This window comes from Myodes glareolus, chromosome X (assembly GCF_982192425.1).
Source record: "Myodes glareolus chromosome X, mMyoGla1.1, whole genome shotgun sequence".
NCBI classification, from domain to species: Eukaryota; Metazoa; Chordata; class Mammalia; order Rodentia; family Cricetidae; genus Myodes; species Myodes glareolus.
The window spans coordinates 122,753,490-123,041,847 of NC_142053.1; the positions used below are offsets into that span (position 1 = coordinate 122,753,490).

The window sequence follows — 288,358 nt, forward strand, 5'->3', positions numbered from 1 at the left end:
AGTTGCTCCTATACCAGCAGTTTTTCTACTGGTAAAGGCCATTGCTTAACTCATACAAGCTTGTCTGTCACCCATTTAAAAGATAGGGCTGTAGATATAGTAGGGAGGGTCTTGGACCTTCCCCAAAGCAATGTGCCTTACCATCTCTGAGGAGTGGATAGGAGGTGGGGTGGAGGATAAGTGGAAGGAATGGGAGGAGGGGAGGGAGTGAGATTGGTATATAAAATGAAAAAAATGATAGTTTGTTTTCTTTTAAAAAAATAAAATAAATTATAGAAAAATAAATAAAGGTAGGGCTGTTGGTGCCTTTGAAATAGCAGCAGCTGTTGTGCCCTGTTCTTGTACAACCTGAATGGATGGTGGCTATGTTTTATATCTTGCAATACTTTTCCCAGAAGCGTTCGTTAATTTATTATTTGTTTCTAAGATTGGGAGAATGTTAATCTGAGTATTCTATTGCTGTAACAAATCACATCCCAACAAACTCATTACTATATTAACCACATATGGTTTTATTATTCCTCTCTGTCCTTCTGGCCCTATATATTTGACCCATCTTGCACTCTGCTCTATCTGAGATAAAGTTCCAATCCCCCAAAAAATGAACATTTACATCCTGAAGAGGCCAATTTGGATGCCAGTATTCTGATGAAATTACATCTGCACCTGCGTCTACCAAACTTTTAATGACAACATCATTTATTCACATTTTTAATTGTGGTCTTCATTTATCTATAGAAGTTTGCCAAAATATCCATATTTATGATTTCTCCTGATTTTTTTGTTCTCTCTTCTATAGCTGTTCTATTATCCAGAGCAGTATGGTTACTTACAACAAGTATTAGATTCTTTAATTGCTCTGGGAAGGAGTTTCCTCTACAATGGCAGGAAAGGATTGAACCAGATTTGGCATAGGGGCATGCAAGAGATCCCTCACAGAGTTTTCCAATGGCAAAGGATTACCTCGAATATTCCTCATTGACGTATGAATATTCCTCATTGATATGCATTAGTCCAATGCCTGCCTTTGTCACACCTCTGTATAATCCAGAAAAGAGGGATGTTCTGAATGGATTATTGTTAGAAAAAAAAACATTTTTTTTCTAGAATGCCCTGTCTACAATCCCTTTTAAGGTGACCTTATTTGCCACAATTATAACATGTGGCATTTTGATTTTTCCTCAAACCTCTGGAAATCACCTTTCCTATCCATGCATCATCATGGTCATGAGATTCAATATTAATTGTATCTTGAATTCCTCCAAAGGTGTTGACCTTGCCTTTAATGGCCTAATTATCCTTTTGCATAGAGAATGATTTAACATTTTCAAAAGTAAGAGATTCAATTATTATTAGTCTAGCTTCTGAATTTGGTATCATTCTATTTACTGTTGATTTCAATCTTTGTAAGAAGTCCACAAAGTCTTTCTTTGGACCCTGTATAACTTTAGTAAATGACTTGATTTTCTTTCCTATTTCTCCAATTCTGTCCCAAGCATTCAAAGCTTCTCCATGGCATAAATACAGTGTGTGGTCATCATATACAGTTTGCATTACTAGAATAGCATAATCTCCTTCTCCATGAATTTGATCTTAGGAGATTTTCCTACCTCTAGCTTTACTCCATTGTTCAATAATCTTAGCCTCTTCTCTGAACTAGGTACTCTATTGTAATTTTGAAACAGGCTCTTTAACCAATTCTATTACAAAATGACCAGGAGTTTAACATTTGCTTCACAAAAAGTGGATTAATGCCATATGAGACTATTGCTTCCTTGAATCTCCTTAAATCTAACATTGGCACAGGGGTCCAGTTATCTGTAACAGAGCCTCTGCCATTTGGCATTTCCTGAAAGGTTACTAGATATAATAAGGTTGGTTGCTTGAAAATCTTAGGCTGTTCCTCTCCAGTTTTATTAATGCAACACTGAAATTGGTTCCCCATTAAATTCCTCTGTCTAGATTTGAATATCTCTGTGATGTGTTTTATTAGGCTTTTCTAAAGCCTGTAACTTTGCCCTCAGATTAACCAACTTTTTTAGTGATAAGACAAAACTGATAAAGCTGATAATGTTTACAATTGATGTTAAATAGATCCCATCTAAGTTAGATATCCTCTCATTTAATCATTCCACTTTCAAACTGTCTAGTATATCATCATACTGAGATCCAAATCCTTCCATTGTAATTGTTTTTCCTATTCTTTTAATGTGGGAAAGAACCTCTCTTTTAACTAATTCCTCCCTTTAAGAATTCCCAACTGTCTTATCAAATCTACCGACAATGTTGATGAAGATGTAAGCATAATTGCTGCTGCATAGAATACTAAAAGCCTGACTGGATTTCAAACTAGCTACCAAGTTTGGCAGCAGCCCAAGAAGGGGGTTCGGAAAGAATCTGCAATCGGTGGAGAGAGAGAGAGAGAGAGAGAGAGAGAGAGAGAGAGAGAGAGAGAGAGAGAGAGAGGAAGGGTGTGGGGAAGGGAGGGAAGAAGAAGGGAGGGAGGGAAGGAGGGAGAGAGGGAGGGGGGAGGAAAGAAGAGGTCTGGAAAACACACCGGGGATTTTGGGGAAAAGCACATATGGCAGCGGGCTGCCTGAAGGTAGAATCAGCCAGAAGTCTAGGGCAGGTCAATCCTGTAGCATTTGAAGCCCAAGGCTTCTGGAGTTTGGGTGGCAGCTAGAGACTGTTTTAGAGAGGTTACAACAGGAAAATCCCAAACATGCTCAGAAGAATGGAGAAAAAAGAAAAGAAAGCCTAGCCAGGTGGGGCTGGATCCTCATGTGCAGCTCAGGTAGGTGCCCCATGTACAGCTCTGGCCTGTGCAGGTAACTAAAAAACCACAGGCAAACGGCTTTTTTGTGACTTCATACCCCAAACATTGAGCACCAAATGTAGCACAAATAATAAAAATCCAGAGATAGATATTGGGGCTCAACCTGAACACCAGAAAAGCAAAGCAGCCAAGCCACTAGAGAGCTCTTACCTCTATGAAATCTTCAGACTGAAGAGAGTGAGTCCCTGTCTCATCCCACCTTATATTCCTCTCTAGTGCTGGGCTTAAAGGCATGCACTACCACTGACCAGCCTCTATTGATAACTAGTGTGGCTGCTGGGATTAAATAAAGGTGTGTGCCACCACTGCCTGTCCTGTATGGCTGACTAGTTTTTCATTTTGGTCTTCAGGCAAGCTTTACTTCTTAAAAAACAAATGAAATATTACAGTCGGGGACCCGTGCTCTTTTCCTAGAGGGCCCCTTCTTCCTCACATGGCTGCAACCTCATGGTATCCTTACTTGTTTTCCATGAATGTATCTATGCCTATGAGAGGGAAAAAGAGAAAGTAATAAAATGGCTGCAGTTATGTCTCTATTTTTATTTTCAGTGCTTTACAAGTAGTAGTCAAGAAAAACAATGGGGTTCACTGTGAGACTTTTTTCTTTTAATTGGAAATTGATTTATTTCTCACATATATAGCCAATTTCCCCTCCCTCTACTCCTCCCAGTTTCTCCCCACTTCCCCTCCCATCCTCCTATTCGGATACACCTCATTTCTATTTTAATACTCTGATATTTATGCCTGATTCCTCTATGTTATACCCCTACATTCATTGATCCCTTGTCTTTTTCCTTAATTGGTTCCTTTCATTGCATGTCTTTTCCTTTATTCAGATTTCACATAGGGAAAAACACATGATACTTGTATTTCTGTGTCTGCCTTATTTCATGGTTACCATGACAATCTCAATTCCATCCAATTTTTCTGACACAGTTTCATTCTTTTTTATGGCTATTCAAAATTCCATTGTGTGTGTGTGTGTGTGTGTGTGTGTGTGTGTGTGTGTGTTATAATGCTTTTAGCCATCCATTTGTTGATGGACACTGGATCGACTAGTCTGAATGCATAACTTGACTATTGTGAATAGTGCTACAGTTACTATAGATGATCAGGTGTCTGTAGCAGATCATTTGCAGGGATGGTTGTTGGTTCCTTCACCCACAGCTAATTCTGTAGCCCTCAAATATTTTGAGACTCTCTGACTTCAGACAGGACTCTTAACAGTTCACTGAATAGTGTCAGACTAACCCAGAACTATCTCCCTTCTGATTACTTCAAAGGGAAACAACCTATGGAAGGACATTCCATTGAATCCAGAGACTGTATGTATACTAAAAGCTAAGAATTACATGGATTTTGATGGGGATTGCATTGAATATTTATATTGCTTTTGGTAGGATTGACATTTTCATTATGGTGATACTACCTGTCCAAGAGCATGAGAGATCTTTCTATTTTCTGGTATCTTTTTCAGTTTCTTTCTTCAAAGACTTAAAGTTCTTGTTGAACAGGTCTTTCACTTCTTTGGTTAGTGTTATCCCAAGATATTTTATGTTATTTGTGGCTATTGTGAAGGGTGATGTTTCTCTGATTTCTTTCTCAGCTTCTTTATCACTTGTATATAGGAGGGCTACTAATTTTTTTTAGTTGATCTTGTATTCAGCCACATTACTGAAGGTATTTATCAGCTGTAGGAGTTTCCTGGTGGAGTTTTTGGAGTCACTTATGTATACTATCATATCATCTGCAAATAGTAAAAGTTTGACTTCTTCCTTTCTAATTTGACTCCCCTGATCTCCTTTCATTGTCTTATTGCTCTAGCCAGAACTTCAAGAAGTATATTTAATAAACATGAACAGAGTGGACATCCTTGTCTTGTTCCTGATTTTAGTGGAATCGCTTTGAGTTTCTCTCCATTTAATTTGATTGTGACTGTTGACTTGGGGTATATTGTTTTTATTATGTTTAGACATTTTCCCCTTATCCTTGATTTCTTCAAGACCTTTATCATGAAGGGGTGTTGCTGAATTTTGTTGAATGTTTTCTTCAGCATCAATTGAGATGATCATATGGTTCTTTTCTTTTAGTTTATTTATATGGGTGGATTACATTGAAAGATTTTTGTATATCGAACCATACCTGCATCTATGGAAATCCCAACACAATTTTCACAGACCTTGAAATAACAGTAATCAACTTCATATGGAAGAAAAAACATAATAGCCAAAACAATCCTGTACAATAAAGGAAATTCTGGAGGAATCACCATCTCTGATATCAAACACTATTACAGAGCTACAGTAATGAAAACAGTTTGGTACTGGCATAAAAACAGACAAGTTGATAAATGGCATCAAATTGAAGACCCAGATATTAACCCACACACTTACACCTGATTTTTGACAAAGAAGCTAAAAATCAAACAATAGAAAAAAGAAAGCATCTCCAATAAATGGCGCTGGCATAACTGGATATTACCTTATAGAAGAATTCAAATAGATGCATATCTATCACCATGCACAAAAACTTAAGTACAAATGGATTAACGACCTCAATATAAATCCGACATTTATATTGTGATGTGGGAGAATTGTCTGTAACCTGTCAACCATCTTTTAAATAAATGCTGATTGGCCAGGCAGGAGGTATAGGCGGGAAAACCAGACAGGAAGTAGAAATGATGCAATGAGAACAGAATTCTGGGGAGGAGGAAGTTGATTCCTCCCACTCCTGCCCAGATCACCGAAGCAGCAGGATGTGATCTGCCCCACTGAAAAAGGTGCTGAGCCATATGGCAAACATAGATCAGAATAATGGGTTAATATAAGCTACAAGAACTAATAAGAAGCCTGATCTAATGGACCAATCAGCTTTATAACTTATAGAGATCTTCTTGTGATTTTCTTTGGGGCTAAACAGCTGTGGGAAATGGGCAGGACAGAAACCCAAACTAGACAGGACCTCATGTTACAATATTGAACCTGATAAAGAGAAAGTGGGAAGTAGCTTTCAATGCATTGTCACAGGAGACCACTTCCTATATATAACCCCAGTAACACAGACACTGAGAGCAACAATAAATAAATGGGACTTCCTGAAATTGAGAAGCTTCCATAAAACAAAGGACACAGTCAATAAGACAAAAAGGCAGCCTACTGAATCTTCACCAACCCCACATTAGACAGAGGACTGATCTCCAAAATATATAAAGAACTCAAGAAATTAGACATCAAAATTCCAAATAATCCAATTAAAAATCTGGTACAGAACTAAAGAGAGAATTCCTATTAGAAGAATTTCAAATGACCAAAAGACACTTAAGGAAATGTTCAATATCCTTAACCATCAGGGAAATACAAATCAAAATGACTCTGAGATAATATCTTATGCCAGTTAGAATGGATAAGATCAAAAATATCAATGATAGTTTATGCTGGAGAGGATGTGGTGTAAGGGTAACATTCCTCCATTGCTGGTGGGAATGCAAATTTGTACAATTTGTACAACTACTCTGGAAATCAGCATGGCAGTTTCTCAGAAAATAGGACCCAGCAATAACACTCTTGGAAATATAGACAAAGGATTCTCAATCATACTACAAGATATTTGTTCAACTAGGTTCATAGCAGCATTATTTGCAATAGCCAGAATTTGGAAACAACCTAGATACCCCTCAAGAAGAATGGATAAAGAAAAGGTGGTACATTTATATTGGAGTACTACTCAGCGGTAAAAAGGAATGACATCTTAAATTTCGCATGCAAATGGATGGAACTAGAAAAAAAACATCACTGTAAAAGGAACAGTGGGCTGTGCCCCGCCACCTGGCTCTCGGCTAGCTTTATCTGAAATAATTACACGGAAACTGTATTCTTTTAAACACTGCTTGGCCCATTAGTTTCAGCCTCTTATTGGCTAACTCTCACATCTTGATTAACCCATTTCTAATAATCTGTGTAGCACCACGAGGTGGTGACTTACCGGGAGGATTCTAACCTGCGGCTGTCTCAGAGAGGAGAGTCATGGCGACTGCCTCACTTCCCTTCTTCCCAGCATTCTGTTCTGTCTACTCCACCCACCTATGTTCTAACCTATCAGGCCAAGCAGTTTCTTTATTAATTAGCCAATGAACGCAACAGAAATACATAAGACTCTCCTATATCACATCACGAGTGAGGTAACCCAGACTGAGAAAGATGAACATGGTATGTACTTACTCGTAAGTGGATACTAGCTGTAAAGCAAAGGATAACAAGACTATAGTTCATGACCCTAGAGAAGTTAAGTAACAAGCTGAACCCTAAGAAAACCATACATAGATCCACCTGGAATGGAGAAATAGACAATATAACCTGACAAAATTGGGAGCATGGGGTCGGGGGAGAAGGGAGGAGGGGAGGGGAAAAGAAATGGAGAAGGGGAGTGGAGTAGAACTTGAGGGAATAGGACAGGATAGTCAAGATGGAGGAAGGACAGAGATAAGAGCAAGGAAATAGATATTTTGATTGAGGGAGCCATTATGGGGTTAGCCAGAAACCTATCATTAGAGAAATTCCCAGGAATCACAAGGATGACCCCAGCTAAGATCCTAAGCAATAGAGGAGAGGGTGCCGGAACTGGCCTTGCCCTATAGTCAGATTGATGCATATCTTAAATGTCACCATAGAACCTTCATCCAGCAACTGATGGAAACAGAGGCAGAGACCCGCAGTGGAGCAATGGGCTGACCTCCCAAAGAGCAGTTGAAGAGTGGGAGGAGTGAAAATATGAGCAAAGGGGTCAAGACCATGATGGGGGAACACACTGAAACAGTTTACCTGAGCTAATGGGAGCCCACCAACTCCAGCTGGACAGGGAAGGAACCAGCATAGGACCAAACTAGACCCTCTGACTGTGGGTGACAGTTGTATGGCAGGGGTAGACTGCAGGGCCACTGGCAGTGGCACCAGAATTTATCCCTACTGTTTGTACCCATTCTCTTTAGATGGATACCTTGCTCAGCCTAGATATAGTAGGGAGGACCGTGGACCTTCCCCAAAGATATGTGCCTTACCCTCTCTGAGGAGTGGACGGGGGTGGGGTGGGGAAATGTGGAAGGAACTGAGAAATGGAGGGAGTGGGAACTGGGATTGGTATATAAAATAAAAAAAAGGAAAGTTTGTTTTCTTTTTTAAAAAAATAAAATTAAAAAAAGTATTTGTTCAACTATGATCATAGCTGCGCTATTTGTAATAGCCAGAACATGGAAACAACCTAGGTGCCCCTCAATAGAAGAATGGTTAAAAAAAGGTGTGGAACATAAAATATCTTGGGGTTACTCTAACCAAGGATGTGAAAGACCTATTTGACAAGAACTTTAAGCCTTTGAAAAGAGAAATTGAGGAGGATACCAGAAAATGGAAAGACCTCCCCTGCTCTTGGATTGGGAGAATCAACATAGTAAAAATGGCAATTCTACCAAAAGCAATCTACAGATTCAATGCAATCCCCATCAAAATCCCATCAAACTTCTTCACAGACCTTGAGAGAACAATAATTAAGTTTATATGGAAAAACAAAAAACCCAGGATAGCCAAAACAATCTTATACAATAAAGGAACTTCTGGAGGCATTACTATCCCTGACTTCAAACTCTATTACAGAGCTACAGTATTGAAAACAGCTTGGTATTGGCATAAGAACAGAGAAGTCGACCTATGGAATCGAATAGAAGACCCAGATACTAACCCTCAAACCTACGAACACCTAATTTTTGACAAGGGAGCTAAAGGTATACAATGGAAGAAGGAAAGCGTCTTTAACAAATGGTGCTGGCATAACTGGATGTCAACCTGTAGAAGAATGAAAATAGATCCATATCTATCACCTTGCACAAAACTCAAGTCCAAATGGATTAAAGACATCAACATCAATCTGTCCACTTTGAACCTGATAGAAGAGAAAGTGGGAAGTAGTCTACAAGATATAGGCACAGGAGGCCACTTCCTAAGTAGGACCCCAGCAGCACAGACAATAAGAGAAACAATGAATACATGGGACCTGCTGAAACTGAGAAGCTTCTGTAAAGCAAAGGACACTGTCAGTAAGACAAAAAGGCTGCCTTCTGACTGGGAGAAGATCTTCACCAACCCCTCATCAGACAAAGGTCTGATCTCCAGAATATACAAAGAACTCAAGAAACTAGACTCTAAATCTCTAAATAACCCAATTAAAAAATGGGGTACTGATCTGAACAGAGAATTCACAACAGATGAACTTCGAATGGCCAGAAGACACTTAAGGTCATGCTCAACCTCCTTAGCGATCAGGGAAATGCAAATCAAAACCACTTTGAGATACCATCTTACACCTGTCAGAATAGCTAAAGTTAAAAACACCAATGATAACCTATGCTGGAGGGGATGTGGAATGAGGGGAACACTCATCCATTGTTGGTGGGAATGCAAACTTGTGCAGCCACTTTGGAAATCAGTGTGGAGGTTTCTCAGGAAACTGGGAGTCAACCTCCCTCAGGACCCAGCAATTCCACTCTTGGGAATTTACCCTAGAGAGTCCCTAGCATACAACAAAAGCATTTGTTCAACTATGTTCATAGCAGCACTATTTGTAATAGCCAGAACCTGGAAACAGCCGAGGTGCCCCTCAATAGAAGAATGGTTAAAAAAGGTGTGGAACATATACACGTTAGAGTTTTACTCAGCGGTAAAAAATAATGACATCTTGAATTTTGCATGCAAATGGATGGACATAGAAAACGCTTTACTGAGTGAGGTAAGCCAGACCCAAAAAGAGGAACATGGTATGTATTCACTCATAAGTGGATTCTAACCATAATTTAAAGGTATTTGAGCCTATTTTTCGTGATCCTAGAGAAGCTAAATAAGAAGACGATCCTGATGAAGATTATTTAGCTATCCACCAGGAGGTAGGAAATAGTCAAGAGTCCCAGGTAACCTTGGGTGCATGGGGGGGGTGGGAGGGTTGTTGGAAGGGGAGAGGGTTAGAGAGAAGGGAGTAGGGGAGGAATGGAGAAAGCTCGGTTGACCGGGATGCGGGGAAGGGAGGAAGGATGAATAAGGGATCAGGGAAGAATATATTTCAACTAAGGGAGTCATCTTAGGGTTTATAGGAAACTTGATTATATATGGGATCCCAGGTCCAAGGAGAGATCCCCAGATTTTTCTCTGGACAGAGGAGAGGGTGCCTGAACCGGCCTTGGCCCACAACCATACTGATGAATATTTTGCATGTCACCATAGAACCCTCATCTGGAGATGGATGGAGATGGAGGCGGAGAACCACGTTGGAACACTGGACCTAGCTCCCTAGGTCCAAATGAGAGGCAGAAGGAAAGAGATCGTGAGCAATGAAGGCAAAGGCACAGGAAACCTTCATCCGACGTTGGATGGCGATACAGATGGAGACCCATATTGGAACACCGAACTGAGCACTCCACAGTCCAAATGAAGAACAGAATGATGAAGAAAATAAAAAAAGTAATCAGGACTGCGAGGGATGTGAGCACCCACTGATACAAGGGGACTGATATAATGGGAGTTCACCAAGGCCTGTTGGACTGGGACTGAACGAGGACATGATCCAGCCAGATTCTCTGAATGTGGCTGGCCCGGAGCCTTTTTGAAAAGCCGTTGACAATGACACTGGGACTTGCTTCCTCTGCATGTACTAGATTTTGGCGCTCCAGTCTGTTTGGACTCTCATCTTCCCTGGACCTGGAGGGAGGGGGGAGGAACTCGGGCTTCCCACAGGGCAGGAAACCCTGACTGCTCTGGGGGATGGAGAGGGAGGGGGAGAGGGAGTAGGGGGAGTGGGAGGGTGGTGGGAGGAGGGGCTGAAATGGAAACTTTTATAATTTAATAATAATAAAAAAAGACAAAAAAAAGGTGTGGAACATATACACATTAGAGTTTTACTCAGCGGTAAAAAACAATGACATCTTGAATTTTGCATGCAAATGGATGGAAATAGAAAACACTGTACTGAGTGAGGTAACCCAGACCCAAAAAGAGGAATATGGTATGTACTCACTCATATGTGGATTCTAACCATAGTTAAAGGTCTTTGAGCCTATAGCTAGTGATCCTAGAGAAGCTAAATAAGAAGGTGAACCTGAAGAAAATCATATAGTTATCCTCCTGGATATTGGAAGTAGTCAAGATTGCAAGGCAAACTTGGGTGCATGGGGGGGTGGGGGTGGAAGTAAGGGGAGATGGTTAGAGAGAAAGGAGAGGGGGAGGATTGGGGATGGCGTGGGGGAATGAGATGGGGGGAGGAAGGATGGATATGGGAGCAGGCAAGTATATATCTCAACTAAGGGAGCCATTTTAGGGTTGTCAAGAGACTTGATTCTGGAGGGGTTCTCAGGCCCAAGGAGAGATCCCCAGATTGTTCCCTGGGCAGCAGAGGAGAGGGTGCCTAAACTGGCCTTGGCCCATAACCATACTGATGAATATTTTGCATATCACCACAGAACCTTCATATGGAGAAGGATGGAGATAGAGACAGAGACACACATTCGAACACTGGACTTAACTCCCTAGATCCAGATGAGAAGCAGAAGGAGGGAAAACGTGAGCAAGATAGGCAGGACCAGAGGGAACCTTCATCCGAAGATGGATGGCGATAGAGACGGAGACCCACATTGGAGCACTGGACTGAGCCCCCCAAGGTCCAAATGAGGAGCAGAAGGAGGGAGAACATGAAAAAGGAAATCAGGACCGCGAGGGGTGCGTTCACCCACTGATACATGGGGACTGATCGAATGAGAGCTCACCAAGGGCAGCTGGACTGGGACAAAACGAGCGTGTGATCAAACTGGATTCTCTGAATGTGGCTGATATGGGGGCTGACTGAGAAGCCATTGTCAATGGCACTGGGTCGTGTTTCGTCTGCATGCACTAGCTTTCTGGGATCCTAGTATGTTTGGATGCTCACCTTCCTAGACCTGGAGGGAGAGGAGAGGAACTTGAACTTTCCACAGGGCAGGAAACCCTGACTGCTCTTAGGACTGGAGAGGGAGGAGGAGAGGGAGTGGCCGGGGGGGGGGGGGGGGAGTGGGGGAAATGGGAGGGTATGGGGAGGAGGGGAGGAAGGGGAAATTTTTATAAACAAACAAATTAATTAATTAATTAAAAAAAGAAAATACAACTTAAAAAAAGATGAATTAGATGGGCTATGCATGCCACTAGGCAGGAATGTCTAGGGTCATTTACAATCAAAATGTAGGTCATTGGAGGCAGAAAAGAAGCTGGGGAGTTATCTAAAGTGTTACCCAACTGTGAATCCTGCAAGCCACAATAATGATCATTGTAGCAAGATGTGTTCATTGATGCAATAGTGACACAAATGCTATGGGAGTAACTAACGTATTTCTGATTGTACTTAAGGCCTACTTCACAGGAGGAGACACCTATGTGGTACTGTATATATGGCCAAGAACCGTTGCTGGGTATCTCATAGGCCCCAGTGATAAACCTGCTACCATTTTTCTACAAAATTGACATAATATCAAACTCTTAATTTGAGTCTATCTACCCTTAGGTTAATGCAGCTCTCATCATCACAGAAGTTTCTTTGTGCAGTGGACACTATTAATGCAGAAAGTCACAAGTAGTCAGTGTGCAGAGGATAAGTATATGAGTCATACTTGGCCATAACTGGATATCTGTCTATATCCATTTTATTCTTTAGCCACAATATCCAAATGCAAAACAAAGAAGTGTGACTGGAGCCCTCTAATTTCCAAGATATCCATTTTAGATAGCTTTTGGCAACACTACTTGGATGAACAGGAATCAGAAGAAAGATAAGATTGTTGAGGTGAGAAAAGCCTTGTTGGAATCTGTGCAGGTCTTTCTAATGCTTTCACTTGGAGAAAGGAATCCCTGAAGGATCATCAGTTATTCCATTCAAATGGAAATAAGAGAGGAAAGAGGAAAAGGAAGAAAAGGGAAGGGGAAGGAAATGGGAGGAGAGGAGTGAGGCAAAGAAAAGAGAAGGGAAAGGAAGGGAATGGAAGGAAAGAGAAGAGAGAGAAGAGAAGAGAAGAGAAGAGAAGAGAAGAGAAGAGAAGAGAAGAGAAGAGGAGTTAGGGAAGGAATTTCTGGGGAAGCAAATAAATAAATGGTTTTACTTCAAGAAAGAACAGATTTCCTTCCTTTCATTTTCATATATAAGGAAAGAGGATGAAGAGGGGGATGAAGAAGGGATGGAGAAGTATATGGAGGGCATGGAGGAGTATAGAAACAGAGATAAAGAAAAGGGGACAAGAAAAAAGAAGCCAGAGAAGGAGGAAAGAAGCAGAAGAAAGGAAGATCAGAGAGAGGAGCACTGTAATCCACCCCTATACCAGAGGGAGCACCTATATCTTGCAAGTATGTGTGCCATGAATCTTCCTGCTTAACATTTTTCCAGAAGGCCTTGTAACCTTTAGTACTGAATTTGCAGAGGATGTTTGCATTATCAACACAACATTTGTGATGTATTTTAGGCTCCCAGTCGGCATCTTCATGTGACCTTTTCAAAAGATCTTTGATTTTTTTTTCAAGAACAGAATCCTAACAATCAAGGAAAGCTGCTATGTATGACGGAGGCCTGCCTATCTATCTATCTATCTATCTATCTATCTATCTATCTATCTATCTATCTATCTGGCCCACTTGTCTCTGTTGTAGTGCCTTTTACAACACCTTAAAATTGCCCATAGATAATGTATCTTCTGATTAAGTGAATGAATTATTTCTTTCCCTTCCCAATGTGCCCCCACTCTAGTTTTGTCAGGCAGAATGGGTATGAAGACAGATGCTATTAGTACTGACTACTCAGGCCTTAGATCAGTTTGCTGCCTAAGCTAAGTTTGATGCCCTAGCTAAGCATCTAGAGCTGCCACAAAATTGTAGCCAAAGGAAAACCTGTCAGACAGTATGACAGATGCTCAGACTTCAAGGAAAGCCCAGCATGATGGCCTTTAAAAAGGCCTTTGCATTGGTGCTATGATCTTGATCTCCATAAAAAGAAAGGGTAAAACACCCACTGTGACTGAAGAGAGCGCTCCATAATGAGCTCCATTTTTAAAGAAAGGTACAAAAAAGCTAGGAGGAGCCTGTCAGTTCAAAACAAATAGCACCGTAATAAGCTGAAGTAAAGTGTATCTCAGTCACCCTAGAGAGAAAGAAAGGAAATGGGAGGAAAGGATAAAAAGGGACAGGAGGAATAGTAAGGAGAAGGACAAAGAAGAAGATGAGGGAGGAGGAATGGAGAGGAGAAGAAAGGGAATAAAGAAATAAAGGGGAGAACAGGAAGGAGAAAGAAAACAGGAAGGAAGAAGAGGCGGAGAAGGGAAAAGGAAGAATGACGAATAAAGAGAGAGGAAGAAGAATAGGAAGAGAAGGAAGAATAAAACTGAGGAAAATGTAGAGATGTGTCTCTGTTCTTGGGCAGAGGTGAATAAATATCTTTTTGCCCCAGACAGAGAACCAAACAATAGACCTCCTTGGATGAGCTATTCTCCAACCTTCCTACAAGTTATGCACTGAGCCCCAGGTTCTCAGCTTTTATAAGTTGTCACCCATGTTGGGGTGGGTTTTGGTTATGCAGCTGTCTTTGAATCATTTTTACTCCTATAAGTAACATATCACCAATACTCCTATAACTAACACCAATAAAACTCATTGATTCACCAAGTTGGGTTTTTCTAGAGGAGGAAAAATGAGGAGAAAGTGAAGGAGAAAGAAGACAAGAAAGAGGAGGAGGGAGAGAATGAAAGGAGAAAGAGGAAGGATGAAGAAGGTAGCGGAAGGGGAGGAATGAAGAAGAAAATAGTAGAAGGAGGTAGAAGTAGAACAGAAGAAAGAAAAGGAGGAAGAAAAACTAGCAGAAAAAAAACTATGAGGATAATAAGTAAATGTTTGGTATGGAGAGTGTCTTTAAGGTGTTATGGGAGCTGGATATCTAAGATTGATCAATAGCTTTCTAAACAATCTCATGGTACCAAGATTGTGAAAGCACTAAGGAAAAACTACATCTTCAGAGTCTTAGGTGGTGTTAATTAATGTAGCATCTGTGTTTCAAAGACCAGAATCAGAGCATGATGTGTTCTGTCCTCAGAATGGAGTTCACTTCAGTGCTAGTCTAGTCAACCAGGAAGAAGTCAGATGAGGTGGATGGCCACCAAAGAGCACGGCTTTCCTGCACATCTCCTTGCAGTTTGTCTGACCCACGAGATAGCACTAAGAGCAACAGAGAATGAAGTTCATTGAGCCCTTTCCTTTTCCAAAGTCATTCTGCCTACATGTACACATTTCAAATACAAGATCTCCAAGGCAGGCTTGGTTCTTTAAGGAGGTTTTTCCTCTGACTTTTCATACTCCATCAACTTTGTAATGAGGGGCCTTCACTGTGTTCACAGTATTCCAACGCATTTCTGGTTCACTCGTGAGACAAACTGACTCCATAGTGGGTCTCAAGGACCTGCTGCTTCAGGCTGAGACTCTCTGGTTGTATATAGAATGTCAAGAAAAATAACTGTTTTTTGGTTTTATTTTGTTTTTCATTGAGACTGGAATCTTTCTTTATACCCCAAGCCACCTTCAAACCCATGAGTCTCCTTCTTCTGCCTCCCAAGTATTAGAATTATAGGTATACACCACCACACTCATCCAACAGTTTACTTTTACGCAATAAAAATTTGCAAGAGGGGTGAGCTGTCACTTCTATGGGCATATTGTAAGTCTGTGTGCATCTACAGGCATGAAACATGGATTAGTGTTTGCCAGGGGTTGTACAGAGGACTAGCAGGAACTGGGTCTTCAGATGACAGCTAAAAGATACTGTGCTTCTTTGAGGATGACAAAGGTGTTTTAAAATTACTGTGGTGGTGGGTGTATGACTCTGCACACACACTAAAACCTAATAAATGGGAGAACTGTATGCGGTTTAACTATATTTCACTAAATCCTTTACAAAATAAATTTATATCGTCCCCTCTCTCTCCCTGTCCCTCTCATCTCCATTTATCTCTAACTTCTATCTCACTTGCTCACTCTGAAGACTCTGCCTCTCAGGCTGCAAAATTCCCTGTAGAGAAAGCCCAGTGGTAGGGAACAGAGGGAGGTCTTTTGGACAAGAATCAGCAAACAGCTCAACACAATTTTGCCAGCATGATTTTGCCAGCATCCATGTGCAGGAGCTTTAGAAGAATAACTTTCCAAAGTCAAGCCAGAAGGTGACAATAGCTGTTTGTGCTTGTTTGTTTGTTTGTTTTTATAGCAAGTTCATTATCATTATCTTTAGATTCAGATCTGAAACCCTTAAATAAAGCTCTTAAATGGGGGCTCTTTTTACTAGCTAAAAGATAGCTTATACAACTCCATAAGTCCTTCTTTCTTCTTCTTTATTTTTCTAATCTTGCTTTTATTATATTATAGTATTCAAAAGATCTCTACATAATTTTCTAAGGCAATGTTTTGTGAAATCTTTTTCTGTTGAGATTACTCTTGACTCCAAGTGTCTTTGTCTCTCCCTTTTCTTCACCTGGAAGGAAAACTTTTTTTTCTCTCAAAATTCACATTTCTGTGTAGATGTTTACAAATATGCTTCTAGTTATACATTTGCTTTTTAAGCATTGTGTGTTTAAAGGAAAATTTCTGGAGTCCTGCTCATTTTTTGCCTGTTTCCTTGACACAAGTTCTCTCCACTGATACTGGAACTAGGATGGCAGCCACCACATCCCAGTGATATTCTTGTCTCCACCTCACCCCAACCCCTAGTCCCTTTAACACTGAGGTTACAATCTGGAATGTGACCATGTTCAGCTTCTTACAGAGGTCCTGGGGATTTGAATTTAGGTCCTCATGATTGCACACCAAAATGTTCTCATCTTCTGCACCATTTTCCCAACCCTTACACATTGCTTTCATTTCATTTTTACCAGTCCTTTTTGACAAAGAGAGAGAGAGAGAGAGAGAGAGAGAGAGAGAGAGAGAGAGAGAGAGAGAGAAAGGATTCTCATTTGGAGCCCTTTTCCATGTAATATTACAGGTCCCATTGCATTTTTTCACATATGTAAAATTATCTCAGTAATGTACCCTTGGAATTCTATCTACTATGTAACAGTATTGTAGTCACTATTATTCATCCATTCCACCAAATATCTGTTTATTCACAGACCTGACTTTACCAGCCCTGTTTAGGGACATAAAGTTTGCCTTGTCTAGTGCCTTTAAGTTATTTGCTCTAGATTTACTACATGTTTGGCTGAAGAAAATTAAGGTCATTTTTTTTAAGCAGTGAACTTATTTCCAGACATTTGAAATCAATGAGAAACTGATTCCACTTTTTGGAGGCCCTTACCCAACATCAGCTTCCTTTCATATATTCTCCCTTATCATCCTTGGGTAAGATGACATTTATGTGAATATGTTGTTATATACAAATAAAGGGTTCCATAGTAGAAAAGGGAATAATCACAGTCTCCATTAAGCTAATAACACGGACTACAGTTAAAATTTGGTACCTAGCACCTATATAACATGGCTTGAAAATACTTCTAACTCTAGTTCCAAAGGATCCTGTGCCTTTTTCTGGCCTCCACTGGGCACTCTACTCACATGTACTCATATGCACACATGCCCACACACACACACACACACACACACACACACACACACACACACACTGAAAAGGAAAGAGAAAATTACACATTTTGTTCGATGAGTGGCCGACCCATACTTTACCGGACACTCAGGTTTAGGAACCTTTAGATTAGAATGTAATACTGGAGCAGGTCAGCAGGAGATGACTGTGATCTCAAGCCTGCGGATGAGTAAAGAGGAGAGGAGATATCAAGAGAAGGAGACTGATACTGAATTTTTAAAAATTGTTGTGAAAACTGCTAAAATGCCATCCTCCTCATCTTCTCTGTGTCTGTGTGTGTGCGTGCGTGTGGTACGCATGTGTATGCATGTGTCTGTGCAATTCACATACATCCTTTCTGACTTAGTCTTCTGGTACCTTGTTTTGAGAAACAAGGTCAAAATCTCTGCTCAAAGCAGCTGTCCTAGTTTTCTGGCTGTTGCTATGACAAAACGCATTACCAAACCTACTCGGGGAAGAAAGGATTTGTTTGTTTGATTGTTATCATCTTACAGGTTACAGTTTATCATTGAGAGAATTCAGGGAAAGAACTCAAGCAGGAGCCAAGGCAGAAAAAATGGAGGAAAGCTGCTTTCTAGCTTCCTCATACTCAGCTTCATTTCTCATAAAACTCAGGACCACCTGCCTGGGAATGCTACTACCGAAAGACAACTGAGCCTTCCTGCATCAATTAGCAATCAAGGAAATGCACAACAACCAATCCATAGGTCAATCTGATGAAAATAAGTCTTCAATTGAAGTTCTTTCTTCCCAGCATATGGCAACTTGACAACTAACACTAGCCTATCACAGACACCTAAACGAATCAGGGATTCAAGATTTAAATATATCTACTTTCTTATCCTCCTAAACATGCTCTCACTCTCGCTCTCTCTCTCTCTCTCTCTCTCTCTCTCTCTCTCTCTCTGTGTGTGTGTGTGTGTGTGTGTGTGTGTGTGTGTGTGTGTGTGCGCGCGCGCACATGTGTTCTATAAGAGATTTTCAGATAAGTGAGTGAAGTCAACTTGTGAACATCACCAGGTGCTATAAGTAGTTCTTGGTCAACTTATATTTCAGTTTATGTTTGCAGTTAGTTAAACATATCTAGTTCCGTTAAGAGTCTAAGGTCCTGTCCTACTTGGAAAGATTCTATATACCATAAACTAGTGAAGTAACTTCATAGAAAAGTCTCCCTTGCTATTCCATCCATAAATTTTCATTTTATTCTCTCCCAGATTAGCCTGCCTTAATAGCAGTGTACCTGCCGAAAATGGCAGAATGTTGAAGCCCACCCTTATACAGGAATTAAAGACATTTTTTCTTGCAATTATAAGGACAGAAAGATTTAGGTGAATGCTTAGAATCATCTTGGTGTCCATCTCTAGTCTTTCCACCCATGGCTATTGAAGGGAACTATGTGTCAGCTTAGGGATGGACATAGACAGCTCATCTGAGAGATGAGGAAAGTTCCTTCCGAAAGTCTTTGTTCTCCTTGATTTGCTCTGTAAAGGGGGAGTGATATAGTTAAATAACTCTGGGTGCATTTGTTCCAAGAAATAAATCAGAATTCTCTGAAAACAAAACTCAAGAGAAGATAGAGAAAATAAGCAATAAAGAAATATTGTTATTGCATTTAAAATATATGAAAATTATTTACTATCCATCTGGGAAATGCCAATCAAAGGTGGAGATCCCATTTCTTCCTAGTCAGGATAGCCATCACTAAGAAAAGAAACAATTGCTGCTGAGTATTCTGGGGGAAAGAAGTCTTTATACACTGTTCATGGGATAAAAAATTAGTGTGGACACAATGGATATCAGTACAGACGGTCTTTAAAAATCTAAAATAGAACCACCGAGGACCCATTTATACAACTCCTGGCTAAACCATACATATTTTCATACGTCCATGTGTATTCCTGTACTCTCTCAATAGCCAAGATTGAAAATCAGTCTAGCTGTTCAGCAGCAAGTAAATGGATGAAGAATGAGTGGTAAATGTTCACAACAGAGCATTGTTCAGCCACTAATAAAAAGCAAAATTGGTCTGAAGAAATGGTTCATGGGTGACAGCGGGCACAATGCTTTCTCTGCAAACATAAGGGTCTGAGTTTTGGATCCCCAGCATCCATGTAAAAAGTCAGGCTGGGAAGTAAAGACAAGGAGATTCTGGGGAGCTTTTTGACCACCCAGGACATCCCATCAAGTTTTTTATTTGGTGAGACACCCCATCTCAAAAAAATAGGGGTGGGGGTAAAGAGATGGATCAGGGTTAATATTCACCTTATAAAATGATGGAATTCATTATGACATCTTCCAATATGAGTATCGTGTGCTTGACTATTTTTCCCTCAACACCTTTTTCTGACCCCCTTTTACTGGTGCCCCTCTTCTTCCCAAATACACACATACACACAAAGTTCCAGAGGGTCCTACACCCTCTTCTGGCCCCTGTGGACACTGCATGCGGTACACAAACATACATACAAACAAAATACCCATACACGTTATTAAAAATTCTCAAAAAACAAAGGTGAAGAGCAACTAAAGTAGGCACCTGGCTTCCATAGCTTCTGGCCTCTGCATGTTCATGCACAAATGCAAGTAGACATTTTTAAAGAACAAAATTATGTTATTTTGTGACAATGGATAGACCTAGAGACCATCATGACTATCATGTCAAGCAAAGTAAGACAGACTTGTGAAGAGAAATATTAGAATATCTCTTCTATATGGAATATCTAGGTGTGTGTGTGTGTGTGTGTGTGTGTGTTTGTGACATGAAACTAGGAAGGGGGACAATTCAGAAATAGGAGACAATTTGGGAAGAGGAAGGACACCAGCAAGCGGGGGGAAAGGAAAGGTGCTAAGATTGAATATACTCAAGCACAAGATACTCATATTTGAAGATGTCTCAATGAAGCTCATCATTTTATCTGAAGAATATACCCAACCTTAATTGGGTATATCCTTAAATAACATTTTTAATGTTAAACAAATAATAAAAATAATAATAATGTAGCAAAGGAAATGAACAGTATTGTTGACAATGAGCAGTCACTTAGCTGGGGAATCCCTGTACACTGTATACATAATGCTCAGATAAGAGTGCAGAACCCAACATTGTGAGCAAGTGCCTTAAATTGCCTGAGGAAGTGTTTGCAGAAGCAGAGGGTGGAGCAAGCTAATCATCAATCCTAGATTGTACTCCTTAATCTTGGAATTAATGATAAACATTTTCTATCATGGATCACTTTGAGATCAACAGAGATTATTCACAGAAAGATTGCCCCTCAGGAGCACACCTGTGTATGGATACCTACTATAACTTGAAAGGTAAAGTTGGGCATCCATATGTGGATACGCACATTAAACATTCAAAGTATTGAGGACTTTTACATAAATCAGCTATTTATAAAGCTTAACTTTGTTAATATAAAGAAAGTATTGAGGTCTATTAAATTCTAGAAAACAATTTGTATAAAGTATTTTATTTTAGAGTCCAACTCTAATGTAAAACTGTAACCTGCTTATTACACTACTAGATAAGGCTTAGGAAGTGAAGGGAAGGAGAAACAGAAACAGTCATGCCAAATAGCTCTATGATGGAGCTATATCTCATAACTTTAAAGAAAGAGCCAGCCCAGAAAGTGCCAAAATCTACACCCTGTCCATATAACAAACCAGCTCTGAAGACAGAGATGGCATTTAAGAAGAAACGAAAAAGACATCCAAAAGAAAAATAAAACACCTTGCACAGACAACTGAAATGAACTTGCTTCTACTTCCAAAAATTAATCTAACCCTGATCACAAGAAGAGTTAAATTGTCATAAAAGCCTTGAAATTCAAGAGGTAAGTGGGAACCTATTTGACAAAAGGGACTCAAGCAGCAGCCAGCAGTGACACCATCCTCCAGCAAGTAGATTTATGAAGAACGAAGGCAGATCCACTTCCTTTATCACGAGTATTCCCAAGAGAGAAGTTCTTTTTGAATAAAAACTTATGTTCATTAGCTAAAATGTCCATTTGGCATGAAATCAGCACTGTGTCTATACTGCATAAGCAAAGGCCAAGAGGAAATTGGTGTTTATTTATTTATGGCCCATCTCCCATCCTTCCCGAGGGACAAGAAGGATGAGGTAAAGGCTATTAAGAGAAGCTACATTTTTTTCACTACTGTGGCTGGAGTCACATCCATAGAATTAAAGTAGCTGTAGAACCAATTGGTGAAGTATGAATGCCCTACCAACAAGGTGGACTGAGATGATAAAGACCATGTCCCTTCTGTACTAACATTGGAACTGGACATACTGAATCTAGAGCAGTGGTTCTTAACCTTCCTAATGCTGCGATCCTTTAATACAGTTTCTCATGTTGTGGGGGACCCCCAACCATAAAATGATTCATTGCTACTTCATAACTGTAAATTTGCTACTGTTATGAATTGGAATGTAAATATTTTATGTGCAGAATATCTGATATGTGGCTTCTGTGAAAAGGTCATTATTCTCCAAAGGGGTCACAACCCAGAGGTTAAGAACGGCTGGTTTAGAGCAAAGAGCTTGTGAATTTTGAAAAAGAAATCTCACCAACACCAGAAAATTGAGATGTTTTGTGGTTCTCCATTTCTGTACACTATTTTCCACCTGCAACACTAAATTTTCCACCAAAGGGTAAGTTTTCTGGTGCACCTAAAGTGTGCCCCTGGCTTTGGCTACCATTTATAAATTTGTGCCTGCTTTGGTTAAATGTCCCAAACTGACTAAATACAATGTGTTTGTGGGTATCTCAGTACAATGTGCCTGTTGTCTGTGGGTATTTTGATTTGTGATAGTTCAGTTAATTCATACTCTGTGTGTGTGTGTGTGTGTGTGTGTGTGTATACATGCATATTTGTACATGAAATCACAGAAGTCAACCTCAGATGAAATGCTTCAGGTGCTTGATAGGGTCCCCTACGATCGATTCAGGTTGACTGCACAGTAAACCCCAGAATCCAATTGTCTGCAACTCCTCAACACTAAAAGAATAAGCATATCCCTATATCACTTCATGCCTGGCTGTTTTACATGGGTTCTGAGAATGAAACTCATGTCCTTGGGATATAGAGCAAGCACTTTACCAACTGAGCTGGATCCCCAGTTCAGTAGTGAAACTTTTTTAAAATCACAAGCTGTACCAGCTCTGCTTCTGCTGTCCAAAGCATGAATTTGGGTCTAGGCATTTATATTTAGCTGACTATTGTCCCAAGGGCCAATTGACTGGGGCTCGTGTTTGCATAAATAAAGTGCTTCACCCATTAGGGAATATCCCATAGCTTCGATTCCTTTGCTGGGTCTCTGAGGATTGTCACAGTCAAATAGCAACTGTGTCCCATGATGCCCCCTTCAGACTGGACTTTTCTTGCTCCCTTCAAGCCATGCACCATAGAGCAATAAATATAACTCAATGTCATTCAGGACATTTTTATTGTTGTTATCTTTTCTGCCTCCTGACATCTTCTTAGGCTGTCTCATCGAGTGCTACAGAAACAAGAAACAGATGTTCCAAACAGGAAAGGCACAGAGGGGATTTCCCTCCTACCAACTTTGAGATGGAAGCCCTTATAATTCTGCTGACCTTGAGACAGTGATGTATGGAGATCCCCGGATGTTCAGCAGAGGAAGAGGACTCATATACAAAGAGAAAGCTAAGTTGACTTCTTGTTTAATAATACAGAATTCAGAGAAACTAAAACGAGCTTCAGCAGCTAAGAGGTTACACATATACAAACATATGTATAACAAAAAAATGTAATAGAAAATGTCTAACCTTCTTTGTGAAATTTGGAAAAAAAGATATGCAAAAGTGTTTCTTGAATAAATACACTTCTATTTGGTTCATGAATAAATTTAGTAATTTAATACATATACATGTATGTGTATATATCCAAACATATACATGGATGTATATATAAATACAGCCTGCTAAGTCCATTTAGTGTTGTTTTGACAAAGAGGACGAAACCCAGGTCCTCTTACATGTGAAGTGCTCTACTGCTGAACCACATCCCAAGAATTCTGTTATCATATCTGACATATTTTACGACAGAAATTTCCATCAGAAATACACAAAGATTCTCACCCAGTGTGCAAGAAAGAGGAATGAAAATGAGAATAAAAAGAAGTGAAAAGAGGAAATTATGAAGTTCTAGCTGGTCCATTAAATATATTTAAGAGGCTAGGAAGATGGCTTAATTGATAAGTTGCCTGTTGCACAAGCTTGAGTAACCACAGAAAATGCTGGTGCAGCAGTGTGCATCTGCAACCCCAGCATGGGGGGAGGGGGGCAGAATCCTCGGGGAAGTTGAATTCCTGGAGCTCACTAGCCAGCCCCTTTAGCTGAATAGATGAGCCTCGGGATCAGTATAAGACTGTCTCAAAAAGAAGATAGACAGCAACTGAAGAGTATACCTATTATCTACTCCTGTTTGGACACATGCACATTTAAAGCCCCATGTGTACACATCCACAAATGCATACCTATTAAGCACACACACACACACACACACACACACACACAAATAAGTGAATATATTTAACAACTTAACACAAAGCTTTTAGATTATTTGCTTTTATATTTTGTATTATTTAGATATAGATACAGTGTTTTACATGTTTACTGCTCTAGAAAAGGCAGGCATGTGTGAGACGTTTGAGAAATAAATGAGGTCCTTCTCACTAGATAGAAAGGTTGGAGGTCATTGCAAGAACTGAAAGTTTCATAAAAGTGATGCATGAGCTATAAAGACAAGCAAGAAATAGTGGGGGTCCTGCCTGACTGCTTTAACATACAGAAGGGCCAACCAGGACTAGTACCACTTGGCAGTCAAAACAAAGCTTTGATGGAAGGATTGTTATTTTCCCTACTAGACTGGTGCCATCAATGCAATTCCTGGCATTTTGCTCAATATAGAGGCTTTGAGATCAACATTGACAGTTTGCTCCCATTTCCATTCACATCCTCTTGCTGATTGCAACAAGGGCTGGTTACTCAAATTATGGCAACTTTTGACTACTTGCTATAAGTACACATGTTTCTGACTCTGACCTAAAACTACAAAATCCAAAAACCACATCTTAGTAAAAGTGGGTGAGGATCTACCAGTAGGAAATTATAACAAACATATGTAGGGTTTGTGTGTGTGTGTATGTGTGTGCGTGTGTGTGTGTGGTGTACATGAACACATATGTGTGTACAGGAGCATGTACACATGTGTGCATGTATATGTGGAGACCAGAGGTTGGTCAAATATCTTCTTTATCATTCTCCATCTTGTATGGAGTCAGGGTTTCTTGTTTAATCCAAAGCTTTTATATTTGTCTAGTCTAGCTGGCCAGATTACTTCAGGAATCCTTTGTTTCTGCAACCAAAAACTATGATTAGAGAGTTAATTCTATGCCTACTTGGCATTTACATCAACTCTAGGTAAGCAAACTTACCTAGTCGTCATCTCCCTAACCCCACTTGAGACCATTTGTTATATATAGCACTAAGAAACTAGCACAAAGTACTAAAATAAACCTATCTTGGAGAGATGAATAGATTCAAGAAACAATAAGGACATTAAGGAAGGTATATTATCAACTATAATGAAGAAAATGCATACAAAATAGCTACACTCAGAATGAAGAAAAGCATCCTCAGATACAGAATAATTAGCATGTAGTAAATGTAGAAGAAATTAAGAATGTAGACATAAAGCAAAGAAAAACCAACCTACAGTCCACAACCCCAGAGAACCTAAACAACAAAGAGGACCCTAAGAGAGACATACATGGATCTACATAGGAAGGAGAAAAAGACAAGATCTCCTGAGTAAATTGGGAGCGGGGGGGGGGGGTGTCATGGGAGAGGGTAGAAGAGAAGAGGGAAGGAAGAGAGAGAGAGTGGGAAAAATGTATAGCTCAATAAAAAAAACAATAAAAGAAAGAATGTGCTGTGGATGGGAAAGTCTGACTTTCTATGGTATGGTATATCATTAATGAGCACATTATTATTTTTAGACAATTTGACTATGTCATAAATAGTATAATTTGAATGTTGAATTCCCCCACTGAAGTTCATATGTGAAAAGCTTGGTGTCCTGGCTGGTGATACTGACAGGTGGTGGGACTTTTAAGAGTTAGGTCACTTGACTCAGAGAGTTCAGTCGTTTCCTCTTCTTGTTTCCTAGCTCATAAAATTCCTAGGAATAAAATTTGTTCCACTATACATTCCCTTCAGGATGTGATATGTCACTAGAGACAACTAAATCTTCCTAATGGGAGATAAGAAAGATTTCCTGCCCAAAATCCCAGTAAAAGCAGGAATCTCTAGACTCTCAGACTTTTCCTGTTGTCTTGGGGTTTCTAGTGCCATGATAAAACACATGACCAAAGATAACTTGGAGGGGGTTTGGTTCATCTTACGCTCCCACAGAACAGCCCATCATCCAAGAAAATCAGAACAGGAACCTAAACAGGTACCTGGAGGCAGGAGCTGATGCAGAGGTCTGGAGGGGTTCTTCTTACTGGATTGCTCTTCAGGACTTGCTCAGCCTACTTTCTTGTTGCCTCCAGGACCACCAGCCCAACAATGACACCACACATAGTAATCTGGGCTCTGTTATATCAATTATCAATAAAAATCACACTCCAGGCTTACCCATAAGCCATCTTGCTAGAGAATTTCCTCAATTGAGGTTCCCTCTTCTGCAATAACTCTAGATTGTGTCAAGTGAACAGAAAAGTCAACAGCACCCCTGTCAATGAGAACACCTGGAAAAGCAGAGCACATTGTCTTGAGAGATGTGCTTTGCTTCTAGACTGCATGTCCTTCTGTAAAATACTTTCATTCATGGAGCTTTGAATCCCAACATCTGTCTCTTAAGCCTTAAACATGTTAATACTTATAGAAATCTTGGACCTGTAAGGAGCTTTGCAAGCCTCAGTACTTACTGGGAATATTTTTTTAGATGGAACGCTCAAACCAACCTCTGACCTTAAAACACACACACACACACACACACACAACACACACACACACACACACACACACACACACTGCCCTCTGTGTGTTTGTGTGTCCTTATGTTGAAAGCAGAGATGTACTCTTGCAATGTTCATGGGAAATAATTCATCTTGTGCCTTCTAAAGTTGTCCAAACTCAATACCAATGTGATCTCTTCCATTGGTAGACAACATTGGCCAGCACTCATAAGTATTCATTCCCCTTCTCTCTTATCTATCCTCTCTCTTCTGTTTTCCCGCACCCTACACCTTTCTTTCTTTTCTTTCTTTTTGATATTTTTCAACATGGGGTCTTCATATATAACCTAGGCTAGACTGAATAATCTCACAACACTCACGGCTCAGTGTCTATATTACTAGGATTATAACGTGGCCAGCCCTGACAAACATTCTTCATACTCATAGCCTTGATGAAACCAGTAGTTCTTCTCATAACCACATGACACTCAAGTTCCGTCTAACAACATCTTTTTTCCTAACATTCCTCCTCGGGGTAGTGCCTAATGTCAAAATTTAACCCAATGTGGTAGTTTGAATGAAAATGTCCCCAGAGACTCAAAGGGAGTGCCACTATTAGAAGGTCTTGGAATAGGTGTCACTTTGTTGGAGAAGGTGGGTCACTAAGGGGTGGGTTTTGAGGCCTCAGAAGCTCAGGCCTGACCACTGTGTCGCTGTCTCTTCTTGCTGCCTGTGGATTCAGATGGAACTCTCAGTTCTTTCTCCAGCACCACATATCTGCTTGCATTTCACCATGTCCCACCATGATGATAATAGACTAAACCTCTAAAACTGCAAGCCAATCTCAATTAAATGTTTTCCTTTATAAGAGTTGCTGAGGTCATGGTGTCGCACCGCAGCAATATAAATCCTAACTAAGACAAACCTTGATTTCACAAATCTAGTAGTACAAGCAAAAAATAAAAAATAAAATAAAAAAAGGAACAATAATGGGCTTGCCAGCACAGAATAGGTCTGCTAGGATTCCAAGACTCTTTTATTAAACTAATTCCCCTGTATATACTGTTCTGTCAACTCAGTAACAGATCTGGAATTTGTTCCTATTACATTTCATTTGTTTGCTGTCAATTATTTAAAATATTTTTAGATGGAACAAATATTTCTATAGCATACTTTAGATATAAGACAAATAAGAAATCATTTGATTTTCACAACAACCCCACAAAGGAGGCATTGATGTTTTCAAAATTTTTCAGGGCAAAAGACTACTAAAATTCAAAATTTCTTAACAAAAGACAGACAAGATGAAAAGACCAATACCATACACCTTCTCCAAAGCACAAAAGCATATCTCTCTCTCTCTCTCTCTCTCTCTCTCTCTCTCTCTCTCTCTCTCTCTCCCTTTCTCTCCTTCCCTCCCTCTTTTTCTCTTCCTCTCACTCCCTCCCTCTTTCTCTCCCTCTCCTTCCCTCCCTCTCTTCTTTCATCCTTCCCTCCCTCTCTCTGGGGGGGGGATGCCCCAGGTTAACCTTGGATATTGTTTCTCTAATGCCATCCACTTTGGTTCACTTAGTGGCCTGAAACATGGCAAGAAGGCTAGGCCAGCTGCCCAGTGAGCTTCAGAGATCTGCCTATCCCCAGCACTGGGATTATAAGTACACAATGGCAAACCAGGATGTTTTTACATGGTTTAGGGGGATGGAACTCAATCTGGTCCTCATATTTGCATGACAATCACTTTACCAGCTGAGCCATTTCCCCATCCTAAAACATATTTTCTAATGACCAACAGCCCCCATAGGACGCTGATTGAATTCTGACTATATTATCCCATTTATTTGTCAACCTGCCTACCTTACATCAAATACAAAGCTGAAAAGTGTGTCCTCCCTTTTCAAGAATGGAAGGAAAATTGGGAATTATGAAGCCAAAGAATAACAAATCAGAAGAAAAGACAAAAACATCAAACCTATGGTGCATCGATAATAATTAACCTTTCTGTTTGCAAGCCTGCAGCTCCCTCCTGAAGTACTGAGGACCATCAATAGTCTACAGTGTGTGGTATAAAATCATCTAGAGCAGCAGGTGGTGACAATGTCTAAGACTCTCAGGTGTATTACTCAAAACCTGAAAGTGGTTTTGGTCATTACAAACAGGATAAAAACTTAGCGAAGCACAATGCTATGCATCTGGAAGGGGAGGGACCAAGGTTACTCCTGTACATTCTATAATGCACAGAAATGCAACGTGATCATTCTTCAGCCCTAAGGGTATCCTGTGTCAAAGCTGAAAATAAAACATGGTCTAAAAGGCATAATACTGGCATGGGAGACAACTTAGGAGGTAAAGTATGTGTTCTAAAAGCATAAAGCTCTGAGGTAAGAGCCCCAGAACACATGTAAAATCTGGGTATTGTGATGTACATATGTAGTCTAAATGCTAAGGAAATGGAGAGCGGAGAATTCTTGGGACTTGCTGGAGCCAGTTAAGCCAAAATGATGAGCACTATATTGAATGAGAGACTATATCACAAAAACAAGATGGAGAAGGATTAAGGTAGACAACCTATGCTGATATCTGACCTCAACATGCATTAACATGCCCATGTATGGCCATTAACACATACACACACACACACACACACACAGGAACATATAACATAAATACACAAATAATGTAATATAAGTTCCAAAGTAAGATTATCATAACTTGTGAGACAGTAGACTAATAGAAAATAAATTCATATAAATTCACAAAGTTATATTTTCATGCAAATTTTGCATATTGGCAAGAAGAAAGGGTGAATGAGTTAGAATCAGGTGATATGTCTTCCAGGCTTCTCCACGTACTACAGTCTGAAACAGTGGCTCTCCATTCTACAATGCCATAAGCTTCAGTTTTACTATTTCCAAAATACACAGATGAATTCAAATGTTTTCAATGCCAGTAGTGTATTCCAAATGTTCAGTGTTAATGACTGGTTAAGCATGTTGTACAATTAGCACCTCAAAGCACCAGCTATTCCCCAGGTTCACTGGTTTGCGTTTTTATTGCCATGCTTTTATATAAGCCAACGTCTGGCTTATTTTCATTATCAAGTAAGCCTCACACACTCTTTCTTCTATGTGTTTCTTTGGTGTCTTAGTTGCTGTTTAATTGCTATGCAGAGACACTATGACCATCTTATAAAATAAAACATTTAATTGGGGGGCTAGCTTTCAGTTTAAGAGGGTTAGTCCATAATCATCAAGGGGAGACTCATGGTTGCAAACAGGTAGGCATGGTGCTGGAGCAGTAGCAGAGACCTTATATACAATTCCCAGGGAGGAGGCAGAAAAAGAACAAGGCTGAATGTAGCATGGACTTTTGACACTTCCAAGCCCACACCCAGTGACAAACCTCCTCCAACAAGGTCACACCTTCTAATCCTTCCCAAATAGTCTACTAATTGTGAACCAAACATTTAAATATATGAGTCTATTGTGGCCATTCTCATTCAATCCACCACACTTGGGGAATATATATATATATATATATATATATATATATATATATATATATATATATATATATATATATAACATTCAAGGTTTGATTTCAAACCTAGCATACAGCAGAAGTTCACAATGCAATGACTACTTTTGAATCATATGATATTAACTTTAAAATGACTATAAGAAAAAAGTTGTTTCTTATAACTTTTCCTTCAATAATTTAATGGTTAAAATGAAGTGAGTATCCAAAAATGGCCTTAGTTCTCTGATCCAAAATGGTAGAAGGGATAAAAAAAAACTCTAGTGTTTTTATCTCCTCCTCCTCAACAAGCACTTTCACCTAAAAGCTACATGTGAGAATGATGTCTAGCACTCCAGCCTAGACATCAGTCCTCCTGATTAAAAGCTTTGGAACTGAATCTCTAGTTTTCCAATTTCAGCACATTTCCTAAACGATTTTAGGGTTACATTTTTGAAGGGGGAAATGTCATAATAAAGAATGACATTGATCTATCATGGATGCATGCCATTGTTTCCTCCCTTAATTAAAAAAAAAATGGGGTTCAGATCTAAACAGAGAATTCTCAACAAAAGAGTCTCAAATGGCTGAAAGATACTTAAAGAATTGCTCAACATCCTTAGTCATCAGGAAAATGCAACTCAAAATGACTCTGAAATACTATCTTACATCTGTCAAAATCAAAAACACTGATGACAGCTTATGTTGGAGAGGATGTGGATTAAGGGGTACATTCCTCCACTGATGGTGGAAGTGCAAACTTGTACAGCCACTTTGGAAATTAGTATGGTGATTTCTTAGAAAAATGAGAATCCATCTACCTCAAGACCCAGCTATATCAATTGTGAGCTTATATCCAAAGGATGAGCAATCATATCACAAGAACACTTGCTCAACTATGTTCATAGCAGCATTATTCATAATAGCCAGAACTTGGAAACAACCTAGACTTTGTTTGGATAACCTAGATGGATAAGGAAAATGTGGCACATTTACACAATAGAGTACTACTCGCTATAAAAAAAAAAAAAAAACAATGACCTCATGAAATTTGCAGGCAAATGGATGGAACTAGAAAAAAAATCTTCTGAGTGAAGTAACCCAGACCCAGAAAGACAAACATGGTATGTACTCACTCATAGGTAGGCGGTTATTAAGACTAAAGTATAGGATAACCAACCTACCATCCACAGTCCCAGAGAGCCTAGACAACAAAGAGGGCCCAAAGAGGGATACATGGATTTCCCTGGAAATGGGGAAGTAGAAAAGATCTCCTAGGTTAACTGGGGTTGGGGGTTTGGGGGATAGAGAGATGGAAACCAGAGGGAGTAGGTTTGGTGGGCTGAGTGTGGAAGGCAGGTTGGAGGCAGGATGGGAGAGGGAGAGTAACAAAAGAGATATCTTGATGGAGGGCATTTTGTGGTTATAGAGAAAGCTGGGGTCAGGAAAACTCCCAGAAACCCACAAGGATGACCCAAACTAAAAATCCTAACAATAGTAGAGAGGGTGCCTGAACTGGTCATATACTATAAGTAGATTGTTGACTTCCCTAATTGCCGTCAGAGATACTCTATCCAATAACTGATGGAAGCAGAGGCAGAGATCCACAGGCAAGCACTGCACTGAGCTCTGAAAGACTTGTGGAAAAAAGGGAGGAGAGATTGTATGAGCCAGGGGGTTATGATAGGGGAACCCATAAAGAGAGTAGACCTGGGCTCACAAGAGCTCATAGACACTGGACCAACAGTCAGGGAGCCTGCATGGGACCAACCTGGGACTCTCCATGTGTGTGAGAGTTGTGTAGCTTGGTCTCTTCATAAGGCTTCTAAAAATAGGAGCAGGATCTCTTTTTGGTGCTTAGCCAGCTTTTGGTAACCTGCTCCCCATGCAGGATTACCAGGCCCTGCCTTGATGTAAGGGGAGGAACTCAGTCCTGCCTCAACTTGAGTAAGCCCATAGGAGGCCTACCTCTTTCTAAATGGAGATGGGAGGAGGAGAGGATGGGAAGAGGGATAGATAGGAAAAGAGAAGGCATAGGAGGAGAGGAGGGAGGGGAAACTGGCTGGTATGTAAAAATGAAAAAATATTATTTAAATAAAAAATGTTAAAAAAAAAAACCATAAGCACAAAAAAAAGTTTATTCAGTTGGACAGGTCCATGACCTGGCTAAGGGACCATCCTTAGAAAGGCATGCTGACCTTAAGTTATGCTAAAGGGATGGATGGAATAATTATCCCTTAATGTGATACTGTACTTTTCCTTCCAAAAATTACCATTCCATAGAGCTGCCTCTACAAAGGAAGCAGCCGTGAGGTTCAGCTGGATCTACCAACTTGACACAAAGAGTTATAGCTTTCCCTTTTCTCTGTCTCTATTTCAGATGGCAGCTGGAAACTAAATATGCCTTTTGTGGTACTTCCAGTTTCTTACTCCTCTCTCCCTCTCTGCCACATGGCTATTTGCCATCCTGTAGCTTATCTTTAAGACAGTTGTTTGTTTTTACTTCTCCCATTCTCCTCCTCTGGTTAATGACTGAGATCTGTGATTTTTTTCTTTTAGACTCTGATAAGATTATCCTTCCTCAAGGTTAAAATATTAAAAAGAACATGAGGTGAGTAGTGAAATGATGGGCAAATTACTTAATGTCTCGTTGCTGTGACAAGGTATCCGACACAAGCAACTTGAGAAAGGTTGATTTTGGATCACAAATTGAGGAGATACAATCCATCCTGACAAGGCCTGGTGACAGAAACAGGAGGCTGGCTAGTCAGACTGTACAGTCAGGAAACAGAGTAGACAAAGGACAGAGTCGGGCTAACAAGTCTGAAGGTCCATACCCAGTGACCCTCTCCCACTAGCTCTTAAAGGTTTCATACAAAACCGTCCCACATTTTCAATGTTGTACATCCCCTGAGCAGGGGCAGATGGACGTTATGGGGACTGGAATGTGCCCCAGGGCTTGCAGGTGTGCCAGCACAGCCAAATCCATGAAATTCTGTCTCAAAAGTGTAAGGTGGAAAGCACTAAAGGAAGACATGTGACTGCAACTTCTGACCTTCTATGTACATACACTCACATGTGTGAGCACACACACATATACATGTCCTCCTGCACATACATGTGCATCATACATGCAAAGTATATTGTTGACATCATATCCTTTGTCCCTAAATATTCCAAGTTGTATTACTAATAACACCACAATAATCAGGTTGAAGAAACTTCATACTGACATACTATCTGATATACACTTCATAGTCAGCTTTCACCAGATTCCCTAATAACATTTCCCAAAACTCTTTATAGAATCTCTGCTCATGACACCCTGGTTTACATGACATTTAACTTTTGTGGGGGTTTTTTCTTCACTGTCAATGACATAGACGTTTTCAGGAAAATAGGCCTGATGTATATGGAGTTTGTATACGGGGTATTAGTGTTTTGCCTGTGCATGTATGTATGTGCATCGTGTGTGTATAGTACCAGAGAAGGCTATAAGAGGCTGTTGAATACCCTGGAACTGGAATTACAGACAGTTGTGAGCAACCATGGTCATGTAAGTGATGGGAATCAAACCCAGGTCCAATACAAGAGCAGCAAGTATCTTAACCACAGAGCCATCTCTCCTGTCCCTAACATAGAATCTGGCTATGAAGCCCAGTCTGTCCTGAACGTCACTGCACACACCCAGCCCAGGCCTGTCGCTTTACAAGATACTCTTAGTTTGAATTAACATCATAATTTCTCATTCTCACTCAGGGGTCAAAAACACCACAGAAGTAAACTTTTTCCTTCCTGTGAAATGTTTCACTGTGTTCACTGTTGGTGTTGAAAAGAAATACCGACTTTCTTCTCCACCGACTGCACAAAAATTCTTTCATGCACATAATGTCTGCAGAGACACCTATGGGCTGCATAAATAAGAGAAACGCTTGTGTGTCATGGCTTCTTCCAAAGATCTATGTTTCTATTACGTTTCTCTCTAACTTTGTGGATTGTGGTGTGTCCTGGCCATTTATCTCCATCTTCCTTGGACAAAACAGGAAGGAAGCAGCAGAAAAACACAGATGGCTACCAGCACACTGATGAGAGCAGCCGAGGACAGAGCTTTGAAAATACTCAGCTCCCTCAACTTTCTATAGGAAACACTGCCTTCCTCCAACAGGCTGAAAGCAATTGAGCTCATGAGGTATTTTTAGAAATCTATTATTTTGGCTTATATATGAAAGCAGATTGGCTGCCACGCTGGAATATGCATTAAACAAGGCATTACCAGCCTCAAATTCAGAGCCAGCTGAACTTAAGACAAGAAACAAAGTCTTCTTGCCTGCACACTGTCATTTTGCAAAGCACTACCAGGAAAGGTGGAAACTATGGAGTGGCTTGGTCCTGCTTCCCCAGCCAGCCCAATATGGTTGACCTGCAAAGGTCAGCCTACAATTCAGTTGTCCCCATGAGTACCCCATACCCATTGCTCAACTACCTTCAGGGTAAGAATTTGTACAGCTTGTAGGGAGAACCGTTTCTGCAGACTTTGTACCCTTCGTGTTTTCTTTTGCCTTACCCTATGGAGGAGCTGAGAATAATTTGGCATGTCTAAAATAATTAGCAAAGTTCTCACAGAAGTGTTGTATATACTGAAGTTTGTATGTATGTGTGGGGATGTGGTACATGTGTATATGTACATATGAGTATAAGGGTGTGTGCATCCATGTGCACAGGGGCAGACGTTGCATTTTCTCCTCTATCATTCTTGGTCTCACTGAACTGAAAGTTCCCTGACCAGCAAACTCTAGTTTGCTGCCATCACCCTCCCTGCCTCATTTAGGAGTGAGACGCATGTGTAGAAATAGCCATCTTTTTGTATGGGTGCTGGGGATTTGAACTAAGTTCCTCATGTTTGCAGCACAAATGCTCCTACCCACTGAGCTATCTCCTCAGCCCTTTCCATTGAGCTTTGGCTCTGAGACATTTTCCTTGATTCTTACAAATGTCTCCATAAAGGTTCTCAGCTACAGTTTTCAGATGAATTGTTATCATGGTTTTCTATCTCTGTTTAATTCCTAACAATGTTGGATATGGTGTGTGTGTGCGCACACACACGTGCATGTGTGTGTGTGTGTGTGTGTGTGAGAGAGAGAGAGAGAGAGAGAGAGAGAGAGAGAGAGAGAGAGAGAACATGTGCAAGTGCAAGAGCTTCTGATATTCTTCTGTCTCTGTCCCTCCTTGCTGCCAGCACTAAGATGACAGGTGCTTGCCATCATGCCCTGCTTTTTACTCAGTTGCTGTGGATTCGAACTCAGGTCCTCCCTCTTTGCTATTGAAAACTAAATCATCCACCCAGCCTGAATATATTGTAACTTAAATGAATGCACAACTGGATAAAAAATATCTTATTTTGCACTCAAACAGGATTATTTGGGCCACTCAAATCACAACTTAGTTATTATACTGCAGGAAGCACCCTGATGCCCCTCTATCAATCTTTCCGCAGTCAACACTGGATAATCTAAGCAAGACATTCACCATGCTCTCTGGACAGTGTGGAATTTAGTTTGTGCATGCAAGACAGACATCCATGTTGGCTGAATTATAGATCAGCAAGACAACACTGGAGTATATCAGTCTGCTGCTGCAGTGTAACAAGCAATCTTGAAACATCAGAACCACACAGCAACAAACACTGATTTAGACACAAGTCCGAAGTATCAGGGAGGTGAGGGAAAGGATTGGCTGGTGTATAGTGGATCCATTTATTTGGCTCTGCTAATTTTGGCTGGGCAATTTTGAAAAGCTGGGAGTCAGCTAGCTCTAATTGCATCTGCAAACAACCCATTGGCCTAAAAAAGTCATACGGCCAAGTGCCAAAATCAACATCATGGACTAATGTATTCTCATGACAAAAGTAAAGGAGTAAAAAAAATCTGTTAAACAATCTAATCAATAAATACTCGCAACACCAACTGACCCTATGAATTGTGAATTGTGGGAGCAAACTTAATTTTTCCAAAATGTGTGTTTTCTATCTCTAGCCAGAATGATCTGTCTTAACTTTCCTTACTGTTTATTTAATAAACACATCCCTGTTACATGGTAAAGTAACTGATACTGTTCCCACTCTCATATCTAAAATGCATCTCCAGACTCTGGAATCTCAGATACATGACAACAAGATACTACCACAGCCCCTGCAATTCCCCCAGTATACCTGCTAAAATTTACACGTTATTTGTATCTCAAAGTTATCTCTATAATAGGAAGCACTATACTATCCTTCGTGTTCTCTGTGTCACTCAATAAATGTGTGTTGGATAAATGATTAGGATATATGATCTCATCTTTGGTAAAGAATGAATAGCAATTATGCTATGTAAATATTACCCATCTGCTGAACTTTTCTCTTACCTCACTTTTTTCTTCTTTGAAAAACAAAAACAAAATGCGGAGGTGATGGCTCAGTTGGTCAAGTACCTGCCATCCAAGCATGAAGACTTGAGGTCAGATCCCTAATGCTAGGGAATAAAGAGAGATTCCTGAATTTTGCTACCAACCTTGGTCTTCCATACATGAGCACATGCATGCCTGTACCCATACTAACAAATACATTCAACACATAATACAGCTAAACATTTCATACTGCAACTGTAGATTACATATAAAATCGTGAATTTCTTCTTTCTCAAGTAAATATTTAACATAATATGTAGATAACAAAAGTAAGTTGAATAAGTAGGGAAAGGGAAGGGCCTGGGCAGAGTTGGGGGAGGTGGCATGAATGTGACCAAAATATATTGCATGAAATTATCAAACAACTAAAACAATGCATATATTTAATAACAATAAATAAAATGAAAATATATTTATCAGAATGACTACTAATTTCTTTGAAAATATTTTTTTCATACAATATAGTCTGATTATTGTTTCCCCTTCTCTAGCTCCTCACATTGCCTCCCCACTCTTCCCTCTCATCCAGATTCATAACCTTGCTTTCTCTCATTAGAAAACAATCAGGCAGCTAAGGAATAATAATAAAGTGGATAAAACAGAAACAAACAAATGAGAACAGGAGAAAAAATACAAACAAAAGAAAAAGAGACAAAGAAAAGCCTCAAGAAATGTATATACGATCAGAAACATATACATTCACACCTACAGAAACGCCATAAAAACCCAAAACTAGAAACTGTAAGAAACACACAAAGGAGCTGTGGGGTAGAAGGAGAGCAGCCTGACTTAACATTATGAAATTAAACAAACTCTCTAAAGATACCACTGAATTCATTTTGTGTTGGCCATCTACTGCTAGGCATGGGGCCTACCATTAAGAGTGGTTTGTTTCCCCCAATGAGACTCCCTTGGATAAAAGTTTTTTTTTTTCATTTGCAAGTGACTATCCGTTGGAAAGAGCATCTGGGCAAGTGGGGGGGGGGGCATAAAACCCTTCTCCTTTCAGTCTGGGACCCTATCTGGTAGAGACAGACCCTTGCAGGCCCTCAGTCTCTGGAGTTTATATGAGCTTTGCTCATGTTATTTCCTTTCTTGCTCTTCCATTCTTTCTGCCTCATCTTTCAGAGTTCCCTGAGCCCCGAGGGGAGGGATTTAGTAGAGACATCTTATTTAGGCCTGTGTTTTCCAAGGTCTCTCACTCTCTGCATATTGTCTGGCTGTTGGTCTCTGTATTTGTTCCCATCTACTGCAAGAGAAAGTTTGTCTGATGATGGCTGAGCAAAGCATTGATCTGAGTATAACATAATTTTGTTAGGAGTCATTTTATTGCTATGTTCCTTTAATATAACAATGTTATTTGATTTTCCCCTAGGTCCCTAGCCTATCGTTCTTGGCCATCCAAGCAACTAGGGGTATGGGCTCTATCTCATGGAGTGGACCTTAAGATAAGTCAGATATTCGTTGGTTATTCCTACAAACTTTGTGCCACTATTGTACTGGTGTATCTTGGAAACAGGCCACTCTTCCAGATCCAAGGTTTTGTAGATGGGTTTGTGTTTACCTTGCTCCTTCGCTATCATGCAGAGCACCTTCCTGTACTATTAACATTAGTTAGCCAGAATGAAGGCTCTAACTAGGTACCAGCTCAACTTCTCCGTGTTCAATGAGTTGTGTGTGTGTTGTCTTCAGTAAGAGGGCCTTGCTATCAATTTGTGAAGAGCAATATATAGTCTTGGCAAGAACCTGGGTTGTTTGAGGGTTCCCATGGGACCCCTTTCATCATTGAATTAGATTAGATGTAAACTATTTCTGGCTCTGGAAACTTCATTTAATGACAAAAGACATAAACTTAGGGTTTTATCTCCCCTGTTATTTTGTAATTTCATTTAGATTTCTTTCATATACAAATATAATTTAGAAGATTCTGTTGTTTTAAGTTTCCATAATACCCTGCAAATGGCCTTTATTGTTGGCTATCTCTACCTGTAAAGCCTCCAACACTCCCTCTTCTTTCTCCTCCCCAGTTGGTCTTCCCGTTCCAGTCTCCCTTCCTCATCTATCCATAACTATGTATTCTATTTTCCTTTTATAGGGAGTTCTAGCTGTTCCCCCCAGTCCCTTACTGTATACCTAACCTTTCTGGGTCTAAAGACTGTAGCTTGATTATTGTTGACTTAACAGCAAGTATCCACATATAAGAAAATACATGCAACATTATCTTTCTTGGTCTGGAATATCTCAATCAATATTATCTTTTTCTAGTTTAGTTCATTTACCTATGAATTCATGGTGTCATTTTTAACAACTGAGTAATATTCCATTGTGCAGATGTACCACTATTCTTTTTCCATTCTTTTCTCGACAAGAAACTAAGTTGTTTCCAATTCCTGGCTACTATGAATAGAGCAGTGTCTTAGTCACTGTTCTGTTTCTGTGAAGAGATACCCCAAAAAGGGGGCCAGGAATAAATCAGTACTTAAAAGACATGCTCTTGCTGACCTACTTTTCCCAAATATGTCTTACCTCTCAATCACCCAGTAAGTGACGACTTCATTCATGGATGTACCCACTGAGCTCAGAGACCTCATGACCCCAACGCCTCCAGAAAACCCCAGTTCTTGAGACAGGAACTAGGTCTCTATATGTATTGAGGGGAAAGAACCCATGGTGAAACTGTAAGTTGTCCACATGTTTCAGTGTAGAGGCTGATGTTCAAAGGAAGATTTGTGCTTGATACCAAAAGGTTAGGAACACTAGGGAAATGAAAGAGAAGGGGAAACACTGAGGAAGACGAAAAACGAGGCCTATAGTGAGATATGACCTAACCAGGCTGGACAGATAAATGGAAGGGCAGAGCTCTGGGACAGTGATGACAAACTAGCTGGCCTCCAAAGCCCCTGAGAGACATATGGAAAGCACTGCTGTTCTTTCACATAGTCTTGCTTCTAATGCAACTAATTGTGGCAGACTAGGCCTTAAGTAAGGATGGCTTCTAACAAGAAGCTTCCTGCTAGGAAATAACCCTAGTCCAATATATAGACAAGGAGGTAAATACTAGGAACCAAGAAAAACAGAATTACATATTTGATAGCTATGACATTGCTAATACTCTGCCATGAAATACTACAAGCCTATCATGTAAATGTGAGAACGAGTAGAGGTCGGTGTAATAAATAGCATTTGGGATGTCAGCAAGGTTGAAGGGTGGCAATGCTGCCAAACAACTGACAGTTACCAGAGAGTCAAGGTCAAAGCTGGAGTAAGAGATTGATAGAGGGGGACTTCAGTCACTCTTGTCTAGGTTTAGCCATACAGGAATAGCACATGATCAGCTCCCTGCTTGGCCTATGAGGGCAATGGTAAAGTACCCAACCCTTCATAGACTAAGAGCTAACCAGCCCCACCAGGAAGTCTGTCAGTCATTACTCAGTTTCCCTTGTCTAAGGAAACTCAATAGCTGTTTTCCTTCTCAGAAATGTAGTAATTCTTAATAAAGCCTGCATCTACTTTGCATAGGCACACAAGAGTCCACTTCACAAATTCTCTTTGACCTGAGACTTGGGAGCTACTTACCCAAGTCAATCTCGGATGATTGTGAATATCTAGCATCTTAATTCCTTGGGTCATGCAAAATTGGGACATGAAAGATCCGGTCATACTCAAAAAGCCCCTATCACTCTGAGAACTGCTACACCAGAGACCAAACCCTCAACATAGGAACCTCTGCTGAATATTCCAGATTCAAAGCAACAGGACATTTGCTTTTTCTGTTGGGAAAAAAAAGATTGCCCAAAATGTCAACAGTAGGGTGCCTAAGAAGTCTAGCATTAAAGAAAATTAATTGAGAGGCTGGATCTGTAGCTCAGTTGGCAAAGTACTTGCCTAACATTCATGAAGTCCCGAATTCAATGCCTAGCATCATAAAACAAGGTGAGGGGGCCCAAGCCTGCAATTATAGCACTTGGAAGGTGGAAGCAAGAGGATTAGGAGTTCACTGTGCCAGCCTCAATTACGGAAAACGTCCAAGGCTAGCCTTGACAACATAAAATCCTATCTCAAAATACAATAAATAAAAGTTAAAAAGGCAGTTAATTGATACAGTGTGCATATGTCATGCTATCTTATATAGTAGGCACTAACCACAGGTGGCTACTGAGTCATAAAAATGTGACAGGTCTAAGTTAACATAGGTTTTTTTTTAAAAAAAAACACACTTTACAAACTTTATTTTAAAAAGTAAAGTATTTTAATACAGCAATCAATATTGAAATGATACATTGGATACAGTGGGTTAAATAAAATATAGTGGTAAATAATTTTTTGCGGTGCTGGGGATTGATCCTGAGGTCTTACACATGCTAAGCAAGCACTCTACTACTGAGCCATATATCTGCCAACTCTTTAAAACTGTTTCTCTTCCTTCTTACTTTTTAAAATGTCAACTATAGATACAGCTAGAATGGTTAGCATGTATTTGGGGTTTGACAGCACTAGGTATTTGTTGTTTAGCTATTTCCTTCCAAATGAAACATGATGAAGGAGGCTCATAAGACTCAAAATACAAACCAAACTTAAAAGATCCAGGAAGTAAATGAAATTTACAAGGTTCACAAGGTTCCTCCCCAGTTACATAAGCTGTAGGAAGTGCTGGTGAGAGGAGACTTTCACATCTGCCCAGCAGTCTACAAGTAAGTCTCCCAGGGAGCTCCAAGGATGCAGCTTTCATGAGTTGTCACCCATGCTGGGCTGTGTTTCTTCTGCAACACAGCTGTCTTTCAGTCAGCCATGCACTTACAAGTCAATCCACAGGTCCACTCAGCTAGTCTTGGGTAGAATCTTTTCTTTGGTCTGTTGGGGATGGCCCTATCTGAGCTGAATAGACTTCTGTTCATATCTTCCCAGGAAAAGTCATATCACAGCATTCTTCCTGCTTCTTGCCAGTATACTATCTGTACATGTAACCTGTACTTCCGTAAGTGCTTCTTATCAGGCAGAAAATCACCTACCTGCTAAAATCACAGGAGCTGAGTAAAAACACTGAATGATTTCATCAGATTAGGGATACAGAAGGTGAAAGTTCAGCTCCCCTTTTTATGTCTATGTAATTATGTAATGCTGAATAGTCATGAAACACAGAGTGCCATAAATGTCTTTATTTAATGACAAAATCATTAGGAGTTAATTAATTTGCAAGGCATTCCCACAAATCAACAGGCTAAATGGCTGAAAAGTTTAAAAGGGGAGAAAAACAAGGGGCCTTTAAAGGCGGGCAAATATTTCTAAAGAGAAGTAAAGTATCTTCATTGAAAGTCCTTTTGTATTTAAAACATTTCAGTAGTAATATTAATTATGCAAAATAATGGTTCTCACGATGACATCTGACACATATGCTATGCATATGTGTATATATGTGTGTATGTGTACACACACACAAACACATGCACACACACAGACACACACACACAAAACATTTTGATGATGTCCACCCTCTCTTGTGGATTAAAAAGAATGCACTTCAGAAGACCAGACCAAATACTAAATTCCTCACACATCAAACTAGATACTGCTCTATAGCCAGCATCATTCTGTAAAGTGTTTGTTGTACAAGCAAGACGACTTGACTTTGGGTCCCCAGCACCACATAACAAGGAAGATACCTTGAAATGTGCCTATAATTCCACCACTAGGAAAGCAGAGACAGGAAGATCCCTGGAGCTCACTGACCAGACAGTCTAACAAAAACCCTGAGCTCCAGGTTCTGTGAGAAACCCTGTTAACAGGGTTAACAGACAGACAGACAGACAGGATGGAGCTAGAATGATAGATGATAGCTCAGCAGTTAAGAGCACTGGCTCTTCCAGAAGACCTGGGTTCAATTCCCAGCATCCACATAGTGGCTCACAACCATCTGTAACTCAAATGTATCAAGGAAATGATAGCCTCTGTGAGCACTGCATGCTTATGGCACACAAATATACATGCAGGTAAAACAACCATATCATACAATAAAATAATTTTTAAAAGGTAGAGATTAAATATACTCAATGTCTACCTCTGAGCTCCACAAGCACTTACATGCATATGTACACATATCCATATGAACATATACACATACCAAACACACCATCATATACTCACACACAGAGTTAAGTGGGGAGGCAATAGTAGCATCTTGATGACCAAGTTATCCAATTCCAACATGATAACCACTAAAGACATGTTAAATTCTTTTTTAAAAAGCACAGTGTTCCATGATTACAGCCATTAAGGCCAGCCCTGAAGCTTCTTAACTGCATGCTCTAGATAATCAAATTATGGTGAGTGTAACAGAAAGTGTGTCACTCTGAGTAAAAGTGATGGAAACCACAGATACTCTTGCAGAAATAATGGGTTTCCTGAGTGTTGTTAATCATTGGCTTGAGGTGCAACATTTCAGAGTAGGACCCCAATTTTTATGTGAAATAGAAGTATGGAATCTCTAGCCTTTTCTCTGTAGATGTACAGAGACAGAAGAAGGAAAATAAAACTTTTAAAAACTCATTTTGGACAAAACACAAAGATATTAGTATCTCAGTCTGTGGAGTATGAAATGAATGGAAACGTAATGGGAGTTGTACCAGGGTGAGCTCAGAAAAGATAGTCAGCAGCAAACACATCAGAGATCGTGAACCAGCCGGAGTCTGCCACAGAGCAAACAAAACCATGTGCTCAATGACAACAACTAGGGCAAGAGGTAATCATTGGGATCATTTGTTTCCAAGCATCTAAGTAAAGGTTAAACAGGTTACAGCAGGTGATTCCTACCCACAATGGACTCCCACAAGTAGGAAAACTAAAATTAACCCAAGAATCTCACGGACCACTCATATTTGTAATTATTGATCTGTCTATGGCTATTGGAAAGGATGAAGGATAAGCATCAACAAAGAAATGTTTGATATTTTCATGCATGTGTGACATTTATGTTCAAGTTTGTGTGTGTGTGTGTGTGTGTGTGTGTGTGTGTGTGTGTGTGTGCGCGCGCGCGCGCGCGTAGATACTCATAGATTGGGGGCAGGTTGCATGTGAGTGGTCTAAAGTCAGAGAACATCCTCAATGGTTGTCCCTTAGGAGCCAGTTGCCTTATTTTTTGAGATAGTACCTCTCATTAGCATGGAGTTCACCAATTAGGTTAGGCTCTATGGCCAGTGAGCCCAGAGAGCTGCTTGTATTTACCACCCCAGTGCTAATATTAGAAACTTGTGGTACTGGAGCTCAAATTCAGGTTTTCATGCTTAGACAGCAGGCTTATGAGTTGAATCACCTTCTCAGTCAGCAAAGAAATTGTACACACCAGCTACTACTATTGACTGAAAAAAAGCTACATACTGCATACATTAAACTTTGAGCCAAACGAAAATTTTGGATACCTTGACATCATCAAAAAATTCCTTTTCCAATAAAAACAATTCAGAAACACAACAAAAATTACATGTGTGTAGATGAATGCAAAACTCAATGGTTTTTTTCAAGGAAGTTGGAAGGAAAAAATGGTGAATGGATAATAGGGTTTGCATAAGCAGTGTCCTCCATAGTCTCAGGAGATATTGTTTGAGGAAGGAGGCTTTGCTGGAAGGATCAATAAATGAAATCTTCAAAGAATAAATAAAAAATATTTTAGAATTCAGTGTCTTTATTACACGGGAACAAGTTTTAAGAACATAATCAAAATGAAAATATCTTGTAAAACAACAATAATCAAATAATGGCAACAGCACTTTATGTTGATAGGAACTTGACTGGCACAGTGACTCACGTGACATAAAACAACTGGATATGTAATTTCACTCTCTATTAAGTTTAGCTAAAAATAAAAAATAAATAAGTACTAAGCACTAGTTAATGACATGCAAGCTGAATTATTTAGGAGAAATTGTTGTGTCCAATTTATGCTGAAAGGCATCAAAACTAAGATGGATTCATACAGAAATAAGAGGATAAACAGTTGGCAAGATAAGTGGTTGTTTTTCCTTAACACATGGCTAATAAAATGTTAATGGAAGAATCTAGGTGACACTGTAAAATTCTTTCTGCATTTGCAGATGCTATGAATTTTTAAGAAAATATGTTGGGAGAAGCCAGAAGAAAATAACATGGTAATAAAGACAAGCATCACTTTATATAAGGTGAGGACACAGAGAAGGGTAGGGGAGATGATCCCACAAATGGACATCTGGGTTTGGTACCTAGGGCAAAGTTCATCTTCGTGTAATCCTAGCACTGGGGAGGCAGCCATAGGAGGGTCCCTGGGCTTTCTGACAACAGTATAGCTAAATCAGCGAGTTCTATGTTCAGTGAGAGACCCTGTCTCAAAACACCAAGTGGAGAGCAATAAAGGAAGAGATTATTTCAACAACTGACCTCATATGTACATATTCAGGTGAGCACACTGGCGCACACATAAGCCCATACTCATACACAAAGAAAAAGGGAACTGTTACTACCATTTATCCTGTGTACAAAGGAAGGTCAAAGGAACAGAGTGGAATTTTTAAAAGTAAAACATCCCAGATCATGAAATAGATATCTTTAGTAGATCTTACTGGTATGAACTGAGATAAAAAGGGGGGAAAAGGGTATGTTATTCAATGTTGTTGAGGCAAGTGGCTTGTTTTCAGGAATAATGTATTTGGTTTCAACCTTTATGCCATGATGGCTTTCTATTTTTTAATTTTTAGTGAGCGTGTTTGTATACATACAATAGGGGATGTGAATGTGCCACAGTGCATGTGTGGAGCTTAGAACTTGTGAGCCTTGTTTCCTTCCTTCTGCATTCACGTCATATGCAGTTAAAATAAAATGCAGCTAAATACATATAGCTAAATATATATATTTAACTGCATTTGAAAGCTACTCTGGGACCAACAAGATGGCCCATCAATAAAAGCACTTGGTACACAAGTCTGAAGCAAAGGAGCTTTAAAATGCATTTAAATATATGTAAATATTTACAAAGAACTAAAAGACAACACAGAAAAAGTCTTTTAACACCAGAGAACTGTGTGGCAATTAGGACCTAAACTCAAGAGAGACTAAAAGACAGATGAATTCACCCCCATGGCAGAATTTATCACAGGAAGGAACAATGAGAAAATACAAAAGACACACATTAAAGTACAAGAAAATGGCCCCCATGTCGCCTATATAATATCAGCAAGTCAACTAGAGAAGGGTACACAGGAAACAGTGGGCAGAAAGTCCACAGGAAAGGGTAAATAGTTTTTAGCCCCCCAAAACTTCAACTTAATACTGAATTAAAAAACCTTGCATCCTGGTATGATTATAATTTGCATCTGTCTCAGGAGTGAGAAGAAGCTGTGATATATAATTCACTTTATTAAAAATGAAGAAAGAAAACACACATATATAAACACCAAAAAAAAAAAAAAAAACCTTTCTGCAGATATTTTCAAAGGCTTTGGGAAGAAGAACAAGAAATAATAACAGGTAAAAGACATGTTTTTTCATACAGGAATCTTTTATTCTGTTTGAATTTTGAGTCATGTAAATGGACTCCCTAATAAACACTTAGGTTTTACAAAGCAGAGAGAGTTCTATAGCTAATAAAGACAGCAAGGTAGGAGGCAGCCTGAGTTCTTGGCCAGCCCTGCTGTTCATTAGCTCGGCGAACTCGCCTGATCTCTCAAAATCACTGACTATTCTGGCTGAAAAGAATCTTATAAACACTCTCATCCCACACTGTGGTTTTATAGACTGGAAAACAGAAGCACAAAACAAACTTTGTCATGCCCAATGTCACCAGCAATCTTCTCAAAGCAGAACCAGCAAGAGCTATAATGGGTCATTTTGTTCTTATATAACATGGAAAGGCTGCCAAACAAAGAAGACATGGCAAGCCTGAGACACAAAAAGCAAATGTTTCCAAGTAGAAAATTGACAAAGGACATGTACCGGACTGTATAAAGAGCATTCAGAACTTACCCATAAGAAAGCAGGGGCCTGCAAGATGGCTCAATGGGTAATGGTGATTGTAATGGTGATTGTTCCCAATCCAGATGACCGGACTTCTGGCCACAGAATTCACATGATGGAAGGAAAGACTGACTTCTGAGAATAGATAGATAGATAGATAGATAGATAGATAGATAGATAGATAGATAGATAGATAGACAGACAATATATGTAACAAACTTTATTTGTGAAAAGAAATAAAAAGCACCTAAAATCAGAATTAAGATCCTTAGGAACCAGGGAAATAAAAAATAAACCACATTGAACTACCACTGTTCAATAATACATTGGGTAATTTTTTTAACTGACAATACCCTATGCTGAGAAGGATATAGAGAACTGAACACTCATAACTTGGAGGCACACAGAACCTAAAATGATATAACCACTTTAAAAAACAATCTGGCAATCTTTGTAAAGTTAAATGAATAGGCAAATTTTTCAATATAACCCACAGAGCCACTCACAAGTATTTGCCCCAAATATATTAACCCTTCCATTAAACACAAATTATGCATACACAGCACTTGTAGTCATCTAATTGCAGTCCATCAGAAAGCTAGGAGCGACTCCAGTTCTTCAAATACAATGTATCTCTGCAATGCAATAGGATGCAGTCACAAAAAGAAAATCTACTGATACAGGCAAGGACCAGAGTAGACCCCAGAGATATACTGAAGGCTACTTATACATTAACCTCAAGGCTCTGACATTCTGGAAAAGGCAGACTTAGAGGAATAGAAAAACAATCAGTGATTGCCACATAGTGGGGAAAAAGTTGAATGAAAGGGTAAAGGAAAGTTTTGGAAAACGTAAGAATTTAGAGGGTGTGGTGACGAATGTCCCCAATTTACATGTGTCAAACACTGAACAGTTGAGTATCATAGAGAACAATCTTTTTTTTCTTTTTATACATCTGTTTATTTTACATACTTGTTGTAGCCTCCGCCCCACAAATCTTCTTCCTAGTCCCTCTTCCCAATATGCCCATCCCACCCCCAATTCCTCCTCCTACCACCCATTCCCCTCCTCTTCTATCTCCATTCAGGAAAGTTCAGGTCTCCTATGAGTATCAATAAAACATGGCAAATCAAGTTGCAGTAAGATTAAGCAATTCTATAGATATTGAGACTGGGCAAGGTGATTCAGTATGAGAATTAGGGTCCCAGAAACCAGTAAAATAGTTGGAGACAGCCACTGTTACCACTTCTAAAAGTCCCATAATAGGACCAAGCTATACAACTGTAACATCAGAGTGCCTGTCAGTCTCACTGCAGACTCCCTAGTTGGTGGATCAGTCTCTGTGAGCCTCTATAAGTCCAGATTAGTTTATTGTGTGAGCCTTCCATGGTGTCCTTAACCCCCACAGAGTGCATTCTTTAAAAAAAAACAAGATTTAATATCTATATATATGTATGTACGTCTGAGTGTATGTGTGTGCATCACGTGTGTGCAGATCAAGGTCAAAAGAAGGTATCAGATCCCTGGAGCCAGAGTTATAGGCATTGCCCTATGCAAGTGTTGGAAAGCAAACACAAGTCCTCTGGAAGTGCAGCAAAAAGCATTCTTAACTACTAAGCCATCTCTCCAGAGCAGATTTTATTGTATGTGAACTTTAAAGTGTTCTAGCTTTGTGTGTATGTAATTGACTGACAAAGTATATATGGAAATCATCAACATAGTAAAGACACAGCCTTTCCTAAAAGAATGTGCATATGTAAATCAACAAAGAAGAGTGACAGCCTGCCATAAAAATGGATCTTCCATATAACCCAGCTCTACCACTCTGGGGTATCAATATATCACAGGGACATTCACACATCAATGTTCACAACAGCTAAGTCATGGAACCAACACAGCTGCCCAACCAGAGAGGAATGAGGAAGTGATGTATATACACAATAGAATTATTTTGAGCCATAAAGAAAAACAAAGCTGTATAATGCGCAGGAAAACAGGTGCATAAAAACATGGTGATAGTCACAAGTGAAATCAGCTAGTGTATATTTTGTATAGATATATAAAATCATTTACATAGATTGCCATGAAGCTAGGTATGGAAGTACACACCTTTAATCACAACACTCAGGAGGCAGAGGCAGGCGTATCTCTAAGTTTGAGGCCAGCCTGGTTTACAGAGTTTTAGAACAGCCAGGGTTACGAGAGAAACCCTGTCTCAAAAAAAATGAAACAAAACAAGAAATGCCATGAATTGTAACCAAAATTGTCTAAGGTAACAAAGAGGCCTAATTGGAAGCAAAAGGGAAGAAAGAACAAGGTTGGGAACATGAAAGGGGAAAATATGTTCAATGTGTAATATATACTTGTACCAAAATATACTTAGGCAGAAAAGTATTGTATAGAATAAGTAGACAAATGAAAATTATATTTAAAAAGTTAAAAAAGTTAGCCTGTAGATTGAAAAAATATTTGCCAACTATTTACTAAGCAAAAAATTAATATCCATATAAAAGAATTTGATGGTACAAACACAATTCAAAATCAAGCAAATGATGTGGACAGCTATTCTACCCAGGCCGATACACACATGGTACATGAAAAAGGTGCTCACTATTACTTACTGTCTGAAAAATGCACATTGAAACCACAGCTGGTATCATCTCACACCAAAAGTAATTTTAAAAGATACAGATAAGAGGGAATGCATGTGTAGTACTATGGAAAACAGTATAGAAGTTTGCAGCAAAAAAGCAAACATGAAGCGATCACGTAATCCCCTAGAAGGTATGTGTCTACAGGAACTAAAGTTTTTAGATGAGAAACCTGCATGCATGTGTTTACTGTATGAAGTATTTTAAATTTACAAGATATGGACTGACCTGGGATTTCCAGTGGTGGGTGGATGGGTAAAGAACAGATGCACATTCACAATGGAGTAACACCCAGTCACTGACAAGAATCAAGTCCTGTCATCCACAGACCTGGCAAGAGTAACTCTATCGTATAAGATCATAATAGAGCAACATCAGCTTATTTTTAAAAAGGCATTAAATATTTTATAAGGAACTAAAAGGGGCAAATTTGAAACTTCCTGATACAAAGAAATTATAATGTTTAAGCAGAGGAACATTGCTTCAGTTATCGCACTGTCTTCCAGAAATATTATTGAGACAGTTTTAAAACTGTGTGTACAAAGTATATGACCCAGTGCTTTCATAGACACGTATCATATCAAGATAATTAGCATATCCATCCCTTCAGGTGGAGCCAAAAATCAAATGATATCTATAGCCACATGTGATGGCGTACACATGTAATGCTGGGCAGGATAAGTGTGACTTTGAAGTCAGCCTGGGCTACAAAGCCAAAGCTATCTTTAAAAAAATGAAAAAAATGGGGGGAATCAAATGATCTCATTGGCCCCTTATTCCATTCCTAAACTCACAAAGAGTCCTTCACTTTTCAAAGGGGTAATTCCAGGCTGGGACTATGGCACAGTGGATAAAGCTGCTCACTGTACAAGCGCAATAACCTGAGTTTCAATCCACAGGACACACAGAAAAAGTTGGGTGCTGTGATAGACATTTGAACATCCAGTATTGGGGGACTGGAGATAGATGAATGCCTGCATCACACTGGCCAGCCAGTGTATTGGAGCTGATGAGCTCCAGGCTTAATGAAATAACTTGGTTCAAAAAATAATATGGAGAGCATTTGAGAAAGAAACCTGATGTCAATCTCTGTCCACCATATGCAAGCACACACATACATGCACACACATATACTGCACAATGGCAATAACAACAACAGCTGATTTTGAAGGACTAGTACAAGTTTGCATTGTGTATAGAGAAAGAAAAATCCTTATAATTTTTCTTTAAAAATATGAACCCAGATAACTCTGAAATCTATACCTCTGTAGCAATGTGGAGAAGCAGGAAGGTCTGATAAGATAAGAAGATAAGAACTGGGAAATGCCTGGCTCTCCTTGACATTCATGAGTTTTCCAGCTAGGCTGACTTTTCTTGGATTTAGAAGTCTGAACCAGCCAGGTGGTGATGGTGCACACCTTCACCCAACACTCAGGAAGCAGAGACATGCAGATCTCTGTGAGTTAGAGGCCAGCATGGTCTACTAGAGCTAGTTCCAGGACAGGCTCCAAAGCTACAAAGAAACTCTGTATTGAAAAAACAAAAAAAATATTTAAAAAAGTATAAACCAAAGAGAAAATCGAGCCAGTCTCCTCATGAGTTGGTTCCTTCCCTTATGTATTTTTTCCTTTCTCCAAACTTGTACTGGTGAGATACTAGCACTATCTAGAAAATCATTGCTGTTCAAAATAGCCTGTTGTTTTCATTTCAATCTCTCTCATTCCAATAAACATCAAGCAAAATATTGTTTGTGTGGTGTCTTAGTTTGCTTTCTGTTGGTGTGATAAATGCCATGGGCAAAGACAACTTGGGGGCTAGAGGAAGGGTTCATTTGGTTTATCTTCCAGGTGATAGTCCATCACTGAGGCAAATTGGTGCAGGCACAGAAGCTGAAACTATATCAGATTGTTGCTTGCTGTTTTGTCCTCTTGTGCTCAATATCTTTTCTACACCCCCCATGAACACCTACCTGTCTGGGGGTGGCCCTGCCCACTGTGGGCTCTGCCATCAATCAGTAATCAACACAATTCTTCACAGACCTAGACACAGGCCAATCTGTTCTGGGCAGTCTCCCAGTTGAGACTCCTTCCAACGACTCTGGACTGTGTCAAGTTGGCAGCTGGAGCTAACTAGGACTCATAATGTCTCTTTTTTCTAAAACCTGCAGGGGCCAGAGAGGTGGCTCAGTGAATAAAAGAACTTGCCACGAAGCAATGGCAATCTGAGTTTTATCCCTGGAATCCACCAGTTAGAAGGAGAAGATTGACTCACATAAGCTATATGCATTTACACACACACAAATTAATTTTAACGTAAGAACCTAAAGCAAGTTATAACCCTATTGGAAGAACTTTTAAAATAGTAATTTCAAAAACACCTGTCTTTGTCTATTTATATTGCTATAATAAAACCCCCAGCGGTGTAACAGGGCAAAAGAAATATATATGTCATAGTTCTGGAGGGTGTCTATTACTGCCCCCCCAAGATTGCTTCCTATAGACTTCTTCTGCAGGGAGAAATGCTGCTCAGAAGAGATAGAAGATGAACACGGACTCTTTCTAAGAAAGCACTTTCATTAGAGTGCTAGCCCACTGAACACAGAGCAATCAATGCCTTCCTAATGCAAATACCACCAAAAAGTTCACACTTTTGGTGGAGGGGGGATCAAGACAGGATTTCTCTGTGTGACTTTGGAGTCTGTCCTAGTACTCACTCTGTAGACCAGGCTGCCCTCACATTCACAGAGCTCTGCCTGCCTCTTTTTCCTGAGTTCTAGGATTAAAGGTATGCAACCACCACCATCCGGCTTATATTATAATATTATATTATTATATTATTTTATATACATTGGTGTTTTGCCTCCACGTATGTCTGTATGTGGGAATCAGATCCCCTGGAACAGGAGTTACAGACTACTGTAAGCTGCCATGTGGGTGCTGAGAATTAAACCTGGGTACTCTAGAAGAGCAGCCAGTGTTCTTAACCACTGAGCCATCTCTCCAGCAAGTTCACACTTCTTAATACTGTTGCCTTCAGGATTAAGTTACAACATGGATTTTGGAGGGAACATTATAAGACTCAATGCCAGGGACCAGAGATTCCAAACTGGATCTATGAAATATTATCAAAGGCTTGAAACCTCAGGAAGTAGACCCTCACCTTGGTGAGTACAAATCAAAATGATCATGACTAAAAGATAAAAAATTATGGAAGTATTATCTTAAACAGGCGAGAAGACTGGAGTTATCGTCAAAATACCATCCCCTTGAACAAAGGCACTGTGGGTATTTTATGCAGAAAGACCAAATGCATTTATATAGGAGCACACCTAGGGGTTGGCATGCTAAGTTAAGGTATGTGTCTTTGAGCATGCTGGACACACACACTCTTAAATGTGCTCACAGAAGTACATTTCTGGGTTGGAGAGATTGCTCTGTGGTTAAGAGCACTTGTTGCTTGTTCTGGCTTGTTTTATGTCAACTTGACATAAACTTCAGAAGAAGAGCCTCAGTTGAGAAAACGCCTCCATAATATTGGACTGTAGAGTAGTGGTTCTCAATTGATGGATTGAAATCCATCTGGGGTCAAGCAACTTTTTCACAAGGGTCATATATCAGATATTCTGCATACCAGATAGTTACATTACAATTCATAACAGTAGCAAAATTACTGTTATGAGACCACAGCAAAATAATTTTATGGTTGAGGGTCACCACAACATAAAGAACATAACCACCACCATTAAGAAGGTTGAGAAATACTGCTATAGGGTTTTCTTAATTAGTGATTGATGGAGGAGGGCATACCCCATGGTGGGTGATGTCACTCCTGGGCTAGAAGTCCAGGATTCTATAACAAAGTAGGCTAAGCAAGCGAGTAAGCAGCACCCCTCCATAGCCTCTGAATCAGCTCCTACTTCCAAGTTCCTGGCTTGAGTTTCTACTTTGACTTCCCTGGGTGGTAAACTATAAACTGTAAGCTGAAATAAACCTTTTCCTCCCCACGTTGCTTTTGGTCACGGTGTTTTAGCACAGTAATAGAAAACCCTAACTAAGACATTGCTCTTACAGAGAAACTGGGTTTGGGTCCCAGTACCTATACTTGGTGGCTCACGAATGTCTATAATTAAAGTTCCAGGGTATCTGACGTCTTCCTCTGGCTTCTACAGGCACTGCACACATGTGTTACACACAGAGACAAATATATACACACATAAAAATTTAAATTGATTAATTTTTTAAAAAGAACTGTATCTCTGAGTATGCTCAGTTAAATTTAAGGTCTGGTTCAAGAAGGAAGCATGGCTTGGACATTTTTGTGAATACCTAGCTGAATACATGGAATACATGTTCAAATATGGTGGACAAGAACACATTTAAACAGCATGCTCATCTTGCATCATAAAGATGGAGAAGGAAACACACCTTTTGGGGGTGTTGAGCTTTTTTAAACATAACACACTGTAATGTTTCTGGTAATGAGGAAATTTCAACATGAAGTTTTAAATGGTAAATAAAACAAAAAAAGGACACTTCGAAGGTGCGTTAGTATAAGTCTGCCCCTTCAAGGTGCCAGCCTCAATATTTGACATTCTTCCAGATGAGAGGTTCGGATATGCAATATTAGGGAAAACAGTGACGTGATTGGTGTTCTGTTTTTTGATTGATGACTAAGGATCAGAGCAGTAACTGACTGACATGTGAAAAGTCACCGAACTAAATACATATCCCTTGGCTTTGCAAAAAGACTCTAATTCCACTTACTGCTCTGCCAGGTGCTGGCGTCTACACCTGGCAGCATTATAGAGCTTCTCTGAGACTCTATCAGACACTCACATTCTTTCTGAACATAGTCTTGACAAGGAAACTCACTGTTAGCACCCAGTATTTGCTTTTTGGAGGCAAAGAGTGAAACCATTGGTTAACTCACCACCAGAAAGCAAAAGTTGGTAGGCAAGATGGCAGAAAGAATATGCGGTTGTTTCTGCTTAGTGTATGTGATGGTTAATACTGAATGTTAACGTGACAGGACCGAGAATGATTTACTGGATGTCAATATGAAAGGTTCTAGAATCAACCAGCAAACAAGCCACTTAGCACAGGGATTATCTCGATTAGGTTAATCTCTGGACATGCTTGGGAGATATTATCTTAACTGTTTTCAATGACACACCATCCTAAAAGTGGGTGGTGGTACCATTCTGTGGGTTAGTGCCTTGGACTGAATAAATAGGAGAAAACAAACTGAACCACCGTCACTCATCTCTCTGCTTACTGACTGCATATGCAATGTGACCAGCTGCCTCCATATGCTTCCCCACCATGATGGACTGTACCCTGAAACTGTGATCCACAACAGACCCATTCTCCTTTATATTGTTTTCATCAAGGTATTTTATCACCGTGATACAAAAAGAAACTAAGCCCACTATAGCATAACAGGTATGCACACAGACACACAATTAGGATCTACTTCTGCACACATAAACAACGTATATACTACTAAGAACCACATTGCTATTATAACATGAAAGTAGATATAAACAAGCCATAAACCACTGATGTGGCTGTGTCTCGATAAAACTTTCTTTATAAACATAAATGACAGCCATGATGGCTGCAGATTGCTGAATTCTACCACACATTCTTTGTGAGGATCACATCAGAATGCTGATGGTGACATTGTTCTTCCTGAGGTCATAATCATCATCACCAGTGATGCCCTGTGCACTGCTATTCCACCCTCTCAGAAAATTAAAAGCAAATCTTCCCAGACACATCTTACAAGTGAGGAAGGCAGTGCTTCTGAGGTTGATGCTTATGGCAATGCAGGCAGTATGCTGAAAATAGCTTATGGCCATGTATGAATCATGCTAGGAGCAGCATGTGGCCTCTAGACCTCTAAAGCATCTTCTCTCTGTCACTGAACTCTGAGACGCTCAGACATATGTTTGTATGGGATCATTTCACAATCCTGGTACTTCAAGAGATAACTAGCAAACATTTTCACTGCTGAGACACAAAGCTACAAGGATGGAAAAATAGAAAGGCATTTATTTATATTATAGTAAACTTTAAAAATTATTTCCCTGAATAGACCATTTTCCTCCTTTCTGTCAGTTATTACCATCTTTATTTTCCAGCTGTAAAAGTATATGCTTGCCATTTGTCTGCAGAACAACACAGCCTTCAATGCACAGTCATGCTTGCATGGAGTCATTAGGATCGTATCTGTATGATTAAACAGGCATGCTAAGCCACAGCCATCCTTGGAGCATGCCCTTAGCCAGCAGTGCCAAGCATTACCTGACTCATAGCGCAAAGACCCAGACCAAAGGGAGTTTTCAAAAGAGAAATTTTACCTTTCATAGCCAGCAACATTTGTGAAAGCTATTTTCAAGCAATTACGTGTAATAATTTCAGGAGAGCAATTTAATTCTTTTAGCCTGATGATTCAACAAAATGAAAAGCTTCAAAGAAAGAAAGAAAAAAAATCAGGTAATTTTCCCTCTGATCACAATTCAACCTGTGTTCTCTCAGAGCTACACTGGAAAGTTTATTGGATACAAAATGTCCTCTGGTTATTTACTTGTAAAATCTCCATTGTCAAATTAGCAAAGCTAGAGTTCGCAGCTTCTGGGAGTCCTGTGGCCAGAAGTTCAATACTGAAAAATGGGACAGGATTGACCCTGACTATACTAAAGAGAAAATATTCACAGTCAATCACTATGAACTCAGACACAGCCACCAGGTCTCAGACTCAGTAAGAGAGGGGAAGAGGAATTGCCTTACCTGGATGCAGAGATGGATGAACAGATGGAAAAATAATAAAATACATTAGTTAAATGAATAGATGATAGACAGACAGACAGATAGATGGATGGATGGAAGGAAGGAAAGAGAGATGGATGCACATGTAATTTACACAGTATATGATATATAACTAGATAATGAGATATATAATAGACATTTACATACTTACGCTTTGCATAAACATGTGTACACATCAAATACATAGATATATGCATGTAAAAACTTCCTTGCCCTACTCTTAAATCAGGATTAAAATTGGGTTTAGGTGGAGAAATTGTCACTCATCTAATGGCTGCTGTTTGCCATTCTGCAAATTTCTGGGCGTGATGAAACCCAATTTTAAGAGCCAAGAGCATTCAACCACTAGGAATTGGTACTTTGCCTAGATGACATCCAACAATTACTACTCAAAGAAGAAGATATAGCAGCCCACACTGCACTGATGAGTCTCCATGGCAACTGAGGTTCAGTGAATTTTGTAACTGGCCTGAAGGTTACAGAACTGTGGAGTTGCTGATCTTGGATTAAAGCCAAAATCCATGGTCGGTGCTGTCTGCTCCACTGTTATCATTCTGAACTTCCATTAGGAAGATCTCATAGATGCTTCCAAGGGCAAGGTCTAAACCACCTAGAGCTCCAAATTGACAGAGCTCCCCTTTGTTAGCATTGCTGCAAAAAACTGTGACTCATCCAAACATTTGAGAGAAATGAAGCTGCAAGACATAGAGATAAGAAACCGTAGTACTGAGCAAAGACAGTCCTCAAAATTACTCACCTAAGATTGCGGCACCTGCAGCATTCCTTTGTTGCCTGTAGTTGGGGAGGGTTGAGGCTTTGTGAGCTCTTCTCTGTCCAGTTTGGCATGTTCATTAGTGTCGTCTTTGTTCAGTTCACATGTGGGCAGTTATATTGGTGAGACTTTATGGGTGCAGCTTCTGATATTACATGGAGACACAATTCCACAGCAAACTTCCTGGGCCATCATTCAATGGATCTATGAATAAGTTTCATGAAATGACAACACAGAAGATAGAATTAAAATATGATTATTAGTCATCAGAATGTTGGAGAAATGGCTTGTAAAATTTAGTTTGTGGTAACCAGTTAAATGCAAGGCTCAGTCTTTGCATACATTTCTTTTTAAATATTTATTTATTTTTATTTTTGATGTGTGTGAGTGTTTTGCCTACATGAGATATATAAGTATATCTAACTGTACCATGTATGTGCTTGGTCAGAAAAAGGTGCTACAAATTGGGATAAAAGGAAGACAAGAGAGGGTAATGAGTATGAATATAATCAAGATCTGTTATATGGATGAATGAAAATATCATAATGAAACCCATTATCTTTTATGATTAATATAAACTATTAAAATACCTTATGTAGTTGCTTCAGTACCGAACTTTCAAATGTCAGCAAGTGTTTGAGAAATTTGAGTTATAAGGGCTTACAATTTGGTATAATTATATTATTGTGAAATTTTCTATCTTCTATCAAGTATCCACTTAGAAGCAAAAGAAATACATACAATGGGGCCAGTGAGATGGCTGAGCTTATCAATGGGGCCCATATGGCAGAAATAGAGAAGCAATTCCCATGTACCCTCTAACCTCCTTGCAAATGTTTTCCCTTGTGCACCACTCCCAATATACACAACCAAACATTACTAAACAAACATATTTTAAGTGAAAATGTTACTCAACTATTCTACTCACATAGCTTTTACTTAGAAAAATCACAAAAGGCATACACCTAAATTGCCTACTTTGATTTCATAACATGTAAAGACGTTCATAAATATTATTTTTATGTCACTTGCTAGAGAAAATTATTTTATAGTGAGTCCACTACCTATATAACCAATATATACTAGTTTCTTGAGCTTTATCATGTGCAAAAGGATCATGCATGGGACTGAGAGATTCAATCAGTAAAATGCTTGCTTTGTAAACATAAGGCTCTGAGTTTGATCCAAGAAACTACTTTTAAAAGTACTTTTTAAAAAGTTGGCATTGAGGTTTTGCAGAGATGGTTCAATGGTTAAGAGCACTTGCTGCTCTTCCAGAGGACCTGAGTTCGATTCCCAGCTCATCACCTGTAAATCCAGCTCCAGGCATTCACACAAGCACATGATACATGTGCATACATTCACAAACACACAAAAACTAAAATAAATATTTTTTTAATTTATTAGAATTTTTTAAAAGTATCAATCCAAGTTCCCACTCCCTCCCTTCCTTCCATTCCCTCCACACACCCTCTCACCCTATCCCCATCTAATTCTCAGAGAGGGTAAGGTACATTGTTTTGTGGACGGTCCAAGGCCCTCCCTACTATATCTAGGCTGAGCAAGGTATACATCCAAAGAGATTAGGATCACAAAAAGCCTGTACATGCAGTAGGAATAAATCCTGGTGCCACTGCCAGTGGCCCCCGAGTCTACCCCAGCCATGCAACTGTCAACCACATTCAGAGGGACTAGTTTGGTCCTATGCTTGTTCCTTCTGAATCCAGCTGGAGTTGGTTTCAGTGGGTGAACCCAACATGGTCTTGCAAAATAAATATTTTTAAAGCCTGGTTGTCACAGCTGATCATCAGGCAAAGAATGAGTAACCGGAAATTAATTAATTAGAAGGGTCTGAACCCAAATTTCCTCCCTTTAAACTTAAATAAATATCAGGACTCATAAAAAATGAGTAACCGAATACAATCTATATCATAGTCCCTTCACACATGGCTCAAGGGACATTCCAGAAGAGAGAGCAGAAAGATTCTTAAAACCAGAAGTTAAAGAAGACTGCTATCAACAGTATCTTTTAGACACTCAACAGGATGTTGTTCTCATGAACTCAGAATCACTGTGGCAGCATGCACAAAACCAGTACAAGATCAGATCAGTCTAAAATCTAACATAGATTGAGGAAGGACCCATGCAACCCTACCGCTAGTGAGAAGCTGTGGTAGTTGATGGATGTTGAAGTATGGAGATTCTGTTTTCTTTAGGGAAGTGATCGTTGTTGGGTTGCCTATGTTCCAGTGTCTTACTACCCATGAGCATACAGATAGCCTAGGCTGGACTGGTCTTACCACCTATGAGCATATAAATAGTTTAGCCTGGACTATGTGGGCTATGAAAAAAGGAAATGAAAATTTAAATGCAACATAACACACAGGAATCTTGGAAGAGTTGGAGAGGGAATGGGGAGTTAATAGGATCAAAATGTACTGTACATATACATGAAATTATCAAACAAAGAATTCTTTTTATAATTGGGTGTGGTGGCTTGTACTTATACTCCTACCACCAAGGATCAGATACAGGCAAATCTCTAGGGATAGCTAGCCAGTTGGCCTAGTCTACTTGGTGAGTTCCAGTCCAATGAGAGATCCTGTCTCAAAACCCAAGATAGACAGCACTTGAGAAACGACACTAGAAGTAGACACACACACACACATGCACACATGTGTACCTGCACACACAAACACACACATAGGCATAAATCCACATGTGAACACACAGAAAGAGAAATCAAATAAAGAACTGGTTGAATTGCATGTTTCTGCCTTTACTTGGAACATCCTTCTGAACTTCTCTGCAGAGTCCAGATCCCTACAATGTAGATTACCACCCCAAATCCGTTTGAAGGGTGATCTGTGCTGTTGTATACATTCAGGAAGGACTGCCTGACAATTCTCTGCCTTACTATGTAAAAAAAAAAGGGTCCTCAAAAAGTAGTAATGGTTTCAGACGTATGTATTCTCTATGCATGACCTTTTCCAATCTTGCCACATCTATGCTACTTGGGCATCTGTATTCTCTTAACTGTGCTATATGTGCACTCTAAATGATGAACTCTCAAGCTGCTTGGAATCGCCCACTGCTTCCTGGTACATCCATCACTGGCATTTCACCAGCTACCCTGACAACCCTGGACAGAGTCCCAATTTGTGACTGATTCATCTGTGTTTTTTCTCTCCTCACAAAGACAGGCCCATATCTACATAGTTCATGCACAGCTAGGTCACAGTCATGGAGTCCTTGGTAATCATGTGTACTTCTGGAAATAAAGAATGGACAAGGGTTCAGATTTATGATTCCCTACTTTTATCCAATTCCAGAACATGTCAACAGAGTATTTTCCTGCTCAGCCTTGGCCATGAAAAACCAGTCTTAATATAGGTGAGCTTTATTTACATCTCTTCTCTTGTTTCATTTGAAAGGGTATCTAAGCTAAGTATTGCACATTGTGCACCGTCCCCTCCCTACTCCTCCTCCCCCCTCTCCCTCATCCTTTTTTTCCTACCTCCTTCCTCTGTCATTCTCCCTGCCCCTGTTTCCTCTTGCTCCTCTCTTTCCATTCTCCCTGTTTGTTTTCTCTCCTCTTTTCTGTCCACTCCTCCTCACTCCTATATTGCTTTTTCAACTTCTTCTTCCTATTTTTATCTTTCCCTCTTTATGTCTCTTCTTCCTCTCCTCCTTATAGTTCTTTCTCAGTCTTCTCTTCCTCTGCCTTTTCTCCACTTTCCTCTACTCCTTTTCCATCTTCCTCCTTCATCTCTCACCATCTTCCTCTGTTTCTTCTTCCTCTCCTATCCCCCCTCCCCATCGTCCTCCTCCTGTTCCTTTCTCGCCTTCTTTTTCTGTGTCACTTCTTCCTCCCTCCCCTCTCTATTTTCCTCCTTTATTGTCCTATCTTCCTTCATCCACTCTCCATCCTACCTTCCTTACTCTCCTTTTCTCTCTTCCTCATTATTCCTTTCTCTTCTTCTCTTGTTCCTTTTCCATCTCTCCCACTCCTTCCTTTCTCTGCCATGAAGCTTTTCTTAAGATAAGAATTAAAGAAATTATTTAGATCCATATATCAGTGTCTTGCTCAGCCATCGTCAGAGAAGCTTCTTTTTGCAAATAGACTCACAACTGGGCAATGCACACAGAGTGAGAGACTTTGGAGCTTTCAGTCCTAAATGGGATGTCTCCATCCACCCTCTTGTCTCAGGGCTCAGGGATCTTTGTGAAAGGGAAAGTAGAGAGATTGTAAATACCATAAATGATGGACTCCCAGGAGACAGTGCCTTCCAAGCACAACATGACTGATGCACAAGTGAACTCAGACTCTGGCAGCACGCATGGGGCCTATATAGGTTCGAGCCAGACAGGTTTCCAGTGCTAAGAGGGAGAAGTAGACATGGATTCCCACCCCTAACCAGGAAGCTATCTGAAATTTATACCTGCTAGCAAACAAAAAAAAAATGATTTCTCCAATGGAGTCACATTGCAGGTATTAACCATACTTCAAGGTAGGCTCCCTGTCCAGCAGTAGTTAACCAACACGAAATGAACTTAATGTATCCTTTTCATCTCATTTTGCTTTGTTTTCCCATTTCTTATCTTATTTAACTTTTGTTTGTATGTTTTGGCTTCTGTTTTGTGCATTTTTGTGAGGATAGTCTCTTTCTTGGGATTCTATGTTCATTTATTTTTCTAAAGATGTAGAGAGAAAGAACATAAAATTGTATGGGTAGGGAGGGGGGAAAGATCTAGGAGAAATTGGAAAATGCAAAAACATGATCAAAATGTATCATATGAGTTTTCTTAATAAAAAGAAAAGATTTAACAGCCTGGAAATCGAGTTCTTTCAAATACTGAACAGAACACAGCATGGTGGATGACTATACAAAGATTAAATGAGTAGAGATGGACCACACCTGTGCATGCCTAAAATCCAGTAAGCCCTTAGTAAATGTTTGCCTTCCAGCTTTCCTCTCCAGCATAGTCTGCAACACAAACAGCTTTATTTCCACCTGTTAGAAGTCCCTGTCCCTCTCAGATGATAAATGGGGAATGGCTTTTTCTATGAAAAAGGAGAAACTGGTTCCTGGAGCAAGGGACTTAGCTTCTCTAAAGTCATATGATACTGGTACAGCCAGGGAAAGAATATTGCCAGCCTTGGAGGGCCTGTAAAAAGATTCTGGATGATGTTCCAATCAAAAGCCCACCAAAGTCCTATTTCAAAGTCTTTTTAAGTGTCTTCCTACCACTCTTCCTCGCTTTCATACATTAAATATCCCAGGCATATAATTATGCTCTAGCCTGGGCAGGTTCTCACCTAAGACCAATTTTGTTTCCCTTTGTTCCAGAACTAAAAAAGACCCAGCATCTGCACAACAAACATTCTACTTTCTAATGCAGTCTCACAAAAAAAGGAGGGTCTAATTCCTGCCATAAGACTGGTCAACAGGGCCTAGACTGGAACAAGAGCAAGAGAGTACCAGTGAGTGGGAATAGAATCCAAAATTCAAATGCCTGCTCTTAGGAGCTCAGCCTGGGTGTGAAACTCATGGGTATCCTCACGTATGAGTAAAATATGAGAAACGTGGGTGAACAGATGGCTGCTAAGAGAAGTTTGTTTGTATGCAGCAAACAGGTGCTTATAGAGGAGGTAGAGAGAAAACAAAAAAAAATACTTTCCTGCATTTTGACTCTAATGAAGGAAATTTTAGTTTATAATCTAAGACAATAATTTATTTAAAGATGAGGGATAGGTAGGTATGTAAGTGATAGAACGTAGGCAGATAGATGATAGCAGATAGAAGCCTGGTATGGTGGCACATGCTTGTAACCCCAGGTGTAATCAGGAGGTGTAAGCAAAAGGATTGAGTTCAAAGTCATCCTTGGCTACTTTAAGGCCAGTCTTGGTTACACAAAACCCTATCTTGTAGGAAGGAAGGAAGGAAGGAAGGAAGGGAGGGAGGGAGGGAGGGAGGGAGGGAGGGAGGGAGGGAGGGAGGAAGGAAGGAAGGAAGGAAGGAAGGAAGGAAGGAAGGAAGGAAGGAAGGAAGGAAGGAAAGATGTATAAGGGCTAGAAAGGGATGTGGCTCCATGGATGAGAGTGCTTGTTGTACACTGAGTTTAGATCCCTAGTACCTACATAAAAATCCAGGTCTGACTGTTCATACCTGTAACCACAGTGCTATAGGGGCAGAGATAGAACTAGCTGCCAGCTTAGTTCCAGATCTTTTCACTTAGAATGAGGTGAAGAGTGATAGAGAGGACAGACACTCTGTGTCCTTCTCTGACCTCCACACATGTACACACACACAAACACTTCCCACTATGCGTACAGGTATCTCTTCTTCTCAGCCCCCAAACACACATGGGGAGAGAGAGAGAGAGAGAGAGAGAGAGAGAGAGAGAGAGAGAGAGAGAGAGGTGGGATACCCCTCTGTATGCTGTGATTACCATTAATGAAAAAAGAAACTGTCTTGGCCTTTTGATAGGGCAGAACTTAGGTAGGCAGGGAAAACTAAACTGATTGCTGGGAGAAAGGAGGCAGAGTCAGGGAGAAGCCATGTAACCCTGCTGGAGAGAGATGCTGAAACTTTACCTGGTAAGCCACAGCCACGTGGCAATACACAGATTAATGGAGATGGGTTAAATTAAGATGTAAAAGTTAGCCAATAAGAAGCTAGAGCTAATGGGCCAAGCCATGATTTAAATAATGTTTCTGTGTGATTATTTCGGGGCTGAGCAGCTGGGAACCAACAAGCAGCCTCATTACAAGATGGGGAGAGGGGGAGTTACTTCTTGCATTTTAGAAAGCAATAATACAAGCAGTGATTCCTCTCTCAAATTCCCTCTTAGAGCTGTTCTTGATAGGCTAAAGGCAAAGAGGCACATATGCATGCTTGAAGGTCTCTTTGCTTCTGGGTGAAGAATTCATGGGTTATGTTGCATGCTCTGTCCCACAGATGCATTTCATGCTGTGCCCTTCAATACAAACAGTCTTGCAAATATAGCCGCAGTTCAGGACTGACAGACAAACTAAGACAAAATAACCCTGGGTATTTTGTGGTCTAGTTATCACGTTGAAGATATCTATACTCTACTCAATTTCTGAACCTTCCAATTAACAGGACTCGATTATTTTCCACTTCTCACCCATCCCTCCAACTACATAAATATGGCTTCTCTAACCCAATTAGATAATTCTCTAATTCAACTAGAGGGGATTTCAGTATACCAATTAACATGAGGCCATTCATACTTTTGACTATTGAAGGAAAGATAGATCAGCAGATGATGTCATGATATGCAGTGACATTTGTCAAGTTTGCATTGAAAGTCATGGGGAAACCATGCCTGGTACTGAAAACCTAATACCTACTCCATGCTAGTGAACTCATGATTATTGAAGGAGAATCTACAACTTCTAATTTAATAAACAACATAATCCCCCAAAATAATCTATGTACATGTGTCCTTATATCAACAGATAAGTCTAGTCTTCCCCCCTCACCCAGGAAACTTATCTTTGCAACAGATAGAGACCACTACAGAAAACTTCAAACAATCAAAATGCAGATTTGTTGATCCCAGATCCATTATATACATTTACAAAACAATTCCTGCACCTAAGGATCACAGAACATTGTGGAAGAGGAGGCAGAAAAATCTTAAAAGCTAGAGGATCAAGGAGTTCGCTGTGAAGCTATGTCTCCTGATAATGTCAGGAACTACACACATAAAGTCTGATCAAATGAACTACCCAAATGTAACCCAAACAAGAATGACACCAATAGATATGCCAGAGTGGACTGGAGAAAACCAATGAGGCCTCAACCCTGCACAAAGAACTTCAAGCAAATAAAGAATGCTGAGAATGAAAGAAGTAGTCTTCCCCCAAGGAAGAGCACACCAATTGGTTATCCAATATCAAACGATCCGTCCTAAAAACATGTGGACAACTAATATTATAAATCCTAAGTATTCTATATTTAGGAATAGATGCAGATACATATGTGCATGTAACAGCAATGGAAACAGAGGCCATGAGTGTGAAAGAGATCAAGGAGTGACATATGGCAGTGTTTGGAGGGAGAACAGGAAGCATAAAATGAAATTATATTATAATATCAAAAATAAAATGAATAATTTTTAAAAAGAAAAGAAAGCAGAGCATAGTGACACATATTTGTAATGTTATCCCTGAGGAAACAGAGACAGCAGGATTCCTGGGGCACACTGGTCAACTAGACTAGCAAAATGAGTAAGCCCCATCCCAAAGGATAGGCTCTATTCAAACAACCAAGTGGATGTCTGTGGGGCAATGTTATATAGGCCACATATTCTGCATTGAGAGCAGCCAGCCTCTCAAGTCACAATAGCAACAAAGGTGCTAAAAGCATCTTCGAACTGGCTGTCTCCGGAGCTCAGGATATGATGTTCCTTTCTTTGTAATTATGTAGATCACCAGAGAAGGGATGCCAGCTCCAAGCTAGTGACAGAACTGCGGACGTGACTTTAGTCCTGCTACCCTGGAAACAGAATGCTAATGAACTTCCCCCTCAGTTTACCTTGGGAGATAAAAGATGTTTGGAAAATAAATGCGGGTGATCTTCAGGACTTGAATGAACCCTGAGATTCCCTTCCGATATCGCTGTGTAAACTGTGTCTCAATTATTCCTACCCCTTCACGCCAGTCCAGAGAGATAGTTTATGTTGGGGTTCAGGCCCCAACGGATGTCATCCTGAGGAATGACACCTAAGGCTGACCTCTGGCCTCCACACCTATATGTATATCATGTGCACCTGCTCATACAAGAGCATTAATATATACAACACCCAGTTTCTCTCACTTTTGGGCAAATAACATGCAAATTTATGACTGTGCTCGGCTTTCACTCCATGGTGTGGGGTCCTCATCTTGTGGGAACTGGAAATTGGAGAATGTGTTTAGTCAATATTGCTTATGACTGCTATTATGACTCTAGCCTTTGTTTCTGAGACATATTTCCCCTTCCGGCTAATTTGAACCACTACTAGATTAACATGCTTACCATACTTCCTTAGTTGTTTGGAGTTCTTTGACATATCTAAGCTCCATGCTCAAAGAAATCATCTCAACCAAGCATCACAACATCTCCATTGAGATTAGCAGTGTCTTAACTGTCCTCGTTATGCAGTCCAGGACCCAAGCTTATGGGGTGGTGTACCCACATTGAGGACAGGTTTTCTAATCTTAACTATCCCAATCTAGAAACTTCCCTACAGGTATGACCAGAGGTTCGCCTCCTAGATGATTCTAGAACTTGTGAATTTGACAATCAAGACTAACCATCCCAAAAGACATTCCAAATGCAAACTAAGGCAGAAGCACTGTCTTGAGAAAAGAGGCCACCTGTATACAAGAATATGGTAAGGTGAGTTAGATTATGAAGAACTTGAAATGACAGGATATAGCATCACAGCTGTAGAGCAGCAAGCAGTGGGAATTTATTTTGCAATATTATGTAAATTAAAAGAAGTGCTGAAACAATTTTATTCCCAAGTTGGCACAGTATACTTCTGTGCAGCTTATCAATCCAGGACCTGACTGATGGATAAACTGTAAGCAGATGGGAAGAAAGATGGAGGGCTTTCTGGGTGGGCTCAGCAGCATCTGCAGGAGCAAGGTGGCTTGGAACTTAACTCTGCCTGCCAATCTCTCTTTCATTTCTCTTATTTCTCTGTTCCTCTATCATCTGTTATCTGTCATCTGTCTGCTAATATGTTTATATATCTCTTAAATATTATATATCCATCATCATCTATCATCTACTCTTTTATCTATTATCTTTCTATATCCATCATCTAAATATCTTGCTATAATCTATGTGTATATGTATGTGTTGTTGCAAACAAATGTGTATGTGAGGACACATGTGCTCATGTATGCATGTGTGTAGCTTAGAAGTTGATTCTGGGTGGCTTCCCCTATCCTTCTCCACCTTGTTTTTTGACACATGTTGAACCCAGAGCTCACCATTTTAGTTAGACTAGATGGCTACCCATACCCTGGGATCTTCCTGTGTTCCTCTCTTCCATCCACTGAATGCTGGTGCTACAAGCAGCTGCTGCCATGTCCAGTTTTCATGCATATGCATCCTGGGTATCCAAACTCAAATCTTCTTGCTCACACAGCAATCACTGTACCCAGTGTTTCTAGTTAAAAAAAAAAAAAACTGGCAATGTCATTAGTGAGAAACTAGAAATAAGAGGAAAGCAAACGAGTTTCTTGCCAAGACATTAGCAGTCTGTATTGAACACCAGCATAGCTGGATTTCCCTAAGTAAACTGTGGTGGTTTGAATGAGAAGTAAACCCCAGATGCTTAAGTATTTGAATGCTTAGTCCCATGTTGGTGGTACTGTTTAAGAAGGTTATGGAACCACAAGATAGTGAAGACTTGCTTAAAAAGTACATCACTGAGAGTGGAATTTGAGGCTTTACAGCGTCACTCTACTTCCTGTTCACTCTCTACTTCCTGTGTACAGATAAAATCAGATCAGCCAGCTTCCTACCCCTGCTGTCATGCCATGCTTTCCTTTTTTTTTTTTTTTTTTTTTTTTTTTGATGAACTCTAGCCTTCTGGAACTGTAAGCCAAAATCAACACTTTCTTCCTTAAGTTGTCTTTGGTCATGGCATTTTGTCACAGCAATAGAAAAGTAACTAATGCAGAAGCCCATCTCTTTTCTGCTGCAGCATGTGAAACATCACCAGGGAATTCACTTGCGGATGTCACTCCCTGTCCTTTGATCAGCCACAAGATTGCCCTAAAGGTCTTCTTGCCCTGTGTCTTAATTAGGGTTACTATATCTGTGATACAACACCATTACTAAAAGCAAGTTGGGGAGGAAAGGGTTTATTTGGCTTATGCTTTCATATCACAGTTTATCATTGAAAGAAATCATAGGTTCCCTCCTCTCCTCTCAAATAACTTTAGCTTGTGTCAATTTGACATCAACTATTCAGTACACCCCAGGATTGTTGACTATTTTCAAGTATAAAAACTAAGTAACCAGGACTAGGGAGGTGGCTCAGTAGGTAATGTGTTTGCCATGAATACACAAAGACCTGAGTTCAAATCCCAAAGACCACATAAAAAGCTAAGTATGATAACATAAATTTGTAAACCCAGGATAGGGGTGGCAGAGACAGACAGATCTCTGGGGCTCACTGTCTAGTTAGTCTAGCCCATGTGGTAAATTCTAGGAGAGTGAGAAACCATGTCTCAAAACCAAAACAAACCACAAGATGGACGGCTTCTGAGAAAGAACAACCAGGATGCATGTGTTCACATGTGCACACACACGAACACATATATAACCCAAAGACAAGCAATCAAGGTGCCTAGTATCAAAAAACCTTGAGCAAGCATAAGAAGCAGAGAGAAAATAAAAGCTCTGCATACTTAAAATATGGTTGTTATTAAAGTAAGGTATATAAAATTTGAAATGGATTAGTGCCAGTGCGACCCATGGCTTGGTTGGCAGTGTAGGCAACCTCAAACTTACACCCAAGGTTGCTTCAAAATGCTGATGCTCTGCCCCCAGAATCATCACAAAAGGACTGAGAGTAGAAAGATTGGAAATGGCCCAGGCATGGGCAAAAGTATACAGGAAGAAATCACGCTGGGAGTAGAGCTTGTTGGAGAAAATTCTTAGTGCATTGAACCACATGTGGGTGGCTCTGCAAATAGTTACTATTTTAGAGAGTTTGAAAGGTTAAGGGTAATTCATTCACAGCTTGTGCTTCATATTAAAAGCTTCATATTAAACATGCATTAAATATAGTTTGCTCAATTAAAAGCAAAAGGAAAAAAAGTTTTCATAATCTCAGGGCTGCATTCTCTCTGAGTGGGAAACACACCAGCATCTGAAGGCTGGTAGGGGATATGTTTCCTGCTGTCAGCCTCACATCCACCCTCAAGAGTAAAACCATTTGAGCCCAAAGCTTTTAAATTTTTACCCCCTCCTTGGAGGTTCTACACAATGGTCTTGCCTCAGCCCCTGGACCTTGTGCTAATGATGGAGCATGTGAAGAGGGTGATGGATAGAGAGAGGCTGATGGGTACCATGTAAAGAAAGCATCCTGGGTACCAAGAAGAAAGCTTTTACTCAGTTTCCACTTTCCCTGTATGACATTAACAGTCTCCACTCTGCCTTTGGGACAGCAGAAACCACACCTCTGGGTATACATCCTAACTTTCTCTCTTTCATGCTATAACTAACATTAATGAGATACTCTGGCTCCACGGTGTATTATGTATTTGTTGCTCATTACTATAATGATATACATGAAGCAGGTTTACAAGGAAAAGCTGTTCATTTAGTTCATAGTTTTGGAGGGAAGTCTAATTAGCAACAGGACTGATTCTAGAAGGGCCCACATCACTTGGAAGGAATGTAAGCAGATAAAAGGCATCATGTGTCAAAGTAGGAAGCTACAGAAGCTAGGAATCCCATAATCCTCATGGAGCACACACACACTCATGACACTACGTCCTCTCATTATGCACTATTTATTAAAGATAGCACTACCTCTCAGCCTTGAAACACTGTGAATCAGATTACTGACACGAGAAACTTTGTAAGACATGTTAAACCATATCCACATACTACAGTAAGTACCTGATAACAGCTGGACCATTTTACTCAGGTGAGTGTCTACCATTGTTGTTGCCTGGATTCTTCCTCTTACATCTTGCAACATAAATAAACTACATTTCCCAGTTTCCCTTGAAGACGTATGTGCATATGAGAGAAAAAAACTAAAAATATAAGAGAAGGGGTAGAGTAAAAGAGAAAGTTATGCTGCTTGGTTTGGTGTGTAATCTGCTGGGCTTTTCTGAAGCCACAAGAAACACATTCTGGTTGGGAAGGAACACATTCCCAGAGACATGAACTTGGAGAAGTAATAGGACAGTCAGAATAATGCACTTTCCAAGAACTCACATCAAGTTTCCATTCTGCTGGAGTGCTTTTAGGAAGATCAGTACTGTAATTCAGATGTTGGGGTCTACCATTAAAACCCATGTAGTAAAAGTTTTGTGTCCAGAGTGGTATGTTGAGGGACAGTAGAACTTTGTGGAGAGAGAGCTCTTTGTGGAGAGAGAGTCTTTGGGTCATGATAGGTGTGCCTTTGTAGGTAGTGGGACCTTGGTTCCCCTCACTCACTTTTTGATCCTTGATTCGTGTGTGTGGTTCTGCTTTACCACACACTCCCACTACACGTCCTCCTCACTACAGACCAAAATCAAGCGTATGATAAATAAAGAGTATGATGAATATATGTTGTGATCATGTGAACCAAAATACACCTTTTCTCTTTATAATAATAATGACATCACGTATGTCATTGCAATCATAGAAAGCTGGCCTACATACTTCTTAGTAAGAAAAAAAAAATAAAATAAAACTAAATGAGCTTCAAGCTCTATTCCAGCACCGAATCTCTGTCATGTGCCTGTGACTTGGCTACAGTTTCCAGAAACTAAGACATGGTTGCTATGAACTCTTCTGATCATTCAACCAAATGTCACAGCATACTTGTGTACAGACACATCCTTCCCAAGGCATTTCTAAATGCAGCAGCCCTCAAATACTGTGGGTTCTATCTGCATGTGAGGAGCCAAGCACCTGTGAACAAGAAATACTCAGATCACCTCCTATGGAGCACACACAGACACTTTCTTACCATTACTCCCTGAGCAGTATAGTACAGCTATTATCATAGCCTTACAATATTTTAGGTAGCAGAAGTAATCTAGATACAATTCATAGCAAACAAGAGCGTGAACATGGGTTTTTTTTTACACACATTACACCACTATATAGCCTGGGGAATCTTGCAGAAGAGGGGAGAAAAGGATTGCAGGAGCCAGAGGGGTCAATGACACCACAGGAAAGTTCACAGAATCAACTAACCTGGGCTCAAAGGAGCTCACAAAGACTGAACAGATAACCAGGGAGCCTGCATGTGACTGACCTAAGCACTTTCCACATATATGACAGTTGGGTAGCTTGATCTTCTTGTGAAACTCCAACAGCAGGAACAGGGGCTGTCTCTGACTCTTTTACTGGTTTTTGGGACCCTACTTCTCATACTGGGTCACCTTGCCCATCTTAATACATGGGGAGGCACTTAGTCTTACTGAAACTTGATATTCCATGTTTGTTGATACTCATGGGAGACCTGCCCTTTTCCTAAACAGAAATGGAGGAGGAGTAATTGAGGATGGGGAAAGAGGGGTGCTTGGAGGGAGTTGGGGAAGAGGAGCGAGTGGAAACTGAAGACAAGAAATAAAATAAATAAATAAATTTTATTAAAAATAAATAAAGGAAAGGTATTTGAGCGTCTGTGGGGCCAGGGAACCAAGCCCTGTGAACACTAAGGGGTAAGTGCACATTATCTTGTATCCCCTATAATAGCTCTAGACAAGCTGAAGATCCCAGTACCCCATGAAAGACACAGAATGAAGCAGTTATGTGTGCAAAATATAAAACATGAGAGGCAGAGCTCACTGAACTAAGCACTTTCCTTCACTCCTTCCTACTCAGATATACCCTGTTCCTAAAACAATTGATCACCATGGTCAGTTGACTTATGAGTTCTCAAGCATTAATAATATAGGAAAATGTAAACTCACTGTGTTTTTGTAAACTAAGACAAATTTTAAAGACATCAACTCCCAAAATTACATTCCTGAAAGCTTCTAGGGGCATGGGATTTTGGCAAAGCTTGAGTTTACACACAATACTGTATAAAATAGCCAATGAATACCACCAGTTAAGAGTTTTTATTGAGCTGAGCAATGGTGGTACAAGCCTTTAATCTTGGCATTCTTGAGGCAGAGGCAGGCAGATCTCTGTGAATTTGAGGCTAGTCTGGTCTACAAGATCCAGTTTCATGACAGGTTCCAAAGCTACAGAGAAACCCTGTTTCAAAAAAATAAGTTATTATTGAGGGCTGACAATATGGTCTAATAGGTAAAGGTGATTGCCACCAAGTTTGATGACATGAGCTTGAAACTTAGGACTCACATGTTGGAAGGAGAGCACCAACTCTCACAAGTTTTCATCTGACATACACACTACTGGAATGCACTGGAATGTGTGCTCACATGTGTGCATGCACTCATACACACACATAATAAATAAATTTTTAACTAGGAATTAGTATTGAAGTAGCTTAGTGGTACACTCCTGTAACCACAGCCCTCAGGAAGCTGAGACAGAAGAACTGCCATAAGTGTGAGGTCAAGCAGGGCTACAGGAAGTATCCAGCCAGCCACAGCTCACTTTTTTAAGACCTAGTCTCAAAAAGAACCTGAAAGGAAAAATAAAAGACTTAACACTGAAGAAATGTGTGAATGAGGTCTCAGCTACAAGTGTCATTTTGTCTGACTCATTTCTTCATTAAATAACATCCAGATAAATGTTTGATTGACTTTTTCACACATCTCAATCATTTCAACACATTTCCCAAACCTATTGACACCTTACTGAGCTGTGCCAGACACAAACAGCACTTTCCCACAGCAAACTCAAAACTACAGCCTTTTACTGAGGCCTTCATTGTTTGTGGTGTGTCTGTGTGTAAGTGGTGTATATGAGTGTGTCTATCACTGTTTACATGTGTGTGGATGTACATGAGTGTGCAGGTACACATACACAGGTTCAAATACATGCAAAGGCCCAAAAGTTGATGTTAGGAGTCTTCTTTAATCAACCTCCGTTTTCCTTACAGATGTAATAGCTCTTAATCGAGCCCAGAACTTGCTGGACAGCTAACTAGCTAGCTTGCCACAGGGATACCCTGACTCTGTCTCCTGAGTGCTGGGATTGCTGGTGACCACTATACCAGCTCAGCTTTTTGGTATGAGTTCTAGGGATCTGAACTCCAGTCCCTATGTTTGTATGATGAGAGCTTCATCTGCTGAGCATCTCCCCAGCCCCTGGGGTCTTTACTGGCTTGTTTTACAGCTAGAAAGAATTTTTAACTGTTTCATTAAAAACAAAATTTTCACTCAATATATTTGATCATGTGTTTACCCTACTAGATCCTCCCCACTTTCTTATTCACCCAGTCTTATTTATATGCTCTTTGTCTTGCTCTGTCTTTAAAATAAACAAAAACTAAAGAGCAAAATACACACACAGACACACACACACACACACACACACACATATCTCACAAAAACCAAAGTAAATAAGCAAAAACTGCCCAAACAAAGCAAAATGAGACAAAAAGTCTACAAAAATACCATGAGTTCATTTTGCATTGGCTATTTACTGTTGGGCACAAGGCCTGCCCTGAGGTGTGGTTAATGCACCCAGTGAGATTTCACTGGAGAAAACTGATTCATCCTTTGTCAGCAAATACTGATTACAGATAGCTTCCTGGTTAGGGGTGGGAGCCCACATCCCCTCCCCCATCTCAGTGCTTGGATCATGTCTGGTTTTCCAAAGGGTCCAAAATGGAATTTTACTACATTTTTTATTTATGTGTATGCAAATGCATATGTACAGATGTATGTATGCAGATGTGTTACACATGTTGAAGTCAGAGTATAGAGCGCTGAAGAAGCCCCAAGTGAGTGAACTCTTTGGTGAATGTGTACCATTGACATGAGACAACCATGTCAACGATTCCAAGGCCTCAGGCACATGGAATATCTATCAGCAAAGTCATTCTCCATAGGGGCCAAGCTCAGAGAAATGGCCAAGCTTTCCTTGGGGTTCCAATTGCAAGCAAGCAAGTGCCCAGTATTACAAAAACTGGCAATGATAGCTTCCCTCTTCTCCTGGATGTTTACAGCCTGAGACTGCTGACCTACAGAGACGGCCCACTGAAACTAGCTAATCCATACCTCTCTGCTGTACCTAATAAACACACCGAGGTTCCAGGTTGCCAGTGGTAGTAGTGTCATTCCATAGGAATGAGCACACCAACATGCACCTAACCCCACCTTTCTCGTGTCTGTGTGTCTGTTCTTTCTCCATCCCTTCACTGCTCCTAGTCACAGTTCCAGGACCCAAACCACACAGGGCACAGCATCAGAGGATGACTTATGGGAAACAGTTCTCTCCCACTGTGTGCCCAGGCTCATATCACTGGGCTTGAAGCAAGTGCCTTCACCCACTGGGCCATATCCCTGGCCTAGATCTTTAACAAAACAAAAATGAGGAAATTGTGACTGGGTAAATGGTCTGTCGGCAAAGTGTCTGCTGTGGAAGCTGGGGGATTGGAGTTCAGACCCTCAACACTCACATGAAAGCTGGACACAGCAGTGTGTGTCTATAATCCCAGTTCTGGGATCAGAAACATCGGATCCCTAGGGTTCACTGGACAGCCAGGGTAGCCATAACAATGATGAGCTCCAGGTTCAGTGAGAGACACTGGCTCAAAATTAAGTTGGAATGTAATTGGTGAGAACATCTGATGCCAACCTCTGACCTATACACACACACACACACACACACACACACACACACACACCGAGAGAGAGAGAGAGAGCGCCATGTACATATATACATAATATATACATATATACTCACATGAACAGACACATATGACACATGCACAAAAAGGATGAGGAAACGGAGGTGGGGGAAAGTAAGAATGAAGGGAGAAAAGAGAAAGAGACAGGCAGACACAGGGAGACAAAGAACAAGATGCAGGAACATGCAAACAGAGAAACAAAGAAGGAGATACGGTGCTGTCAGATAAAAGCCCCCTCACACCTGGGGTTCCCACTACTTTCAAAGTGAGCTTGGCCCACATGTGGGAGAGGCTAGCATCACCGCAAGTGCACGGAAAGTTGCCAAGCAAAAAGAAAAACAATCACAGAGTAACGAGCATATGAGCCTTTTTGCCTCTTCCAAGGAATCAAACAGTGACTCAGAACAGTGCATAGAAATCAAAGACGGCTGCTTCAAAGCTTCAGCGAAGATGAAAAGAGGACAGAAAGCAGCATGACTAACAGCAGCAGGCGGAGCCAAGATGAAGCCCACTCCATCATTATCTCCTGAAAGTCAGCTTCGACTTTGAAAATCCACTCAGAGATTTGTACAGGGAGCTTTATGGAAAGTTCCATAGCAGACACAAGGACGAGGCATCCTAGATAGGGGGAAGTGGAAAATAAAACGGCACTTACAAAAAGCTTCCAGATCAATGCATGCCCTGACTCCAAAGAAGGATGGTCTTCCACTATGTCATGTAGCTTAAGCTCAATTTTAGATGATAGTCCCAGAGGTAGATGATGGAAAAAATGGCTCTCAAGTTAATATATACTATAGATTCCTTTTTTAAAAGTGACTTTTCTGTAATGTCTCCAAGTGTGGGAAAGGAATACATGTTAGTCCTACGCTATTTTTAAAGACTTAGGATTTGACAGTGGGTTTCAATAGAAAGCGAGTGAAATGATCTCTCTCTCTCTCTCCCTCTCTTCATCATAAAATATTTCCCTGTCACTCATGCTTGCACACACACACACACACACACACACACACAGAGAGAGAGAGAGAGAGAGAGAGAGAGAGAGAGAGACTGCAGAGAGAGTTTCACCAGCTCTACATGTGATAGAACTCCTAGAACTCCACTCCACACCATTCATGGAAAACGGAGCGGTTGTACTTAGTGATGGATACAAGCTATTAGGCGTCTAGTGAAAGGAGAACTTCAAGAACAGAGGTATGTTCCTGATGACAGGATGATGCGTCACCTGAATTCTGGGCTCCATCTTCCTTACTTAGGAAGTCTCATAAACTCTCTACACTCAAACATTACTCATATGTTTTCCTATATTTCTAGAATATAGGAAATATATTTCTAGAACTGCGTATTTCAGGCTGGATGTAAAGAAACACATCAGTAAAGAGCCAAGCACACAGTGGAGATAAGACGATGGCTCAGGATATGAAGCACTTGCTGCACAAGCAAGAGGTGTCAAGTTCAGATCTTCACAACCTACTGAAAAAGCAGGGCAGGTATGGTTGCAGCCTGCAATCTGAGCACTGAGTAGGAAAAGTCAGGAAATACTCCTGGCATGTTGACTACCTAGACTAGCTAGAATTGGATACCTCCAGATTCAGTAAGAGCTCTATTTCAACAATTACGGGAAAAGTAATAGACAAAGATGTTCACTGTCCATTTTGGAGCTCTATATGAACTCATACATCCATGTACACATACCCACACATATGTATGTGACCACACACATCCAAATATGCACACACTAATACACATTACGCATACACACATTTAAAATATAAAAGTAAAATAGTTTTAAAAAGTCAGGCAGTGGTGACGCATACCTTTAATTCCAGCACTCAGTAGGCAGAAGCAGACAGATCTCTGAGTTTTAAGCCAGCCTGGTTTACACAGTGAGTTCCAGGACAGCAAGGGCTACACAGAAAAACCCTGGTCTCAAAAAAACAAACAAATAAAAAAATTTAAAGAATATAATACAGTACCTGAACATAAGAGTTCAATAAAAAATGATTTAAAATAGTTCCTTTAAAAAAAGAAAGAAAACTTGATGTTGTTCTTTCACAAGAGTTAATAGTAAAACACATATATTTCTAATCTCATCTCTTCTTGATTTTTCCCATATATTAAATCCTTCTCAGTACCTTGGAGGACCACAACCTTCAGGTTCCTAAGAACACCTTCACATTACCTCAGTAGTCTGAAGCTTCCAGTGTTTGATATTTGACTCTTGAGCAATTTGCACAGAACAGTACACACAAACACACTTCATATGAAGATCCAAAGCTGTTAGAAAATATCTGTTCTTCCTGACAATGTTCTGTACCCTATCAAGTCACATGAAGTCTTCCTCTGTGGTTAAACATGACTGGAACCCACATCTGCCTTTTTTCTGGTTTGACAAGATTACAAGTAAACATGAAAGGAAGAAGAGAAAGCTGTGTGTATGCCACTGGATGTTTCCCACTTTATTGATCCATTTTATCGCATTATAGTTGGCTATTTCTATAAACGCTGCCAAGTTTACCAGACCAAAAGCATTACCCTTTCGGAAAAACTATATTGACCCTGTTTTTTTTTCCTATTGTTCTGTTCTTTGGCAATTTAACACATATATATAATACATTATGATTATTCTTCTCCCCACCTTTTCTTATGTCCCTCTCACCCCTGTATTGCTTCCCTCCCTCTTTCCTAAATATCTACTTCCCAGATTTGTGGGGTTTTGTTTTGTGACCCACTGAATTTAACCAACATCATCTGTTTGGCCATGAGTTTGGACCTATTCACTGGAGCCTATTAGGCTTATGGGTGATAGACAACTAAAGCAAAGACTCCCCCTCTCCCAGAATCTATCAATGGTCAATAATTCAGCAGGGAGAGGCAGTCTCCTGGGGCCCTCCCCATCTACTGGCTGGATTTTCAGTGCAACCCGCTGAACAGAAACAGATGGCGTGTGATGTGCCTAATTAGATAACAAGGACAGAATCTTACTCCCTCAACAAAGCTGTCTTTGGATGAGGCGTGCTACACAGCACGTACACCAGCCATAAAAATGAGTCTGCCAAGCAGGGCATCCCCCTTGATATCATCAATCAAATCAGTTCTCATTCCCTTCCCTTGTCTCTCCTCTGCCCCTGGGCTACATCTTCCTGTTTTTATACACATTGACAAAGATGAACAAAGATGGAAAGATGCCAGTAGTTAGTCACTAACTCTTAAGTCAATATAAGAATACCTGGAAATTTGAAAACTTTCCCAAGTGAGCATGCTTTTACTGTCAATAAATTTTCAGGGCTTGGGGTATAACATGTATTTTTTTTCTGCATATTACAGTCGTACATAGGTAAGAAGGTTAATACTGAGTGACCACACCAAGACGTCAAACCAACTCTTGAGTTCCCTGCATCTCTCTGCATAAAAACATACCAGAAGTGCTGCCTGAGGATTATCAATGCTATGTGTAATTCTTATGCTCCCAAACTGTCTTGTGTCACACAACCCCTTCCCAAAATACAAAGACTCTCAAAAGTTCAGGCACATATAGTAGCTTATCTATTTTTCTATAATAACAAGGTTGGTACTGGTAATTAGAGGGGAAAACACTTGTCACAACAACTTTATAGACTGTAGTATTTGGTTCCTTTATTCTGCATCACTATGGACTTTCTAGAAATAAAAAGGGATGCATTATGGGCCACAAGCCCTTTCATCTTCACTCTACTGTAACGGTAAGAGAAACATCAACAAAGCAGTAGAGCACCCACAAGAACTTCATTAACTTCAGATAAGTGGTATCTGTGACTAGCCAACAGAAGCTGGCTCTAATGGTTTGAATGAGAATTCCCCATAGGCTGATATGTTTAAGTACTTAGTCTCCAGTTTGGGTACTGTTTGGGAAGAATTGGGAGGTGTGGCCTTGTTGGAGGAGGTGCATCACTGGGGACGGATTTTGAGGTTTCATTAACTTCTTTAGTTTTAGCTCTTTTTATGGGTGGGGGATGTCTAGTTTGGTCTTTATGTTACCTATTATTAACAAATCTTTCCCTCTCCAAGTCCTGCTCATTGCTCAGATGGAGCACAAAGAAGGTAGGTACAATGAGTTAGTCATCCTCTTAATCTTAGATTCCCAGAACACTGCACAGCATAAACGGTACTCAGGTAAGTGGCATCTGTCATTGGACAACAGAAGCTGGTTGTAATGGTTTGAATAAGAATGGCCACATAGGTTCATATATTTAAGTACTTGATCCTCAGTTGGTGGTACAGTTCGGGAAGGATTAGGAAGTACAGGTTTATTGGAGGTGGTGTGTCCCTGGAGGTGAACTTTGAGATTTCAAAAGACCATTTCATTGCCAGTTACACATCTCATCCTTACTGTTCAAGCCTCATGCTTGAGGATCAAGATGTGAGTTCTCAGCTACTACTTCAGTGTCGTGCCTTGTCACCTGCTGCCATACTCCCCACAATGATTGTCATGAACTCCAAACTTCTGAAACTGTTAGCCCCCAATAAACTTTTTCTTTAATATGTTGCCTTGGTCATGGTATCTTATCTCAGCAATAGAAAAGTAACTAAAATAGGGACTGTTGCTTTCTTCACCTGTAGTATTTATGGATGCCGTGAAGCCCTGCCTTCCTCATCAGTGCATTCTCCTCTCAAACACATACACAATCTCCAAGATGAGTACCCAGCTCAGCTCTGTTTCCCTGGATAGTACAATCAACCATGATCAGGGTTTCATTTTGCCAAGCAATAAAAATGTGTTGCAATTCATGCCCAAAGATAAGGTTTGAACTTATTGTGTCCTGTCTTTTGCGATTGCCACAGGTATTTCAGTCTAATTCAAGGAGGATAAATCCACAGTACTGTGTAACTGTTGAAGTCCATAAATCTGAATGTACATGAACAGAACAATGATTTAGTAAAACTGAGATTCAACACAGCCTGCTCCCATCAAAATCAAGTAATATCACAGATGTAGAGACCCCTAACTACAAGGGCTTTCCAGACTGGGGTCTGGGTAAGAAGAAGACAAAGAAAGCATTAGTGTTTTGGTTATTGGATCTCTTGAGTAACAGGACTGATAGAATGAACACATATTATGGGGATTTACTATATTGCCTTACACCATTTTGATAGGAAAATCAAATATGCTGAAGGTGCTACAAACGTATTGATTGCTCAGTCCACAAGTCTAGATGTCTCATCAGTCCCAATTCGGTACAGAAGAATTCTTGGTCTTGGTCCATGTTGGAAAACCAAGGAGGCTAAGGTCCAATGACAACAAAGAACAGCACCATCAGTAGCAAAAAGAGAGCATATACGTCTTCCAGCAGGGAGAGAAGGTGGACTTTAAAAACTAACAGCTTTTGCAGCTAGAGAGATAATTCAGCAGCTAAGGGCACTTGCTGCCCTTGCAGAGGACCCAGATTTGTTCCCAGCAATCATATGGCAGCTCATAACCATTAGTAGCTGCAGTTCCAAGGAATTAAGACACTCTTGAAGTTCCAAGAAGGCACATGGTACACAGATATACATGCAAGCAAATCATTCATACACATAAAAATTAATAAATCTTTTAAAAATAACAACAGCTTTTCCCTTGAATGTTCTTATATTGGCACACATACACACCACCACTTCCACAAAAAGATTTGCCCACTGTAAGGGAAGACTTTTTTTTCCTCTGTTAACCTTCACTGCCCATCCAGAAGCGTATCTTCTACTTGATTCCAGATCCAGTCAAGTTGACAACCAAGTTTAACCACCATAATCAGGAATTCTGGACAACTCAGAAACAAATGAACCCCAAATCACAGATTTCCACTGAAATTGGACCGTGGAACTCAACTGTGAAAAAGGAAAGAGAAGTTCATGCCAGTTTTACTATTTTACCTCACACTGCAAAAAAAATTACAACCATGGTGATCCATGAGAACTCAGTTACCACCCTTGCCTTGTCTGCCACAGAAGTAGGCAAGGCACAATTTCACATTCCAACAACAGGAAACATGGAGAGAAAGGGGCATGATGCCATATGATATTTTAATTCTAATTCCAGTTATTTGTTGTGTGTATGGTACATTCATGTTTGCACACATGTGTATTTATATGCACTCATGCACAAAGGGCCAAGCAGAAATTCAAGGATCTATTACTCTTCACATGATTACCTTGTGGCCCAGTCTCTCAGAGAACTTGGAGCTTGACTATGGGGAACAGGAGCATTAAGCCAGTGGCCAGTGACCCTTGGCTATCCTTATCTTCATGGTAATCCCACCAACACCCAGCACTCAGGTTATCTCAGCACACAGCTATGCACAGCTTTTACATGAATACGGGCTCAGGTCTCCATGCTTCCACATCTCTCCAGTACCCTAAATGTCCTACATTATTACTCGTAATTGTCAAAAGTCTCTTAGTATGCCTAACTTATAAATAATATTAACAAAGGCTTCTGAGCATAAAAACAGTGTATATACATATGGTTCTATGTTATGCATAATTTCAGTTGCATAAACATAAAGAAGTTATTAGATATGAAGGCAAGATACACTGCAAGTTAGAGAAGGACTAAAAGAATTTCATTCCACAAACTCCTGGAACAGACCCAGTAAGGTTCCCTTCAGGACAGAGCCCTCATAAAGCAAGAATAGTCCCAGTTGATTAGGATAGAAAGAAGAGAAACAAAAATGAGGCAGCCCAGTAAAATCATAATCTTGTTAACTCTATACAGAAATAACCGAGCAGAACAATTTGTGTCATTAACATGCCATTTGGAACACAGCTCCTTCTTAAAGCTCAAAAAAAATAATTTCATGTAAAATGAACAATAAGATGATGTGATTCAAATGTATTACACAAATAGGCAGAATGAAGCAGAGTAACACCCCATGGACAAGAAAAAGTATTCCAGAAAATGTATTCTTATTACACACTTGAAAATTGCATTTTCATGTGAAACAGAACAAAAGGGCATCAATGGCATGTATCATGGAAATAGAACACAACTCAGATACTAAAAAACTCGAAAATCTTATGACAGAATGCATTAAAATAAGAAAAGGTAATTTCAAAAGTAAAGAATAAACTAGAAAAATAAAAGGCAATATACTAGCCATAAGTAGAAAAATAAATTTCAGGAGTTTAACATTTTTCAATCTTATTTTATACATATGGGTGCTTTGCCTGTTATATGTCTATGTGTCACATGCATGCCTGGTCCTCAAGATGGCCAAAAATGTGTGCTGGATCCCCAGTAACTGGAGTTACAGATAGTTGTGAGCTGCCACATGGTACTGGGAACCAAATCCAGGTCCTCCAGAAAAGCAATTGATGCTCTGAACCATTGAGCCATCTCTGTGGCCCATAGAATTTTAATTTTTCAAATGTAAAAACATAAATAGATCAGAAGAGAAATGGATAAATATTTAAATAAGGAAATAAGCTGTGAATAGTGGAAAGAAGTCCCTGAAAACTCAGTACCTGAGTGGTTAAGACAAGAGGATCAAGAATTCAAGGTCTCCCAGGGATACATGGAGACCCTGGATCCTATACATACACCCAGGCAAACACCACACAACAGGAAAATAAATAGATCTTTAAAAGAAACTTCAGCTCCCCTTCCACCCATGATGTCTAAGAGACAAAGACTACCCAACAGCAATGACAACCCTTAGCATCAAAGACTATGTTCATGAGACCTGATTTCCCAAGGAAGGATGCCAAGTGAAAAAATGGCCAGTGTCTAACATGGAGCATAAAATGTACAAGATGGCCTCTAAGATCTTGTCACAGCAGGCATTTATCAAGCCAACAATGAATTTGTGTGTGGAAAGGACTGATGAACCAATATAAAGAGGTTTCCAGTGACCACATACAGGAAAAACTGGCTGTCAACCATAAAAACAGCACTAGGTAAGTCTTGTGTGTCTAAAACCAGAAATTCATGACTAATTGTCAAAGTTTCTTTAGTTTCTTTTTTGAGAATCATCTTGAAATCTGGAAAACATGGATTCTTTTTACTCATTACTGGGTCTCACGTAACCACAGACATGTGCATTTACATGCACACATGATATCACTGCTGATACATGGTGGAGTTAGAATTGAGTTGAATCCCAGACCAAAAGCAGGTAAATAAAGTAAAAGAGCCAAGTTTTCATCCTGCTTTTTTCTGCTGTTTTTTAACTACCTGGCAACAATAAGAGGTGACTCTTTAAAGATTATTACAACTAATAAATGAAACACAATGACAGGACGGGTTCAGAGATTCATTCCTCCAGTCAAAGGCAGAACCACTGGGAAGAGACAAAAAAATCAGAGGCTGGTGACTAAATTGCTTGCCATGCAAGCATAAAGGCCTGAGTTCAGATCCCTGGCACTCATGTACATGGTGGCATTTTCCTGCATTTCAGAACTAGAGGAGGGGTAGAAAGGCTGATCCTTGGGGCTCCTTGAAAGAACAATAGTGAACTTCATATGATAAAGTAAAAAGCCCCAGATAATCAAAACAATCCTGTACAATAAAGGAACTTCTGGAGGCATCACAATCCCTGACTTCAAATTCTACTACAGAGCTACAGTACTGAAAACAGCCTGGTATTGGCATAAAAACAGACAGGAGGATCAATAGAACTGAATTGAAGACCCGGATATTAGTCCACACACCTTTGAATGCCTGATTTTTGACAACGAAGCAAAATATATATAAAATATAGATATAAAATAGAAAAAAGAAAGCATATTTAACAAGTGGTGCTGGCATAACTGGATATCAACATGTAGAAGAATGAAAATAGATCCATATCTATCACCATGCACAAAACTCAAGCCCAAATGGATTAAAAACCTCAACATAAAACCAACTACAGTGAAATTCATAGAAGAGAAAGTGGGAAGTACACTTGAATGCAATGGCACAGGAGACCACTTCTTAAATATAACACCAGTAGCACAGACACTGAGAACAACAATTAATAAATGGGACCTCCTGAAACTGAGAAGCTTCTGTAAAGCAAAGGACATAGTCAACAAGACAAAAAGGCAGCCTACCGAACGGGAAAGATCTTCACATCAGAAAGAGGGCTGATCTTCAAAATATACATTGAACTAAAGAAATCGATCATTAAAAGAACAAATAATCCAATTTAAAAAATGGGGTACAGAGCTAAACAGAGAACTCTCAACAAAGGAATCTAAAATGGATGAAAGATGCTTAAGGAAATGTTCTACATCCTTAGTCATCAAAGAAATGCAAATCAAAACAACTCTGAGATTTCATCTTACACCTTTAAGAATGGCCAAGACCGAAAACACTGATGACATCTTATGCTGGAAAGAGATATGGGTAAAGGAAACAGTCCTCCATTGCTGATGGGAGTGCAACCTGGTATAGCCGCTTTGGAAATCAGTATGGAGATTTCTCAGAAAATCAGGAGAAAAGCTTACCTCAAGACCCAACAGTACCACTTTTGGGTATGTATCCAAAGGATGCTCAATTGTACCACAAGGACATGCATTCAACTATGTTCATAGAAGCATTATTTGTCATAGCCAAAACCTGGAAATAACCAAAATGCCCCTCAATGGAAAAATGGATAAAGAAAATGTGGTACACATACACAGCTGAAAAAATCATATCTTGAAATTTGCAGGCAAATGGGTGGGTCATATTGAGTGATCCACCCATCATATTGTGATGGGTGGGTCACATCATATTGAGTGAGGTAACCTAGTCCCAGAAAGACAAATATAATATATACTCACTCATAGGTGGGTTTTAGACATAAAGCAAAAAAAAAAAAAAAAACCAGCCGACAATTCACAATCCCAGAGAACCTAGACAACAAAGAGGACCCTAAGAGAGACATACATGGATATAGTCTACAAGGGAAGTATAATGGTCTATCCTGTCCTTTTAAGAGACAAGCAATGCCCACTACCATCAACCAATGCAACCTGATCTTCAGCTTCCAGCCTGAGCCTTTCCTTTCCATCTCTCTTCCAAAGAGGTAGCTGCTGCTGTGACTCATCTCCTCTTTCCCCTTCCCCACCTCTCTCTGATTCTTTCCTCATTCCCCTTCTCCCTCCCTCTCCTCTTCCTTCCCATAAACTACTAAATAAATATCCAACCTTACTCTGCATGGTGTGCCTATCCATCTCAGTCTTCACCCACCTCAAAGCTCCCTGCCTAGGGCCCACTGGCCCTCATGGCTCACAGGCCACTTGGGGACTCCCTGCCTGGGATTCATTGCCCCTAATGGCCTGCACACGTGACAGGGAAATGGCAGCACCATTTTATTTTTACCATTACAGGATGTAGAAAAAGACAGGATTTCTTGAGTAAATTAGAAGCATGGGAATCATGGGAAAGGGTAGAAGGGGAGAATGGAGGAAGGGAGGGGAGAATAGAAAAATATAAAACTCAATAAAAAAAAACAATAAAATTGCAAATTGAAAGGTACAGAAAAACCAGGACACATAGCTTTGCATGCCCTTGTATCCTTCCCAGTAACTTCTGGAAGATTCCTTTCAACAAGAGGTACATTAATTATTTTAGTTGGTATGTGGGTGCTAACATCTTACAGTTCCAGACATTACCACTGAAAAATCTTTGTAATACCATAGGCAAGGACATACCTCTAAACATAAGAAAACCCATATATATTCATTGGAAAGTCAGTTTCATAGATTCCTCCATGTCAATGAACATTGTGTGTGTGTGTGTGTGTGTGTGTGTGTGTGTTCTTGTGGGTGTATGTTTCAAGGTACCTGCATATGTGTGCTTGTAGAGACCATAGTTTGGAACTTGTCTTCGTCAATGACTCTTCATCTTATTTTTTCAACAGAGTCTCTTACTGAACCTAGAGCTCACTAACTGAGCTAGGCTAATGAGTTCTAGGGATCTACTTTTCTTTGTCCTACCCTCAAATATCCCATTCCTATTCTGAACAGATGTGCCAAGATTTTATGTGCGTGCTAGGGACCTAAATGTATGTCCTCATGTTTTCATGGCAAACCCTTTATCAACTGAGTTGTCTTCCCAACCTAAATGCCCTTTTTGTACTATGAAAATTAAAATTTTGCCAATCCATTTATACTTATAGTCTCAACTGGTAATGACAGTGTGTTGGGGTTATTTCCATCCTAAATTTAAGTTTCAGCCTAAACACGAATCTCACATCCGATCCAATATAAGAATGTCCCTTTATGTCAAAAATATAAATTGTATTTTAATGCATTTATTCATAGTTTAAAAGGCAAACATGCACTGGTGATTCATTAAAAAAAATGCAGGCAACCCAGGTACCTTCAATTATGTGTTGTAGCTATTTAGTATCGCACTAAGTTAGGCTTGCTTCAGCCCAAAGTCCAAATTTAAAAAAAAAAATAGAGTTGGAACTTCTATATACTTTCATGATTATAGACTGAAAAACTTTACCATCTGGGGAATTTTCCTCTCCTATTCCCCAACTCTTTAATCATCTTCCAAATAAACAAGTGTGATTGATTAGAAGTGAACAACAGATTGTACCCTATTTGGGGACTCAAAGGCAACCACCTCCCATGAGCATAAGCCTAGGGTTGGCTAGAAGGCATACATTTATGGAAAGCCAAAACATAATGAACTTCATGACTCTCACAAGGTAGAAAACTGACCCATTTTTACCTCGATATCAGTATACATTTGAGCTGCTTCTTAAGGAGGGGAAATTAAATTATATTTGTCAGTCATCCTTGACCATTGTCTGGAAACTATTTAAGACACAGTAAAATCTCAGCAAATTCTGCCTTATGTTCAGTAAATGCTGATAAGCTTCAGCCAAAAACAATAAAAACTGCACTGGGGGCTGGCATTCAGCCATCCTGCCAGTTAAGTTGGTTGATCTGTTTTGTTAGATAGATTAAATGATGTTATTTTTCCTATGTCATATTTCTGGAATAAAATTTCAAACATGATTGTGTATATTATTTTAGTGAGTATAAAACTAATCTGGAACTGGATTGATGCCTCAGTGGTTAAGAGCACTTCTATAGGACCTGGGTTCTGTTTTCGGTATCCAGATGGTGGCTCATAATAGTCCAAAACTCCAATTTCAGAAAAACTGATGACTCTTCTGATCTCAGTAGGCACCTTGCACTCATACAATATACATACATATATATATACATACATATATGCATACATACATACAAACAATGTATAAGTCCATAATAAAATGCATAATATAATCATAACATAAAGAAACCTAAAGATCTTAGATAAAGATATCTGCAATCTAGGAGATACCTTACCATGTAGATAAAGATAGATAGATAGATAGATAGATAGATAGATAGATAGATAGATAGATAGATAGATAGATAGAGATGATAGATAGTTTCATTTCAGACAGATACAGTAGTGAATGTCTGTCATCCTAGCACTAATGGAGATTAGATCATGAGGATCCTGAGCTACATAGTGCAACACTGTCTCAAAAAATGAAAGAAGGTAAAGAAAAAGTGGAAGGAAGGATGAGGGAGAAAAGAAGGGAAATAATGAAGGGTAGAAAAAAGGAAGAAAGGAAAGAAGAAAGAAAACACACAAAATGTTTCCAAATAGCACTTTTTAAATTCTTAAGTCTCTTCTCGTTAAAATGTTAATTTAAAATACTTTATCCATGAATTATTTTATGTGTCTAGGTATATAATATATTGTTGTCACCAAAAGCTGTGGCAGAAATCGAAACTTTCATTCAGCACAAATACAAGCTGAAAATCAGTTTTACTAATGTACAATTCATAAGACAAGTCTTCCCACAGGTCCTAGTTAGGGTGAAAATTGCTCTTATAAAACACCAAGACCAAAACCAACTTGGAGAGGGAAGGGTTTATTTGTTTTACACTTCCACATCATAGTTCACTGCTAGAGGCAGTCAACACAGGAAGCAAAAAGGCCAAGAGCCCGGAGGCAGGAATTGAAACAGAAGCCATGAGGAGCCTACCACAATGCTCTACCTGCTTTTTATAGCACTGGGGAGGGGGCATCAGCCCAGGGGTGGGACTACCCACAGTAAACTGGACACACCCACATCAATCATTAATCAAGAAAATACACTACAGACTTGCCTATAGGCAACTCTTACAGAAACATTTTCTCAATTGAGCCTCTCTTTCCAATGACTCTCTCTGGTTTATGTTAAGCTGACATAAAACTAGCCCATATACTATGGCAGGCCAATCAACAGATATTCTCCTCTTCGGCAATTTGAACCTGAGACTCAAGAGGTACCCTGCTTTCTCACACACTTAAACACGCATATCTGAAAAGACTTCCATTGTAAAATGAAGACCTGTATTTTCAACATGAATAAAACTTAATTAGGCAAGGCAAAAACATCTTGCTGGCAACTGTGCTGACAAGCCTCAGTAAGCAAAGCCACTTTCTCCTAAGCAAAATGACCATATAAAATAATCAAGTATGGTAGAGCTTTCTTAGTGACAACCCATAGGTTGGAGACTGTAAACTCTGCTGTCTAGGTAAGTTTTGACATTACTGTCTTTTAGCTTGCATTTCCCAGTCACACTGATTTTTTTTTCCCCTCTGCCTGTCTCCTTTTCAAATGTTAAGGGACTTGATCTTCAGATGCTGTTTGGATTGCTGATGGAGACTATGGATATTTAGAAAGCTTTCCTCTGAAAGAGTTCTCAGCATGTGGTATTGCCAAGTACAGACCCAAAGCCCTTCAATATTTATGCTCCTTCTATCTACACTCCTTAACAGAGAACTGTAATACCTGAATGATCGGAACCATCTGCTTCGTTGCATTCTTGAAAATGAGCTGGTGGTGGAATTTTACAAGCACTTTCTCTTATCTCTTGTTGCCAAGGAAACCACTTTTCTTTTTTGGTGGTGGTGGAGGGGTACCTATAATTCAAGCCTCTCTCCAGCACCAAGGCACAACCTTCCTTCTTTCCCCATTTCTTCAAATAAAATAAGCATCTCTCCCAGGGAAGTCTCCTTCTCGGTCATGCTGGGCACTCGGTCTCCAAGGACATTAGAAAGAGCCCAGGTCACTGAAAATGCAGAGACGAATGCTTGTGCTGAGCCTTTCCCCTATGCAAAACGAAGGAGGCTGGGAAGCTGGATTTGCCCAGCAAAATGATTGTTCACTTGCTGGAGTTTATGAGGTGCTATTTTGTCATTTGTGCACATAAGACTCTGGAGAAATGAAAAGATTCATTCTGTACCCTCGCCCCATCCAATTGGAAGTTATTTTACCAAAAGGACCCCTTGTGTGATAAACACAAAATAAAAAATAATTGTGCTCGGCTCCGTGTTGCTTTCTAACTGAAAACATAAAAGAGAATCACCAAGCAATGTGGGAAACTACCCACGGTGTTTATACCCTCAGGGTCTTGAAAGCATCAGTCCGCTAAGGAGGCAGCCCACATCCTACCATGGGCGAGAACACACCGAAAGAGCTATTGAAATGCATCATTTATGTGTCATGAGTTTGTTTACTTGGGAACAGGCTAAGTGCCAGCGGCACAGTTTGTACTAGGAAGGTGCTTGTGCCCGGAACAACAGAAGAAGGCAGTGAACTAAAAAAAAAAAAAAAGGCATTCTGTCTTTAAAGACACCGGAGTAGCATGTGACATTTGCATAAGTCATTTACACATCTCCTCATTTTCTTGTTCCCAGTAACTGTGAGGGCAAAAATTGTTTTAATTTCTCCCCCACATAATCTTTGAAACAGAAACCTTTACACACAGGTAAGCAAGGAAACATTTTGTGGGTTTTTTTGTTTTGTTTGGGTTTTTTTTTTGTTTGGTTCGTTGGCTGGTTAGATTTTTGCTTTGTTTCTTTTATTTTTTGAGAGAGGGAGAGAAAGGGGTGGGGGTCTAATGCATGTCAGATTGACTTTGTTGTAACTAACAACAAGCGTGAACAGAACTGCTGGCCCTCCTGCTTCCCCCTCCTCAGTGTGGGCTTGCACCAACATGTCTGCACTTTCCCCTCCTCAGTGTGGGCTTGCACCAACATGTCTGCACTTCACCTCCTCAGTGTGGGCTTGCACCAACATGGCTGCACTTTCCCCTCCTCAGTGTGGGCTTGCACCAATGTGTCTGCACTTCACATCCTCAGTGTAGGCTTGCACCAGTGTGCAAGACCTAGTCCAAGACCCTCTTTAATATGTGTGACTCTACAGTCCACAACATTCGCAATCATTAACAAGACTGAAGGAAGACAGAAATACCATGGATGAGTTAGAAGAAATGAAGAAGAAATGCAGTCATTACAGTGGGGATTGAGGATTGCAGAGATGACTCAGCACTGGAGAACTGGTTTGATTCCCAGCAGCCCCATGGCATCTCACAGCCAGTTCCAGGTCATCTAGTGTCCTTTTCTGGTTTCCTTGGGAACTGCAAAAACATATGGTGCATAGACACATATGAGGGCAAAACGCCCCCACATGTGAAGTAAAAGTAAAACAGAATATTTTAAAGTTAAGGAACACATAAAAAATCGAGAATGTATTAACCTTAGTGAAAGGAAAAGAGACACTATCCATGCAATAGCATCTCAGAACACAGGTCAGAGAATGGAAAGACTGGAAGACATTCATGAGCAGGTGAGCAATGTCTTCTCTTCTCTTTGGAGTTCTGACAGGTAAGTTTCATCTTAGCAATGGAGTTACTGCTTCTTGGGTGGAAGTTACCATTTAAAATATACAGTCAGAGGCTGGGGTGGTAACTCAGTCAGTAAAGTGCTTACCCTGCAAGCAGGAAGACCTGCTTCAAATCCCCAGAACTTATTTTTAAACAAAAGCCAGATGTGATGGCATGCACTTGATATCTCTACAGAGGAGGAAACAGGTGGATCCTTGTGACTTAAAGGCCAGCAGCCTAGCCTATTTATTTAGCTTCAGACTAGGAAGAACTCTGTTCAAAAAAAATAGTGGACAGTGCCTGAGGAACAAAAATAAAAATTGTCTTCTGGCCTCTATGCTTGTGGATGCACAACCGCACACACAGAGACACAAAAAAAAGAAGTAAAATAAAATACTATAATGAATATACAGTCAAGACTAGTCTATAACTTACTAATGCAAAAATGAAGGTCACCACCATTCCCCATGACTAAAGTTTTATACAGGCTGACACACTCCAAATAGAAAGTAAAGCTTGGTGTCCCCTGGGTCAAGCAGAAACAGGTTCACACTATATTATTTTAGTAGAACTTGCTGTGGAACATATCATACACATTAGAAAATTATCCTGACAGCCCAGAAGTACTCTAGAAAACATTATACAAGTACAGCCTTTAGACTTATATTTTACCCAAATAGATTTCACTTAAAGGGAAGGCTCATCAGGGTAGGACATCTGTATATAAACTCATACCTTCCAATTCTCCCCTCTGTCTCATCTACCACTTAAGAATGGTGGGAAGCCAAAACACCTAAGAACACAATTCCTAAATCAAGCACTGCTTTGATTGTTATCCCTATCAAGGTGTGTATCCCAGATTAAAAGTCTCAGGGAATTCAAACTTTCAGATTCCAAAAAAAAGCAGAAATCAAACTAATATTCAAAAGCATTAAAAGCTGATGTTATCAGAGCTCTTTGGGTCAGAGTCCGGCCTATGGCAACCCTAACAAACCACCCCTCACCCATCTCAAGTAAAGTAAAAAGCAGAGAAAGGAGGTTTAATCAATGTGGCCCCAAGTTCACCAGCAGGGCTCCGATATGAGGGCAAGAGGTGTGGATGACTCAGCGGTGAATGTGTGATCCCAACTGTAACTGACCCATCTTCTCCTGGCTCTGTCTGGTCTCTTTTGCAAGGTTGTCTGACAAGTTGTCAAAAGTAAGTAAAATCTTTTCCTAGGTGACAAGTTCCTGGTTGACAACTGCCTTTAGCCATTTCCTTTTCCCAGCATGAGACTCCCAGGGAAATTCCAGTTTCCTGGGCACATTGTCTCAATATTCTGATAGTGGAAAAAAAGGAGTGCAAGTATCTCTTGGGAATATCCTCGTTGCTGCAAGGGCCATTGTTATCACTTCCTCCTCAATTACCAGGACCTAAAGAAAAAGTTTTTCTTTCTAAACTCAGTCTTGTTCTCTGCTCTGCCAACACCTCACCAGGTCCAAGAGACACCAGGTCCAGTTCCACAAAGCCTGGACCACAGTGAAGAAACTAGATACCCTAGGACATGGCCAATATCCCAGCTTTCTCAGGTCCCCCAAGATTTTGATGCCCACAAATCAGCAGGAAGCAGTCTCTAGAACTTGACTCACTCATCCCCTTAACCTGCCATGCCTAACTCCTCACTTTTTTATTATAAGAAAAAGATGGGAATGTTATAATTATGCCTGCCCTGTCACCTGTGTACCCTGTCCCTTTAAGAGACAAGCTCTGCTCACTGCCAATCTTCCCCCTTTCCATTGAGGCAAGCTGGTCTCAGGGGCCCCCTTCCTTCTCTCTCTCTCTCTCTCTCTCTCTCTCTCTCTCTCTCTCTCTCTCTCTCTCTCTCTCTACCTCTCTCCCCCTCCCTCTTCTCTCCTGAAGAGGCAGTAACCCTCTGCCTCCCTCCTCCCCCCCTCTCTTCTTCTTTCTCTCTCTTTCTGTCCCTCTATTTCCCTCTATGCCCCACTACGCTTATACCCTCCCAATATCCACTAAATAAACTCTCCATACCCAAGCTCCCTCTGCATGGCATATCTGTCTGTTCCTTACCCACTACAGTCCTCCATCTGCCAGGGGATCCACCAAGGGTCATTTATGCCATAAATCATAGCAACCATTACAATTGTTTTCCCACAATTTTGAAAATGCCCCTGAGCTACCTCAAGCAAAATCCCTCAGAGAATCCTCTGTCACTGAAATGGTCCCCATTTTACTTCACACTAGTGACTTTAGGTTATAAATAACAAGAGGCATCACAAAGTGACCAATGAGTCTGGTATAGATTCTAGATTCAGAAGGCGTCTAAATTTAGTCTGGGAATTTCTGACTCTGGGACAAGTGCTAACCATATTTACTTCATTAGAGATTCTGCAGTCTTCTACAAACTGAGAATGAGGCCTGTCTTACAACGCCCTTGGCAGGTTTTGTAAGAATGATAAAAGCAATATGCTCCCATGCAACATGGCTCTGCATGAAGGAATAGGTTGACACCAAACAATAGCATTTGGTGTGACAGCTAATCTTGGCTAGCAACTCAATTCAGTTCAGAGACACCAAGAAGATTAATAAAACCATACTCTGGGTGTGTCCATGAGGATGTATCAGAGACTATTTAATTCCAAAGGCTCTGATCCTATGAAGGGTTGGGTCTATTGATGAATTTGAAATTTGGAAACTATTGGTAAGTGGTGGAATTGAGAAAGGTGTAGCCCGATTAGCAGAACTAAGACACTAGGACATGTCCCTGAGAGCTATCTTTCCCTAGCTCCTTTTTGCTGTTTCATTCTGTTTCCTATCTACCATGCTGTGAGCTTACCTACCACACCTTCTCTACTGAATGGATCAAAACCTCTCAAACAATGAGCTATATAAGTCTCTCCTCCATTAAGCTGTTTCTGTGATCGAGGAAACCCTTTCTCTCTAAATTACTTTTGATCAGGGTATTTTTGAATAATGCTTTTATTTATTATTTGGGAACAAATATTGATCATATTCTTTCCCGTCCCCAATTCCTCCCAGATTCTCCCCCACCTCCCTAACACAACCAACTTAATATTCTTTCTCTTTATATAAAAAATGGGGTCTACTCTTGGGAACTCCAAAGGATTCTATATCCCACTACATTTGCTCACCCATGTTCAGTGCTGCTCTATTCGTGACAGTCGGAAACTGGAAACAACCTAGATATCTGTCAATGGATTAATGGATAAAGAAAATTTGGTACATTTACACAATGGAGCATTACTCCAAAGTTAAAACATGTGAAATTGGCAGATGAATGGATAGAACTAGGAAAAAGTCATCCTGAATGAGGTATCCCTGACTCAGAAAGATAAATACAGTATGTGTTTGCTTATATGTGGATATTAGCTGTGAAGTCAATGATAACAAGCTACACTCTGTAGAACCACAGACAGTAGGTATAGAGTAAGGGACTAGGAGGGACACATGGATCTAGTTAGAAAAAGGAAATACAAGAGACATGGATGGCTGGGGGCTAGAATGGAAGAATCAAGTCAGGAGAAAGAGGGGAGAAGTGGATTAGGGAGGGAATGTGGGAAAAGACAAATAAAATTAAGGGCCATTTCAATGGTAGTATGCAAACCTATTACAGTAGAAGCTTCTTAAAATATATACATATATGATGGTGATCCAAATAGAATCACCAAATAATGGGGGACACAAAGTCGTAAGTCAAACTTCCAGTGATAGGGATGGGTTACATATGATTTGGCTTGTTGGCCAAAGGGGCCCATGAACATTCTCAAACAACTCAGGCTATTGCCAAGGCTATTGGTTGATCTCCACAAACTGAAGGTAAGGCCATATTGCTGAAGACAACACTTATAGAGCTTATTTAATATGAAAAGTTCGAGCTGATGCAGACATAGAGCCTTCACCCATACTGACAAGCGTTCATGATACTAGAAGGTACTCTGCATGCTACCAGTGGGAAAAGGTAAACACTTACCAAGTTATAAACCTTTCAATCTACAACAGTGACCTTCCTGCAAGATGCAGTAGTGCAATAATAAGACAATAGCCAACCAATATCTGATTAGATTTAAGGCACATTCCGTGAAATGGAATCCATGCTTGACACTGCTTGGGTGTCCAAGAATCTGAGACTAGATAAGCCATGGATCTAGGGGAAAACCAAATACTACTGTTCTACTAAACAGTGGTTCTCAGCCTGTGGGTTGTGACTCCTTTGGGGTCACCAATCAGATATCCTTCATATCAGATATTTACATTATGATTCATAACAGCAAGATTACAGTTATAAAGTAGCAACAAAACAATTTTATGGTTGGGGACCACCAAACATGAGGAACTATATTAAAAAGCAATAGCATGGCTCTCTGCTCCTCCCTGTTCTAGAGACCGCCGCTTCTTTTCACGCAGTGCCAGCCTTGTTCCAGAGACACAATGGTGAAGGTTGGAGTGAACGGATTTGGCCGTATTGGACGCCTGGTTACCAGGGCTGCCTTCACTTCTGGCAAAGTGAACGTTGTTGCCATCAATGACCCCTTCATCGACCTCAACTACATGGTCTACATGTTCCAGTATGACTCCACCCATGGCAAGTTCAAAGGCACAGTTAAAGCTGAGAATGGGAAGCTTGTCATCAACGGGAAGGCCATCACCATCTTCCAGGAGCGAGATCCCGCCAACATCAAATGGGGTGATGCCGGTGCCGAGTATGTTGTGGAATCGACCGGTGTCTTCACCACCATGAAGAAGGCTGGGGCCCACTTGAAGGGTGGGGTCAAAAGGGTCATCATCTCCGCCCCTTCTGCGGATGCCCCCATGTTTGTGATGGGTGTGAACCATGACAAGTATGACAATTCCCTCAAGATTGTCAGCAATGCTTCCTGCACCACCAACTGCTTAGCCCCCTTGGCCAAGGTCATCCATGACAACTTTGGCATCGTGGAAGGACTCATGACCACAGTCCATGCCATCACGGCCACCCAGAAGACTGTGGACGGCCCCTCTGGGAAGCTGTGGCGAGACGGCCGTGGCGCTGCCCAGAACATCATCCCTGCATCCACTGGCGCTGCCAAGGCTGTGGGCAAAGTCATCCCAGAGCTGAACGGGAAGCTCACGGTCATGGCCTTCCGTGTTCCTACCCCCAACGTGTCCGTCGTGGATCTGACATGCCGCCTGGAGAAAGCTGCCAAGTATGACGACATCAAGAAGGTGGTGAAGCAGGCATCCGAGGGCCCACTAAAGGGCATCCTGGGCTACACTGAGGACCAGGTTGTCTCCTGCGACTTTAACAGTGACTCCCACTCTTCCACCTTTGATGCTGGGGCTGGCATCGCTCTCAATGACAACTTTGTAAAGCTCATTTCCTGGTACGACAATGAGTTCGGCTACAGCAACAGAGTGGTGGACCTCATGGCCTACATGGCCTCCAAGGAGTAAGAAGCCCGCCCTAGACCACCCACCCCAGCAAGGACACAGCAAGAGAGAAGCCCTCGGCTGCTGAGCAGTCCCTGTCCTAACTCAACCCTTGACACTGAGCTCTCCCTCACAGTTTCCATCCCAGACCCCCAGATAGCAGGAGGGGCTTAGGGAGCCCTACTCTCTTGAATACCATCAATAAAGTTCACTGCATCCCCTCAAAAAAAAAGCAATAGCATTAGAAAGGTTGAGGATCACTGTGTTAAAGGAACATAGCAATAAAATGAGTCCTAATGGCATTCTATTATATGCATAGATCAGTGTCTTATTCAGCCATCATCAGAGATGCTTCCTCCTGTAGCAGACGGGAACTAATACAGAGACCCACAGCCCAACAATATTCGGAGAGTGAGAAACCTTGGAACATTCAGTCCTAAATGGGATGTCTCCATCAAATCCCTCCTCTCAGATCTCAGGGAACTCTGTGGATGAGAAGGCATGAAAAGTATCAAGAGCCAATGGGAACGGAAGGAAACAAGACCTTCTAACCATAATAGGACTGATGCATAAATGAAATCAGGGAGACTGTGACACTGTGATGCACAGAGCCTTCCGGAGTCTAAGCTTTGAGAGGGAAAATGGACACAAGCTCCTACCCCTAATCTAGAAGTTATATCCAATTAACATCCTCTCAAAAAAGGAAAATTAGTTTTTTCTAATGGGTCTCACTGGGTACACAAACCACACTTAATGGCAGCCCCATACCTAGTAGTAGATGGGCAACATGAAATGAACTCAACGGTACGGTATTTTTGTAGGTTTTGGGGTCTGTTGTTGTTTTGTTTTGTTTTGTTTTGTTTTGTTTGTTGTTTGTCTCATAATGCTTTGTCTGGGCATTTTTTTAACCTTACAGGTCAATTGTTTTTATATGGTATTTTTCAGTTCTGTGTTTTTATGAGATTTCTGTGTATGCAAATATGTATGTCTCTGCATCTTTGTGTGTTTTTTGTGGTCTTATTTGGCTCTTTTTGGCTCATTTGTTTGTTTTGTCCTATTCTGATTTATCATCTTATCTTATTATCATTATCATTTTTAGATGCCTGTTTGTTTTCTGATGAGAAAGAGCAAGACAGGGGATGAATTTGGATGTGTGAGAAGGTAGGGAGGAAATGGAAAGAGTTGGGGGGCAGTCGTCATCAGAGTATATAGTATGAAAAAATCGATTTTGAGTTCTAAAAATAATAAATTATAATGGCTAACTACACATGAGCATGGACATGCTCTCAAGTGTGGTTGATACTGTTGGAGTCACTCCATTGAACAGATTTTTTCCCTCTCCTAGAAGCTATCAATTGATAATAACGCCTTGGTTAGGGGTTGCACTTTGTGCCCACTTCCTTTCTTTCATGCTGAATTCTGTCCAACTTGTCTCACTGTCACAGTTTCTTTGAGTTTATATGTGTGTGTGTCTGCTCCATTATGTTTGGAAAACAAGATACTTTCTTTGAAGGGATCCACCACCTCCGGCTCTTAGAATCTTTCTGGCCCCTCTTTTGCATAGATTCCTGAGCCTTGAGGGGTGAGGTATGATAAAGATATCCCATTCAGAGCTGAATATCCACCACTTTCTTTTTCTCTGCAAACTGTGCAATTGTAGGTTTCTGTGTTAATTGCCATCTACCGCAGAGCGAAGCTTCTCTGATGAGGGTTGAGTGAAGCATTGATCTGAAGTTCTGGTTAAACCTCCAGGTTCAGACTCTAAGTAATCCCAGACCAGCATAGTGATTGAGGTCACAGGGTGTTGTATCACAGCAAAGGAAATGAAACTGAGACAGCTCAGCAGGTAAAGCGCTTGCATGGATTTGAGTTCGACACTTAAAACCCACATAAGAAACTAGATGTGGGCCAGATAGGGTGATGGCACACACCTTAAATCACAGCACTTAGGAGGCAGAGGCAGGCAGATCACTGAGTTTAAGGCCAGCCTGCCTGGTCTGTAGATTGAGTTCCAGGACAGCCCAAGGGCTATACAGAGAAATCTTGTCTCAAAAAAAGAAAGGAAGGAAGAAAGGAAGAAAGGAAGGAATGAAGGAAGCCAGATGTGGTGGCATGTGTTTGTAATCCCAGAGCTAGAAAACTGGAAACAAATGAATCCCTGGGGCTTCCTGACCCACCAAACTAATCTACTTGTTGAGCTCCAGGCCTGTACATGACCCTGTTTCAAAAAAAAAAAAGTGAGTGGTGCCTAAGAGCAACCTTTGATTACACACACACACACACACGGCTCTGGCATCATTCTGGCTGGGTGTTAGACACTCCATGGGGCATTATAAAAATGCCCTGTAGTATAATTATCTTCAAGAAGATAAATACAGAGACCTGGACCCCCCCCCAACCTCCATGACTTTAAACTGTCTTCAGTGAGAAGGATGTGGAACAACAAGCCAGCGGCAGAGATAATGACCAGAACAGCCTGGGGATGTTCCCTGTACTTTCCTTTGCTGGAAAGGTAAGAAGAAAATTGTTTACTGTTGTCGTGAGGTCTACTGACAGTTCTAAATACTGAAGATGATACTGCACACAAACAATATTTACAAAGGGAAAAAGAAAAGACGGCATGCCACTATAATGATCTTAGAAAAGGCAACATGCCACTGTGAAGCTCTTAGCTCCCTTCATGTTTTCATTCTGGGAGCACAGCATTTCTGCAGGCTTTCTGTCCTCTGTTGTTTGTAAAAGACAGCAAAGAGCAGCTCCTAAGAGACAACATGAACATATAAATTGCCCTCCCCAGATTTGGGGAGGCTCAGGTCCCTGGAAACTGCTTGCCTGGAACTTACCTTTCTTTTAAGGGACTCTGCTCTGTTATTTTTTCAAGAGAACAGAGAGCCTTTCTGAAGACTGTTTAGGTTCCTACAAAAGATAAATAATCATTAAAATCATCTTGTCCAAATTTATATTACAAATGACTTTTAAAACCCAGTGAGAAAGTCTGTTTATTTTTTATTCAAATTGCATCATTTCCTTCCCACAAATAAATTAAACTTGAGTTCTCTATGCAGCTTGAAAAAATATCTAAGCCACACACGTAATCTCAAAACATGAGAGGCTGAGGTTAAAGGATGTGGGCTTCAGGTCAGCATGAACTGAATAGTGAGAGCCCATCAAAAAAATTCAGGAAAACACTGTGCATAATGTATACTGCATTATGTATCTGTTCTACTCTTCTAACTAAAAACAGGATATATTTGATATGTTTACATAATTATACATTGCTGCATATAAGCTATATAATATATACTAATATAATTAAACTATATAATTATATATTCCGAATATAGGTATATAGAAAATATGTATAATACATAATTGTACAGTGTATATAGTAGTATGTTACTACATATTTATATATGATCTTGTCATGTATGTTTCTATAAAATAGTCAAATATCTATTATATAATTTTAATATAAAAGTATATCTATAAAATATATATTATAGCATTACATACAATATAGATGCATCTATAACATAATTATAATTGTATAATTACAAGTACTGGTTTTAGAACTCAGTGGTAGATCATTTGCCCTAAGTTCAATCCCCAATACTACCAAAAGAATTCCTCATATAATTCTACAATATAGGTATTATAAATTAATATACATGTTATGTGTAACATTACATATATATACATATTACTTGGTTGTAAACAGAAGGAAGTGGGGAGGGAAGGAAAGAAAGAGGGAGGAAGGCTGGCTGATATATAATACACACACACACACACACATACATATAACTTGTATTGTTGCTGTGACAAAATCTCTGATGAAACTAACTTAAAGAAAGATGGGCTCATTTTGGTTCACAGTTTGAAAGTACAGTTAGTGCACTATGGTGGAGGCATCATAATGGAAGGAAGTTGAGGCTGCCAGTCACATTGCATCCCCAATCAGGAAACAGAGATGAATGCTGGAGCTCATCTCACCTTCTCCTTATGACACAGTTCAGGACCCCAGCCTGTCAGTGGTGCTGCCCTCATCTAAAGTAGATCTTACTTTTTCACTTAAGCCTTCCTGGAAATGCCTTCCAAGACACATCTGGAGCTATGTTTCCAGGGCAACTCTGAATCTAATCAAGTTAACCATGAATATTAACCACGACACTATATTGCCCAGATTCTTGCCAACACTTTCAGAACGTTTCTAACTGGCCTTTGAAACCTATACTTACACTCATGTATGTGTTTACTCTGCTTGTTTTAGAGACTGGCAGAATGTCTTGGCGTGCTTATTTTACAAGTAATGAATGGTTTGGTTCCACTTATATTTCCTCTGTGACCAAGGGAAGGCAAGGGTTGGCAACTATTGTCTGTGAAGAGGTAGATGGTAAATAGTTCAGGTTTTCTGGGCCACGCATTATCTGTGGTAGATGCTCTGCCATGCTGTTGCAACTGATTACAGGCTTATAAGTATACTGCTCAGTGAAAGAGACTAATCTGAAAACATATTGGGGCTGGGAAAATGGCTCTGTAGGCAAAGTACTTGCCTTGCAAGTACAGGACCCTAGTTTAAGTCCCATAACAGAGATCATTGTGGCACATGCCTATAAGCCCAGTACTAGGGGCAAAGGGAGCTGGGAAGAACCATAGCCAGCCAACAGAATCCAATCGGTGAGTTCCAGATTCAGTGAAAGACCCTGTCTCAAAAATACAAGGTAGAAAACAATTGGGAAAAACATTTAACATTGATCTATAGCCTCTATGTGCTCAGAATCGCATGTTCATACATACCCAAACACCTGTGTACACATATGAACATGCATACATACTCACAAAAAGGCAACATAATCTGCATTCTAGTTCCATTTATATTGCTGTGGTAAAATACTCTGACTGAAAGCAAACTTTAGGAAGAAAGAGGTCTATCAGTCTTAAAATTTCATACACTCCATGTAGGTAGTTTTAATGTAGTTGGCCCCCATAATCTCATAAGGAGTAGCATTATTAGGAGGTGTGGCTTTGTCGGAGTGGGTGTGGCCTTGTTAGAGGAAGTGTGTCACTGTAGGGGTGGATTTTGAGGTTTCCTATGCTCAGAATACTGCCCAGTATCTCTTCCCAGTTGACTTCCTGTTGCTTGCAAGCCAAGATGAAGCCAACACCTCGTGTGCCTGCACACCACCATGCTCCCTGCCATGATGATAATGAACTGGACCTCTGAAACTATAAGCAAGCCACCCTAATTAAATGCTTTCTTTATAAGAGTTACCCTGGCCATGGTGTCTCTTCACAGCAATAGAAACTCCTAACTAAGACATTCACCATTGAGGGGATTCAAGGCAGGAACTTGAAAGCAGGCCTGCTTGCTATTCTACATATCATTACCTCTAATCAAGGACCTTACTTCACAGCCAAAGAACTGTAGCAAGAATGATGAAAGATGCTGCTTGCTGGCTGGCAAGCTGTTTTGTACTCAGCTAGATTTCTTCTACAGTTCAAGATGACTTGCCCAGGGAGTGGTGCTACCCACTGAGGGCTGAGCCCGTCGTTATAAATTCAAGATCAAGACAATACCCCACAGACATGTCCACAGGCCAATTGAGCTAGGCAATTTCTCAACTGAGGCTCTTTGCCCAGATCATTCTAGGTTATAAAAAGATGAGAGTTAAGGCTAGCCAGGACATTGTATGGCACCAATTTTATCATGCTGTGGGAAGAACAAAACTACAAAGACAGTGAAAATATTTTAAAATCAGTTGTTTCCAGGGCCTGGGGGAAAATGAATGGGTAAGGTGGCCGGGGATCTTTAGGGCTATGAACAACTGTGTATCATACTGGCATGGTGAATGCAGGGCACTGTCCATCTGTCAACCATTACAGAATATACAACACAAGTGGTAGCCAATGTCGACTCTGTAGTAAATGGATTCATCCTATAGGAATATATCCACAGCACATAGGAAAAAATGAATAAATGCTCTCTCCAAAAGAAATTGAAAATAGGGCAGGTGCTCTTCAAAGTATAAAATAATAAAATAAAAAATAAGCCAAACACAGACTTACTATATAGTCTAGCAATGATGCTTCCATGTACATGCCTAGAACAATGGAAAGCAGGAACCTGGAAGCAAACTTGAGCAATTATGTGCTTTGGCAAAATTATTTCTTCGCCCAAAACAGAAGGCCAGCAAAGTGCTCACTGAGAAGCAAAAGGCTAAACAAAATGTGATTTATCTGTACAATGGAACTTTACTCTGCCTTTACAGGAAATAAATCATGAAATATAGTACAACATGAATGAACCTTAAAGACATTATGCTAAGTGAAATGATTCCATCAAAAATGACAGATATTGTATGATTACATATGTTGTGGTTTGAATGAGAAATGTCCACCATAAGTTCATGTGTTTGAACACTATTTCACTAGATAGTGGTGCTGTTTGTGAAGACTGTGAAACTTTCAGGAGGTGGAGCCTTGCTGTAGGATGTGGATCACTAGGGAAAGGCCTTGATGTTTATGGCTCTTCCCCCATTTCCTGTTCTCTGTTTCCTAAGTGTGGACACCATGTGATTAGCCAGTCTCTCACTCATCCCACTACATTCCGTAGTGCTAGCATTCCTTCTCCACCATAATGGGCTGACTCCCTCTGACTGCAATCTAACACAAAGCCTGTTCTCTTTACATTGCTTCTGGTCGGGTATTTGGTTGGAGCAGAGGAAAAAGTATGATAGTCAGATTTATAAAGATGGAGAATACAATGGGAAAAAATGAGGTGTTCAGGGAACAGAGGAACAGGAAGTTTCTATTTCATGATCACAGAATTTCTATCTGGGAGGACAGAAAATTCTAAAGATGAATGTGAATGAGAGACTGACGGTAATATAAATTATCTGCATCATAAAATGGCTGATATAGTAAATTTTATAAGTATTTTACTATATTAAACATGTTGTAGGCATGAAATATTGTAAATGGAGGAACAAATAGCATTTTGCTATCAAGTTTTCAATAAGCAAGTGATTATAAAAATGACTAATTTGGGGTTTGGAGAAATATCTCAGCAGTTGAGAACACTGACTACTCTTCCGAAAGACCTGTGTTCAATTTCCAACACCACATAACAGTTTACAACTGTCTGTAACTCCAGTTCCAGAGGATCTGGCATCCTCACAAAGACATACATACAGGCAAAAGGCCAAAATGCACATAGAAATAAACAATTTTTAAAAACTAGTAATACATTTTTCTGTGTTTGTGTGTGCCTGTGTATGTTATATGGATGTGTTCTTGTGTGTGTGTACATGTGGAAGTGCATATGCATGAGTTTTTATACTCATATAGATGCCAGAGGTAGACATTAGAAGTTTTCCTTAGTGGATCTCCACCTCATTTTTTAAAACAAGGTCTTTCACTGAGCCAGAAGCTCATCAATTCCTCTAGACAGACTGGATAACAAGCTCCAAGATCCTCCTACCTCTGTCTTGCCAGCACTCGGTTTACTGGTGCATACCATTGTGCCCCGTGTTTTATATGGGTTCTGGGGATCAAACTCAGGTACCCGTACTTGCACAGAGAACACTTTACTCTGTGTCTGTTTTTAAATTGAAAATTCAAAATTATATACCCTATATTTCCAGTGGCCCAAGTGTTACAATTCAGTTACACAAGCTTCCAGGTCCTGGGAGGGAAAAACAAGCAAGCAGCCTTTTCAGGATTCACTGGTGGGTCTTTTTTTCCAAGAGACTCATCCACTATCTTATTTCTGAAATATTTATATTCCAGCTTTTCAAAGACAGGTCTGTGATCTGTGCCCCCTAAAGAGATAGCACCACTATCTCCGGGGTTGAATTGGGCTCAGGAGAAGCAACCATCACTCTGGAGGTTTTGCTGTTCAGACAGCAAGTGGTCATCTGTCTGCTAGTAACAAAATCTTGAAAAGCTAGGAAGAGCTGTCCAATTTGGGACTAATGATGTCTCTGTAAAGATAAACTACACATTGTCAAAAATGTGCTGAATTTCTGCGTAATGACTGGAATTCAGAGTTTCCTCTTAGAAGTGTTTATCTGGCTGGCTAGTAATTGTTTTTATTTCTCATCAAAGATGTTGCAAATAAAAAAACAACAGGATGTATGCAGAACGAGACAATGATAAAAATCATTTAATGTACTTGGGGAAACCCTAGAACCCCCAGGAGAAAATACAATTACATAAGACTCTAGTGTTGTTCTTTTTATTTTACCAGATGTACGATACCTCTCCGGTTTGATTTCCTACCTGATCTTACTTCTAAAAAGAAATGCAGGGGGAGAAAGCTCTTGTAATACACACCTGGTACTTCTTGTTCCAACTGCTGGCAACGTTTTCTCTATGAACGTCACAGACACAGTGAGGAAGCTAATAAGTATTGAACAGGCCTACCACATAAGGCACACACTCTGAAAAATCGCCTTTTAGATTGTTCTGTCTGTTTCACATCCAAAATATGTGTTGTAGCAAAATTCTTACTGATTAAAGAAAATTATATGGACTCAGTTTAATATTATTTTGCAAATATGACTTAAATTTTACTTAAAGATGACAAATGTAAGCCATGAAAATAAATTCATGTCCTGTTCCTAAAGCTGGCTCAAAGGACAGCCAGCCAGCATGTTATAAGGCTACTCAAGCATTCACATGGAAAGTTCACACAGGAAGAAATCAACCTGCCAACACCAAGCTGTGAAAGAGCCAAGATAGGGACAGATTACTCAGCAAGGCTTCAGATGACCATATCTCAAGTTACATTATTCTGCTCTCTCGACAACAATGCTAAGTCACAACTGCCACACTGAGCAACTGCTGAATTCCCAGTCAACAGAAAGCTTGAGAAATAATAATAAGCAATTGTCATTTGAAGCAGCTACGTATGGGTGTTATTTGTACTGCAGTATTCGAGAAATGAAAGTAGGATCGAAATGAAAGTTAGATTAAATATATCTGTTAGCTAGTACTCTGGAACAAATGACCTGCAAACCTTAAAGCAGTGCTTCTCCACCTTCCTAATGCTGAGATCCTTTAGTACGATTCCTTGTTGTGGTGATGGCCCCCTAGCCATAAAATTATTTTCATTGCTCCTTCATAACTGTAATTTTGCTATTGTTATGAATTGTAATGTAAATATTTTTGGAGATAGAGGTTTGCCAAAGGGGCTATGACTCACTGGTTGAGAATCACTGCCTTAAAGCAACAAGCTTTCAGAATTGCTCAAAGTACTAACCTTGGATCTGTGACTCTACATGAAGTCTTAAACTAAGGAGGCATCTACTTCTGATATTACAGAGTTGTTAGTGGGGCTAGGTTCCCTATTGAACCCCCAATGCTGACTCAAAGGGCAGCAAACTACCATGTTGTGAGTTGTTTAAGCATTTGCATGGAGAGCCCACGTAGAAAGAAACCAACTTGCCAACCTCAAGTTCTAAGAAGCCATATTAGAAATGTGCTGCTTAGAACAAGTCAAATGTTCAGACGGCAGGCAATTAAGACTGAGTTTCAAAGTCAGACATAGAAATAAAGTTGGTTAGCAAGATGAATGCTGCAATCTTTTATAAAGTAATCACCTGAATGGTATGCTACCAGGTTCCAAATAAAAGAAGCAGAGCACCAAGTCAACCCACATTCAAGATGAGAAGCAGGAATGAATTATACAAATTCATGTAGGCATATCATTAGAACATGGTAACCATGGGCCATCCTAAAAGTCTGTCTAATGTTATTGAACGTATATAGAATAACATATACTGGGCAGTGGTGGTGCATGCTTTTAACCCTAGCTCTCGGGAGACAGAGAGGCAGATAGGTCTCTATGAGTTCAAGGCCAGCCTGGTCTACAAAGTGACTTCCAGGACAGCCAGGATTACACAGAGAAATCCTGCCTTGAAAAAAACCAATCAATCAGTAAATAAATAAATAAATAAATAAATAAATACGCAGATAAATAAGTAAATAAATAAAATAATATACATATTCATTTTTACAACCTAGTGTTTAGCAAAATGAACTTTGGAGCTACTTTTAAGTTTGCCTAAGCTTGAATTACTTAACCTGCCTCAATTTACACATACGTAAAATGGCAATTGTAATAATACCACCAAAACATAAAATGCTAGTTAAAGAATGCAACCATCAATAAGTGGAAAATATGTGGTGACCATTCTGTAGGTTTCTTAATATCTTCAGGCTTTTCACAAAAAGCAAATGGCATGTTCCCAAGTTACACTAACTTCTGCGGAATTGGGAGAAACCACAGTGGGTTTTCCTCTTTTTTAAGATTTATTTATTAATTCTTTATACAGTGCTCCGCCTCCATGTATCTATGCAGGCAAGAAGAGGGCACCAGATGATATTACAGATGGTTGTGAGCCACCATGAGGTTGCTGGGAATTGAACTCATGACCTCTTTCCAGAGTGTCTTAACCTCTGAGTCATTTCTCTCCAGCCCAGGTTTTTCCTTTAAAATGCCATAAGACTGGGACTAGAGAAATGGCTTAGTGGTTTCAGAGGATCCAAGTTTGATTCCCAGCACCCACATGGTGGCTCACACCATCTGAACTTCCAGAACTAGGGAACCTGATGTCCTCTTCTGGTCTCTGCAGGTACGAAGCATGTACATGGTGCACAGATACACATGCAGTCAAAACATCCATAGACAATAATAAAAATTAATAATAATAACAACAACAGTAATAGTAATAATAAAATTCCCAAGGACTTGCCTCATTATAGCTTCAAGGATAGGGCTAAATTTTAAATAAAATTTTTATAATAGTTTTAGTAGAGTATCCTGTATGAACAGATAATGCCATTCCCAAGCCATGGGTTATTAAAGGAGCATCCCAGTGCCAGGTATGTGACACTGGCCTGGAAATAGCTAGTCAGAAAATCCCCCTTATGTCCCCTAAAAAACTATGGAAGCTATAGACACTGCCCTTGATTGCCTACCATAACTAGATCGTAAAACTGTATTGTGGAAAACAGCACACATTCTAGTTACAAGACACTGAGAAATCATGCTGAAACTGAGTCAGAAGCTCCTCTCTCCAGGCTAGGTTTGAGCATTTTGGACAAGTGTTATACAGGACACTGGGAAAGAAAAGTTATCAATAATTTTACCTAGCAGTACATCCTGCATGCTACAAAACTGACCTGACAGACAAAATGTGCCCATTAATGCAATAGTGGCATGCGTGTTATGCAGGTAGCAAATAACTTTCTGGCTGTATTTGAGGTCCATTCTGAAAGAGGAAATTCATGACTGGTTCCATAATCTGGTCAAAATTCCATGTCTCTAAGGGTCATAAGCCTTAGGGTTAAACTTACTGCTGTTGTTTTGATAAATAGGCATGATGTCAAACTGTCTTCTAAATATTTATGCTTATATCCGTAGATTGGTGCTACTCTCAGTCTAAATGGGAGAAGCTTCTATTTGTAATAGGTAAAGTTAAGACAGAGACTCGTATCTGGTTAAAGTGCTGACAATAAATGTTGAACACTCAGTCCTGACTGGGACATTATATCACCCTTGCCCAAGGCTCAAAAAACAACATGGAAGAAAGGTTGAAAGAATGTAAGAACCCAAAGATGGAGATGAGAATGGTGAAACTCTGTCTTTGTATATGACATGGACAATGCAATCATGAACTCACAGAAGCTTTAGGAGCCTGCACAAGATCTATACACACAAAAAGACATGAGAATAGAAGAGGTACTAATTTGGAAGAAGAAGGGGATAAGTAAGACTGAGAAAAACATCAAAGAGAGTAAAAATGGTGAATAAGATCGAAATAAATTGCATACACTTATGAAATTGTAAAATTAATAACCTCCCCAATAGCCAAGCATAATGCCTTACAATCTCAGTGCTGGTGAGGTAGAAGCAGGTAGATCCCTAGAACTCACTGACCAAGACAGTCAGTCTAATTGGCAAGAACCAGGTCACAGTGAGAGATCCTGTCTCAAAAATAAAAGGGTGGCAAGAAACAAAATGAGAAAACACTAACAAAAAAGAGAAATGAAAAAACATAAATACTTTCAATTTTTAATAAAAAAAACTAGATGTCACATGAAGAATGACACCCAAGTTTAACACAGCTTTCACATGCACACAAACACTTGTGTGGATTAAATGTATTAGCGATTAACTCCAAGACTCCAATAATCCACCAGTATCACATTAAACAAGTAAATAAATGCACTTCCCCTTGGAGTCATTTCATTGAGTCCAGATTTGAATTCGCTACTTTATGCTCCCTGTGTCTTCCATCCATTGTCTGTCTGTTGTAGGAGCCTGAATCTGTGCCTGCCTGAGGGTTATCCTGTGAATCATTATCTGTGTTGGTGTCTGTCCCTGTATGTGAGCCTGTATGTTTGTGTTTTCCATAACAAAGGGCTTTGCTCTGTCTATTGAACAGCATAGAAAGCATCACATTGGAAGGAATGAGTGATAATTTGTATAAATCTTTCACAGAGTTTTACAAGGGACTTAGTCAATGGCTCTAACTGACCCAGACAACAGTACTATGTATATTATTGTTTCTCAAGAAATAGCCAAATATTGTGTTCAAAGTTTAAAGTGGATATTCATTTTAGAAGATTGCCTTAAACCTCTGTATTTACAGCTTTCGACAAATGATACACATGCATTATTCTTGGTGGTAGGCATGAAAGAGTACTATCTTAAGAATACAGCTATGCATTAGCTTGTGTTGTAAAAGTTGATTGTATGGAAAATCCAAGGTAAATACTACAGTTGATTGCTACATTGGTCTCCTAAAAACAGGTTAAACAGGCTGAGTACACAGTAGGATATAAATCTTAAGAGACCTCAATGTATACTATTAACTTTGCCTATGAGGTCCAGCAAAAGTTCCAGTCTCCTAGAATGTAAGAGATATTTTCACAATATTGCATTGTCACACATACCTATACACATACACACACACACACACGTGCACATATGAAGATGTACATGCAAACATGAGCATGCACACAAATACACGCATACACATAAATATGCACACATACACACACCAAACAGAAAAAAAAAAATCAAGGCTGAAAAAAACATACTTCAGTAAGAAAAAGCAAACACTCAACAAAATAGGGGAAAGTTACTGCATTTCTTCAGTGACAATGACAGTCAGCTGATAATGCAAGAATGACTGGGACATTCTACAGGAGAGAATATGACATCCATTCAAGATGATATTTGAGCCAAGAAGTGGCAGAGAGCTGTTCACCAATGAAGCTCAGTGACACAGGCCTATGAGTACTCTTGATGAGTCCACTTGAAGATGAACTTGAGACTTATAAGAAGACAGAGAACTAAAGGCTTAGGGATGGAGAATCCGCAACCACCCAACAGGCAAGACACAAAGAATGTACTTCAATAGAAATTTTAAGCAACTGTCATGGGGAAGGCTGCTGAGCATAGTATCACTGTTTCATAAACCGACACAGCATGAAAGCAGTATGGTAATGAAGAGAACCACAAGGGAAGATGAAAACAAGTATAACATGACTAATGTCTTGATTTTTTAGCATGGTACATAAGCAGTTGCAGAGAATTAGCATTATCTAAAATTGAATATGGGACCTGAAATACAGACAGAAACTGTGTCTCAAAAAAGTGGAGTAACTGAGGAAGATATCTAATGTCGACCTCTGACCTCAACACATGCACACACAGGTTCACACACATAAACACATGCACACATACTCTGCACCAAATAATGGTAATAATAAAACTAAAAACTGTAATTCAAAAGCAAATAGTGTCTGTAACTTATTAATCATATCATCATTTATTAATATGATATGCCTTTATAATGCCTTTACAATACTTTTTATAATATAAAGAATTTTTATATAAAGGATAAGATCTTTATTAAACTGTATAATCCATACATAACCTGCCAAAACAAAGATTTCAGAAAACTATGTCTCCACCTTTACTTCTAGCATTATCCCAGGATCCCACGATGCTAGTGAAAGATGGCAGCAGCAGCATCAACAACAACAACAAACATGTACCCACCAACAAGGAGTGAATGAGGGCAAGCAAAGCAGCCCCGATTTTCCCTCAGCCTTCTTATACCGGGCGTCGCTACTGTACTGCCCACTCTGGAAAAAAAAAAACTCTTCTCTCTTCATTCAATCTTTTCAGGAAATAGTCTCACAGACCCTAGATCTAGTTAAGTGAAAAGCAACAGTAACATCACACGTGACCCTTAAAAAACATTGATTATTGTGGTCATCTGCCATAGATGGCATTTATTCCTCATTGGCGATCAATTTTTAGTTGCTTTTTATTTTATTATTTGTGGAGTTTTGTGTTGCTTAATCTTCATTTCTAATCAAGGAAAAAAGTCTTCATGGTATCACATGCTCAGCTTCATTCAACCATTTCTATTGTACTCCAGTGCTGCTCAGAGTAGGAATTCATTTCATTTAGGACAGCCAAGGACTGCCAAAGCACAGAGAAGAAGCTGAGGGTGGGGTTTATTTTTAGTTCCTTCTCTTCTTTCTAACTGGAAGCCTCCTTCAGAAATGTTATCATCATATTTATGAAGCAAAGAATTTCAATTGTGCTCCAGGAAAGTCAGATTTTGCCTTTTATGGAAAAATCCATTTTTAACTTTTTATTGAAAATAGATTTTTTTCATACGCTATATTATGATTTTGGTTCCCCTCCCCCAGCTCCTCCCAAAGCCTCCTCCCTACCCTACTCCACACACTTTCCTTCTCCCTCTCAATACAATACAAAACAGGCTTCTAAAACAAATTAATAATAATAATAATATAAAAATAAGAAAATAAAAAAAAACAAACTAGAATAGGGCAAAACAACAGAAAAAAGAGACAAAGAAAAACTACAAGAGGAACATACAAATATAAAGACACACACACTCACACACACAGAAATCCCATAAAAACAAAATCAGAAACTATAGTATATGAGCAAAAGATCTGTAAGGTTTAAAAAAATAGCCCAGACAAAGCATTGTTCGACCAAAAAAAAAAAACTTCAAAAATACTGTTCAGTTTGCTTGCTGTTAGTCACCATCTACTGCTGGGCATGGGGCCTGCACGTCAGTGTGGTGTGTGTCTTAGTCAGTGTTCTATTACTGTCATGATGTGATGAGGCACCATGATCAAGGCAACTCTTACAAAAGAAAGCATTTAATTAGGGGCTTGTTTATACTTTCAGAGACTTGGTTCATTATCATCATGGTGGGGAACATAGTGGCACACAGGCAGACCTGGAGCTGGAGCAGCAGCTGAGAGTTACTTCCTGATCCACAGGCAGAGAGGTGGGGAGGAAGAGGGAGAGGAGAGAGAGAGAAAAGAGATGAGAGACAAGAGACTGGGCCTGGCATATGCTTTTGACAACTCAAAGCTAACCACCAGTGACACGCTTCCTCTAACCAGGTCGCATTTTCTAATCTTTTTAATCCTTTTAAAGAGTCCCACTCCACTGTGGCTCAGCATTCAAATATATGAAATATATAAGCATTTGGGGGCCATTCTTTTCCAAACCACCACAGTTTGTCTAACCAGTGAGACTCTATCGGAGAAAGCTAATTTTTCCTTTGCAAGTGGTTGTCAATAGCTTCTAGGTTAGGGGTGGGGTTGTCAATAGCTTCTATGTCTATTTCCACTTTCAGCACTGGGACCCCACCTGACTTCAACTTGTGTAGACTCTGCATGCTGCCACAGTCTCTGTTAGTACATAACTGTGTCGGTCCTGTTCTGTCTAGAAGGTCTTGTTTCCTCGGTGCCCTCCATCCCTTCTGGCTCTTACAATCTTTACACCTCCTCTTCTGCAGGGTTCCCTGAGCCCTGAGAGGAGGGAATTGATGGAGACATCCCATTTAGTGCTGCAATGTCTCTTACTGTGAACATCATCCAGTTGTGACTCTATATATTTCTTCCCATCTAATTTAGGAGGTAGCTTCTCTGATGATGGCAGAACAAGACACTGATCTATGAATGTGGCAGAAAATCATTAGGAGTTGTTTTATTGCTATGTTTCTTTAGCAGAAAGTAGTATTTGTTTTTCCCCTAAGTCCCTGGTCTATCTAGTCTCAGGTTCCTGGCCACCCAATCAGAGTCAGGCACGGGTTCCATGTTATGGAGTGGGTCTTAAATCCAATCAGATATTGGTTGGTTATTCCCACAAACTTTGTGCCACTATTGCACCACTGTATCTTGCAAGCAGGTCACCATTGTGGATCAAAAGATTTGTACCTGAGTTGGTATTTACCTTTCTCCTTTGGTAGCGTACAGAGTACCTTTCAGTATCGTGAACATTTGTCAGTAGGGGTGAAGGTTCTATGTAGGTACCAGTTTGACTTTTCCATTTTAAATAAGGTATATAGGTGTTGTCAGCAGCATTACAACTTTACCATAAGTTTGTGAAGAGCAACCAATAGCCTTGGCAATAGTCTAGGTTGTTTGGAGGTTCTCATATTGACCTTTTGGTCAACAACTCAGTTATATAACCTGTTCCTTGTACTGGAGGTTTCATTTGGTGATGAGAGATGTCTATTTGGGGCTCCATCTCCCCCATTATTTGGTGATTCCATTTAGATCTCTTTCATATGTGTGTATATTTTAGGCAGCTTCTACTGTATTAGGCTTCCATATGACTACTCAAATGGTGTGGCGGAGCATGGTCAATCGATAATTAACCAGGCCAACTCAATACAAAAAGATTTAGCTTTTAATAAAAGGGGAAAAACTTACATGACCAGAGATCCCACAAACACCAGGTGAGCAGGGAACCAAAGAGAGGAAGTAGCAAGGCACTTCGATCTTTTATTTGTTTTGTGTGACCTCAGGGGGACACACCTTAAGCAGAATGTGATTGGCTGAAATTCCTCATCAAAATGGCCCTTAATTTTAGTTGTCCCACCCATTATTTCCTATGTCCCCTTTATTCTCTGCCTTCCCATTTGATCCTCCTGCCCTAGTCACCCTCAGACCTGTATCCATCTATTACTATCTATTCTATTTCCCTTTCCTAAGGAGACCCTGCCCTCATCCTTAGTCCCTTACTCTATACCTAATCTCTATGGTTATAAATATTGTAGCCTGCTTATCAAAGACCTAACTACTAATACCCATATAAAAGCAAATACATACTATATTTGCCTTTTGGGATATGGGTTATCTGAGAATTATTTTTTTCCTAGCTCCATCCTTTTACCTGCAAATTTCATGGTTTCTTTTTTTCACAACTGCATAATGCACCATTTTGTAAATATAGCATATTTTCTTTATTCATCCATTGATAAAACACTGTTTCCATTTTCTGGCTATTATAAATAAAGCAGCAATAAACATATTTGAGCAAGTGTCTTTGTAATTGGATGAAGTGACATTTGGCTGTATGCCCAGGAGTAGTATAGTTGGATCTTGAGGTAGACAGATTCCCATCTTCCTGAGACAAAATCACACTGATTTCCACAGTGACTGTACAATTTGCACACCCACCAGCAAAGAATGAGTGTTCCTCTTATCCCATATCCTTGAACATGAGTTGTCATTTTTTTATTGATCTTAACCATTCTGACTGGTGTAAGATGAAATCTCAAACCAGTTTTCGTTTGCATTTCCCTGATGACTAAAGATGTTGAACATTTCTATAAGTGTTTCTCATCCAGTTTTGTTTCCATTTTTGAAAGTCCCCCTCTCTTTTTCTCTCTGTCTCTTTAAATCTGTATCCCATCTTAATTGGGTTATTTGTTTTCTTGATATCTAGTCTTTTATATATTTTTAGATATTAGCCCTCTGTTAGATGTGTAGTTGACCAAAATTTTCATATTCTGTAGCCCGCTGCATTAGTCAAATGACAGTGTCCATTGTCTTACAGAAGTTTTTCAGTTTCACGAGGTCCATTTATTAATTGTTGATCTTAGTGCCTGTGCTATTGGTATTTGGTTCAGGAAGTCTTCTCCTGTGCCAATACATTCAAGGCTATTCACTACTTTCTCATCTATCAAGTTCAGTACGTCTGGTTTTATTTTGAGGTCTTTGATCCACTTGGACTGGAGTTTTGTGCAGGATGATAAATACGGATCTATTTGCATTCTTCTATATGCAACAATTCATCTCGACCACCACCAGTTGTTGAAGATGCTATCTTTTTTTTCAGTGTCTATTTCTGGTTTCTTTATCAAAAATCAGGTATCCATAGGTATGTCAACTTATGTCTGGGTCTTCAATTCTATTCCATGGATCAACATGCCACCTATTTTTGTACTGTTTTTATTACTATTCTATATTTTTTTATTACTATCGATCTGTGAAGCAACTTGAGATTGGGGATGGTCATACCTCCAGCAGTTCTTTTATTATTCAGCATTGTTTTAGCTATCCTGGATTTTGTGTGCATGTTTCCATAAGAAACTGAAAATTGTCCTTTCAAGTTCAGTAAATTGAAATTGGAATTCTGGTGGGGATTAGCATAGAATTTGTAGATTGCTTCTGGTAGAATGGCCATTTCACTATGTTGATCTTACTGATCCATGAGCATGGGAAATCTTTCCATTTTCTGATATCTTCTTCAATTTCTTTCTTCAAGGACTTGAAGTTTTTATCATATAAGCCTTCCTTTTGCTTGGATATAGTTACAAGATATTTTATATTATTTGAGGCTATTGTAAAAGGTGTTGTTTCCCTTATCTCTTTCTCAATCCATTTGTCATTTGTATATATGAGGACTACAGATTTCTGTGAATTAATTTTGAATCCAGCTACTTTGCTGAAAGCATCTATCAGCTGTAGGAGTTCCTCACTGGAGCTTTTAGAGTTAGTTATATACACTATCAGACTACCTGAAGATAAAGATACTTTGACTTCTTCCTTTACAATATGCATACTTGTGTTCTCCTTTAGTGGTCTTACTGTTCTAGCTAAGACTTTGAATTGGTATGGAGAGAGTAGACTTGTCTTGCTCCTGATTTTAATGGAATAGTTTTGAGATTCTCTCCATTGAATTTGATGTTGGCTGTAAGCTTGCTGCAAATTGCCTTTATTATGTTGAAGTATCCCTGATTCTTGTATCCCTGATCTCTCCAGGACCTTTATCATGAAGGGGTGTTGGATTTTGTCAAAGGCTTTTTCAGCATCTAATGGGATGATCATATGGTTTTGTCTTTCAGTCTGTTTATACAGTGGATTATATTTATCAATTAACATATGTGAACTATCCCTGCATCTCTGGGATGAAGACTCCTTGATCATGGCGGATAATCTTTTTGATGTGTTCTTTTATTTGGTTTGCAAATATTTTGCTGAGAATTTTTTCATCTATGTTCATAAAGTAAATTGGTCTGTAATTCTCCTTGTTGGATTTTTAATGTGGTTTAGGTATCAAGGTAATTGTGACCTTATAAGAAGAGTTAGGCAATGTTCCTTCTGTTTATTTTCTGTGAAATAATCTAAGGACTATTGGTGTTAATTCGTTGAAAATCTGGTAGAATTCTACATTGAATCTGTCTGGCCCTGAGATATTTTTTCTTTGGGAGACATATTTTAAGTAAATTTTAATATACACACACTATGGGTATATTTTGTTTCAGAAGGAAAATGGAAATTACATAAAATATTTTTCAAAAATTCAATATCTTCATAAGCATCAATTGAATTTTGTTTGACACTTGGTACAATTTTGCTAAGTTTCAATAATAATTGAATAAAGTCCCTGTTAGCACTGCAGAGATCCTTGCACTCTTATTCTCTAACATGATATTATTTTCCCTTTTATTGAAAATAGATATTTTTTCTTGTATAATACATCCTGATTACAGTTGCCCTTCCTTCTACACCTCCCAATTCCTCCATACCCATTCAGATACATTACCTTTGTGTCTCTCATTAGAAAACGAACAGGCTTCTAAGGGAATATAATATATTATAATATAATATAATATAATATCAAATACATAACCTTAATCCACTGCTATTTCAGCCAGGAATTGCAACTTCACAGTTACTGGCCTGATTCTCTGGCAATGCAGGCCTGAGCCTGGTGGGAATTCTGTTCCCATAGGCACCAGCTCTGTCAAAAGATAGCTTTAACTAAATGTCTATTGTTCTATTTATAAATTAGACTCGAGGTTCAAAGGCTGGGATGAAAACCTGCTAGCTGAGAAAGGTTGAATGGCAACTAGCTAACCTGCTCTCCTAGCTGCTCTGCCAAAAGGAAAAAAAAAAAAAGCCGTGCCATTCAAAACCCCTCCCTTACAGTGTGTGTCTCTCTATCTCTTCTAGATGCCCTCGAATGCTTTATGATTACTTTCTGTCAACTAGTTGCTAACTCAGCCTCCTGACCCAAGGTTAATTTTATTTAATTAACACAATCCCCTAACAACTCACTCATTTGCATACTCAGGAATAGGTTGGGAAACTTCTAATTACTGTTCCTATTTCACTAAGGGTTATAGGTCTTTTTAAAATTGCTTATCTGATCTTGATTTAATTTTGATAGATGATATATATCAAGAAATTTATCTATTTCTTTTGAGTTGTCCAATTTGGTTGAATATAGATTTTTTTGAAAAAAAAATTGAAAATGTGTTCTTAAGATTCTCTGGATTTTCTTAGAGTCTTTAGTCCCTTCTTTCATCTCTCATTTTATTAATTTGATTTTTCTCCATCGTTTAGTCAATTTGGTTAAGTCTTTATCATTCTTATTGATTTTCTCAAGAAACCAACTCTTTGTTTGATTAATTTTTATTGCTTGCTTGTTTGTTTGTTTCTATTTTATTGATTTCCATACTGGGTTTGGTTATTTTGTTTGTTTGTTTCTATTTTATTGATTTCCATACTGAGTTTGGTTATTTCTTGCTGTTTACTCCTTTAGGGTGCTATTTTTTCTTTTTCTTCTAGAGCTTTCATATATGCCATTAAGTTACGAATATAAGAACTCTCTAATTTTTTTATGAAGGCACTTAGTGCTATGAAATTACCTCTAAGAACTGCTTTCATTGTGTCCCATGAGTTTGGGTATGTTGTCCTTCCATTTTCATTCAATTCTAAAATGTTTTTAATTTCTTTCTTGATTTCTGTTGACTCACTTTTTATTCAGTAGAGTGTTATTCAGTTTCCATGAGATTTGCTCTGTGTCCAGGTATGTAGTCAGTTTTGGAGAAAGTTCCATGATGTGCAGAGAATAAGGTTTATTCTTTTATGTTAGGGTGAAATGTTCTATAAATATCTGCTATAACCCTTTGGTTTATGATGTCAGTTCCAGCATTTCTCTGTTTAGTTTTTGTCTGCATGACCTGTCTATTGGTGAGAGTGGGGTATTGAAATCTCCCACTATCACTGTTTAAGGAATGATTTTACCTGTAGTGCTGTGTCTTTTATGAACTTAGGTGCCCTTGTGTTTGGTGGATGGATGTTAAAAATTACAACATTCTTTTTGGTGGATTTTTCCTTTAATGATCTTCTAATTAGTTTTGGCTTTAAGTCTGTTTTGTCAGATACTAAAATGGCTATCTGGCCTCCTTCTTGGGTCCATTTGCTTGAAATATCTTTTCCATCCTTTTACCCCAAGGTGATGTCTATTTTTGATATTAAGGTTGTGTTTCTAGGAAACATTTTCTTTGAGGTACCCATTTCTTCTATCTTTTCTTAAATGTCAGAGATTCTCTCTTCCATCTCCTGGATTCTGTTGGTAAGGCTTGCTTCTGAGCTTTCCAAACTTTTACTTTCAGTATTCCCTTGGCATGAGTTTTCTTTATTTATTCAATTTCCACTTTCATGTCTTTGTTATTTGTGTTTTCAGGTTGTTTTGTTTGTCTGATTGACTGATTTTTCAAGACAAGTTTTCTCTGTGTACCTTTGGAGCCTGTCCTGGAACTAGCGCTGTAGACGAGACTGGCCTCGAACTCACAAACTTTTATGGTTCAAGAAGTTTCTTTCATTTTATTCCACTGTTTGTGTTCTCATTGATTTCATTCACAGATTTATTCATATGCCCTTTAATGTCCTTGATCATATTTATATTATTTATTTTGAAGTCCTTGTCTTGTGCTTCAGCTATATTTCGTTTCTCAGGTCCTACTGTGGTGGTAGGGTTGCTGGGTTCTAATGGAGACGTGTTGTCCTAACTGTTATTGACTGTGTTTTATGCTGACATCTAAGCAACTGGGTTTTGGAAGATTGTAATTCTAGGTATTGATATTTGTTCTCATCTTATGGGCAAGTTTTCCATTTTTTTGGTTTCTGTTGCTTTTCTGGTTCTTAGGAGAATGTAGTGCTTCTGAATTCCTGCCAGGTAGTCACCTAGGTGAGTCACCTAGTGGAGAGTGCTTCTGAATTCCTGCCAGGTAGGGCTACCACTATGTATTTTGTTTGTTTGTTTGGGGTTTTTGTTTGTTTGCTTTTTAAGACAAAGTTTCTGTGTGTAACAATCCTCGCCGTCCTGACACTAACTCTTGTAGACCAGGCTGGCCTCAAACTCACAGAGATCTGCCTGTCTCTGCATTCTGAGTGCTGGAATTAAAGGTGTGCACCACCACCACCCAGCTCAGTTTGCGTTTCTAGGTATTAGGGGCTGAAGCAAAGCCTGGGGATGTGTTAAGGTGAGGTGGGAGTGAGAGTGCATAGGACAGAGGAAAGTTGGATCTGCCGTTATGATCTGCAGATTCCCCAGAGAGTGGAGTCAGAGAGGGAGGAGAGACTGATCTACAAAGTGAATTCCAGGATAGTGAGAGCTGTCCAGAGAGAGAGAGAGAGAGAGAGAGAGAGAGAGAGAGAGAAATTTCTGTGAAAAAGCTTTTAACTAATTCTGCATTGAAACATTTTTATGGAGTGTGGTTGGAGGTCAATAAAATTCAATTTATATCATCATCCAAAGCAACCTTTCCTCTTATTAGTAAAGAGTTTCTGGACACTGCTGCTGAGTCATAAGCTCTGTGTGTGACAGGTAAGCTCCCTCAGAACAACCTGGGAATGCTGATTTCTTCAGAAAACAGAAGAAATTGCTCTGTGCGGATAAAAGCCTTCCCTAACTGTAGAGCTTGAATATAAAAGCAGCCTGAAACTAGCCAGGCTCTGAACTCCAGAAAAAAAGGGTACTTGAGTTCATTGAGGAAGTGGGGGTGGTTTCCAATGGAATCGTGAATGCCAACCTTAGAAATTCACTCAGAAGGCATTCTGCAAGTTCATAACTCCCAGTTTATGAGTTGAACAGGAACTGGGTAGACGTTAAGACTGGAAATTGGGGTGCCTTGATTCTAACAGAGCGCTACCTCAGCAAAGCCTCTCAAAATAACAGTCTCCCTTCTTTTCCTTACTAAATGTGTAGGGCCATTGTGATGGTGAGTTTTATTTGAGTCACAATGAGAGATTGTACAGACCAAGTTGTCCTTCGGGCAAGTCAATGAGGAATTGTTTTAATTGCCTTCATTGATATGGAAAGACCCAGCCAGAAAGTGGCCAGCACTATTCCCTGGTTTCAGGCTACAGACTGTATAAGAATAGAGTAAGCTAACTGAATACTAAGTGTGCATGCATGCATTTTCTGCTCTTGACTGTGAATGGGACTAGTTATTTGAAGTTCCTGCCTTAATTTCCCCTACATGACAAGCTATAACCTAGAATTGAAAGCTAAAAATAATCCTTTTCTCCATTAAGATGTTTTATGTTGGTGTATTCCATGACAGCAACTATGAGACTAAGATAGTCACAACAGTTGAAGCACTGCCCAAGATGCACAGTTTCCTTTGCTAGTAGTGCCCCTTAAGCAGCAACTTGCGTAAAAGCAAGATACACTGCATGGACCGAGAGCTTTTTCCCCTCTGTGCTTGTTGTTTTCAAACACAGTCTAGTAGTCTATTCAGAGCCTTGAATGGTGCTCACTGAGTGAATGTCTGTCCCCAAATGTCCTTTTTGCACCACTTATGGTACTAATGGAGCTGTATTTGAATGTGACATTGTTGGGTCTACTTGTCTGGAACATTTGCTTACAATTTCACTGGAAGGGAAATGACCATCCACCATGTGATGGTGTATGCACTCCTTTTTGTTGCTGTGCTAATACACTGGGACCAAAAGTAATTTATGGGAAAAGGTACGTTAGCTCCTAGTTCTAAAAGAAGAGTCCATAATGATGGGGGAGGCACAGCATTAAGCAGCTGAAGCAAGGAGCTGAGAGATCACATCTTAAATCACAAAGGTGAAGCAGAGTATAAACTGAAAGTGGGGCAAGGTTATAAACTCCGAAAGGCATAAGCTCCTGTGGCATACTACCTCAAGCAAGACTTCACCTCCTAAAGATTCCATAACTTCAAAAATAGCGCCACCGACTGGGGATCAAGTGTTCATTAGAACCTGAGTCCCTGCATGACATGGTTCATTCCAGGCACCATATTTCCTCTTTTGCTCCCCAAAAACCCATAGCCATTTCACGGGGCAAAATGCATGTGGTTCAACTTCAAAAGGGCTCATAGTCTTGTACAAACTCTAAACTATTCAAAAGTCGAAAGTTTCCTCTGAGATTTAAGGCAATTTTTTAACCGTAACCCCCTATAAAAATCAAAATGTTAATTATGTCCTTCCCATGCAAAATGGCACAAAATACACATTCCCACTCCAAAAGAGAGGAAAGGGAGCACAGTGAAGAAACACTGAGCCAAAGCAAGTCTGCAACCCAGCAGGTCAAATACCAAATCCTGTGGCTCCATTTCCCATATTTCTTCCCTCAAGGATCCATTTCCTACAGTTCCATAGCCTCCGCAAACAGTGCCACCAACTGTGGACCAAGTGTTCAAATATCTGAGCCTATGGGCAACATTTCTTATTCAAACTATCTCAGATAGACTTGCTTACAAAAGTTACACAAGAAATTTTATGCTAGGCAATTCATACCTCACTCGACTCTTAACACAGCCTACAACAACCATGAGAAGTTAACGTTTAGTATAGTTCAGGGAAGAAGAAGAACAAGAAAACTTTGCTTAATGTGGTTCCAAATGCATGTCTAAGACATCAATAATTTAGTAGATTGTAGCACTCCTGCCCTTAAACATTTAAGGAGCTGGTAAACTCTTTGGGTAAATGTCTTGGGTCTTGGCTGTCTTTCTTCTGCACTATTTAGACTACCTTCTCCACCACAGTAGAAAAGTTTGAAAATGCCAATCACATACAGCCTACATGCCTGTTAATGTAACTGCTCGCTAACAGATCACACATTCATTCATCTTCTACATTTAAGTAATAAGAGCTGTTTTGGTGCCCTGTTGCTTTTACTGCACTTAGAAAGCTGATCAGAAAACATTTACGGAATGAACTGAGATACAATTCTCAAGAATATTCCTGTTCCAGCTGAAATGTTTCAATACTGAGTCTTGTGCATGCCCGGAAAGTGCTCTCTCACTGAGACATATTTCCAGTATATATTCTGAAATTAAAGACTCAAAGCTAGCCAATGAAATCCTAATGGAGGGATTTCAACCCTCAGGCAAAGTCAGCATCCTGAATGGAAAAGGTCTTCTGTAATCCTCCCCAAACTGCTACTCAATTAGGCCCCTTTCTCCTGGGGTTGGCCTGACAGCTTCATCTATCCACTTTTCAAACAACTTGCCCTATTCTTTTGCACCACAGTGGACTTACTCAAGTGTGTACACTTGACAGGAAGTAAACAGGTCTTACAAAGGGTGAAGGGATTGCATGTAAATGAGTTTAGAAGACACAAACAAAAAATTAATGGAGAAATGCATAAATATTCATGTGTGGAGGCTAGAAGTCAAGATAAGATGTCTTCTTCAGTTACTCTCCATCTAGTTTTTGAGACACTCTCTCTCTCTCTCTCTCTCTCTCTCTCTCTCTCTCTCTCTCTCATTCTCTCTCTCTTTTTCTCTCTCTCTCACTGATTCTACCAGACTGGCTGGGCAGCAAACTTCAGGAAATCTGCTATCTCTGCCTACTATCCCCCACCTACCCTCAAGTCCTGAGGTTAGATGCTGATCATTTTTAAACAGGACCTAGACTGAAGTCTTCATTACCCACTGAATCATCTCCCTAGCTAGCCCCTGACACAAATGAAATTGTCTGTCCTGAATACTCTCTTGAGTGCTAAATATACCTAAATGTATTTGTGATTTTCTAAAAGAAAAATCCTTGAGGTGTCTGTAAATTAATATCTCTCTTTATGGAGCTGTGAAATACCAAATGGAATAGGTTCTCATCTAATTCCCAGTGGATTTAATCATTGTCTTAGAGCCGAAGGCAGTGTGACGTTAGGCAGCTCCACCCTCCCTTTAGGAAGGTTTGTTGCATGGTTGAACATCGTGGTCCACACATTGCTTATTTTTACTCCAGGCTTTAGAATACACCAGAGTTTTTCTCCACTCTCACCCAGCCAATGATGGAACCTGCAGAAAGGTTGCCCTTGACCCCTTGACCATCCTCCCATTCAGGGTTTCTCTACCCTGCACCACTGACATTTGGAGCTTGATAACTGCTCGTGGTAAAAGAGATCCTGTCTCAATAAAAGTATACTTTGGCCATTTTGTAATGTGTTTATGAAAAGTAGCATTCCCAGCAATGATTACTATGAAATCAAAATATCAATCAACTCTTTAAAAGGAGAAGATGCTATCTGTTCTATAGAATTAAATAATCCAGCAAGATTTAATTCTTTATGTAAAATTATGTAAGCAAATACATCTCATTAGCTTACAAATTTTCTTGCATATTAATAACAACATTACATCAAAGAATTGTATTTAATTAATTTTATGATTTATTATCAGTAAATGATTTATTTGTATACCTATTTAATATACCTCTATCCTGGTTTTGCATGAAATTTTCTCAGGCAAAAAGAGGTCACTAGTGGAAAATGTTTAAGAAGCTCTTTTCTAGAAAATTGTAAACAAGATTGAGCAAGTGTCTATACCACCCAAGAGCACTTGCTATAACTCAAACACCTGGGCTCCATTCTCAGAGCTCCTCAGAGGAGGAAAGTCTATCAACTTGCATTTCTTTTTTTTTTTTTATTGGTTTTGGTTTTTCAAGGCAGGGTTTCTCTGTAGTTTTGGAGCCTGTCCTGGAACTAGCTCTTGTAGACCAGGCTGGCCTCGAACACACAGAGATCCACCTGCCTCTGCCTCCCGAGTGCTGGGGTTAAAGGCGTGTGCCACCACCACCCAGCCAACTTGCATTTCTAAATATCCCCAGGAATATAGAGAACACACTCAGGTCACAAAGGCAGAAGAAAGTCTTTGCTATACACATCCCTAAATAACTGCTACAATCCTGCATTGCAGGACATCAGCCTTGCAAAACACCAGCATCTGTATCCTGAATAAAGCCCCATTCTAGCTTTCACGGAACATAAAAGAAAATGGCGTCTCTGAGAGGGGAGTGGATACTGCCCAACCACTGGAAAGGCATGTGGTAAAATATCCAGGTTTTCAGAGAGCAGACACGGCTCTCAGTTTTCTTGGTTTCTTCTGAACTTAGCCCTGCACAATGTAAGTAGTTATTAATTACCAGTGCAGACTAGCAGATTCTCCAGTACCACAGGATTCCAGGTCCAGTGTCAAGATTGGCCCTGAGAGTGAAAAGGTCACCCCTGCAGAGTTTCAAATGTCACCTAAAATCAATCATACCTCTTTGAAGCTGCATTCCCAGACTACCACTCTAATACATCAACTCAGAAAATCAAGCAAGGCATCATGGCCTCGTTTTTACTTGAATAACTCCTTGAAGTCTCAAGACATTATCAATGCCTAGCCTGAAGCTCTTTGGAAACTGAACTCATTGTTGCTTCTTTTTCAGAAAAAATAATAATAATAACCAGCATTGGTATGGGAAGTCCTTCTGAATATGTGTTGCTTTTATTGGTTAATGAAAAAAGAAGCTGCTTTCAGCCAATGGCTTAACAGGATATAGCCAGACTGGAAGAGCTATATATAGAGAGAGTAGGAAGAGTCAAGGAGAAGCCATGTAGCTCCACCAGAGACAGATGCCAAATGTCATATGGAACTTTACCAGGTAAGCCACAGCTACATGGCAATACACAGATTAATAGAAATGAGTTAACCAAAGATATAAGAGTTAGCTAGCAATACACTTAAGTGATTGACCAAGCAGTGATTTAAACAATATAGTTTCTGAGTGGTTATTTCGAGTCTGGGCAGCCAGAAATGAACAAGAGGCCTCCTTACAACACAGCACTGAGCTTCCTACTACCCTGCACCATGTTGTGTCTAACACTAAAATAAGATTTTAAGTAGAACTCTTCTTTATTGCCTGTGAAGTGTTGTTGAGCCTACAAAATGTAGAATGATGGCCCGCCTTGGTTACTGAGTTGGCCAGGCTCTTCCGTGTCTGTGTGTGAGCAGGTGCACATGTATACAACATGCACATGGAGGTTAGCAGGCAACCTCAGGTGGCAGTCTTCAGGCACCATCCACCTATTATTTTTGAGACAAGGTTTCTCAAAGCCCTGGGACTCACCAAATAGGCTACACTGGCTGCCCAGTGAGCCCCAGCGAGCTCTCTGTCTCTGCTTCCTTAGCATTAGGGTTACAAGCACATGTCACCATGCAAGATTGAGCTTTTATAGCGTTATCTATGTCAGTGGTTCTCAATCTTCCTAATGTGTGAACCTTTAATACAGTTCTTCATGCTGTGGTGATCCTCAACCATAAAATTATTTTTGTTGCTCTGTCATAAATGTGATTTTGCTACTATTATGAATTGTAATATAAATATATGATATGCAGGATATCTGCTATGCAACCTCCAAAGGGATCGTGACCCACAGGTTGAGAAGCACTGATCTAGGCTGTTTGATCAGCTAGAACATGGAAGGGAAGGTGTTTAGAGAACATGCATCTTCCATGCACACACAAAAGGCACTTAGGGGCAGCTTAAGTCCCTTCAGCTATAAAGTATAGAAGGTTGGGAGCTTGGGCAAGAATTATTTCCTTGCCAATAACATGAAGGATGGAGGATAGCAAAGGGAATTCTTATCATGCAATATCAATCTTAGGACTAATTTACCAGCGCCATCAGCTCAAAAGAGCAAATGCCTTTATTTGTTGAAATCTGTTACCATCAACGCTGCTAATCAGACATTGATTTACACTCCCATAATGGGGAAAACAGGGACAGACAGGTGCTTATTTCTGCCAGGTTTGTGCATCTAGAACAGTCAATGGTTGACCTGAACCTAAGGTATTTTATACTGCTTTTGTCTGTGCAGCTTAAGTAGCTATCATGTTTATAAATTCTGAGAAGTTGTTTTTGAGTGTGCTTAAATTTCTCTGAGAACTTGAGCAGAATGTCCCTTGAGAAATGATCTCCATGGCAGAAAAAAAAATGTTAACTTGCATGTAATTCACCTAAGAAGCAGAAAAGTCTGAAAATGATAGGATTCTTCAACAGGGCTTAAAACTTACATCCTATTACTAGTCCAGCATTTCTGTTGAGAAAATTAGGGAACAACAAATTTAAACAGGGCCTGAGAGATGCCCTAGTCGGTTAAGTATTTCCCAGTACCAGGGAAGTGGAGGCAGGAGAATCCCTGGGGCTTTTTGGTCAACCAGTCTAACCAATCAGTAAGCTCCAAATTCAGTGAGAAGCCTTGCTGCAAAAATTACAATAGAACCACCCACAGGTTCCTTCTGCGCCACTTACAACCGCCCCAGTCCCCATCTGTAGTGACATTTCATTTGTATTTTAATAAATAAAGCTTGCATGAAGATCAGGGTGTAAAACAGCTGTACTGCTCAGCCTTACAGACCAGGCAGTGGAGACACACACCTTTAATCCCAGTAGCCACACTAGTTTGCCATAGAATCCAGGTGGTAGTGGTGAATGCCTTTAATCCCAGCACTAGAGAGGATTATAAGATGGGAGGCGACAGCTCTCACTCGGTCTCATTCTGAGATTCCTGAAGGCAGAATCGCCACTTCAGACTGAGGTAGAGGTAAGAGCCAGTGGCTGGCTGTTTTGCTTTTCTGACCTTCAGGTTGAACCCCATTTTCTGTCTCTGTGTTTTTACTAATCATGCTACACACATCCACAGTTCCCACATCTTCCTCCAGAATCCAGACCTGTGGGTCTCCCTAACCACCCTATTTTTCCCTTTTCCCTGAACTACCAGATCTAGCATGAGTTCCACATACAGAGCCCTGGCCTAACCTGGCCTCCAATGTATGCACTAGAAAGGATCTGCAGCTTTGACCTTCTTTCCCTACACCCCAACCCACAGGACCCTGCCATGCTATAACCAAACTTTGCACCTGGCCAACAATCCAGACTGGAACCAGGAAACAAATCCTGTATACTAGCTCAGTACCTTCAGTCTGCCTAAGTTCTTTCACTCAATTGATTTCAATCTCTAGTCCCAACCTGCCCCCACATCCCGTCTTCTATCCCTAACAGACTCAGAACTAACAAAAGAAGTCTGCAATGGGCTCTGATAAGCTAGATCATGCACTAGGGACAGATCCTGGTCCTACTTTCAGGGGCCCCTCAGACTAAGCTACACAGTTGTCTCCCACATGCAGAGGGCCTAGTTCAGTCTGTTGGGTGCTCCACAGCTGTCAGAGTTCATTCCCTATGGTAGGATGCCATGCTCAGCCTTAATGTAGTGGGGAGGGGCTTGGTTCTGCCTCAACTTAATAGGCCAGGCTTTGTTGACTCCCTAAAACAGCCCTTATCCTTTAAGTGGAGCAGATGGGGGTGGACTGAGGAGAGGTAAAGGAGGTAAAGGTGGGAGGGAGAACTATGGTTGAAATATAAAATGAAATTTGAAAAAAAAATTTAAAAATCATTTTAAAAAGAAGTCTACGATGCCCAGAGCTCATTGCAAAAGTACCTACAATATTAAAGATCAAGCCAGTATATTCTCTCCAATATCCACCAGTACTGTATAAGCGTTTGCCAATGAGAATTACCTAGATTTAAAAAAAAAAGATACAGAATTTAAAAAAACAATCACAAATCGTCAAAGAATTCACAGCTTAGATGCAAAGAAATAGCTCAATGAAATCAAGGAAAAAGGACTTAAGGAGACTAAACACCCAAGTGATACCCCAAAAAAACACAAACATAAGGCTGATGGAAATGACGAAGACAATACAAGACTTGAGAGTGGAATTCAATAAGGAGTAGAAGCATTGAAGAACACCCATATGAATATGGAACTGAAAGCCCCTGTAACTCAATTGGAAAACTGAACAAGCAGAAGATAGAATATTGGGATTCGAAGATAAAGTAGAGGATCTGGATCAAGTAAACAAAGAACATGAGTTCTTTTCTAAACACGGAAACGAAACGCAAAGGAAATATGGGATGCCCATGAGGGGGGAGAAAACTTCGATTTACAGGCATACGTGAATCAGAAGATTCTACACAGAGACGAGATTTTCAATAAGATCAAAGAAAAAAATTTCCTCCGACTAAGGAAAGACACATCCACACAAATCAAGAAGTACACAGAACACCAAATACACAAGAACAAAAAAATAAAATCCCCATGGCATATCATAGTTAAAACACCAAATTTACAGAACAAAGTGTTTTTGAAAGCTGTAAAAAACACACACACACACACACACACACACACACACACACGTCTCATATAAAGGAAAACCCATCAGAATAACAACTGATTTCTCAATGGAAACTTTGAAAGCTTGAAGAGCCTGGAGCAATGCATTCTAAATCTTAAAAGACCATGACAGCAACTTAAAATAATACACCCGGCAAAACTATCTGCCATAATCAAAGGTGAAAGAAAACTTTTCCATGACATATACAATATAAAAAATTATATCCAACAAACCAAACCTACAGAAAATACAGGAAACATTGTTTTGAACTGCAAATAGGAAATGAGAAGAGCAGAGAGACTGTGGAAAAAATACAAAATCATAATTATTAAAATACAATTCGATCACTGAGAACACACACAATAACACCAAAAATTAACAAGATGATTACAATTAATACATGCATTTCTATAGTAACTTTAAATGTCAATAGTCTCAATGCTCCAATCAAAAGGCAGACTGAATGAATCAAGAAACTTGTGTACTAATAACTATAACTTCGTATTTATTTATAAGAGCAAGAAAGCTGTCCCTGACCCTCAGCAGCTGCAGTACTCAGGAGAGTGACCCCTATGCCACACCTGGGCAACACAGTAGAGCTGGCCCTGAAGGTGTGGGAGAACCGCCCCTGAGGATGTGAAAGCTGGAGAACTGACCCTGCCTCTTGTTCAGTGCTGCAAAGGGTGAAGTAGCCAGGGCAATGCTGAAGAGCTCACCCTGGTGATAAAGACAGGGAAGAGCTGGCAGGCTGACCAATCCAGCAACCGCCCGGCCCAGATGCAGATAAGGTTATGGCCCATCCCAACATCCCCATCTCTGATCTGCTGGAGCATGGGGCGAAGGTCGGTGGGGGTTGGTACTGCAGACCCTTGGCTGCAAGATCTCCACAACACAGAGCAGCAACGGGATGTCCAGGAAGGAGCCCCAGTGAAGAAAGTTCAGTATAGACGGTATAGCAGGAACCAGAGGCATTGAACCAAACCAATGACTCTTTGCAATAAACACTTGCAAGTAGAGATATATGAATAAAAGGGTTCACTGTATGACTCATTGGGTCACATTACAGCTTCCATGATGAGACTGATTTTTTTTCTTCTCTTAAATTTTATTTTATTTTATTTGAGGGAGTTGCAAGGGCAGAGGGCAGATACAAAGGGACAGGAAAATGAATGGGATGGAGATGCATGATGTGAAATATACAAAGAGTAAAAAGAAAATTAAAAAATAAAAGAAACAATCTATCCATATGTTATCTACAAGAGACACATCTTCGTTTTAAAGATAGGTACTGCCTTAGAGCAAAAGGATGGACAAAGGGTATTCCAACCACATGAGACCAGGAAGCAAGCAGACATTGCTATCCTAATATCTAACAAAATAGACTTCAAACAAAAACTAATCAGAAGAGATAAGAGAGACAATTCATCCTAATCAAGAGAACAGTTAACCAAACTATCTTAAACATATATGAACAAAACTCTGGCACATGCAATTTCATAAAAGATTTACTTCTGGACTTAAAAATACAGATTAACATCAACACATTAATAGTAGGTAGTTTCAATACACCACTTTCTCAAATAGACAGGTTATCTGGACAAAAATAAACAAAGAAACATCAGAATTAATTGACATCAATCATCAATGGACTTAACAGATAACTACAGAATATTCCACCCAAACACCAAAAATACACATTCTACTTGGCAGTACACGGAAGATTTTCTAAAGTAAACCATATGCTGAGACACAAAACAAACCTTTACAAATTCAAAAAGATCGAAATAACTCCTTGTATCCTATCTGACCAAAATGTAATAAATCTTAAAATGGCAGAAAACTCTAGTAAATACACGAACTCATGAAAATTAAATATCTCATTACTGAAGTATGAATGGATCAAAGAAGAAATCAAAAAAGAAATAAGAAAATTCCTGGCACTAAATGAAGACGAAAAGACAACAAATTCCCTGAGACACATTGAAAGCAGTCCTACCAAGGAAATTTATATCTCTAAGGGGCTACATTAAAATCAGAAAGAACACAAATAAATGGCTTAATGATCAAAAGCTGGAAAAACAAAAACAAACTAAGTGCAAACCCAGTCAATAGCAATAAATAATAAAACTCAGAGTAAGAATCAATGAGCTAGAAACAAAGGAAAAAAATACAAAGAATCAATGAATCTAAGAGCTGGTTCTTTGATAAGATAAACAGGACTGATAGGCCCTTGGCCCAACTAACCAGAAGAAATAAAGAGAATAGTCAAATTAACAGAATCAGAAATGCATAAAAAATTACAATAGAAATCAAAGAAATTCAGGATGTTTAAAGAGAATGTTTTAAAAGCCTGTATACCATTCAACTGGAAAACCTAAAAGAAATAAATGAATTTCTTAGTTCTGTCCATAGGGCCTCAACCCTATACAAAGAACTATAGGCAACTAAGGAACACTGAGAGTGGGAGAAATAGTCTTCCCCAGGGAAGAGCACACCATTGGTTATCCACCGAAAAATCAGTCCTAAAAACATACACACAAGCAAACTTTAAACAGATTGGACAGGTTATGCCTTGGAATATATATGTATATGTATATATGTGTGTGCATATAATAACAATAAAAAAGGCCATGAATATGAAAGAGAGAAAGGAGCAGCTCTTACAACCTTTCCATCCCACATTCAGCAATGTTCCTGAGCCATAGGTATGGGAGTTATTTCATAACACGTATCCAGGTCATTCTGCAGGGGCTGCTACACCCTGCTACACCCTCTCTCCTCCTATCCCATCCCAGCTTTCACCCAGGAACCCCTCCCCTTTTTCCTCCCTTCCTCGGGGCAATAAAATCCCCCAGCTCAGCCTGTTTGGGCGCTGGGATGGGCTGGTGAGTGCAACCAGGCAGGTGGGAGTTCCATTGTTTCAATAGCCTGCCTGAAGCAAGGTAGGCCTTTTGTCAGCAAAATCCCTGACCAGCAAGGGGAATTGATCCTGTACCAGAAGATCCATTGGAGAGCATTTGAAGGAAGAGATGGGCAAGCGCCAAGGCAAGAATCCCTCCAACAATCTGAAAAACAACATGAAAACACCAGAACCCAGTGATCTTACAACAGAAGAACTTGGACACTTTAATCCAGAAGAAGTGGGGAAAAGTGACATTATGAAAGCGATAGAGTCCCTTAAACAGGATATGAATAACTCCCTTAAAGAAATGGATGAGAAGTATAACAAAAAGTTTGAAGAAATGAGTAAATCCGTAAATGATACACTGGGAAACCAAGAAAAAAACAATCAAACAGGTAAAGGAAACAGTTCAAGAATTGAAAACTGAAATGGAGGCAATGAAGAAAACACAAACCGAGGACCGGCTGAATATGGAAAATCTAGGTAAATGAACAGAGACTACATAAACAAGCATAACCAATAGAATACAAGAGATAGAAGAACGAATCTCAGATTCTGAAGACACCATAGAGAAAATAAACGCTCTGATCAAAGAAAACAGTAAATCCAACAAATTCTCATCACAAAACATTCAGGAAATCTGGGACACAATAAAAAGACCAAACCTAAGAATAATAGGGGTAGAAGAAGGAGAAGAATTGCAGATCAAAGGCCCAGAAAATATATTCAACAAAATTATAGATGAAAACTTTCCCAACCTAAAGAACGATATTCCTATGAAGATTCAAGAAGCATACAGAACACCGAATAGGTTGGATCAAAAATAAAAACATCCCCTCACCATATAATAATCAAAACACAAAACAAAACACATATCCATTGGGACTGGGATCCATAACTCTGTATTTTGATTGGATGTGGTTTTCTGTAATGATCTTGTCTGTTGCAAAAAGAAGTTTCATGATGAGTGGAAATAATGACAAATATCTAGATTACTGTTAGGGATTATGCCAGTTTAGGAAAATGGTGGGAATATATTCACCTTAAAGATCCATGATGTCACTAGCCCTGGGTAGTTGGCCTCATTTCCAGTACCAGGTATGATATTCATTCCTCTTGCTGGGTAGGCCTCAAGTCTAATAACAACACCAATACATATGATAACATGGAAGGTGGAAGTTTCATGGGTCCCCAGCCCTATACATGAATTACAAACAACTAAAGACTGCTGAGAGCTCCATTTGGTAATCCAATACCAAGTGATCAGTCCTGAAACCATATATATACAAGTAGTATTGTATAATATGAGCATATTATATTTATATTTAGAAATGGGTGTGTGTGTGTGTGTGTGTTTATAACATTTTTAAAGAGGTTCATGAATTTGAAAAAGAGTAAGAGGGACTTCATGGGAGGGTTTGGAAAGAGGCAAGGGAGCAAGGAAAATGATATAACTACATTTTAATTTCAAAAACTAAAAAAAATATATTTTTAGAAATTTAAAATGGCTTCCCTAAGGACTTAGTTTCTTGATAAGGACCTGAGTCATACTAGTTCTTCCTGGCAGTCCCTTTCAGCCTTCCCTTATAAGTCACCTCTATTCCACTGTGACTCAAACTACCAACCTGAAGAACCACTCTATATCAGAAGCTCACAACTACCACAAGAGACTGGCACTCAGTTCAGTTCAGTCTTCATCAGAGAAGCTTCTTGCAATAGATGGTAACACAGAGACCCACAACTGAACCATGTGCAGAAAGTGAGAGACTTTAAAGCACTCAGTTCTGAAAGGGGTATCTCATCAAATCCCTCCTCTTTGGGCTCAGGGAGCTATGTGGAAGAGGAGGTGGAAAGATTGTAGGCGACAGAGGTGATGGATGGTTCCAAGAAAACAATGTCTTCTGGGCACAAGAAAACCAATGCACATATGAGCTTACAGACACTGTAGCAAAATGCACAAGACCTACATAGGTTCAAATCAGAGGGGTCCCAGCACTTAGAGAGGGAAAATAAACACGGTGTCCCACCCCAAGCCAAAAAGACATGTGCAATTGCTACCCACTGGCAAAAGGAAAATGATTTTTTTTCATCAGAATGTCAGTGGGCATGTGAACTACATAAATTCCAGAGCAGATCCCATGCCCAGCAGTAGTTGATTAACACAAAACAGGTTCCTCAAATTTTGTAAGTGTGCCTTTTGTTTTGTTTTGGTACTTATGTTTTTGTCTTATTGGTTTTCTTTTGGTGTTGTCTGTTTTGATTTCCGGTTTTATTTTGAGTTTTTTTTGGGGGGGGAAGAGAGGGAGAGAGAGAACATAGAGTCAAAAAGTTGGGTGAGTAGGGATCTAGGGGTAGTTGGAGAAAGGCAAAGAATATGATAAAACACACCACATAAAAAGAATACTTTTAATTAAAAAAAACTTAAAAGTTAAGTTAAAGAATGACTAAGAAAGACACATAATATCAACTTCTGTGTGCTATACACACACATATATATGAACATGCATTCATATACACATGTCACGCACACATGAACACTTACATAGACAGCATACACACACAAGAAATGAAACAGGTTTTGTTCGGTCACATGGACTGCTAGGAAATTGTGGTGTTCAAAAAGGAATGCTTGTTTGGATTAGAGTCCACAGTCCACAACCTCGAATTGAAAAACAACTTCCAGACTCCTTACCACATTCTCACTCTTATTCCCCAAAAGAATTTAAGGCAGCTCTTTAAATAAACATCATAGTCAGTTTCAAAAAATAGTAATATGAAACATGAAAACTGAGCCAAGTGGGTTGACATGGAAATAGCAATTGTGTGTACACCTTGTGTTCTGGTTCTTTCATTTTAACATTAAGGTGTGTTTAAATACTGTCTAGACTTCAAGTAATAGGCAACATAAAAGTACATGAGTTGCAAGATTAATTATATGCAATTCACCCCAGTGGTATAACATTAAGACATTCTGTTCCATTAAAGCAGTGGTTCTCAACCTTTCTAATGCAGCAACCCTTTAATACAGTTCCTCATGCTATGGTGACCCCCCAACCATAAAATTATTTCCATTGCTGCTTCATAACTGTAATTTTGCTGCTGTTATGAATTGTAATGTAAATAGCTGTGTTTTCTGATGGTCTTAAGTGACCCTTGTGAAAGGGTTGTTCAACCCTCAAAGGGATCGTGATCCACAGGTTGAGAACCACTGCTTAAATGGCCATTTATATCTCAAATTGAGGAGGGTTCTTTAAAAGAAAAAATAAAAGGAACAGAAGAAGCAGCAGCAGTAGCTTGGGAATCAACGTAGAAATACTATTTCTTCATCATTCTGTCTTGTTTCATGTGTTACAATGACCTTTAACCTACAGGAATTGTGGCATCTGAACTAAGCACTAAGCACTTTAAGCTGCCAAATATTTTCACCTCCACTGTCCCAATAATGTATCTCAAAGGTTGGTGTGACAGAAGTGAACAATTAAGTAACAAATCTTCCCAGTGTGTGAAAAAGGACCTGGTTTGGTTTGTCTGATTTGGCTGGGGGTGGGGGTAGTCTCTTTTATTTGTTCTATGAAATAGGATCTCCAGTTACATAAGTTGATCTCCAGTTTGCAATACTCCTGCCTCAGCCACCTAATTGCTAAAATCACAGGTGTGCAACACCATTCCCCCAGACAACCTCTATTCTTTCGAACCAAACATATAAAATACTGAGCTGCAGTGTCCCTTTAAACATGGTCTATAGCAGCTTACCAGCCATGTGTTATGCATGCTTGTTAAATTTCTTTTCCTATTTGATAATCCATCCAATTTTACCATTTTAGAGCTGATACAGATTGGATGGGGGCTAAAGTTTTGCTACATTTCATGTTACCAGAACCAGCTGCTTTCATTTTTATTGCAGTTGTCTTATATTTATGGGAACTGTTTCACATAGTATTACAATGTCCTTTTATTTCTTCTTCATTCAAGTTTATACAAGAAAGGAAGAAGAATGCAATATAATAGAAAAACACACCAGAACAGGGCTCCAACTGAATCTTCTAGAACAGTGCTAGTAAACAGATAAAATATTCAGAATAGATGCAGCCATGCCATGGCCAACACATATACATGCAGGATCAAAACCGCCATTTAACAGTTGAGGAGGTAGCTTGGCAAATAAAGTGTTTACTGTACAAGCATAAAGACTGGAGTCTGAATTCCAAGCACCATATAAATGTCAAGTGGGCATGGGAAACCATCTGCAATCCCAGAACATGAGAGACAGAGAGAGGAGACCACCACCGCCACCCTGAGCAAACTGCCTAACTACAGTAGCCAAATTAGTAAGCTCTGGGTTCCACTAAGAATCCCTGCTGCAAAGTTAAAAGTGGGGAGCAATCAGGGAAGGCACACAGTGGCAACAACTTGTGGCATGCACGTGCACCCATACACACATGCTCCAGGTTCAGTGAGAGATTCCGTCCTAAAAAATAAACCAAAGAGAGACTCTGTCCTAAACAGTAAACCAAAGAGTAATTGAGGAAGATACCTGACAGAAACCTCCACCCTCCATGCTCATGTACATACATGTAAACAAATAAATAAATTTAATATCAATTTAGAAGTGAGAGTGGTAATGCATGCCTGTAATTCCAGCAAAGAGGTGGTAGAGGATAGAAGACCAGAATACCAGGTCATCCTCAATATATAATGAGTTAGAGGCTACCTTGGCCTACATAAAGTCCTATCTTGGAAAAACAGGGTGAGAGAGACAGAGAGAGAAGCAGTGGAAATATACTCAATATACAACACATACTTGTTGAAATAGTATTTAACACAGTACCATTTACAATGAATACATGTAATAGAAAATAAAGGATAGGAGGAAAGGAAAGACATGGGGAGGGGAAGAGTAAGGAGGAAGGGAAGAAATTCAGGAACATTGATATAGAGCTTGAAAAAATATGTGAAATTTAATAATATCTGATTTGTGAAAGTTGGAGACAGCTCAGGGTCTAGTATCGTTCAAGACCAGATTAGAACCTCATCCATCATCATAAAACAAGATCTTGAGGGAGAAATATGCGAAAGTTGAAACTATATCACAGTAAAGGGAACAGCACAAAGGAAAGAAAGGCAGGATAGCACGTGGGTAGAGGGCAAGTGCAGTTTATGGCAACATCTGTTGGCAACACGTGAGCCAGTGTACAGAGGTGTTCCTTCTGTGCGTGCCCTCTAAACCACATGTGCAGGCTCTACAATAACCTAGGTGTGTCACCTAGGTCCCTACAAAGGAAGGGTTTATGAAAAGTAGCTCCCTGAATTAGTTACATGGACATGTTAAAAGTAAGATGTGGGACTGGGAAGATGGCTCAGCAAAGCACTCGTCATGCAAGCATGAGGGACTGAGTTCTATCATAGAAGCAACAGAAAAATCTGGGTATGGTGGCACAGACCTATAATTCTAACACTGGTGAGGTGAAAAGAGGAGGATCCCCTGGATTTGCTGGCCCGCTGACCCCACTGATTCAGCAAGTTCCAGGTTCACTCAAAGATTCTGCCCCTCCCCCATGCCAACAGAAATGTAGTGTGTAATGTAGTGTGTAATACCTGGCATTAACCTCCACCTTCCATGCTCAAGTGTACACATGCATACACAAACACATGCATACACGCATACTCATACAAAAAGAAAGACATTGTAGTTACCTTCAAAAAGTAAAATTAAGGGTTGGAGGGGGGCTTAGCACTTAAGAGCACTTGCTGCTTACAGAGGACCTGAGTTTGATCCCAGCACCCACATCGGGTAACTCATAAGCATCTGTAATTCTAGATCCAGAGGAAGTTATGGATTCTAAGAGTACCAACACACAAGGCATGCACTCACACACACACACACACACACACACATACAAGAAAAAATCAAAATCTATCTTTTAAAATACAAAATAAATGAATTAAAGGAATTCTACTCTGTCTTGATTAAACTACCAGTCATCTTTTTTATGGGAAGGCTGAGGGTTTCTCAGCCTGAAGAACATTGACATTTGGTAACCAATAAATAAGTAAATAAATCACTGTGGTCCATTTTTGTCCTAATTAGTTTAGAAAGAAATGGGTTTCATTGTGACATTCTTTTGTTCAATCAAAATTTCTTTTGTTGCTTCTCTCCACAACTCCGTCCCCTTTCCTTCAGCCCTCCACCCACAGTAGAATCCTTTCTACTTCCATGTTTCATGTGACCTGCTGCCCTCCCCTCCTTTTTTTTCAACATCTCTTAATTCTGTTTTTGTGGTCTCCCGCCTCGTTTCATATTTGATACCCACTTTCACAACTCCTTATGTCAATAAACAGAAGGATTCAAAGTTAGGATCCACGTGTGAAACAAAATATGTGATGCTTGCCTCTCTGAAACTGAGTCACTTCACTTACCTCAGTGCTTTCTAATCCCATCCCCTCCCCTCCCACAGAGCTGAGGGAAAAGTCTACTGTGTATGTGGACCCCATTTTCGTTTTCCATTCTTTTGCTAATGGGCATCTAGGCTGTTACCATTCCCTGGCTATTGTGATTAGATCATCAACAAACACAGATGTGCAAGCATATAGGGCAGTATCCTTTGTAGCAGGAGCTATCCTGTGTGTCATGAGGTCCTTGGTGTAAGAAACAAATCACTGTGGCCCATTTTCAGTATAAGGTGCACTTGGAGCTCATAAAAGAATTAGAGAAGGAGGGGCACTAAGCCCTTGTCTTCCCTGTGTGGCAGCTGGCCCTGCTTGTCTAGATGCTCTCAGCTCATCCTAGGATTGAAGTCGCAGACACAAGAAAAAATATCACTTTCCTAAAGAACTCAGCTAATGAGAAACAAAAGGGGACAGGGAAATGCCTTTAGAAGTATCAAAACTATTTTTTTGTGCCAAATGAGTGTGACATACTTCTTTTTGATGCTGTTTTTGCTTTTGTCCAAGCTAACTCCAGACTTCTGCAGAAACAAATATAAATCCATCTCACTTTCAGTACTCGGATTCTCCAGTACTCTTACTATGCAGTAAAGACCATTGTTTCTTACAGCAACAGACCCGACTCTAAGATGCCAGGAGCATCCTGCCCTTCTCCTCTTGACAACCCAAGCAATACTCCAACAGTTGGAGATGCCCTAGTGTCAGGGGGAAATATTATCAATTCCCAACTGCCCCAGTGATATTCATAGACTTAAATAACTCCATCCTTAGGAGCCACAAGGAGCCTGGGTATACACGGTATGAGTGAATAATTTAAGTACTTAAACCCATTGCCTATTTTCTTTTCACCTCGGCTATCTCCTACACAAATTAGCAAAACTGTATTACAGTTATGACCTACTCAACCTATCTCTCCAAACTGAAGCTGACTGCAGTTGAAACCACATCACCAAGTCCAGACACCCACGCTCATCATGGGGCTCTGTCAGTGATTTCTTAAACTGGAACAGTATCAAAGCTAATGAAAGAGGCATCATTTTCAAGTTTTGCTAGGAGAATCATTTAGCAAATTAAGTGTTCTTTAAAACTTCTTTAGATGTACTAGCTAAAATTAGAAATTATTTACATGGAAGGCAATAGAGACATTAAAATTAATTAAACCCACTTAATTAAAACCCATCTTTAACATGGAACCGTGAACCATCACTAAAAATATATGTATTGAATGCACTCTTGTTTAGACAAGGTCTCATGTAAAGCATGCTAGCCCCTGGATGACAAGTATTTCTTGCATCAATCTTGCATCAATTATAACAATGATTAATGAGAGAAAGAGGTCATGAATTTGAAAGAGAGGAAGGGGGAGTATGAAGGAAAGTTTGGAGGGAGGGAAGGGAAGGAAGGGATGTTATAATTATATTATCTCAATTTCTTAATAAAAGAGAGAGAAGGCATGTGTGTGTGTGTGTGTGTGTGTGTGTGTGTGTGTGTGTGTGTGTAGAACATACCAAACTGAGTGGTTAATCTGAGAGACTGGGAGCTTGGCAAGGAGGTTGTAGTTAAGACATATGGGATGTGAAAGGATGGCAGAGGGCAAAAGAGAATATGGAAGAACTCTGCAGGATGCACAAAGTTCCTCTCAGAGGCTCCAGCAGATGGCGGTAAAGGTCAAATTAGGCATGCAAATTAGCTTGGGTTCACCACAACAAGAGCACAATTTCTTGTTGTCCTTCAAAAGACTACCTCTGAACTGTAGCAGCATCCCTATACCTAAGCCAAAAAATCAGAAAATAACTAGAGCGGAAGATGAAAACTTATTCCATTCCTCTGAGGGGTGGGGGTGATGGTTAATCTCAGCTGTCAACTTGATGAGATGTACAATCACCTGAGACATGTGTCTCTGGCAATATCTGTGGAGGCATAGCTCAACTGTCTTAGCTGACATAGAAAGACGATCTTAGCTGTGACCAGAACCATACCCTGAGTAAGATGTCCAGGACAGAACATGACAGAAAGTAAGCTGAGCAGCAAGCATTCATTACTCTGTTTTCTGACTGTGGGTGTCATGTGACCAGTCTACCTTGACTTCCTCACTGTGGTGGATTGAAAGTTGGAACTACATGTCAGAAAAAAACCTTTCTCCCTTAAGATGTTTTTGTCAGGGTATTTTCTCATAGCAACTGGAGAAGAAACTACGGTGTCAGGGAGGAACATTTTGCCATGAGTCCTTATGAGGGGTGCTTCAGAAACTGTTGTAAATACATGATCACTTTTCTGGTTAGTTTTTATGTTAACAGCACACAGCCAGAGTCATTTGGGGAGGAGGGATTTGGGAAGAGAAAATGTCAGGAAGTATAAGATGAAAGAAGGCCTTTTCTCCTTAAGTTGCTTTTGGTCATGGTGTTTTATCACAGCAATAGAAACCATAAGACAATCACCATTGTTTTGGTCCCATTGTGTGGAAGCAAGATTGAATGCATCAAAAAAAGCAGGTCATAACTCTTTGTGCTTCTGGTCTCTACCTCAGATACATGTATACAAATAAGCTTTAGGCACCCAGTGAAAAGTTTCAGAGCAAGGATGTCTTACCCACGAAGGCAAATGTTGTCTACATAAATAAGCAGAACTCTGGCAGTACAAAACAAAGAGAGTCAAGAGACCCCTGACCTTCTACAGTCACTAGCCTACCAGCTTCACTTGGCTTGTGCTGCTTATCAGTGAAATCAAGGTTTGGAGTAACTAAATACCACCTCTTTCAGGCTAGAGAAATGGATCAGCAGTTAAGAGCAGTCACTGCTGTTCCAGAGGACCAGAGTTCAGTTTCTAGCATCCATGCCAGGTGGCTCAGAGATGTCTCCAACTCTAGCTCCAGGGGATCCAACGACTCTGACCTCCATGGGCACCCACACTCATGGGCACATATCCACATGCAGATGCATAATTAAAAATAACAAATAAATATTTTTAAAAGATAAAAACTAAGTCTTAAGATCCTGTCAATTCTTTACCACATAGACCACACCTCTATCTGTATGAGTCCTGGTAGGTAGGAACAGATTCAAAATTTCAGCGCTTCAGCTTACTGACGTTCCAAACTGTCCTCCCAAAAAGTGAGCACAAACTCAAGCCAATGCTTGACTGTCAACTTGACAAGAGCTACGATCACTATGGAAATAAACTTCTGGGCATGTTGGTGAATGGTTATCTAAGTTAGGTTAATCAGGGTTGGAAGATCCTCCATAAATGTGGGTAGGATCATTCTATGGTCTGAGGCTATAAACTGTGGGGAAAAGAAAAAGTGAACTGGGTACCAGCCGCAATGTGACCAGCCACCTCAAGCCCCTGCAACTATGACTTCCTACCATAATCACACCCTGGAACCTTGGGGTAAAATAAATTCTTCTTTCCCTAAGTAGCTTTTGCCAGGTGTTTTGATGCAGCAACAAGAGAAGTAACTAAGACAAATATGTTTTTTCACATCGAAGACAAAGATAGTAGGAAACATGGGGCTCAATGATGCTTGGCTTGGCTACCATGGCCTCTAGGGTCAGTCAGGACTGGGTTTCATTTCTTCCTCACAGAAGAAAAGAGGCTTTTATTTTTAGTTCTGAATCCCATTTGGCTGGATGAGAACTCCAGTTTGATAGCTTTTATTCTTCCCACGACTTGATTTCTTAAAAGCAAGCCAGTTTGCATCTCATTTGGGAGCTGCTTTTACACAGATCAAAGATAATGACATTCTCAGCCAGTGAAAGACACCATTTGCCAGCTCTTTTTCTAAGACAATTTGTTGGAGCAGATTTTAGGGGAGGCTGGGAAGTGGGGGAAGTACTCCAACTTGCGTTGCTGTGGAAACTTCTGCAGAAGCGAAGAGGGTACTTGTTCAGCTCCTGAGAGAGTGAGATTGTACTTCTTAAAATATCATTCATTTCCACGGTGCAAAGATGCAATTAGCCCTGTCTGTAGAGGAGGAGGGTTTTCTTTTATCTCCTTTTGGGGCTAGAAGGTCAGGTTGAGATAGAGTCTTTTCATTCGCATAATCACAGTGGAGTCTGAAGAGCTATTCTGGGAGCACCTGGAGGGAGTGAAATATGGGAGGCATGAGGTGCCCTATCCCAGAGAAAATGCTATTGGCACTCAACTGAAGACAACCATTTGGAGCTAAGGTTATCATTGTAAAACAATCCTTGCCACATAGCCTATATATATATATATATATATATATGCTACACTTGGTGAGAGCCATTGTTTCCTTGGAAGAGTTTGAAGTCCTTGAGCAATTAATGAAGCCTTACAGTTTTGGTTTCTAACCCATGTCAGGCCCAAAAACAGGACAGAACACCCACTATCTACAGGGCATTGTTGAATGCCATACAGATAGCCAGAATGATGGATGCTCCCAACAACAGACATACCAAGCACTATGGTCAACGTAAGGAACTGTATCCTCAAATGGAAAAATGTTAAAAGCATACCCTGAAGCTGGATGTGATAATAAACACCTGTGATCCCAGCACCCAAAAAACTAAGGCAGGAGGATGGTGATTTCAAAGCCAGTCTGGAATATACACTAAGTAGGCATTCTAGATTAACTGACAAGATCCTGTGTCTCAAAAAATAAAGCAAAAAGGCACTGAAAATGTAGTCTTCTCCTACTGATTCACCCTTTCTGCAATTATGAGGAGACCTTCTAAATGCATTTCATCCTTTCCATTCTCATGGGACTCAAAGCTTTCGGTCTTATGCCGTCAAATATATTAAGAGAGTTCTTTTGGTCTATCTCCCCTGATACATAAACATACACACACCATTTGAGCATGGTGTTCAAAAGATTTATCAATTCCCAGGGTTCTCTTTCTCTTCCTCATGATTTGTCTTAAGATGTGAGCTCACGCCTACTGCTCCAATGTTGTGTCTGTTCCCACACTCCTCACAATGTCATGGACTCTAACCCTCTTTAACTGTATCCCCAAATAAATTCTTTCTTCTGTAAGTTGCCTTGGCATGGTGTTTTATCACAGCAATAGAAAAGTAATGAAGACAGAAGTTAGTACCAGAGAGTGGATTTTTGTTGTCACGGGCCTGACCATGCATTTTTGGAAGAATGTAGAAAACTTGGGTACTTTGGACTAGGAAAGTGGCTGAACATAGTAAGCAGGGTTTAATGGCTCATCCTAGCAGGACGTTGGAAGACAGTACTGCTGAGAGCAATGTGGACTATGGAGACCCTAGCCCAAGAGGTTTCACAGAGGAACAATATTAGCAACTGGGCTAGAGACCAATCTTGTGGTGATATTTTGGCAAAGAATGTGACTGCCTTTTTTTCATGTCCTAAGACATGCCTGAGATTAGACTGAAAAGTAATGAACTAATTTATTTGGCAGAGGAGATTCTAAGACAGCCTAATACTGGCTTTGTCATGTGGTTATTAGCAATCAATAATAGGCAGGTCTGTAATGGAAAAGAGCAAGTTGAACAAAAAGAAATGCAAAAATATGGTCTTAGGAGAAAAATAGCACCAGGAAACTTAACACTGAAGCCAAGACTTGTTCTTAAAGAGATGAGAAAATTAAAGAGAGGTCTGATTTTAAATAGAATAAAAGGAGGGGAGCCCTCAGGTCAAGACCCTATCCAACAAAGCTTCTAACTTGTAGTAAAAAAAGAAAGACCTGAGGAATTTCCTACTTCTAATTTGACACAATAAAGGAAAGCTTCTGCAAATGTAGGGGGCCAACACCATATCAAAAGCAGTCATCCAAACTTGGCAGTGCCACCCGGCTACATGATTGTAGCTTTAAAGTCATGAAGGATACACAAGAAAAAAGGTTGTGGAATCTACCTCCATGGTTAAGGAGAGCCACCGAGGCTAGGCATATGGCAGGATGCTCCTGAAGGAGGACCCAGAGAGGCCACTGTGCGAAGCTGTGCAAGTGAAGCCTGGATTGCACTGAAGACCATGAGATGTTAAAAGTGTCAGCGCTGTAGGACATCTTCCCAAGAGAGCTTTACACAAGAAATAAAACCAGCCCAAGAGACAAAAGTATGTCGCAAGCAATAAAACTAGAAGCACAAAGCCTATAAGCCCTTTGATATGAGACATGGATCTATAAGATTTGGAGTTTGTCCTGCAGAGTTTTAGTATTTCTTTGGTTCAGTATTTCCTCACTATTCTCCCATTCCTCCTTTTTCCAATGGTAGTATGTATTCTGTGCCTTAGTATGTTGGAAGTATGTAATTTGCTTTTTGATTTTACAGTGGGTTACAGTTAAGAGCTTGCCCTGAGTCTCAAAAGAAACTTTGAACTTCAGACTTTTAAACTGTATTGAGACTCTGAAAGACTATGGAAAGTTTCGAAATTGAATAAATGAATTTTGAATTACAATATAGCCATGAGACTATGGTGGGGGCAGAGAGTGGAATGTGGTAGTTTGAATGAGAATGACGCGGATAGGCTGGTAACATTTGAATACTAGGTCTAATACTTGTTGGAGAAGGTGTGTTGTCATGGAGGATGAGCTTTGAGGTTTCAAAAGATTTGTGTGATTCCCAGTTAGTTCTCTCTCTCTCTCTCTCTCTCTCTCTCTCTCTCTCTCTCTCTCTCTCTCTCTCTCTCTCTCTCTCTCTCTGCCTTGTGACTGTGTCTCAAGATAGGAGCTCTCAGTTACTGCCCCAGTTCCATGTTTACCTGTATGCAGCCATGCTCCCTACCATGACAGTCATGGACTTATGCTCTAAAACCTTAAGCCCCAAATAAACTCTTTCTTCTATAAATTGTCTTAGTCATAGTGTTTGGTCACAGCACAGGAGAAAAGTAACTAAGATAGTCCGAATTTTCTCCAAACTGGCAAACCATGCCCAACCTTTAAGGCTGACTTCAGACCACATCTCTTCCATGAACAAGGCTTTGGGCCCTTCCTTTGTACTTTGAACTATTTTCATGTTTGTAACCTACTTGCATCCATACCCTTCTTCCACCCTGGTACTGTGTAATACCTGACAAAGAGGCCTGTAACTCCTCCAACTCCATGTCCTCCACAGAGCCTAGATCCCCATAGTTGAATTCACGAATGCTCAGAGGTCCACAGACATGGGCATGCAAGTGTCAGTGATGTGCCCTAGCTTTGTTGACTCTATAAAGTTCTGGTTGTCTTGGACTGAGCTTCAAGTCAAGTGAACCTTCTCTAGGAAGATGATATGATGAGGTGTCTTGAGTACTGTTTTAAAGAAAATGTATGTGTTAGCAAATAATCAAAAGTGCCTCTTCTACACAGGAGAACCAGTAAGTAGAAAGGCAGGAGGGACAAAGTACAAGGTTCTATGGAAGCAGGAGACGCTAGCTGCATTTAAGGTAAATAAAAGAATGTTTACTAAACATCCCATTCTATCTACCTTTCTTTATTCCATGAAGATTACATGATACAATGGAAGCGGAACTGTGGTTTTATTGTGATGCAGCCTATTCAAAAGTTCATTGGTTTTCTTCAACAGTTGTACATATGAAACTACATGAGTCTCAGTATTCTAATTTGTAAAATGGGAAACATCACAATAGTGACTAGACCAGGAAGCATAGAGCACTACTATGCATGCTATCTGAGACAGACAATAAATGTGCTCATAATGTTATTGCTGGGCAACAACTACAAGCAATATATACGTCTTTCACACTAGTTCATAGCCAATCTTAGTGATCTTGTAACTGCTAAGGCAAACTCTTTCTTACTGATTTAAGTGTGTTTCTTCTCTAATGAATCTGTCTGGTAGCTAAATTGCTACCTCTGAACTTCTGAGGTTGTTCACTGTTCTCTGACCTCAAAACACACACACACACACACACACACACACACACACACACACACACACCTACACACTCATTAGCATACACTCAAAAAGAATGGTCACAATGAAGTTAGTAATTCAAGGCCAGAGAATAGAATATGGAAAGAGAAAACAAGAAGTAGGCTCCCAGTGAAGAACCATGTCAACTAACCAGGTGCCCAAGGTCAATACCACCAGATAACACCATGGAGCTATCTTGTGCTCTTAAAGTTGGGCCCTGACAAAATCACCTCAGCTCTCTTCAAAACCCTTCAATGCGCGGATCATCAGAAATTCATCAGAAAAACAACTGAAGAACATTCTGCAAATACCTTACTAAATCTCCTCAAAACCTCCAAGGCATGGAAAACAAGGACGGTGTGAAGAAATCTCACATCCAAGAACATGAGGATGACCAAACTGGATGTGAGATGCTGGGTGGGAGGGTGGGAGCAGGTGAGGCAACGAGGATTTCTATGAGGAAATGAATGAAACTCAAAGCAAGTCAGGGGTTTAATTCATGCTAACGGCCCCCTGATGGTTTCCTAGTGGTGCCAGACACAATTACACATGTGTTATAAATCTAAGATGTGTTCCACAATGTGATGTTGATGGATGAGGTAAATCAGCACACAAGGAGATAAAACCATAGTAGGAAACAAGGGCTGTGAAGCGTCTGACTGATGTGTTTACATCTTTGCAGTCTTTTCTACAGCCAGCTAGTTGATCCTTTGGCCACCACTTAAGTCAGGAACATACCTGGCCTGACCTCCTTTCAGCTGCCTGGCTTCTCAGGCAAAATTTCTGGAAAATATGAATCCAGATTTTGTTCAAAATCACTCCCTTCCCTGACATGGATCTAGGGCAAACTTTGAATCTAAAGAAGCCATGTGCAAGAGCATCTCTATGCAGAGAAAAAGATGTTTGTTTACTTTTTGTTTTTGTTTTAATGTCTTCAAATGTCAATCAATTGGGTTTCTCTTCTCAATTATTTGGGTCTGTTAAAGATTAAAAACGCCTAGGCTTGCGGCACATTCTATTAATCCCAGCGCATGGGAGACACAAAGAGGTAGATCTCTGTGAATTCAAGACCAGCCTGACCTATAAAAAAAGTTCCAGGCCAGACACAACGACATAATGGAATGAGAGAGAGAGAGAGAGAGAGAGAGAGAGAGAAGGAGGGAGGAAGAGAGGAAGGAAGGAAGGAAGGAAGGAAGGAAGGAAGGAAGGAAGGAAAGAAAGAAAGAAAGAAAGAAAGAAAGAAAGAAAGAAAGAAAGAAAGAAAGAAAGAAAGAAAGAAACTCATATCAGAGGTGGGCATGGGGATGTACACCTATAATCTCATTACTCAGGAGGCCAAAACAGTTGGATATGAAGTTTAAGGCGACTGAACTACATAGTGTCTCCAAAAGTCAAAAAGGAGGTTGGAAAAATGTTTCAGGAGTTAAGAGCAGTGGCTGCTCATTCAAGGAACCCAGGTTCAGTTCCCAGGATCCACATAGTGGTTCATAACCATCTGTAACTCCAGTTCCAGGAGATCCTAAGTCCTCTTCTAAAGTCCACAGGTACCAGGCATGCATAAAGCACATATACATACATGCAGTCAAACACAATACATATAAATTAAAATAAATACATCTAAAGTTCATTAATCCAAAAGACAGGGAAGGGAAGACAGGAGAGAGAGAGAATGAATTGCCAGTCAGTGCATAGTCTTTGAATATGCATCATTTTTCCTGGGGGCAGATACTTTCATATAGCTTTACCCAAGTATAACACAATGATATCATCAGGAGAGTCTTGGTTCATTCTTAAAGCAGCTGGACTGGGAGTGATGGAGCATGTGATCAAAATGGACACTCTGAATGTGGCTGGCAATGAAGGCTGACTGAGAAGCCAAGGACAACAGCACTGGGTTTTTATTCTACTGCATGGACTGACTTTGTGGGAGTCTGGTTTGTTTGGATGCTCACCTTTATAGACCTGGATGGAGAGGGGAGGACCTTGGACTTCTCATGGGGCAGGGAACCCTGCCTGCTCTTAAGACTAGAAAGGGAGGAGGAGGTGGGGAGGGGGAGGGAAAAGGGAGGCGGGGAAGAGGTGGAAATTTTTAATAAATAAATTAATTAATTAAAATTTTTAAAAAAGCTTTCTGGATTCAATAATCCTGGGTAATATGATTCAGCAGTATCACTTCTGAAACTATACTAAAAGGAATCTGCATCAGCTTGCCACAAAGACACCTGTACATCTACACGCCCACATTGACTTCTGCACTGTTCATTGTGGTCCAGACAAGGAATCAGCCTGTGTGTCCTCCAACAATGACTAGAAAAAGAGAGTGTGGTGCAGACACAGAAAGAAGTTTTACCCAGCCACAATGATAACGCTTCGTCATTTTCTAGAAAATGGATGTATCTAGAGATAATCATTTTGAGGAAAATTAAGGCAGGTACCATGTTTTCTCTCATATGTAGACCCTACAATATATCTATATATTAAATCATACAGATGAGTGTATGTCAAAGTAGAAGGACGCTATTTTGGAAAATGAAGCAACTCATAGAAAGGCGAAAAAGAGAAAGAAAAGGATAAAAAAGGAACAATATGATCAAAAGTATAAGGTAATAGGAATGAAAATATCTTTTTAAAAGATCCTTGAATAATGAGGACACAAAGGAAGAGGTAGGGGAGAAAATGGATTTACTTTTACTACCAAGACAGTAAAGGGAGAGAGCAAGATTGCACAGGGGATTTGTGGAAAGCATTTGCAAAATCTCTCTTTAACACCTTAGAAAACCCTGTTCATACTGGATTTCTAAGGGATAATCCTCTACTTACTTCACTCAAAAGTGTCATCTTTCACTTAAAGTCTCCCAGGTGTCAAAAAAAATGCCCAGGTTTAGTTGTGTGTTACTTAAAGAGGAGTAAAAAGATTGATTCTCCCAAAATGTCCCTAAAAATAACAGGAAGCATAATTCATGGTGAAAGCTTAAACACTACAATCACTCAGAGCAAAAGTGGCTTATAAGTGTGTGTGCGCACGCGCATGCACACACATCTGTTGTACATGCATTTGCATGTGTGTGTGAGTGTGGTGTAAGAGAGAATATCCTGTGCATGATTTCACCTACTGACTAATGAGTAAAATGTAAATGTGTAGCCAATTTAGAAGTCAAAAAATGCTGTGACATTCATCCCTTAGCCAAGTGATAAACTGAACAGTACAAAGAAAAACTGGGGCAGCTGAATCATGAGCTTTCCACCAGGTGTAATATGTTAAGAAGTACGTATATCAGTGTTGAGGAGATGGTTTAGTGGGTAAGAGATCTTGCTATGCAAGCTTGAGAACCTACATTTGAATCCCCAGCACCCATATAAAGAAGGCAGAGATAGCCAATCATGCCTGTAACTCCAGCATTGCCAGGGAATAGTGCCAAGACCGGAAGGTCCTGGCAGCTTACTGGCCAGCAGCCTGAACAAAACAGGTTTACCTAGAAATCCTGTCTCAAGGGAAATAGTTAGAGCTCAGTAGAGAAACCTGATATTCAATACCTCTGGTCTCTGCATGTGTGACATGGGCATATGTATCTACAAACATACATGTCTACCACACCAAAAAAAATCAAAAACTAAAATGTATCACCTAGGAGGAATTCTTGTCAAGATATGTTCACTTTATCTATGATCACAAGCAAACACTAGAAAGAATGCCATTACACAATGCCATGTGTAAAGTAACATTCCTCTTCTTCAGCACTTTTCCATTTAAGACAACCATGAGAAGGAGGCAACTGTTCTCTGCACTGTATAATGTTTAGCAGCATCATTGGGCCTCTGCACCTTCATGATGGTCCATCCCCAAAGGTCATTTTTATTGTGCTTGAAAGGTACCTATGTTCTGTAAAGCTCATCTCTCAGTAGATCTACAAGAATGTTTCCAGACAAGATTTGAGCTGGTCTACTCTGCCATTCCCTCTCCAGAAGGAAGGAGTGAAACCTCCGAAGCCATTAGCCAAAATGTATCCTTCCTGCATTCACTTATTTATCAAATACCAGGCATTTTATCACAGAAAAAAAGGACTAACATAACTCTCCAAGTATGACAACAAAAAGTATCTCCAGATATTGCCAAATACCCTAGGATGAGGGACTTAATTATTGTGATCCTTTCTCCTTACAACATATTGAAAACTACTGATATCAGAAAGCCAACCCAATACCCTTGAAAAAATCAAACAGCAAACTGCCAGGTAGTGGTGGCACATGTCTTTAATCCCAGCACTTGGGAGGCAAAGGCAGGTGGATCTCTGAGTTCAAGACCTGGCCTACAAAGTGAGTTCCAGGACAGCCAGAGCTGTTACACAGAGAAACTCTGTCTTAAAAAAATAACAAAAACAAAAACAAAAAACCAGGAAACCATTAAAAACAGGCAACTGAAAAGAAAACATGAAGGTGGGTACCAAAACCCACATATAAACCAGGACCATACAGAGACTAAAGTGAAGGAAGATCAACCCACAAACAATTAAAGAATTTGAACTTGACTTCTTAGTGAGATTGTGTCTACAAACTGGCTGTTATTTTCAGCACATTTTTCATTTACATATGTCAAAAGAAAAATATTATTTGAGGGGCTGGGAATGTAGCTCAGTTAGCAGAGTGCTTGCCTAGCATGTACAAAGCCCTGAGTTCTATCCCCAACACTGATTAAATCAAGCATTATTGGTGGCTCACCCAGGAAACAGTGATTGAAAAATGGAGGTAGGTTAGAAATTCAAGGCTAGCCTCAGCTACATAGTGAGTCCCCTACTAGCCTGGTTGACATGAGCCCAATCTTAAAAGAGAGTGGAAAGAGAGGTGTGGAGAAGGAGAAAAAGAGGAAGAATTATTTGAGAGTGCAGATACCTCATCTCTTATCTTTTATGAGCAATGTTCCTTTTCTGTTGTGTTGGAAATGCCTATTTTGATACTAGGGATTGAACCTATGGCTTTGTGCATGCTAGGCTCTACCACTAAACACCCCATTTTTGGAGACACAGTCTTATGTAGCTCAGGTTAACCTTGAACTCATGATCCTATTTAATATGCCATCCTCTACAGAGAGAAAGTTCTTTGAGAACTTCCTTCAAAAATTACTCTGCTGAAGGTGGTAGCACACACCTTTAATCCCAGCACTTGGGAGGCAGACGCAGGTGGATCTCCGTGACTTCAAGGCCAGCCAAGTCTACAGAGTGAATTCCCAGGACAGCCAGGGCTACAAAAAAATTAGGCAGGCATTATTACATTTCTAACACAGAATCTTTGTTGTGGTTGACCATGAGACAGGCAAGCACAGAAAATAGTTCAGTAACCTTGGCCTCCAGTTTGCATGGGCTGTGCACACACTCATCTTCTTTCTTATTGAAAATAGATTTTTTTCATACAATATACTCTGATTATGGTTTGTCCCTTGCAACTCCTCCCAGATCCTCCACACCTCCTTATCCACCTACCCACCCAAATCCACACACTTTATTTCTCTCTCATTAGAAAACAGGCATCTAAAATAAAATAAAAAACAAACCAGAATAGGACAAAACAAACAGAAAAAAAAAGATCAAATAAAAAGCACATGAAATGCACATAGACTTAGAAAAGCACATTCACACATAAAAACATAAATTGGAAGCCATAATCTATAAGCAAAAGACCTGTAAAGCAAAAAAAGTGCTCAGACAAAACATTATGAGACAAAAAAAATCTTCCAAAAATACCACTGAGTTTGTTTTGACATGCCCATCTTCTAACAATACACTTGGCTGCCTGCGAGTCTTACCTGTACATGCTACGCATACATTTCCATCCCTGAACAATGCACCCAGAAACATGCTAACAGAACAGACCCACACTTGCATCAAACTGCACATGCCCCCCTCTGAACAATGGAATAGTTTCTCCTTCCCTAAACCATTAAGTTAAAACAGGTTCTATTCAATCTTACTCCAGTTATGTCTAGGTATGAAGGTTAGAGAACCAATCCAGCCTAGACTGGTTTGTAAAATGGTTAAATAGCTTAATGTGTCAATCAAAATAAAGATCTACCCAACTCTTTCCCTTAGTAACCAGCTACTCCCTCATTGAGACCCAAAAAAAATCCCAAGTTAAAAATGGAGCCCTTTCATGCATAACCTCATTCATGTGGACCTCTGTCAATCTTGACAGCATTTATGATCTTTACTACTACTTTGCTTTGAGTAGTTTCCTTGATACTATGTGAACTGTGTGAAGTTGTACTGTATTCTTGAATAGGAGGCCAAGAACCCAGAAGCACCAGGCCCAGTGCCTGACCACTGATAACAATTACAGTAAAATGATTGCAATGCCTCCTTCCTTTTTGGTAGAAAGCACTGCTTCTTTCATTTGCTTCCTTCTTTCCCTTTGGTTAATTTTAGCTTTAGAACTATTGAGGGGCTTCTGTAAATATTGCTTGAAATATTAATGAAGTCATTCCACCATGAGTCACAAAAAGCAAAATGCACTGTCCGAGCTTACTGGGTCTCTGGCTAAATTGAAAAACTCATTTCTTGCCTTTCCTGACTGTCAGCCTAAAGAGTACATTCATTTCCTCAAAGGGTTACCTTGTGCAACTTGTCTTTGAAGCCATGTGCCAAAAGATTCTTCAGTCATCCTTCAATATCCTCAGTGTGTTGGTTCCAACCCTCCACATGCAGTCATCATGATACCAGAACATTAAAGTACCTTTTGTAAAAATGCTGTGGTATGTGCACAGAGCCTACACCTATCTTCACAAGTACATTAAATATCTCTAAACCAGTTGGAATTAATGACTTAGCATAATGTAGATAGTTGCCATGCAGTATTGTTTGGCAAAATGACAAGATAGAAGTCTACAAGTCTTACAGTTGCAATTTTTTAAATACTTCCAACCTGAAGTTGGTTGGCTTCACAAATACAGACTCCAGTTTCACAACTATACATTACAAGTTTTCAGCATGGACAGTTAAACTGAAAATGAAGTGTATATCAGAGTTGACCCTAATTTGGGCTATGGACAGCAGAAAAAAAGAAGGGTTAGATATTGTGTTTTTTCAAACTAATATTCAATACCTCAAAACAATCTCAGTGATACTGTGTGTGCATGAGTACCTAGTAAGAGGATGGAGATATTGGGTGATGATGACTTGTGGGTTTATCTGTGTACACATATAGCTTTATGACTTTAGGTCATGCTTTCCATTATTTGGTGAATCTGCTTCCATCATTTTTTTCATTTCTTTGGTGTGCCTGGGATATGCATATTTGAGAGGGCATACATGTAGAGATTAGATTTTAACCTCAGATGTCACTCCCCAGAAGTTATCTACCTTAGGCTTTGAATCGGGATCTCTCATTGGCTTGAGGCTCACCAATTAGGCTAGTCTGGCTGATCAGTGAGCCCCAGTGATTCACTTTTCTTCACCTCTCCAGCACTGGGATTTCAAACCCATACAACATGGCCATCTTTTACATGAAAGAATGAAACTCAGATCCTCATACTTGCTCAGTAAATATCAATCATGATGGTAAATAGTATCAACTTGGCCAAATCTAGAATCACCTAGGAGAAAAGATTATGTTCCAGCCTGTGAAGGGTTATTTATATTAGGTTATTTTCTGTAAGGGATTGCATAGATCTGGATAATTGAGGTGAGAAGACCCCCACCTTAACTGTAGGGTACAGCATTCTGTGGGCTGGGGTATTTACTAAGTACAAAAGAAAAGGTAAGCCAGCCAAGCATCAGTATTCACCTCTTTCTACTTCCTGACTGCTGGTACCATAGGAGGAGCTGTCTCAAGCTCCTCTCACCAGGACTTCCCCACGGTGATATACAGCACATTCTAACTGTGAGCCCAAATAAGTCCTTCTTTCTTTCCTTCCTTCTTTCCTTTCTTTCTATTTTCCTTCCTTCCTTTCTTCCTTTCCTCCTTCCTTTCTTGGTGATTTTGTTGGGGTGTTTTGTCATAGTAACAGGAAAAGCTAACACACATCAACACAAAAGCTCTCTGCCAAGCCCAGTTTTCTTCATATTAAGAATGATGTATGGGTTTGGAATGTCAACCATGATAAAGCATTTGCAAGTCCAGAGTTCAATCCAGTATGAAAATAAAATAAATGGCAGCTAAACAGAATAATGGTAAATAATTAGGCTAATTACTAAGGTTATTTAGATGGTTATCTGAGTAAGGCAATCATAGGCCATGTAGACAAGGTGTTCCAAAATGCCATAGCTCCCCAAAAAAATACTAATAAGGGGCAGGAAAGACCACTTGTCTCCCATTACCTGGTGAGTTTATTATTCATGTGAATTCCAAGATGCTAGCCTAAATATGCTAACTCAGCATCTTGGATGGGAGCCAGTGTGTATGTACATCTAACACATACCCTTGGGACTCCTTCCTTGCACACAGTGAAGGATACTAATGCATATTTATGTTGCTAGAGAGGAAATAATCATGCAGAGGGTTCCATGTATCACAAAATATACCTGAAAGCCCCAGTAGCAACACAAGTGACCAGAAGATGTTGAGAGAAAGCTTGTGTTGTTGAAGCATTTAAAAGAACTAGATACAGTAAAGTAAATGTCTGTTTTGAAGTTTGAAATAAGGCATTTACGATTAGCTGGGTACTGCAGAAGAAGAGAGATAGAGAGGCTGAAGGGAGAGAGGAGAAAGGAACCCACACCAACATCTGCAGAAAATACAGCAGAAACATTATCCCACTGCCCTGAAGAGAACAAGCCGGCTAGATAAGTAGTACTACCACTGGGTCTCTTTAGATTATGGCATGTATACAAGCTGGTCTGTCAAAGAGCATGGTGTTCCTTCAAGGGGGAATGCCAAGAGAGTATTGAGGAGCTCTGTCATTCAGAGTTCCCAGGAAGGTGTCACCAAGAATCCACATACATACAACTATAGCTCCTATGCAATCAAAAACGCTGAGAGGCACATTTTGAAGATGTAGGGCTTCATGGTTTTGCTCTACATAAAAGCTTCTTATTGGGGTTATGAGGAAAGTATATATTAGGGGATATGCTTCCAAGGATGGAATTTTTTGTAGGATCTGTTCTGTGGGAAATGAGTGTACAGTCTCTGAATGGAAAAATAAAAGAACAGCTTCTATAAACTATTGCAAATTGTGAGAGGGTGAAAAGATGATGCAAATTGGAATTTTTGTTTTAAGGTAGATTCTTCATCACATCTTGTCATAAACACTATAAGGGGGCTGGAGAGATTGCCTAGAGATTAAAAGCCCTGGCTATTCTTCCAGAGGGCCCAGTTTTAAGACTCAGCATCTACATGGCAGTCCACAATCATCTTTAACTCCAGTTCCAGGGGACCTTCTGGACTCAGTCAACACCAGGCATATACATGTACACAGACATACATGAAGACAAAACACCTATAAAAATAATATAAGTAAATAAAATCTTTAAATATATAAACAGATCATAAACATCATGAGACTGTTCAGTAGAAGAGTTTAGAATTATGTGTAAAATAGTACATCTATTTTCTTTGCTTATCTTTTCCACAATGTTATTAGCCTTCATTCCACTTTCTGCAAGACTGTCAAGAGCTGCTATTGTGTTTCTTTGCTCTGTTTCAGTAGGTGGGCAGAGAATAAGAGAAAGTGTTTCTATCACCAAGTACTATGCAATTGCAATATAGGATCAGGGAGATAGCTTACTTGGTAATGCGCTTGCTGAACAAGCACAAAAATCTCTGTTCACTCATAATCTCAGTGCTAAAGAGGTAGAAAGAGAAAGCTCCCTAGGGTTCAATGACCAGGCAGACTGAATTCATCATTGAGTCTAAAGTCCCAGGGAGAGACCCTCTTCCAAAACAATGTATTGTGGTCATCTTCAGGAGCAACATCCAAGTTGATCTCTGGCCTCTACATGCACATGCACATATATACACATGCAGTCACACCCATATGCATACACACATATATGGAGAAAAAGAAATGCACTATAACTGCAAGAAAACACCTTATGTGTTTCCTATCACCTCTGAAACAATGTGCCATTAGCTTGGTGGCTTAAAACAGCACAAATACATTAGCTTACTTTTGTGAAGGACAGAATTCTCAAAATTAACAGGTGAATGAAACTCATTCCTCCAGAGAGAAACTACCACTCTGCCTTTCCACATTTGTTTCTCTTCAACTTCTATTGTTAAACGGATACCAAAGAAACTTGAGTAAGTAAATTGATGCTATAATGAATTTAACTAGTAAGCTTGCTTAGGAAATACTACGTTATACAAAGTAGAATTTAGCTAAAGGAGTGCTGTCTCCAATACGACTGGAAGATAAGATAAGATAACCAGGCTTGTTAGAAACTGTAAGAAGGAAAATTGTGTTCCATAATTGAAGTTGAGACTTGCTGAGCAACTTTCGGCTAATGTTTGTTCATCAAGATTGACCTTCAATTAAGCTCTATTCCCATAAGAGAAAAAGACAACCTTGACTTACAACCAGCCATAAGGCCCATCCTCATATCAAAGAACATGCCTCTAACGGGCAGCTCAAGGGAGTAGCACAGAGTCACAATCAGTGTTGAGTTCTGCTCCATCAATAACTCCCCTGTGCTTTTATTAGAAAAAATTTAATTCTGCATATCTTAGTAAACTATTAATCGAGCAAAGAAGAAGACCACAATGTGGGAGAGATTTTTTGTCAGCTACACATCTGACAGGATTAATATTCAGAGTATATAAAAAAAACTCGGGGGAGGGAGGGAGGGAGAGAGAGAGAGAGAGAGAGAGAGAGAGAGAGAGAGAGAATGATCTAATTTATAAATGGGCTATGTGACTACAAAATCTCTCAAAAGTGTTCATCATCCTTACAGAAATGCAAATTAAAACAATTTTGAGATTTCATCTTACCCAATCAGAATGGCTAAGATCAAGATAACAATAATGCTGGGCAGTATGTGGGAAAAGGGGAGTCCTCATTTACTCTTACTAGGATTACAAACTGGTTCAGCCACTCTGGAAGTCAGTATAGAGAACCCTCAAAAAGCTAAAAGCAAATCTACCATATGACCCAGCTATACAACTTCTTGGCATATGACTCCCATCCTCCTCCACAGATACTTGCTTAACAATGTTCATTATCACCCTATTCACAATAACCAGGAAATGTAAATACTCTAAATAACCTTTAACTGATGAAGGGATAATGAAAATGGAGTACAAATACACAATAAAATACTATTCAGATGTAAAGAAAAATTAAATCATAAAATTTGTAGGTAAATGGGTGGAACTAGGAAATACTATATTGATTGAAGTAATCCAGATCCAGGAAGACAAACATTGTATGTTCTCTCTCATCTGCAGTTCCTAGCGTCAAATCTTCAGGTGTGAGCACATACCCAGGGGTAACTGTAGGCATCAGCAAAGAAATAAGAGATAAGGAAGTAGGGCAGAGCTCTAGGGAAAGGAACAGCAGGACAGAGGCAATATGAAGGGATAAATGGGAAGTGTGGGAGGGGGATTTAATTGGAGAAAGAGAGTGGTCAATACAGGAATGAGAGGGAAAGGGAAAAATAACACTGAGGATGCTTGAAAAAGTCAAGGGTAATCATTATTTTATATTTATCTAAAATTATCTATAATACACATAAATGTATTTACACCCATATATAGTTTTCAAGACAATGTTTCTCTATGTAGTCCTGGCTGTCCTGGAACTCATTCTGTAGCCCAGGCTGGCCAGCAACTCACAGAGAGCCACCTGCTTCTGCCTCCCAAGTGCTAATGATTAAAGGTGCACACACACCACCTGACTACATCCATATATATTTTTTAATTGAAGTTATGCTGCCTCTAGATCCATAAACTACCAAAAAAAAAACCAGTAACAGACATGAGAACCCTCCTTTCAAGTTGTTGACCACAGAGTTGAAGAGACCCTCAAAACACAATATACACTATTGCTGTTGCCATTGGTTTCCACTCAGAAGTTGAAGGTGAATCTGATTACTGAAGATGCCATGTATGTAGAACATAGGACCAGGAGGATTCAAGCTAGATTTGATCTGATAACTTCCCCCCATGAAGTATCATAGTATTGGAAGGTACTGTATAGTCTGCCAGGGGAGAAAAGAAAGCAATAGTCATACCCTGCTGTGATGTTAAAAACCACAACAATTACAAGCATGATAAAATATCCCCAAAGGTACAACAGTGACAGAGCACTACAGGAAAATATAACTGGTCAAAATGCACAGAACAACTGACAGTGGGTTTGCTCAGCCCCAACTGATGCTTCTACAACACAACTCACTACCGATAAGGTTTAAGGAACATTGTGAAAGATGGGCTAAAAAGACTATAAGAGCCAGAGGACCAAGACATCTACTGAAAGGTTGTGCCTTCTAAATATGACAGGGGGAATGCATCTATGAAATCTCAACAATATGGCTACTACAACAAGACCTGAACAGTTTCAAAACCAGATACCATACCATGGCTTCTGGGAAAAATCTCACAAGTCAAAGGACACCATCATTCAGACAAAGCAGCAGTCTCATAATTGGCAAAGATTTTAATCAACTATGCATCCAATAGAGGGCTAATATCTCAAATATATAAAGAACTCAAAAAAGTCACATCAAGTAAACAAATAACCCAATTAAAAATAGGGTACAGACCTAAACAGAGAATTCTCAAAAGGGGAAATTTGAATGTCTGAGAAACCATTATAGAAAAGTTCAATGTCCTTAACCATCAGGGAAATGCAAAGAAGCACTCTTTTGAGATTTCATCTTATACCTGTCAGAATGGCTAAGATCAATAACACAAGTGACAGCTCATGCTAGCAAGGATGTGGAGCAAGGGGAACACTCCTCCATTGATGGTGGGAATACAAATATGTACAGTCATTTTGGAAGTCAGTGTGATGGTTCCTTAGAAAGATAGGAATTAATTTACAACAAGCTCCAGCTATAAAACTTTTGGATATATACCCTAAGGACACTTCATCCTACCACAAGGATACTTTTTCAAAGATGTTCAATGTGGCTTTATTCACAATAGCCAGAAACTGGAAACAACCTAGAGGTCCTGCAACAGTAGACTAGATAAAGAAAATGTGCTATATTTATACTATGGAATATTACTGAGCTGTTAAAAATGAAATCATAAAATTTGCAAGGAAATGGATGGAACTCGGGAAAAAAATCATCCTGAGTGAGGTAACCTAACCCCAGAAAGACAATTATGGTACATACTCTCTTATATGTGGATGTCAGCTGTTAAGTCATTGATAACCAAGTTACAATCCATTTAACCACAAAGGTTAGATAGAGAGTAAGTGACCAGGAGAGACAGCTGTATCTCCCCAGGAAGGGGAAACAAAACAGAAAGCTATGGATGAATGGTGAGGGCAGGGGAGACTAGAACAGGAGGATCAAATGAGGAATGGGAAGGAAGGGGAGAGAGGGGAAAATAAGAGGAGAAACAGCTAAAACCAAGGGCCATTTGAGGACTCATGGAAACCTAATACGGTAGAAGCTTCCTAAAATATATTTGTTTATGAATGATATCAAATAGAAACACCAAAATAAAGTCAGAAAATGGAGTCCCAAATAGAAATTTCTCATGACCAAATGAAGCCTCCAGTTCTGGTAATGAGTTACATATAACTGAGTTGTTGGCCAAAGGGTCCATATAGGAATCTCCAAACAACACAGGCTATTGTCAATGCTGTTGGTTGCTCTTCACAAACTAACAGAAAAGCCCTACTACTGAAGACAACACCTACACAACTCACTAAGTTGATCTGGTGCCTACCTAGATCCTTCACCCCACTAACTAGTGTTTATGATACTGGAAGGTGCTCTGCATAGTACCGAAGGAGAAGGGTAAATGCCAACCCAGGTATAAACTTTTTGTTTGTACAATGGTGACCTTGCTTGCAAGATGCAATGGTGCAATCGTGGCACAAAGTTTGTGGGAGTAACCAACCAATATCTGATTGGCTTTAAAATACATTCCATAGTATGGGACCCATGCCTGTCTCTGATTGGGTGGCCAGGATCCTGAAACTAGATAGGCCATGGACACAGGGAAAAAACCAAATAATATTGTTCTGATAAAGGAATGTAGCAACACAATGGCTCCTAATAACCTTCTATTATACTCACAGATCAGTGTCTTGCTCAGTCATCATCAAGAAAGGTTCTTCTGCAGTAGATGAGAACAAATAAAGAGATCCACATTCAGACACTGTGAGAAACCTTGGAACACTCAGTCCTAAATGGGATGTCTCTATCAAACACCTATCAGAGCTCAGGGAACTCTGGAAAAGGAGGCAGAAAGATTTTCAGAGCCAATGGGGATGGAGGACACCAAGGAAACAAGGCTTCTAAACACAACAGGACCAATGCACATCTGAGCTCAGAGAGACTGTGGCAGCATACACAGAACCTGCATGAGTCTGGGCCTGATGGAGTCCCAGCACTGAGAGTGGAAGTGGATACAAGCCCCCATCCCTAACCCGGAAGTTATCTCCAATTGGTAACTGCTTACATGGTAAATAACGGTTTTCTCCTGGCTGTACAAACCACTCTTAAGGGCAGATCGCATGTGCAGCAGTAGATGACTAACACAAAGTGAATTCAATAGCATGTTTGGAGGTTCTTTGTCTCATAATGCTTTGACAGAGCCCTTTTCTTACAGATCTTTCTTACATATATTATGGTTTCTGGTTCTGTGTTTTTATGGGATTTCTGAGTGTGCCATCATGTGTCTCTGTGTCTATATGTGATTATTATGCTTTTCTTTGGCTCTTTCTTTGTGTTTGTTGTTTTATCCTATCCCAGTTTGTTTGTTTTTGTTTTATCTTATTTATTATTTTTATTATTTTAATTTTTATTGTTTTTGTTATTTTTTTCTACAGAGGGTAAAAAAGAACAGGTGCAGATTTGGATGGGAAGTGTCTTCGTGTCTCTATTGCTGTGAAAAGATACCATGACCACAGCAACTCTTATAAAGAAAAATATTTCATTGGAGCTGACTTAGAGTTCAGAAGTTTAGTCCATAAACATCGTGGTGGGAAGCATGGCAGCACACAAGCAGACATGGTGTTAGAGAAGGAGCAAGAGTTCTACACCTTGTTCATCAGGCAACAGAAAGAGAAAGAGCCACTAGGCCTGCCCTGAGCATTTGAAACCTCAAAGACCACCCCCAGTAACACAATTCCTCTAGCAAGGCTACTCCTATTCTAACAAGGCCACATCTCCTAATAGCTATTTCTTTTAGGTCTATGGGGGTCATTTTCATTCAAATTACCAGAGGAAAAGTGGTGAGGATCTGGGAGAATTGGGGGAGGGAAAACAATAATCAGAATATATTGTATGAAAAAAACATTTTCAACTTTTTTAAATAAGGCCAGGGACAGCAGCATGTGTCTATAATCCCAGCACTGGGAGACAAAGATAGATCTCTAGGGCTCCCTAGTCATGCAACCTTGCCATATCAGCAATCCCAAGAGCCACTGAGAGATCCCATTTCAAGGAAAAAGAACAAGGAGGAGAAGAAAGAGGGAGGAGAAGGAGGAGATATATACACATATGTATATATATATATATATATATATATATATACATACAAACGTGTAACTATACACACAAAATAAAACATGGTCTGACTATATTAACTGAAGTCCTGACAGTAGCTCCTTAGAATGTTTCCAAGTGAAAATTCAAAATTTGCATATAAATAGTAGAGGGATAAGTGGATATTTCCATAAGAAAAAGCATCTTAACTTATCTCAGACCCTCAAATTGACTGAAAACGCATCCTATGTGAAAATATTAAAACCTACTAGACTTCTAGAAAGATGCCCAGGAGAAAGATCTTAGGAAAATTGGACAGGGTGGAGCTTTCTAAATCAAGACCTAAAAGGCACAAGTACTTTTTAACATAATAAAAATAGACATCATCATGGTTAAGAACATTTGCTCTTTGAAAGACAGAAGAAAAAAAATGAAGAGGAAATCAACAGCCTGGGAAGAAAATTTTCAAAACTGGCCTGTTAGAAGATTTATACATGGATGCAAATAGATCCACACCTATCCCCATGGACAAAACTCAGTCTAAATGGATTAAAGACCTCAATATAAATCCAACCACACTGAACCTGATAGAAGAGAAAGTGGGAAGTAACCTTCAATAAAAGAGCACAGGAGACCACTTCCTAAATATAACCCCAGTAGCACAGACACTGAAAGCAACAATTAATAAACAGGACCTCCTGAAACTGAGAAGCTTCTGCAAAGCAAAGGACACAGTCAATAAGACAAAAAGGCAGCCTACTGAATGGGAAAAGATCTTGACCAACCACACATCATATAGAGGACTAATCTCCAAAATATATAAATAACTCATGAAATTAGACATCAAAATATCAAATAATCCAATTTAAAAATGGGGTACAGAAGGCTGAAGAGATGGCTCGGTGGTTAAGAGCATTGCCTGCTCTTCCAAAGGTCCTGAGTTCAATTCCTGGCAACCACATGGTGGCTCACAACCATCTATAATGAGGTCTGGTGTCCTCTTCTGGCCTGCAGGCATACACATAGAAAGAATATTGTATACATAATAAATAAATAAATATTTTTTTTAAAAGTGGGGTACAGATCTAAACAGAGAATTCTCAACAGAATAATTTCAAATGTCTGGAAGACACTTAAGGAAATGTTCAACATCCTTAGCCATCAGAGAAATGCAAGTCAAAATGACTCTGAGATACCATCTTATACCTGTCATAATGGCTAAGATCAAAAACACCAATGATAGCCTATGCTGGAGAGGATGTGGCGTAAGCCGAACAGTCCTCCATTGCTGGTGGGAATGCCAACTGTGCAGCCACTTTGGAAATCAGTGTGGCGGTTTCTCAGAAAATTGGTAATCAACCTACCCCAAGACCCAGCAATACCACTCTTGTGCATATACTCAAAGGATGCTCAATCATAATACAAGAACATTTATTTGACTATGTTCATAGCAGCATTATGTGTAATAGCCAGAACCTGGAAACGAACTAGATGTCCCTCAACTGAAGAATGGATAAAGAAAATGTGTTACATTTACACAATGGAGTACTACTCAGCAGAAAAAAAAATGACATCTTGAAATTTGCATGCAAATGGATGGAACTAGAAGAAACCATCCTTAGTGAGGTAACCCAGACCCAGAAAGATAAGCATGGTATGTACCCACTCAAAGGTGAATACTAGCTGTAAAGCAAAGGATTAGGAGCCTATTGTCCACGACCCCAGAGAAGCTAAGTAACAAGGAGAACCCTAAGAGAAACATACATACATAAATTCCCCCAGGGAATGGGAAATAGACAAGATTACCTGAGAAAATTGGGAGTATGGTGGAGTGTGTGGGGAAGGGAAGGTAGAAGGGGAGGAGGCGGGAGAAGAAGAGGAAGGAGGAAAACTAGAGGGAACTGGATGGTCAAAATGGGGAAAGGACAGAGATGAAGAACAAGGAAAGAGATATCTTGATTTAGGGAGCCATTATAGGGCTTGCAAGAAATTCTCACTAGAGAAACTCCCAGAAATCCACAAGGATGACCCCAGCTAAGATCCTAAACAACAGTGGAGAGGGTGCCTGAACTGGCCTTGCCCTGTAGTCAAACTGATGAATATCTTAAATGTCACCATAGAACCTTCATCCAGCAACTGATGGAAACAGAGGAAGAGACCCACAATGAAGCACTGGGCTGAGCTCTCAAAGTCCAGTTGAAGAGTGGGAGGAGTGAGAATATGAGCAAAGAGGTCAAGACCATGATAGGGACACCCACTGAAACAGTTCACCTAAGCTAATGGGAGTTCACCAACTCCAGCCAGCCAGGGAAAGAAACAGCATAGGACCAAACTAGACCCTCTGAATGTGGGTGACAGTTGTGCGACTGGTGAAGACTGTGGGGCCACTGGTAGTGGCACCAGGATTTATCCCTACTGCTTGTACTGGCTTTTTGGGAGCCCATTCTCTCTGGAGAGATACCTTGCTCAACCTAGATATAGTAGGGAGGGCCTGGGTCCTTCCCCAAATCAATGTGCCTTAGCCTTTCTGAGGAGTGGATGGGGGTGGGGTAGGGGGAAGGTGGAGGGAATGAGAAGAGGGGGATAGAGTAGGAACTGGGATTGGTATGTAAAATGAAAAAAGTTACTTTGTTTACTTTTTTAAAAAAATTAAAAATAAGATTTGTACACAGAATATGTACCTCTGAACAGGTAGAAGTACAAGAACCAACCTAAAATGAGCCAAAGATTAAGATAATCACCTTGGAAGAGAATGTACAAATTACTAGAACACATTATGAAAATACTCTGAAAACATTAGCTATTGGGGAAATCCAACTTATAGTCCTCGTACATCTAATAAAATAGCTAAGATTTAAAAGACTGTGGTTGGGGAGAAGGCTCAGTGGGTATAATACGTGCCATATAAGCATGAAGGCAGGGAAAGAACGCACCTGTAAACCCAACACTGGAAGGCAGAGACAGTAGGTTCTTTTAGGGGTCCCTGACTAACCAATCCAATCGTTTTAGTGAAATTCATATTCAGTAAGATATTCTGTCTCAAAAATTCAGGTGGAGAATGAGAAAGGAAGAAATGTGACATTGACTGATGGCTTCTATACATGTGTGCGCACACACACATACACAATACACCATGTGCACATGAGTGCTTGCAAGCACACACACATACACAACCCACCTGTACTTTTCAATGGAATTGATGAAATTTAAAAACGCTAACAAAAAAGGCTGTGGAGATGGTCCCTGCTGTGCCAGCATGAGGACCTGAGTTTGGATCCTGAGCACAACATTAAAGAGATGCCCTTGATGACAAACACATTAGGCACAGGAATATTCCAGAGAAAGCTCAGTTTAAGGTGTACATGACCAAATTTAGCAGGTTCAGCTTACTAGCTACACAACAGAACGTGCAGTTTAAAAATATGTTACTGAGCATGCTCAGTTTAAGATGTAACTGACAGGGCATGCTCAGTTTAAGATGTTTGAGCATGTTCCAATTAAGGACTAGTCCAAATAGGAAAATGGCGAACACGAGCTTAGTTCAAGGTTTCAGAGTGTTATGACCACAGCACAATAGGCTTTCCCAATGAGAAATCATTCTGCACACTTAGACATTATAATAGTGCTTGTCCAACTCTGGCTAATGCTCAGAGAGGAGCCAGCCTTGAATAGAGGATGTCAATAAAACTCATACACACTTTAGGCTTACACATTTCACGTGCACTGTCATCATTCCTTAAATCTCTTTTAGGTCCAGGCCCCAGGTTACACTTTGAACAGTTTCAACAGAGACAGGAGAGTGTAAGTCTGGTCACTTAGGCAGATGGGAGATTTACACAGTTAAGATATTGCTGGAATCACTTCTTTAGTACACCAGCATTGTTCTTTTAGAATAGTTGTTACTCAGGGTCATCTTGCCCATCTGATAAAATTATATTTTTATTAAGAAGAGAACTGGGGGCTTTATGGAAGGCAAGTACTTAACATTGGTTGTGCCTCTGCACTGCCCACCTGATGTGCCTGTAAGAGACAAATTCTTTGGCATGAACATGATGCCTGGACAATCCTAGTGAACAAAAATTTACATCCTAGCACCATAATTTTTTGCTTATCTGTAACAATCCTGTTAGCATACTACTTGCCTTTGGTGCCTTTTGGAGGCTGCACTACTTAGCTAAATTCTACTTTGGGTGATTTAATATCTCCTCAGCAAAGTTGTTAGTAAGTCCTTTGTAACACCAATTCTATTACTTTGAGTCCTTTCCCACCAAGAGCACTAGCTTAAAACATTAAAATGGCAATCTGGGACACTTCCGAACAGGCTTAGTTTACATCATAAAGACAGTCACAGAAATACACCTGGGCATACTCACTTTGTATCATAAATATGCCCGGCAAAGGTATTTGCCACTGAGCTTGATTATGTGAGTTCAATCCTTGAATCTGACATGGAAGAAGAACAGTAATTCCATGTCTTGGTTTTACTGTAGGCCCTGCCACTTATGTAGCTGTCCTTGCTTGGTTTATAAGATGCAGAATTTTTGAAACTGTGACATAATTTTACTCATTCCCAGTAGATCTCAATATTCCCAATTTTCTTATTCCCAGAGCTACCTCAAATATTAACAGTACTGCTGGTCCTCTGAAGTCAGAAATTGCTATAAACAAGCAAAAAAAAGTAGGTCTATGGATAAATATGTTATCCAAGTCCCAAACAGTACCTTTCACACTGTGTTTTCACCAGTGGACTGATTTACAGCCTTACATTGTCCAGGGTGCTTGGAGATGGGATAATGCTAATCTGTCTCCTTTTTGGATAATCCTAAATGTTCCGGTTTATTACATTTTTCCTTTCTATCTGGATGTCATGTTGAAGTGGCAGTGAAGTCCCTTTGACTAACAGATTATTACCATTTTTTATTTTTATTTTTTATTTTACAAAGTTTTCCCATACAAACTATTCTGATTATATTCTTTCCACTCCACCAGCTCCTTCAAGAGCCTCCCCTGCTCCAGACCCAGCCAATCCTTTTTTCACTTGCACCAATTGTCTATTTAAAGAGAATGCAGGTGTTGGAGCTTGAAGCCGACCTCTGAAGTAAAGGAGCAAGACTCCCTTCCACTCTCAACTTGCCAAAAACCGCACTTACAAAGAATTCTGCCAGCTCTGGGATGGATGGTGATTTTATATCCCACAAAAATTCTAATTCTGAACCTCACAGAAGAGAAAGTGAGAAGTAGCCTTGAATGTATTGGCACAGGAGAACACTTCCTGAATAGAACACCAGTAGTACAGACACTGAGATCGACAATTAATAAATGGGACCTCATTAAACTGAGAAGCTTCTGTAAAACAAAGGACCCTGTCAACAAGACAAAACAGCAGCCTACAGAATGGGAAAAGATCTTCATCAACCCCACATCTGACAGAAGGCTGATCTCCAAAATATACGAATAACTAGACTTCTAAATACCAAATAATTCAATTAAAAACTGGGGTACAGATTTAAACAGAAAATTCTCAACAGAAGAATCTCAAATGGCCAAGATACACTTAAAGAATTGTTCAACATCCTTAGTCACCAGGGAAATGCATATCAAAACAAGTCTGAGTTGTCTGTCAGAATGGCTAAAATATAAAACACTAAGGACAGCCTATGTTGGAGAGGATGTGGAATAAGGGGAACACTTCTCCATTGCTGGTGGGAGTACAAACTTGTACAGCCTCATTGGAAATGAATATGGCAGTTTCTCAGAAAACTGGGAATAAATCTACCTCAAGACCCAGATACACCAATCTTGGTCATATACTCAAGGGACATTCAATCATATCATAAGGACACTTGCTCTACTTTGTTTTATTTGCTCTGCTGTGCATTATTTGTAAAAGCCATAACCTGGAAACAATCTAGATGCCCCTCAACTGAAGAATGGATATGGAAGGTATGTTTACACAATGGAGTATTACTCATCTGTAAAAAATAATGACCTCATGAAATTTGCAGGCAAATGGATGGAGCTAGAAAAAAATCATTCTGAGGGAGGTAACCTGCTACAAACTGCAACATTATATAGTAATTGCTCAGCCATCTTTTCATGAGTGACTTATTAAAGCCAAGGGCTTTGGTAAAGGTTTTTAAACGAAAAGACAAGGCTTTTGGCATTATTGCTTTGTGAATGAATACCTGTCTTTTGCTGTAGACTTTCGCTGTAGCTACCTCCCTTTCAGTTATTTATTTGGGAATTAATTCCCCCAGTTCAGAACTGTTTTGTGAAAACAGTTTCTCACTGCCAGACCTCTGTTCCTCTGTCCTAGGTAAGCGCAGAGATCTGCCTTCCTGCAATTATCTTTATTAACAGACATTTGGTCAATGCTTAGGGTCTGGGCATAGAGCATTTCACTTAAGATAGTCACAGATACCCAAGAACATAAAATTACTACCTGCCCAACCTGCTGTTCTGGTTTTACCCCACTTAAAAGATTCCTAACTCCTTACACTCACTTTCACCTCGGCTTACTGATGATTTTAGTTCTGGACTCTCAAGGACAGCAGAAGGGATAATTAACTGCAACCCAGAGAAAGACCCACAACACCCACGATCAGAACAGCTGATAACAGCATAGCCCAGAACCGTTAATTTAGAGGCCTGAATCTCTTCTTCACTTAGAGCAGTAAGTCTACCTCCAGACCTAGGCCTGGAGTATCTGGTACCAGATACCTGCAGTATCTGGTGTAGGTGCTATCTGATCAAGAGCCATCAGCATGCCCAGGTTGCCTGGTTACCTGGTAGCCTCTATGCTTGCTGGGAGAAAAGACGTTGCACACTGCTTTAAACAATCCATTCCCTTTTCATAATTTTACTGAAAATAAACCTGTTAGCTCTTAATAACCACCTAAAAATGTAGCACAGAACACTAACCTTCCCCTGATGATTTAATTCCTTTCTTAACTTTCTCCATTAAGGAGTTCACCGGACATGTACTAGCCACTTCTATGGATCTCTTTGTGTGTGAAAACCCTCATCTGATTTTCCATGGGGCAAAAAATTTCTGACCCTAGAACCTGCTAGGGCTGGAGAATTGTTGGTTTAAAGAATATATATGACTGGGGATGTTTGTAACGGGCAGAACAAAATAGAACAGAGTAGAAGGAAGAACAATGTAGAACAAGGGAGAATAAGAAGGATCAATGAGAAATGAAGGATTGAAGAGAGAAGAATAAAGACACATGGACAGATGATTCCCAATGTAAATAGATTTTTTACCACTCAGAATTCTATCCCCCCTTTAGCTCATCCCGGAATCTTTAATTGAACTCTGAAAGGGAGTCTTAAAGGCAAGAACTTTAAGAACTCCATTAGTAATCCATACCCAGAAAGACAAACACGGTATGTACTCACTCATAAGGGGATACTAGATGTAAAGTATAGGATAACCAACCTACAATTCACAGCCCCAGAAAGGCTTAAATAACAAGGGGGACCCTAAGAGGGAATGCATGGATTTCCCTGGGAATGGGAAATAGAAGAGATTTTCTGGATAAACTGAGGGTGGGGTCAGGGGTAGAATGGGAACATGAGGGATAGGGTTTGGTGGGCTGGGAGCAGGAGGCAGATTGGGAGCAGGATGGAAGGGACAATAATGAAAGAGATGTCTTCATAGAGGGGGGCATTTTGGGAGTTAGAGAGAAACCTAATGCCAGGGAAACTCCCGGAAATCCACAAGAATAACCCCAGCTAAAATTCCCAGCAATAGTGGAGAGGGTGCTTGAACTGGCCATCTACTGTATTCAGATTGGTGACTACCCTAATTGTCATCAGAGAGCCTTCTTTCAATAACTGATGGAAGTAAATGCAGAGATCCACAGCCAAGCACTGGGCTGAGTTCCAGGCATCCTGCTGAAGAAAGGGAGGAAGGATTGTCAGACCCAGGGGGTCAAGGCCATGACAAGGGAACCCACAGAGACAGCTGATGTGTGCCTGAGAGCTCATGGACTCTGAATTTAAGGAGCCTGCATGGGACTGACCTAGGCTCATCGCATGTGTGTGTGACAGTTGTATAGCTTGGTCTGACTGTGAGGTTCTTAGCAGTAAGATCATGACCTGTCCCTGGCACACTTAGCTAGCTTTTAGGAACCTGTTACTCATGCTGGATTACCTCGTCCAGCCCTGATATACCAGGAAGAGCTCGGTCTTATCTCAACTTGATGTGTCATGCTTTGTTCATGCCCATGGGAAGCCTACCCCTTCCTGAATGGAAATGATGGAGGAAGAGTGTATGGGGATGGAGTAGCTGGGAGGCAGGGGCAGAACAGGAGGAGAGGAGGAAGGAGAAACTGTGGTTGGCAAGAAAAATAAATGAAAAAACTTAATAATAAAAATCCCAAATCTTTTCTTTTCCAAAAATGAGACATCTTTGAGGTCCCATTTTCCTCAAGCCACACTTTTTATTTGGAAAAGGTCTCTGTAACAATACGGCGGCACGTATTTTTAATCCTAGCACTTAGGGCACAGAGGCAGGCAGATCTCTGATTTCAAGGGCAGCCTGGTCTGCAAAGTGAGTTCCAGAGCTATATAAAGAGATCCTGTCTCAAAAAAGAAGTCTCTAACAGAGACAAGGGAGGCAACCTGGGATTCTGGGCTCATTACCCCCAAGAAAGGACCTGATTCTCAGCTAAAAGTCACATGTGTTCTCACCTTTGTTTCCCAACTTTCTGTGAGCTATCCGATGAGCACAGGTATGAGGAACCCAAGGGAAGTTAGGCTCCCTATCCTTGCCCACACTATAAATAACCACACTATAAATAAATGCACATTTCCCTCTGCTGGTATTTTTATTAGTTATTCATTTGTATTTTAAGTGTATGAGTATTTTGCCTGCATTATGTAAATATACCACATGTGGACTTATGCACTTAAGTGCCTGGTTCTATTGATACCCATCCAGGAAAGCTTTAGTGTAATTTGCTGTAAGAAAAAAAAGCCTTTATAAAAAGGAATTCTGTGCATGCATGTATGTATGTAGGTATGTGTACATATGTGTAGAACCCAGATGACAACTTTGGGTATCATTCCTCAGAAACATCTACTTTATATTGTGTGTGTGTGTGTGTGTGTGTGTGTGTGTGTGTGTGTGTGTGTGTGTGAGAGAGAGAGAGAGAGAGAGAGAGAGAGAGAGAGAGAGAGACTATGCAGGTATACACGCATGTGTGTGCACGTATGTATGAGGAGGCCAGAGGCCACTACCTTGTGATTTTTTTCAGTTGTTCTCCATGTAATTTTGGGGGGCCTAGATCTCTCCCTCACCTGGAGCTCACCAATTCAGTTAGGCTAACTGATCATGAGCTCCAAAATCTTCCTATCATCACCCCTCCATCTGTAGGATTACAGATACCTACTACCACACCCAACTTCTTCATGGGTGCAGGGGATTTAACGTAGATCCTCATGCTTATTCAGTATGCTGGCTAATTTTATGTCAACTAGACACAAGCTACGGTCATTTGGAAAGAGGGATTCTCAGTTGAGAAAATGCCTCCATAATATTGGGCTGTAGGCAAGCCAGTAAGGCATTTTCTTAATTAGTGGTTGATGTGAGAGGGTTCAGCCCATTGTGGGTGTGGCCATCCCTGGGCTGTTGGTCCTGGGTTCTATAAGAAAGCAAGTTAAGCAAGCCATGAGGGAACAAGCTAATAAGCATCACTCATCCATGACTTCTGCATTAGGTTACTGTCTCCAGGTTCCCTCTTTGAGTTTTTGTCCTGACTTTTCTGAATGATAGACTTATAAGATATAGGATATAATAAACCCTTTCCTCTCCAAATTGCTTTTGGCCATGGTGTTTTTACACAACAGTAGAAATCTTAACTAAGACATTTGGCAAATACTTTATAGACTGAGCAACCCCTCCAAACCCATACAGGGACCCCTAATATATAGTGGGGGTTCTAAAATTCTACTTCACCGCAGACATGTATTTTTTTTCATACACTTTAAGGCTTCCATTTCAATTCTCTAAATTTGGGCTTATATAGACAGAAGATGGCTTCCAGCCCTGATAGCTATGCAATCCCTACAATCCATCTATATGGGCTTCTTGTGTTGTCAACTCCAAAACACAATCAGCACTTGGAGAAAGCAGATCATCGCAGTTGCTGTAAAATGCCTTGGCAGCATCTGACAAAGAGATGGAAGGGTTTGTATTAAAGCTGGCAGAACATACATCCTGTTAAAAGCGACAGGGTGATCCCCAGGGTAGCATATGTTCTTGTCAGAGAGAAGAGTCATTGACAATGGTAAAAATGAGTTTCCATTAGTGCCATCCATAGAGACCATGTGGAGGGAAGTCTGTGCAGCTGATTGCTTCAACCCAATTCTGAAGGCAATTGCTAGTGCTAGAGAAGAGGAGCGAGCTTTATCATCAGAACTTTCCCACATCACTGCTGCAATGGCTACAGCAATTTTGATGGTAAATTCTGATGGCGTTTCTGTGAGATCTAATCCTGTTAGCAATACTTTCTGGGCAGCCTTGCCTCTGCATCACACAGCACCCTGCAAGCAAACATTCACTATTCCGCTCTGTTGGTGACAGCAGGGATGGAAACTCAGCTCCACGCCATCACAGGCAGCAGCCTCAGGAGGTCCCTTAATCTAATCCTTTATGGACCAAATTCTTTACTTTGATGTAATAAAGAATTTCAGGACAAGCCAGTATGAAGCAAAGATGGGATTTATAAAAGATATTTTAATATAGATTTTAAGCAAAAGGGTCAGGAGAATTTTTAAAAGTTAGACCTTAGAGTGTGGATATGGACTGCAATAAAAGAGAGTTATGCACCAGACTGTGGTGGTGCAGGCCTTTGATCCCAGCACTCAGGAGGCAGAGGCAGGTGGATCTCTGAGTTCAAGGCCAGCCTGGTCTACAAAGTGGGTTCCAGGACAGCCAGGACTACACAGAGAAACACTGTCTCAAAAGAGAACAGATACAGAGGCAGAAACACACACACACACACAGAGAGAGAGAGAGAGAGAGAGAGAGAGAGAGAGAGAGAGAGAGTTTGCTGTCTTTTCAAGAGTCATTTACATTAGTCTTAGCAAGGGCCACTCAAAGGTGGGGGATAATATGCACTGAAGATTCACTCTGGAAATGATAATGTAGCTCAGTTGGTAGAGTGCTTGCCTAGTATTTGCATAAAACCCTGTGTTGGTTCCCCAATGCTGTATGAACTGGGTATGATGGCACACACCTGTAATCCCAGCATTCAGGTGGAGGCAGGAGGATCAGGAGATTACAGTTATCTATGGCTACATAGGGAATTCAAGGTTAGAGTCGGATATGTGAGAATTTAGACTTCATCTCAAAACAAAGAAAAAAAACAGTCATATGTTTGGAAGTTGATGTTGACATTGATTATCTCAGCCTATTGGATGGACAATTGATACATGACCCCTTCATGTGGTATGGTCTTCCTTGCAATGTGGGGGCTAAATTCCCAAAGTTTAAATTCAGGGACAAGATGAATGCCAAATTCTGCTTGTTAAGATGGAGGGGAGAAAGGGCAAAATTCCACTCAGATTTAAAGAAAAAAGAAATAGACTCAACTTTCTGATGTGACAATAGAAATTTCTAGAAGGTATATGTGCAATAGGAAAGATGGTAATAATTGACAAACTATTGACAAACATTGGTTAAAGTGACTGATGAGGGAGTTATACAGAATACTCCCTATTCTATCCCCAACAGAAGTAGTATTGGGCACAGCTGTGAAAGTCGCCAAAACAGATGTACCATCAACCACTACAGATCTTGAGATACAAACAGTCACAGGAGATTAAAAGAAAGATTTGTTCTCTCATCCACCATAACATTACTAAGCAGAGGCTAATCTCAAATGACTAGAAAGCCTAAAATAAATTCAGATATGATTATCTCAGAAGAAATGCCCAATATCCTTTGCCCAAAGGAATTAAAATGAGAAATTGCAACATGTTTATAACCCAGTATTTCTTTCCTCACATGCTGGCTACATAGCAGCAGAGCAATGATTTTCCACTTGTTATGTGCTAAATATTTTAATTACATTTTGAAGTAAGCAGCATTCCAGGAAAGATAAATAGTCAAAGATGGGGTAATTAATTTTTGAAGGTAACCATACTAATATATGCATATTTCATAGTAGAAATTAATTATTCTTGAGACAACTGTCTTTTCCCTTGTAAATTAGGACATTTTTCCCTCTAATTAGTTGAAATTGCCTGTAGGAGATTCTCACCACTGAGCCGTGGAATTTCCTTCGGTAGGTAATTCCAGTTACCAGTGAGAGGAGCTTAAAATAGAAAGAGCAGAAACTTGGGTTTCAGCATGCCTCCTCCATGAAGCAAAGATGAAGAAATACCTGGTGAATGCTTTTTCCTGTGGTGTTAATTTTGAGGTCTATTTCCTTGAAGCTATTGATAGATAGATAGATAGATAGATAGATAGATAGATAGATAGATAGATAGATAGACAGATGCATAGGCAGATAGGCAAATGATAGATAAACAGATAGATGCATAAATAGGAGATAGATGCATAGACACATACATAAATAGATACAAGAAACACAGAAATGCATAGGTATATAGATTTTTTAAAAACAGATGATAGATGACTACATGAAAGGATGCACATATTGAGGCTAGAAGACGACTCTGCAGACAAGAATACTTGCTGCTGTTCTCAGAACCCCCATTGAGCAGCTGACAACTGCCTGTAACACTAGCTCCATGTGATCTGATGCGCTCTTCTGGACTTCATTGGTACCTGCACACACATGGCTAATGCTCACACAGACACACACATATAAATCCATTTTTTAAAGAAGTCCTGGAGTTATAACTGACCTGAATGCCCACTTCCCAGAGGATTAGTCTTCATGGAACCAGAAGACACCATGCAAGATTCCAAAGGAAGGAGGCAAACAATAATTCTGCCCAGATATGATGCCTATGAACCAGATCAATGACCAGCATAGCACATTAACCCTAATAATACAGTAGTGGCACACATGCCTTGGTAGTAACTGAAAGCTCTATAATTTGAGAAAAACATGCCTGGTACTGGCTCAGGGCTACTAAAGTTGTGGTATTTGGAGGAGAATCTATGACCTCTAATTTTCTAAACCAGCATGACCCCTAACAACAATCTATAAACATTTATTCTTATACTCATATATAAGTGTAGTCTTTCTTTATCCCTCATTCAGGAAACTTGTCTTTGCAACAGGTAAAGGCCAATACAGAAAACCACAACCAATCAAAATGCAGAGTTGTGGAGCCCAGTCTCTATGGATACAGCTACAAAATAATTTCTGCACTTAAGACTCAAGGAACATTGAGAAAGAGGGGATAGAAAGATTTTAAGAGCCAGAGGATCAAGAAGTTTACTGTTATATTGTGTCTTTTAGTAATATCAGAAGCTACACCCATAATGTCTCGCCACCATAACTGCCCATATGTGAACTGAACAAAGATGACACCAATAACCATGCTGAAGTGAACAGGGAAATGCCCACGAGTCTTCAACCCTACACAAAGAACTATAGGCCAGTGAGTAAAGCTGGGACCAGAAATGGCCTTCCCCAGGAAAGAGCACACCAATTGGTATGTCAAATGGTATGTGGTAGTTTGAATGTAATTGGCTCCATGTCTCCTAAGTACTGGCACTATTAGGAGGTATGTCTTTGTTGGAGTAGGTGTGGCTTTGTTAGCAGTAGTGTGTCACTGTGGAGACAGGCTTTGAGGTCTCTTTGGCTCATGCTTCCCTCAGTGTGACAGTCAGTCAACTTTCTGCTGCCTTCTATCAATACGGTAGCACTCTCAGATCCAGTCCCTTGTCTGCCTGAATGCCACCATGCTCCTCACCACGATAATGGACTGAACCTCTGTAAGCAAGTTACCAATTAAATGTTTTCCTTTATTAGGGTTCCTGTGGTCATGGTTTCTCTTCACAACAACAGAAATCCTAAATAAGACAATTATACAGAGCAAACAGATTATGTTTAAAAATGTATGTATGTATGTATATGCATGCAATAACAGTTAGTGCAAAAGGAGGCCATGAATTCGAAGAAAAGTGAGGACAGATATATGAGAGGGTTAGGAAGGAAAAAGGGTAGGAATAAATGCTGTAATTACATGCTAATCTCAAAAAAATAAAAACAGGCTTTTTAAAAAAGAGAAATATATATAAACAGATAGATAGATACACAGACAGACAGATGGATGCAGCAAAACACAGATAGATAACTTGATACAAGCTAGAGTCAGTCATCTGAGAGGAAGGAACCTCATTTGAAAAAATGCTACCAAAGATCAGGCTGTAGTCAGGACTGTAGGACATTTCCTTAATTAGTTCATGGGGGAGGGGGCGTCCAGCCAACTATAGATGGTGTTATCCCTGGGCTGGTGACCTTGGGTTCTATAAGAAAGTAGGATAAGCAAACCATGAGGAGTAAGCCAGTAAGCAGCCCCCTCCATGGATTCTGCATCAGCTCCTGCCTCCAGGTTCCTACCCTGCTTGAATTTCCATCCTCACTGCATGTGACGATACAGAACTGTGAGTAAAATATACCCTTTCCTTCCCAAGTTGCTTTTGGCCATGGTGTTTCATTATAGCAATAGTAACCCTAACTAAGACAGATATATAGATAAATATATAGATGGGTGAATAGATGACAGATAAGTGTATGGATAGATAGACACATAGATACATAAAAATACAGACACAGGCATAAAGGATAGGTAGATAATAAGTAGGTAGTTAGAAAAGAAAAGAAGGTAGGGAGGGAGGGAGGGAGGGAGGGAGGAAGGAAGGACAAAAGAAAGCATGGATATGGGCAAATAGATAATTTATATTATACAGAGATAGTAAATATACATATATATATATACAATGATAAATACATAGTATATACATGCAAGTGTTAATTGATATCATTGATGTGCACGTGCATATCATCATTGGAAGATTTAGATAAAATATTTTGTTACAATTATACCCAAATAGTAAATACATGATACCCAGACTTAGAAATATATCCATGCAGAGGTTGAGAGATTACACTGAGTATTGCAAAACAAAAAGATCACAGATTTAAGGAAGTCTGCTTGCTGACAGGGAATAGAAAGCACCCAAGAGGCTGTCAGCAGCCACGTTATTTGGGGTCTTGTAAGCCATAGAATGCTGTTTGTATCATCGTGGGATATACACACAGATAGCATCATGGCAAATATCAGATAAAATTCTTGGGTAAGATTACACAGGAACTTACAAAGACCTAAGGGAAGTCAGCCTCCTCTTTTATCGCTTTTTTGCCAGGAAGCTTAGAAGCAGAAGTTGGAGGGGGCTGGAAACCTTGGGAGACAGAAAAGGCTTCAGTAGAATGCATGTTTTCAAGCAATGACACAGATGATGGATTTCCTCTCTGTTTTTGTTGTTCCTCCCATTTCACTGTCTTAGGTTACTCTCAGGCCAGGCATGCATGTTTATGTGAAAATATTGGGATTAGGGAGCATGGAGAATGTCACATTTCTGCTTATTTATAGGCTCAAGCCTTTTAGGGCACCGATGACTTAAGATCTCTGTCCTTACCTAGAAGTAACAAAGGCCCCAGGCCTGGCCTCCCAGAGCATCCAAGCCTTATTTAAAGCTATTTAGAAGCCAAGGACATTTTCCTGAACCCATTCCAAACTAGAAAGAAGATGCTGAGGCCTGATTTTTTTGCAAAATATGCAGGCTCAAAAATTGACAGACTTTACATTGACGTCAAATGTGAAGAACCATTTATGAATCTGTATTCCACAAGACTGCTGTCTCCAAGCCAAACTGAGCAGCATTCAGATTAATAATCAAAACATAGCTGGCAGGAAAACTTGTTTTCTCTTGAAAGAGGGCCAATTTTTAGTTTGGTGGCTGGGATGCCTGGAATCCAAAAGAAAAATAATTTCCTACTCACACTCTGTGCTGTTCCCTTCCTCCTCCCGTGAATTTTACCTGGCATCTCAAATCTGTGAAGTCATATTTTTCCTATTGAAACAGAAAGGTGTTCATTCTAAAAATAGCTTGTCTGCATTTAATTCCATAAATGGTTTCCTACTGGTGAATGCTATTTTTCAAGTCTGTTGCTTTAACTGAAGTTGTTGTTTTCAAAAAAAATTGGGCATGTTCTCTTGCAAAAATTCTTCGGAGGTATGTACATTTGTATAATACATATGCAGTGTATCATTAGCACAGCACCCATGCATCAAAACACATTGCTCCTTCAGTCGGCTCCCATACATAATCAATTATCTCCGTGAAAAAAAATACAGTGATCAAACTTGCTTGCTGGATGCTGACATAGAGGTAGAAATTCCCGTTTTACCCCTCCCCCCATTAAAAAGCCATGCACAAATCATCAAATCAAAGAGTCACTCAACTCAGGGTGTATTTTTAAAAGACAGCCACAATTGGGATGGCATGGTGGCTTAGCAGGAAAAATGCATGACACCCAAGCATAAGCACCTGAGTTCAGATCCCTAGCACCCAAGAAAACCAACAAGGTGAGACATTATACACCTTTAACTCCAGTGTAAGAGGGGAAAGATGGTGAATCCAGAAACTCACTGGCCAGCTAGTCTAGCCAAACTGACAAGCTCCATATTCAGTAAGTAAACAAAAAGTAGCGAGCAATATAGGCTGACATCAGAAGCCCATCTCTGGCTTCCACACATTGCACACACAGACAAGCATACCCATACACAGACATGTGTTCAATGTATGTAATACTCACGCACATCTTAACAAGTGAGCCACAAATGTCAACCAACCCAGTATTTCATTGAACAACACAGAACATAAATTGTTGGCACAGTCAAGTATTCTTGGAATGTTTTGATTTTATTGGTTAATGAGTTCCCTGGATAAAGATCCAGGACAGAAGACAGAAACAGGAGAGGAGAGATTTGGGGATGTAGCTCAGCTGGTAGAGTGCACACACAAAGCTAGGGTTCCATCCCCAACACCATGTAAAATCGGGCATGGCGGCACTTGTGTGTGATCTCAGCACTCAGGAAGTAGGGGCAGGAAGATCAGGAGTTCAAGAGCATCCTCAACTAAATAGGACATTCGAAGGTCAGGTTAGATTGTACTGATCCCATAGTCTACCTACTGGGATATCAACACAGAAACTTCCCTTTGGAACATGAACGTAGCAGTGAAAGTAAAAGCACCTCTAGGTGACTCTGTGAGTTAGTGGGTTCAGACACATGCACAACCTCTGTCCAGTGGTTAACTCTGTTCTGGTCAATGAGAAATAGGTGACTGGTAACTGTCACAGCTATATCTTGGACACTGGCCTGTTTCCCTTTCTTCCTGTCTTTATAGAGATCTGAGCCAGGAAATGAGACAGCTGCCCTGCAGCTATGCAACCATGAGGACAAAGGCATTGATTACATCAGTGGTGGATCCAATGAGGAAATTCCTACAGCTCTGACACAATCATGGGGCCACTCTCACCTTGCCCCTCATGACCTCCTCTTCTTGAGCAAGGCAAGAACATTCTTCCTGATTTCAATTTTGGTCCTTGGTGTTCTATTGCCTTTGGCAGAATAATCCCAATTGTACTGGCTGGTTTTGTGTGTCAACTTGACACAAGCTAGAGTTATTTGAGAGGAAGGTTACTCAGTTGAGGAAATGCCTTCATGAGATCCAACTATAAGGCACTTTCAATTAGTGATTAAGTAGAGATCAATGAGGGAGGGCCCAGCCTATGGTGTGTGGTGCCATCTCTGGGCTGGTGGTCCTAGGCTCTATAAAAAAGCAGGCTGAGAGAGCCAGGTGAAGCAAGCCAGTAAGCAGCACCCTTCTATGGCTTCTGCATCAACTTTTGCCTCCAGATCCTGTCCTGACTTCCTTCAGTGGTGAACAGCAATGTGAAAGTGTAAGATAAATAAACCCTTTCCTCTCCAACTTGCTTTATGGTCATGGCGTCACAGCAATAGAACCCCTAAGACACCAACTAATGCAGAACCTCGTCAACGGCTTATGGAGGTCTGACATTGATAATTCCTGTACATGCATCAGCTCACTTAAAATAACCTTCAGTGATTACTTGTGCAGGCATATGTATATGTCCATGTTCATGTGGGAGAACATATATCTAAGTGAACACACGCATGAAGGTCCAAGGCCAACATCAAATGTTATTTCTTAGGTGCCAACACCTTGTGTCTTGGGACAAGAAACTGGGCTCACCAAGTAGACTAGGCTAGCTAGCCAATGAGCCCCAGAGATCCTCTTGTCTCCAGCTCCCCAGCCTGAGATGACAAATGTACTCTCCCACACCTGGCTATTTATTTTACATGGTTTCTGGCTATTGAACTAAGTTCTCATGCTCACACAGCCAGCACTTTATTGACTGCACCATTTGCCCAATGCTCCTGAGTGATTTAATAGTGCTTAACATTCTCAACTACTGTGCAGCTATGTCTTGAGAAAGGCACCATATTGCCACTTTATTCCAGACATAAGAGCAGAGTGCTTGATTGAAAAAAAAACTCAGAAATTTTTGATCAGGCAATAGCCTGATACAAGAAGCTAACAGTAGGAGGGCTCAGTAGAGAGATCCCAACGGCTTTCAAGAGACAGCAACCTGTGTGCTCAGTTTTAAAAGGGACCATTGACCTTCCCTTCAACTTTCAACAGTTTTGTATGCTTGTTGAGGGCAACCACAAGCCAGGAGGAGACAAAAAGAGAATGGTGTTTAGATTTGTACAATGCTGATGAAACAAGAGGCAGCCACCCTTACCAAACACATAAATTAGAGAAGACACCGGACATGTGACACTAAAGGAAAATGCATTAGTCAGTGTGGAGGCTTGAATTAAATGTCCCCTATAGTCTTGGGCTCTGTCCATACTTGGTGGCACTGTTTGGGGAGGGCTAGGAGATGTGGCATTGTCAGAGGAAGTGTGTCACCAGAGGCAGGCTTCGAGAGTTTGAAGACTCATGCCATTTCTAGTTTGTTCTCTCTGCCTTGTACTTACAGTTCAAAATGCGAGGCTTCTGCTCCAGCCATCATGCCTCCACTCTGCCATAACTGGAGTCTAACCCTCGGGAACTGTAAGTCTCAGTAAATTTTTTCTTTCACGAGTTGCCTCGATCCTGGTGCTTTGTCACAGAAACACACAAAAAAGTAACCAATACAGACAGTAGACCACAGTGAACAAACCAACAACCTGCCTACATCTCAAGCTCATGACCCCACTGGGCTCTGGCCAGCAGTGAGCTGCCAACTGGATCCCCTGCTCTCAGCTGAAGTCACATGAGGGAGTTCCCACTCTACAGCTGTCATTCTCAGCAAGGCCAATCTGGCTGTCTACCTCAGAGCTGTTGGCTCCCCTGATTTTTAAAATCACTTTAAAGCCCATGTACTCCTTATACTAGAACATGAGACAGCATATTCTCCTAGATAATGACATCAGGATAAAAGATCCCAGATGTGTACCAAGGAAAAAACAACCCACAGTTTTCAGAATGGTTTGCAAATTACAAATGTCTTTTCTGCTAATGAAAGTGCTGCTTTTGTACAATAGCTGGGTGGAAATGTTTTTATTTTTAAGTCACACAAATATCACATTTGTAATAATAACCTGATAAAATTTTGTGGGTTTTTTTCCTGTGATATTTTTGGAAGCAAAGTATGTGTGCATTTGTTGTGTGTGTATGAGAGAGTACAGTAGGGTACTGTTTGGGTTTTTTTTGTCTTGATTTGTTTCTTTTGTTTTGGAGTATAAGGATAAAACTGGGGTTTGGCATGCGCTGAGCCAGGGGTCTATCAATGGTCTACACCTCCAGCACAGAAGCAAAGATCTCATGCCTGTGGCACACAGATTTGCCTCAATCACACTTCAAACCTCGCACTGTATTTTAGGCTCCCACAACTACTGGTGTGTGCCTGTGAATGTCTATGTCCATGTGGGTGTATGCACAGGTCCTTGAGTGGGCTACAGTGTGCACATGCACATGAAGGCCAGAGGTCAGAACAGGGTATGTTCCTGTCACTCTCTGTCTGGTGGCTTAAAGACAGGGTCTGTCATTCAAGTGAGTTCACCAGCTCAGTCAGGCTGACTGGCCAGCAAGCCCCAAGAACCTTACTATTTCCTATTCATCAGAACTGGAAATACAAAGGCACACAGCCATGCCCCATTTTTTTTACGTAGGTGCTAGGAATCCAAACTCAGATCTTCGTGCTTGTATGGCAGGCATTTTACCTACTGAGCCACCTCCTCAGCCCAATTATTTCTGAACCTTGAGAACAGGAGAAATACCATAGATCCTGGATTATGCTTCATATTTCACACCTCTTTCTGCTCTCCTATCTTGCATCAAACCACAGATCCAATGGCACCTTCTGCTATATTGAGCCAATAGTAAACTAAGATGTGCAGAAGATTTGGAGATACATTGCAGAATCTGTCTTTGGCAAACAAGGACTTGAAGTGTTGCTCTATTCACAGCTATGTAAAGCAGCTATGTTTGTGCCCTGAGCAACCAACTTTTGGTACGTAGGACTCACTCCCTGTGTCGTACAGAAATGGATCACCAGAATGATAGAAGTAGCTTGCAGTACTTATTGGTATATCTGTCTGTCTACCTGCCCAAGAAACCCGAGGAAAGTTCCAAAATGGCTATAGCTAGAAATTACATATTTTAAAAATTGAACATGATCATTTAACAGCAATTAAAATGCTTGTATGGAACCAGACAAGGATAAATATTTTCTTATATATTATGACTATTGGGGGGGGGGGTTGTCAATGTTTGTGCAAGTGCATGTGGAGGCCAAGGAAATGGGATTTAAATAATTGAACATGATCACTTCATGGCATTTAAAAAGCTTCCGTGGCCCTAGAAACCAGAATAAATATTTTCATATATTGTGACTATTTTCAGGGGTTGTCAGTGTGTGTGGACATGTACGTGGAAGTCAGAGGTGGGTGTCAGTTGTCTTCCTCAACAGCTCTCCACCTTATTGTTTGAGACAAGGTCTCTCCACTGAATGGGAAGCTCAGTATTTCAGGAAGACTAGCTGGGCAGCAAGCTCCAGGGATCCACCTGTGTCCTTTCTACTGAAAGGTTCAGGATGTGGGTCCAAGAGGCCCACTGAGATGGACTTGATGGGTAAGGGGATTATTACTAAGGCCATGGACAGATAGACTATGGCATGGCCAGGGCTCTAAAAAGAGTACAGACCAGAGAAATAAGGACCCACAGAACAGAAGTGGAAGGGTCTTCTTCTTTTTCTGAGATAAGAATGGTTGCAGGGCAGAAGCCTGCAGCCAGGCTCTCTGATTCCCAGGCAAGAGGCAAGGAAGGGAGATGGGAGAATGATGAATGTCTAGTAATACCACCTTTGAAGTAAAGTCATTTCCCTAAGGGGGTGAGAAAGTCTGACACATGGAAAGATTAGAGCTAGAGACTCCAGACCATGTCTTAGGGGTGCCTGCCTGTCTGTATCTATGAGATGTAAAGGGTTCCTGCAGGTACTGTAGCCTGAGCTGCAGCTAATTCTGACATTCCATTCTTTCACACACTTGCCACCCAGCCTTGGGGGTAAGACACACATAGCCTCAGCACTTGGCTTCCTCGCACTGGGTGCTGTAAATTCAATTTTAAATCCTCATACTTGCCCAGCAAGCACTTTACTCACTGAGCCATCTCCCTCATCCCATATATCACAACTCTTTTTTAAAAATTCTAAAAACCAATTTATTTATTCATTTCATTATAAGCCATCAGTGATAGAACACCAGAAACTCTTCCATGTAATGGGAGACATCACAGCTCTTAACTTGTATAAAAATGCAGTAAAGCCCATGTGATTGTCCCTGTCTTAAAAGACGAGTAAGCTGAGACACAGAGATGACCGCCTTGCCTGACATCATCCAGTGAGGAGTGGGGCCATGGGAAGAGAGAAAGAAGTGATTCTAGAGCTCTGGTCTTCAGCTGACATTTAATATTTCTTCTCATTACCACAAGGGTTGGAAAACATGCCCATGAGCCACATCTCCCAGGACCTGTTTTTATTTCATGTTATATTACAACAGAGACATGGCCCTTCTGGTTCAGAGCTGCTTTAATCTGCAACTTTAAATATGAATCGTTGCAACAGAAAACATGTGACCAGGTTCTGGATAGATGGCTCGGTAGGTTAAAGTCCATGCTGTTCTTGGATCATCTGGAGCTGGAGTTACAGGTAATTGTGAGCCAATGGACGAAGGTGCATGGAATTTAATTCCAGTCCTGTATTCTTAACCGCCAAGCCATCTCCAGCATCCAAGCTTAGTTTGAGACATGGTCTCTCACAGCTCTGAAGCTCACTGGCAGGCCAGTGAATGCCAGGGATCCTCCACTCTTTCCATCCTCAGTGCTGGAGCCACAGTGCTTGGCTTTTTATATGGTTTCTGGGGATCAAACTCATGTTCTCATGCTTGTATGGCAAGAACTTTACGGACTAAAGTACTAAAGCCATCACCCTAACCCCTACTTTTGGACACTTTAAAGCTTAAATGTTCTTGTTCAAAATTCTAGTTTGTTTTTTTTTTCTTCTCTGTGATAACACATGATTGAATGCTGCTTTAGGGAACAAAGAACACCATTGTCCTCTTAGTACTTGCTCTTTGAGCATTGTTGTGGGGGGAGAGGAGGGGAAGGAAGTGGGAGACAGAGAAAATGAGAGAGATGGAGAGTGAGGAGGAGGGAGAGAGGGGGGAAAGAGGGAGAAACAGAGAGGGAGAGACATACAGAGAGATAATGATTTATTCTGCTAATTTGTCAAGGTGTGCATGATGCCTTGGGATGCAGAAAACATTGCCCCCACCATACAGGAACATCGATTTTGAGAATGTAAGACAGACTGTGTTGGACTATAAAACTTTCATCTGGCATATACCACGTTAATGGGATTCTTTTTCCCCAGCTGGAATGGGACATTGTAATGCCCCCAGACATCAGACACTTTGTGCTTTTGGAGCTTGAGTTACAACTCTTTTTTTCCTCTTGGAGATAATGATTTCACTAGGATGACGACTTTCTGCATATAATAGGATTCTTTGCTGCTTTCCAGTGTTTGAGCACTGGGTAATTGGCCCTTTAGTTAATTAGCAGCAGCTGATAGAATATATGCTACAGTCAGATGCAATTTCTCCCCTTCTCAATTTATTGTGTGCTCTTAGCTGGAAAGATATTTTTAGGACCATGTTCATCGTTCAAGTCTACTGACAGAAAAGAAAATCAATCATTAGGTTCACAGCACTTAGTTTAAAGGTATAAAATACAATCTTCTGGGGAAAGAAAGGCGAACATTGGGACTGGGGAGCTAACTCGGTGGGTAAGAGCACTTATCATACTAGCATGAGTACCTAAGTTTGAATCTTTGGAACTCACATAAAAAACTATGACTAGGGATTCAGGAGGGTTGCTGGGGCTTGCTTGCTGTCAGTTTAGCTCCAGGCTCAGTGAAAGATCCTATCTCAAGGGCATATGGTTCAAACAGATGGAGCAGGGTACCCCATGTCCTCCTATGACTTTCATGAATGTACACAAATGTGCACATCTTCAGATACCAAGATATGCATATAAGCCCTTCCATGAAGAAAGACATATTCTATTACAGGCTTTCTTGGACCACCAGCCTCCAAATCATGACACAGAGACATATTATTAGTTATGAATGCTTGGCCTTATCTTATGCTTGTCCCACTAGCTCTTAAAATTTAATTTAACCCGTTTAACTTCGTCTATGTTTTGCCTCAGGGCCTTTTACCTTTCTTTCATTCTGTATGTCCTACTTTACTGCTTCCTTTGTATCTGTTTGTCTGGTGGCTACCTGACTGGCTGGCCCTGGGCATCTCCCTCTCTTTCTCCCTCGTTCTCACCTCTCCAGCCTAGATTCTTCCTTCAACTTATTCTCTCTGCCTGCCGGCCCCACCTATCCCTCTGCTGCCTAGCTATTGGCCTTTCAGCTTTTTATTAGGCCAATCAGGTGCCTTAGGCAGGCCTAACAACACATCTTTACATAGTTAATTAAATGCAACATAAACAAATGAAATACATCTTTAATAGTTAACGTAATAATTTACAACAATATTCTCTGAGCCATCTCTCTAGCCCCTCTAGATAGTTTTATGTGAACTTGACACAAACTAGAGTAATTTTGGGAGAAAGAAAGCAGAGTCAGACAGACACCATGGCTCTCCTCTCCGAGATGGACACTGGTTAAACTAATGTCGGTAAGCCACAGCCAAGTGGTGATACAGATTATTAGAAATGTGTTGAATCAATATGTGAGAGTTAGCCAATAAGAGGCTAGAACTAATGAACCAGGCAGTGCTCCTTTCCCTCTCTCTGCTTCCTGTCATCATGAGTGACAGCTTTGCTCCACCATATGCTCCCACCATATTGCTCTGCTTCCCGACAGGCCCAAGGCAATGGAGCTAAGTACATGGACCAAAATCTTCCAAACATGAGCCAAAATAAATCTCTCCTCCTCAAGTTGTTTATGTCAAGTATTTGTCACAGAGATAGCAAGCTAATAAAATGTCACTGTTTTGAGTCTCTCCACAAGAGCAGCAGCAATGGGTAGAATTGGTTTTTGAGACAGGGCTTGCTACATAGCTCAGGCTAGCCTCAAACTCACCATCCTCCTGTTTCTACTTCCCAAATACTGAGATGATAAAAAGACACTTCCAGGATTGGCTAATCCTTAACTTTGTCTTACATGAAAGAGGGGATATAAACCAGGCAGTGGTGGCACACACCTTTAATCCCAATACTTGGGAGGCAGAGACTGTGAGCTCGAAGCCAACCTGGTCTATGGAGCAAGTTCCAGGACAGGCTCTAAAGCTACAGAGAAACCCGGTCTCAAAAAGCCAAAAAGGAGAGAGAGAGAGAGAGAGAGAGAGAGAGAGAGAGAGAGAGAGAGAGAGAATAATCAATTTATTAATGCATTTTGAGACAAAGTCTTACTATCTAGCTCTGACCAACCTAAAACTCAATATGTAGACCAGACTAGCCTTGAACTCATAAAGATCTACCTGCCTCTGCAATCTAAATAGGGAGGATTAAAGTTGTGTGTCACCACACTGGGCTTTTTATTTATTTTAAATTAGCATATAAAATTAGTATATATATATATGTGTGTGTGTATATATATATAAAATATATATATATATAAGTATTAAGTTTCACTCTGGCATTTTCAAACAAAATTTATTTTTTGTTGATTCTACTTTCTACTCTTGCCCTTCTCCTCCATCCTGCAGCCCGTACCTGCCTTCCATTCTCAGTAGGCTGCTTTCTGCTCAATTACTTCTTTACATTCAGGTTCTGGTATTTGGGTTAGTTGACATTATTAAAGGGTAGGCTTTCTTTGAGCTGCCTACCAGAAATTCATCTCTTTCCCAGGAAGGGAGTCCTGACCACATATCTGCCTCCCATCCCACCCCTAAAAAAGCCCTGTTCTAACACAATTCAACATTCATTTGCATTAATCCAGACTCTAGAAGGCCAAGCCACACTGAAAAATTAAACAAACAAGGAAAATAATGTACGAAGCCCCCTTTTCATTTCCAGCATACTTCCTGAAAGACTTCAGACATAAATGAGGTCCAGGGGGCTAAGTAGAAAAAGAAGCTGCTTCAGGAATGCCTAAGTCCCTGGGGCTTAGTGTGGTTAGTGTTCTTCCAAAAGGAGCATCAACTATCAGTCAGAGGTTCAACTTCTGTGTTGAGATAACCTCTTTTCAGTTCTGTGTGTGTGTGTGTGTGTGTGTGTGTGTGTGTTATTTGCATATGTACATATTCAAGTGTATGTGTACATGTGGGGGGTTATGGGTGTACCTATGGAGACTAGAGGTCAACCAACAGCATCTTCTTTTATTGCTCCCCACCCTAATTTTTGAAATGAGCTCTCGCCTATTTGGCTAGACGGCCTGATCATCCAGCTCCAGAAATGTGTTTGTCTCTGCTCCCCAGCAGTGTCACAGATGCACACCAAGTCTAGATGTTGCCTGGGTGTTGGAGATCTCAGACCCTATTGATTGTGTAACAAACATTTTACCCATGGAGCCATCTTCCCAGTCAGTCTTCTTTAAATTTGTGGATGTAGTTTCCTTAATAATGGTTATAAACCTATGAAACCATGAGAGAGAGAATGAAGGGTTGTCTGTCAAATGCAGCCTGTACATTTTTGTTGTTGTCACATTTACTTTACTTCCTCTTTTTTTAAAAAATTTCTTTGTAGTTGTATCAAAGAGTTCCACAATAGCCCGGAATGGAGTATAACAAAGGTTTATTTATTTGGGGATAAATTCACAATAAGGGTAGCAATCCACAGTTGTCTGCGTACACTGGGAACTGGGATGTAGGCAGTGTACATGCATAGCAAACATGTAGAGGTCACAGGATAATTTGAGGGATTCAATTGCTTCCTCCCATTATTTGGGATTGAGGGTTCAAACTTAAGTCATAGGATCAAGCTTGGCAACACATATGTTTACCCACTGAGTTATCTGGCCTTCATTTTTTGGTTTTTGTTTTTATTTTTAAGATAGGATCTCAAGTAGCCCCACGTTGGCCTGGAACTTTCAATCTTCCTCACCTCAAGTGCTGGGATTCCAAGGATGTACACCATGCCTGGCTAACTGTACATTTTTGTAAATTATATTTTACCAATACATAGCCATGGCCATTAACTTGTTAATGCTTGCTTTCATTAGCCAAAATTAATGGCAAAATGGATATAGATCATGATGAGTTTCATCCATGGATGTCGGGCCTCTTCCAAATCACCCTTCCCAATATCCATCACCACTTCTCCCTATAGACAGCCTTGCCAAAGCAGCATGATCACTGTCCTCATGAAACCTAGAGGCACAAAAAATGCCATTGTCATGAGCAGCTAGTCCTGCAATGCAAAACTATCACATTTTTTGTGTGTTAAAAGCACATTGTGCACACAAAGTTCTCCTAACACAGCATGTCCAGTACAAGAAGTTTTCCCTCAGGAGATGCCAAGTGAGAAGGTCTGAGTGGAAGCTGCTGCTGGTCAAAGATTGTTTTATGTCCCTACTGAATGTGCCTGCACTGGTGCCTATTTGATGCATTGGCAGATACTGGACAGTGGAGCAAGGAAGCATGGAGGAAATATGGAATATCTGCTCTCCATCACTACCTGCAGTAAAGTCTGCAGCCATGAACAGAGGGTGTGGCTCAGCTGTAAAGAGTCTGCCTAGCAGGCACAGGGCCAACATTTTATCTTCTGTATTTTATCCTCTTGGTTGGATCCCCATTGCCACATAAACCAAGTAAGGTGGTGCATTCCTACAACCCAGCAGGAGGCTAAAGGCAGGAAGATTGGGATTTCAAGGTCATCCTTGAAAATGATACATAGGGAGTTGGAGAGTATTTCTGGGCTGGAGGACCTGTCTCACAATAGAAACAAAAAGAAAAAAGTACGCCATTGCACAAACCAGTTTCCTAGAATGCTAGCCATAGGTTCTTGAAACACAGAAGATAAAATTTTGGCTGCCTGGAGACAGTTTCTCTTTTTCAGACCTTACTGCTTAGAATCTCTGTGTAGAGTCTATATACCTAACATACTTGCCAAATGAGACTCTAGCTGCGTGACAAATTGTGTTTTGAAAAATGCTCATATTTGAATTGCATAAGTTCAAATAAGCCAGTAATAAGCCAAATTGCTTGTCTTTTGGAGAGCTGGAGAGAAAAAAGGGTCAGGAAATGAAATCTTAAAATAAACACATCATTGGTATGAAAATTGATATGTCTCACCCCACCTCCAAAATGAGCATTCAGAACAGAAATGCTTACTCCCTGACTTAACTGGTTATTATATCAAGATGTGTTTCATGCATGCATCTCCTATATATAGTATTATCCAACCTTGCTGGACATAATTCTAGCATCCATCTTAGACCTCCACTGTTTTATTGGCAGCCTCTTCCCGTACACCAGATCTTTGAGAGCAAATCACAGTTGGATGACGTTTTGTCTAGAGCCCACCAAGCCAAGTTATAACAAGGTAGATGCAGATAGCACAACATATTCCCAAATAAAAGCACGGAACTAATTACTTGCAGTTGGGAAAAACAAAGCCCAGAAGCAGGGCAAGCTCAGAAAGGCAGATGAGTAGCTACAACATCAGGGAGATGACTCAATAGATGCAGGCATGAAGAGATAAGTTTAGATCCCAGGGACACATATAAAAAGTCAGACATAGTAACAATTGAGGGTCTGAGTACTCAGCAGGTTATACAGTGAGTTCAAAGCCAGTCACAGCTGTATAGTAAGAGTCTGTGTCAGAAAAGTACCTTTAGATGCAGCTCAATGGGTAGAATATTTGCCTAGCATACAAGAGACCCTGTATTGGAACTCCCAGAACAGCATATTGTCAGGTGTAGCGCTATATGCCTTTAATTCCAACACTCGGGAGGTGGCAGCAGGAGAATCAAGAATTCAAAGTCATCCTCTACTATATATCAAGTTGTATGTCAGCCTGAGCTGTATGAGATCTTGTCTCAACCAATAAAATTCAGAGAGTGGAGGTTTGAGGGAGGAGGCTGGTCTTGCATTTGCAGTTCTTCTGTCTCAGCCTTCCAAGGAGTAGCTGTCATTAAGGGCATGTACCACTAGGCTTGAGACATTCTCTTGAGGTGTAATTTTGGTGGCTCTCTATTTTGAGTGACAAGTTGCATTATATAATCATTTCTCTACTGCACACACCCTTTACCATAATGCATCTGATTTTAAGAATATGCATGTGCATTTGCAGGCAAATGAACAGAACTAGAAAAAAAACATACTAAGTGAGATAACCCAGACCGAGAAAGACAAATATAGTATGTACTCACTTGTAAGCAGATATTAGACAAAAAACAAAGGACAACCAGCCTACAGTCTACAACCCCAGAGAACCTAGACAACAAAGAGGGCCCTAAGAGAGACATATATGGATCCACCTAAAAAGGAGAAAAAGACAAGATCTCCTGAGTAAACTGGGAGCGTGGGGGCAGCTGGGAGGGTATCAGGGGAGAGGATAGAAAGGAAGGGGAGTGGGGAAAAGGTATAGCTCAATAAAAACAATAAAAAAGAATATGCATGTGCAATTATGCATAGGCATAAAGTGGTAAGCAGGGGACACTTGAGGACACAGCTTGCCTATTTTTTCCTAATTTTATGTTATGTGTGTGTATGTGTACTGGAATGCAAGTATGTTTGACACTTGCATGGATGCGCCCAAAGAAGCTAAAAGAGGACATCAGACACCATGGAATCAGAGTTGCAAACAATTGTGAGCCATCTGACGTGTGCACTGGGAACTGAACCCAGGTTGTCTGCAGGAACAACAAATGATCTTAACTGCTGAGCCATCTCTCCAACTCCACACAGTCTGCCTTATTGCCCATGTACCTAAAAGCAGTCTAAAACCAGATTGTTTCATTGCCCTAGTTCCAGGTTGTGTTCTAATATGTGTTTGAACCAAGGGGTTGTTAGGGTAGGCAAGTTATTTTCATTGCTTAAAGCAGGTAAGGGGCTGCCAGGTGCATAATTCCAAGAGGGCTAAGTATATAACCCAAACCAAGTTGAGTTTCAGATTGCTGCAATCTTCCCTGTGCTTGCCTGCCTCCCTAGTCCATCATAATCTCCTCCAAGAACTACTATTTGTCTTTACGTCTTTGGCATCTTTGCAGCTATCTATCTTTGCAGCTCTCATTTCTCTGAAATGTTTCTAACCTTCTCTGAAACTGCAAAGCAGACTCAGCGGCCTTCCCCACCCCCGTATGTGCCCAGAACTGCTGAGTAAATTAAACTGTGAATCTGAGAGAGTGGAGTCATTTCCCCTTTCGCAGCAGACCTAGCTCGTCAAGGTCGATAGGGCTGAGGGGGAAAAAAATCAGGATAAACATCATTAAACATCCAGGCTTCAGCTTACCACTAAAGCAAAGAAAAGCTTCCCAATTAGAAAGTCCCTTGCAAATCTTCTTTCTATTTCTGACATGTAATTATTACAACATAAACTGGGATGAGTGGATTGAGGCTTTGTTAACTGTAATATTTTCAGCAAATTATTTAGAAGAGCAGGGAAACCTCGGGCATTCTGCTCCACTATAATGAACTAAAAATGGTTATAAAGATCAACATACTAACCTCAGTTGGTATTTACCACTTTGAGACTACATGGGAACTAATCTACAGACGGAATCATCCACCCCCAGAATTACCTTTTCCACCCTACAAAATACCCAAGCTCCCTTCGCCACATGCAGTCTCTATTCCTATAAAGAGACTTCCGTCTATGCTTGTGTGTGTTCACACTCATGCTGTGGGAGGCAACACACACACAGTAAGGAGGGACACATGCACACACATAAATAAATACACACAAGCATTGACACACACACAAATGGATACACATAGATGCACACACAAATACACATAAGCATGTGTACACACACATGTATTCACACAGCATGAATGCAAACACACACAAGCATGGATGCACATACAGACATATGTCTGCACACAATAATGGATATATACACATATGGTTACACATAAGGCTGGGAATGCACACACATATATGTATGTACACACAAATATGATATACTTTTGGGCTAATGGGAGAAATTTTTAAACTGTAACCTCAGGGTTGGGGGTATAGCTCAGTTGATAGAGTGTTTGCATGACCTATATAAATACATGAATTCAATGCATGGTAACACATAAACTAGGTGTGATGGTGTGCACCTGTAATCTCAGCATTCAAGGGGAGGAGGAGGCAGAAAGATCAGAAGTTCAAAGCTATCCTTGGCTACATAGCAATTTAGAAGATAGCTTGAGCTACATGTCAGCCTTATTGAGGGGGGGAAATGACTCAGATTGTACCCTCAGTAGTCAGTTATATAGACAGCTCCACTGTGGGATTATAAAGAGTGTCACCAAAACCCGGTGGATTTTTCCAAAGACTTCTACAAATAAATTCCCATTGAATCCTTGTGAGCCTACACAAGTACCTTTAGGTCAAGAAGCCCCAGGACTACTGAGTTTATTTAAGAAGTGGCCATTTGTCACTTGCAACAATTGAGACATGTTTTGAAGTCTGCTTTAGAAAACGTATTTGTCATGTTTGACTTTGATTATTGAAGCATCAGATCCCTGCTGGATCGCCTAAAACCACTCATTTCAAACTGACTTGTGTTTTTCTGAAAGCATCATTTCCTAAAAAAATAAAAAATAAAAAACTATGTTTTCTGCAAATGCTCATAGGAGTATTATTTGTGATAGTAGAGAACAACCCATGTGTCCATCATGAATGGATACACAAAATATAGTTGGTATGTATATAAATGTATATTATTTAGTCATAAATATGAATGAAGCAGTGTTATATGCTATATATGCTAAAGGAGAGAAACCACACACACACACACACACACACACACACACACGACTGCTGTCTTGTTTTATTTATATTGAGCACAGGTGAATCCATGAGACAGAAAGCTAACAAGGTTGCCAGGGATTGGAAGGAGAGGGAGGGAGGAATGATGCCTGGTACATATGTGTTTTATCTGGAAATAAAGATGTTTACTAACTACAGGAAGGTTGCATCTGCACAACCTGTAAACACACTAAATGCTACTCAATCATTCTTAAAATAGGAAATCTTACACTTCACATCTTTTTTAAGTGCATGGTTTAAAACATGAAATACATTCTGTTGAGTAAGGTCGTTGGTTTCAATGTGGTTTGTGTTTTGTGATCTTTCCCCCCTTTTTAAGAAAAAAGTCAGTTTTTTTTTTTTAAACACAAAATCTTATCGTGATCTGGGGAGGTAGCTCAAGTGGCAGAGTACTGTCCTAGCTGGGCCAGAGAGCTAGGAAAAAGCAAATAGGGTAGAAGTGTTTTGAAGATATTTTAAAAAATGGAAGGGCTGTATAGATGTCACAGTCAAAGTGCTTGCCACACAAGCATGAGGATCTGAGTTTTGGATCTCCACCAGTAGAACTAGCATAAAATCTAGGCCCAGTACTCATGGAAAGAGACACTTAGGGAAAGAGATGGGCAAATCCCTGAAGCTCATTGGCCAGCAAGTCTATCTAATCAGTAAGATCTAGGTTCAATGAGAGCTCCTTTCCCAAAAAATAAGGTGAACAGGCATAAAGAGAGACATCTGATATCAGCCTCTGGCCTCACCACATGCATGCACATACATATGTACCACAAACACACACACTATGTCAGCAGAGCCTTAGGTTCAACAGACTGTGCTCCATAGACCGCCATGCTCAGCATCGTCAGACATTTCTTAGAAACAGAATCAGAGCCCACTCTCGCTCCTGAATGGCAATCTATACTTTGGCATGCTCTCCAGAGGGTCCTCATCATAGGTAGAGAAGCACAGAGTCCTAACAGTGGCCAGGACTCTGTCAATGGAGCTAGAAATGTTAACTTCCACATAGACATTCTAGCTCATTGTTCAACATCTTCTTTCTTTGACGCACACCTGTCCTTGCATGGGGTTGTCCCTCAAAAGCTAGTCACACAACTGCTTCTGCCTCAGGCGATCTACTTTTCACAACACACACACATACACACACACAACCACCATTTCTTTTAAATTTTTATCTCACATAAAAATGTATCTCCAGGAGCTAGGTATGTAGCTCACATGATAGAGTGCTTACCGCCTAGTATGCACAAAGCTCTGGGTTCTAGCCACAGCACCCCACAAACTGAGTGCCTAGAGTCCCAGAGCTCAGAAGATGGAGGCAAGAAAATTAGAAGTTCAAGATCATCCTCAGCTACCTAGTCCATTCGAGGCCAGCCTGAGATACATGAGACCTTGCTTAAAAACAAACAACAAAACTTGGTTTTAAATGTACTTTCAATTACAGGTGATAGACATTTAAAGCAGTGTTCATGTTGACTTAAAGGAAAAGAGGATAGTGATCAGTTGCCCCACTCTTCATGGCTCCAGGGATAGACCTAACTGGTGTGACAAGGAAATCAAGAAGGGACAGACACTCATATAGAAAAACTGGGTTTGGGTGGTTCAGGCTCTCTGATGGAAAAGCTGCACCACCCCTGAAAGTCAAGGTGTTTATTATATGCAGTTGAACAGGAAGAAGGGGGTGCTTTACATACAAGCAAGCAAGGAGGCAGGTTTAGCTAATCTCAGTAAAGGAGCAGACTTCAGGCCTAAGCCAAGAGTGGGGCTGCTACGGTTGATATTTTCTGCACCCACTGCCATCCCTCTGAACATCAACCAAGAGAAAGCTTTGCCAGTCTCATGGGGCTGAAGCATTTGGGTCATGGCTCACATGTCTGTGCCATCTGAGTCAGAACTTTAGCCTGTAACATGCATTTTAAAAGCCAGAAAAAGGAATCTTGGATGTTTTTGTTTTTTGTTTTCTACCACAAATAAACAAGCATTTGAAAATAGAAATAGGTGTGCCCTCGTCTAAATAGTATGCACTATATACACATTTCAAACATCACATGGCACCTCATAAATATATATATATATATATATATGATTCTTTTTATATTTGTATTTCCATTTTTTTTTTTTTTTGGTTTTTCGAGACAAGGTTTCTCTGTGTAGCTTTGGAACCTGTCCTGGAACTCATTCTGTAGCCCACGCTGGCCTCGAACTCATAGAGATCCACCTGCCTCTGCCTCCCAAGTGCTGGGATTGAAGGCATGTGCCATCACCGCCCAGCCTAAAATTAATTTTTTAAGTATGGGACTGGTAAGATGGCCACTATCATGTTCCTTGATTAGTAACTAATGCCTTATTGGTTATAGCTGCTATCCTAATCTAATTGATACATGCTTGGCTTGTGAAGAGAGGATGTCCTTCACAGAATATAGAGGAATTTTTAGCTTCTCATACTTGACCCCACAGAGATATATACATTCCAAATCACTCACTTCATTCCAGATCTGTTTTGTCCTGCTTTGTCATCATCTACGCATTTATTTCTTCCTCCTTTACTTCTTCCTCCTGTCTTTTGACATGAGTAGCCCAGACTGATCTCAAGTTTACTTTATAGTGGAGAATGAACCTGAACTCCTGATCTTCCTGTCTCTCCATTCCAAGTGCTTAATTCCAGGCATGTGATGCCATGCTTAGCTTTTTCTAAATTTTTTTTTAGCCTGGCACACCAAGTCCTTATATGCTAATTGACCCTCTATTCCCTGGCTGGGTTCTTTCTTTGAAAGCCATTCAGTGTTCTGATATATTTTATTTCTGCTTCTCCTAGCACCTTTTTCCTCTGTGTGTGCGCGCGTGCGCATGTGTGTGTGTGTGTGTGTGCGTGTGTGCCATATGTGATCCATATGTATGTATACATTTACATGTGGAAGCTAGAAGATAGCCTTATGCATTTTCTTCAGGAATACTTTCTTGGAACAGGGTCTATCATTATCCTGAAGCTTACCAATTAAGTTAGACTAGCTCCCCAGCACTGGAGTTTCAAGCACACACCACCATGCCCCTCCCCCCATTTTTATATGGGTTCTCATGCAAGAGAAGCACTTTAATGACTGAGCCATCTCCAAGGCCCTTTCTGGCATAATAAGCTGAGGGGAATGCTGGAGCTGATGGGGAAGAAGGACTGACTGGTAGTCTCTGCATCCAGTAGGAGCAACCCCATCCTGGCCTCCAGCCACTAGAGGATAGGCAGGCTGGAATGAGTCTAGAACTAATTTGAGAGTGAGGCACATTTTATGGGCTGATAAACCTTAAGGCTTACTTTGTATGCTAGTAAAATATATTCCTGGTCATAACATATTAATATGCATGCTATATTACATATTGCATAATTACAGAATTAATTACAGATTATATAAAAATAGAAGTATAATTTACACTGCACATAATATATACAGCATGTATTGCTTGACAGTACATTCTGGAAATGTGTCGCTAGGAATTCCAGCCTTATGCAATTGTCCCAGATCTCTGTAGTGACCCAGGTCACTCTGAATGTCCTCTTGCTGCAGTAAGGGAACACTGGTGCTTGAGACTGCTGTTGCCATGACATCACATATTGTTTGCAGTACAACAGTAAATATGTAACCTGGCAGTAGCCATTTACTATGTCCTGTGCTGTAAATAAGTGGAAAAGCTGTTTTTATACAACTATGAATGTGCTTAGTCTGTTCACAACAATGCCATTCAAAGTCTAGGAATTCCAGCCTTATGTGATTGTCCCAGATTTCTGTAGTGACCCAGGTCACTCTGAATGGCCTCTTGCTGCAGTAAGGGAACACTGGTGCTTGAGACTGCTGTTGCCATGACATCACATATTGTTTGTAGTACAACAGTAAATATGTAACCTGGCGGTAGCCATTTACTATATCCTTTACTGTAAATAAGTGGAAAAGCTGTTTTTACACAACTGTCAATGTGCTTAGTCTGTTCACAGCAATGCCATTTAAAGTCTCTTGTGCTCCAGGCTTGGTGACCACCCTGTGACACTAATGAGAAGTGGTGGGACCTGTATGAGTCCTTTGAGGGTGAGATGACTTATCTGGTAACGAACTTGCTGAGCAAGTACATGGACCTGAGTTTGATCCTCAGAATCCATGTTGACAGAGTTGATGAGCACATGTCACCCCAGTGTTTGGGAGGTAGCGACAACATCAGTGGGGCTAGCTGGCCTATCAACAAGTCCTAGGTCCTAAAAATAGATATGGTCTGGTAAAATAAGGTAGATAGTTCTTAACAATACCTAAGTTTGAACTCTAGCTGGCACATGCAAATGTGTGCATTGTGGAAAAATCTTTCTGTACACTGTGAAGATGTGTCACTCTGACTGGTTTAATAAAAAAGCTGAATGACCAATAGCTAAGCAGGGTTTTTGGACCAGAGAGAATGCTAGGAAGAAAGCAGAGACACTAAAAGAATGCAGAGCAACCAGCAAAGGCATTACAAAGTAAAGGTAACCAAGCCATGATAAAGAACATAGATTAAAAGATATGAGTTAATTTAAGCTATAAGAGCTAGTTAGAAACAAGTCTAAGCTATCAGTCAAGCTTTCATAATTAAGAAGTCTCCATGTCATTATTGGGGAGCTGACGGTTCCAATGTAAAAGTCTGACCACATGCATGCACTCCATACATACATGCACATAAACCAGAACTAGCCACCAAAGTGCATTCAGTTATGACAAACTCAAACAGGTTAGAATCAACACTAGTTAACTCACAACAGTACATTCATCACACAAGCAGCTTCTAAGCTGACTTGATTTGGTTGTACCTAATATAGACATCAGTGGTCATATATACTTGAAAATAGCAGATATGACTGTAAAATAAGACTCTCAGCATCTTTGATCTTCATTTATTTAGACCACTCTCCTAAATCCATCTGAAAATGTTCAAGACAGTGCTCAAGCCTCCTGATTCATGCTAACAATGTGATGTGATAGAGTCTTTTTTTCTTTCTCTTTGCAGAGGTAAACTGCACTTGAATATATGGCCCAACTTAACCACCTCAACAGATTCTTCATCAAGGCAAGTGCAAACTAATTTCTCCTGCTTTGCACAGCAAATTTCCTTCTGCAAGTAAGTTAGCAACCCAGAGAATAGATAACGCAATTCAAGACCTGAACATAGGGCTTACAGATGTATTTGCCAATATTATTATATGAAATTGTTTCTTTTGTTTTCTCAAGTCTCAGCTGGGAGGCAGCCCGGGGCAATGGAGACAATGTTATCTCAATACAGTGTGATCTTGATGAACTTTTCAAAATGCAATAATATCCTTATAATAAAGCCCACTGCACTGTGGAAAAGCAAAGAAAAATCACAGCATCCACCCCAGAGCTCTGAACCATTTCTCAGTTGACTCAGGCCCCCCACCACCCGGCACTGAATCCTGGGAAGGCAAGCAAGTGCTCAGAGTCTGGGTGACACCAGATACAGCAGCTCTGCCTTCGGGTTATTTTTATGCAGTCCCCTGCACCCCATTCTGTGAACACTCCATTATATATTATCCTGTGTGTTTCCTTTATTGTGAGTTAGCATAGTGTGAGAGAAAAGAGAAAAACCTCAGAGCCTGAAGGAAACTACAGAGTGCTCCCCCAGAGCAATGGACCCTAATTTAGCTCCAGGTAAATCAGCTTCCCCTGGAAGGCTTCTGCCACAACCAGGAAGGACCCAAAACACAGAGTTCTGATGCAGCAGGCTCCCAGAGACCAGGAATCAGCAACTCTCGCTAGCTCCCAAATGAGAGGAACTGATACCTCTAACTCACTCTGCCTCACCCTCCCAACACCACTCGCCTGGGGCAGAATGGAATTTGCCACAGGAACATGTGGAAGCTAACTGCTAATTTATCCAGAGACATACCTCTTCATGAACTGGAGCTTGTGATATGAATGACAGAACATGAATAGCTTTCATAAATGGGTGACAGTGGTGATAACCCCTTACAGTGTAGCCAGGTGGGGCCACTAATTTGAGTGTCAAGGGGTCCATCCCAGACAGACAAATGAGCATCTCCTTAGCACAGATGATACTTAAGGGAAGCAGCAAATGCCTTAGGCTTTTATTTTAAGAAGATCAAATACATAGGCTGTGAATGTGACTCAGTGTGCCCAGAGTTTGTCTAGCTTGCACAGATTCTGGGTTCAATACTCAGCACTTGGAAGATGGAGTTGGAAGATGGAGGCAAGATCAGAATTACAAAGCCATTCGCTGCTACATTGCAAGTTTGAGGCCAGATTGAGCTACATGAGACATGTCTCAAATCCAATTACCAAAAAAAAAAAAAAAAAAGACTTGAAGACTTGAGACAATTGAGAATGCTTAGCTGGTGAAGGTACTTGTCACTAAGCCGACAATCTGAGTTTGATACTTGGGACCCACATGATGGAAAGAAAAAAACCAACTCCCAGTGCTGTCTTCTGACCTTGTCATAGACACATGCACCCAAACATACACACACAAAACAGTAAATAAATGAGAAAGATTTAAACCGTTAAAAAAGCAATTGGGGAAAGCCAGGGGAACACATACAGGAAAAGCTTAATCAGTAAACAGGGTGTGCATAAGAAAGACATGGTGAATATGATGTTAGCTTTTCATCTGATTATTATGAGAGCTGCCGAAGAGATGTCAGACAGGAGTGTGAGAGAGAAGCCCAAAGGAAAAGAGAAATTAAAGAAACAGGAACAAAGGGGAAAAAAGATGTCAGTGCTTAGTGTGGGTCTTTAGCTGGATATGACTGTTTGTCGTGGGGTGAGGGCGTGTGGCTTTAATCAGTCTGTGCACTCGGAGGATATTGCTCCCCCAGTCTAAACAGATATCTGAAACCCCAAGTCCTAAGGGTACATACAGGGTTTGGTAGCTGCCTAAGCCAGAAAGCTGCTGTTGCTGTTCTTTCAGGCTGCTCCAAGACACATTTTGTTACCTGAGCTTTAACTGTCTCCAGGCAACAGACTTCCTCCTCCCCCATCTAGGGGAGGAAACATCACTCCTAAGGCTGCAGCTCTCTTTCTGTCCACTGTCCATCGGCAAATCTCCCCCATCCAACCCTGATTTGTAAATAACCTTTCAATTTTGTAGTCATTAGAGTCCTCCTGACATATTAATTTAGCACAGGTTGCAGTTTAGTATTTGGGGCCTCAAAATTATTTCTGATTGCATACAAACATTAGAGCCACCAGGGTAGGAAAGCAGCTATCGCTGAGCAGAGTGGGAGCAAGGCTGCACAGGATTTACACAGCTACTAAACAGAAACACTGTAGATGCTGAACCTATGTGCACACAAAACCTCTCCCCCAGCTTATACATGTCCACCATGGAAATACAAGGGCATATATTCACCCAAAGAAAATGTGTGTGTGTATGTGTGTGTCTGTGTGTGTACCTGTGTGTGTGTCTGTGCGTGTGTGTGTCTGTGTCTCTGTGTGTGTCTGTGTGTGTGTTAATAGCAATGTGGTGATAGTTAAAGGATAAATTAGAGCCATTAGGCCTTCTTCGAGACTTGGAAGTTGACATAATGCTATTGTAAGTACCAAGACTTCAGTTTTGAATTGGCAAATATTCTATAGCCTCTGATTTTCATTTTGTCACAGTGTGCTGTGTGACAAGCCCTAGGGCCCTGTTTAGACCTCACTATATTCTCTTATCGCAAAGATAAGGTTTCCCTGCAACCCCACCTTCAATCCTAAAATCTGGTAAGTAAAGGAAGTGTTCCCCATTTAGAGACTGGCAGGATTGGGGAAGTGGGTCCATGTATTGATTTAGTTTTTACTACTGTGATAAACACCAGACCAATAGCAACTTAGGGAGAAAAAGGTTTATTGTATCTTCCAGCTCCCAGTCCATCCCTGAGAGAAGCCAGGGCAGGAATTCCAGCCTTGAATCTAGAGGCCAGAATTGAAGCAGAAGCCATGGAAGAACACTGCTTATTGGCTTGCTCAGCTGGCTTTCTTTTTAATTTTTTATTTTTGTTTTATGTGTATGTGTGTTTTGCTTGCATATATGTCTGTGGACCACTTGCATTCCTGGTGCCTGAGGAGGACAAAAGAGGGCATTAGATTTCTGGAGCTGTAGTTACAGATGGCTGTGAACCACCATGTGAGTGCTGAGACTCAACCCTGAGTCTTCTGCAAGAGAACAAGTGCTCTTAACCACTGAGACATCTCTCCAGCACCTCAGCTTGTTTTCTTATGCAACTCAGTACCACCTGCCCAGAGATGGCACTGCCCACAGTCAGTTAGGCCCTCCTATATCAATTATTAATGAAGAAAATGGCCTGCAGACATCCTCCCAAGCCAATCTAATGGAGGCAATTTCTCAATGACATTGTTTCTATATATGTGACCCTAGGTTGTGTAGAGTTGATGAAAACTAACCAGCTCACTCAGTCAGTAAAACGCCTGCCAAGGAAGCAAGGGGCCTCAGTTCAGATTCATGTCGCTCAACATAAGCAAGGCATGGAGGGTTGCGGTGGTTTGAAGAAGAATGGCCCCCAGAGGCTCATATATTTAAATGCTTGGTCCCCTGTCACAGGAACTGGTTGGGGAGGATTCAGAGGTGTGGTCTTGTTGTAGGAGGTATATCACTAAGGTTTGGGCTTTGAGGTTTGAAAAGCCCAAGTCATTCTCAGTACTTGTGGATTGGATATAAGCTCGTAGCTACTGCTCCAGTGCCATTCCTGCCTAGCTGCTGTCAGGCTTCCAACCACGATGATCATACACTCTAACCCCCTGGAACCATGAGCTCCCAAATTAAATACTCTGTCTTATATATCATCTTGGTAATGGTGTTTTGCTATGGCAACTAAAAAGTAACTAAGAGCCAAGTGGTGGTGGCTCACACCTTTAATCCCAGCACTTGGGAAGCAGAGGGAAGCAGATCTCTATGAATTCGAGGCCAGACTGATCTACAGAGTGAGTTCCAGGACAGACAGGAATGTTACACAGAGAAACCCTATTTCAAAAAAACCTTAAAAACAAGATTTAGGAAAATCAAATACATACAAACAAATAAATGAAACAATAACAGTTTTTCCCAATAAGGAGTGATAGAGGAAAACACACTGACCTCTGGCTTTCACATACTTTCCTTCATAAATGTGCACAACTACATGAATATGTATATATACTACACATCACAAATATACACCAAACCCTAAAAAAGGTAGGCAGCCTAGATATGCCATGTCCAACTTAAAGAAAGACACTGCCCTTCCCACATTCTTCTGGAACAGACTACTACCACATGTATTATCACTAAGACCATAAACCCAAATTTCTTGAGTTACCTCTTTGATGACCTTGCTCTCCCAGAATCAAGCTAACTGTAGAAAACCAATAAGAGAAAAATAAACGGAGGCCAGCTTAGAAGGCTAAAAACCATGACCCCCTGCATTGGTTACTTTTCTTATTACTGTGACCAAGTACCTAATAAGAAAGAACTTAAGGGAAAGGGGGGTATGTCTGTGCTTACAGTTTCAGGGGACAGCGCTCATCATATTCAGGAAAGCATGTCAGCAGGAGCATGGGGCAGGTGTTCATACTTCATCCATAGTCAGGAATCAGAGAGAAAGCAGGAAGTTGGGAAAGGTTATAAACCTCAAGACCAGCCCACATTGAGTGATATCCTTTGCCAGGTTCCACTTCCTAAAGGTTCCACAACCTTTCCAAAGAGCATCCCCAGCTGGGAGCCAACCTGACACACTCCATCTCTACCTTCTGCCTAACTGTTGCATTCCATGAGCTAGGTCCTCCAGCAGGTGGGGAAGGACTGAGTGAGGTGTGAGGGCCACTGGGAAGGGTAGAGGACAAACTACCATATATACATTGCTTCCTGTCGTCAAGCCCAAGGGTCTGCCATGCTTTGACCACTGGGTGTGAGATCAAAAGCTCACCAGCAAATTTGCTTCTTCTCTCCCGTGGAGTTTTTTTTTTTCTCTTACTTAGATGTACTTTTTTAATTAATAAACAAAATGACTCTGGGAAGGACTCTGCAGAGGTTCTGGCTGTCTGGGTGCTTGGCAAAGATTTTTAACAGCCTATTAAAAGGCAAGCAGCCCGGATCTGCTATATCCAAACAGATCAGCAGCCAGGCAGGCGCCCTGGGCAGCTGAGCAGGGCTTCCAAAGTCTCCATTCCTGATCTCCATCAGTCAACTTTACATAATCAGGAAAAATCACCTGCAAATGAGTGCTAAATTGCAGAGTCAAAAGTTAACTTAGACCTGAAATGTAGCTCTGTTAGTAAAGAGGTTGTCTAGCATGGAGGGAGCCCCAGCTTCCATTCCCAGAACACTATAACAGGGAGGGAGTAATAACATACTCCTGAAATGTCACCACTCCAAAACTGAAGGCAGGAAGACCAGAAATTCAATGTAATCTTTGGCCACATAGTGAGTTTGAGGTAACTTGGCTATATTCAGTCATGTCCAAAAAAAAGAAAGAAAGGAAGAAAGAAAGAAAGAAAGGAGGGAGGGAGGGAGGAAGGGAAGGAGGGAAAATGAAAACATTTTGTTTATAATTGGGTTTGATTTTAGCTCAAGTAAACAACAAAATGACTGGTTCTCTAGAAAGGCTATCCAGTCAATTATAACACCCAGTTCTTGCTCTTTAAAAGTCAAAAAGCCGGTAAGATGCCAGGTGTATTAGCTCATGCCTTTCATTCTAACACTCTGGAGACAGTGCCAAGAGGATCTCTGTGAATTTGAGGTCAGCCCGGTTTATGTAGTCAATTCAAAGCCAACCGGAACTACATAGCAAAAAGAAAAGGATAAAAGTTGTTAAGACAAATTGTAGAGCTATTCATTTGAGTGAACATTAAAAAATTTTAAATGTAATCTGCAGAAGATGGGGTGTTGGTGAGATAATGCGGTGAGTTAGTCTATTGACAAACCTGCAACCTAAGTTCCATCCATGGCAACCACATGATGGAGGGACAGAACCAACTTCTGCAACTTGATATTTACCTACACATACATATACACACAGAGAGAAAGAGAAGAGATAGAAACAGAGACAGAGGGGAAAGGTAAATGTAAGTTTAAATTTAAGAGAAAAAAGGAAGCAACATAATGAAGCATTGCATTTTCAAAATCATATGAGCGGGAGTTCTTAAATAACACATTCTTATACTGTTTCTATGGGATGGGATTATCAGCATTGTGGAGAACAGAGATAAAAGCTTCATTTTATCACCCACAGCAAACTGAGGAGTTCCCCTATTCTTCTAAGGATTCCCAACTCAGGCCTAAGCAAGATTCACGGCTTTGATGCAGGAAATAATCTTTAAAATACAGTCGGTATGAAGCAAAGTTAAAGTTTAATAGTGATCTTAGTATGGAAGATCTGAAAGAGTCTGACTCATGGGAGTGTACATTTCAAAAGAGACACACTTCAGTGTGTGTGTGTGTGTGTGTGTGTGTGTGTGTGTATGTGTGTGTGTGTGTGTGATGTATACATGTGTGACTATGGTCAAGCCCTGACACATATAAAGTGATCAGAAGACAACCCTGGTGTTGGTCCTCATCTTTTACTTTGTTTGGGACAGAGTCTCTTATTTGGTAGCATCCATGATTCCTATCCAGTGTCCAGAATCTACTCACATCTCTCTGTAGGAGCAGAAGAATTACAGCTATAAACTGAGTATTCTAGTCTTACACAAGTCTAAGGACTCTTACTCAGATCCTCTTGCTTGCATAGCAAGTACTTTTATCTACTAAGTCACCTCTACAACACATCCACATCATTGTCTCTGTAATAGTCATACAGGATTTTGGTAGTTTGAAGTTATTATCTTTAAATGTTTGCTAAGGGACTTAAATGAATTCACAAGGTGGTTTCTGAGGGACCCCTGACAGATTAAAACTGATAAGGTCAAAATTTAGACCACAAAAGTAGAATTTTTTGTTTTAAACAAAGTTAACGACCTTTTTCTTTCAATTCTTGGGAAGTCTAAGGAAGGAATGAAGTCCTACATAAGGTCATTTATAATCTGGTCTTAAGCCAGCATCATTTCTATATTACCATATTATATCTATATACACAAGGAATATTTATTATCTGTATGTCAGTAACTTTCACAGGAAAACAGGAATGATCATGGCACAAATAACATGTTCCAGTGTGGAAATAGTTAGATAAATCCAGAACAGAGGACAGTCATAAACAAGACATTCTCAAAAGACATTGGTGGGGACATCAGGTAGGCAGGTTCCAAACATTAGGAAAACTCTCAATTACAGGTTTCAGATATTAGCTTTAGGGTTGGTGCGAGCTACTGGTTCAAGATAATACATTCCAAAGGTTTTACCTGACAGTCAAAGAATGTTAAACCGGATATAGAGACTGATGATAGCCCAAGATAATTTTGGCTCTTGATGTACAACATTCTAACTTTCACCATGAGAAACTTCTACTCAGTCAGTTGAACTGAAAAATCTTCAACATATGACTGACATTTTCAAAATGTATTTGTTGGGGCTGGAGAGATGGCTCCACAGGTAAAAACAGTAGCTGTTCTTCAAGAACCCAGCACCCATATGTCAGCTTACAACCACCATTAACTTCAGTCCCAGGGGATATAATGCCTTCATATGGTCTTCTTGGGAACCAGGCATATATATTATGCTCAAATATACATTCACACACATAAAATGAAGAAAAATTTAAATAATAGATTTGTTTATTTATGTATATATGTCCATGTACATGAGTGTGTATGTGTATGTGCCACATGCATGTAGTACCCTCAGAAGCTGGAAAAGAGCAAGAGATCCCCTGGAGCTGAAGTTAGACAGTTGTGAGCCACCACGTAGGTGCTAGGACAAACTCAGGTTCTCTACAAGTGCTCATAACCACTGAGCCATCTCTTGTATAAACCAGGGGTGGCTTTATAAAGTAACTTCAGTTCAGAATATATCATCCATGGACAGTTAATTGCACTGCAAGTAGATATATTTTGTGACAACTGTTCAAAGTGAAAACTGAGAACAGTATCAGTATGTTAAATTATCTGGGGTTTGTGTTGTTTTAATCATATTAGCATAATGTTCCAGCTTACTTAGCATGACTGGATGAGGTTAAACATGGTTTGAGGTTCATGAGACCCAGTTAGGAAGTGTTCATCAGCTTTGTAGTGTGAATTGTTCCATTTGTTTCTTATAGGTACAATTATGTATGTGGTATACAATGCAATTAGATGGTGTATCAGAACGGCAACAAAAAAGCACCAATATAATGTGTCATCTAACACAAGAAAGTCTCTTTTATGGCCACCTTCTAAAGAAGTAAACAGATTACCAGGACATGGGTGATGTGCCCAGAGCCCCATTACTCCAGACTGGACACAAACCAAAGACCCTGCAAATGTGAGTAGCCGTTCACCTTATTGTGTATATTTATTTAATAATATATGAATGTCTGCAGGGAAAACACGATTCCTCTCTCAGTCTATGTATGTCTCCATGTAAACTACTGAGGAGAACACAAATACATTACCTAGCATGAAAGACAGGAAATCTTCCCACTGAAAGTATACATGGCAAGCCAGGTGGTGGTGGCACAGGCCTTAATCCCAGCACTCAAGAGGCAGAGGCAGAGGCAGGCAGATCTCTGTGAGCTTGAGGCCAGGGTGGACTACAGAGCGAGTTCCAGGACAGCTAGGGCTGTTACACAGAGAAATCCAATCTCAAAAAACAAAACTGAAAAAAGAAGTACACACAACACTAAGGATCTGGAGCTTAGTTGCTTTCTCATTGCTATGATAAAAATACCCTGACAAAAGCAACTCAAGGAATAAAAAGTCTATGTGAGCTCACAGCTCCAGAGAGGTACAATCCATCACAGTAGGGAAAACATGGCAACAGGCAAGGAAGGCAGGATGGCAGGCACCAGGAGGTTGATTGGTCACATTGTAACCACAGTCAGGAAGCAGAGAGTCAACAGGAAGCCAGGCCTGGCTATAAAACATCAAGGCCTGTTCCCAATGACTCACTAACCCCCAACAAGGCTCCATCTCTTAAAAATTCTATAACCTATCCACATAGCAACATCACCAGTCCTGGGAACCAAGTATTCAAATATAGAGAAGTCTGTGGGGGACGTTTTACATTCAAACCAAAACCCATAATCCCAACTTTAGGAGGCAAAGATAAGAAGGATGTAGTGAGTTTGAGGCAGTCACAGCTAGGCTATGAGACCATGTCTTTTAAAAAAAAAAGAGAGAGAGAGAAAGTAGAAAACAGAGAAGAAAAGAGAAAGGAAAGAAAAGTTAACACAGCACACATATAACAAAAGAGAGTTGATACTCATTTTAGCGATCTCCACAGTTACCAAAAACCTGTACTAGGAAAGTATTTGGTTCCTTGAGATGAACTAGAGTAGGGGTTTTCAATTTTTTTAATGCAATTCCACTTCTGTGTCAATTATATTTTATGTATTCTTAAAGATCTTTTTTTTTACTTTTAATTATTTATCTGTAGGGGTGTATCTACTTTAATGCAGGTGCCCTTGGAGGCCAGAGGTGTTGAACCCTCAGCAGCGGGAGTTACAGATGGTGGTAAGCTGCCCAACATGGGTACTAGAAACCAACTGCAGGTCCTTTGCAAGAGTAGTATTGGTTCTTAACTAGTGAATCATCTCTCTAGTCCCTATGTTTTTTAATATTAGTCAGAAGATTGAGGAACAGAGTTACAGGCGATCTGTAACACAGGACTGCAATCATTTGATGGTTTAATCAGGGTTAGAGAAGACTGACTTCCAAGATGGCTGTGTTCATTATCACCTGAATTTAAAAGACCTCAATTCTTCATCACCAACACCTGCCTCTGCATGAGACTACTCCACTGTCTTCATATGTCACATCAGACATCTCCAAAAGTATCATAGTTATAGACTGGAAATGACCCCCCAAAGGCTTGTGCTGAAGCTTTGATCCCCAGTGCAGTACGCATTCTGCCATCTGAGCCACACCCCAGCTTTTCCTTCTTCCTTCTTTCTTTCTTGCCCTCTCTTTTTCTTCTTCCCTTCCTTCCTCCCTACCATCATTCCTTCCTTCCTTTTTTCTTCTTGGCAGAGTTAAGGGAAGCTATTCAAGGCAGAAACAGGGTAGAAACCAAGGAGGTTTGGTTGCTGACTCACTCTCTGGATCCATCACTCATAGGTTCATGCTTACCCAGCTTTTTTATATCGCCAAGGATCACCTGGCTGGGAAACAGACACACACAGTGGGATGGCCCTCCTGTACCAAGTAACAATCAAAAGAATCCCCCATAGACATGCCCACCAATCACTCTAATCTAGGCAATTCCTCAATCAAGGCTTTCCTCTCAAATGGATGACTCTAGGCTGTGTCAAGACAACAAAGCTAACTAGAACAGTACATTATCAAAATTAATTCAATCTGACTTTTTAGCATTTTATGTTATAGTGGAGATTTTTAAATAGTAAATATACACCTACGTGTATATAGCATATACACACAAGCACAAACATACACATACATAAAAGAACAAAGAGATAAATATAACTGTATGGGTTCTGACACTTTTCTCACATCCTGATCTTTAGCGCCTTGGTTTCTCCGTCTACAGAATGAGTAGAGGCAACTGGAGTATGTTGTTTACAGGTTTAAACGTGGGGATTAGGAGAGCTCTGCATTTCTTTCTTGTCTTTCTTTTCTCCTGAGAGTACAGACATTCTGCAGAAGACCCAAGTTCAATTCCCATCATTCATGTTAGAAAGCTTACAACCACTTGTAACTCTAGCTCCAAGAAAGCTGGGGCCCTTTCCTGGTCTCCATGGACACTGCACAGACACGCATACTCATGTATACATGTGGTGGTTTGAATGAGAATGGCCCCTTAAACTCATACATTTGAATACTCGGGCCCCAGTTGGTGGACCTGTTTGAGAAGGATTTGGAGCTGTGGCCTTGTTGGAGGAGACGTGTTACTGGGGTGAGATTTGAGGTTTCAAAAGTGCACACAGTTCACAACTATCCCTCTCTACCTTCTACTTGCAGATAAGGATATGAGCTCTCAGCTACTGCTCCATGCTCATGCCTACCTGCCTGCTGCCATGTTCCCTTGCCATGATGAACATGGACTAACCCTCTGATAGTGTTAAGCCCCCAATAAACTATTTCTCCTATAAGTTGCCTTGGTCATGGTGTCTTATCTCAGCAATTGATAAGTAATTAAGACAATGCAGTTTTTAAAGGATGTTGTAGTTCTTCAACCATTCAACTGAAGCTAAGAGAAGGACATGCTTGTGAAATGACCTTCTGGACTTCTTCAGCCCTCAGAGCATATTTGAAGAGAAATATAAACGTACTCAATCTGGATCAAAATCTGCTGTCTTTTTTCTTATGTATTTTCTTACATGAATCTATTTACCTGATGTTGGGGGGGGGGACATGTTTATTGCAACACTATGTGTGGAAGCTGGTTATCTCCTTCTACCCTATGGGTACTGTGGACAGTTGATTATGAGACTTGGTAGCATGCACTTTTACCTGCCAAGCCACCTCGCCAGCCTGATTCAATGTATTTTTAATTAATGTGTCCGTATCACATTAAGAATGATTCTTATAAACAAAGCTCAAATAATAGCTGAAATAAAATTTTCCACCTCCTTTTGATTTTCCAGTCTGCAGCCTCAAGTAATGCTTCTTATAAAACACAATGTGCTTCTGCAGATGACTGGTGATTTTCCCCTAATATGTTCTAATTCTAACTATTTTCCGAGAGCCAGATTTGACAATTGCTCCCACAGCTATAAAAAGCATGTGTATTCTGAGAAATAAAAGATGAGGAAACGAGAGGAAAAAGATACAAAGGGAATTTTGAAAAAGCTGGTGCAGTCTGTCTGGTTGCAGCTCGAGCCAAGAATATGATGTCCTGAGAAGATAATTCTCTCCAGCAGTTTCAGAAAAGGAACGCAAAGCAAATGGGGCCTGTGCATGAATCCATCAAAGGGGTGGGGGAAGCTAGCTTAGGAGCTGCCCCATCTCATTTGCACATTTTATTTTGGAAACATTAAAGACAAATGATGATTAGATCCGGTTAAAGAAGCAGCCCAACTTTCTCTCTTTGTGGTTTATCATTGCAGTAGGGTTTTCCTGAGGGAGTTGTTTCTTTGTTTAGTTTGGGGAGATATTTGGGGGATTGTTTTCCTTTTTGTGTGTTTATTTGTTCCTCAAAAAACTCTCAAGGTGGACCATATATCCATCTTTCCATCTGCAGATTTGACAGTTCAGCAGCACCAGTGTCAGTAAAGAAGAAAAACCAAGCCAAAAAAAAAAAGCAACAGAAATGGAAAATCTGCAAAAATATAGTTCTCCTGAGTGTTTTAAACCTGAAGGGTTACCACGACTATTAAAATTGGGTTCTATAAAGTAACTATGAACTTGGATGGAAGAAAAGAGTCAGTATGAAGGGGGAGGGAAACAAGGAGAGTAAGAGGGGCAAATATGAGCAAAGTACATCTTCATATACACGCATATGAAATGTATATGAGAATGTCACAAGGAAGCTCATTACTGGGAGTTGGTGAGATGGTTCAGTGGGTAAAGTGCCCTCCATGTAAGCACAGGGACCTGAGTTCAGATCCTTAGCAAGCATGTAGAAGCCAGTGCAGCAGTGTGACCCCAGCCTGGGACTGGGGAAGGTTTGGAGATGCGTGGATCCCTAGAGCTCACTGACCAGCCAGCCTAGCTGAATGCATGACCTCCCCATTCAGTAATATAGCCTACCTTTAAAAATAAGATGGAGAGCAATCAAGGATAACACACAGAGCCAATCACACACACACACACACACACACACACACACATGTACATACTGAAACAGATATGTACATATACTATAGAGAAAGGCAACAGAGAGACTCATAAAATGAACCAATTCCTTTGTTTTGTAGCTAACAAATAAATTAATAAAAGAACAACAACAAAAAAATGACAGCTGGTCCTAGTTACAGAGATTTTTGGGTTCCAGAGTCCCAGCCTTGCTTTCTGTAGATTAGTGTATTCTGAGAGCCTCTTTCTGCAGCCTGTGCCTGTGTTCTGCTTACTATACAAGGAACGCACAGTTCTTGTTCCAAGGGGGAGCTTAATGAGCCATGAGGCAATGCCTTACGTCACAGAGCCACCCTGAGACTCTGAAGCGGCTTCCCACGAGGATGTGGTAGGAGGCTCTGCCAACACCCAGGAGGCAGCATAGTGTTCTTCTCCCGCATTTACAGACTCCTCCTTCAGAGGCTGCCCTGCGTGGGTGGCTTGATGGAATCTGACACACAACAGCGTGTTAACTGACTTGCACATTCAGAACTTCCCGCCTCTTCCTGCATGTGAATGCATGCGTGATTGAACAACAGCACAGACGGATGTATTCTATACCTAATGAACTGTGTACTTAGATTGACATTTTTTGTATTGAGGACCCTAAGTGTGTATAACTTCTAACCAAGCATGGTAAAAATAAAATATAACTCAAAGCTTAAGAGTGATTCAGGAACTGGTAAGATGATTGGGTACCTAAGCTTGATCCCCCAGCCTTGCATGGTGGAAGGAGAGAAGTGACTCCTGAAAGTTGTTCTCTGACCTACACACACACACATGCATACACACACATGTATATACACACACATACACACATGCATACAAATATGCATACACACATGCACACACACACATATACGGGCACACATACACACACGCATACAGACACATGCATACACACACACATACACACACACACTATAGAGACAAATAAGAATTTTAAATATATAGTTTGACTGGTAATCTTAAAAGTTTGCAAACACTGAACATAGATCTTTCTAACATTAATTCAACATTTCTTCACAGAGCCAACATCCCACCTTCTATAAAGTCACTTTTTCTCATCATATTCTGATAAAGGGAATAATCACAGCCCATTCACCTCCCCAAATTTTTCTGTGGCTATGTACAATAGCCAACAACTTTATGAATTGTAAACTACAATAGATCACTTACTTTTCAAAACTAGAAATGAAATTGAAAGTGTGGGGCATGTGTTCACTTTTTTCTATAGAACAAAGTATAGTGAATTGGTTGAGTTGGGAAGGCTATTGAGATTAAAATTTGCATTGGAGAAAGATTACACTGAAGTTTTTCTTTTCTTCATGCATGCAAAGGGCTGCATTTTAACAGCTACATTATAAACAAGACTATTCTGAGTATAAGAAACCTTATATTTTTAAGAAGCATATTATGATGACTGAGGAAATGGTTCATTGTAAAAATGGGTTTACTGTGCAAGGATAAGGAAAATTCCCCAGCACCCACATAAAAAGCCAGGGATGACCATACATGTGCTTGTAACCTAGGACTCTGCGAGGAATAGACAGGAGGATCTATGGAGATGGCTGGGTGCTGGGCTATCTCCAGGCTCAGGGAGAGACCCTGTCTCAGAGGAATATGGTAGAAAGTGATAGAGCAGGACACCTAATATCCTCCTATGAACTCTAGTACATACATATGCACATATACTCACACACGTGTGTGTATATACCCAACACACTCTCACACACAAAGTAATTAATTAAGGAAATGTTTTTCTTGACATAGAAGCCTACAAACCAGATTGGCACCCTTGGTGTGTTTATCATCTTGTTCTACCTACATGGAGTTGAGATTTTTGGCACGTGAGCCAATGTCTCATTTAGACAAGTATACCACACAATCAACTACAAGGGCTCACAGAAAAGTGGAATGACTCAGCTCGGGAAGTTCTAGGACCAAATCCAATAATCAGAAGGCCTCCAAAGAACACAGCCTGCCATGCACAACGAACTTTAAAACAAAATTTCATAAAGTGTGCACATTGTAACCGGAGTTTCTCAAGCATGGAAAATGGCATTCTGAGTTCAAGATAATTATTCAAAATATAAAAATGTGTATTCAGTAGAACTTCCTTCAGCAAAATGTTAGTCCATCCACAGTGCCACCTTGTCCCAAAATTCAGTGTCTAATTTCTCAAGGAAACATCCTCTAAATACAAAGAAGAAATTGAATCTGACTCAAAGGTTTCCTATATTTATGGATTGTATATTTATTATTCAGGCTGGAGAAATGGCTCAGCAGTTAAGAACTCTTGCTGCTCTTTCAAAGGTCCCAGGTTCTGTTCTTAGCATTCTCATGATAGCTCACAACCATCTGTAATTTCAGTCCCACTGGATCTGATGTCTTCTGTCTTCTGTGAGCACCAAGCAGGCATGTGGGGCATACACATGCAGGTAAAGCACCCATATTTTATTATTTTTTAAAATAAAATTTTTCAAAAAACCTTCAGTACTTCCTATGACAAGTCAGTTGGTTTAAGTATATAGCATTCAACCAGCATTACATATTCAATTTGCCAGTGACCGCCAGGTTTAGCACAGTTAATGTTCCTTTCCGCAATAAAGAAAGCGAAGTTCACAAAAAGGAAGATATTCTGTCCAATTCATACAGCTAGTACAAGGCAGGTGAAAATTTTAACCCAAGGAGGTTTGGAAGTTGGACGTATACTCAGAAAGCTGAGGCAAGAGAATTGTGAATGACTGATCAGCCTGTGAGCTTAAGGATGGAAAGAAAAAAAGCCTAATGCCTAGGTCTGAAAAATAGAGAGCTCATATAGCAAGCAGGAGGCCCTACATTCAATCCCCAGCAACACAAAGAAACACAAGAGGCTGGGAAGATGGCTCAGTGGTTAAGAACACTGACTACTCTTGCAGAGGACCCAGTTTCAGTTCCCAGCACACATATGAACGCTCACAACCACCTGTAACTCCGGCTCTGCTATCATCTTCTAGAATGCACAGGCACCCAATCCATTCACACAGAGACACACATACACATAGATAAAAACAAATCTTTAAAAAATGAAAACAAAGAAGAGGGAGCAGGGGAAAGAAGAAAAACTAAATCAGAACCCAGAGCTATAGCTCAGTGGTAGAGTGCTTGCTAAGTATGCACGAGGTCCCAGTACTAAAAACAAAACAATCTAAAAGAAGTCAGTGCAGGCCAGGCATGCTGGTATATTACCCATAATCCCAGTCAGAAAGGAACTTTCTTTGCTATTTTCCTTGCTATTTCCTTGCTATTGATAGCTGTCTGGGGGTGGGGGTAGGTCACCTTGCAAGCAATTTCCAGCTCCACTCACACTTCCAAGCTCAAGCTTTCGGGAGATGCTGGCTCTGAACCACTCAATCAAGCTGCTCCCAAATTCCTTGGCCCAGGAACTCTGTAAGAGCCCATGTTTGTTGTTTTAAGCTTCAAGGGAATGATGTGTTAAACGGCCATAGATAAGAAATACCCCAGCAGTTCACAATGTAGAGGACTTCACACAGAATAGCCTGGGCCCTTTCATTTCACAGTGCTGCCTTTTCTTCACCTTCTAAATGTTTTGACCTTCTCATCAGACATTTTCCCTGTCTCTGTAATCTTTGCCGATTATGTCACCACCTTTTTCAGTATCCATGTATAGCAATAGGTCCTACATTCTTGGAACAGAAATCTCTTCTCAGTTATAGGAGTTAGGAGAAAGAACGCCAGAGCAGTTTGAATCATGACCCTATTCCCACCACCAATTTGAGGGCTTGTCAATAACAAAACCACTAGATTCATATTTTTGGATGAATGTATGAACTGCGGTCAAAACAACTATAACGCTAGCAGTCTAGACTTGGTTCTCCCTTTATGTTGCTACACAGGAGCACAAATTCCACTGTAAGAATTGTGAGCTCAAGTTCCCAGCAGGGTGGGGGGGAATAAAGTTGCACCTGTTTAAGAGTCTTCAAGACTGACTGGAACATACATGAAGGAGGCAGATCTGGAATGAAATTACCCCTCCCCCCCCGTGTGTGTGTGTGTGTGTGTGTGTTTGTGTGTGCCTGTGTGTGAATGATGTCTGGAAGACGTATGTCAACTTCAAGTGTCACTCGTCAGATGTCATCCACCATCTATGAAACAGGATCCCCATTTAGGGATTACCAACTAGGATAGGCTGGCCAGGCAGTGAACCCCAGGGATCACCATCTCCATCTCCTCAGCACCGGAGTAACAAGCATACGCCACCAAATCTGGCTGTTTTCATGTGGGTTCTGATAATGGAGTCAGGTCCTCCTGCTTGCACAGCAAGCACCTCATTAACTGAGCCATCTCCTCAGCCACTTCTCATTCTTTCCAATTGTCTGACTCTGTGTTTAACCAAATATCCATCCATTGTGTCTACTGGGTAAATCCTTGTAAAACATACAAATAGATCACTCAGTTCCACCAAAGGCTTAGAATGTCATCAAATGGCCAACTGAGGCCTATTTCCCTTCTTCACTACTACCTGATGGTCCCACCAATATATTTAAAAAGTGTCTTGATTTATGATTTTCTTTGTTCTGTTACTATAAAAACTTCATACCACCATATTGGAACACAGTGTTTGGGACAACTCAAGTCTATGTCTCCAGGCTGTTTTCATTCATATTTGACTCAAAAAAAACTGCCTTTTATTCCCTTTGAGATGAGAGACATGTTTTTGTGTTGACAGGGAAAAAAGGAAGAATGCTGGTGGCAGTGTGATTTTCATTTATCTGAGCTCCCCAAAATAAAATACTATGAACAATAAGACATGATCAGGGCATGCAAAACTAAGGACTATTTTCCTATGCCAAAGTGCCTTGTCCCATCCTCCACACATTCCTTTACTTCCTGTTTCTGGCTGACCAGAGGTTACCGGCAGCAAGTCCTCAGACAGGAGTGGCCTGGCCTGGCAACCTCACCTTACCCTAACCATTGCTGCAGACTAAGAGCCTAGCCCATGAGAAAAAACAGCATTTTAAAAACAGCAGGTTAGTTGTTTGCATGTATGTAATAAATCAACACACAATCCTAACATGCTGTCTTTTGCTTTGTGAGAAATATCTTGCCCTCCAATTTTTTATTTCACAACCTGGAGCAAAAGGAGGTAATAGTGAGCAAATCAGCATACAGGAAGCATCTGTCAGCCATGAGGGAAAAAAGATGGTGAGAAGGGAACACAAAATGTTGCTAACGGATGCACAGCTTTGAACACAGATAGTGTGTGTGTGTGTGTGTGTGTGTGTATGTGTGTGTGTGTGTAAGAGAGAGAGAGACAGAGACAGACAGACACACACACACACACACAGAGAGAGAGAGAGAGAGAGAGAGAGAGAGAGAGAGAGAGAGAGAGAGAGAGCCTCAGGGGTCCTTTCTCAAGTGCTGTCCACCATTTTTTACTTTGTTCCAGTTTTTTGTTTGTTGTTTTGAAGCAAGCTCTCGAATAGCCCAGACTGGCCTTACACTCACTACGTAGCTCCAGTGGACCTTGAACTCCCTGATCCTTCTGCCTCCTGGGATTTCAGGCATACACCATCAAACCTGATTTACATAGCCCTGGAGATGGAGCTCAGGGCTTCATGTTTGCTAGGCAGGCACTCTACCAAGTGATCTACATCCCCAGCCTAAAACCTAAAGATATTTTAGAGGTCTCTCAAGTGTTTAACACAACATGGTCAAAATACGTACATTTCATAAACCCTTTTAAGCCAAACACATCTTTTTTGCTATTATTTGAACCAACAAGCAAGCGTTAGCTCCTCCTTTCTGTAAATGTTGAAACAGCTGAGTCCAGTAACTCACACATTTCCTCCCACGTATAAAAATGGAAACCACCACAACAGAAAAGGCTCTGGAATTTTCCATCCACACAGCTGTTGCTACACAGTATCTGTGGTGTAGAAACCTTGCTTCCTGAAGTTCATTGCCACAATCCCACACAAAGAAAGAATCCCCACACAAGAGAAAGTATCTCACCATGTAATGTTCAGGGCAAAGGCATTCTAATTATCACAAGAGGAGGAGGGGAAGGGAGAGAGAGAAGGATGGAAAGGGGAAGAAGGAGGAATCTGAAAGAGTTTGGTGAGATGACTCAGCAGTAAGAGCATTTACTGTGGTTCCAGAGGAACAGGGTTCAATTCCCAACACACACAGTAGGCAGCTCACAATTGCCTATAACTCCAGTTCCTGCACATGGTATACATAAACTTGTGCTGGTACACACGTATACACATAAATAAAGGCATATTTTTAGAATAGAATTTTAAAAGTAAAAATTAAAGAATTTGAAAAGTCACAGTAAAATCAATGGTCCCGAGTTTCCAAATGAACTTTGTTCGCTTAGAAGTTATGAGTGAAGGGGTATGAAAACAGAGAGCCATGTGGCTGTCATAAATTAATGTGGTTGGTCACAATTGATCTTGAGAACTAGGTGAATCATGAAAGGGAATTTTGTGGATAAACACGACTTAGATGAACTGGTGAATGATTCTAGTGAACACTCCTTTTTTAACTATGTGTATATGTGTGTCTACGCACATGAGTACAATGACATGGACATCAAAAAAAGGGTATCAGACCCTTGGACCTGGAATTGCAAGAGGTTATAAACCACCTGACACGGGTGCTAGGAACCTAACTCATGGGGCTGGAGATACAGTTCAGAGTAGAGCACTTCTCTAGAATATGGGAAGCCATGAATTCATCCATAAAATTGCAAAACAAGTTTTAAAAAGATGTGGGTGGGCTACACGAATGTATTACATTATTTTAGGCTGTTTAGGTATAATAGCACATGCCTTTAAGCCCAGCACTCAGGAGGCAGAGGTGGGTAGATCTCTGAGTTTGAGGCCATCCTGGATTACAGAGCAAATTCCACAACAGCCAGGGCTACACAGGAAAAAAAATACCTGCCAGAAAGAAAGAAAGAAAGAAAGAAAGAAAGAAAGGAAGGAAGGAAGGAAGGAAGGAAGGAAGGAAGGAAGGAAGAAAGAAAGAAAGAAAGAATCATTTTAGTGAGAGGCTTGAGCATCCATGCTTGCTTGAGAATCAATCCACCATCAATACAGAGAGATACTATAATTGATTGGGGAAAATTAAGTGTTATTGGCCATGGTGTGGTCTGACATAGTTATAAACATTCAGAGTAGAAACAGAACAGAACACTAAGCAAGTATCTTCCTTTAAAGGACTCTTCTCGGGGCTGGTAAGGGTTTTCAGTCAGTAAAGGGGTTGCCACACAAGCACGAAGACTCGAATTTGATCCCCAGCACCCACGTATGAGTTGGGCCCCACAGCCAGCACTGGCAAGGCAAAAACCACAGGGATTTTTGGTCAGCCAGCCTAGGCAGTTGGTGAGCTACAGGTTCAATGAAAAATCTGTCTCAAAGGATAAGGTAGAGGGATTCATGAAGACATTCAGCCTCTGACCTCCACACACATGTGCGCATGTACATATATACGCACACTCCCAACAAGACTTTTCAAACTTCTCAGAGCCACAGATGCTCAATCTATACAATAAAGAGTCTGTGAAACCCAAAAACTGCTAAAACGATTTGGAACACCATGTGTTATTCTGACAAAAGATTTTTCATTTGATAACAAGTATATAATTCCTTCATCCACTAACACATGCCTGTATTAAAGAAATGTAAAGGCTGCTCAAATCTCTGTCTTCCTCTCTCCCACCAACCACTACAATCATCCCCAAATAATACATCATTGTTACATTAAAGACACAAATTAATGTGCTTCCCCTCGGAGTCATTTAATCAAGAGCAAACCCAGATTTGAATTCTCCATATCATGTTGCCTGTGTCTTCCGTCCTTTGTCTGTCTGTTGTATAAGCCGGAATCTGTGCCTGCCTGAAGACTATCTTGTGAATCTCTGTCTATGTCAGCATCTGCCCCTATGTGTGTGTGTCCATAACAAAGGACTTCACTCTGTCTACTGAACTGCACAGAAGGCACCACATGGGGAAGAAATGAGTGATAATTTACAGAAATCTTTCACAGAGCACAGAGTTTTACAAGGGATTAAGTCACTGGTTCCAACTGACCCCAACTGACAAGATAACAAATAATCTTCATTTATCAGCCAACATCTAAATGTTATGTTTTACCGTTATGGTGGATATTCATTTTAGAAGGTGGCTTTCAACCTCTGTATTTGCTGCTTTCAGCAAATGATATGCATGCATTGTTCTGGGTCAGGGACATGGAAGATTGCCTAGTTTAAGATTACAGCTATGCATTAGCTTAGGTTGTAAAATGTTGATCACATAGGAAAGCCAAGGCAGTTAATGTTGATTGCTAACATTGTTCTCTTAAAGGCAGGTTAAACAAATGGTCTGAGTACACAGTATGTTAGCAGTCTTAAGTGACCTCAAGGTGTGTGTATTATTAACTCTATCTGTGAGGTCCAGCAAAAATTTCCAGTCGCATAGAATGGAAGAGATATTTCTATCATGATGCATTACCATATATCAACATTACTAGTCTTTGAAAAAGAAGGACAGTGTTCAGATCTTCATTCCATCCTTGACCTCTCTGTCTTGCCTGTCCCTGCTCACAAGAAGAAAGATCTGTGGACTTACAAGAATATGTCCGTCATAGGTCCTCTCCATTCTCAACCATGTCCCTGGGTACGCAGGCTGACTCTCATCTGGTGTTTGATCAAAACAGCAAGAAAATTCATTAATACAGGAAGAGACACAAAGTCCTATGGGGCTGCCCGAGGTGTCCATTGGGTTTGTCATTTCTCCCTCATCTCCATGAACTTCAATTCCCACATGAGTATGATGAACAGGGTCACATGGGACCAACAGGTGGCAGCAAATAACCTGAGCACAAGATAAACTTAGGGGGCTAGGCAGAAGTGTTATGAGGCCCTGAGTTCAGATCACCTATGCCCACACAAAAGCTGGATGTGAGTGTGTGTGTCAGTAACTGAAGCACTGGCTCAAGAAAGCAGAGACAAGCAGATCCCAGGTGGCCTTATGGTCTGCCTAACTGAAACAGTGAGCTTTAGATTCAGTAAAGACCTTGCTCAAAAAATATAGGGCAGACACATATAGATTCCCAATGTTAACCTTTGACCTTCACACAGGAATGCATAGATGAGCAATACACACAAACACATATACACGATGTCAACTTGGTTTTAAGAGTTGAGAATCTTTGTTCCTGCAGCCCAACTCACCATCACAAAGAGAATGGGACGCAGAATATGCAGGGTCCTCAATAAATAAAAGTGAGATTTCACATGCCATACTATAAACAAGTTTGAACTACACCTACTGGTCTCTTCTCTTGCTATTTTCACATTCAGTAATTATTCTTCTTGATGTTTTAGTAACTTGGCAAAAGGTTCGACACAGTGCCTTTCGAACCTGACTATCAAGCCAGTGATGGGAAAACTTGGATTTTACCAGGTTTAACATTCACAATGCAACTCCTACTGGGTGTTAAATCACACGGTTCTACTAAGACCTCATCCATCCCATTGAACCCACACTCAGATATAATTGACACTGCCAAAAGAACCACCCAGTCAGTGCTTTAGAACCTGTCCCCAATCTGTTTCATTCCACCTCTTAGCACGAGTTTAGATTCAAGGTATTTTTTGCCTTGTAGACATTTATTTAAGCCAGGCTCTGCTATTTGAGTGAGCATCTCAGAGCTGGAGATGTCTTCAAGTTGCATCAGGTATGTAGATATAAAAGAACTGTCTTCAAATAACATTAAAGTGTTTTGATATACACTGATGCCATCTCCGGTGACCTTGATTATAAAGGAAAACACAGGAGACAGTGAAATTGTTTTTCAACTGTAGATTATTGTGGACTGGGGAAATGGCTCAGTCAGTGAAGTGCTTGTCCTGCAGCAAGAGGATCTGAATTCCCTAAATTATGGAAAGCAGCTGTGTAGAAACTCACAGGTCAGGTAGCCTGGCATATGCAGTGGCAAACAGCAAAGTGATCCTGTCTTAAACAATGTAAAAGGTGAGGACACACACCTGAGGTTGTCCTCTGAACTCTACATGCACACCATGTCATACACATGCTCCCAATCACACGTAAGAATGCACATGGAAATGCACATACACATATCCATCATATGCACGCATAAAAGAAGGAAGGAACGAACGAAAAAGGGAAGGGAGGTTAGGAGAGGGCAGGGCAGGGCAGGACAGGGCAGGGAAGAGAAGGGAAGGGAAGGGAAGGGAAGGGAAGAAGGATGAGAGTGGGGAGGAGCTGGGTGTGGTAGTGCACAGTTTTAAGATTGGAGTTAGAGAGGCAGAGACAAGATGTATCCCCGGGGCCCACTTGTCACCCAGACTAGCCTGACTGGCACATTACAGGCCAATGAGAGACCCATCAAAAAGAAAAGATAGAAAAGTACCAGAGTTTATCAGCTTCTGTTCTGTCTGAGAAGCCTCTACCTGCACTGTCAGAGGATGGGGCAGATTTGAGGAAAAATACTAGGAGCCCGTTGAAATTATAACCAAGTTGTACCAAGAAGACTTTATGGCATTATTTTGACAATGGTGACATATTTTTATCTATCAATTTCAAAAATGCAATACATAATTTAGAAATTATTCTAGTTATTAGGCATTATCACATGATAATTTACTGAGAAGCCATTCTAATGATGCATATTTTAATTATAAAATGAAACAGAATCTGTTCTTAAACTTTTTATTGTCATATTTTCCTAGGAATTCTACGCAGTAGCAATGTTCAAAGGATAATTTTGAGGATAAAAATATATGTGTCATGTGCTAAGAGAAATCCATATCAAGTGTAAGCACACAGTTGAGTCAGTTTGCTTTCTTTTAGTAGATTGTCTATCCTGACAAATCAATGAGTATGGAGACATGAGAGAGATGTCCCCCCATATCCATTTTCCTTGAAGGAACAAGTCACATACTGGAAACCTTTACTTTTTTTAATTTAATTTTTTTTTCATTTTACATACTAGCCCCAGTTCCTCTTTCCTCTCCTTCTTACCCCACTACCTTCCCCCATCCACTCCTCAGAGAGGGTCAGGCCTCCCATGGGGAGTCAAAAAAGTCTGTCACATCACTTGAGACAGGACCAAGGCCCTCCCCTCTGTATCTACGCTGAGCAAGGTATCCTTCCATAGAGAATGGCTCCAAAAGCCAGTTCATGCACTAGGGATAAATCCTGGTCCCACTGCCGGTGACCCCACAAACTTCCCAAGCCACAGAACATTCAGAGGGCCTAGTTCTATCCCATACAGCTATTTGTCCAGAGTTCATGCATGAGCTCCCAGTAGCTCAGGTCAGCTGTCTCTGTGGTATCCCCATCATGATCTTGACCCTCCTTGCTCTTCAGCTAAGCTCCAGGATCTTACTCCAGTACTTGGCTACGGATCCCTGCATCTACTTCCATCAGTTACTGGATGTAGGTTCTATGATGACAAATAGGGTAATCACTAATCTGATTACAGGGAAAGACTAGTTCAGGTACCCTTTTCACTATAGCTAGGAGTCTTAGCTGGGATCATCCTTGTGGATTCCTGGGAATTTCCCTAGCACCTGGTTTCTCCCTAACCCCATAAAGGCTCCCTCTAGCAAGATGTCTCTTTCCTGGCTCTCCCGCTCTCCCCCCCGCCCCCGCCAACTTGGCAATCTTGAGCCCTCATGTTCCCATCCCCCATCCCCTCCATTCGACATTCGATACCCCTTCCCAGTTTACCCAGGAGATTGTAACTATTTCCCTTTCCTGGGGCCTTCCATGGGTGTCCCTCTTAGGGTCCTCCTTTTTACCTAGTTTCTCTGAGATTGTGAGTTGTAGCCTGGTTATCCTTTGCTTTATGTCTAATATCTACTTATGAGTGAATACATACCATGTTTGTCTTTCTGGGTCTGAGTGACCTCACTCAGGATGCTTTTTCTAGTTCCATCCATTTGCATGCAAATTTCAAGATGTCATTGTTTTTCTCTTTTTTTTACATTTTTACACTCCTTTGTGTAAATGTACCACATTTTTTTTATCTCCAGCTGAGCAGCATGTAGGTTGTTTCCAGGTTCTAGCTACTGCAAATAATGCTGCCATGAACATAGTTGAGCAAATGTCTTTGTGGTATGATTTTGCCTCCAATGGGTATATACCCAAAAGTGGTATTGCTGGATCTTGAGGTAGATTGATACCCAGTTTTCTGGGAAACCACCACAATGATTTCCAAAGTGACTGTACAAGTTTACACTCCCACCAACAGTGGAGGAGTGTTCCCCTTATTCCATATCCTGTCCAGTATAAGTTGTCATAGGTGTTTTTGATCTTAGCTATTCTGAAAGGTGGAAGATGGTATCTCAGAGTTATTTTGATTTGTATTTTCCTGATGGCTAAGGATGTTGAGCAATTCCTTTAATGTCTTTTGGCCATTTGAGTTCCTTCTGTTGAGAATTCTCTATTTAGATCCGTACCACATTTTAAAATTGGATTATTTAGTATTTTGATAACTAGTTTCTTGAGTTCTCTGTATATTTTGGAGATCAGCCCTCTGTCTGATGTGGGGTTGGTGAAGATCTTTTCCCATTTTGGAAGCTGCTGTTTTGTCTTGTTGTGTCCTTTGCCTTACAGTTGCTTCTCAGTTTCAGGAGGCCCCATTTATTAATTGTTGCTCTCAGTGTCTGTGTGACTGGTATTATATTCAGGAAGTGGTCTCCTTTGCCCATGTGTTCAAGGTTACTTCCCACTTCCTCATCTATCAGGTTTAGTGTAACTGGCTTTATATTGAGGTCTTTGATCCATCTGGACTTGAGTTTTGTGCATGGCGATAGATATGGATCTATTTGCATTCTTTGTGTTGACATCCAGTTATGCCAGCACCATTTGTTGAAGATGCTTTCTTTTCCCATTGTACAATTTTGGCTTCTTTGTCAAAAATCAGGTGTTCATAGGTGTGTAGATTGATGTCAGGGTCTTCAATTTGATTACATTGATCCACGTGTCTGTTTTTATGCCAATACCAAGCTGTTTTTATTACTATAGCTCTATAGTAAAGCTTGAAGTGAGGAATGTTGATACCTCTGGAAGTTCCTTTATTGCACAGGATTGTTTTGGTTATCCTGGGCATTTTGTTTGGAAACTTTTACTTTTGGAATAAAACAATATGCAACTTGAACAGTGATGCTTCTACGTGATTCACAGGCTGCAAAACTTACAGGACATAAATTGGTTCCTGTTTCTCTCCATACTGAGTAGAAAACACGAAGCCAGTGATAAATCAAACTTCAATTTAAAATTTTCCTGGGATTTCACTTTCTGCTACGTCAAAACTCCCCACTCTATCTGTAAGAAGTATATCTCTGTCTTTTGCTGTGTTGCACGCAGGGAGGGGGTGCTTTATTTTGTTTTGTTTAAACACAATTGAGAATAGCTGTGACATCAGGACATTTTCCCATCACAGTTCTGAATGACAACATGCCAGCTCTCTGTAGATTTAAAAAAAAAACACTGTAATTGGGTGAGGAAAAAAGAGAATTAGCACTTCAACAATTCTTTAGGAAAATCCCCTCCTTTCAATGTATCAGTGACCCAAGACCCCTACTGAGGCACCTTTATCTCTCTCTATCACTTGTGTTAGGTGGTGTTTCTCTTCTCCTTTATTTCTTTGGGGTTTTATTGGTTTCTTTTGTGGTATTGGGGGATGAAACACAGGGCCTGGCTAATGCTAAGCAGGCACTCTGCCACAGAGCTGTGTTCACACCCCCTTCTTCTTCACTCATAACAACAATAAAGGCAGCATCTATCAACACTTTTTTTCCTACTAGCTGAACAACTTCGGTAAATTGTCCCTTTAGGAAACTTTTCTTGAGCTGAGGATGGATATCATTGGTAAAGTGCTTGCCTCGTCTGTACAAAATCCTGAGTTTAATCCCCAACACTTTGTAAACCAGGTGTGTGGTACATGCCCATAATCCAGCATTTGAGAGGTGAAGGCAAGAGGATGAGGAATTAAAGGTCATTCTCGGCTACATATGGAGTCAAGACCAGCAAATGATCACATGAGGCTCTGACCCCCCCCCGCAAAAAAAAAATGTTTATTTTAATTCAGTGTATAATATGTATTCTTGCCCTATTCAAATCAGTAAGGTGGAGGTACACCAAAGATGCTATTTTTAAAAATATGAACAAGAGCTGAGCGGTGATGGCACACGTCTTTAAATCCAGTGCTTGGGAGGCAGAGGCAGGCAGATCTCAGTGAGTTCAAGGCCAGCTTAGTCTACAAAGTGAGTTCCAGGACAGCCAGAACTGTTACACAGAGAAATCCTGTCTCAAAAGACCAAAAAAAAAAAAGAGGTATGAGTAAAAGATTGGCAGGATAGGTCTATAGATAGGGGAACTTGCCTCCAAGCCTTACAACCTGAGTTTGGACCCTAGAAACCACATAGCAATTGTCCTCTGACCTTCATATAAATACACAAACATAAATAAGTATAATTGAAAAGATTTTAATCATAATTTTTTAAAATCCTGAAAGTCCCTTCAAATGATGTTCACAAGCCAAATCAGGAATTATCTTGTTTTTGCCAATAAAGTTTTATTGGCATTCAGCCCATGCAATGGCTATTCTTGGTTGTTAACTTGCCTAAATCCGAAATTAACTAAAACCAAGTGGTTGGGTACATCTGTAAGGGACTTTTTTTTTTATCTTTTATTTATTTATTTATTTATTTATAAGAATTTCCACTTCCTCCCCTCCTCCCAATACCCTCCCGCTCCCCCCACTCCCCCTCCTCCTCCCTCTCCAATTCCAAGAGCAGTCAGGGTTTCCTGCCCTGTGGGAAGTCCAAGTTCCTCCCCCCTCCCTCCAGGTCCAGGAAGGTGAGCATCCAAACAGACCAGGATCCCAAAAAGCCAGTACATGCAGACAAAACAAGACCCAGTGCCATTGTCAATGGCTTCTCAGTCAGCCCCCATGTCAGCCACATTCAGAGAATCCGGCTTGGTCACATGCTCGTTCAGTCCCAGTTTTCTTAATTAAATCATTTAAAGTTGGAAGAGTTACTTTTAATCTAGATCTTTTGAGGTGGGAAGACCCACTTTTAGTCTGGGCCATACCTTCTGCTGACAGCCTATATATAAAAGACATGGAAGAAGGAAGCTAGCTTTCTTTGCTTGCTTACTCTCAATCTCACTGGCAAGTCCATTTCTTCGCTGTCATTAGAGCCTAATTTTTTGGGGATTCTGGTATTTATTGAACCAGCTGAGATATTCAGCCTTGAGGACTGAACTCTTGAACCTTCTGATGGTAGACAATAACTGTTGGACTACCTAGACCACAGCTTGTAAGCCCCACTAATAAATCCCATGTATGTACCTATGTATATAGTATACATGTGTATGTATGTATATTAATTCTATAAATTCAGTTCGTCTAGGGAACTCTGACTAACATAGTCCATTTATTTACATGTTGCGTATGGTTATTTTTATTCTACAATTGAGATGACAGATTTTGACTCACCAAGACCATAGGAATACCTGCCAGAGCAGATAAAAGGCCTCAGTGAACGTCTGCAATCAGAGCTTCCTTATTCCTGCACACAGAAAAATACCTGCTGCCTCCTTAGTGCACCCATGAAGTACAAGTGAGACCTTTTTTGCAGCACTGACATGAAGTACTAGGGGGAAATACATGAGAAAATACAGAATAGCTTAACTTCCAAGAGCCCACTTAAAAACTTAAGCTGTAAGAAGCAAGTTTTTTGGCCTGTTTCCTATGTCCAAAAATTTGGTGGCTCGGTTCATTGCTTTCCAACACAAAACTTTTTGGATGTGTTTTCCTCTTAAGTCAAATGTCACAGAATTCAAAGCATGGGGTAGAAATTGGACTCTAAGAAGCAGATATGTCTCATCAGGAGAGAGAGCAGCTGAGTGCTAAAGTCGTGGGGCTCTGTGAATCATCGAGTGACACCATCAATGTCAAGGTCCTCTGCACAATGAGAACAAGTAAGAACCCTTCAAAACCACAGAAGAAAATGATCTAGCAAAACCTCAATTGTGTGTTTTTCTTTTCACTCGTTCTGAAAGCATATATGGAAGAAACTTTGTCAAAGAAAGGAGGGAGAACTGTTAGGTCATTCTCTGTGCAGCTTATTTCCTTCCTCAAGCTTCAAGCCACATCAATCAGACAGCTAATAATTGCTCAAAAGGCAGTGCTGAACACAATGAGAGCTATCTTATTAATCGGAAGAAAGATTTTAACAATCTGAGCATTACAAAGATAGGGAACGATTGAAAGAATTCCATTCTACCTGGAGCTTCCAGAATGTTCTCATTTTAATGTTCTTAACCATTTTGCCCTATACCTATGGTTAATAGTGCATCAATAGGACTCATTATTTGGGGGTATTTTGATTTGTTCAAGACAGGTTCTCACTCTGTGGCTGTTCTGAAGTTTCTCTGTATCTCAGCCTAACCTACCTAGGCTCTGTAGCCCCGTTTGGCCTCAAACTGGCAATCTTCCTGCCTCAATATTCTGAGTGCAGCCATTATATGCATTCATCATCATACCAGGCTCAGGAAAACTTGTACAGAGTCTAGAATGGTAGAGACTCTTGGCCACTTGTCACAGTCCCTGAGTTTGAATCTGTATTCTTAGTGTCATTCTCCTCAGGGCACATACACTTTGGGATCCTTTTATCCAACAAACCAGAAAGCTCACTTCAAAGCAAGAAACATAAAAGCACTGTGGGGAGGGGGGAGCTGGAGTGATAGCTCAGTGGGTAAAGTGCTTGCTGGATAAGCATGACCACCTGAGCTTGAACTCCCCAAAACTCATATAAAAAGTCAGGGCACAGGGTATATGGTTGAATCCCAAACCTGAGAGGCAGAGCCAGGATTCCTTGAGTTGCTGGCCGGTCACTCTTGCTGAATCAGTGAGTGCCAAGTTCAGTGAGAGACCCTGTCTTAAAAGATAAGGTGGAGAGCAATAAAGGAAAACATTGAAATTCATCCTCGGGCCTCCATGAATAAACAGACCTTGAACTGGATTCATCTCCTCTTCCTTCCTCAACCTCCCAAGTAGGTCCCAAGTGCAATACACGCGTGCACCATCTGGCCCAGCAATTGTCAGGGATTTCCATGAAAAGATAAACAATGACTGGTATTTTCAAAACCAACTAAATGCTTTCAAGATGACTTTGCTTTTTTTTTTCCTTTTCAACTGTAGGCACCTTTAACAACTCAGAATTTCTGTTGTGGCAGCTGATTTGTCTGGAGATAATGCCTGACCTATTTACTTCCTGCGTTATGTTCTTTGTTTTGTAGCCCTGTCTGGTACAGGAGGATGAGCAGTACATCTCGGGCCCTATCACTCTAGGTGCACACTTTTACCCAGCTGAGCTGCATCTCCAGCCTGAGAGGATTTTGTTCTCTTACTTAAAGGTACCGTATGACAAGGCATGTTTTGAAACAACAAAAGAACACGGGTTAGCTGCATTGCAGTTATGAGGTTTTTGGATGCTGAGAGATCAGGTTAAGACTGGGTCCAAATTCTAGTCTGAGAAGTCAGAAGTAAATACCACTAAGGATATTAAGCAAAGACGTAGTGATGGTTAGTGATGATTACCAACTTGATAGGACCTAGAAATCACCTAGGAGAACAGGCTCTGGTCATATCTTAGACGAATTAGCTAGACTGGGCTTAATGAGGTGGCAAGACTCACCTTACGTGCCACACAAATAAAAAGTAGAACGTACCCTGAGCTTTCTTTAATCTCTGCCTCCTGAGTACACCTGCTCAACATCCTGCCTACTAGGAGTTCCCCCAACATGATGGACTATGCCCCTGAACTATAAACCAAAATAAGCCCTTTCTCTCTTAAGTTGCTTGTGCCAACCATTTTATCCCAGCATCAAGAAAAGTAAGTGATACAGATGTCGGTAGAAGATTGAATGACAGCTCCAAGTCCTCTGAGGACCTCAGAACACAGCCTGATCTGAACTAGGTTTTACAGATGTGACTAAGGTAGAAATCTATGGAGATGTGGAATTTAGGGTGTACCCTGCATTGAGTAGATGGTACTCACGCACACAAGAAAAAGAAATGAGTATTTGAGAGAGAATTTTAAAAAAAGGCCCTGTAAAAACAGAGCTGAGTCTTAAGTCTTACAAAGAAGGTGAAGCTGAAATGGAGGTGCAGGGTAGATTCATTCCCACAGAAGCAAGCTTGCACACACATGGCTTTCAGGCCCGGGGCCTCCAGAGCCCCCAGAATGAAACTGCTTACTTCGATTTACTGTTAGTGGGATGTATACACATGTGTTTGGTATGTACACATATGTGTGGTGATGCATGCCCTCACGTATACCCAAAGAGGCCAGAGACTGATGTCAGACACCCTGGTATGACCTTTTTTGAGACAGGATACTCCAGTCAGGACTTGATTATAACTCTAAATTTTCTTTAGGTTCCCATAAGCTTATCAGTGCCCCCAACCAGCAGGAAGTAGCCTGAAATACTATGCCCACATTCCCAACAAATGGACTATGGGTATTTTCCTTTGTTTTTTTTTTTTAAAAAAAAAAAAGAGGGAAATGGTGTGGGAGAATTGTCTGTATTCTGTCAATCATATTTTAATAAAACGCTGATTGGCCAGGCAGGAAGTATAGGTGGGTCAACCAGACAGGAAGTAGAGGCAGGGCAATGAGAATAGGATAAGTCTAGGGAGGAGAAAGCTCCCTCGTCATTCCTGCGCAGGCCACCGAAGAGGCAAGATGTAAGCTCCTCCAGCTGAGAAAGGTACTGAGCCATTATGGCTAACATAGATAATGATAATGGATTAATATAAGTTACAAGGACTAATAAGAAGCCTGACCTAATGGGCCAATCAGTTTATAATCTTATGGAGTCCTGTGTGTGATTTCTCTTTGGGATTTGCCGGTTGTGGGGTACTGGGCGGGAAAGAAACCCCAACACGCCAGCCCCTCGTGTTACAACAGGGTTTCTCACTGAACCTAGGATAGAGGTAAGTGGTCAGCAAGCCCCAGAAATCCTGCAGTCTCTACCCTCCCCGCAATGCTGGGGTTATATGTAGACATGAATATACACAGCTTTCTATATGGATGCAGGAGACTCAAACTTGGGTCTGCATGCTTGTGCAGCAAAAGCTCTTACCCACTGAGCCATGCCCAAAGTGCATGTTGCTTCTCTTTGAGGCTAATTACCCTGCTACTGAAGACATACATACATCAAGCTGGAAGTAAGCTGGATGCCAGTGGGTAACACTGGCTATGGCTCATAGTACTGTAAGGTGCTATGTAAGCTACTAGGGGAGAAAAGACATCAGCTACTTTACCCATCTATGGATCCTAAATACTAAAACATCTGTCAGGCAAGGTATTTCCACTGGTACAATAGTGACACAGTTGTTGCGGGGAGGGGCAAACCATTATAATCAGATTTGAGGTCCATTCCATAGAGAAATACATACTTAGCACTGTAAACTTATTGCTGCGGATGTCACAGGCCTTAGGAGGGAACTTACGTCTGATATTAAGCTAAATGAATAATTAGCCAAACTGCTTTATAGTTATATGCTTAGAGTAACACTATCTGCCTTGGCCAGAAAATTTTGCTTTTGTAGTAAGTTACAGTTAAGACAGAGACTCATAACTGATCAAACGGAGTACTGAGAATAAAGGACTGTTAGTGCTCTACCCTAAATAGAAGATCTATATTGCCTGTTCCAAGACACAGGGAACATCACGGAAAAGGGAGTAGAAAGAATGCAGGAGCTGAAGGACAGGAAAGGAGCAGGGTGGGGGTGCTATGACATAATGCATTTTGAATGGCATGGCCACACAGTGTCTAGAACCACTTGCAAAAGATGTGCAAAGAAGACCTTAAAGTTGGAGAGGAATTAGCAGGGAAGGAGATCAGCAGGTGTGGGAGGGAGACAAAAGAGGGACCAAGCATGTGAATGTGATCAAAAACATTGCATATAAATGAGAAAATGTCAAAAATTGCCTTTCAAAAATGAATCGGTAGGTCAAGGTAGGGGGATCTCTGTGAGTTCAAGGCCAGAGTTGTCTATAAAACAACTTCTGGGACAGCCAGGGATACACAGAGAGACCCTGTCTTGGGGGGGAAAAAGTAAATTTATTTGTTTGTTTATTTATTTATTTATTTTTAAAAATTAAAAGACCATGGACGCAGATAAGAGTCAAGGTCCCTAGGCTAAGAGATAAGAGGACTACCAGTCTAATGACTTCCCTGTGGAGGGGTGCACAGGGTTAGGAGGGACTGTGGATCAACCACAGTTGACACCCATGGTGACATGGTATGCTCCAAGGGACACATACAACTGTTTACTTTCTTGAGGCACAGCTGGGGTTGAAGTCCACAACTGTGTCATAACACCAGTTCACCAGGTTGTACAGTATTTTTTAACAGCCTTTGGCAGGTTTGGATGTCAACCAAGGAAGGCAGATGGCATAGCGTGGCGAAGCTCAAGCTTCTGAGAAGAGCAATATTTAACGTTTCGGTTTGTTTCCACTGGGAGGTCTCTGCTGGTCTGGTCAGCTTCCACAAGCTCTCTACAGTAAAGCATTGGCCACAGAAATACTCTCTACTGGATAAATGTGTGGTGGCATAGTCACATTGAATGCAAAATGAATGAACCGTGGCTTCAGCTGAGAGGGACATTGCACGCTGAATAGTACTTGATTGTTAACTTGGCAGATTGAGGATCACCTAGGAGATGACCCTCTGGGCACACCTGTGAGGGATTATCTAGTTTGGCTGAAGTCCTGACCTGGATAAAAAGCAGAAAGTGAGCTGAGCACCAGCATTCATCTGTCTCATGCTGCCTGACCACCGACAGACCGCTCCTGCCACTGTGACTATACCCTCAAACTGTGAGCCAGAAGAAGCCCTTTGTCCTTTGAATTGCTTTTGTCGAGCTATTTTACCACAGTAGCAGAGAAGCAATTAAGACAAACAGGAGCTGATTCCCCACCATCCCTACCTGTCTTGTGAACTTCTGGCATGCCCCAGCATCATGATGGCGATCATAGCAGCTTTCTGGTAAACAGCTGGCGGCCCTCTGCTTCTCAGTTTGGGGGTGTGACTAGGTCATTAGGATGCACATTTCTCTGGAATGCTCTCTCATTTGCATAGGTCATTTGTCACAATAAGGAAACAGATGAGAGGGAAGGATGAGAATGTTTTGTGGCTCCAAAAGCATTAAAACACAATTTTAAATCCCACGAAAATAGATTTCAACAAGAAGGTATTTTTTGACTGATACAAGAATTGATATGCTATTTACTCTGATTATTTTCTTAAAATTTCTCATAATCCAAAAAGACATTTAATAGACAATAAAACTTACACATAGTCATAATTGTCACATACATCCAGAACATTTTCATTTAAAGTGAAATTCTATTGTGATATCTTAATGATCTATATTTTAGTACCTTGAAACATTTTTGCTATTTGGAAACATTATTTTAGCTTCTGTCCACAAGGTATTGTTTTTTCAGTGACAAGTATTAGAAACCTAAATTAAATGTGGCTACAGAGAAAAATAAAAGAAACACATTGGCTCACATAGCCAAATCTCTCCTGAGTAGCCTTCAGGATGTGCAAGATCTAAGAGCTACTGAGCTCTTTTCTCTTTTCAGCACTGGGCACAGTGAGTCTCCCTGCCTTAGAGCGATCTTTGGTTTTGAGGAGTGATTCAAAAGATGGATTTTATTGAGAGGGAATTTGTCTGCACTCAATTAGCAGCCCCCAAAATAAAACCAAACTCCAAGAATTCATCTGAAAGCCCAGATCTGGCTTTCTTTTGAGGATGAACTTCCTGAGGCAGAGGGGAATGTTATATGTTCTCTGGCCTTGTCTGAGCCACCCTAGAGCTCCAGGTCACAAAGTTTGGAAATGATAAACTAGTACACCAAAGAAAACTATCTTTTAGTCAAGAGGGGTGATGACATCTGTAAATCCCAGGCTTTGGGAGGCTGAGGCAAGAGGACTATCATAAGTCCAAGATCAGTCTGAAGACACAACCATCTATAACTCCAGTTCCAGGAAAGCTGATGGCCTCTTCAGTTATCTAATACCCTGGAGCTAAAGTAACATGAAGTTGTGATCTGCCCAACATGGTTTCTGGGAACCAAACTTTGGTCTTCTGCTAAAACAGCAAGCACTTTCTTGTTTGTTTGTTTGTTTGTTTTTGAGACAAGGTTTCTGTGTGTAACAGCCCTACTTGCCCTGGGACTCACTTTGTAGACCAAGCTGGCCTCAAACTCAGAGATCAACCTCTGCCTCCCAAGTGCTGGGATGAAAAGCATGTGCCACTACCACCTGGCAAAGTAAGCACTCTTAATAGCTAGGCAAAAAACACCACATGGACGCAGATTTTATCATTTCTAGCAGCTTCTGGTAATAGATTACTGTTGGCACAATTCAGTGAACACATATAATGTGCCCCTATGCTTCAAAATGCCTCTGAGGCATTGTTCTGAAAATGAATGGAGGGGGAAAGTTCACCAATGCCATGGAAGGCTCCAGAACCCAAAAGATCAACTTTGCCTTCATCTGATCAAGACTACTGCCCCAGGTGATTCTAAGTAACAAACCCCCAAAATGTTTCTATAACCCATGTTTCAGCTCACCCTTGACACTTCTATTCAGATAGGACTGATATGTACACACGTTCGAAAGTACTCTGGAATTAGCTACCATCCTACACCACTGACATTGGAATGAAACCAAAGCAAACACCACAGAGATTCCAATAGATTTCAGCCTCTGGCCATACCTTGTTGAGTAACCAGCCGAGCCCCGAAATCCAAATATTCCTAGCCTTGATACTTCTTACTATATTTCTGATCATGAAAGGAACCAAGGGGAAAAAACAGATTTTTTAAAAAATTATCAATAGCCATTTTATCACAAAAGATATCATTTTTTATTAACAACCTTGGAGATCTTTGCCACAGACAGTCAAAGCAGATTATTTCTGGCATCAAAGTATACAACAACAAACTTGTTTTCCTCGTTCTACCAATATACCAAGGGTTCCCTCTTCAGTACCCCAAATATTCTCAGCTCGGGGGACACAGATATTAGCAAGATGCTTCTCCAACCAGAAAGGCATTACACAGGAATAATTTGTCAGCTGTCCCTCCGGCTACTGGGAAGCTGAAACAGACAGGTAATCTCTTTAAAACACAATCTCATGACCCAGAAAAGAGAATTAATACTGCACCTATCCTACAAACCCCTCAAGCCCAGCTGTTCACAGGGCCCCTGCTGTTAGATGGAGGTCACCTAATTTCTCTACCCTGCTACTTCCTTGAGGGGCTAAGAGGCCATGCTTCCTCTCTACTGCATTTACCAAGCCTTGAAAGTGTTCCATTAAAATTCCAACCCCACTACCTTGTAATGTAGCTGTATATAGGAAGAATCCTTAAAGATGTGGTCAAGGGTCAGTTTCATAGCACACATTCAGAACTCCAGCATTTGGAAAGTTATTTTACAGTAGAGTTTCAGAAAGCTAAGGTTAACCACCCCCATAGGCTCATATATTTGAATGCTTGGTCCCCAGTTGGTGGTAGTTTAGAAAGAATTAGGAGGTGTGACCTTGTCGGAGGAGGGGTGTCACTGGGGAGGGCTTTGGGGCTTCAAAAACCCAAACACACCATTTCAAATCAGCTCTCTTTCTCTCTCTCTCTCTCTCTCTCTCTCTCTCTCTCTCTCTGTCTGTCTGCTCGCTGACATGTTCCCTGCCATGACGGTTGTGGACTCTAACCCTCTGGAACTGTGAGCCCCAATAAATGTTTTCTTTTATAAGTTGCCTTGGTCACAGTGTCTCTTCATGAGAATAGAAAAGTAACTAAGCATCCAACTCTGGTGCAAGAGAATTATCTGTATTCTGTCAATCATGTATTTTAATAAAATACTGATTGGCCAGGCAGGAAGTATAGGCGGGTCAACCAGACAGGAAGTAGAGGAGGGGCAATGAGAATAGGATAAGGCTAGGGAGGAGGAAACTCCCTCCGCCACTCCTGTGCAGACCACCTAAGAGGCAGCATGTAACTTGCCCAGCTGAGAAAGGTACTGAGCCATATGGCTAAAATAGATTAGAATAATGGGTTAAGATAAGTCATAAGAACTAATAAGTAGCCTGACCTAATGGGCCAATCAGTTTATAACCTTATGGAGTCCTGTGTGTGATTTCTCTTTGGGATTTGCCAGCTGTGGGGTACCAGGCAGGACAGAAACCCCAACAAGCCGGCCCCCTCATGTTACACAACTCCCTATGTAGTCTAGTCTAACTTTGAACTTCTGATACTCATGCTTTCTACCTTCTTCATACTGGGATAAGTTATGCATCACTAAACCTGGCTCTAACACTCAGGAATTTGAGACAAGAAAAGCATAAATTTGAGGCCAGCCTTTGCTATGTAGTAAGACCCTATCTCAAATACAAACAATAAACAGACATGAATAAGGTAAAATGAGGTGGTATTTGAACAGTGTTCTTATGGAATGAGGTTAGGAGGTATGAGGCTCTCTGCGAGTTTGAGATCCATCTGTTCTACATATCAAGTTCCAGAACAGTCAAGGCTACAAGGAACTATCTCAAAACAGCAGCAGCAATAACAAAAGATCACAAGACTAGGAAACACACACCAAGAAACAGTCCTATGATGACAATGATGACAAAGGCTAAGGACATAGCTCTGTAAAGAAAATGATTGCCTAGTATGCAAAAAGCCCCGGATTCAATCATCAGCACCACATAAATTGGGTGTGGTGATGGCCACCTGCAATTCCTGCACCTGCGAAGTGACTAAGGCAATTCCATCTTGTCCTTACTCCATTTTGGGTTTATTAGACAGTTCACAGCTCTCTGCTCTCTTCCCCCAGCAGTCACATCAGCTTGGCAACATATTTGAGATTTCCATGCCCTTGACCATGGTCCAGATGTATTGAACAGAATAATTAATGTTGATACAAACTTAACATAAGCTAAAATAACTAGAAATGTGTAAGTCAAAAATAATTGTACTTATGTCTAAAATAATTACTATGTTCTGCCAGAAATGAATGTTTCAAGGTCATTCTGACCCTCATTTAACTTTGATGTAAATTATAATAAGTGTGGTTTTTACATTTAAAAAATGCTATACCTCTGAGCTTTCGCAGCAAGGGACTTTGAGGCATGAACCTGCTCTTCATCTCCAGCCAATAAAAGACTCATATACTTTTAATTGGTTTAATCAGTGTCTTGAGTGGATTACTGGGCTTGGAAAGTAAAAGAAGGGGCAGGAGTTCAAGGTCATCCTCAACCGCGGTCAGCCTGAGCTACACAAGATTATCTCAAAAGCCCACGTGAAGCTGGGCATGGTAGCCCATGCCATTAATTCCAGCACTCTGGAGGCACAAGCAGACAGCTTTCCATGAGTTCTAGGCCAGCCTAGTCTACAAATCAAGTTCTAGGGCAGTCAGGAATCCAGTCACAAATCCTCCCCCCACCACCAAAATGTAAAAGGAGACTACACATTGGTTTCCCAGTCGCCCAGACCTGATTAATCACACAAAAACTATATTAATTAGAACACTGTTTGGCCAATAGCTTAGGTGTATTCCTAGCTAGCTCTTACATCTTAAATTAACCCATTTCTATTAATCTATATATTATCATGAGACTGTGGCCTACCAGTAAGGTTCCAGTACCTTTCTCCTTCAGCAGCTACATGGCGTCTCCCTGACTCCCTGACTTTGCCTTCTTTCTCCCTACATTCAGCTTAGTTTTCCCCGCCTAGCTCTATTCTGCCCTACCCTAGGCCAAAGCACCTTCTTTATTAGTCAATGGTAACAAAACAATGATAATATTCATAGCATACAGAGGGAAAATCCCACATCACAAAAAAAACAAACAAACAAAACCCCAAACAAAAAACTCAAAAACTCTCACGAGGGCGGGAGGTCCACAGGCACGAAATACACCAGGATGGACCCTTACCCCTTCTTGGATGTAGGCTGAAGGTACATCAGGATGCATGCTTTCCTCTAATTAAATCTAATGGGAAATAATTAAGCCCCTGCAAAACTTGAATCAGGGCCATTTTCTGGAATCCCAGAGCTGGACCTGGTCATAGCCCACCCACTTGGCCAGTATATAATTAAAGCTTGCTTCAAATTTGGCTTTAAATTGTGGTAGTGCTCTTATTCTCAACCAGTGGGATAAACATGAAACATGAGGAGAAGCTGGCATCTACAAGAGGAGGAGGGGCCATCATCGAAAGGATTCCTGATGATACTTTCATCTTGAACCCAGCATCCAGAACTGTCATGCTTTTTGAGTCACGGTTTCACACCTGCAGCCCAGGCTGTCGTCAAACTGGCAAAGATCCTCCTGCCTCTTCCTCCTGAATGCTAAGATTACAGGCATGATTCACCCTGCCGTGATCCACCCTCTGTAACTGTGAAACAAACAAACAAACAAAAAAATTGACTGCTGCTTAACTAGGCCAGTCGGTGGGCCTGGCATCCAGCAGCCTTAATTGCAAGATTTCTAAAACAGAATGCAGGAAGAAAGCAAAGTCTGACCTTCAACAGATAGCACTGTGTTTATTAGCACGCACAGCAAGGGGCAGCCCCTCTCCCGTGGGAAATGGAGGGGTCTGCCAGGGGGAAAACTGCTTTATATGGTTGGGGTGAGGGACTTGGGAATAAGGAAATTGTTACAGCCTTAGCCCACTGCCTTTTCCTGCCTGCAGTCTCTCCTTCCTGAAATTGTTCACCCAAGGCAAAACAGACTACCTTGGGAGCAGGGATGTCTCTAAAGACAGGCCTTTCTGTGCTAACCGATTGCTAGGTCATCTGTAATCTCAGAGGAATCCCGTTTTACCACTGAGGCACTCTATCATTAGCAGAGCAACACACACAGTGCCCATGGAGATACTGGCCAGTCTGGCTGCATGCACTGGTAACAGATGGTGAACTACACTTGCCAATTTGCACCTGGCCATTTTTTAAGTTGTATGCACAGAATGGCATTTAAAGGCCTTGTATATCTCTCTAGAAGGAATAAGCAGAAAATACCCACCAAAGCTGGCATGGAGTGAGCAAGTGGCTGTGCCCAATTTGGAGAGGAGGGAGGGGGTTGTTTTTTTACTTAGTTGGCATATTATTGTTTGGGGGTTTTGTGTTTTGGTTTTCGCTTTTTTTGTTTGTCTTATAATTGGGGTGCATTGGGGAGGGCTGTTTCTTTATAGTGGAGGGACAGGGTGATCAACCTTGAGAGAGTCCTGAGATATCATCTCCCCATCCACCCATACCTGTCCACCACCCCCAACATACACAAAATGGTGATTGACATTTTGAGGCTTTTTAAGCAGTAGTTTCTGTTACATTCAAGGAAGACCTAGGCCAAACAATGTTCTCTTTTCAAGTAAAAAAAGAAAAAAGAAAACTCAAAACCATTTTGGTAGACTAGGATTTGCCCTACTACAGCTGTGTTGTAAATCTGTTTTCTTAAGTCCTTAATTAAGCCTTCCAGAAACTGGGCGTGTTTTCATTTGCATTCCGAAACAGAAATCTGACGTGTTTGAACATTGTCTGCTTGGGTTCAAAAGGAAACTGTAAATTTATACAGTCTGTTCTTTAAAAAAAAATGTCAATTGCATCTTAATGAGTCTCCGCAGTGACGTGCCCCACCCCTTCTCCCATCCCCCACCTCCACTGACCCAACCTTCCTCTGCCACCACCACCACCCCCGCCACTTCCCTCCCCCTTCCTTCCTTCCTCCACTTCCCATTCCCCTCCATTTCACTTCCCATCTACCCACCTTCCGGCTCTATTTTCTATCCCCCTCCTTTTCACTTTCCAAGCCTGCTCCTCCTCCTCCATTTCCCAGGCCCTCCCTCCTTCCCAGCCCAGCCCCCACCTTCGCGTTTTGCACCCCTTTTCTTTCCTCCTCCTCCCTTTTTCCTGCTCTTCCTCCTCCAGCGGTGTGCATTCCAGCTGCAGCCCCGCCCCTTCCTCCCCACTCCACTCAAGTCCCCCTCCCCTCCCCCGCCCACTATCCTGCCCGGTTCCCAGCCAGGCTCCCAGAGGGCTGGCTAGCGCATGCTTCCAAAGGTCACGTGGTCCCTCTGCCTCTCCCCCCCCCCCCCCGGCGGGGGAGGGGCGGCTGCAGAACCTGTTCTTTGTTAAGAGGTCAGAGCCTGCGCCTGCGCTAGCTGGGAAGGAACTACCGAGGATCTTCAAAGAGCTGCGCAGTCTCAGCGCCCCGCCCCCAGCCGGGCCTGGGCTGTAATGGTTGGGCTCCTCAAAGCCTTCTGGGTTCACCGCCTCCACAGGGGCTGGGGACCTTCTGGGAAACCCAGAGACCCTGTGAAATAGGGAAACTGAAGAATAGGGAGTCTGCTTAGCGGGGAGTGCCTGAATGCTCAAATATGTAATTGTATCTAAAGATCTTTCCCTGTGCAGAAACATTTTCCCATCCAAAAATGGCAGTTGAGGGGGAGGGGAGGTGGGTAATAAAACTGAGCTTGCTCTGTGCAAGCAGTTGAACACTGTGATTAGGTTACATAGCTGTAAAAATATTTTTCTAGGTCACTAGATATTTTCAAAGTCAGACTTTGACTGAAGGCAGTGGAATTTTCTATGCCAGAATGTTTTAACCCTTCCTAATTGCAGAGCATTACTGTTTTACCGTTTCCAAAAATGGGCTAGGGGTGTAGCTCTGTGGGTAGTGCCCTTGACTAGCTTGCATGAAACCAGAGGTTGGTGGCACTAGATATTACCTGAGCCTGGTGGCACACACCTGTAATCACAGCCCTGGAGAGCTGGAGGCAGCTGGATGAGAACTTCAAGGTCATCCTCAATTACACAGTTTTGTTATGCTTTGTTGTTATCTCTTAGAAGCCTGTTCTTTTCAAAAGAGAGACAAAAAAAGGGAGAGAACACAGGCAGCTGGGGAGGTGGGGAGGGACTGGAAGGAGTAAAGGGAATGGAAACTGTAATAAGGATAGACTGTACAAGAAAATAATCTATTTTTAATAAAAGAGGGAGAAATAAATACAGACCGATTTAAAATAAAATAACTATTAAAAAGAAAAAAGTTTCCAGCCTGAGATATATGAAACCTTGATTCAAAACAACAAAAACCTATAATTCATGGGCAGGGGGTCATAGCTCAGTGGTAGTGTACTTGCCGGGCCCTCAGAAGTGGAAGAAAAGGTATGTAATTGTGTAATTATGTAAGTAGCCTTTTCCTCTACAGTTCTCAATGCGACACACAAATATAGGTCAGGGATAAGTATGTTTACCTTGCCTGCTAGGATAATCCCGGTTTTGTTTTGTTTCGTTTTTAATCTTCTATGTATATCCTGTATACATATACTGGGAGGGGGAGCACATGGATGCACTTGTGCTGGCATACATATGAAGGTCAAAGGACAAAGTTTTCTGGTTGTTAGTTTTTTCTCTCTCTATCTCTGTGAGCACTAAGATTATAGATGTTGGATACTGTGTCCATCTTATTGTGGGTTTCTGAGATGTGAACTCAGGTCCTCTCGCTTACATGGCACGCACTTTAATCAAAGCCATCAGCCAGGATTGGAATGCCTAGCTGTAACTGGGTAGAATTAAAGGCAGAAAATATTGATCAAGTTTCCAATAGTTAAATGTGACTGACCAGGAAATAGATAGTCCCAAACATCCCAGCATCCCCAGACTTGGAAGAAGACCTTGGGAGAAGCTCTCTAGCCAGAACTTTGAGAATCACACTCCATGAATGGCCCATAAAGCCTCAGTGTTTGTAGTAGGAATCAGAAAATTTCCCTTCTGTCATGTTCTATGATAAATACAATGTTTCCTATACGAACGCACATTTAAGCATTTAATCAAGTGCCAAAGTGTGAAAGGCAGAGAGACCTCACTATGGTAGAATAAGAATTAGGCATCCAGGCATCCAGTTACCTCCTGTTAGTGTTGAATTTCGCAGGCCTCAAAAGTTCAGGGCCTTCCTTTAGGTAAAGAGTCCAGCAAGTGTGTAATGGATGAATCACTGAACTTGTGTTGCCTCCAGTGTGTTGTTATTTCCAAGATTTCCCAAGCTATTTATACTTCAACACTGAATTTTAGAAAAAAAAAAAAGAAAAGAAAAATCACTGTTTCAGTTATTTTTCTATTGTCATGACAAAATATCATGACTAAGGCAATTTAGAAAGCTTTCAATTGGGCCTCACAGTTCAGAGGGTTAGAGTCCATGAACACCATGGAGGGGATGGCATCAGGCAAGGAGGCATGGAACTGAAGCAGTAGCTGAAAGATTACGTCTTGAAACACAATGACAAAGCAGAAAGAGCTAAATTGGAGCAGTATGGGCTTTTGAAACCTCAAAGCTTTCCACCAACGACACACCTCTAGGTAGATTTTTCTGTTCTGCCTGCCAGCTCCCAAATAATTACACAGAGGGAGACGTCTTATTAATTATGAAAGCTCAACTGATAGCTTAGGCTTGTTCTTTACTAGCTCTTATAACATAAATTAACCGATACTTTTATTAACCTACACTCTATCACGTGGCTCTTACCGCTATCTCATTTTATGTGTCCTGATCGTTCTGTATCTGGCTGACTTCTCCTCCCTAGCGTCCTCTGTGCCTGGAAACCCTGCCTAGTACTGGCTGAATTGGTCATTCAGCTTTATATTCAACCAATCACAGTGACATATCTTCACACAGTGTAAGAATATTCCACAGCACACACTGCCTCCAAAAAGGCCGTGTCTCCTAAGCAGTTCCATCAACTGGGAACCAAGTATTCAACTATAGGAGACTATGAGGACCATTTTCATTCATCTTTACTCAAGAGAAAGAAAGCAAATATTCATAGAAATATTAGTCACATGAGCTCAAAACTAAAAAGTACTTAAAAGTGAACAAATCGATACATAAAATATGATTGTTGGGCAGTGGTGGCATATACCTTTAATCCCAGCACTCAGGAGGCAGAGGCAAGCAGATCTATGTGAGTTTGAGGCCAGCTTGATCTAATGAGCAAGTTCCAGGACAGACTCCAAAGCTACACAGAGAAACCCTGTCTCAAAAACAGAAAAATTGTGGTGTGTCCATCAATGGACTGTAATTCAGTCAATAAAAGGAATTACTAAAACATTCCATGAGGAGGATGAATCTTAAAAACAACATACTAAGACCCAAAAGGATACATTTTATAACTGGATGTAGTCAGAAACTGCTTTTTAATTTCCCAGCCACCCAGAACTAAATAATCACACAAAACTATATTAATTACAACACTGTTTGACTGATGGCTCAAGCGTATTTTTAGCTAACTCTTACATCTTAAATTAAGCTATTTCTATTAATTTGTGCATCACCATGAGACCGTGGCTTTCTGGTAAGGTTCTGGTGTTTTTCTCCTTAAGCAACTAAATGACATCTCTCTGACTCTGCCTTCTTTCCTCCTCTATCTTTGCTTGAACTCTTGGACTTTCTGCATTGCTATATTCTGGCCTGCCACAGACCAAAACAGCTTCTTTATTAATCAATGGTAACAAAACATATTCATAGCATACAGAGAGGAATCCCACATCAACTGAAGGTTTCTCTCCCACCCACCAGTTCCAGAATAACCACTCAGAAGCTTAATATTAATTGCAAACTGTTTATCATCTCAGGCTTATTATTAACTAGCTCTTACAACTTAAATTAACCCATTTCTATTATTCTATATTTTACCATGAGGCTCATGGCTTGCTATTTCACATCTTGCTTCTCTGGCAGCTATTAGCGTTTCCCAAACTCTTCCTTCTTTTTCCTTTTATCTTTGCTTTGATTTCCAGCCTGGCTCTGTTCTGCCTGGCTATTGGCCAAATCAGCTTCTTTATTAACCAATGATAATAAAACATATTCACAGCATACAAAAGGACATCCCACATCAGATATATATTCCATTAGTAGGGAATGTCTGAGAAAAACTACCAAGTCTTCACCCCCAGAAAAAGGTGGTGAGTGACTATCAGAAAGCCTCAGGGTTTTTTTGTTTTTTTTTAAGGTAACAGAAACACTCAGAAATAAGACTGTGATTGGGATTATATAACTACACATTAGTAAAAACAAAGCAATGGATTATATCATTGCAGTGTGTGAGTTTATAGCATGTAACCTATTACAACACTTTTCTTTTTGAAAAAGATTCTCACTCAGTATACAGTTCAGGGTGCCCTGGATATTACCATCTTTGTACCTTAGCTTCCTCACTGCCGGGATTACAGGTGTGTGCCACCACAATGGTTTTTAAAAACTTTAATGGGTTTTGTCATTTGAAAGAACATCCCCAGCACTAAGAAGTCAGAGGCAGCTGGATCTCTGTGAGTTCGAGGACAGCCTTATCTACAGAGCGAGTTTCAAGACAGCCAGAGCTGTTACTCAGAGAAACCCTGTCTCAAAAAAACAAAAAAGAAAGAAAGGGGGAGGGAGGGAGGGAAGAAGGAAGGAAGAAAGGAAGGAAGAAGCACGATCTCATGTAACCCATGCTGGATGAACTTAAACTTGCTGTGTAATTGAGGTTGACCTTGAACATCCTCCTGATCATCCATCCTCTCTCTGCTTCTTGACAGTTAGGATTACATGAATGCATTACCACCTACTAACAACCTTAACATTTCCTTCTTGATGGTGCTACCTCTAACTGAGCAAGTACCATCAGTAACAAAAGACCTGCAAGCTGACCACTGAAAACTAGCACAGGCTACAGAAGATGTTTGCTAGATGCAGATTTCTTTCAGATCACTCCTCTGCTTTCTTACCCAGTTTAAGCTCTCATCATGTGGTGTATACAGTTGGTTGCCGTTGTTTTATACCTTTGTGTCATCTGGCAAGTTCCCACAATGCTCTGGGCCAGATCTCCATCTTGCTGTGATGTGTTTGACCACAAATTGACCTCATTTGGGGTTGATGGGATTAGCTCCTGCTTTCTGGATCTACAATTCAGGCTTTACTGCTGTTAATTTTGTTTCACATAGCTGAACCCTGTTATAGTTCCTTCTCTGGGGAGAACCATTCACCTGCCACAGCGGTACACGTGTTTTCTGTAGAAACATAGGACCCACTCACATACACACGTGCAGCTGCCATGTGCACTGTGCTAATGAAATAATCCTCCCCTTGCGTCTGTGAGTGCTCTGCCATTTTCTTGTTGACACACTTTCGTTTTTCTCCGTGCTAGTCACCACTCACAGCTGGCTTCATGACCAGCTCTTTTTCAGGACATACTCTGCTAGGCTGAAAAACATTGGTCTAGACCAGTGGCCTTTGGCCAGTGGTGATTCTGCCCCAAAAAGGAGATTAGGCAATGTCTGGAGACATTTTTAGGTTGTCAGACATGGCTAGGTTGTCAGACAGGACTAGAGAAGGAGTGGTATAAAATAAAACACAGAGATGGGCCCATCACAGACAATGCTTGATCTCCAAATGTCAAATGTGTTAAGGCTTAACATACAGCTTTAATTCCAGCACTGGGGAAGCAGAGACAGGTGAATTTCTGTGAGTCCGAGGCCAGCGTGGTCTACAAAGTGAGTTCTAGGACAGCTAGGGCTACTCAGAGAAACCCTGTCTCAAAAAACAAATAATAAACAAACAAAAAGTACTGAAGCTGAGAATCTTAATTTTACAAAGATTATCAGAAACTTCTAGAAAATTTCAGCTTTTCACCAAGCATGGTGACGAATGCCTTTAATCCCAGCATTTGGGAGGCAGGGGTAGGTGAGTTTGAGGCCATCCTAGTCTACAAAGTGAGTTCCAGGAAAGCCAGGACTGTTACACAAAAAATCCTGTCAAAAAGGAAGGAAGGAAGAAAGGAAGGAAGGAAGGAGGGAGGGAGGGAGGGAGGGAGGGAGGGAGGAAAAGAAGAAGAAAAAAAGAAAAGAAAGTTTCAACTTTTCTCATTCACCACCAAGCTTTTGTAGAGAAGCAGGTGAGCGTGCTCTCAGTTGAAGCTAGACAGGACTTGCTCTCTCTGCTTACCTGAAATTCACAGCACTAAAGAGGGGAGGATATTTTTAAATATTTGCATATAACTAATGAGATATCTTGGGAAAGCAATTAAACTCTAAACACTAAATTCCTTTCTCTTTCATAAATACCCTACTCAAAAGATCCTGAGGGTATTTTTTTTTTCATTTTTATTTTTTAACATTTCTTTATTTATTAGAAAGAGGGCATGGGTGTTGTATGCGTGTGGAAGTCAGGGAACAACTTGCAGGAGCTGAGAGTAGGTTCCAGGGATTGTATTCGGATTATCAGATTTGGCAGCAAGAACACCTACCTGCTGAGCCACAATTTCCATGTGTATGTGTAGAGTGGGTGTCTGTGTAGACATGTCTGAATGTCTGTGTTCAGGTACACATGTGTGTGCCTGTGGCAGACTGAGGAGAATGTCATTTTCCTGGGGCAGGGTCCCTCCCTGAACCTGGACCTTTCCGGTTTTACTAGTTCATCTAGCCAGCTGACCCCTGGGTTGCTCTGTCTCCACCTCCTGTGTCCTGGGATTACAACTACCACACCTACCCGCTTTTTCACATGGGTGCTGAGTAGCTGAAATGCAGTCCTCCTATTTGCATGCCACACGCTTTATCTACTGAACCATTTGTCCAGTTCTGAAGGTAATTTTATGCATTATTTTGTTATAATTTAATGCATGAAACAAAGCCACATGGTATGGATTTTTTCCATTGATATCACAACTTAAAAAACATTTTTGTTGTTGTTGTTGTGAGCCTAGCTTTTAATGGCTGAGCTAGCTCTCCAGGCCTTGGGGGTTTGTTTGTTTGGTTGGTTTGTTTTGTTTTGTCTCTGTAGAGAGAGAAAACTGGCTGTCCTGAACTTGCCCTGTAGACCAGGCTGGCCTCAAACACTCAGAGATCCGCATGCCTCTGCCTCCTGAGTGTTAGGATTAAGGGCTTGTACCATCACACCTGGCACAACTAAAATTGTTTGATATCTTAGAGCACTTCTAATTTTTGCAATAGGGGTGGTTCAAGCTGCATCTCTTTCATTCACTCACTGTAGATCCCAGGCAACAATATCTCAGAGTGAGGAACGCTGACTGTACAGTCTTGATTTTCTGTCATCAAGGGCTGGTTCAGGGTGGAGTGCAGAGGCAAGGTCTTCTTTCTCCATGCAGAAGAGTATTGATCAGATCCCTATATCGCAACCTCTGGTGACCACTTTTCAGTCCCCCAAATCTGAACCTGCTCACTGCACCCACCTACCTATGGTCTGGAGGGGTCCTTCCTGTCTTAAAAGTGCCCTTTTGGGCTTGCTTTAAAATCAAGATACCTCTTGGCAGACACACATGCTAGCTTGGGTTCTGTCCTCTTACCCTGGTCTGAAAATGGCACAGGCCTGACTCCACCAATGCATCTTCACTATAGTGTGTGTCTCTCTGTTGATTTGTCCACTCTTGGCTCCCTGCTGACTGTCTCTGCTCACATCCACCCCAGTCCCGAACATACTATTTTCTGCTCCTGGAGGAAATTCTTCCTTTTAAGCCCCTGTCTGATCCTCTCTTCCTGGATGTGGTAGCCTAAGGGATGGGTTTAGGGCACCCTGACTTCATCCTCTGTCATGATTTTCCAGCACGGAATATTTGCTATAGCATTTCTCCAGGACCTTAACAACACTAAGACTAGGATTTCCTTGCTCTCTGATATTTGATGTGCCTGTCCAAATATTTTAAAACTCCCCAGGGAGTCTACCCTGCAGGCAAGGATGGAGAAGGCTGATACCCTTTGAGCACACTGTGCATATGTCCACCGTATTCTGTTGTAGACATCCTAAGCACCTCTTGTTTTATCTTTGTTTTTATTATGACACAGAAACCATCATCACCCTTAGGGAGGCATTCTCCTGTAAGTTAATATTGGCATTCTGATGCATGCTAGCTTCTCCTAGGGAAGCCATAGTAGATTGTTTGATGAGAGGAGGAATCAAATAACACTTAAAAATATTTTTCATATGTGTTTCAACATTGAACATACTGAATGGAAATGATATAGAAAATATGAGTGTGGGCCCCAGACAAGGGCAGTGATCAGATTATGTAAAGAGCTCCATATTTTTGACCACACCCATCAAGTTTGTTCTCCTGCTGGGAGCAGGTGAGACTGCTCAACCACCAAGCCTGACAACTTGAGTTCAATCCCCAGGACCCACTTGGTAGAAGGAAGAGAAATAACTTCTACAAGTTGTCTTCTGACCTCTGCATGTGATCCACACAATGCAACAAACAAACAAACAAATAAATAAATAAATAAATAAATAAATGTCTGCCCTATGGCTATGTATTTTAAGTCAGATCTGGTAGTATGGGTGTCTGGGGTTGAACACTTCTTGGAGCTGTCCTATACAGTGTAAGGTGTTTGATAGTGTGCCTGGTCACTACTGTGTATATGTCAGTAGTGTCCCCAATTATTACAACCAAAACTGTCTTCGATACTGCTAAATGTCCTTTGGAAAGACAGAAATGTGTTTCTTCTTTACAGTTTTGAGCTGCATGAAATAAAAATGTTCTTAAGATAGTTTGCAAGCCAGTAACTTTAGCTGACTGCCCTCTGTTGCACTAAGACAATTCCCAAGGAGCTTCAGAAGAGGAAATAGAAGAAGAAAAAAGTGGGGAGAGACACAATTCAGGGGCTGGCGCGATGACTTAGTTGGTAAAGTATAAGAACCTGAGTAAGATTTCTCCAGCAAAATGGTGAGTGGGGTAGTACCTGTGCTTAGAAGCCCAGGAGTTGGGACAGAGACAAATTTGTTGGCCAATCAGCTCCCACCCCCTGTAACTCCCCTGGCATTGGTCCAATGCCCTCTTCTGGCCTCCAAAGACTCGCATCTGCACACACGTACACAGCCCTAAGCAGTCTGATGGAACCATGCCAGGGACTCTTTGAGATGCAGAAGAGACATGCTGTCCCCAGCTCAGCTACACCTTGCTCTTCACACATGGCTAGTCTCTGGCATCTGAAAAGACAGGTTCAGTGAAGGAAGAGATCAAAGGGTCGCTAATGACAACAACACGTGGACTGAGGCAAAATGGAGCAGGTGCAGTAAAGGGAGGACATCAGTGGAAGCTCCAGGGGACTTAGTACTGAAGTCAAAGAACTCTACCACTCAGCTCTATCCCCTACCCTCAGATTTCACTCTCAGATCACCAACTCAGAGACAATGAACAAGAACTTCAAGTTGGAGATGGCAGACTATTATACCGGACCTGTATGATTCCCAGTTAATTATAAATCATGCATGATCTCACTTGTTTGTTTGATGAAGCGGGGTCTTACCTTACTGCCCAAGCCTTACTCAAATTACTAGGCTAAAATGATCCCCCTGCTTCAGCTTCCTGCGTAACTGGAACTACAGGTACACACCACCTGATACGTTTAGTCTTGACTGTCAACTTGACTGGATCTGGAATCAAGTAAGAGGCAGGCAGGTCTGTGGAGACTTTTCTAGGAAGAATTGGCAGAGGAAGGAAGATGCTCCTGCAGACTGGGTGATACCTTTTGCCAGTGGCTCATATATAAAGAGGTCACAGGAAAAACATTAAGATTTTGCCTGCCTACTTCTGCTTCTTGCTGGTGAATGTATCTACCGTGTTGATGCTGCTGATGCTGCCATCCTTTGCTAGGGACTGCTGAGGTGTCCAGGTTGGTAGGCCAAGCAGCTACCAAGTTCCCAGCCTCTCAGTATACAAGGCAGTCTAATAAATTAATTTTCATTTCATATATACATATACACACATATATATTCATTCTTAAAGGTTCTATTCCTCTAGATAGTCCTAATACCCCACCATGCCTGAATTCCCAGGCTTAAACTTAACATTTTAAAACAGTTTTTGCTGTTTACAATGACAGCATTTTCCTTTTAATTTTTGATGGCATTGAAATTTCCTATGCAATGAGACCATGCCTTTCTTCAATTGCATTTATTTTTTATTGTCTCTGTTACACATTTCTTGGTTGCTTCATAAAAAGAGCCAAAATAAATCAGCGGTTGTTAATGTATGTGTGGGGTTCAAAAAATAGACAATACATAAATGTGTATTATTGGTCCCTCACTTGAAAATATACTGAAAGTATTTGTGGGTGATTTTGAACATAGCTGGGTGGGTGGGTGATGCGGCCTGACAGAGGTAAGGTGTGATGGGAAAGGGTTGTCACCCTAAGCTAGTTCTACCTGTCACCATTCTCTCAGAGTATCTGGTGTACTTGGAGTTGAACTATTGAATCTGTTTGGCTCTTGGTGTTGGAACTCCAAGGTAAGATACTAAGGGTCAGGCTTCATGGCACACACTACAGGTTGCTAGAACACACCCTGTGTTTAAAATCGACCTCCAGGCTGTCAGCATGTGTCAAAAAATTGTGACACACTAGGTCTCCCAGGAGATACCATGGGCCCCCTTTGTCCTGGCTGTTGGGCTTTATTGTTACACATCTGCAGGCTCCAAGACTACAGGTACCATAGCTCCAAAGGCACTGCACACACCACAGTGGTGTGGACTTATGCAACAAAACTGCTATCCACCTACAGCCTTGCAAGCAGCTCTCAGCTACCAGAGGTTCCAGGGTTAAACGCGGAAGCAAATCACATCCTCCTCCTCCAAGCTTTTCAAGCACTCTTTGTTCTCTGTATTTAGCTAACTGGACACAGACCTTACTGGCTAGATAGAAGCAAAACCTCCAAATGCAAATGCCTTAGACTCAGGAATCACAATCCTGCCTCTACTTAGAAAATGGCATTGTTTTTGACCGTAGGAAACCTTCCACATGAGATATGATTTTTGTTCTATTCTTGAGAAAGATGTGCTGACTTAGCACAATTCTTGCACTGTAGCTCAGCATCATTCTTTGGCAGGAGGGACTGATTTGCATAAGACTGCATGCTGTTGCCATTGATGGCTGTCTGAAGTCCTGTATTTTTGCTACTTCTGTTTATCAAAACATATACTCATTACCTAAGAAACTTGTAACAAGGAGTGTTGGGCTGTACATTTACTGTATAGTCTTGTGGGCTCCAACAAAGGAGCTTGCCCTTGTTGAGGTCAGAACATTTCCAGTGTTTCACTTAATTAATTGTGTGTGTGTGCGCTTGAATTGTGAGGGAGCAAGTGTTTTTGAGAATGTGTGGATGCCTGTGTGAATGCATGCCATTCGTAAGCGAAGGCTTATTACCAGGTACCTTTCTCCATCACTCCCTACTTTAATTAATGAAGCAAAGTCTTTTGCTGAATCAAGAGCTCAACAATTCAGCTAGGCTAGCTAGCCAGGCAGCTTGCCCAGGTACCATCCTTTCTCCAAGTCCCTAACTAGGATTTCAAGCCAGCTGCCATCCCACCCAGTTTTTTGTGTGAGTGTCTTGGATCTGAATGCTAGTCTCATGTTTGTGTGGTGAACACTTGCCCTGCTAAGCCCTTCCCTGTACTCATCCACTAATTAATTTCCTTTTATTTTTTTTAAGCATTGCCCAATCTGGGCTCAAATTCAAATGATCTCTCTGCCTCAACCTCCTAAGTACCTGGGGTTGCCAGTACAAGTCAGTGTGTCTGACTACTTTGTCATATTCTAATTGGTGAGTAATGATTGCAGGTATTGATGGGACATCAGGACATTTTTTTTTTTGAAGGATGCTATTTGGCCAACATTGCCTAACTTCTCTGAAATTCTCTCTCTCCCCCTCCCTGCCTCTCTCTGTTGTTGTTGTTTTTTGTTTGTTTGTTTTGCATGTGTGTGTGTGCATTCATACAAGTGAAAATGCACAAGTGAAAATGTGTGCACCTGTATGTGGAGGCCAGAGCTCAATCACCAGTGTCAGGAGCTGTCTACCACCTCTCACTGGGACTTGTGGCTCACCAATTAACCTACACTGGCTGGCTAGCAAGCACCAGGGATGCAGAGTTGGGACTAGAGGGACCTGCCATCACACCTGGCTTTTTTGTTTCTTACATGGAGATTGAACTCAGGTTCTCACATTTGCAAGGCAAGTTCAAGGCAAGCTCTTTACCCGCTGGGTTATCTCCCCAGGCCTTCTTTGAAATGTGTAATTTTGCCTCAAACAATGTGTTACTTTCTTTATTTAAATCATGAATACATTCTAAAATTCAAGGGCACCAGAATTCCTAGATGCAGTGTAAACACCACTAAGGCAAAAGAGGAAAAGAAAAAGGAGAGAGATGCATAACTGACTGCTTAGGAGCTTCTGGAAGCTCTGCAAAACAAGGATAAATCTGCAATCTACCTGGTATTTCAGAGTGATGGTGATGGAAGTAAAATTCATTCAGTATTGAGAAGCCTATATATTCTTTTAAAAATATAGATGTGTATATGGAGGGCAGAGGACAACTTACAGGAATTGGTTTACTCCTTTAATTATGTGGGTTTGAGGAATGGAACTCAGGTCCTTGGAATTGGCACGCCAGACCTCTCACTGCACCATCTTGTCAGCCCAGAGTCTTTTTTTTTTTCAGTGTACAAATGTTCATAGTCCTCTGAACAACTTTGTAGTTCACACACTTCATTAGAGGTGTCCTGTTGGCCCATACTGTACCCCAATCTCCTACCTCTAAAGAGAGGGGAGCTACAGGGCAAGAAAACCTTGGATCTTTCTCCAACGTCTCTGGGCAGCTAAACTTCTTTCTTCTTTTTGCTATGCCCTTGGCTTCTTCTCCATTTCTTTATTCTGAGTCAGCCAAAAGCAAGTATCAAGGGACCACAAAGGAACTCCCATGAAAGGCAGCATCGCACCGCCTGGTACTATTAAGAAATTGTTGTCTAGTCTAAGGATGTACTAATCAAAGTGAAGGGCTCCTTGGAGATTCTGAGACAAGAGAGCCCCATCCTAAATGTGATCAAGGTCAGCAGATAGGGTGTAGCTCGGTTTGCTTTGGAGCTCAGCCTCAAGCTCTATATGAACCCCAGGAGCCTGCCTTCTCTGCACGGAGTCACTTTTCATAAATATCTGAAGGCGCAGGGGATGCCAACCAAGGCAGCTGCCAAAAATAGCTAACTTCTAGAGCTACAGAGAAACTGCAAGAACAGCGTAAAAGGATCCCGTCATTCCATTAACCTATTTATGCCAGATGGTGGGCTACTCTTGGTTACAAGACATACCTGCATGTTGAGAAACATGGATTCTAGGGCTAACATTCTAGTTGCATTCCCTGTCCTACTGCCTGGGCTGTGGGGAGGGAGCCATATCAATAGTTTTGGAAGTCTGGAGATTTGCATTTCATCCCCAGACTCTATAAACTAGTCTTCTAAAAGATTACAAAATCACTCTGACCTGGTGGTGAAGGGCTGACATCCCAGATACTCCTGAGGCTAAGGTAGGAGGATCAAAAATTCAAGGTCTGCCTGGACCACAAGGTGAGTTCAAGATCAGTCTGCTCATCTTAGGGAACTTCTGTCTCAAAATAAGTCTAGAGTTCATTCACAGATGAACAAATAAAGAAAATGAGTAGAGGAACAAACAAACCATCATGTTAAGGGAAATAAGCCACCCCCAGGAAGATGAATATCTCATCCTTTCTCTCATTGTAGAATCTGAACTTGAGGTATGGATGATATGAATGTATAAATCTGACTAGAAGGGAAGGAAGAGGTCTAAAATGAAAAGGAAGGGAGAATAAACTATGATGATGGAATATACGCATCTTGAAAGGAGAGACTATATGGATGGAGGAACAGGACCAACAAGAGATGGGTGAAGAGGGACAGAGTCCTGGATGAGAGCAAAGTATAATCATGTTTATTTTACAATGAAAATCATTTCTTTGTGTGCTAGCCAGAAAGTTAATTTAGAAAGACAAGGAAGGAAAGAGGTTGGCCTTGAACTCCTTATCCACCTGTCTCTACCTCCTGAGTGTTGATTGCAGGCATGACCTACCACACATAATTTATACAGTACTAAGGATAGAACCAGGGGCTTCATGAATGTTAAGCAAGCACTGTAGCAATCCATCCACATTCTCCAGCCCAGTACCTTCCTTCTGAGTGCAGCTCAGGTCCCCCTGCCTCTTCCTCTTCAGTTCTGGAACTAAAGGCATGAGCCACCACTTCTGAAATAGGCCAAAGTGAAAGGGTGGGAGCAAAAAGGCAAAATCCTAATTCTAACAGGAAGGGCACCAATTTCAATACAGACAATTGAATATATGTTCTGTCTGCTTGCTAAGCTTAGAGATTGCTTGTTGACAGGGCTGAGCAGGGGAACTTGTTGAGTTTCAAAGCAAGATTACTAAATAGAAATGTCTTTCCAGTTCTATTATTTGGATAACTGACACACAAATTAATGATCAGAACAAGCAAAGAAAAGGATCAGAGAAAACTTACATCACAAAAATTACTTGATCAAGTCTCAGCAGGCAGCATCTAAGTAAGAAATGACCATCATCAAACCCAAGTAGAACCAGGAGAGCATCTTCCTAACTAAGCCTGGAAGATGCTTTTAAATGCCTCCAGGGTACCAAGGAGAAGGTGTTAATGAGGTCCAATGTGGATAACTGTATAAGGTTCTGTGCCTATTGCTGACTCTTTTGGATCAGAAACAGTTTATGGGAACTAGGATGATAGCCCAGATGGTGACGTATCTGTGGTACAAGCTTGAGGACAAGAGTTTAACTCCCCAGAACCCAGGAAAATACCTAGCACATTCCTGTGTATTGGAGAGACAGCAGGATCCCTGGGGTTCACTGTATGTTTAGTGTAGCCTAATCTGCAAGTCTGGGAATTCAGTGTGTGTCCCCGTTTCGAAAAACAAGGTAGGGTGTAACATGAGGGCCAGCTTGTTGGGGTTTCTGTCCCACCCAGTACCCCAACAAGCCAGCAAGTCCCAAGGAAAATCACATGGAGTCTACATCAGGTTATAAACTGATTGGCTCATTAGGTCAGGCTACTTATTAACTCTTAAAACTTATATTAACCCATTATTCTCATCTATGTAAGCCATAATGGCTCCGTACCTTTCTCAGCTGGGCAAGTTACATGCTGCCTCTTCGGTGGTCTGCGCAGGAGTGGCAGAGGAACTTCCCTGCTTCTCAGAATTCTCCTGTTCTCATTGCTCCACCCCTACTTCCTGTCTGGCTTTCCCGCCTATACTGCCTGCCTGGCCAATCAGCATTTTATTAAAATATGATTGACAGAATACAGACAATTCTCCCACACCATTTCCCTCTTTTTTTTTTTAAACAAAGGAAAATACCCATAGTTCATTTGTTGGGAAAGTGGGCATAGTATTTCAGGCTACTTCCTGCTGGTTGGGGGCGCTGATGATCTTATGGGGACCTAAAGAAAATTTAGAGTTATAATCAAGTCCTGACTGGAGTATCCTGTGAGTCTTGATCATCTTAGGCAGCAGTTTTGAATCTGTTCTGGATGTAGAACTCAGACATCTGGGCCATCTGTTCCTGTTGGAGATTTCTCAGGTGGCCTTCCTTGATCATACTGGATTTTTCTTAACTCAGAATGAATCCACAACCTCTCATTTTCTGTGGAAACAAAAGCAAAATCTCTTCCCCAAAGTAACAAACCTTTTGACTTCAGTTTTGAAGCCAAGGTATTTTCAAAATACCTTTCTTGGGTTAGTTTAGCAGCATTTATAAACAACAGTCCTTTAGCAGCTGTTGCTCCTTCCTCAGCATTCAAACAATTCAAAGAGAGCATAATGGCATACAGTATCAAGATTCTCTTTGTATTTTCCATCTTTGTATGGCTTTACTTTAACCTCTATTTCTTTTATTTTTACTTTTACTTTTTGAGACAGGTTCTCTGTATATCTTTGTCCTGGAATAACACTGTAGACCAGGCTGTCCTTGAATTCACAGAGATCCTTCTGTCTCTGCCTCCCCAGTGCTGGGATTAAAGGTGTTTGCTACCACACCTTGAATTTAGAGATCTGTCTCTGCCTCCCAGGCATTGGGATTAAAGGTGTGTGCTACCACACCTTGAAGTCACAGAGGTCAACTACCTCTGCCCCTTAAAGTCTCAGAGGTCAATGTACCTCTGCCTCCCAGGCATTGGGATTAAAGGTGTGTACCACCACACCCTATTTCTCCCTTTCTTTCTTTTTTATTTTTAATGACTTTAACCTTTAGCCTGCACATATTTTTAACACACTGTAAACTCTTTAGAGGTTTTCTTCATCTTTGAACCTCTCTTTACTGTATCTCTCTCTCTCTTTTGACTACATGAGTCTTTAAGGAGAAGATTAAAGCCGTGGCTTTGACGGCTAGATCCAGCCCATTTCTTAACTTTCCAGCCTCATGGCTGAGATACCAGCCAGAGCTGCCACAACTCTATGGCGTTTCAAGGTCCTTGCTAGCAAGCAAGTCACAGCATTCTGCTCACAGACCACACTCAGTCGGACTGCCTGCCTGAAAGAGTCAGAGGTTGCCCTGGCAGGACAGTCCAGAAAGCCGGCATTTTAAAACAGCACAGCTTTTTTCCTGCTATGGCTGAAAACTGAAAAGCATGCATTCAGCTTTTCATCAACACCATTTAAGTGTTTCATGGCAGGACCTCTTAAAGGAGCTACAAAGTTTTGCAGCTAGAGATGAGTCAGGAAGCCTCTCTTAGATGAGAGCATTTGCTTGCCTCTAGCAAGCAAAGCAGACCTGAGAAATTGCTGCTACCAAGAAACCATGCATAATGCTGTTATTTTGTTCTAGAATTACTTCTCAAGCTGTCTCAGGCTTTATGTGGATACAGTTGTCCACACGTTGGTGCCATATGTAACATGAGGGCCAGCTTGTTGGGGTTTCTGTCCCACCCAGTACCCCAACAAGCCAGCAAGTCCCAAGGAAAATCACATGGAGTCTACATCAGGTTATAAACTGATTGGCTCATTAGGTCAGGCTACTTATTAACTCTTAAAACTTATATTAACCCATTATTCTCATCTATGTAAGCCATCATGGCTCCGTACCTTTCTCAGCTGGGCAAGTTACATGCTGCCTCTTCGGTGGTCTGCGCAGGAGTGGCAGAGGAACTTCCCTGCTTCCCAGAATTCTCCTGTTCTCATTGCTCCACCCCTACTTCCTGTCTGGCTTTCCCGCCTATACTGCTTGCCTGGCCAATCAGCATTTTATTAAAATATGATTGACAGAATACAGACAATTCTCCCACACCAGTAGGGCCCACCCATAAGATGGCTCAGATGGGGAAGGGCTTGCTGCCTAACCCTGACAAAACAGTTCAATCCTTGGACCCACATGGTGTAATGTTGACTCAAAAAACTGTTCTCTAACTTACACACAAATGCTGTGATACATGCACCCACACACATCATATATGCAATAATCATAATCATTTTTGAAAATTAATGTGGGTGACTCTTGAGGAACAGCACCCGAGGTTGACTTCTGGCTTCTACAGATCTGTGCTTGTGCACCTCTAGGCACATAAACACACATATACACAAAAGAGAGAGGGAGGAACAGAGGTGGTGGGGAGGGCAGGGAAGGACAGAGGAAGAAAAGAGGAAGGAAGGAAGGAAAGGAAGGAGGAAGGGAACAAACAAGTGAGTGAATGGACTAACTAACTATGGGAATCTTGTTTTATTTTTTTGCAGACCATCTGGGCTTCTGATTTTGACAATCTCAATAAGCATGTTTAGCATGACCTATTATCTTCAGTGAGCTACAACACATCTTGATCACAACTGTATTTCCCAAAACCTGATTTCAATAATAATAATAATAGTAATGGTAATAATAATAATCACACGATGAAGAAAAGGCTCTAAAATTGGCTGCAAATGTACAGTCTAGAGTCTATCTCATGGGTGTTATATGTACATTGACCCATACAGCATAGTGTAGGCCCTGTTAGCTCATTTCAGTATTGGCTTCAAGATAAAGGAAAATAAACTTAAGCCAAGCCCTTTTATGGGAAAAGTACTGAAGTCTTTATTGCTTTCATTTTTAAAATTTTATCTATTTATTTTGTTGTTTGTTAGTCTGTTTTGAGACAGGGTTTCTCTGGTTTCTGTGCATAACTCTGACTGTCCTGGAACTCATTCTGTAGACCAGGCTGGCCTGGAACTCAGAGATCTGCTTGGCTCTGCCTTCCAAGTGCTGGGATTAAAGGTGTGCACCATCACTGCCTAGCACTATCATTTTTATTTTAAGATAAGATCTTACTGTGTAGCCCTAGTTGGCCCAAATTTGTAATCCTCCTGCCTCAGTCTCCCGGGTCTTGGGATTACAAGCCTGTACCACCATGCCTACTTTTGATATTTTGTTTTAAAATGTAATCTCTTCCTTTTCTTTTCTTCTTTTTTTTCTTTTTTCTTTTTCTTTTTCCTTTCCTTTCCTTTTCTTTTTTTTGGTTTTACGGGATAGGGTTTCTCAGTAGCTATGGAGCCAGCCCTGGAACTTGCTCTGTAGACTAGGCTGGCCTCGAACTCACAGATCTGCCTGCCTCTGCCTCCTGAATGCTGGGTTTAAAGGCATGTGCTACCACTGCCCAGGGTCTTTCTTTTTTATTGTTGTTGTTGTTATTGGTGGTGGTGTGTATTTTTGTGTGCTTTCCTGGGAAGTGAACTCAGGGCTTTGTGCATACTTGGCAGTGTTCTCCCACTGAATGATACAGCCCCAGTACACTAAAATGAAACAAGGCAGGACTTGAAAGTCTTCTCAGTTTAGGGATGTCTGAAAGTCCATACAATCCAAGATCCCTCACCTAAGACCATTAGTTACTTTTCTCATTGCTGCGATAAAATACCCTGACAAAAGCAATTAAAGGGAGAGGGTTTATTTGGGGTCAGAGTTTAAGAAGAGATACAGGGTGGTGTAGAACTGACTGAGCAGCTAAGAGCATGTGCTGACGACCCAGGTTTGGTACATGTTACCACATGGAAGTTCAAAACTGTATGTAACTCCACTTCCAGGGCCATCTGACACCCTCTTCCAGCCTCCTTGAGCACCCTCATGCATGTGGTACACTTAAATTCATACAAGCAAATACTCGTGCATAATTGTTTTTTCTTTTTAATTTAAAGAAGGGATAATACAGTCCTTGCAGCAATGGAGCATGAAGTGAATGGTCACATTGTATCTGCAATCAGTAAGAAGAAAGAAGATAAGGAGTGGGGCCAAGCTGTAAAGCTTCAGGGTACACCCTAGTGACCCACTTCATCCAGTGAGACTCCACCTCCTAATGTTTCCACAACCTTTCACAACCCCGCCAGCTGGAGACAAAGTGCTTAAACACATGTACTCATGGGAGACAGTTCTCATTCAAACTACACTGCTGTGCTTTAAAACATAAAATAGTGCCTTTTACACAAGGTGCCAAATAAAATCTAAACGCATAAAGGAAATGTAAATCAAATATTCCAAACATTTGAAGCAGGAATTATTACTTGGTGTACCAGGAGCCGGATCTCCTGCAACTCCTGTTTCTCTTATTGTGAGGAGATTTGGTGTCCTGAAACAGTATACCTGAATCTGGTTTGGTTTTGCAGCCATGAAACTGGCTGGTGGCAGATACTTGCATAAGCCTTGATCCTCAGCATACTACCCAAATATAAAGGATTTTGAGTAATTTATCAATTGTGTTACCATTGACCCAACATGTGGCTGTATAGCTCAGAGTTCCCCAACATCAGTCTATTGAGATTGATTCTTTTTTGTTGGAGACTGTATTAAAGGATTTCGGGGATGTACTGAAGAATGGTTAGGCATCCTCTCAAGATTATGTCAGGCGTTGCAGACATAGCTCAGTTGGTAGAGTGTTTGCCTAGCAGGCATGAAACCTGGGTTCCACCTACTGCACCACATATTCTAGGCTTGGTGGCACAAGCTCCTTAGAGATGAAGGCAGGGGAATGAAGAATTCAAAGTCCTCCTAGGGTACATAGTTCAAGGCTAGCCTGAGCTACATGACACTGTCAATAAATCAATAAGAATATGCTATGTATGATGCTGTATTCCTCTCATTATATCTGTTTGTTCTTAACCATCATTATTTTGCACAGAGAGATCCAAGAGGGTACATTCAAATTAATAAAACGCCCAGAGATGGGAGTGGAGAGATCCTTCCAGACTTAATCTGTGAAGTCATTTCCTGGGGCAGAAGACAAGATTGTGGCCATTTATCTGCTTTTGAAAAAGACACAGAGGTAAGGAGCCCCAGAGAGACAGTGAGCCACTCTTCACAGGAAATGCAAGTGATTAGTACAATCAACAACATCAACATTCATGCTAGAAAAATCAATACAAAAAAACATTCCCGCCTCTCTCACTCTTTAATTTTCCTGTGCCTTTCTTTCTTGCTACCTGCTTTTTCAATAATGTATAAATCTTGAGTTTCTACACAATGAGATTGAGGTCAGCGTGGAAAGAGAAAGTGAAGAATCATTAGTTTTATCTCGTCTAGTCCTTCTGTTATGACAGTGACAACAGCCTTCACACAGATCCCCAGAGCACAAAGTTTCCCAAGATGTTCAATGATTCCATTTTTACATGCTTCAGCACTCCAAACCATAACCTCTTTGGCAGGCTCTTACAAACCCATGATATTCTGAATGAAAGAGCACACTTATACAGAGCCCATTATGTAATAATAATTCTACATTAAAATAAGTTTAATGTAGCAAGCATAGCTGGTATGGAGCCCTTAGCCCCTCTTTATTTTGTATTTTCAATGACTTTTAGCATTTAAAGAGCTCCTACTGTGTGCCAAAGTCTCTGCTAAATGACAGGAAGATAATATAAAGATAAATTTAGCGGCATCTGTCTTTGAATAACTTGTTTTTTGCTATGATATATTTCAAAGAATCAATTAGCTGATTCATTGGACAAATTGGTTAGTGCATTAGCTCTACTACAAGCTGGGCATGGTGGCACACTTCTGTAATTCCAGCGCTGGGGAGACTGAGACAGGACAATCCTGGGAGCTAACTGGCTAACCATTCTATTCTAATTAGTGAACTCCAGTAAACACCCAAAGAAAGTGGGTGATGTTCCTGAAGTTGGTTCCCAATGTTGTCCTCTGCTTGACCTCCACATTCAAACACACACATACACACACACACACACACACACGCACACGAGGGGGGGGAGAACAAAAGAAAGCCAAAGAGGAGCTACAATACACCATCATTATCACCGTGATCCAACCTGTAGGCGACATCTCCATACTAAGGAAGGACTCTGTATTCCTAGCAGCCCATGCACAGAAAGAACCATGATCACTCATGCATTCATAATGTGAAAACAAAAGGAGCAAACACATTAGCGCAAACACTGCCTTTCTTCCTGGAAAAACATTCTCTCCCTTATTTCCATGACGCCATCTCCTCCAGTACACAGAGCTAAAGGAGCTAACAATGTAGGCAGAACAAAGACAGAGAAATGAAGTACCTAGGAATACAAGCAGTGGGTGGAAAGTTAACTGTGTGTATAAATGCATACGACGGGCCATAAAAGAAGAGTGGAAAGACTGGAGAGACAGCTCAGCAATTGAGAGTGGCTACTACTCTTCCAGAGGACTCCAGTTCAATTCCCAATGCCCACATCAGGGGCCTACAGTGCAAGGGGTTGCAAGATGAGACCTACCGTTGGGAACAATATAAACATGATGGCTGGGATATGAACAGAGACCAGTAGGTTCACTTAGAAATGCTGGTGTTCGCTGGCACTGCAAAATAACAGGCAGCTCTTCTGCTTTAAATACATATGCTCTGAAGTTTGTTTGGAAGAGCAATGATATATTGAGGAAAGGGAAGGCCTATGACAAAAAGAAAAAAACAGCTTTGGGCTTTAAGCATGAGCAGCTATGAGATTCTAGCAGCAATAACCAAACTAGGCAGACAGACACAGAATCTACAAGGCCTATCACACTAGTCAGCGTAGTGCTTTCAGGAAGCGGCAGTGGCAGCTCGAATTAGTGTTTGCCCAAAGAACCTGGGTAAAAGAGACAGGTGACAGAAGTGTTCCACAGTTAGATGGAAAGAAGCTAGGTGCACACGATGTGGGCTTTTGTCAAAACCTGCCTAATGACCTATCTAAGGCTATGAATTTTTGTGAGCTGTGGTCTTGTATGTGTGTACCTGTTTGTGTGTATGCACATTGTGTGGAAATTTACACTGTGCACATAAATGTGGAGGCCAGAGATTGATACTAACTGTCTTTCTCAGTCATCCTCCATCTTAATTTTTAAGTCAAAGACTCTCACTGAACCTGCAACTCACCTATTCAACTAGATAGGTTATCCAATTTGCCCAGACCCAAATAATCACACAAAACCTATATTAATTGCAACACAGACCAGTGACCAAGGAATATTCCTTGCAACTCATACATCTTAAATCAACCCATTTCTACTTATCTGTGTATCACCACGAGGTTGTGGCCTACCCGGTTAAGTTCTGGCATCTGTCTCCTTCAGCAGCTACATGGTGTTTCTTTGACTCTGCCTACTCTTTCTATATACCTCTTCCAGCCTGGCTATATTCTGCTATGCCATAGACCAAATTAGGTTCTTTATTAACCAATGGTAATAAAACATATTCATAGTATACAGAGGGGAATCCCACATCAGACAACTGAGGATGGAGACCTTGAATTTGATAGGGCACTGGGTAAGTTATCTAATACATTTGAGTTCCTCCATGTTAATATTTGGGTTATCCATAAAAATAGCATACACTTCTTATTTGTTTGTTTGTTTGCTTGTTTGTTGAGACAGGGCTTCTCTGTGTAGTCCTGGCTATCCTGGAACTCATTCTGTAAAACAGGTTGACCTCATACTCACAGACATCTCCCTACCTCTGCCTACTAAGTGCTGGGATTAAAGGTGTGCACCACCACCACCCTGCGAAAATAGCAAATGTTTATTAAGATCGCTGCTAAAATAAGCTGCAGAGAATGTCTATGGGGTTATATGTTTTGCTTTTAAATATTTCAAGTTTGAATGTCTTAAGGATGTTTTTTCTTACCTACAAACCCCTAGACATTTCCAGATTTTAATTTAGGACTTTTTAGTGTGTTCTGTTAAATCCTAATGTGTTAAACATTTATCTCAGCAGCACACATCTGAAATAGAAAACATTCTGTTGGTGAGTGAGTGTGTGTGTGTGTGTGTGTGTGTACTGGGGTACTTAGTAGTTTTTTTTATCAGTTGAGTTAAAAGAACACACATGAAAGTTACATCTCTTGGCTGATTGTGTGGGAGGTAACCACAGTATATTCCAGATACTTCCAGAAACTTCTCCTGTATCTTTGGGTCAAGGAAATCAAAACATTAGAATCTTAGGCTTAAGTTATTTAGTCCAGAAGCAATGAAATCTAACTAGTGTAGTCAAAATGGATCTTTGCCCAACATGAACCCTTGAATCATGAAAGTCACTTTGTGTCTTGTGCCAAAGCTACCTGCTATACTAGTTACTCTTCTTGTTGCTGTCATAAAACACCTGGCAAACAATTTAAGGAAGAGAAGGTTTAGTCTGTTCCCATGTAAGAGTATAGTCCAACATGGTGGGGAAGGCATAGCAACAGGAAACAGGTCATAGTTTTTTCTCCCACAGCCAGGAAGCAGACAGTGAAGAATGTCTGGTGATTATGGTAGTTTTCAGCCAGTGTCAGCCCATGATCTCTAGGATTCATGAGCTATGAATTATTTTTGCCATGAAGTATTAAGAAAAATCACAAAGGACTTGGGCATGGTATATATGCTTGTAATCCGAGTACTTGGGAGGTAGAGGCAGAAGGATAAGGAGTTTGTGTAATTTTACAGTAAATTCAAGGCCAGACTAGGTTAAATGATAATCTCTCTCAATATAAAATGAAGTCAAGGTCTAGAGAGATGGCTTAGCAGTTGAGAACACTACTACTCTTGCAGAAAAGCTGAGCTCAATTGTTAGCACCCACATCAGGCAGTTCACAGTTGCCTGTAACTCCAGCTCCTGAGGATGCCCTCTTCTGGCCTCTGTGGACACTTTCACTCATGTGCACACACACACACACACACACACACACACTTTTTAAAAAATTTAATTTTTTTAAAGCAGAAGGAAGCTGTACATATGCCACAACTGGTAGAGTACTTAGCTAACTTGCAGGAGGCTCCTGTGTTCAGTCCCCAGTCCTACATAAATTAAATGTGGTGGCACTCACCTGTAATCTCAGAATTTGGGACGCAGAAGTTGGAGGATATGAAGTTCAAGGTTATCCTTGGCTAGATAGCAAGTTCAAGGTCAGCCTGCAATATGTGAAGTACCAGTCTGCCATACAACTGAGACATCAACTCAAAAAAGAAAAAAAAAAAACAAAGGAAGCTGAGTATAATGGTATGGACATATAATCCCAACACTTGACAGGCTGAGACAGGAGAATGAAGAGTTTACAGCCAACCTGAGCCACATCATGACTTAAAGGCCAGCCTTAGCTTTAAGTGAGAGACTCTTACTTAAAGAAAAAAAGAGAGAGAGAGACGGGGCTGGAGAGATGGCTCAATGGTTAAGAGCATTGCCTGCTCTTCCCAGAGGTACTGAGTTCAATTCCCAGCAACCACATGGTAGCTCACAACCATCTGTAATGAGGTCTGGTGCCCCCTTCTGGCCTGCAGGCAGACACACAGACAGAATATTGTATACATAATAAATAAATATTTTTTTATTAAATTATAAAAGTTTCCATTTCAGCCCCTCCTCCCAACACCCTCCCACTCCCCCCACTCCCTCTCCTCCTCCCTCTCCATCCCCTAGAGCAGTCAGGGTTTTAAAAAAAAAGAAAAGAAGAGAAGGTCATTTTATAACATAGAAAAAATTATATGGCATGCCAGCACCTTCAATCTTAAGGAAGTTACATCAGAATCAGAACACAACCAGGCCTTGTTATTTGTCAACTGCATGTGATACACTGGCACAGAAGCCCACCAAGCTACAAAGACAATTGTGCTCCCTGCCTAGATCTTGACAGAACAAATTTGCCCAACCTTTTTCTATACTACCAAACTTTCCAAGATCAAAGCAACCAATTTCTATGTTAAATGAACAACTAACATCTCAGGACTCAGTATGCTCTTTTGAGAAACCCTAGCACAAATCTTGATAAGAGACCCACTGAAGAAGAACAGGCTCATTCACTGTCCACTGCAGGTGCACAGGCCACAGGCACATTTCAAGTTCAATCTGGTGTGTGTGGCCAATGTAAGGCTCTTGCCCACCTGCTCTGTGCACTGCACACTGTTTCCTAGTCTTTGACTCTGGTGTTGTGCTTGCCACTGGACTCTGCAATCATGTAGGCAGTCCTGTCAATATATATTCATTTCTCTTCTGACTTTTCCATTCTTTTTGTTTAAATACAGGGCCTTGCATATGCAAGTCAAGTGCCATAGCACTGAGCCACATCCCCAGCTATTTGGTTTTTAAAAACAGATCTTGCTACACTTAGGTGTATGCCTATCTGCCCGCCTCTGCTTCACGAGTGCTGGGATTATTAGCGTGTTGTACCACACCCTGCTGCTTCTGTTGCAACTCCAGTTTTAGCTTTACCCATCAAAGTACTGATCATCTGTGCCCTGAAAGAGCCCCAAGGAAGCATTCCTTGCTCATCAGTCCTCTGCAAACAGTCTTGCTGCAGTTGATGCTCTTGAGCTCTGTCAATATTCCCTTTTCACTCATCCTTCACACCAAAAGAGCATGCTCAGCTGTGTGCCCAACAAGCCATGAGGCAGAAGATCTGGGTTCTTGCAAAGCTCACTAAACAAATAGCTCTTGAGAATGGAATATCAATAGTACAGCTTGCTGTTCTTCAGCTAAAAGAGCTGCCAGGTACGTCCTATGTCTCCTCCAAGAGGTAGGAAACCAGGAAGACTAAGCCTCCAGCAAGCCACAGCAATCCCAGCTTTGTGACACTCCCCTTTCATCACTGCCTCCATTTTCCTGTCTCTCTTTACATTATCTTATGGGGAAAATCATGGGGTTAGATCTTTAGAGAAAACCCAAACCTAGAGACTATTGTCTTCGAGCAGTTGAGGCATGAAGAATACATTAATTGATTAATGTTTTTTTTTAAAAAAATATTTATTTATTTATTTATTTATTTATTTATTTATTTATTTATGTACATAGTGTTCTGCCTGCTTGTATGCCTGCATGCCAGAAGAGGGCACCAGATTTCATTATAGATGGTTGTGAGTCACCGTGTGGTTGCTGGGAATTGAACTCAGGACCCTGGAAGAGCAGCCAGTGCTCTTAACCTCTAAGCCATCTCTCCAGCCCTTGATTAATGTTTTAAATAATGATAATTTAGGGTTGAGGAGATAGCTCAGTTGGTAAAGTACTTGTTGCTCTGTCATGAAGACCTCAGTTCTATTCTCAGCAGCCAAGTAAAATGTCAGACCTCATGGTGCATGCTTGTAACCCAACAGGTCAGGCATCACATGCATGCCCGTAACCCAGCGCTGGGAAAATGGAGAAAGGAGGATCCTGGGAAATGGCTGTCCCAGCAATTCAGTGGAAATGGAGAGAGGAGAGTCACTGGGGTTTGCAGTCCCACTGTCTCAAAACACAAAGTGTATGCTCCCAAGAAATGAATGAAGACTGAGGTTGCTAACAGGCCTCCACACACATACACACATGCATGCACACACACAAATACTAATTTAACAAGGTAGAATGAAAGCTATTTAGCTTTTTTCTGCAGTTGTTCACAGACATTTGTCTCCCATGATCTAAAATGGGCTTTGACGAAGCCATGGGAATTGGTGATGGCAATGTACAGGTACAAAATTGCATACAATTACAAGGTATTTTAAAAGGAGGGGAGAGGAACTGTGAGATGGCTCAGGGGGTAAAGGCATTTGCCACCAAGCCTGACAATCTGTGTTTGATCTTCAGATCACACAGTGGAAGGAGGATTCCTACAAGTTGTCATCTGATCCCCACACACAGTACACCTGCGCTCGCACAGATGCATTATACATACATGCTCATAAAGAATTTCTGAAAAGAGGCATTTTTCCACATGACTCATGAATGTAACATGTCACTACTAAATCATTTTCTGTACAAAACAGAAATCTGATTCTGCTGAAAATATCTTCATGAAAAAAATAATAAAAGAACAATAGAGAAGAGAGTAAGCATGGATTACCACATCGCAGTCTCAATCACCTGACTAGCCAGGCCAGAGTTCTCAAGCAGAAAAGATTAAATATTGATTCTCAGTGGAGACAGAGAGAAAGCTCTTTGTTTCTTTATTTCTGTTTACCTTCTTCTTTCTTTATTTTTTCTTTTTTTGGTGTGTGTGTGTATTGTGAATATTTATATGGTACATGTATATATATGGTGTATATGTGTAAAGTGAGTGTGTGTACAGTACATGGGAGTACATGTATGGTGTGTACAAATGTGTGTGCACATGTGCATGCATGGTACATGGGTATGTATGGTATATTGAGTGTGTGTGTGTGTGTGTGTGTGTGTGTGTGTGTGTGTGATGGTATGTCTGTGTGTATATATGAGAGAGATGGAGAGAGAGAAGAGTGCTGTGTGCATTTTTGTGTGTTAGTGCATGTACTCAAGGAGGCTTTCAGAGATCAAGAGAGAAAGTTCAATGTCCTGCTCTATCATTTTCCCATTATGACTTTGAGATAGGGTGTCTAGCTGAACTTGATGCTAGGCTGCCAGCCAGCAAGTTCCATGGATCCTTCTGTCTCCACTGCCTCATTGTTCTTGAGTTACAGGTAATTGGACAACCCAACCATATGCTGCTTTTTAAATGGGTGCTTGCTTTGTTATTTTAATTGTTTTATTGAAAATAAAGTTATTTTCATACATTATATTCTGATCACAATTCCCCATCCCTCACACCCTCCCAGATCCTTCCTCATCTCCCATCCTTCCAAATCCACACCTGTTTTTATCTCTCTTAAGAAAACAGACAGGCCAATAGAAAAGATCACTAGACAAACAAACAAACAAAAACGAAAGAGCACAAGAAATGTATACATGCATAAGCCATAAAAACTCAAAATTGGAAATATACAAGCAAATATAATATAATATACAGGTAAGGTTAAAATGCCCAGACAAAGCATTATGAAACTAAAAATAATCTCCAAAAAATACCTTCAAGTTCATTTTGTGTCAGCAATCTACTTCCTAGGCATTGGGCTGCCCTAATAGTTGTTTGTATACCCAATGAGAATGGAAATAACCTCAGTGCAAGTCAGGTGGTCTAGGTGCTGAGCATTTGAGCCCAAGTCCTCATGCTCCCAAAGCAAGTACTGTTACTTATTGAGCCTTCTCCCCAGCCTCTCTCCTTCCCCTCTTATGCATCTCTATCTTTAACTTGGGGGAGAGGCTATTCCAGTTTCCCCTGCACATTCATGATGGCCTTCCCCATCTTATAAAATAAATGAGTTTAGGAAGAAAATCTTACAGACATCATTTGTCACTGGGGAAAAAAGATCGCATCCCCTGCAGGGAAGATATATCTTTCTAGGAGTGCAAATGAAATTTGAATGTCAGAATTATTCGCTGTTGACATTAAAACTTAATGTACAAGCTTAGAGCTGAAATGACTCTTAGTATCTCTCATAGAGTTTTTTCTTCCTAAACATGATTTGCTCCTATTATAACAGATGGGAAAGTCAGTATCATATATAATAGATAAATGATAAAAACAAAATCAGCTTGGTTTCAGAAGGTGCTTAGAAAACTTGCTCTTTGTGCTGCTTTTCTGCTGAGTTTAGGCACATCATCTCCTGTTCTTTTTTAAAAAATAATTTTATTTAACTTCATTTTATGTGCATTGGTGTGAAGGTATCAGATCCCCTGGAAAGGGAGTTACATACAGTTGTGAACTTTCATGTGGGTATTGGAAACTGAACTTGGGTCCTCTGGAAGAACAACCAGTATTCTTAACTGCTGTGCCATCTCTCCAGCCCCATCATCTCCATTTATAACAAGAATAAACATCAGTTTCTTAATGTGATTTCTTAAAATAGGGAATGGTGGTTGACTTGGGCCATCTTAAATTTTCTCTTCCTTTAGTTCAGTGACTGCCAAAACCCTAATGCATGTCCACACTGTGCACACAGTGGCTTGTTCTAAGTGGAGGGAGATGTTAATGTTATCATCCAGGTCTCCTGCAATAGTATTAGCTCTTGGAAGGCACTTCTACAAAGAGGTTCTCAAATATTTTCTGAAATATATCAAGCTTGCTTTTCTGTTGACCACAAGTGCCAAAGAGATAAAACACCTGGTTTCTTAGCATCACAAGAGTTTCTGATTCTATTGCAAAGAAACCAAGTAGTAAAGTGCTAGAGCTGGCTCTTGAATGTACTCTCGGTGCCTTATATAAAAAGGGCAGCCTGGGTGCTACTGGGAAGTAGTGAAAGCTTCAGGAGTGGAGGCTGGTTGGGAGAAGTTAGGTCACTGGTTACATGCCCTTGAAGGGGATACTGGAACCTGATCCCTCCCACTTTTAGGGCACTCTTACCCATGGAGTCATCACCCCAGTTCAAATAGTAATTCTTTAAAAGAAGGTATTCTAAAATTCTTCTCTCATACAATACATCCCAACCATAGTTTCCCCTCCCTTCATTCCTCCCAACTGTCATCACACCCCCTTGTTGGGGGAGGCTGCTTGTTTGTTCCAGTACACCCAGACCACCAAAATAACAACACAGAAAACTGTATTATTTAAATCACTGCTTGGACAATCACTTAAACATATTGCTAGCTAGCTTTTCCATCTAGAATTAACCCATTTCCATTATTTTATATTTTACCATGATGCTCATGGCCTACTGGCAAGGTTCCAACAAGCAGCTTGCATCTTTCCCCCTCTTGTGGCTATGTGGCTTCTCATTGATTCCGCCTTATTTCTCTTCTAGTTTTCCCAACCTAGCTCTGTTCTGCCCTGCTATAGGCTCAAAGCAGTTTCTTTATTCATTAACCAATAAAAGCAACACATATACAGAAGGACTACTCACATCACATACACACACCCTGTTCTCCAGGTTCACTCCTCCTCCATTCCCCCTAAAAGAAGGTTTCTGAAATAAAATTATTATAGAGTAGATTAGAAACTGAATGATAGTACATGCCTGTAATCCTAGCACTTGAGTAACTGAGGCAGGATTGTGATTTCAGGCAAGCCAGTGGAAAGACACTGTCAAAACTAAAGATGGAACCAGGCACAGAGGTGCTTGCCTTTAATTCTAGCATTTGGAATGCAGAAGCAAGTAGTGAATTTGTGAATTTGAACTACATAGCAAGTTCAAGGACAGCCAGGGCTATATATATTGAAAAAACAAACAACCAAATAACACCCCCAAAAAACCCACCCTAAAATATAAAACAAAAACAAAAAAACACCTAATATTGAAGGTAAGGCCACAAAATATTATCATAAAATGTGGTCATAGAACCTGCAAGATAAAGTCACTGCAGAGAATTAAGCATAAGAAACAAGACATTTGCAGAGCCAAGGATGTAGCTCAGATAGTAGAGTATTTGCTAAGCATGGACCTAACCATTTCTCCAAACCCTATTACCTCATAAAACTGAGCAAAGTGGTACATGCCTGTAATCCTAGCACTCAGGAAGTGGGGTCAGAAAGATCAAAAGTTGAAGGTCACCCTTGCCTGATTGCAAACAATAAGTAAAATAACTGAATATTGTTTAGCACATGTAGGTCTCTAAAATCCCAGTAGGGAAGCAAGAATTACCACTTTGTATCAGCCAGGGAGATGGCAGGTTGCAGACACACCATAGATAGATAATAGGAGTCAGGGAATGTGGGCTTGATCCTGCTCCTAACTCCAAACCCAATTCAATTGAAAAGTGAATTTTTGCAGGATCTGATTCTCATTGTAAATAACCAAAGGTTCAGAGTTCAGATGGAATTGGAAAGTTTTGTCACCTATGCTTATTTCTCTGCCTGCACTCCTTGCCCTGAGATGCAGCTGAACCAGACAGTAAATTCATTGCAGCCCATGTTCCTCTGCTCTAAACTGAGGATTGAGGATGGTTTTTTGCAAGCTAGAAACTGAAGCTATGGCTTCACACTTATGTGATGTACCATTGGGCCATATCTATCTACAGCCCTTGATTTCAAGTAACTTTAGATTGGGGCAGAATATAATCTTTTAGTACACCGTGACTATGTGTCACTCTGGTTTAATAAAAAGCTGAATGGCCAATAGCTAGGCAGGATTTTGGGAGCAGAGAGGATGCTGTGAAGAAGGGTGGAGTCTCAAAGCGTTACCAGACAGAGAGAGGAAGAAGCATGGGCAATGCAGAGTAAAGGTAATAAAGTCATAAGGCAGAAAGTAAATTAATAAAAATGGGTTAATTTAAGTTGTAAGAGCTAGTTAGTAACAAGCCTAAGCTATCGGTAAGCTTTTATAATTAATAATAAGTTTTCATGTAGTGACTTGGGAACTGGCAGAAGGGACAGAAAAATCTGCCTACAGCAGATTGCCTCGATCTTACCACCAAAAATCACCCTGCATCAATAAGCCATTACTGAAGAAGAAATCAGAAGATGGAGTTGAGAACACAGTCTGTGTTACCCAGAACAGAAGCAGGAACAGGAGGTCCTATTGCCACACTTGGTTAGGTATCACTGGGGGTGAAATACCAGTTAGAAATAGGTAGGTCAACTTTGTATCCCTCCACCATGCCCAGCCCTTGATCAAAGCAAAGAAAGAGAAAAGAATCCAACCAAATTAATTCTTTGCTCCAAGCAATTATACAGGCCAAGGTTGATAAATTATTTAAAACAGAAATTAATTATTTAGTGGGAGTTCAGAAGCAACATTTGTGTCCCTGCAGTCTCAGAGAAGGGCAGGCCAGATGCTGCCTCTGAACTAAGATGCAGTGACTAGAGACTATAGGCTAGGAGGGTGGGGCATATCCCCAATCTTTAAGGACTTTGTGCTTCTAAAGAAAAACAATGGGGCTCCTCAGCCATTGATGTAATGTTATCAATAGGAAGCTTGTTTAGCATGAATAAAGCCCTGAGTTCTATCCTCAGCACCATGTAAACCAGAAGGGATGGTGCACATCTGTAATCCCAGTACTCTGGACACAGAAGTGAAAATCAGAAGTTCGAAGACATCCTTGGCTACAAGAAATGCTCAAGGCTAGCCTAGGGTACCTAAGATCCTATCACAAAAACACAAAAGCAGGAAGAAGGAGGAGGAGAATAATAACAATAATGACAACAAAACAGAAAAACAAACCAGGGCAGGTAAGATGGCTCAGCAGGTAAAGGCACTTGTTGACAAATATAATGACCTGAGTCTGATCTCTGTGACACAAGTTGGAGAAAGAAAACAGACCCCTGAAAGTTATCCCACACTAAATAATTAAGTAAATACAAAATAAAAGAAAATAAATCTAAAAGTAAAGAGAAAGGAGATGAGAGGAACATCTATCAGTTGTCTGAAGGCATTGCCATTTTCATGGACCAAGAGGGAGTGATCCAGCCTGCTCTGACATATGGGCTGCTTGTTACCTCTGTGATCAGGCATAGTGTGAAAAAGCAATGTTTAGACAAAGCTACCACTGTGGTCAGTCACAGTCTGAGCAGTGCCTGCCAAGCCCTTTCCTGACAGAAGCTCAAAAGAGGCTCATGAGCATTCTGCTAGGGGAATGGATGAATCTGTTCAGAGGATAGTCTTCATGATTTCTTCACAAACCAGAGTGTGCCCACTAATTTGTATGTCTCCTTCTTGTTGTTTTAACTTCTGACTTGGAAATAATTGTACAGTCATGAGAAATCATAAAATAGCACAAGGAAGTTCTTTATGCTCATCCTCCACCCTCCCCCAAAGAAGGGTGTCTTTCACAACTAGAGGGCACATTCCTAAGTGTAATTCAGTCCCTTCTTCCAAAGACCTTATGCAATGTCATTTTCCCACATACTTATGAAATGGGTTGGTCTTTGTATTTCTATGACATCTTGCAGTGTTCACAGACTCCTAACCCTTACAAATGCATGCATGCACACACACATACACACACACCATGCTATAATTCTGTAACTATAAGGAAACTCCAATCTTAGTCCTTTGGGAACTGGCTTTTTCCACTTATCGTGTTTTCTTGAATATTTATGCAAGCTGTCTTATGCATCACTAGATATTGTGCTCTTTTTATTGCTAACTCATACTCCACACTGTAGATAGGCACCACCCACTGAAAGAAAAAAGATATCAAGGCTGACAGTGTGAGCTGGTAAGTACCACAGACATTTGTAGGGTAATATCCCTACATTTACAGGGGAGAAACAATCTGGTTCACTCATGATGAGTATGCATAGAATCTCAGCACTTGATAAGTTGAAGTAGAAGGACTGTTGAGAGTTCAAGACCAGCCTGAGCTGTGTGGTGAGTTCCATGCCCGCCTAGGACAAAGACTGAGACTCATCTTTAATAAATAAAATAAAATAAAACAAAGAGGTGGCAAGATGACCCAGCATTTAAGAGCACTGCAGCTCTGCCAGATGACCTGGAACTAACCTGATGGCTCACAACTGTAATCCAACGCCCTCTTCTTGTCTTCTCATGCACCAGACATGCACATGGAATGCATACATGCAGGCAGAACACATAAAACAAAAAAGGTAAATCAAATAAGTAAGGCTAAATATATCTTCAAAATTGTTCTATTTGTTTCAATTTACTCTTTGAAGAAACTTACAAATCATTCTGCCTCATCTTTTTTGGCAACCAAGAATAAATTTGGTTCATTAGGATACTGAATTGAGCAGGTCACTACTATAATTCTTTTGTAAACACGGGATATATGACCTTGACCTGAGCAAATTCAGAAATGTACACCTTAAACTGAGCATGCTCACAAATGTACCAAAGCTCCAAAGTATGCTTTCTTGTAAGAATATCTGTAGAATCCCCAATAAAATCACCACACTCTGGGTGAAACCATTGCTTTGTAAATAAGTCCAACCCACTTCATTTTCCTCCATCCTTTCCTCTCCTGGTTAAACTCACTGCTTTGTGCTCAACAAAGGTGAACCATTGCATTGTTAGGGTAATTGTCGTAAAATATTGTTTTAACTGTGTAAAGGTATGTTTCATTTGTTTTACCTTGCCTGCCTAAGGTACCTGATTGGTTTAATAAAAAGCTGAATAGCTGATAGCTAGGTAAGAAAGAGATAGGTGAGGATACCATGCAGACAGAATAAGAAGGAGAGAAGGAGGAGAGAGGGCTGGAGAGATGGCTTTGCGGTTAAGAGCATTGCCTGCTCTTCCAAAGGTCCTGAGTTCAATTCTCAGCAACCACATGGTAGCTCACAATCATCTGTAATGAGGTCTCGTGCCCTCTTCTGGCCTTCAGGCACACACAGAATATTGTATACATAATAAATAAATAAATAAATAAATAAATAAATATTTTTTAAAAAAGGAGGAGAGAATGAGAGAAAAAGAGATGAACAAGCCCAGGGCCAGAAGCCAGGCAGCCACCAGACAGCCATGGAGCAGCAGAAAACTAAGACATGTAGAAAGAAGGAAGGAAAATAAAGAAGCCCGAGACAAAATGTAGTTGAAGGGAAGCAGATTAAGTTATAAGAAGTAGGAAAAAATGAGTCCAGGCTAAGGCTGAGCATTCTTTTTTTTAAAATATTACTTTTAATTTTGTGCGGAGTAAGACAAAAAAGGTACCTGGAGGGACAGCCGTGGGTGCTGGGAACCGAACTCTTATATTTTTGGTTGTGAGCCTAGCCTTTAACGGCTGAGCCATCCTTCCAGGCCAAGACTGAGCATTCTTAACTAATAAGAAGTCTCCACATCATAATTTGAAAGCTGGTTAGTGGCCCCAAAAGAAAAAGCCTGCTACAGGTGATGGCTTGGTTTTTCTGGATAGGAATTTAGGTGAACCTAAAATTTCATTTCTATGATAAATGCCCAGGTGTGACTGTTGGATTACATGTCAGTCCTACTGTCCAGGTTTCCAAATGAGATCTAACAAACATTTAATGGTTCTATTTTTGTGTCTCTATTTTACCTCCAAGGGAAACTGCACACCAGAATTTTGGGTTCCTGACAAGACCTATCATGGAATTTGCTGGCTCAACTGGAATGTTAGTCAATCCATTTATTTTATGCAGGATTTGTGCTCTAAGTAAACAAAGGGGGAAAGAGAGAAACCAAAGAATTTCTAAGAGGGTATTTGTCAGGAGCCAGAGAGGTCTAGGAAACAATGAAAGATTTCTTTTGGCAAGTATCTGATGAACAAGAATTTCCCAAGCAGAGGTAGGTGACACATAGTGGGGCCCCTGGAATTCCTTGGCAGTCCTAGCTGGAATAAAACACTGCACAAGAAAACTAGCCTTTCCTTTCCAACCTTTCCCTGTTAAACTTGGATCTGAGGCATATGGCTTGGGAGGTACATCAATGGTCAAGGCTGGCCAAAGAGTTTGGCTTCTAGCTTCTATCTCTTTATGGAGTCTTTCCTCCATGGTACTCCACACACACTATAGTCACAATCATTTGGGTTGTTTTGGTAACTCATCCTTTAAAAACTTAATTGTTGTGTAAAAATCTATTTGTACACTGTGGAGATGTGTTGCTCTCATCGTTAATATAAAGTTGACTGGCTGATGACTAGGAAGGATTTGAGGGAACAGAGAGAATGCTGGGGAGAAGAAGAGTGGAGTCAAAGAAGACACCATGAGACACAGAGTGAGCAGGATGGAAAGTACATAGGTGAGGTAAATGAGCCTTGGCACAGCACAAGGCCTGCTCCCCATGGCAGCCTTTATCCCATGCTCTGGGAGGCAGTGAGGATCCCAGCCTTGAGTGATTGTTGTATCCACCAGGAAATCTATCTGGCAAGGACATCACAGGATATAACTCAAACAGTTTCACATTCTCTATCTCCCCACCCAACAGAGCCTATTTTACATACTGGCCAGGAAGACAGTATCTGCCAAATGCAGAGCAAGGGCTATTTTGTTTCTTGCTACAACTCTAGAGGTGACCTTGGTGTTCCACAGAAGATATCAAGAAGTATCTGTGGAATGCACTAATGCTGAACGCACCCGGAGGATGGCCTTGATCTTGGATCCTCCCTGCTTCCACCTTCTAAGTGCTGAGATGATGAGTGTGCAGTACCATGCCATGGTAGAGATTATGCCATGTTAGAGATTGAACCCAGGGCCTTACACATATTAGGCAGACACTCTACCAGCTGAATTACAGAAGTATGTAAAATGCATTCTGCAGGCATTTGATGGCTACAAAAACACTAGTGTTCAGGTCTCTTACTTTCATATCAATAGGTAAAATGGTTGTGAAAACAAAAATCATGAATCAAACTACCTGGGCTGTAAGACATTTCTACTACCATGTAGCTATATGAAACCTCCCACTAGGGCTGGCTGAGTGTGGTGAGGGAGGCCACCACAGTAAATTCAAGACTGAGCATGGATACACAGCAAGACCCTACTGAAACAAAGAAAGGGGGAGGGAAAAGATCAAATAAAGAATGGAAGCAAGAAAAAGGAAAGAAAGGAGAGAAGGGGAGGAATAGGGGAAGAAATTTTAAAAAAATAAAAGGGGAGGAGATTGTTAGAAATAAGTTCAGGGTCACAAAGAAAGAGACTGCCACTCCAATTTAAGTGTCTGGACAAGGCAAACTTTATTCTTGATCAAGAAGGTGTTCTTGGAAGAGCAAAACTAATGAGACAGGAAGTGCATTTGGTTTCTAGTCTAACTCAGATGATGGCTGTGTCTTTTTCCTGTTGGCTGAGGTCCAACCTCAGAATCTTATTCAATTGGCTAACCTGAAAAGATCTGGTGGGCAGGAAATGGAGGAGGAAGGGGGAAGGGGTCCCTGCTCCAAGGAGAAAAAGGTCACTGCTCTGGGCAAGCAAATTTCTAGACTAGAGCAGTGGGGGCCTTTGTGTAAACAAAGGTGTGACTGGGTGAAGAGAGTTAAAGCATTTGTGTAAAAGTCTCACGGGGTTGGGGGGAGCTAAAATAGTATTTAACAGAAAAGACTCATATTTGATATTTCTTACAAGGAAATAAAAAGATAGGGGAAATAGGAAAGGCTCTTGGCTATTGTGAGTTCTGGCCCACACCTTGATTTTAGACTTCAAGTCTTCATAACATTAAGATCATAAAACTCCAGTTCTTTGTAATATGTCACAGCCATCACAGCAGAGGAATGCCCTTTTATCATGAGATATTGACCACCGTCTAGTTGAGCAGGTCTTACCGTAGTCTCCTTGCAACTTAACGCCTTTCACATCAGCACTGACTCCTTTGTGAAAAGGACCTCTGTGAAAAGACCCTTGCTTGGGAGCACTCATAGCCCACTATCAGTGTTCTTTCTCTGCAGAAAGCATGGTGTCAGTGGGAAGAGTGTGAGTGACTGCCTGAGAAGCTGCCAGAAAAGTCAGTGGAGCATGCTGCAGCTGCTGCTGCTGCTGCTCCTCCTCCTCCCTCTCTTTTTCTATCTAACGTGTGTTAAGTGTGTGTGTGTGTGTGTGTGTGTGTGTGTGTGTGTGTGTAGTGCCCAAGAACAACAGAAGAGGGCATGTAGCCCTTCCTTGGAATTGGACACACAGTCAGTTATATACCACCAAGCATGGGGCCTGAGAACAGAATTCTGAACTTCTAGAAGGGTGGCAAGCACTCATAACTGCTGAACCATCTCTCTAGTCCTGAGGTGTTTTCTAGATTTCCAGAAGTACTTAGAGAAATCCAATAATGGTGGCAGAGCTATAATCTCAGCCCCTAGGAGGTAAAGGCAGGGGGATCAGGAATCCGAAGAAACTTTCTTTGATTCTACAATGAACTCAAGGCCTGCTTGGGATACTTGAGACCCTATCTAAGTAAAGTAGAATTATATAAAATAAAGAAAAACACATTGTCAGAGAGAAAGGTTCTCTCATCATGCTGGCTTCCCTAACTCTCATATTTAGTTTAGGATCCCAAGGATTCTGTATTGAAATATGCATGATAAGTTTTCATTTTAAAGAAATGATATCCATGCCAGGCATCATGGTATATGCCTTTAATCCCAAAATATGATCAGCAGAGGAAGGCAGATTTCTGAATTTGAGGCCAGTCTAGTCTACATAGTAAGTTCCAGGCCGGCCAAGACTACATATAGTGAGACACTGTCTCAAAAGGAGGAGAAGGTGGAGAGAAAGAAGTGATACTCTGGGGCTGGAGAGGTGGCTCAGCAATTAAGAGCACATGCTGCTCTTGCAGAGGACACGGTTTTGTTCCAAGTACCACATCAGGTGGCTCACAGCCACCTCTAATTCTAACGCCAAGAGATCTACAGTCCTCTTCTGGACTCTGAGGACAACTGCAAACACAGAGACATGCAATTAAAAATTATTTTTAAAATCTTTTTTTTAACAAAAAGAAACACTATCCCAAGTATTCATTAGTATCTTATCCTCTGTGACTAAAGTCATCTGCAGGAACCTTATGGCTGGAGGGTAGCAGGGTGAGAACTTGTGACCAGGAAGATATGAGTTGAGGGGCTTCAAGAAAAGTAAACAGAACTTAAATTGGGGTAGAGGCTGCTTCTTACAGGGGGTTCCTGTCAGACAGGGCAAAAATGACTCAGCAAGGCACCCCGCATCATGGTGTCATTAACCCCCTAGCCTGGGACTTTAAGTTTGTAGTGGTACCAAGTTTTATTTTGTTTAGTTGGGTTTTTTGTTGTTGTTGCTTTTTGGTTGTTTGTACGGTTTTTGGTTTTCCAAGACAGGGTTTCTTTGTGTAACAGTTCTGGCTGTCCTGGAACTCACTTTGTAGTTCAGCCTGGCCTCAAAATGCACAGAGATCCACCTGCCTCTGCCTCCCAAGTGCTGGGATTAAAGGCGTGTGCCTCCAATGCCTGACTGGTGTCATGTGTTTAAAAAGTTCATCCCTATGCATACACATAAGTGTACTGGGGGTGGGGGTTGTACATTTGGGTGTGTGTGGAATGTATGTGTGTTCTGATACCAAGTATTCCATTGTGCGTCACTTCTACCTTGTTTTAGGTCATTTGAGATAGGGTTTCTCACTGAATCTGTAGCAGACTGACTAGGGTAGGCTGGTTAACCTGTGGACCAGACCCCAGGAATCTGTCTCTACCTCTGAGTACTGGAATTACATGCATGAGCTACCACACCTGACTTTTCTATGAGGGTGTAGGACATTACAGGGGCCAGAATAAGACATTAGGTCCCCTGCTCTATCAAACTCAACCTTATTCCCTTGAGACAAGGTCTCTCATTGAATCTGGAGCAAGGCTGGTGACTAGAAAGCCCCTAGGATCTTCCTGTCTCTGCTCCCTGAACAATTGTGGATTAGAGGTGCAGACAGGCATACCCACTTTTGTTTTGTTTAACATGGGTGCCAGGGATTCAAACTCAGATCCTCAGGCTCCAGTGCTTCAGAAGTAGCTCTCGCCCATTGAGCCATTTCTCCAGGTTCTCATGACACGTCTCATGGGGACTTTCCACATGTCCCACAGTTCACAGCCACTTGACATTGGCAGGGTACAATTTTAGACCTTTTTCTTTGTCTCCTGTTTTCTGGGAAGCCCCACAATGGCCCTTAAGAGTGTTTTTGTACTGGGCTCAAGCTCCATAGTAATCCAGGATCCTTTGAGAACCATACATCCCATGTTGTCCTCGCTAGAGTCCTACTTTAAAGCTTTGTCCTAGGCTTCTCCATTCCATGGGCATTCTGGACATTGTAAGTGTAAGTGAATCCAAGCTCTCAGTGTTGAGTGAAGAATTCTATAAGGATAAGGAGCTGGCAACTTTCCCAGTAGGGAGCCACCACACTGGGTCCCCTTAATATCCCTACATTCCTTAGGTCCCGACAGAGAACAAGGTATGCAATGTGTTCTTTGACTTCTGGGGAAGGGGGGTCAGGTTTTCAACACTTCCTCTTAAGCAACCAGAAATTCCTGGGCCTGGTAACCCTTTGGCCCTTATTGAGCTAACATGCAAAAAGAAGCTTGTAGGTCTGGCCAACTGAGTGCTAAATGAGTCCCTGGCTAAAATGGGACTCGGGCAGATTTCCCCTCTTTGCTTATTGGGGCATCAAGCATACTAGTCACTGGAGAACCCTTCCTCTTCTCCTGTCATGCTTCTTTGTCTGTCCAGAGTGCTTTGACAGATCAGATCCCCAAATGGCAACTAAAATGAAACAGAAATCTAATCCAAGTCTGTTTGATCAGGAGACAGGAGATTGTTCCCTAGTACTCATTATCACCTGTGCACCTCAGGTATTGTCACAAACTGCACAGATGCCCCACAGTAACCCCATCAGTTGTATCACCTGGCGGCTTCCTCCCAGCCACCCGAGTGATGTATTTCTCGGAGCAGATGTCCACCATTAACTAGCTCTGTGTTTGTCAAACATCACTTACCAGGAGCCTGACACTACTCTAAAGCCCTTCTACAAACATTACCACATTTAATCCTTGTAACACCACTGCTGACAGCACGGTTTGCAGAGCAGAATGTGGTGACCAAGCACAAGCAGTTGGCTCCAAAGTCCTGTTCCCGGCCTCTATGGAGGAGGCACTCTTATCTCTGCAGGGTGGTGAGCTGACTCAATAGGTAACAGCACTTGCTGCCATGCCTGATAATCTAAGTTCAGTCCCGAGAAACCAAACGATAAAAGCAGAAAGGGTGTCTTCTGAGCTCCGTGTGTATGCTGTGGCCTCTTGCTACATAAATAAATCAAATTTAATTACAAAAATTTTAAAGAAAGTCAATGGGCATGGGTAGAAATTTTGCATCGTGGACTTAAATAAGAATTTTACAGGGTGTAGCTGCCTTTTCAAGTTCTGAGTTCTGTTTTGATAAATGTATATAATAAGCCTTTAAATATTTTTCATGATTAATTATAAATGTGTGTGATTTGCTGTGTGTGTGGGTGCACACAGAAGCCAGAAGTAGATATCAGTCATCCTTTTCAGTTGCTCTCTACCTTGGTTTCTTGAATTAGGATCTCTCTGAAGCTGGCACTCACTGATTCAGTAATCCTAGATCTGCTAGACAGCAAACCCCTGGGATCTACCTGTTTGGACCTCTTTTTCCTGCCACAGTTCAGGAGTCACAGGAGTGTATTGACATACTCAGTTTTCTAAGCAAGTACTGAGGATCTCGACTCAAGTACTTACGTTTGCATAGCAAACGCTTTAGTGAGAAAAGCTCCTTCCCCAGCCCTGTCAAGTTCTGAATTCTCTAAGTCCTCCAGTTTATAGCCTGACCAGCAAGGAAAGCCTGGAAGAGCAATCTCTAAAGAAGCTGAAGACACACCCAACCTCACCCCTACCCCGTACCACCCCCATTCCCCCCCTGCCAGTACCAAGTTGAATGTGAAACTCCCACTTAATAGTGCAACTTCACTTTCACCCATCCTTGTTTTCTGCCATGAACACATTTTTGGGCTTTGGTTTATATTTTGGGGCTGTTGTTGTTATTTTTCTTCTTCCTGCCTGCCTGACTCAGCTTTCTTGCTTCTAGGATTGATAACGAGCATGTGAATTTCCAACCTTTTGTATGTTCCTTGCTAGGAGCCAGCAAGTTCCTAATTAACAAAAGATGATGAATTTAGACTCTGTTAATTTGCATGACATGATGGTTTTGACAGAAGCTGGCAAGCTTTAGCCTGCGATCCACCAGGGCTTGCTAATCTTTGGAATGCTGGAAACACTGCAGAGACCTGGTAAAATACATTGTTTTCAGGTTCCAGAGTTCTGATAATTCTTTACATACATGTAAATAGTTCATACTGCATTTCTGTTTGTCTAGACAGAGTCTCCTGTAACACAGGCTTGGTCTCAAACGCCCGCGTAGCCAAGTATGACCTTGAACTCCTAATCTTCCAGCCTCCACCTCCCTAGTGCTGGTTTTATAGCCATGCACCACCACGCCTAGTTTATGAGGTGCTACGGAGCCAGTCCAGGGCTTTTTGCACATTGACGTGCTGTCCTCCAACGACGCAACTAATCCTGGCCCACTTCCTGTTTTTTCCTCAGACTGACATACATTTAAAATTATTTCATCTTTTGTTTTTCAGACCCTGTGTTAAATTATCCCTTCCCTTCTGGTTCTTATGTGGGAGGCTGTGTCTATGTGCATGTGCATGGTTGTGGGGGCACATGTGGGTGCACAGTGCATGCACTCACAGCCAGGGCAGGAAAAATATCTGCCTCATTGTCTTGAGACAAGGTTTCTCTCGGAACTGGAAGCAGTCCATTTGACCAAGCTGACTGGCCAGCAAGCTCTCAGGATCTGCCTGTGTCGGGCTGCCAACAAGCTTGAGCATGGCTGCCTTTTTTTTTATTTCACTTGGATTCTGAGTATTTGAACTCAGGACCTCATGACTTCAGAGTATGCTCCCATACCCACTGAGCCATCTCCACACTCCCTAACCATGTTTTTGTTTTACATCATTTTCATGCCTGTATTTGCTTCTCTTTACATTCCCTGAATGAGTGTATCCTGCAAGCCACACCAGAATGGGTGGATCCATTTTGCCTCTAAAAACCTTGTGCACTGGAAACTAGAGAGATGGCTCAGAAGTTAAGCACACTTGGTGCTATTGCAGAGGACCTAATTCAGTTTCCAGTATCCTCACAGAGACTCACAGCTATCTGTAGCTCAAGTTCCCTGATACCCTCTTCTGATCTCAAATGGCACCTGCATACATGTGATACACAAGCACACACTCAGGCACATGCACACATACACACATACACACACAAATGTTTTTTTATAGAAAAAAAAATAAAAAGAAATCCTAGGTACCTCCAGGGTTCCGTAACATTAGAAACTTTATGTAACAACCGAGTCCAGGCAGAGAGGCTGTTAAAACAAGAAAAAAGGTTTTCTGAATCATAGATTACAGCTTTTTTTGAACTTACTAAAGATTAAAAATAGCACAACAGGATAAATAAATATTCCGAACTTAGAAACAGAGACATTTGACATAAGTGCTCAGGTGTGTAGAGAGACAATGGGACCAGGAATATGTGTCTTTGTTGAAGGAAAAACCTGGAAGTTGCCAATGTATACATGAGCCCTGGATGATGCTATAATTACTTTTGAATTAATTGTCAAGAATAAATTAATGCAAGAATATGGCTTTGGGGTTAAATATACTTTTTTTTCAATTAATTATTTCAGGTCAAATGTTTTCAAAAGTCTGCTGAAGTGTAGCACTAATAATTAATAGGCTCTGGTTCTTGAACCTCCTTTAACAAAGCTGGTAGGGCTTAGGGAAATGGCTAGATGGGCAAGAGCACTTACTTATTTCACAAACATGAGGACATGAGTTCGAATACCCAGCACCCTTGTAAAAATCTAGGCATAGCTGAATGTGTTTGAAACTTCAGCATTGAGGAGACAGAGACAGGTGGATTCCAAAAACTCACCTAGCTAATATGGCCAACTTTCATTTCAGGAAGAGAACCTATCTTGAGGTGATAAGGCTAAAGTGGTAGAGAAAGCTTGCCAGCATCTTATACAGGTGTGCTCACCCACACAGGCATGTGCATGCACCTCTCTCTCTCCTACACACACAGTAAACAATTAAATAGATAAAATTTCCTAGATAAATATTGAGTGACTATGAATTTTTTCCGCAGTGCTGATATTTTTAGCATGTGTCTAAAAATATGCTGTTGGATATTCCAAATTTGTTCTTGAATTTTGTACCTAATTTCACTGCTTTGCTTTCCCCAACACTCCCCACCAAGTGCCTTGGTGACTGTGAATTTATGGCTTATCCTCAAAGGACACTCTTAAGATGACTTATTAATCTAATCTAGGTTATTATATGTTCTAAGCTGCTGCACTGAAAGTACAGTTACTTAAAAACATTTTTAATTTAGAACCTTTGTATAACATCACAGCAATTTCCCAAATGGCCTGACCTGGTGTCGCTTTACCTTTACCCATGACCCATCTTTTCTAAATGAATCCAACCAAGCAGGAGCCACTGTGTCTACAAGTACAAAGTGCTCAGTGGATGACTCCCTTTAAGAGATGCAAAATTCACTTGCGGGTGCTTACATCACCCCACTTAGACAGCTAGCATCTCACCCACGAGGCACCCAATCCATAGTTGAAAGTTGGCCAGAGGATCTGTTTCTCTCAGTCTTCTTTATGTTCTGTGGTTTTCCAGAAACATTAAAATAAAGCCACTGCCTTGGCCGTAAAATAAGTAGCTCTCTAGGGGTAGGAAGATGGCTCAGGCAGTAAAGTGCTTACTGCGTGGGCATGGGAACCTGATTCAGATCCCCCAAGCAAAAAGCCATGTGAGTCATCACACACCTGTAATCTCAGTGCTAAGAAGACAGAGACGGGAACATCTCCAAAACTTGATGAACAGTCAATGTATCTGAATAGGTGATCTTAAGCAGGTAGAGAGTGTTTGACAAAGACACCTGACACCTCTGGCTACACACAGAGACAGACAGACAGACAGACACACACACACACACACACACACACAGAGAGAGAGAGAGAGAGAGAGAGAGAGAGAGAGAGAGAGAGAGAATATGTAGCTCACTACTTGTTCTAAATGAAGATTAACAAGAACAATAGGAAGGGACTTGAAATGTGGTGTACATTTAAGTGGCAAAGACAATATCTCCTGCAACTACGTTAAGTATTATAACATGCTAAACGCTTGATCCCCGTCTGGTGACACAATTGCCAGGTGACAGAGCCTTTAGGCAGTGGGAGCAAGTTAGGTCTTTGGAACTGTGCTCTTGAGCTTCACTTTTAAGATTTCTGTAAAGAAGATCATTTATAGGCCCTTCCAAACTCAGTGTTATGAGGATCAGAAGAACATACATGGGAGGCACTTCATAAGCGACAAGGGATAGGTACCTGTATATTCTCCTGTGTGCATATGGTTGTACTGTCTCAAGTAGGATGTGTTTTGAGTTACTTGGTTTTATTTAATTTGTTTTTGTTTTTTGGTGATATTGGGGATTGAACCTAGAGCTTCATTTATGTTAGGCTAACACTTTACTATGAAGCTGTATCCCAAGCTTTTTATCTGTTATCCTTTTATCTGTTTGCTCATTTGTTTGAGAGTTTTGGGTTAGATTTTTATTGTTGTTATTACTTCCGAAACAAGGGTGTGTGTGTGTGCGTGCGTGTGTGTGTGTATGTGTGTGATCATATACAACATAGGCTGGCCTCACACTTGCCATGTAGCTGAGGATAACCTTGAATTCCCTAAGTGTGTGTATAGAGTTGGCTACATGTGCACGGCATGTGGAGGCCAGCTGCTGCCATTTAATGCCCTACTCAATCACTTCACCTTATTTTTTGAAACAGGATTTCTTTGAACCTGGAGCTCTCTGGCTAGACTGGCTAGCCAGGAAGCCCCAGGAATCCTCCTGTCTTCACCTTCCTTCCCAACACTGGGGTCACAGGTATGCATATTACATCCTGTTTCTCAGCCCTCTTTTTATTTTGAAATAGTTTTCCCACATTGTCCAGGGAGTTGTTGAACTTTCCATATTCCTGCCTCAGTCTCCCAAGTAGCTGGAATCACAAGACTGTGCCAGAAGACCCAGCTAAAAAGATGTCTTTACAGCTTCTTCTTTGAAAAAAATTGTAAAAATTTATTTATTTTTATCGAATCTGTAAGTGTGAGTAGTTAGGTTGAATTCCCAGTCCTTCCCAAATATTCAAAATTAAAATTAAAGAATAACAATTTTAGCAAGAGGGCAGGATTTTCTAGACCCTTTTCTTCCCATTCTCCTGCTGAGCATCCATTGTATGAGAGGCATCCTGCTAAGCATTTCCATGAGCTGAATTGATCCTTACTGCAGGTTCTTGTGACTATTGTACAAGGAGATATGGAAGCCAGGGTAGCAGAATAGAGCCCAGGGCTCTGTGTCACAGTGCAGAGCCAGAAGGTCAGCCCTGCTTTGAGCCTGTTCTTCCACCCGCCTCAATCTAAATCAGCCCTCAAGGGTTTGTGCAGTCTCAGGGACTGATCAGAACCAGGAGATAAATGAGCCTCATCATCCTGAGGCTCTGATTTTTATCTGCAAGTTAGTTACAGAAGAGGTTATTAAACACTCTTGGAGCCTTGGACCTAAACTTGAAAAGTTAAAAAAAAATACTTGCTCTCAGAAATTGCTTCCAACAATGCCCAAGGCTGCCAGGAATCCAGCCACTTGCCAAACAAGATAGAGACCACAGTCAGGGAAAACTAAGAGCTACCCAAGTGTGGACTTAGTTCCAGAGTAGAGAACACAGTGTCCCTGTACTGTTCAGCTTGCTCTGCCCTTTCTTCTCCCTGTCCTGTGAACTCCTGTAGGGCAGAGGCCAAGCCCTCATGGAAAGGAAGATTCCTACAGAACTCTGGAGATGGCCGTGCATACTTATAATCCCTGTACTCGTCAAGTGGAAGCAGGAAGATCAGGAGGTCAAGGCCAACTTCAGATACATAAACAGCTCAAAGTTACCTGGGGTACATCATACCTAGTCTGGAAAAAATTAAATCAAACAGAAAGACACTTGAAAAATAGAAAATTAGAGGTTAAAGAGACAGCTTAGTCAGGAAGCAGGAGCCCCTCACAAAAACCAGGCATGATAGCAAACACCTACAGGGCAGGGCAGAAATAACAAAATCCCTAGGTTTGCTGGCCAACCAGGCTTGTCGAAATGGTGAGATCCAGTTCAATGAGCAATTTAAAAAAAAAAAAAACAGAGATAGAGGAAGACACCCAGATTCAATCTCTAGCATCCACACATACCTGTATAATCTAGAGTAAGTGTGCACACACATGACAGACACACAACAGCTTTCTCAATATGGTTAGCCATGAATTATTCACAAGAAATTAGTCTGGGCCCAGTGAGATGACTCAGCAGGTAAAAGCACTTGCCATGAAGCCTGACCACTTGAGTTTAATCCCTGAGACCCACGTGGTTAAAAAAAAACTGACTGTGGAAAGCTGTTTTTTGGCTTCCAGGCTTCCATGTGTGGGTACAGGAAAGCAAATACATACACACACCAAACACAAAAATAATTTTTTCTTATTAAAATATATTTTTTCATACAATATATTCTCATTCAGGTTTCTTCTCCCCCACTCCTCCCAGTTCCCCTCATCTTTCCACCCCATGGAATCCACACCCTTTCTGTCTCTCCTTAGAAAACAGGCATCTAAGGAATTACAACGATAAAATAAAATGGGATACAATAAGACAAATCAAAAACAAACAAATTGGGATATGACAAAACAACTAAACAATAAAGAGAGCCAAAGAAACATATAGACGCAGAGACACAAGCATTCACACACATGGGAATCCCATAAAAACCCCAAACCAGAAGCCATTATATGTGCAAAAACCTGTAAAGTAGAAAAAAATATTTGACGGGGATTGCATTGCACCTGTATACTTCTTTTTGTAGGACAGTCATTTCTACAGTATTAATCCTACCATTCCACAAGCATGGAAAATCTTTCCATTTTCTGATATCTTCTTCAATTTCTTTCTTCAATGTCTTAAAGTTTTTACTTGTTTGGTCAGAGTTACTCCAAGATATTTTATATTATTTGTGGCTGTTATACAGGAGTTGTTTCTGTGACTCAAATTGTTCATTTGATCTTGATTTGACCTTTCTAAATGGTGAATATTGGGAAAATTATCCTCTTTTGTCTTGTTTTTCGAGACAGGGTTATTTTCTGTAACAGCTCTGGCTGTCCTGGAACTCACTTTGTGGACCAGGCTGATTTTGAACTCACAGAGATCCACCTGCCTCTGCCTCCCAAATGCTGAAATCGCCAAAGGTGTGCACCACTACCACCTGGCAATTATCCATTTTTTTAGATTTTCCAATTTGATGGACAATAGGTTTTAAAAGTATGTCCTTATGAATCTCTGAATTTCCTTGGTGTCTGTTATGTCCCTCCTTTCATCTCCAATTTAGTTTATTTAGATCTTCTCTCAGTCTTTAGTTAATTTAGATAAGGGTTTGTCGATGTTTTTGATTCTGTCAAAGAACCAACTCTTAGTTTCATTATTCTTTGTACTTTTTTTGTTTCTATTTTTTTTAATTTTAGTCCTGAGTTTATGACTTGCCATCTACTCCTTTTGGGTATGACTTTTTTGTTCTAGAGTTTTCAGATGTTACCAGTATGTTACTAAAGTTTTAAGATATTAACAGTATGAGATCTTTCCTTTTTTTATGTAGGCACTTAGTGCTATTAATTTACCTCTTAGAACTGCTTTCATTTTGTCCCAGAAATTTGGTTATGCTGTTTATTCATTTTCATTAAATTATATAAAGTCTTTAATTTCCTTATTTATTTCTATCTTGACCCACTTTTCATTCAGTAGAGAATCTTCATTTTCCATGAGTTTGTAGGCTTTCTGTTGTTTCTGTTGTTGATATCCAGCTTTAAGTCGTGGTGGGTAGATATGATGCAGGGTGTTATTTCAGTTTTCTTGTATCTGTGGAGACTTGCTTTGTGTCCAAGTATGTAGTCAATTTTGGAGAAATTTCCATGAGGTGCTGAGAAGAAGGTATACTCTTTTTTTGTTTGGGTGAAATATTCTATAAATATCTGTTACATTCATTTAGTTTATGATATCAGCTTCAGCATTTCCCTGTTTAGTGTTGTCTGAATAACCTGCCTATTGGCAAGAGGCAGATATTGGGTGTCTACAGGAAGGAGGAAAGCAGGCTGTGCCCCCAGGATCTGCTTAGTCTCCTGAGGATGGGCACAGAGAGGAAAGAGAAGCCATGGCAGTGGTCTGCTACAAAGTTGGAAATGAAACTGGAGGAGAGGAGGGACAGTGAAGATCTGAAGATAGCCTACCTGCTTCCCTGGCCAGGGTGGTCTGCAGGTTCCCAGGGAGTGCCTGGGGTAGTTGGCGACTGAGACAAAGGAATGTTGTGGAGGAAGGCTGGAGGAGCTCTTCATGATCTTCTGGAGACTGGGCAGAGAGCGAGGGGAAGTTACAGCAGTTGTCTGCTACAGAACTGGGCATGAGACTAGGGGTTTGGGTTTGGAGAAGGAGGGAAAATAAAGCTCTGAAGATTGCCTACCTGCTTCCCTGACCAATTCAGTTTTTGAGACAGGATCTCACTATGAAGCCCCTGCTGCCCTAGAAGTTGCTCTGTAGAGCAGGCTGGCTTTGAACTCTCAGAGCTGTCTCTGCCTCCTGAGTGCTGTTTTTTTGTTGTTGTTGTTATTTGTTTGTTTGTTTGCTTTTAGTTTTTCGAGACAGGGTTTCTCTGTAGCTTTGCAGCCTGTCCTGGAACTCGTTCTGTAGACCAGGCTGGCCTCGAACTCACAGAGATCCACCTGTCTCTGCCTCCTGAGTGCTGGGATTAAAGGCATGCACCACCACCACCTGGCTCTGAGTGCTGGTATTAAAGGCATCTACTATCACATCTGGCCTTTTTTTTTTTTTTTTTTTTTTTTTTTTTTTTTTTTTTTTTTGCTAACGTGGTCTAACTTAACAGCATAAAAGTCCATATGTAAATTTTTTTCTTTGGCGTTAATATAAATATGTTATTAGATTGTATCAATACTGAGTTGGAAATTGCCATTAACAATCATAACTGACACCAAAGATTATCAATAACCCTAAAAATCTTACTGTAGTTATAAACAAGGGCTCTCCACAGGGAAAGAATTCATTTCTAAATGCGCTCATGTTTATTAGGGAGTATTTTATTAAGGTAGAACTCTAGCTCTAATTGTTAGACCCATAAACATAGGCTGGGAGTCAAGAGCCAATGTAGCAGAACAATCCCAGTGTGTACCCAGGAGGGACTTCATGTTGATCTATAGGTCCTGGCAGGAAGCAGATGAAGTACTGGAAAGATTAAGTGGAGAATGTTATATGATGAAGGTGTTTGCAGGGAAAAGTGAAGCAGAGGGAATGGACATAGGAAACTGTATATGGAAGATACCACCGTGGCTGTCCTTTAAGCATTGTTCCTGGCTCTTGTCTGGGACTCTTTTAGGCAGAAAGTACTTTTCTGACGCTTTGACCTTTAACTTCTTCATGTGTTATGTTTTATAGAAACAGGTGTGGCAAAACACACCTAAGCAAAGCTTAGTTTAGTTTACATTGAGATGGATCTCATGTGCCTCAGCCTGGCCTCATACTCACTGTGGATCTGCTCTGATCCTCCTGTTTCTGCTTCCTGAGTGATGGGATTAGGGGCCTGAAGCACACATATAGTGTGCTCTCTGTTGCTGTGACAAAATACTAAAGCCAGCTTGGGGAGGAAAGGGTTGACATGGCTTACATCATTGAGAGAAGTCAGCCAGGAACTCAAGGTGGGAGCCTGGAAGCAGGAAGGGAAACAGAGACTATGAAGGAGTGCCGTTTAGTGGCTTGTTCTCTGCTTCTGCTCGGCTGGCTTCCTTATATAACTTAGAACCACCTGTCCCATTCTGGCACTGCTCACACTGATAGAGTGGTCTAGGTGCTCCTCTATCAATCAGAAATCAAGAAAATGCCCCCACAGGCATGCCCATGGTCAATCTAATGGAGGCGAGTCCTCTGTTGAGGGTCCCTCTTCCCATGTGTGTCAAGTTGACAACCAAGGACAGCCATCAAGACCACTGTCTCGTGCTTGGTTTATGTGATGCTGGGGATGAAACCTGGGCTTTGAGCATGCCAGACAAGGGCTCTACCCTTGTCTACATCCCTAGACCCAAGGAGAAGCTTTAAATGCATTGGTGCATCTAGGTTGGCATGTACTTGGCCGTCAGAAGAACAGGCGCCAGTTAAGATATGGCACTAGGTCTGGGAAGACTATATGCAGCTGAGCCAAGTCTAGTCTGGCAAGACTCCTCAATGTGAGCTGATGCATCAGCATTAGGAGCAAGGACTCAGTGTCTGCTGTGAGAGCAAAAACTCCCCAGAGGCACCAGGCAATGCAGTGTACAGGCACCAGCCACCATGACACACAGCAGACAGAGAGAAGCTGAGAGTATACATGGAGATGTGTGGTGATGAACTCCCCCGGAAGAGCACAGAGATAGAAACAAAGGAAGTTTATTTCATGCAGGGCCAAGGGAAAAAATACTGCGATCTGCACAAGCAAATGCGTCAAACTGACTGCGGGAAAACAGT

General features: G+C 40.8%; 1 pseudogene; it reads left to right on the forward strand.

Moving 5' to 3' along the window:
- The first annotated feature begins 94,304 nt into the window (after positions 1-94,304).
- LOC125407710 (glyceraldehyde-3-phosphate dehydrogenase pseudogene) lies at positions 94,305-95,516 on the forward strand (annotated as a pseudogene).
- The last annotated feature ends 192,842 nt before the right edge of the window (positions 95,517-288,358 follow it).